Source organism: Homo sapiens, chromosome 4, assembly GCF_000001405.40.
Source record: "Homo sapiens chromosome 4, GRCh38.p14 Primary Assembly".
Taxonomy (NCBI): Eukaryota; Metazoa; Chordata; class Mammalia; order Primates; family Hominidae; genus Homo; species Homo sapiens.
Genome location: NC_000004.12, coordinates 79,894,710 through 80,159,770, shown reverse-complemented (window position 1 = coordinate 80,159,770; position 265,061 = coordinate 79,894,710). Strand labels below are relative to the sequence as shown.

Genomic DNA, 265,061 nt, shown 5'->3' with positions numbered 1-265,061 from the left:
CAAATGTCTAAAAATATGGAAGTGGATATCCTATTCTCATTGCCACTTGTGGGAAATTCAAGATATTTATGGGGTGATAAAAGATATGGGCATGGGGTGGCAGTACCACATGCAGGCTTTATCAGGACAATGCCTTGACAGATTTGTATATTAGAAGTCTCTCACTGCATGAGACTGTCCAGAGGCTATGGTGTGGGGGCCACCACTCTGAAGGGAAAGAAGACAGAGTACTTCTGTGGGAGAGGGCTTAGGAGACAGAACTTATGTGTCTACATGATGTCACTCTAAGTAGCCCACAAGAGATTCTCTAGGTGAGAGGGTTCCAGAGCATAGCAGCAGTTTGGGATCTTTACAGATTTGGAGTTTATCCTATGGCTAGCAGATGCTGTGTGCACTTCCATGAGGCATGCAAAGCAAACAGGCTCTAAACATCTAAAATATGCTTATTTGTGGAATATTTAAAACAATGAGATATACGAAAATTTGAGTTTGGCCCTATTATGCTTATAAATTAATGGGTCCTTGCCTGCTGTGAAGAAGTAAACAACCTAGGCGCCAATATTCAGAGGTCATAATTAGTGTGATTATATAACAATTGGTTAATGGGTAGAGGCTGGAGGAAATTAGGGTACATAATAAAAAACAAAACAAAACACCCTAGATTGCCTTGAAGAGACTGTGGGTAGAAATCGGAATGTTACAGGCAATTCTGTTAAGGAGTCAGGAAATGAGGAACATGTTATCGAGATTGAAAACACTTTATACATAACTGAGGAATTGTTATATAGTGGCAGAAAACTTGGCTGTATTGTCTTCTGTAGTTGAGGAGAAAACAGAGATTAGAAACAATAAAATTTGATGGGTAGCTAAAATGATTTCCAAATAAAGCATTGAAGGTGCGGCCTATTTTTTTTCCTGCTTAGTAAAAAGCAGTAGGAAAGAAATAAAGTAAGAAAGTTAAGCAAAAAGGAATTTGCACTTGATAAATCAGGAGGTTATTGGTCTATCCAGATTGTAAAGCCTGCTAAAATGAGGAAAGTCACTGTCAGGAAAGTGTGCAATGTAGAAGACGCCAAGGAAATGGTTGGATAAACTTTTATTGATGCACTTAGGTGTGTGATTAATGGATCCACTCAGCCATCTCAGTGGAAGCCAGGGATAGAGATGGGGTTATCCAGGAAAGATCTATGGAGGACTCTCTTGTCTAATGCCATAGACCCTTGTGACATACACAGGAGATCCACAAATTTATTGAGAATGTCATATCAGCAGGAACACTCCTAGCTTGGACTGAAAGGAATAGAGAAAGGACAACATGAGAGAAAGATATTGAGCTTCCAGAACTACACTGGCAGGAAACTGCAACTGCAAACATGTGCTCCCACTTAAGCAGAAGGAATAATAACTCTCTTTATTATTCCTTTAGAGGAGACCGTGCATGTGGAACAGAGGCCTGAGGAACTGCCACAATTTCAGATGGCACAGCATCAAGGCACAGAGCATTACTACGGGCCTTGAAACCTAACAAAAGCGTCCTGTTTCAAACTGAATTGGAATGGTGGCTCTTTATCTCTTCCAATTTATCCCTTTTGGAATGAGAAAGTTTATACTATCTATATTTAATGTCTGTGCCCGTCTCACCATTGTATTTTGGATTCGGATAATTTGTTTTCTTGTTTTACATGTCCACAGAAAGAGAAAAGTTTTTTTCCCAGAAGGGATCATACCTAGTGACATGGTTTGGCTTTATGTTCCCATCCAAATCTCATGTTGAATTGTGATCTTGTTGGCAGTCAGGAGTGGTGGGAGGTGATTAGATCATGGGGGTGGTTTCTAATGGTTTAGCACCATCTCCCCAGTGCTATCTTGTGATACACTTTTCATGAGATCTGGTTGTTTAAAAATGTGTAGCACTTTCCCCTCTGCTCTCTGTCGTCCTTCTGGTCTGCCATGTGAAGAAGGTGCTTGCTTCCACTTCACCCTTACACCATGATTATAAGTTACTTGAGGTATCCCCATCCATATCTCTTGTACGGTCTCTGGAACTGTGAGTCAATTAAACCTCGTTTCTTAATAAATTATCCAGTATCAGGTAGTTCTTTATAGCAGTATGAGAACAAACTAATACACTCAGAGACTAATTTGTACCTGATTTAGTTGATGAGATTGGGACTTTTGAGCTGATGATATTTAGATGGGACTTTGTACTTAGAATGGATGATGTAATGGTTGGGACTTTGGAGAATATGAGTGGTATGAGTATATTTTATATGTGTGACAGGTGTGAATTTTGGGGGGCCAGAGGGTGGACTGTAGGAGGTTGAATGATGCCACTCTCAGAAGATATGTCTATATCCTTATCCCCAGAACCTGACAATGTGATTTTATTTGGAAAAAGGGTCTTTGTTGGTGCAGTTAAGCATCTCAATATGAGATCAACCTGGATTATGTAAATGAGTTCTAAATCCAATGACATCCTTTTAAGAGAAACACAGGACAGAAACACATAGGAAGATGAGAAGATCATAAGAAGACAAAGGCAGAGATGGGAGTTATGCAGCCACAAGCCAGGAAATAACCTAGAGCCATCAGGGAAGAGGCAAGGAAGAATTTCCCCCTAAAGCCTTCAAAGAGAGTGACACCTTGATTTTGGACTTCTGGTGTCCAGAACTATGAGATAACTCATTTTGGTTGTTTTCAACCACCGTTTGTGGTAACTTGTTATGGCAGCCCTAGGAAACAAATACATATACTTTGTTACATTTTTAGATTTAGAGCTCTTTTAAGTGAGGATCACACTGGTATTATAGAAGAACCCTCATGTACATTTGGTTTCTTTGTGTACGTTTGGGAGCCTGGGATTCTTGTTGTTGAAATGATAGCGACAGAAAATACAGCCCTAAGTTTACACAGACTTCTTAATAGCCCCCATGAAGAGCAACTCTTAAGAAAGCATAAGATTCTACGTCACATTCAATTTTGGGTCTCATTGGGCAATATAGGATTCTACCGAAAAGGTATGTTGTTTTTAATCTTCCAATTTGTAGCAGGATTACTTCTACAATGGGAGGTAATTTCAGTAGGTAGTTAGGACATAAGGACAAGAAGGCAACTTTTCTGAGCTGGTTTTCTTATCTGTGAAATAGGAAAGCATTAGGATCTAACTTGCATCATTGTTTATTTTACATGAGAAAGAATGTGAACATGCTTTTTAAGCTATAAGACACCACACAAATGTACTTTAAAACTATTAATATTGCTAGATGATTTTAAGCTGAAATATTACAACATTTACACTTTATGCTAACATGTTTTCTCCCTCATTCCTATTTCATTAAATTAATTCCAACACTGAGTCATTTATCTTGACATCTCATCAGTTTCCACAATTTTGGATCACTTGGCTATTCCACACCATCATCCAAATTCAGATTAAGAAGTTTGCCTCTAGTTTTTGAGGCTATTATAACAATGTTTGGAAAATTGTGAATGAGCATTTTTTTCTGGAATTAATATATTTATCAAGTCATTCCCAGTGGGCCATCACTTACCCGTTACATATCCAGCTATCTAGCTATTTTGATAATTTTCTTATTGATAAAAGGTTGGCCATGAAATTTTTACTTGATTTGAGAAATCTAGCTATTCAATTATTATTGATTTTAATGTTATAGTTTTGCTGTGTTTAAGAACAAAAACAAAAACCCTAGGTATTAACTGAAAATCCCAGTTAATAACCTGAATAAACATTGCAAAATAATTTCTTATATTTGAATTTTTCTGTTTTAACTAGGATATTATACGTTGCTGACTATAGCCTTCATGCTAATTAACTTCAATCAAATGAAGACTCTGATTCTAGCAAGAAATGTCAGAAAGAATAAGGTAAAAATAATATGTCAGCCTTCACTCTTCATGCTGAAGCCTTTAGCTCCAAAATAATAGAATGAAAGGCTATGGAAATTCGTTCATGCAAAACAATTACTTCCCATATTTGACTCATTACCATATAGCCATGTTAACTCATGGTGGATTCATTTCCTTTATTTGCTTTCTCTGAAGGCATTTTTTTCACTTTACTGTTTACTGCTTGTCCAATATTTTGTTTTTTCTACTATTCTTTGTTCAAACTGCAAAAATCTGAAATAAAAATATAATATAGAAGTATAGGCATCAGCTAACATTTTCTATGGCATATGGTACTTCAGATGCCATATGTACCAGTGTTTAGTGATTCTGGCAAAGAGGCATAGAATGGTGAAATCCAACTGCCAGGATTGCTGAAAACAAATATGTAAATGCTCCAGGGCTTTTGTTATTCATAACATACCTCTAACACAGCACATACAATATGCTGTTCATTCTGTAACTAGTATAACTAATAAACCACATTTTTCTCTCTTATTTTTTAAGGCCTCTCCAAGTCTGTATGGTCTTCTGACTCTAACCTTCAATCTCAGTACTGAACTCTATATTTTAGGAAGCTCATATTAATGAAAGAGGCCTAGGGGAATACATTCATCCTTTTTCAAGGGCATTTATTTATTTTTCAAATTAAAATCCAAAGTCTTCTGCAGGCATCTTCTGTGAAACAAAGAAAATGCACTGGGTATGTTCTCTAGACACCAGGCAGTCACGAGGCAAAAGCAGATAACACCAGGAAAGGCAAATTTTGGCAGAAGAACAGGAGAAGTTTCTTTACTGTGAGGGTGTCCAGTGGTCTTCCCCACACTGAAGTTCCATAGGATGTAATGTAAGAGGAAGTCTATGGATATAATTACTTTTGAAAAGGTACACAATGAGAATTTTAATACTTTTAAGCTGCTACAAGCATTCAAGCCCATGTAAAAAAAATCACAATTTTGAGATAATCATTATGTAAGAAATAAAAGTCAGCCTTGTTTGTTTTGTTTTCTCTGCTAACTGCACATAGCTGATGGAAAATAACCTCCTCCTTTCTGTTTCATAGATGGGCAGTAGACACAAAGTGGAAAGAACAGCGAGAGTACTTAGAGGTCATTATGTTCCACTTGTCATCAGACAAGCCGTTTAACCTCTTTGAGCTTGTTTCCATATGTATGATGAGGATAATATCTTCCCTGGGGATATTACTGTGAGGATAATATGCTATAATCTTTGTGAAAGTGCACTTATCTAGCATTTTTATTATTAAAAAGAAAGCATCTGTAGATTTACTGGTAGTTTAGAGATCTAAGGAGGCTCGTACTACTCACCACTGTTTTTCAGTACGCACAAAAATGTAGAAAGAATATTGGAGACGGAAAATTGTGAATGTACCAACGAGATGGTCAATGATAAGAATGACTCCTTCTGGGTTTAGTTCTTTTAGGTTGAAACAAATGAAACTATATAGGTCAAAAATGATCTAATGTAAGACAAACTATTTAGTCATCCTTAGCTGTTTTGATGGATTCCCACGGTATCACATACACACATGCTCACATTTTCCTTTCAAGTTTCTGCAGTAGCTATTAACTAGAAGAGCAGTCTGATTTCCATTTCTGCTTACCAGCTTCTTCCTTTTTCATCACCCCATTATCAAATTATTTGATTATAACTCTGAAATGGTTCTTAAATGTGAACTTTTTATGCCCACTGCCAGTGCCACAGTCCAGCTATTTCTTGCTAAGATTGTTGAAATATTCTCCATCTAATATTCAACCTAATAATTCTCTGTGACAGCAACAATAGTAATTTGAAGGACTGGGAAGAGGAGTAGGAATATAGTTGGCAAGGTCAGCAAATTATTTCCAGGTTTAGTCTGAGATCCAAGATATAATTATAAACAGATGTTAAGGACAATAACAGAATGTTGGGAGGAGGAACTGAATACTTATGAAAGGGGTACTAAGAGTTGTTCTAAAGAGGAAAATAAGATCAAGAATCAGGAAACTCTAATATAAGGTGATGAGGCTGGGTGCAGTGGTTCATGCCTGTAATCCCAGCACTTTGGGAGGCCGAGGTGAGTGGATCACCTGAGGTCAGGAGTTTGAGACCAGCCTAGCCAACATGGTGAAACCCTGTCTCTACTAAAAATGCAAAAATTAGCTGGGTGTGGTGGCTCATGCCTGTAATCCCAGCTACTTGAGAGGCTTAGGCAGGAGAATCGCTTGAACCTGGGAGGTGGAGGCTGCAGTGAGCCAAGATCGCACTACTGCACTCCAGCCCGGTCAACAGAGCGAAACTCTGCCTCAGAAAAAAAAAAAGAAATATATATATCTATATATCTATATATATATACACACATACAGTAATGAAACTTGCATTAGAACAGCTATTAAAGTTGCCTGCCCTGTAGTCTCATTGTCAGTAACTGGGGTTGGGGGATAAAACCTCTTCTTACCTATAGGTGATGATTGTTTGGAGGGAGTGATTCTATGGTTTGACCTTTATATAGGAAAAGTAGATGGAGCTATGTTATAGGGGAGCTTATGAAAAAATCCCCAAATGGGGCCTGAGATCTCTGGAATGCTATCATGTAATAATAATTTCCTTCCCATAGGTACAATAAGACTGATAAATCCAACTATTTTTCTTAAACAAGGTGGCCTAAGTTTGCTGATCTCTTTTATGTAATGTTCTGTCACTTAATTGAAAAAATAAATAAATGAAATTCCTTTATAAAAGCTCCTTTTGTTTTGAAATTATATCGTATTAGTCTTTTGATACCTTTAAATCCACACATAAAATAGGAAAAAATCGTGTCTCTGAATTCTAGGCAAGACAAAAGGAAGTTACAATTGAGTTTCATCACAGGTGGAATACTTCCAAATGCTGCCTGGAAAAAATAATAAGTAATAATAAGTGAAGAATACTTTTCTCCCAGGTATAGTAGATAGGAAAAAACCTGCAGAGAATTAGCAATTACTGAGAAATCATGATGACAACTTAGGGACTATTGACAATTAAAATTTTTCATCTTCAGACAGAGAACATGGCTGGATTAGAGGGGAAAGCATTCTCAAATTCAGCAGAAACAGTAACAAATTGCTGTCCTGATTTTATTTATAAACCCATGTCGTTTTAGATTATCTGTTCTAATTGCAAAATCTTTCAGTAAGAAAAAAAAGTAATAGTTGCGAGAAAAGCTTTCAAAATAGCTTATCTCTGATCATTAGAAAGAAACAAAGTAATACAGACATACTCCAGAGAGTGGTATCATCCACCATTGATGGTAACAATTCTCAAGTGAGACTGGGTCATGATACAGCTTAAATTTTTGGTAAAGAAGACAGACTTCAAAATAGGTACAAGCTGCTCTCATGAACTAATAAATACATTTTTGAAAATTCAGAAAGAATAGAAAAAAGTGCTTCAGAATAAAGTAGGGGTCTCAAGAACAGCAGAGAACCCAAGACAGACGCAATAATCAATAGATTAATTAATCAACAAATCAATTCAGTACCCTAGAACCAGCTTCTATAGGAGGCACTGAGGATAGAATAAAAACATAACACAGATTCAACTCTCAAGAAGCTTGTAATCTAGTAGAAGAGGAAGAAAAGACCGAAATACTATGCAAGACTCATTTGAATCATGGTATGAGAAAAAGAGTGATTCGTTCTACTGGACTTGGTCAGAAGAGGCTTCACAGAGGGACACATATCTAAGCTTGATCTTGAGAGATAAATAGGAGCCTTTTGTTTTGGAGAGTAAGGGAAAACATTTCAATTAGAAGAAACAGCATTTAGCAGACTTAGAAGATCTGAAAGAGTCATGTCGGAAAGACTAGGACACAGAAAAACAGAACTTATGGAAACAGTGGGCTACAGCAAAAATGAACTTGGCCGATGAACTGAAAAAATAGAGATTTTGGAGACTGGGAAGTGCAGTATTACTAATTTAACAGCAAGAAAATTATTGTTCAATCAACAACAGGTTATCATATATTTCTAATTTCCCCCACCTCCTTATCCCTTCATCCTATTCACCTCCTGATGACCACCTCACTAAATGTTTCTGTAGCTAGTCTCCATGGCACTGTAGCACGGCTAAACCAGCTGAGGGTTTATAAGCAACTAGCACAAGTTATTGTGCATGATGACTCCAGGAGTTATACCAGGGACGTTTCTTGGATGCCCCAAAGTTGTTGGGTCACAGCCCTTACTCCAGCCTAGTTTTGCCCATGCTTGAAATGGCCAAAGGGAGTGAATTTTCTGGTGAATTCTGATGAAGAGCAAAATACAAAGAAGGGCAATGGTATCGTCGCTCATTCATATGCAAAGAGAGAAATACATTGCGTAAACATTTTGTTTATCAACTAGAATACAAAATTATTAATATTTTATTTTAAACCACATTTTCTTTTTATTGTGACTGTATCTTTTCTTGTGAATCATCTTCTGAACACACTTAGAGTTGATGATGGGAAGTAAATTTTAAATGCAAGTAAGTTCTGTGGTGAGGAGGTAGGATCTCAGCATTATTCCATCAACATGATGCATTTTCTAAGTAAATGTTTACCATTATAATGGCACATACATAAAAGCTCACGTACAAATGTTGCCAATAAGGACTTAAGAAAGCATTTCTATATATCCATTCTATAAAATAAATATAAAATATTTTATGGAATACTTATAAATACATATTTCCACAACATACTTTAGAAAAGAACCAAACCCCTTTATGACAAATCTGCCAACAGAATAAACAATCTTGACTACAATGCAAAGCTTGCCAAGTCCTGTCAGAAAGCTCTTGTGCCTCAGTGTAATTCTTGAATAGTGAAGAACCACTAAAATAACCCTTTCACTCAGACTCCTGTGATTCCCTGCAGGGAGCTTTCACTGCAGTTGTCACTGTGCAAAAGCAATCAAATTTAACATATAGATACAGGGAGAGAAGGCGTGTGAGAGCATATGTGTGTGTGCTCTCACATATGTGTGTATGTATGTATATAGAAGGACAGCTGATGTCTCTGATCTAATAAAATATATATGAATAATTGGCAAAGGGGTCTGTAGGACTTCAATGTCTTTAGTTTTTCACCCAGTGGACTTCAAATTTTATTAGAGCTAATGGAGATTTTCATTGAGTTTATGTTCATGGATTTTTAAGTCCATATACTCAGCAGGACAAAATTATCATATAGAACAGTATTTCTCAAATGGTAGGTTGTGATTGATTAGGAGGTTATAAAATCTATTTAAAAAGTTGTGATCAGCATTTTAAAGATTGAAGTAAAATAGAATAGAAAACTACAGAAAAGTAGTATAGTATATAGTAAATGTAATATTTTTGTGAAATTTTAGTGGGTATATGAATATGTGTGTTTGTAAGTGTGCATGTATATGTTTTTATTGGGCCATGGTCTCCACTTTAAAATGTGAATTGTAATAAAAAAAGTTTGAAATTCACTGACATAGAGTTTCTCTTTTAATTCTGTGTTCAGTACAGTATTTTCATCCTGGAAACAATGAACTCCCTGAAGGCAAGTATTGGATGTATTTCATCTTTATACCCTCCACAGCCCCTGAAGTGCCATGCACTTAGTGGAAGATCACTAAAGAATTATCAAACAAATGTTGAGAACTTCAGCTGGTTGTATTTAAAAGGATAATAAAGATAATAGTTTGCATTGATACAGCACTTCATACTTTTCAGAGTGCTTTCCCATCAATGATCTCATTGATAATTCAGAACTATTCTGTTGGAAGGAAGCACATGGACTGTTGCATTAATAAATTTAATTATCTCCTAAGTGTGCTTCATATTTCAGTGGTACACAATAAGACATTCTTTAAGTAGACCTTAACATTTATGTCTAGAGAGCATCCAGGTTTTATGGGACCTGAAGCTTATAGAATTTTGGAGACCTTCATTAAGAACAAACACTCAAAATTAGGAATAGAAATGTAGGCAGAATAGTAAATATTTATTTACAAGGAGAAAGTAAATTATAAAAACTAAATAAATGGAAAATCTGGCAATTATTACAAACATTATAAAATCCAGAAAAATATAAGCAATATGAGATTTAAATCAATGTCTGGCATCTCTATAATATTTTCTTCGTCCTTTTTTGTTGCACACTTTTGTTTTTCTTTTTGAGACAGAGTCTCACTCTATCACCCAGCCTGGAGTGCAGTGGCAGGATCTCGGCTCACTGCAACCTCAGCCTCCCAGGTTCAAGAGATTCTCCTGTCTCAGCCTCTGTTGCATACACTTTGATTGCCTCTCTTGTGGCAAAAAAGTTGTAGGATTGTTTTTAATAAAGAGAATAGAATATTTATTTATCATAGCTAATTGAAATTACTTTTTTATTTTCGACAGGTTAGATGCATAGAACATCATCTATGATTTCATAGTCATACTTGCTATTTGTACTACTCCTAAGATTTGTGCCCTTCAAATACATGAATTCTTATGAATTCCAATCTCTGTTTCCTCAGCTCAGCAATGCTACTGGTCTCTGGCTCTTCCTCGACTGTGGCCTGTAAACTTTCTGCAAGTTGTAAGCTAGTGCAAATGTAGGGTTCAGTTTGTTTGTTTCCCAGCTTTCAGAGATCACAGTCCTGTTTGGCCTGCTGTCTCATGTCTGAAAAGTATTTTTTTCATTTATTTCATATATTTATTCATGTTTTTCATGTTTAAAGTGGGAGGGTAAATCTGATTTGCATTATTTCATCTGGTCAACATTGGAAGTCTACAATATCATTTTTAATTTCTGCATAGTATTCCATTTTATAGATGTGCCATATTTAAACTAATGACCTATTATCAGATATTTACCGTTTTTCAATAATGAAACTTCTTTTGCATAAATATGAAAATATTATGCAGATATATTTCTATACTCTTTCAAATATTTCTTTACATAAAATTTCTGGTCTAAGAGTACATAAAAACCAAGAATTTTTTTCTGTAAATTATAAGATATTACTTACCCATCTAAAGTAAGTGCTGGGAATCCTTAGGAACTAACTAAATAACAGTCTTCTTGACTACATAATTTTTAAACAAACTGATACATAATAAAAAGAAATGCCAGCTGTAAGCCAAAATGGCAGGTTTGTTGCCTAGAGAAGGTAAGTTAGGTGGTGTGAGGGCTAAAGAAGCCTGCCAACTGAACACAGGGTAAGTAGAGTTGCCCAAGGACAGATAATCCTAGACCAGGAGAAGCTTCATCATATTTAATTACTCCTCCGGAGACAGAGTTTACGGTCTGAAACTCCCAGTAAAAGGCCACTAGCAATAGTTTCCCAGTAGGAAGGAGGAAGAAACTGAGCTGACAAAATGCTTGTTTACTTTTCCAAAATCTACCAATCGATAAGTCATTCCACTTCCTGGGACAGATGATAAAGTTGTATAAAAGATGCCAGCAGTTGTGCTAATTAAGGTCTCTCCAATATGGAAGAAAATATCAGGAAGGGATAAGAAATACTTTCCTGCTAATAACAATAGTTATTGATAACTTACTATGTACGAAGTAATACTCATAATTTCATTAAATCTTTACTTTAACTGTATGAAGTAGATACCATTATTCTTATTTTATAGAAAGGCTTAAGGTCTGTACTGAGGGAACCTAGAACTACTCTCTAAAGTTCACAGTACTTCTCAGTGTGTTTTGCACACTACTTGTATCGAAAGTACTTAGGAAACCTTTAAATTATAGTAGATAGTACCATTTCTTAAATATGTGAAAAGTATAACTTTTATAAAGTTGTCATGTAATTGAATTTAATTTCTGCTTAGAGCCACTGTTCCCAATTGATGACAGAAAAATTAATCTACCCACATTAAGTTAAACCTAGAAATTAAGGATTATTCTCAATTCAGATTCAAACTTCTACTCCACCCTTGTTTCCTGAGGTTGTACCTAAGCTCTGGAGGTTGTTTTTTTTTTCATCTTTACTTGTCAGGAATTCTACAATCACACCGAATTCTATTCTCTCTCTGTTAGGCTCCTTTTCCTTGTCAGGGCTAAGGGTAGATGGAGAATGGGCGTATCTAGCTCATCCCTGAACCTATTGTTTATGAATAATCCTTGGTTTTGTTGTTCAAAATAAACATTTTTCCTTCTTTCAAAGCTGTAGACTTTGTGGAATTTAAAGGTATATTAAAAAGTAATAATTAGGTTCTTGTTCTTTTTGTACCTCAAAGTAATGCTGCTTCTGACTGAATAGGGGAAAAACAACAAGAAAACTAAGTAATAGGGGTGAGAAATGGGGAGAGAAACCTGTTATCTCAAAATATTAGCCTCTTTTGTAAACATGCAGTAGGATATTTTAAATGAGAACCTCTGGGCATGGGGTCTGGGATAATCATTTTAGCAAATTTTTCAGTTTGGCCCTGATCTCAGAGGGACCCCAGAGGATTTTTTTTTATTTTTTTGAGACAGAGCCTCGCTCTTGTCGCCCAGGGTGGAGTGCAGTGGTGCGATTTCAGCTCACTGCAACCTCCGCCTCCTGGGTTCAAGCAATTCTCCTGCCCCAGCCTCCCAAGTAGCTGGGACTACAAGCACCCAGCACCACACCCAGCAAATTTTTGTGTTTTTAGTAGAGATGGGGTTTCACCATGTTGGCCAGGCTGGTCTCGAACTCCTGACCTCAGGTGATCTGCCCGCCTTGGCCTCCCGAAGTGCTGGGATTACAGGCTTGAGCCACCACGCCCAGCCACTCCAGAGGATTTTGAGGAGGCTGGGAATGACCTGATAGGTGTCATAATGATGTAAATACCTGGAATCTTAGATTAGAAATAAAAATATACAAATATAAAAATATTCTGATTTATCAGAATGTATGTGATAGAAAATCAAGGCACCTTCTGCAAAGTGTTTTGACTTTCTATCTTCTTTCTGTGCTTTTCGCTAGATTTCTAGCTTTTCCCCTGTATATTTAGTCTAATTTACCTTATGTTCCACTTCTCCTTCTCTTAGATGAGGGGACTGGTTTGAATGGAGTGAAAAAATTAGTAATTATTGGGTATCTATGATGTTCCTGAAACTTTATATGATCTCAGCTAATCTGTACAACATTCAATTCATTCTCATAAAGGTTAAATAAATTGCTCAAGATTGCACAGGTAGCAGATGACAGAGCAAAGATTAAAATCCAACCTATCTGATATCAAAGTCGGGCTTTAATTACTTTACTTTGCTACTTTCCTTGACAGAGGGTTTAGTGATACCCCTTGATTCCCTCATTACCAACATTTCCTCTACTTCACAGCCATATGGATGGCCTAATCCTCATTCTTCCTTTCCCCATACTAATTATCAGATTCCACCTGTAAAGGAAATTTTATGTATGGTATTGTCTTTTCTGTTTTAGATTTCTGATAACAATACCATTTTTTATATACGCTTTGTAAAGTCCTCTATAGAGTTGTGATTCAAGGCGTTGTAACACTGACATGGATTTGAAGCTCAGTCTCACAGTTGTGTGAGCAAGTTAACTTCTGAGATCCTCACATTGCTTTTTCTGGTTGCTGTATCAGGACCCATTTTGTAATATTTAATTCAATATATTTTAATGATTTCAATATACATTACTTTTTTCTCTTAAACAAATTTCTTTAGGCCTAAAGTATCTAGAGTTCCCTTTTATGTGGGATTATCTTTCTTAATAATATTTTGGTTCAGAGTGGCTGAATTGGTAAGAGAAGACATAGGATAGATACACGAGAAGTGAGTGGGAGGACAAGAGTTTCCAGAGAGAGGAAAAGGGACAGAGAAGGTTGTTATCCATTTTTGGCCTGCTTTCAGGTTTCCTGGGGTTTGGAATTCTCTAGCTCATGGCCCCACTTCTTTCCTGGTCTCAGGTCAGTGCAGCTGGCTGCATCCCAAGGACTTTTTTGTCTATGCAGCCTGCTGTGCTGATGCCCTTGCCTTTTTCTTTCTCTACATCTCTGGAAAGTCTCTGTGTACACATGCACTTCTTGGAATATTCAAGGGCTACATTTTAAAATAAATTACTTATCAAAAGCATTTTTCCCATAACAAGTGAAGAAAAGCATGGATACACTTATTTCTTTGAACACATTAAATCTGTATATAGTGGAGGTGATATTCATGTAAAAACTTCCTCTGGAGCCCCCTGTGCTGGATGGTATGGATTGTGCAGTGGCAGAATTTAAACTTCCAGTTAAAATTATCTCAGTCTTTTCTGGCTTAAAACAGTCCTATCAAATATAACTACTCAGACATCTCAAAGTACAGCTTTCTTTGAGAATTCCTTCTTCTATTCTGCTTGAAAGATAACATCTGAATTCAAGAGGGCATATAGGTCTTCTCGGTCATAGGAGGAGTAGGCTTGATCTCAAATGGGCTTTAGGTTCTCCCTGGCTTCTGGGAAATGTTCTTTGTCCCTCATAGTCAACTAGGCACCCTTCTGGAATCACCTGCTAAAGTCTGCATCTGATGAAACTTGTGGTGGGGCCTCTTGGCATGGCCAGTGAACAGGGATCCTCCACTTACAGAACTGCCTCCCCCTTAAGTCTTGGCAGCATTACCAATCCTCAGCAGTTTCAACAATGATGCCACCACATTTCTCATCCCCCTTAGCTGGCCATCTGGCTCTTAACTCATTTACTTCACATGAGAATTTCTAAATCTCTTACAAACCTCACAAGAGAAAGACTCAGCAGGTGCTATTCCTGGTCTTTTCTTTGTGCCTAATGGGCACATGACAGATTCTAATCTCCTGGACATCCTTTGTTAATGACAGGCAATGTAGGTGATGATCATGCCAGAATCCTAAATGAGAAAGGAAATAAACTTTTTATTTTCCTCTCTGCTTACTTGTATATCTTAATATGTATTCCTCCCTTGAAACAAACATTTGAGTGCAAGTAGCTTATCTGGGAGATAATCTGTGGAAACACTGGTAAGGGAGTGGGGAAGTGAGATGAGGAAGGAAAGAAAGCCAACAATGAGTGCATTACTAAATAAATTATGATGTGCTTTAATAAAGGAAGTATCCTCTTAGCCCTCCTGTGGAATATGACTGGTGGGTTCTCTTGTCATATGTAATAATATGAGATTTTGGCCCCATCATCAATACTCTACCAAGGCAATTCTAGCAATTCTACCTCATTTATTGTAGGCCATTATCATCTTCATGCTTCAAGGACTATCCCAGCAGCAAGATAAGATTGGCTCAAAGCATCTTTGCTCCCAGGGTCCTGATCATGGAAGAGTGTCTATAGATCAACACACTCTCTTAAACAGCTTTATATCTGCCCCTTGCTACTCTATGCCCACAGATTCATTTTGGTCATGATCTGAATACAAGTTTGTCAGCTTCTATGGTTTTTTTTTTTTTTTTTTTGAGACGGAGTCTCACACTGTCGCCTGGGCTGGAGTGCAATGGCACAATCTTGGCTCACTGCAACCTTCTCCTTCTGAGTTCATGCAATTCTCCTGCCTCAGCCTCCTGAGTAGCTGGGATTAGAGGTGCACACCACCACACCCAGCTAATTTTTTGTATTTTTAGTAGAGACGGGGTTTCACCATGTTGGCCAGACTAGACTTGAACTCCTGACCTCGTGATCCACCCACCTCAACCTCCCAAAGTGCTGGGATTACAGGCGTGAGCCACCACACCCGGCCTCAGCTTCCATGGTTTTGGGGGTAATCTTTTTCTTTTATACCAGATATAGTACTTCCCTAGTCAGGGTTAGGTTGAAAGTTATTTCTGATTGTTGATCTAAGGCAGTGGTTCTCAAAGCACAGTCTCTGGACCAGGAGTACTGCCTGGGAATTTGTTAGAAATGCAAATTCCAAGTCCTATCCCAAGCCTACTGAATCAGAAAATCTAGGGATGAGGACTCAGTAACCCATGATTTAACTAGCCCTCCAGGCGATACAGATCCATGTTATAGTTTGAGAAACACTTATCTAGAAGCCATGAGCAGAAATGGGAGCAGATCTTCAGAAGGTCAGATATCATCTTGTGGGGCACCTGCCTCAGATGGGGCCTTTTCATGGTCTCCAGGTAAGGAAAGGCTGTTCTCTGCCCAAGAGCCAAAAGTTGCTTCTGCTAACTAAAAAGTGTTGGGAGATTTAGTGGTGTAATATATTCATGTGTATATACTCAGATATTCTTATTTTAAATTTTAGTTTTCTATTTTTCTTATCAGGGCCAGGACTGTAACATAGGGAATCGCTAATGGATTGTACAGTTAGCCTTATTTGTAACTTTTACTTTCCCAGTAAAATCCATAGCCTAATTTTAGCAGAGTCTGTCCTCTGGCTGCTGGAGATAAGGGTCTCTTTAAGTACTGTCACACCAGACCAGTGGTTTCCACACTGTGTTCTGAGTTGATAGTTGAGTGATCTGACTTTGTGATTTACTCTTATCTTCCTTTGCCACTTTTATGGCACAAGAACACACAAACACCTCCACAGATCTTATTTTTTCCTTTACTCTCAAACCCTTGAGATGTTGCACATACCACATATCCTCTTTCACCTGTAGTTCATCCCAATTCACCATAAGTAAGGCTTTTTGTGTTGCTAGGGTACTACAAAAGCTATCACCTTTCCGTTGTTGCCTTACTTTGGTTTCCTCCAGAAAAATATTCTAAAATAAAGATTCAATTGCAAGTAGATTTAGCAACTCTTATCTCATTTTCCAGATGATGTCACATGGCCTAATTGTGCTGGTGATCATTCAAGTGAGAATTTAGTTTTCCTACCTGCTACCACGTGAAGCAGCAAGAGCAAATGAGGATAGGAGTGAATATTGGCTCAGCCAAATAACAATGTTTGCCACAGAAGGTATGCAAAAAACATTACCCAACTATACATATAAACACACACACTCACACATGCATGTCACTGCATATGTGGTTTATTCTATCTTCTGTGTATATAACAATGTTTACCCCTTAAAATGTAGAAAGAGTAGGGGGATAGTGGTTGGTAGAGGAAATGGTAGAAATTATAAAAGTAAAGATATTTGTCTGTATTTAGGAGAAGTGTTAGAGATGGTGGATGTGCTTCCCAAATACTAACAATGGTTGATGAGTTTGGAGACATTCCATACAGATTTTTCTTTCTTTACCTAAAAGCAGTTTTAAACAGGCATGAGTGAAAAGCCTTTGCACTTTATCACTGAGAAGCTGCTAAATCATAGAGAAAAAAAATCACAGGAATGCACATTTTGAGAAATGGTGAGGGTGCACACAAAGATTGCTCAATAATGTTTACTGAACTGAAATGAGTTTTACAATTCTGTTGACGTGAGTTGCTTGGACTAAATCAGGAAGTTCTTCATTTCCTCATTAGGAAACTATGAATGGTGAGCTTTACTCACCTGATTGCCTTTCATGTCCTAGAAATTGTTAGTAGTCTGCAAAAACTCATTTTTAAAAAGTAAAATAAAACAACGTAATATTAAACATATTAGATTAGGAAAATCACCTTGAAACTTGGCCTTAAAAAGGTAAACTCTTTCTGTATCTTTTTCTAAAATCTAACAATTATTAGCCCTCTCTCTTACAACAGCACAAATGTGTGTACCACTAATGCCCAGAATTTTTTTTTTTTTGATGCTGTTTTTCATTGAAGGGAATCATGACTCCTTAGAGGGTAGCTGTTTCAATGACTTGAAGCAGGAAGAAGTTAGGATTTGAAGCAATATGTCTGAAACATACAGTTTTTGCCAGAGAGAAAAGATGTTTTTACAAATGTCAGGGGGTAAAGCCTGAAAGGATAAAGGAGCTATTTAATGAAAAATCTACTGTTTATTAAAAATTGAGCATCAAATCACAATAATAATTATTAATTGACATACATTGTATGAAAGCCTATGAATTCACAATAACATATCAAAAAGAAAAAGTTGTGTGAAAATTTGAAAACAAAAAAGCAAGAGAATATAGCAGAATAGGATTATGTTTCAAAAATAATTTTAATAAGTAGAGAACAGTTTTGCTCCTTCCATTAAACGTATGAATTTTACAAATTATGGTGACGTATTTTTCTCTCTGGGTAAATATGAGTAATACAGAGAACAATGTGTGAAACAAATGGTTCCTGGAAAAATAGGAATAAACAAAAAGTACTGATCAGTACTGGTGGCTACCCATAATCAACACCACTAGTCAAATTCTCAATAACCACATAGAAAGAGAGTTTAAGTGTATATACTGAGGTAAGTGTCTTACAGAGGAACTTCATCTTCACATGATTTACCCTTTATCTCCTAGGACATGAGACTTCTTGATGACTCTACTAATTATAATGAGATATAATTGGAAATTTATCTTGGACCCAGCTTAGCTGTCCCCAGATTTCTGACCCACAGAAACTGTGAGATAATAGTTTTGTTTTAAGCCATTAAGTTTCAAGAATAATTTGTTATGCAGCAATAGTAATTAGTACACCAAGAATGATAATGTTAGGGAAATGAAGTTTAGGTGTATATTTGGCCCATATCCCAATCAGGAATCTATTGACAGATAGTGCAGAATTAGCTGCTTAGGCTAGAAATAGAACTCTTTTTCGTTTGTGTCTGTTAAGATTTGTGCTAGGAAGTTTTGTCTGCTAACCTCACTCTAACCCATAGATAAGAATAAGCACAAGCAATAGAATAAGAAGAGAGCTAATAAAGAAATAAAATGTGGATTTTAAATTCCAGAAAAAATTTGAAATGCTTTAAATTTTTTGGTTTTTGTATAAATGCAATAATAAATTCAAATTATTGTTATTTTGAGCATGTGCTTTGTCTATTAAGGAGTTTAAAGCATTATCAGGAGATTATAATATAGTAGATTTGTTTTAAATTGAATTTTACAGTAATACAAGTAAATAAGTTTGTAGTCAATGTTCAAATATTTGGATAAATGTTGATTTATTAATTATGTAAATACAGTGTAGATATTTACAGGAATGATAATTTTTAATGCTTGAAAGACTATTACATGTTCAATGTTTTAATTAGATAAGTAAATTGGACATTAAGGATACTCTTATTGATACATTAAAGCTCCCTGGACATCCCTATGTTGTAAAGACTCAATCCACTTTTAAAATGTAGATTTTATTTATTTATTTGTTTGTTTACTTTTAAAGACAAGATCTCGCTATGTTGCCCAGGCTGGAGTTCAGTAGCTATTGACAGGCACAATCATAGTGTAACATAACCTCTAACTCCTGGGCTCAAATAATCCTTCAGCCTTAGCCTTCAGAGTAGCTGGGGCCATAGGTGAATGCCACTGTGCCCGACCAAACCCACTTTAAGAAACAAATACTTTCTTTTCTGTAGAGAAACTAGAAGTAGAAAATGCTGAGAGTTGTAGGAGATTGTGGGATAATTCATCTGGTGACAGATCCATAGCAACCACTGTCCAGTCTGCTGGGGGCTGACAGCTTGCTCTTTCCCCAGGCCTGAGTCTCATTCTACATGGAGAGTACTAACTAGTATGACATTCATGGCCTCTTCCCATGGTGACATTCATGATCCTCTTCCTTACTCCTCATTACAGAAGAAAGAGTGACTTCTTTAAAAGCTGAGTTTGGAAGGAGGAACTAGGAAGGTGTATTTTAGTCCTCACATCTCTTATTTCTTTTGCGATCTAGCTGCACAGAGAAGTTTGGTTCCTCCTGGCATAAGTTTTACAGGGCAAACCTTCCACTTCGGGATGCTTACGGTAGCCAGTTTTTCTGTGACTGAATGAGTAAATATGAGAAAAGGCCCTAACCTGTGGGGCATTCAAAGTAATAAAAGGGATATTTAAATTTCTGTCTGCTTGATTCTTCTTAATTAGTCCAAAATGAGGCTATGAAAGAGGGTGCTGTTTATTACTCCCATCCCAACATTGTTGTACCTTTAAACCATAAGAACATAGCTTAAAATTTACAAGGCTTTTCTGATTTGAATGTAGTTACTCACAAATGACGACTATTGTGATGTTATGTAACTTCTCGTCATGAATATAGTTCCCCTTCCACAATTTTATATCTAGAGTTAGATTTGCATTTTTTTTTTTTACCACAACAAGCACATATTTTCACAACTTTGGCAGAACTGTGTTATACTTTCCATCATTCTATGATTTCAGCTCCTTACAATATCATTCTTAATGGGTGAACACTGTTTTTCTTTTATTTGTTAATGGCGTTCATGATACCCATGGTTATCATTGCTAAATGCTATTATGATAATTTGTCATTTTTTTCAGGTGGTAAAATGTACTGTTTAATGAGAAGTGTGTTGTTCAATCTGATATACAGATACTGTATTAATTTGGGTTTCCTTAGGCAGAATCTGAGACATAACTTTGAATTATGTCAGTTTATTTGGTAGTGGTGGGGAGGAATCATGGCTTAAAATGAGGAGAATGAGGCAAGAAATGATGGAAAGTTGGTAAGTGATGTATTATTGTGTTGGTATGTACAACTGGAGCTTGATCCTACTGGGGATCCTCTCAGGAGCCATGTAAAATGCACTCACAATTATCACTCCAAAGGACCAGGAGACTGGGAGGACAGGGGACAGGGTCCTTTTTCTATTGACTCTCCTCAATTGGTGGAGGGTTAACTTCCCCCAACTTCTGGGCTGCCTCCTGTGGCAGCATAATGAAGAAAGGTGGGGTGGCAAGAGCAGAAGTTTGAGACAGGTAAAGATGCCTGCAGCTTGCACAAGATCTGTCTTTCCACCACAGCTGCAGCTGAAACCCTCATGTGAACTGACAGGATGTGGTACAAGGCTTACAAAGCATCTGCTCCAAGTATGATTCAGAAAATATTAAAAAGAAGAAAAACATTTGCCACATTCATCCCATCAATATGTGGCTTAACTGTTGGCTTGGTATAACTAAACAATCATTTGCAATGCTTTCAAATTCCAGAACTGTCAGATATATCTGTATGTCTGTATTTTTGTTTTAATCTATATCTATTTTTAGATATCTAATTTATTTTAATCTATTTATCTATGTATCTATATATGTATGTATGTGTCTACTACCTATCCATCTCTCCACCGATCCGGTCAAAATTTTCTTTATATTGCACTGACTTTGAGGGCAGTCCCCAGGGAGGAAACTGAATGTGAAAACTTAAGTTATTTAGGGGTGGATATTAACAAGAACCTCTTTCTTGGAGGCCAGTCAGAATTTGGATGGGATGAGGAACTTAAGCTCTAGAAAAAAAAGTTGTAATTTGTAGGCCAGATTCTCTAAGTCCAGGTTTTTCTGTGCATATTTTTGTTTTGTTATCCTCTGGCATTAAATAAAATCTTGTTGAAATGTTCTAGTTTGTTCTCTATTGTGCTCATGGATATTAAGTAAAAGATTTGATATTCACAACTGGTTCTTAATTTTAAGAGACCATAGCACTTACATGATCTGTTGTGGTAGTAGTTTAAGAGTAAAGGAATCTACAAGAGGAATCTCAAATTCACTACTGTGGAGATTGTCCCTTTTTTGTCTTTTGTTGAGAAAGGTAGCAATTTTCTACAGGGTCTCAATGTGGAAAGTTAAAGGTCTCTTTAAATATTGTTTCACCTTCTACAACAGTTGATTTAGTTCATCCATTTTCTAAATCACATTAATTCAAAACTGTGTTATACACTGAAATAATACATGTAAGGTTTAATTCTTCCCCATAAATTGTTTTATTTTAGTGATCTATTGAATAATTTAGTATCAGGGATGGGTTCAGAAGCTGCTTTTATTAACATTTTCATAAACTGTGGAAAAGAAAATGTTCACATTGAAGTTCCCAAGTTTGCCAGTGACCTTAAGCTCTTCTGGTTAATGAAAATGCCAAGCTGATGGAAATAAACTGCAGAAAGACTTCACGAAGCTACGTTCATGGACGGAAAATTGATATATGAGTCACAAAAGGGACAAAGATAAAATAATGAGCCAATGCACTTAGAAAAAAAATAATCCAAACTATACCGGCAGAGTAATGGTCTTGGAGTTATCTATTACAGCACAGGGATCATTGTGAACTCTTCTATGAGGACAGGGAGGAGTTCATTAAAGGCTGATGGAATTCTGACAATCACAAGAAAGGGAAAGGAAACAAAATAGAACACAATGTCCTCTTACAGAAAATCAAAGTGCAGATGTGTCTGTTATTCACAGTTCTGATCCCTATATTCAAGAATACGATGAAAAGGAAAGCAAAAGGGGTAAGACATCTGAAACAACCAGGAAGAAGGGCCATGCTGCCACATTAAGTGTAAACTAAAAAGATTTAAACTCCAAAATGGAATGGCGAAGTTTGAGAGAAAATAAAGCCAAAATCTTCAAAATTGTTAAAAATTTTGTTTTGTATGTAAAAACCAGGTAATTATTGTAAAAGAGGTAAAAGAAAGAATAAATCAAAAGAATTTTTATTTGAAAGATTCAGCATAGAGTAGATGTATGAAACTAATTTCTTAGAGAGATAGTACCTGATAAAAGTAGAATTTCCAAAAAGAACTTAATAAACTCTTATAGTACGCATTTAAGTTGTTACTCAAGAAAAAATAATGTTTATTGGATTTATCTCTAGCTGTTTAAGCTGGATATTAATAAATTCTCATTTACTATCCTTTGGTGTTCACCAGAAACAGAGGTAAAAAGCATCTCCTCAGGGCCAATAGCTTCATGAATTGAGAAGTTAAAAATGGAGATGTATAATTATTACATGAGTTTCTGAAACATCTGTCACATCATATTGTTTAGTTATTATTGAGACAAGGCAGTGAACATCCAACAGATTTATCTCCGCAAAACACAGAAATATTTCTCAATATTTTTCTCTCTTAAGCAAATCAATTAATTCTCATCTAGGGGATATTAGCTAATATCAGAAAAATCTCTGCTTAAAACCACTTGGAAACTCAGGAATTTCTCTACGATTTGAGTTCATGTGTTTAAAATAACTGGACTACTACCTAATTGTTTCAGTACTATTGATTTTCAATACTTATTAATAGAACCTCAGGATAGAATTAGTCAACTACAGTGTGACTGGCACTTGATGTTATTCAAAAACAATCTTAAAATAGTTAACTTGGCAGCTATGTATAGACACAGTCCACTTCTAAGGAAATAATACTTTGCTGGTTACAATCTATTCTTACTCCTTTACCTGATTTTTATGAATGAACCATAGTAAAAATTTATCTAATGTGGGGAGTCAACAAATACTTTTGAAAAGGTCCAAACAATAAAAACTTTAGGCTTTTTGTACCATATGGTCTCTGTTGCAACTCTTCAATTATGCCATTATAATGTGGAAGCAGCCAGAGGCAATACATTAACAATTAGGTGTGGCTGTTTCTTCCAGTAGAACTTTATTTACAAAAGCAGGCACAGGCCAACCAATAGTAAATACATTAAATTAAAGCTTATATTTCACAGGAAACACCTTTGGCTCAACCTGTGTATACAGTAAACTTTTGCTTTTAAGACCGGTTCTCTGCTGAAGATTACATGTTTAAAAAATAATAATATTTACAGTCAGAGGGCCTGGGCTCATGACTTCTATTTGCTAACTGTATGACTTTGAGGAAGAGGTTTAACTTCTAAGTCTTGATTCTTTCATTCTAACATGATTAATTGTGAGAATTAAATAATTTTAAGGAGAAGGAATTTGTAGAAATATTCTACAAATACTAGTCACTGCTATCGCTACTCTGGGTCACTGGTTAACATGTGCCATTTTCCCCTTTGTGAACAACCCTGTAGGCTTATTAACTCCGTGTACTTCCCCTAAGTGAGAAGTAAGTCCAAGGAGGATCTGATATAATCCACTTCACTAAAAAAAAATTAAATTATCTGATAATTTTAAGATTTTATGAAATGCATGTTTATAGAGGAAAAAAATCCTAAAATATGTAAAAAGAGAAAATAGGAGTTGTAGTAGCTGACATAAAGGATAATAGGAATTTAAGAGGAAAAGGATGAGAAATTAGAGAAAATGAAAGAAGTGGAAGATGAAAGATAAGAGGGAAAACCAAAATAGAGCCAATAATGGGAGTATAGGAGAAAAATAATAAGGCACAGTTGATGAAAGTAGGTCTAGTTGAAGGTAGGTATCAGAGCCTACAGGCAATGCACTGAATAGGAAGCTTGCAGGCCTGAATGTTTCTGTTCCCATTACCAGGGTGACCATCTTATCTCCTACGTTTTCTTTAGTTGTTACACTTGAGACCTTCCCATGTGTCTCTGTATTTACTGACAGATATCCAAAGATAAGGTCCAGGGAAGCATTTCAAATAAGAGCCCTCGGGTCTATTGGCTCTGCATTTCTAATCAGAGAACACTTCCTTGACAAAAATCATGACCGTGTGCCCTGACTACAAAATGAGTAAAGATAAATGAAGATTAAATAACAGACTTGTTAATCAGGATTTGGGGTAGACTTAAATTTTCACAGTCCATTTTCTCACTCTCAGTTTCTCGCTCTCTCAAGCCTGTATTCCTGCTTATACATTCTCACAACACACATCCACTCCCACGCACGCCTGTCAAACTTTCTCTACCCAGATGGATAAAACGGACTGAAGTTGGGTGCACCAATGTGTCTTTTATAATCAGTATTCAGTGCCTCAGAGTCAGGCAAATGAGGAGAAAATAAAAAGCATACTTTAAAAGATCATAAAGAAATAAACATTCCTATTTTTCTTCCTGTTGTGACTCATGCTATCCTACCTAGGTATCACGCTCATTTTAAGTGGATATTCAGTTTCACCATCTGACAAACAGAAGGTTAAAAGTATGATTGCTCAAGGAGAAACAAACAAGAGGGTTTTATTTTCATCTCAAAAGGAGGTATTTAAAATATGTCTCCTTACCCCCAAACATAGTTATTTTCAGTCACTGAATTATATGTGGACTTGGCTATACCAGCAAAAATATAAAAACACACTTAAGAATTATATCCTTTGTTAATTTGCAATTTTAGTGGATATGGAAGTTTGGACTTACTGAGAAAGGAAGGACAATTAGATCTTGGGAAAAAGTAGATCAGGAGTGGTTTGACAAGAGAAAGGAATTGATTGCTCTGGAGGGAAACACTAAAAATTTTATGAAACACCTTCTACAGCATCCAAAGGGAGGACTTTTCAGAAAAAAATTAAAAGCAGAATATTAATATCATATATATTATTTTCTAAGTTTAAGAATGGAAGGTAATGTGTTTTGGATACTTCCTAATTATCTAGGGGAAAAATATATATTCTGGTGGTGGTACCACCTCTCTTTGCTTTATTTTCAGCAGTTCGGGTAGTATTCTATAATGAAAAGTGGAATTTATTAGACACTTCTCCCAGGACCCAAATCTCCTATCTTAATAAGATAAATTACTTTGTATTATTCTTTTACAGAACTTCTGTTTTTTGTTTCTGAATCCAAAACTCACTTAAGCACCTTCTGGTCAAAGAAAAAAGATTCCTAGAACTATGCTTTCAGTAGGTATATTTCCAAAGGACTAAAATAGTTTGTCTAATCTCCTCTATTTTTAATCCAATAGAAAGAAAAGCAAGAAAGGAGACATAAGTGTTACAGGTTTCCCCCAGAACTCTCCTCACTCCAGGTCAATTATGGCTGCTACCACCAAATAGAAGTAGATAGCACAGGTATATGCCTTGACCTTTTTATTTTATGATTACAATAGGTTCTCATCTTATCTCTACTGCCCCATGTCACTCCTAAGACAGCAGTTTCCAAACATACCAAGACCACTATTTTAACCTGAGACTAGAAGCATGGAATGACCTGAATTGGATTGAAATTGGTTTTCTCTAGATTGCTTTTTAGATAATTATAGATACCTGAATTAATCAAAAACATGCGCTTAAGCTTTGCAGAGCAGCTTGTCAAAGTCTGCCTGCTTAAGAATACCCTGTTTTTGCTCTTTTTTAAAATTCACTACAGAAGAAACATTCTTCTATGGTAACACATGATGAAAGTGACACTGATTTGGAATGTAAATATATGCAGGGTGTTTTAAACCGACAGCATTTTGTATGAAAAAAATACATTAAAAAATATATACTATCTTTGAAATGCAATTGACAGGATAAAACAATAACAATCATTCTATTCTAATTTCTAAAGTATACATTATAAGGGGATATTCACTCAAAGATATAATTTTTTACCTTGTAAGAAAAATGTCAATATTTTAGTTATGTTTTAGTACTTGACTAAGAAATGAAGCTAGTCGAAAAATTGACTTCTCTTTAAATCAAATCATACAAAATCGCTGATATTTGATTTTTTTAACCTACACAGGATAATTTCATGTAGTTCAATCTAACACATATGTCTTCTTCAAAGAGACATGAACCCCCCAAAAAGAATACTTTAAAAAAATCACAACTCTTGCCAGGTGCGGTGACTCACATCTGTAATCTCAGCATTTTGGGAGGCTGAGGCCGGCGGATGGCTTGAGGCCAGAAGTTCAAGACCAGCCGGGCCAACATGGTGGAACCCTGTCTCTATCGAAAATACAAAACTTAGTCAGGCATGGTGGCATGCGCCTGTAATCCCAGCTACTTGGGAAGCTGAGGCATGAGAATCACTTGAACCACAGGAGGTGGAGGTTACGGTGAGCAGAGATCATGCCACTGCATTCCAGCCTAAGCGACAGAACAGGCTGTCTGTTTTTTTGTTGTTGTCTCAAAAAAAAAAAAAAAAAAGAAAGCAACTCTTTTATGCTTTACATATTTTGCATAGCATAAGTTTTTAAATTCTACTACTTGTAATTTATTAGATATGTATTTGTTCAGGCAATTTCCCAGGCTACTTTGTGGAAATTGGAATGAAATATTTGGAATCCATATGGATTTAAGGCTCTAGTTTAGACTAACGTTCTCAACATTTTTAAGGTCTTGAATACAGCCATTGGTTTGTCAGGACAATTTAATGAGTTTTATTACATTTACACACCCATATATCCACCACCACAATCAAAATGTAAAATGTTTCCTTCACCCTACCTTCTGTTCCTTACAGCCAATGCCCCCATACCCAGAGGCAACCACTGATCTGATTTCTATTGCTATAGATTAATTTTGCCTTGCCTAGAACATGTAAAAGTGAGATGACACAGTACGTATGCTTTTGTTTCTGCCTTCAGCCAGCAAAATATTTTAGATTTATCCATGTTATTGTATTAGTAGTTTCTTCTTATTGCAACTCTGTAGCATTCCATTGAATGAATGCATTGTTATTTGCTTATCCATTCACCTTCAGATGGACATATAGGTTCTTACCAGTTTGGGTTTATTATGAATAAAGCTGCCATGAATAACTGTGTGTAAGACTCTGTGTCCATTTCTCTTGGGAATGTACTTAGAAGTGGAATTGCTTGGTCATAGAGTAAATGTATGTTTAACTTTATAATAAATTATCAAATTACTTTTCAAAGTAGTAATACCTTGATTTTTATTTCATAATCTCTGGATTCATTTTCTTGTTGCCATTATGACAAATTACCATAAATTTAGTGCTTTTAAACAACTGGTATTAATTATCTTACAGTCCTGAAAGTCAGAAGTACAAAATTAATCTTAGGGCTTGCTCCTTATGGAGGCTCTGAGGAGAGAATCCATTTTCTTGTCTTTTTAAGTTTCTAATGGCTACCTGCATGTCTTGGCTCACGATCACTACAGCATGTTGCTTCTGTCTTCACATTTCCTACTCTCTCTTTAATCTCCGAACTCCTTCTTTTGGGGAAGAATCCCTGTGATTACCTTAAGCCTGCCAAGATAATCCAGGACATTCCCTTATCTCAAGATCCTTAACTTAAATCACATCTACAAAGTCCCTTTTGGCACATAAGGTAATAGTCACAGGTTCTGCGGATTAGGATGTGGATATATTAGTGGGCCATTTTTCAGCCTACTACAGGCTCTAACTTTCTAATTGAATAGTTTTAATCAGAATACCCATATAGCCAAAACTCTGAGGTACATACAAAGTTTTTGGTATCACCTCCTCAGGCTTAATAGCTACTATTAATTGATGGCTACCATATGCCAAATGCTGTGCTGAGTACTTTGCACATAATCTTAACTCACACAACTATCCTGTCATATGATTTTAAATGTCCCCAGCTTAAGATGAAAAGACTGTGCAGACTTTTGTACAAGGTCACAGCATAACAGAGCTAGGATTGAAACCTGTTGCAGCTTTACATAAAGTCTATACTGTTAACTACTATGATTCATTGCATTTATCTCATTCAGTGTTTCTTATAATTTTTACTTTACTACTTAGTTTACTACTTAGCTTCATTTCATAGAGATGTTTCAACAGCATTTATTTGTAACCTTCTTAGTATGAAGCATTACAGCAGACACTGTCAGTAAAGAAAAAGGAATTGTTGCCAGCAATCCAAATTGGGAGAGTGAACAAGTATAAAAATTACAGTAATTGATATTTAGTGAAAGTACACATAAGAGATAGAAACAGAGTTATGAGACTTCAAAGTAGAGAAATCACATTTAGTTTTATATGGGGATGGTGGAGGAGGAGTATTGCGAATCTATGGGAAGGCAGAGGGTACTCATCAAGAAAGGCCTCACAGAGTACATACAATTATGAGATATTATTTTTAGATTTATTGAATCTAAATTTAGATAAATCTAAATACACTTGAAAAAGGTGTAAACTGCTATTCTTTACTGGGTCCATTTTAGCCATCATAACAACTTGTTTGTGTTCAATACAGTCTAAGTGGTTGGTACACAGTAGTTAGAAAGCTACTAGATTTAATTCTTTATAGCAGAATTATATCTTTAAATATTTCCCTATTTAGGTTGCAGACTATTGCCTTAAGATGAGAAACACAAGAGATCTCAGCAAGACCTAAGTCAAATTCTTGACTATTTCAGTTCTGAAGTAACAATAATTTTGATAATTTTAATAGTAAAAAAACTGCTTACTATATGCCACATACAGTCCTAAACACTATATATATTCCAGACACTGTACTAAGTGCTTAGCTTATTTAATCACAACAACCCTTTGAGACAGAAACTTTATTATGCTCTTTTTTCCAGACGAAGAAACTATACAGGTTGATTTATGTAACGTCAAATAGCTAGTATACATTTACACTGAGATTTGAACCTGGGCATTCTGGCCCTTGAAACCAAGTGCCTAATCATTATATATTACTGACTCTAAGAGTAGACTAAATAGACTATTACTACTCTACACCAGAAACTGTTAGCGGTCGAAAAGCCAGTGCTTTTGATTTACATGAGCCTTCTTGAGAGACAATATATTTTTCCTTAAAATTTCAAGAGGTAGATTTTGAACATCAAGAGGACACAGGATATGTAATTTATCCTGTGCATCATAGAGTTGACAAAAATGCAGGATGATATAGGATCAGGGTCTTTTTTGGTCACTTAAAGGAGATGAAAGTCTGATCAGCTGGTGGCAAAAGAAAAATCTGAGAAGGCCCTACTAGGGCTTTAATGGGTGCCAGAAAAGTTCCTGCTTACTTCCATTGTGTGTAGTGTAAACCTCATAGGGAGGACAAAAGAAAGCCTGGCTAAGTGTATGGGGATCCATAGCAGATGGAGCTTCAGAGGGTGCAGCTCCCAAACTGCAAAGTAAAAGACGTCCCAAGTCCAATATCATGCCTGAGTGACAATGGACCATTACTGAAGGAGGTGTCTGATCATAGGTCCAAAGACAACCTCTCAGAGCCCCCAGGTACTCTAGAAGCAAGGGCTAAATGTAGGCTGGTGTATGACAGGATACACTGTCCAAGCCAGGGCAAGCATCAAGGGACAGAATGGTACCCAAAGCCTGAATGAACAAAACACTCAACTTTGGCCAGTGTGGATGGAGGATGATGTCATACCTTATAGACATTCCAGTTCTGATCCTGGAGACAAAAAGTAAGACTCCTAGAATTTAGATTATCCTTAAGGGGAGGAGAAAGAGGAAAAACATGAAACAGAGTTTTAAACCAAAACAGATTCAGATATATCTGAAAGGGACTGAGCCACCTTGAATTAGCAAAGTTAACTTTTCAATTAGAACAAACTTGAGAAATAAGTAAATAATTTATAGAAAAACAATAAAAAGTGCATTTTAGAAAATCTTACTTTCGTTGCCTGAGCTTCACACTTCTTCTAGGGAGAGAAGAAAAAAAAAACGTTAACACAGTTACTAGGCTTGAAAAAGGCTATCTTGCTATAAACATTCTTTCCTCAAGATTTTAGACGTTTTGTTCATAGGTCAGGAAATTTAGCCCTAAGATATTTCAAGAGGTTAATCTTAGAGAATAAGTCTTCTCAAGATCATTGAGAAGATTATAAGAGGTTATATGTGTGAAAAGTTAGTGGAAAGTACTACGTGTAAAACACCATTGTTTTCATTTTTTAATTGGCAAAGGCATGATTAGTGGCAAAAACAGGGTCTGTAAACTGTATTTCATTTCTTTTACTATAATATCATAAACATTGTCTTCCATTTCCTCGAGACCAATTTTCCTTTTCTGCTCCAACTACTATAAAATGATAGTATCAGATAACAGTGAAAAGGAAATAACTCAGGTTCATCAGTCTTCAGTTCACACAAAACAAGGCAATATTAGGTGTCTGAGTAGTTGTTAATAGCAGCTTGACTATGTGAGTGTCACTGGGCTGTGAATATTTTCTGAAGTTCATCATGTTGGCAGTTTAATGTGAGATATTTTATAGGGGAGGGGTGGGTAGGAGAATATGCAGAAGATCTAGCTCCTATTTCCTGTTGATTGTAATCACATTTGTCACTCACCTGCTTGAACTGCTAAAACCCTTTAGGAGCCTGATTGAAGAAGCCTCCTGTTAAGTGGAAAAAAGTCTCTCCTGCTTCTTAGCAAATCACAGTAAACATGTCAACACATTATGGGATGCAGTAAACTTTTGAATATATGAACATCTGATGAGAAGATCTTTTTGATCAGAGCTTTAATGTTGGTTCAATAGGCAGGACTAGTTATCCGTTTTGTTTACTTTCAGGTATCTGAGGCAGTTATACACACATGCTGGGATTTGGGGTCAGTTCCCTGCGAAATGTATGGAAACACATTTAACACATAGACTTTTGAGTCTTCTCTCCCCGCTGACCCTAGTATTTTAAAACAGGATGTCCTGGCTCTAGGAAAGTGCCTCGATATTCTAAAATAGATACATTAAATACAGTACAAAAATGCAGTTGAATTTTTCTTCTGGATGTTTGTAGCACATTTGTGCAAATTGTAAATAATTTGTTTTGCTGAATTTTCTTTAGCACATTCTTAGTGAGATAGTAATATTTAATATCACTGACAAATATATTGGGCATCTCTAGTAAAAGTTTTTCTAATTATTTGGAAATGTAGACATTCAGAAGTTGTCATAGCTATAAATACTGATAATTTAAGAAAACAATAATTGCTCTGATGACCTTAGTTATAAGAATAAATATTCCTACTAATAATAACCACTGCTACATTTATTGAGCACTTGTTATGTTCTAGACATTGTTCACAACATTTTCCATGCATTAGCTCATTAATCACAACAACCCTGAGGTAGGTACTACTATTATTCCCATTTTAAAGATAGGAAAACTGAGGTACTGAAACGTTAACTACCTTGCTCTGGGTTACATGGCTAGTGAGTATTAAAGCTGTAATGTGAACAGTTACTCTAACTCTAAAACCAGTACTCTTAATCACCAGGCTAATTATATTCTACTTTCTTCAGTTTTTATTTTTCATTTTCTGTTTTTTTCATCAGTCTCTCCAAATTCTCTTTCTTGCTCATCCTCTCTCTTTACCTGTACTATCACCATCCCCATTCATTTTGCGGGTATCCGTTGCTGTTCATCCTCCCCTTCTCATCCTCTCTTTCTTTCTCATCACACTACCTCTTCTGTCTAGAATTTCATCTTCCAAAGTCTTCTTCATGTAAAAAATATTTCACTAAACAAATACAAGTGTTTGTACCTGAGGTTTTAATTGGAGGCTTTGAAGAAAATAACAGGTTAGAATTGAGAGATTGTAGGTTCTAACATTAAGAGAAATGAGGGAGGAGACATTTTACCAACATTTGAGTTGAAGCTTCATCCAAAGGTATTTAAGGCATTGAGTTTCAATGGATATCCAATGTTCTGGCCCCTAATGTCTTTTCTCTTCACTGTTTGATTTCTCCAGGAGAATTAGGTGGCTGGTGTGGGGTGGGGGTAGGGGCAGGTAAGGAGAAGCAAAAATAAATACATAACAAGGCAGGATACAGAGGTGATTCACTAACTGTCAGGAAGTTTAAAGTGTGAACAAGACTGCCAGTAGGAAGTGAGTCACTAACAGGCAACCCAGGGGAAATCTCCCAAGAGAGAAGAGAAAAGTTAGTTGAAAGAGAGTTGACTGTTGGGAAAGTTATTAAAGTAAGGTCTTCAGTAGACACAGTAACTTGGAGGTTTGATGTATAACAGGGAGAGGCTATCTGATCCCTGATAGCTCCCTTGTTCATGCCGGAGTTTTTTTTTTTTTTTTTTTTTTTTTTTTTTTTTTTTTTAGTATTTATTTATTTATTATTTTTAGTAATTCTTTTCCTTCTTTTAAAATAAAAATAAGCTGTAAGAAATAAAGTTAATATTTATCCAGAAGTCTTATGCACTAGGTACTTTATATAAATCATTTTATCTTAAAAATAACTCTGTGAAGCAGACACAAATATTATCTGTATTTTCCAGATAGGAAAACTGAGAAGTTAAGTATCTTGCCCAAGAATACACAGGAAAGGATGTGGCAGATACAATATTAAACAAGACATCAGGCTCCAGAGTCTACCAGACCAACCACTTTGCAATATTGCCTCTCATTATTAATAAATGACTAATTTCTTAGTGAAGGCATGAGTAGATAAGGCTCTTTTTTCTCCTCATTTATAGAAAAACTCAGAGAAAGAATGAGACAGAGCGACTAGAAAGGAGGAGGAAGGAAGGTGAGAGAGAGTGACAATTGAACAAAAGAAAAGAGTGATGACACAAAAAATAACAATAGTCAATAACATTTTTATGTGTTTCTTCTGTTTCTGTGCCAGAAACTTTGTTAGGCAACTTGTATACATTACTTTATTAATCACTCCAAGCACTTCATATGTGGATGCTTTTATTTTACCTCCTTATATTTATGAAGATGTTGGCATGGAAAGTTAAGCAAATTGCCCAACATTATGTAGCTAATATATGACAGAGCTGGGCTTTGAACCCAGGCCCGGGGATCCTTTTCCTCAACCACATTACTGAGCAGACTGAAAAGAAACTCCTAATGATGACTGGGGTGAGGCTAGTCCTCTGTAAAGTTACCAAATTGATCATTGTTGGGGTCTTCAATTTTTTGTCCCCGTTTAATAATTATAGTCTAGATGATCTGAACCCCTCCTCCCTAAATTGTTATTGAGAACCACATGGTCAAGCTTAGATTAGGAGACAGTATGGAGAGCAGCTGTTAAAATTCCAGCAGTGGGGTCTTCAATTTTGTAATATTTGATAGCCTTAATGGCTGTTCTCCCCTCCTTTCTGCCCCATGAGTGGGTAGCAGAAATTCCTGAATGAGAACTGCAAGCTAAGAGTCAGGAGGACTGCTCAGCTGGAGGGTGGGCAATAAAACCCAGTATAACACAGCATGAAAATAGTTTTTGGGGAAAAGAGATGTTGGAAATATACAAGCTTCAAAGCCTAGAGAGAAGAAAATTCAGATTTTTTGGGGGGCAGGAAACAGTAGCTGATAGTAGATGTGGTTATGATGTCACCAGGACTTCACCCAAATTAGCTCTTCATGACTTTACCTAGTGCCGCAGATGAAAGGAAATTAGATTCTCAAAGACTCAGGAGGATTAGAAGCTGAAGGCACTATTTTATTCTAAGCTGGAGATAGAAACAAGATAGGTCAGACCACAAGGGTCTGAAACCAGACTTCACAGGCTAGACTAAGGCCTGTTAGTTGAAAAAGCAATACCCCTGGCAGGGAAAAGCAGAATTTTCCGAATCTTGTAGAGGCTTGGGTCATATGCAGTGGTTTGCATCTGTTGACCACTCAGGATCCCGGTTACAAATACCTTCAAGGCAAATTATCCTCAGATGTCAGCAACATTTATTCATTTGTTCATCAAACATTCATGTTCTTGTAACGTGCCAGCCATGGTGCTAGGTGCTGGGTATATAGTAGAAAATGAAATAAATGTAACCTCTGCTCTCATGAAGTTTGCCATCTGGTGGAGAAGCCAGCAATTGAACAGATAAATACACAAAAACAAGTTTCAAGTTATAGAGAAATGAAGGAAAAGTGAAAAGTGCTTTGAGGAGAAGAAAGGCAGGGACATTGTACTGGACACAGAGATGAGCTATGCAGATCTTCCTTCAAGAAAAGACTTTCTGAGAATTTTTGCCTCTATGGTTATCAGTGACAGTGACCTGTAAGTTTCTTTTTCTGTTGAGTCATTATCTGGCTTTGTTATCAGGGTAATGCTAGCTACATAGAATGAATTTATGAAAGTATTCCCTCCTCTTTAATTTTTTTGAGAGTTTGATTCATTATTCAAATGTTTGGTAGAGTTCAGCAGTAAGCCATCAGGTCCTCAGCTTTTCTTGGATGGGAGACTTATGGCTTTTATTCTACTACTCATTGCTGGCTTGTTGAGGTTTTCTCTTGCTTCATATTTCAATCTTGGTAGGTTTTATGTGTTTAGGAATTTATCCATTTCTTCTAGGTTTTCCAATTTGTTGGCATATAGTTAGTTGCTCACACTAGTCTTGAATTATTCTTTGTATGTCTGAGGTCTCAGTTGTTATCTCTCCTTTTTTGTTTGTGTTTTTATATATTTATTTGGATCTTCTCTCTTTTTCTTTGTGTAACTAAACATTTGTTGAATTTTTAATCTTTACAAAAAAACAACATTTTGTTTTGTTGATATTCTGTATTTTTTTTGTCTCAGTTTTACTTATTTCTACTCTGGTCCTCATTATTTCTTTCTTTCTACTAATTTTGGGTTTGGTTTGTTCTTGCTTTTCTAGTTCCTTGAGATGTGTTTTTAGGTTGTTTATTTCTCCTTTTATGATATAGGTGTTTATTGCTTTAAACTTCTCTCTTAATACTGCTTTTGCTGTGCCTCATAGATTTTGATATGTTGTATTTTCATTTTCATTTGTTTCATTCTTAATTTCTTCATTGATCCATTGATCAATGCAGAGCATGTTGTTTAATTTGTACATGTTTGTGCATTTTCCAAGGTTTCTCTTGTTATTAATTTCTAGTTTTATTCTATTGTGGTAGTAAAGATGCTTGATATGATTTCTATTATTTTGAATTTGTTCAGACTTGTCTTGTGGCTTAAGATATAGTCTACTGTGAAGAATGTTCCATGCACTAGTGGAAAGAATGTATTTTTTTCAGCAGTTGAGCAAAATATTATGTAAATATCACTTGGGTCTATTAGACCTATTGTGCAGTATAGTTCCACTGGTTCTTCGTTGATTTTCTGTCTGGATGATGTTCCCATTACTGACAGTGTGGTGTAAAAGTCCCTTACTATTTTTGTATTGCATTCTATCTTTCCCTTTAGATCTTTTAATACTTGCTGTATATACCTGGGAGCTCTGGTGTTGGGTGAATATATACTTATAATTGTTATAATTTCTCTTGCTGAATTGACCCCTTTATCATTATACAGTGACTTTCTTGTCTCTTTTTACATTCTTAGATTTGTAGTCTGTTTTATCTGATATAAACATAGCTATTCTTGATCGTTTTTGGTTTTCACTTGCATGGAATATATTTTCCTACCCCCTCACTTTCAATCTATGTGCATTTTTGTAGGTAAAGTGGGTTTCTTGAAGGCAGCATATAGTTGGGTCTTGATTTTTTTATATTCAGCCAATCTATGCATTTTACATGGAGATTTCAGACCATTTACATTCTATGTTATTGTTGATGAGTAAGGACTTACTATGGCCACTTTATTGCCTATTTTCTGGTTGTTTTCAGACTTTTCAGTCTTACTATATTGCTTTGTGTTGAAGTGGTTTATCTGGTAAGATGTTTTAATTTGTTGCTTATTTTTAATGTATCTATTACAAGTTTTTGTGCTGTGGTTATCATGAGGCTTATGAAAAACATCTTAAAGATATAGCAAGTTATTTTAAAGAGATATTTTGATCACAAATAAAGTAATAGAAACAAACAAAAGCACACACACACACACACACAAATACTAGCAAACTGAATTCAACAATGTATTAAAGGCTGGGTGCTGTGGCTCACGCCTGTAATCCCAGCACTTTGGGAGTCTGCGGCAGGTGGATCACAAGGTCAGGAGATTGAGACCATCCTAGCTAACATGGTGAAACCCCATCTCTACTAAAAATACAAAAAAGTAGCCAGGCATGGTGGCAGGCGCCTGTAATCCCAGATACTCAGGAGGCTGAGGCAGGAGAATGGTGTGAACCCAGGAGGCCGAGCTTGCAGCGAGCCAAGATTGCGCCACTGCACTCCAGCCTGGGCGACAGAGCAAGACTCCATCTCAAAAAAACAAAACAAAACAATGTATTAAAAAGGTTCTTTGCCATAATCAAGTTGGATTCATTCCTGGGATGCAAGAATAGGTCAACATATGCAAATCAATAAACACGATATATCACATTAAGAGAATCAATAACAAAAGCCATACAATTATTTCAATAAATGCCAAAAAAGCATTTGATAAAATTCAACATATCTTCATGGCAAAAAACCTCATCAGAATGGGAATAAAAGGAACATACCTCAAAATAATACAGGCCATATATGACCAGCCCACAGCTAACATTGTACTAAATGGGAAAGAGTTTAAGGCTTTCTACTAAAATCTGGAACAAGCTCAGGATGCCTACTTACACCACTTTTACTCAACACAGTACTGAAAGTTCTGGCAAGAGCAGTTAGGCAAAAGAAAGAAATAAAGGGCATCCAAATTGCAAAATAGTAAGTAAAATTAGCCTTGTTTCTATAACATGATTTTATATCTGGAAAAAACTAAAGACTTTATCAAAAAACTGTCATAACTTGTTAATAAATTCAGTAGTTTCTGGGTACAAAATCAGCACACAAAAATCAATAGCATTTATATATACCAACTAAGATACTTCATATAATTTCTATTTCAATTATCTATTTCTATTTCAAAAAAATCTGAAAAATTAATCAAGAAAGCAATTCCACTTACAATAGCTACAAATAATATAACAGACATTGAACTCAATCTAACCAAAGAATTAAAAGAGCTAAACAAGGAAAGCTATAAAACACTGATGAAAGAAATTGAAGAAGACACAGAAAAATGAAAAAATGTTCCATGTGCATGGGTTGGAAGAATTAATATTGTTAAGATGGCAGGAAAACACAAAGCAATCCCTATCAAAATACCAATGACATTCTTCACAGAAATAGAAAAAAAATCCTATAATTTATTTATTGGTTTATTTGATTTCCAAATTTTAAGTACGGGGTACATGTGCAAGATGTGCAGGTTTGTTACATAGGTAAATGTGCACCTTGGTGGTTTGCCGCACAGATCATCCCATCTCCTAGGTATCAAGCCCAGCATCCATTAGCTATTCTTGATGTCCTCCTTCCTCCCACACCCCACCCTCTGACAGGCCCCAGCGTGTGTTGTTCTTCTGCATGTGTCCATGTGTTCTCATCATTCAGCTCCCACTTATAAGTGATAACGTGGTATTTGGTTTTCTGTTTCTGTGTTAGCTTGCTGAGGGTAATAGCTTCCAGCTCCATCCATGTCCCTGCAAGAACACTATCTAGTTCCTTTTAATGGCTGCATAGTATTCCATGGTATATATGTACCACATTTGCTTTATCCAGTCTATCACTGATGGGCATTCAGGTTGATTCCATGTCTTTGCTATTGTGAATAATGCTGCAAGGAACATACGTGCTCATGTATCTTTGTAACACAATGATTTATATTCCTTTAGGTATATACCCAGTAATGGGATTGCTGGGTTAAATGGTTTTTCTGCCTCTAGGTCTTTGAGGAATCACCACACTGTTTTCCACAATGGCTGAACTAATTTACATGCCCATCAACAGTGTAAAAGCATTCCTTTTTCTCCGCAACCTCACCAGTATCTGTTGTTTTTGATTTTTCAGTAATAGCCATTCTGACTGCCGTGAGATGGTATTTCACTGTGGTTTTGATTTGCATTTCTCTGATGTTTAGCTTTTAAAATATGTTTGTTGGCTGCATGTATGTCTTTGTTTGTTTGTTTGTTTGTTTTTGAGATGGAATCTCGCTCTGTTGCCCAGGCTGGAGTACAGTGGCATGATCTCGGCTCACTGCAACCTCCTTCTCCCAGGTTCAAGTGATTCTCCTGTCTCAACCTCATGAGTAGCTGGGGTTACAGGCACCTGCCACCATGCCTGGCTAATTTTGTATTTTTAGTAGAGATGGGGTTTCACCATGTTGGCCAGGCTTGTCTTGAACTCCTGACCTCAAGCGATCCACTCACCTTTTTTTTTTTTTTTTTTTTTAGACGGAGTCTTACTGTGTGACCAGGCTGGAGTGCAGTGGCACGATCTTGGCTCACTGCAACCGCAACCTCTGCCTCCTGGGTTCAAGCGCTTCTCCTGCCTCAGCCTCCCGAGTAGCAGCTGGGACTACAGGTGTGTGACACTATGCCCAGCTAGTTTTTTGTATTTTTCGTACCAATGGGGTTTCACCATATTGGCCAGGATGGTCTGGATCTCGATCTCTTGACCTCGTGATCCACCCGCCCCTTCCTCCCAAAGTGCTGGGATTACAGGTGTGAGCCACCATGCCCAGCTGATCTGCTCACCTTGACCTCCCAAAGTGCTGGGATTATAGGCATGAGCCACCACACCCGGACTTTACCCACTTTTTTATGGGGTTGTTTGTTATTTTCTTGTAAATTTGTTTAAGTTCCTTGTAGACTCTGGATATTAGTCCTTTGTCAAATGGATAAATTGCAAACATTTTCTCCCATTCTGTAGGTTGTCTTTTCACTCTGATGACATTTTCTTTTGCTGTGTGGAAGTTCTTTAGTTTATTTAGATTCCATTTGCCAATTTTTGCTTTTGTGGCAATTGCTTTTGGCATCTTTGTCATAAAATATTTACCCATGCCTATGTCCTGAATGGTATTGTGTAGATATTTTTCAAGAGATTTTATAGCTTTGGGTTTTACATTTAAGTCTTTAATCCATCTTGAGTTAATTTTTGTATATGGTGTAAGGAAGGGGTCCAGTTTCAATTTTCTGCACATGGCTAGCCACTTCTCCCAACACCATTTATTAAATAGGGAATCCTTTTCCCATTGCTTGCTTTTGTCAGGTTTGTCAAAGATAGGATGGTTGTAGTTGTGCGGTTTTATTTCTGAATTGTCTATTGTATTTCATTGGTGTATTTGTCTGTTTTTATACCAGTACCATGCTGTTTTGGTTACTATAGCCTTATAGTGTGAAGTGAGGTACTGTGATGCCTCCAGCTTTGTTCCTGTGATGCCTCCAGCTTTGTTCTTTTTACTTAGGATTATCTGACTGTATGAGCTCTTTTTGGGTTCCATATGTATTTTAAAATAGTTTCTTCTAATTCTGTGAAAAATGTCAGTGATAGTTTAATGGGAATAGCATTGAATCTATAAATTGCTTTGGGCAGTATGGTCGTTTTTATGATATTGATTCTTCCTATCCATGAGGATGAAATGTTTTTCCATTTGTTTGTGACCTCTCTGATCTCCTTGAGCAGTGGTTTGTAGTTTTCCTTGAAGAGGTCTTTCACCTCCCTTGTTAGCTGTATTCCTAGGTATTTTATTCTCTTTGTAGCAATTGTGAATGGGAGTTCATTCATGATTTGGCTCTTGGCTTGCCTGGTGTTTTTATATAGGAATGTTAGCGATTTTTGCACATTGATTTTTGTATTGTGAGACTTCGCTGAAGTTGCTTATCAGTTCAAGAAGCTTTTGGGCTGAGACAATGGGAGTTTTTTTGATATATGATCATGTCATCTGCAAACAAAGATGTTGTGCCTTCCTCTCTTCCTATTTGAATACCTTTATTTCTTTCTCTTGCCTGATCACCCTGGCCAGAACTTACAATACTATGTTGAATAAGAGTGGCAAGAGAGGGCATCTTTGTCTTGCGTCACTTTTCAAGGGGAATTCTTCCAGTTTTTGCCATTCAGTATGATATTGGCTGTGGGTTTGTAATATATGGCTCTTTTTATTTTGAGGTATGTTCCTTTAATACCTAATTTATTGAGAGTTTTTAACATGAAGGGATATTGAATTTTATCAAAGGTCTTTTCTGTGTCTAATGAGATAATCATGTAGTTTTTGTCTTTAGCTCTGTTTATGTGATGAATTACATTTATTGATTTGTGTATGGTGAACCAACCTTGCATCCCAGGGATGAAACTTACTTCATCTTGATGCATCATGTTTTTGATGTGCTGCTTGATTTGGCTTGCTAGTATTTTATTGAGGATTTTTGCATCGATGTTCATTGGGGATATTGGCCTGAAGTTTTCTTTTTTTGTTGTATTTCTGCCAGGTTTTGGTATCAGGATGATGCTGGCCTCATAGAGTGAGTTGGGGAGAAGTCCCTGCTTTTCAATGTTTTGGAATAGTTTCAGTAGAAATGGTACCAGCTTTTCTTTTTACTTCTGGTAGAATTCAGCTGTGAATCTGTCTGGTCCTGGGCTTTTTTTGTTTGGTAGGGTTTTTATTGCTATCTCAATGTCAGAGCTCATTATTGGTCTATTCAAGGAGTCAATTTCTTCTTGATTCAGTATTGGGAGGGTGTATGTGTCCAGGAATTTATCTATTTCTTTTAGATTTTCCACTTTATGTTCATAGAGTTGTTTGTAATATTCTCTGATGATCGTTTGTATTCCTGTGAGATCAGTGGTGATATTCCCCTAATCATTTCTGATTATGTTTATTTAAACATTCTCTATTTTCTTCTTTATTAGTCTAGCTAGCTGTCTATTTTATTAATGTTTTAAACAGCCTGTTCCTGGATTAGTTGGTTTTTTGAAGGTTTTTTTTCTGTCTCTATATCCCTCAGTTTAGCGCTAATCTTTGTTATTTCTTGTCTTCTGCTAGCTTTGGAATTTGTTGCTCTTGGTTCCCTAGTTCTTTTATTTATGATGTTAGGTTTTTAACTTGAGATCATTCTAGCCTTTTGATATAGGCATTTAGTACTATAAATTTTCCTCTTAACACTGCTTTAACTGCATCTCAGAGATTTTGGTACATTGTCTCTGCTCTCATTAGTTTCAAATAAATTATTGATATCTGCCTTAATTTCATTATTTACTCAAGAGTCATTCAGGAGCAGGCTGCTCAATTTCCATGTAGTTGTGTAATTTTGAGTGAATTTCTTAATATTGAGTTCTAATTTGATTGTGCTGTGGTCTAAGAGACTGTTATGATTTCAGTCCTTTTGCATTGCTGAGGAGTGTTTTACTTCCAACTATGTGATCAATTTTAGAGCAAGTGTTGTGTGGTGATAAGAAAAATGTATATTCTGTTGTTTTTGGGTGCAGAGTTCTGTAAATATCTAACAGGTCCACTTGATCCAAAGCTGAGTTCAGGTCCTGAATATCTTTGTTAATTTTCTCTGTTGATAATCTGTCTAATATTGTCAGTGGGGTGTTAAAGTCTCACACTATTATTGTGTGGGAGTCTAAGTCTCTTTGAGGGTCTCTAAGGACTTGTGTTGTGAATCTGGGTGCTTCTGTATTGGATGCATATATATTTAGGTTAGTTAGCTCTTCTTGTTGAATGGAACCCTTTACTGTTATGTAATGCCCTTCTTTGAATTTGTTTATCTTTGTTGGTCTAAAATCTCTTTTGTCAGAAACTAGGATTGCGATCCTGCTTTTTTTCTGTTTTTCATTTGCCTGGCAAATTTTCCTCCATCTCTTTATTTTGACCCTATGTGTGTTTATGCATATGAGATGGGTCTCCTGAAGACATCATATCGATGGGTCTTTGTTCTTTATTCAACTTGCCATTCTGTGTCTTTTAATTGGGTCATTTAGCCAATTTATATTTAAGGTTAGTATTGTTATGTGTGAATTTGATTCCGTCATCATGATGCTAGCTGGTTATTTTGCAGACCTATTTATGTGGTTGCTTTATAGTGTCAATGGTCTGTGTATTTCAGCATGTTTTTGTAATGGTTGTTAATGGTTTTCCCTTTCCATATTTAGTGCTTCCTTTAGGAGCTCTTGCAAGTCAGGTCTGGTGGTAACAAATTCCCTCAGTATTTGCTTGTCTGAAAAGAATCTTATTTCTCTTTCACTTGTGAAGCTTACTTTTGTTGAATATAAAATTCCGTTTTGAAAATTCTTTTCTTTAAGAATGTGAATTTTGGCCTCCAATCTCTTCTAGCTTGTAGGGTTTCTGCTGTTAATCTGATGGACTTCCCTTTGCAGGTGACATGGCCTTTCTCTCTGGCTGCCCTTAACATTGTTCCTTTCATTTTGACCTTGGAGAATCTGATGATTATGTGTCTTGGGGTTGATCTTCTCATGGATTATCTTACTGGGGTTCTCTGGATTTCCTGAATTTGAATGTTGGCCCTCTTGTTAGGTTGGAGAAGTTCTGCTGAATGATATCCTGAAGTATGTTTTCCAACTTGGTTCCATTCTCCCCATTTCTTTCAGGTACCCCAATCAGTCTTAGATTTGGTGTCTTTACATCATCCCATATTTCTCAGAAGTTTTGTTCGTTCCTTTTCATTCTCTTTCTCCTATTCTTGTCTGCCTGTCTTATTTCGGATAGATAGTCTTCAAGACCTGAAATTCTTTCTTCTGCTTGTTTTATTATGCTATTAATACCTGTGATTTTATTGTGAAGTTCTTGTAGTGTGTTTTTCAGCTCTAACAGGTTGGTTATGCTTCTCTGTAGACTGGCCATTTTGGCTGTCAGCTCCTCTATTTAGCTTTCTTGCACTGGGTTATAACATGCTTCTTTAGCTCAGTGAAGTTTGTTATTACCTGCCTTCTGAAGCCTACTTCTCTCAATTTGGTCATCTCACCCTTACCCCGGTTCTGAGCACATGCTGGAGAGGTGTTGTGGTCATTTGGAGGAAAAGGGGAACTCTGGCTTTTTGTATTCCAGCATTTTTGCATTGATTCTCTCTCATCTTTGTGGGCTTATCTACCTTTGATCTTTGAGGTTGCTGACCTTTGGATGGGGTTTTTTGTTGAGTTTTGTTGTTGTTGCTGTTTTCTGTTTGTTTGTTTTTCTTTTTATAGTCAGGCCACTCTCCCATAGGGCTGCTGTAGTTTGCTGGGGATCCGCTGTAGTCCCTAATTGCCTCAGTTTTTCCTGTACATGGAGGTATCACCAGTGAAGGCTGTGAAACAGCAAAGATGGCAGCCTGCTCCTTCCTATGAAAGCTCTGTCCCGGGGGTTACAGACCTATTTCCCGCCCCAATGCTCCTGTAGGAGGTGGCTGGAGACCTCAGTTGGGAGGTCTCATCCATTCAGGAGGAATGAGATCAGGGATTTGCTTAAAGAAGTAGTCTGGCTGCTTTTTGGTAGAGCAGCTGTGCTGTGTTGAGGATAACGTTCAGCCCTCAATTGGTTTGGGCTCTCCAGGGCCCACAGGCTGAGTGGGCTGAGAAGCCTGAACAGCCAAGTTGGTGGCCTGCCTTGCTTCTCCGGTACTCTGTCCCAGGGAGAAATTAGAGCTTTTTTGGCCCCCTAGAACACAGGCAGGGGTGGCCAGAGGCCCTGGCTGGGAAGACCCAGCTGGGAGGACCCGCCACAAGGAGTAGCGGATTATGGTCCTACTTAAAGAAGCAGTCTGACCACATCTTGACACAACAACTCTGTCATGCTGGAGAACCGCCTCTGCCTGTGTCGGCTTGGACTCTCCAATGCCTGTCGGTTGGAATGGCTGAGACATAGTCGTACAACCAACTCAGGCAGTGGCCCTTCCCCCTCTCCTGGGCACTCCATCCCTGGGAGAGATCAGAGCTCTATCTGTAATATGTGTGTGGGGGGGTGGCTGGAGGGCCTGACTGGGAGGCCCTGTCCAGTGAGGAGGAATGGATTGGGCCTGCTTTAAGACGCAGTCTGGCCAAAATCTGGCAAAGCTGCTGTGCTGCACTTTCCTCATCTGGACTATTTGGACTTTCCAAAGCCCACAGGCTGGAACAGCTGAGTTGACCAAAGAGCAAAGATGGTGCCTGCCCCTCCCCCCTGTGGCTCCATTAGGTCTCAGGCAGTCTCCACCCTGTTGCTGGTGGCTGGTTGGAATTCCAAGGCAGTGTGTCTTATCTTTTGAAGTGCTGTGGAAGTGGGGCCTGCAGAACAATGCTGCTTGGCTCCCTGGATTCTACCACCCTTCCAAGGGGTATGTGCAGAACTTCTGCCTTGCCTAAGTTGTAGACACATTTGTTGGAGATCTCATCTTGGCCCCTTAAAATCCTAAAATATATGGAACCACAAGACTGAATAGCCAAGGCAACCTTGCACAAAGAGAATTGAGCTGGAAATATGAAAATATGACACCACCTGACATCCAAATTTACTTCAAATCTGTAGTAACCAAAACAGCATGGTAATGTTATATAAACAGATACATAGACCAATAGAACATAATAGAGAAACTAGATATGAATTCATGCATTGCAGCCAACTCATTTGCAACAAAGGTGCCAAGAACATGCAATGGGTAAAGGAGAGTCATTTCAATAAATGGTGCTAGAAAAACTAGATAACTATATGCAGAGGAATGAAACTACACCCTATCTCCCTCACCACACAAAAAAGTCAAATCAAAATGGATATAAGACTTAAAGCTAAGAGCTGAAACTATGACACTGCTAGAAGAAAACATTGAGAAATCCTCTGGGACACTGGCCTAGGCAAATAACTTTTGTGAAGGACCTCAAAAGCACAAGCAACCAAAGCAAAAATAGACAAATGAGATCAAATCAGGCTAAAAAGCTTCTTCACAGCAAAAGAAACAATCAACAAAGTGGAAGGACAACCTGCTAAATGGAAGAAAACATTTGCAAACTATCCTTCTCACAAAGGATTAATACGCAGAATTTATAAGGAGTCCAAACAATTCAATAGCAAAAAAACAAATAATCCAATTAAACAAAGGGCAAAATATCTGAATGGACATTTCTCAAAAGAATACATAAAACTGGCCAACAGATATATGAAAAATTCTCAATATCACTAATCATCAGAAAAGTGCAAATCAAAGCCACGATGATATCATCTCATTAGAATTAAAATGGCTTGTATCAAAGACAGGTATTAACAGATGCTGGAGAGGATGTAGAGAAAGTTGAACCCTCATACACTGTTGGTGGGAATGTAAATTAGTACAACCACTATGGAGAACAGTGTGGTGGTTCCTCCCAAAAACTAAAAATAGAGCTACCATATGATCCTGCAATTCTACCACTTGATATATATCCAAAGGAAAGGAAATCAATATATCGAAGAGATATCTGCACTGTTATGTTTACTGCAACACTATTCACAGTAGCCCAGATATGGAATCAGCCTAAGTGCTCATTAGTGAATGAATGGATAAAGAAAATGTGGCATATATACACAATTGAATATTATTTAGCCATAAAAAAATACAATGCTATCACTTGCAGTTACATGGATAGAACTGGATGTCATTTTATTAAATGAAATAAGCCGGGCACAGAAAGACAAACATCACATGTTGTCACTTATATGTGGGAGCTAAAAAAGTGGATCTCATTAAGATAGAAAGTAGACTTGTGGTTACCAGAGGGTGGGAAGGGTAGCAGGAAGCGGGATGAAGGGAAAAGGAAAGAATATAAATGTATTCTTACATTTAAAGACTGTTTTAAGAGCACCACTGAACTGTACACTTAAAAATGGCAAATATGGTGCATTTTATATGGATGTTTTACCTCAAAAAATTTTAAAATAAAGAAATAATTTGCTGGCCAGTTGTGGTGACTCATGCCTGAAATCCCAACACTTTGGGATGCTGAGATAAGAGAATCACTTGAGGTCAGGAGTTTAAGACCAGCCTGGTCAACATAGCAAAAACCCATCTGTATTTTCTAAAAAATTATAAAATAAAAAAGAAAGAACTTCCCGCCAAGACCCAAGGCGGGTGGCTAGCTGGTAATCTTCAGCTTTTAGCTTCATAAGGATTAGCTTCTGCTTTGAAGAGGTGACTCTAGTCAGTGGCTGAAAAAGGCAGTAGTGTAAGGGATTAGCCATTGCTATCCAATGTGAGACCCTTGCAATGTACAATCTTTGCTCCAGGTCTTTTGGCTGGTCTGGCAGGGAATGTGTCTTCAGCATCATCGTCTGAAGCTCTCTCTTGCTCAGTCTTGTTTTCTCAGCTTTCCTGTTCAGGCGTTGCCCCTCAAAAACAATCCACACTCCTAATTCCATCTCAGAATCTGGTTTCCAGAGAACCCAAACCAACAGACTTCACCTAGATTTGTGGGGGAAGAGGAAATGGAAGTCAACTCTGAAGAATTGATGTTTAAGAATTAGCCAGGTTATGGGTGGGGGAAAGAACACTCCAGGAAGAATTGGATATTATGTTTAAAGACCTCAAGGAAGGAAAGAGTGGGAAGAACGCTGATATGCCTGGAGCATAAAACATGAGGGGAGAATAACCCAAGATGGCTGGGGGTGTGGGCAGGGGCCATCATGCTAAGAATCTGGATTTCATCCTAAGGGCAGTAGAAAGCCACTAAAAGCGCTTCCCTGTAGACAGGGAAGTATCATTATCAGGTTTGTGGTTTTATAATATCAGTTTAGCTGCTATGTAAAATGTGCGTTAAAGAATGCCAAGAGTGGAAAAGGAGAAACTAGATAGAAAACCATTTAATTTTCCAAGGGAGAGATAATAGTGGCTTGGACCATGATGGAGTGGCTGCGAGGATGGAGAAAAGTGAACCTATTCAATACACGCTTTGGAAATAGGCTTTTCTGAGTACTTCACCATCCTTGGACTTGTAACAGGTTATTTGTCTTCATTTTGTCTAAGTCTAAAAGACTTGGGAAGAAATTTTCCCAATGAAGTAATTCTAAAATACCTCATTTTATTTATAAATCATTAAAAAATATGATTGTCGTAGAGCTTTAAACTTTTTTTATTTTTTTTAGATTCTTTGTTTCCAGAGAATCTAACACAGCTGGCTATAGTTAGGTTTATTTATTTACTTTCATTTTAATTTTTTTTAGAGAGAGAGACTCCATCTGTGGTCCAGGCTGGAGTGTGGTGGCCCAATCATGGCTCACAGTAAGCTCAAACTTCTGGGCTCAAGGGATCCTCCCACCTCAGCCTCCTGAGAGTAGCTAGGACTACAGGCGTGCGACCACGCCTAATTTTTTTTTCTTTTTGGTAGAGATGAATTTTTGTCATGTTGCCCAGAGTGATGTCAAACTCCTGGCCTTAAGAAATATTCCAGCCTTGGCCTTCCAAAGTGCTAGGATTACAGGCATGTGAAGTTAGATTTGGTTTAAAATTTTACCCTTTTGTATTAAATTAAATTAATTAATTAATTTAAAGACTTTTTAGAGCAGTTTTAGATTCATAGCAAAATTGAAAGGAAGGTACAGAGAGTTTTCATGTATATCCTGCCTCCACACATCCATAGCCTTCCCCGCTATCAACATCCCCCACCAGAGTAGTATATTTGTTACATTTCATGAACGCACATTGGCACATCATTATTCCCTACAGTTTACATTTAGATTCATACTTGTTGTAGTAAGTTGTACGGGTTTGGACAAATGTGTAATGACATGTATCTACCGTTATAGTGTCATGCAGAATATTCTCACTGCCTTACAGGTCCTCTGTGCTCTGCCTATTCATCCTTCCTAACCCCTGGAAACCACTGATCTTTTTACTGTCTCCATAGTTTTTCCTTTCCCAAAATGTCATATAGTTGGAATCATACAGTAAGCAGACTTTTTAGATTGGCTTCTTTCACTTAGTAATATGCATTTAAGTTTCCTCCATATCTTTTCATGACTTGATAGTTCAATTCTTTTTGAGTGCTCGGTAGAATTCCATTCGCTTGGTGTACCACAATTTATTTGGCAGTTTTCCTATTGAAGGACATCTTGGTTGCTTCCAAGTTTTGACAATTATATATAAAGCTGCTGTAACCATCTCTTACAGGTTTTTGTGTAAGTATAAGTTTTCAACTGCTTTGGGAAAATACCAAGAAGTGTGATTGCTGGGTTGTATGGTAAGAGCATGTTAGTTTTGTAAGAAACTGCCTGTCTTCCACAGTGGTTACAACATTTTGCATTCCCCCCAGCAATGAAGTAGAATTCCTGTTTCTCCACATTCTTGCCAGCATTTGGTAGTGTCAGTGTTCTGGATTTTGGTCATTCTAATAGATGCATAATGGTATCTCACAGTTGTTTTTATTTGGATTTTTCTGATGAGATGATGTGGAGTGGATGTTCCTTCACATGTTTATTTGCCATCTATATGTCTTCTTTGGTGAGGTGTCTGTTCAAGCCTTTGGTTCATTCTGTAATTGAGTGATCTCTTATTGTTGATTTTTAAGAGTTCTTTATATATTTTGGATAACAGTCTTTTATCAGATTTGCCTTTCGCAAATTCCAGTTTCTGGCTTTTCTTTTTATACTCTCGACAGTGTCTTTCACAGAGCAGAAATTATTTTATTCTACTGAAGTCCAGCTTCTCAATTCTTTCTTTTACGCATTATGCCTTTGGTGTTGTATCTAAAATGTCATCACCAAACCAAAGATCATCTAGATTTTCTCCTATGTTATCTTCAATAAATTTTATAGTTTTGTGTTCTACAATTAGGTCTATAATCTATTTTGAGTGAATTTTTGTGAGGGGTATAAGATCTGTGTCGAGATTCATTTTTTTTTTTTGCATGTGAGTATTCAGTTGTTCCAGCACTTTTTGTTGAAAATATTTTATACTTATTCTCACAATTCATCTTAACATCTTTTTTTGAAACATTTGGGGAAGGATAGACAGGTAACAGATAGGAGATGGATGACTATATTTATGTGTGTGTGTGTATATATATATTATATATGTATGTATACACACACAAACACACGTAAAGAAACACATATTCTCACAGATTGTTATGTACTTATGGGGAAATAGAAGAGACTAACTGAAACCAAGACTATTCCCCCAAAACCCAAGGTGCATAGGTCCTGCAGATACATGGTCTATTAATTAGTGTGGTTCTCATCATGGCATGTCTTCACACTAGACTTGAAGTAAGTTGAGAGTAATTCCCTGTGTCCTTGTGGAGTTATAGCCTCAGAACTTAGCAGGACCACCTGGTTGCTACGTTAAAGCTTATTTAAGTGCCTTGATCAACAGTGGATGTTGGACATAAGATCACATAATGAAAGAAAAGGCTAACTTAATTTTTAAAAATAGTTCTGGCAGATGGATTATAAAGTAATGGCCTCTAATTTAAAAACATCCTACCTTTTGAAGCTTGCATGGTAGTAGTTTAAAAAATTAGTCATTCTATGAGGGATCATATAGAGGATAGTTGTCTGTCTTTTGTAAGAAGGTTTTCAATAGATGTTTCTGTTTTTTCAATTATTTGTGTTCACAACTATTAAAGTCCTAGAGATGGAGTTTTAAAATTTGAGGCTGCTCACAAATACTTGAGAAAGTCAAAGTTTAAGTAATTATAAAATGGTAGCGTATGTGTTATAGTTGACATGGGAACAAGGAGTATATGGGAACACAAAGGAAAGTGTATTTATTTAGGTGTAGGCGGGACATCAGGAAAGACCACAATGAGAATACTTAATACCTTCTTGAACGATAGCTATTAATACAAGTTGGTTAAATGAGAATATCATTTATTTCCCATTAATGTCACATGAAATTGCAAGTAGAATTAAGCATGAACGTGTTTGAGAAACTACAAGTAGTTATTTCGGAGATATGAAGTGCAGGATAGAGGGTAGTGGAAAATGATACTGGATAGATAAGGACTATACCATTAAGGGCTTCATAAACCATGCTAAGGCAGTGTGCATCACTGAGGAATTTCACATCATCCCACTGACAGTAATGAGATGGAGAGAGAGAGACTGGAGGAGCTTAGACCAGAAGCAAGAGTACCAAGTTTTAAGATTAAAAATTTAACGACAAGAATCTTTATTTTATCAGTGTTATAGGTCATTTAAAGATGAAATATTGATACTCAATTTTCTAATTTTCCTGTTAGCCAAATCTGTGACTACTGTTACTGTTTTTTCCTTTCCTCACATGCCCTTTCAATGTGCTGTGCCTTGTTTTTAAAGAATCAACTTTTGTTTTGGCTGATCCTCATTATGGTGGGTTTGTTTGCTATTTCATTAATTTTATGTTTCATTTTCTTTTTTTTCTATTTTCTTTGGGCTGGTCTTTTTCTTCTCTTGAAATGAATGCGTATCTCATTGAATTTCAACTATGGTTTTAAAAAATATTCATTTAAGATCATAAACTTAGCTTTAGCTGTATCCCACAATTTTGACAAGCAGAACTTTCACTATTATGCATTTAAAATATTTTCTAATTTCAAAATTTAATTTCTTCATTAACCGTTTGACTATTTAGAAGTTTATTTATTTTCAAACACATAAACATTTTTCCAGTAATCATTTTTAATTAATATTATAGGTTTTTAGTTTATTTTCATTGTGGCCTAAGAACATACTTTGTACACAATGTTAATTTATGTCCCAGCATATGGTCCTTTTTTGTCAGTGTTCTCTGGGCATCTGAAAAGAATATGTAGTTTGCTATTGCTGCATGCAGTATCTACTACATGACAAAATTAGATTATTTTGTCAATCATGTTGATAAATCTTTCATATCTTTACTAATGTTCTATTTGCATATTCTATTAGTTTTGGAGAGAAGTATGTTGTAATATCCCACTATGAGTGTAGATTTATTTATTTCTTATTTTAGTTCTCTCAATTTTTGCTTATCATGTTTAGAGCTATATCTTCCTGGTGAATTAAACTTTTTTTATTATTATGTTTTCTTGAGCCCTAATATTGCTTTTTGCCTTAAAACCTACTTGGTTTGATATTAATATGGGGGTATCAGCTTTCTTTTGATTAGTGTTTGCAATATATACCTCATTTTACTTTATTCTTATACATTCAATTTTTTCTGTTTTAAAATTTTAATTCAATTTAATTTTAAGTTCCGAGACACATGTGCAGGACATGCAGATTTGTTACATAGATAAACTTGTGCCATGGTGGTTTGCTACACCTATCAACCCATCACCTAGGCATTAAGCCCTGCATGCATTGGCTATTTATCCTGATGCTCTCCCTTCCCCCATTTTTATCTGTGCTTATATTTGCATTATCTATTTTCGTAGGTGGGTAGTTGAGTTTTGTTTTATAAATTCCATGCTAATAATCCTTATCTTTTAATTGGAACATAAGCTAGCCACATTTAATTCAATTTTGATATATTTTTGTTTAAATCTACCATATTGTTGTGTGTTTTCTATTCATCCCAACTGGTCTAGTTTTTCTTTTTGTCTTTCTTTTTTCTTTTCTTCTTTGGATTCATTCAGGATTTTCGAATTTTTCTATTTTTCCCGCTGCCTTATCTTAAAAGCCATGCATTGTTTTAGTATCTTTTGGTGACTACCTTGAAATTAGTGTGCATCATTAAATTATCAAATAAGTATAAATTAGTACTCTTCTTTTTCTGGATAATAGAAGGATCTTAGAACACTTTAATTCCATTTATCTCCCTCACAGTTTTTATGCTATATTGCCATCTACTTACATTCTTGGTAAATTTTAAACTTCAGAAGACATTATTATTATTGTTGTTTGAACAGTTAATATTTATTGAGAGTTACTCATATATTTGCCACTTTGTGTTATTTTTGTATTGCATTTCTGAATTTCTATCTGTGATCATATTTCCCTGGTGTAAAGAATACTCTTTAGAATTTCCTAAAATTCAATATGGGTTTGAAATGAACACATCCTCTGTTTATATATGTCTTAAAATAATTTTATTTCTCCTCAGTTTCTGGAAGATACTTTTCCTTAGTGTCAAACTCCTAGTTGGCAGTCATTTTCTTTCAGTAACTTGAAGTCATCTTATGTTCTTCTGACTTCCAACATTTCTGTTCATCTTCCTGATTATCTCTCTTCTTTCCTTCTTGGTTCTCCAATTATACATATGTTAGGTTTATTTGTTACTCTTCTATGATTTTAATATGATTTTCTTTCTTTTTTTTTTAATACTTTTGTCTCTTTATACTCTCTCTGAATCTTTTCCTCTGATCCACCTTCTAGCTCATTAGTTTTCTCTTCAACTTATATAATCTTCCGTAAACTCTACATTGAGTTCTCAATTTTGCTTATTGCATTTTTCTTTTTAAAATGTTACTTTGTTTAAAATAAATTCTAGTTCTGTCAAAATATTTTTATTCTCTTTAACTTATCAAACAGTTTTTTAAAGCTTCTGATGGCATCCCATAGCTCTCTTTTTATTTTTTCATGTGTTTTTGTTTTGTTTTGCTTTGATTAGGTTGTAGCTTCTTTTTCTCATTAATTTAAATTGCTTGTCTGTCATTGTATATGAAATGTTGTAGACATAATTTGAGCCCTGAGAAAGAGTATTTTTCTCCAGAGAGGATTTACATTTATTTTTTAAATTAAAGACATTTTGCTATGCCTTTAATTCAGTTGGAGATTTTGGGATCATTTGAACTTGGACTACAAAAGATCTTTTTCCCTTCAGCCATCACTGACACTGTTCCAATATTCTGAAAACAATGTTTTTCCTCTCACTCCACCACCTGCCCCAAATCTTCAATGACTATTGTCCAGAGTCTAAACTTTAAATTTCAGTGCTGGCATTCACAATTCTCTTAAATATGACTCCTATCTAGCTTTCCAATCTTATGTTACCTTTTTCCTCAAAATATATTTTCATTTTGTGAGAAAAATTTATCTAATGCTCCAGGGATGCACTTCTACTCATTTATTTATTTTAAACTTATTTTTTATTTTTAAGATTTTTGTTCAACAGTAATATTTAGGTTTCTCCTGCCTGAAAAGCTCTCCTCTGTCTTCCAAATCTTCATTATTTTCACTCTTCTATACCTACTCCAAATTTAATTTTGTTTATGAAGCTATGTTTTACAACCAAGTTCATAGCATTATCTGCTTCCTATGGATTATTCCCTCATCTTTTATTTAGCAAGTGTAATGCATTGACTGTACTACTAGTACAAAAGCAAGAGATTTACTTTGCAAACCAAGTTTAGGTTTCCTTATGTCAGATACTTTGACTTATTCACGTCATCATTTCTGCAGCATCCAGAAATTTTGCATATAATAGTTTTGTACATAATAGTTACCTGAACCATGTAAATCTATCCTAAGCCTTCATAGTTTTCTTAAAAGCTGGTAGGGAAATTGGTCCAGGGTACATATTACAGCCTATAAGTTTATAGTTTGAACTGATTGTCTATAAGTTTGAACTGATTTTTAGGTGCCATTCAACATTGGTGAATAGCTGAAAAGAGAAGTAACAATGCTTGAGATATTTGGTCAATTCAGTTATCAGAAGATAGTATTCTTCCTGAATTCCAAGAATTCTAGAAATTTCTTCTAGTTTCAGTAACTAGAAGAATTATACCACTAATATCTTTTGATTTTGTTTTGTGTTGTTGGAGCAGATGCCTTTGGTGCTTTGTGTCACATCCTCTCCACCAACCTTAAATTTTAGCTGCTGCTCCCATGTTTAGTTCCACGTAAGTTCAGACTCATCTTGTGTTAATAGCATCCGCTATCCTGTCTTTCTACTTTCCTTGTCAGGGCCTTCTACAAAATTTTGGAAACCTGCTTGTGCTATTGGAAGTGTAGGGATATTAACACCATGATGGTGGCCCTCCATCATTGGAGCTCACAGATGAATTATCCAACCTTTTGTTTGTCACTGGACAGTCTGGAATATGTTCTGTACATTGTTAAGATATTTTGAGGGAGTCAAGCTCCTATCACCTACAATGGCAATCTTGCTTATAAAACTCTACGTTGGGTGTTTTTTTCCTCCACACACTCCCTCATTCCTGCTTCTAGAGAACATTCTTCAGATAAACTACCTCTATCTAGGCCCATCTCAGGCTCTTTTGGTTTTTTATATACTCTCAACTCCTACATTAAGTTCTTAATTTTGTATATTGCATATTGCATTCTTTCTTCTAAGTGTATTTTGTTTAAAAATAAAAAATAAGACAGGCAGGTAGCCAGCTTTGTGAGTTTAAGGATGGACTACAAGTACATTTATTTAACAGAAATGTGCTAAGCCTACAGTATCTCCAGGTCCACATTAGAGGTTCTGTTGGAAATGTAAGATAAAAGAAAACAAAGAATTTTTTTTTCGCCTAACTTACATTTGAGTGCAAATCACAATCCAGTTCTCTAAGTTTCTCCATAATGAGGAAATCTGGATTAAGCTTATAAATAGGAAAAGTAGATGGAATTTGAGAGAAAACTGCAGAGAAATATCTAAAGCATGGGTCACTCCCTGGGGTAGAAGGACCTAAGTTGCTTCCTCATACATGGAGCAGCAGGAAGGCACTAGAGCCCTGGAAGGGAGATACATGACATTGCAGTTCATCAAAAGTTTGAAATGGGAGGATGCCAGACTTAAGCTTTGCCCCGTCACTATCTTTCATATGGATCAAGCCTAGTTAATAAATAGGTACTTAATAAATAATTGATGGTCTACTTACAGGTCAAAGCTTAAGTCCTTGTTCTACTGTTTACTTTGAACATGTAATTTAACCTCTTTGAACTCATTTCTACATCTATAAATGAAAATATCAACAATATAGAACTTATAGGATCGTTGTACAGAATAAAAAGGGATTATAAATAAAAAGCATACTTTAAATTATAAAGCAAATATGAATATTTGCAAATATGAATATTCTGGGATCAGAGCTGCAAAACAATGTATCTGTTATAGTCTTGGTTAGCAAATGTTCCTGTAACTATACACGGTTCTTATGGAAGGTTTTATGGCTCTACTAATTAATCACGTTTTGCTTTTTTCCCCTTCAGCTATCTTACTATTAAGTTCTAAGTACCTAAATTGTCAAGCTATTTGTTAATTTTGACATCTGATATGTTTCTTACCAGTTTTCTATAACTTACAATCCATGCTGAGGTTTTCTTTTTTTCTTTTTCTTTTTTTTTTTTTTAGACCGAGTTTCACTCTTGTTGCCCAGGCTGGAGTGCAATGGCACAATCTTGGCTCACCGCAACCTCCGCCTCCCAGGTTCAAGCAATTCCCCTGCCTCACCCTTCCGAGTAGCTGGGATTACAGGCATGCACCACCACGCCCGGCTAATTTTGTATTTTTAGTAGAGATGGGGTTTCTCCATGTTGAGGCTGGTCTCGAACTCCTGACCTCAGGTGATCCACCTGCCTTGGCCTCCCAAAGTGCTGGGATTACAGGCGTGAGCCACCATGCCCAGCCAATGCTGAGGTTTTCTTTTTGTCGTTGATAATGACATTGTAAATGTAAACAAGTGAAATGAGAAAACTGGCCTTTGAAGAACAACCATAAAACAGTATTCCCTTAATTTGTAGACAGTGGTGGGAAAGTCTATGCCTCACTGATTTTGAACAGCATGGCTATATCACTATGCATATTTTCTTTCTTTTTTCCACAGTGTGCTTGAGAATACAAAATTAAAAAAAAAAACAGCATCCCTGTGAATTATTGTCCTCAGAACTATTAAGCAAACAAATGAGTATTTCATAGACTTAACGTGACAATGAATTACACATCCAAAACAGGTTGTGTGTGTGGTTTAGCAAAACAAAATTAAGAGTCATTCTAGGGAAGGACATTGCCACAGCTTTGGCATAATTAGGAATCATCATAATCAAATACAGGAAATTGGCACATCTGCTTTTCAGGCTGTTGATCCAACTGTGAGGCTGCCTGTGCACACTGGCACAAGCAGTTCTAATGCAGCTCGATGTGTTCTGCAAAGCTGTCTTTGCATAAATATTTACATAATTTTCTCCAAACACCACTATAAGCAGTTGTTTTTTATCACTCTTTCTCCCTTGGGTTATTATTTCTTCCCATCCCTACTCCTGGTGAAGGAGTGATCACTTTTTTTTTTTTTTTTTTTTTTTTGAGACGGAGTCTCTCTCTGTCGCCCAGGCTGGAGTGCAGTGGCGGGATCTCGGCTCACTGCAAGCTCCGCCTCCCGGGTTCACGCCATTCTCCTGCCTCAGCCTCCCAAGTAGCTGGGACTACAGGCGCCCGCCACTACGCCCGGCTAATTTTTTGTATTTTTAGTAGAGACGGGGTTTCACCGTTTTAGCCGGGATGGTCTCGATCTCCTGACCTCGTGATCCGCCCGCCTCGGCCTCCCAAAGTGCTGGGATTACAGGCGTGAGCCACCGCGCCCGGCCTTTTAGTCACATAATAATTCTGCTAGTTTTCTTTTTATAAAGCGATCTAAAGGATCTCTCAAGTTTTGACGGTTTATTTTACCTTGCTGAAACTAAAGCATATTTTAAAGTGATACATATTTTATACTTTAAAAAATGCAATTTAAAAAATCTAGCATCTATAGCTGGGCATGGTGGCACATGCCTGTAATCTCAGCTACTCAGGAGGTTGAGCAGAGAGGATTGCTTGAGGCCAGGAGTTGGAAACCAGGTTGGACAATATAGTGAGACTCTGCCTTTTAAAAAAAATTAATCTTGTCTATTTTTCAAGCATTGTTCTGCATACAAATGCACAATTGTCCTATTTTTATTATTGTAAGTTGATTTATAACATCTAAATCAAAGCAGATAAACTATTTCATAATACTCTAAATATTTATAAGAAATCTCCAATGTGGAAGTCATATTTTTCCATCTTAATATAAACCCTTTGCCTTTGATGAAGACACTTGGTTACATTTCCTAGTGACCTTGGCACTTGTGAATTTCAGGGTAGTATGGGATACATTTTTATAACCAAATTATTGGATTGTCTACATGAGGAAAGGTATGTTTCTTCTCCTTCCAAAAGCTTTTGAAAGTTACAACTTTTCAATGATTTGCAGATAAGAAGAAAGGAAGGATTCTAAAAAGAAATAAGAAAGAAGTTTCCCTTTATGACTAAGACTCCAAAGCAAATGCAACAAAAACAAAAATTAATATACTTTAATTAATATACAAATTACTAAGTATTGGTAATTACCAGTTAGATGTTGTTAGTTATAAGTATATATGAATGCTAGATTATAAATGAGCTATCTGTGTGAGGTGCTTATTTTAAACTTTTTAGTGAGATTTACATAGTTTGATTTTAGAATATAAATCACTTCTCTTCAATGAATTCTTCTGTTATAGTAAACTATACTGAATCATAAGAATCTTTTCAAGTGATAGTCATAACCCTTTTTCCTCTTTTACTCTGCCGTGCTTAAAACATTGGCTTCTGTTCCCATAGTACTTTCTTATGGGCCCCAGGTGGCTGCTGTGGAATTGGGCTCTGTTTGAGGACCCATTTCTGCTTTCTTTTAGTTTTCTTTCTCTTGACATTAAGTTGGTGCAAAAGTAATCACGGTTTTTGCCATGGAAAGTAATGGCAAAACCCGGGATTTCTTTTGTACCAACCTAATATCTATCTTATCTTCCTTATCCTCCACTCCAGGTTTCTTCTCCCTTCAGTTTTGGAGGTGGGCTGATGATGGCTCCATATCAGTAAATGGGCACTGTCTTCTTATACTTTGTCTGTGGAGGACTCTGGGAACTTAAGTACTCAAAATGATTCAATGAGTCAGAGTCAGATTTAGGAATAAAATCATGTGTATAGTGTTTGATTCATAGTAGACCTATACTGATGACTCATCTAATCTTTTATAACTTTATAGAGTTTATCTAGGCAGAATATTTTTGTATAATGCACATGTATACCTGTGAATATTTTTTAAAGCGTTGTGTATATGTGTATATGTGGTGTGGTGTTGTGTGTGTGTGTGTGTGCTTACAAATTATTGCTTTCCATCTATTAACTAGATATTAAAAGTTTCCAACTTCCTCTTTCCTTCTAAGTCCAATAATTCTGAGTTTTTTCTCATCTTGTTGCCATGGCCTGGAGGTAAACATCTATGTTATGTTAAGCGGTTATGGTTATGACCTAATTTAAAAGCTGAGTAATTGTCACCAATTTCTTTGATTATATCTATATATCACAGCTAGCAATTCAAAAACTTTTCTGCTTGTATTTTTTTAGAGCAAGATTTTTAAACTCCACATATGTCTTATATTTGCATCTTATGATTATTATCATGCTTATTTCTACTTAAACTTACTCTGAAAATATATAATACATACTTCAAAGTTTCAGAGGCAGTGGTGTGTGTTGGAAAGAGCTCTTTACTGGGAATTTAGCATTCATGTCCCGGAGCCCCAGTTTCTCAACTGTAAAATAAGGAAATTACACTACGGAAAAGTTTAGTCAACATTTATTGAACAATTACCGTGTGCCAGGAACTGTTGTAAATGTTGGTGAGAAAAAGAGAGATTCTCAGATGGAGTTTATGATATTATTGGAAGAAGAGTCAATTCATACTACAATAAATCATTAAAAATCTGTATCAGGAAATGCACAGAGTATTAGGGTGCATAAGGGATACATTTATTTATCTTTTTCCAGAGGATGTCAGAGAAAACTTTTGGAGTAAATTATGTTCAATATGAGAATAAATAAGACAGTACTATAAAGGAGGTGGAGGGATACTTAAGATAAATGTCCCCTGATTATATAAAAATTCTATTATTGGGTCATTTCAACTGAATTTATAGGACATCAACAGTTGAGAGAGTAGAATTACTTATCTTTTAGAAATGTAGAACTTTGGACTTAATCTCTAATGATAGTCTTAATTATTTTTAATTTCCTGGTATGTTTTTCTTCTTTAAGAACTCCCTCTGTGCCTGTTAGTTCAGAAAAGGGATGTTGGTAATTTGAGCCACATAATTGAACTAATAGAATTTTCAGGCTGGAAGGAACCTGCAAACTTGTTCAGTCCAGCCCTCTTATTTTGCAGAATGTTTTTTTAGTTATGACAGATTAAGCAATGTGTCTACTAAGTTTTCATAGTCAGTTAGTGGTTGAGTTTTCACTAAATGTAGTTTCTAATTCCTGGCTTAGTGGTGGTTCAGCTACCTCAGGCTTTCTTTTCATAGCGTGAGGATAAAAAAATGCACATTGAACGGTTATTTTATTATTTTTAAAATTTAACTGACAGTAAGAACATATCCATAGTATTTTCCCCAAGTACCAAGAGAAGAAAATTATAAAAAGGAGTAAAGGTGGAAATATAATTGGAATAGGTTTTTTTTTGTTTATTTTGTTTTGTTTTTGGTTTTCTGGTTACTAGTTTCATCATTGTGGTAGTATAAATCTTTAGGATATATTTTGGTGTTATTTACAAATCTATGCTAGTATTTTAATTGAGAAATAAACATTTTTTTAAACCAGAACAACTGATACAAATCTAATTTTCTCTTTTTCATAGTACATTGATTTTGCTGGTATTATCTTTTAGGTTACAGATTATTTTACAAATTCTGTATCAATTCAGTTGGCCAATATGATGTGGTTAAGAGTTCAGGTCTGCATATACAAAATCAACTAAAGAGGCATTAAAGACTTAAATCTAAGACCTGAAACCATAAAAACTTTAGGAGAAAACCAAGGAAAATTATTTTGAACATTGGCCTAGGCAAAGAATTTATGACTAAGACCCCAAAGCAAATGCAACAAAAACAAAAATAAACAAATGAGACCTACTTAAACTAAAACGCTTCTGCACAGCAAAAGAAATAATCATTAGAGTAAACAGATAACCCACAGAATGGGAGAAAACTTTGCAAACTATGCATACAAAAGAAGACTAATATCCAGAATCTATGAGGAACTCAAGCCAATCAGGAAGAAAAAAAACAAGTAATCCCCTCAAAAAGTGGACAAATTACATGAATAGACACTTCTCAAAAGAAGACATACACAATAGTTGAACTAGTTTACAGTCCCACCAACAGTATACCTAATGTAAATGATGAGTTAATGGGTGCAGCACACAAACATGGCACATGTATACATATGGAACAAACCTGCACATTGTGCACATGTACCCTATAACTTAAAGTATAGTAAAATATATATATATATATATATATATATATATATATATATATATAAAGAAGATATACAAACGACCAACAAACGTAAAAAAAATGCTCAACATCACTAATCATCAGGTAAATGCAAATTAAAACCGCAATAAGATGCCACCTTACCCCAACCACAATGGCCTTTTTTTTTTTTTTGAGACAGGGTTCTGCTCTGTCACCCAGGCTGGAGTGCAATGGTGTGATCCTGACTCACTGCAACCTCCGCCTCCTGAGCTCAAGAGGTCCTCCCGCATCAGCCCCCCCGAGTAGCTGGGACTACAGTAGAGCTGGGGTTTCACCATGTTGCCCAGGCTGGTCTTGAACTCTTGGACTCATGCAGTCCACCCACCTCGATCTCCCAAAGTGCTGGGATTAAAGCATTGCTCCTGGCCAAGAATAGTCATTATTAAGAAGCTGAAAAAAAAAAAGATTTTGGCACAAATGTGGTGAAAAGGAAATGCTTATACACTGCTGGTGAGAATATAAATTTGTATGACCTATGTGAAAAACAGTATGGAGAGTTCTCAAAGAATTAAAAATAGATCTACCATTCCATCCAGCAATCCCACTGCTGGGTAGCTATCCAAAGGAAAAGAAGTCATTATATCAAAAAGACACCTGTACACCTTTACCTCATCTATATATGAGTTCCAGGTCTGTCATAATTCTGGACTAATTCTTGACTCAATATTTGCAGGTCATGTGACCTTAAGCAAGTGGCTAAACTATTCTCTATAATCCTCTTCCTTCCTTCCTTACTTCCTTCCTCTTTCTTTCTTTCTTTCCTTCCTTCCTTCCTTCCTTCCTTCCCTCTCTCGCTCTCTCTCTCTTTCTTTCTTTCTTTCTTTCTTCTTTTTTGAGATGGAGTTTTGCTGTTGTTGCCCAGGCTGGAGAGCAGTGGCATGATCTCCACTCACCGCAACCTCCACCTCCCAGGTTCAAGTGATTCTCCTGCCTCAGCCTCCCGAGTAGCTGGGATTACAGGCATGCGCCACCACGCCTGGCTAATTTTGTATTTTTAGTAGAGATGATGTTTCTCCATGTTGGTGAGGCTGGTCTCGAACTCCCAGCTTCAGGTGATCCACCCGCCTTGGCCTCCCGAAGTGCTGGGATTACAGGCATGAGCCACCACGCCCAGCCAAATCCTATTTCTTTATTGGTAAAATGGAGATGATATTGTAATGAGAATTTAGAGAAAGAGGGTGTGTAAAATATTTAGCCAAAGCCTAGAAAAGTGCTTACTGTATGTCAGTTGTCATTATTGTTATGATTCATAAAAAGTTAATTTCTCAGTAAAAATAATGATTGGAGGTGGTTTCCAGAAACACTGCTTGCAGGAGTACTTGTCAAAGCCAAAAAAAAAAGCAAATTTTTATATTTGTAGAATGCACCAAACCAGTTTTGATATTGATGTTATCACTGCTGTTGCTGGAAACCAGATTTAGTTCATGGGTCTTGGCTGCCAGATGAATGAACTGGAGAGCCAAATTTGTATAAGTGGGCCCCTCATGATTCCTGGGAGTGTCCGGAATGTGAGGAAGCCGCAATGTGTGTTACTGTTGCAAATCTCTCTTCCTGCCAGGAATGACATTATCCGGATAGCTTGGCCCAGCCTGGTCATCCCACCCTATTGGCAGCAGGACAACTGTGAGACAGAAACAAACAGCCTCAGCCAGCGAAATCAGACCCTGGGGAAAGTGGAAATGGGGTGCAGAGAGCTTGTGGAAAGATGAATAAAAACAAGGAAGAGGTTTGGGTAGGGATGTGATAAAATAAAAACTGGAATATGGGATTCTAATTTAAAAAGGTGAGATAATATTTTTGAGATATTAATCAAGTTTTTCTTTGCATTCCTTTTTTCCTTCCCACTATCCTTTCTCCTAAATTAATCCTCCACTCCCTCCCTTCTTTCAGAATAATGCTGGTTGGCATGTGGCCAACTGAACTGAACAGATGACACTGAAGACCAGCTTCTACTTTTTCTCCCTCCACTGGTTCCACATATCTACATACTTGGTCACTGAGGAAGCCCCTATAATTGTAGGTAAATATTAGAAAAGGGAATGGGGGAGTCACAGGATTAACTGAAATTGTTTTATTAGTCCAGGGACTTTCTGCTGCAGTAGAAATTCACTAGTTAGAACAAAATAAATAATATGAAATTCTTGAATATCTGAGTTTGAGGATAAGATTCAAATGTGAAACATTTACACATTACATATATTTTTCCTCTTGTCTTGAATTTCCAGATTCTATCTCCTATAGACTGACTGTTGTGTCCACCTAAAATTCAGTGTTGAAATCCCAACCCCCCAAGGTGATGGCATTTGAAAGGTGGGACTTTTGGGGGGGGGTGATTAGATTGGATTAGTGCCATTATAATAAAGACCCCAGAGAGCTCCCTCACTCCTCCTACTGTATGAGGACACAATGAGATGATAGCCATCTATGAACCGGGAAGTGGGCCCTCACCAGGCACTGAATCTGCTGGTGTCTTGACCTTGGCCTTCTCAGCCTTCATAATGATAAGAAACACATTTGTGTTGTTTATAAGCGACTTAGTCTATAGTATTCTGTTATGGCAGCCCAAATGGACTGAGACACCATCTAAAGTAAAAATCATGTAAAATATCTTAAGAAAGATTCATATTTTGTGATACTTGTGAACAAGGAAGTACAGGGAAGTTTCTTATGAGGTTTTCATTCCTGTTCTCTATAATTATACTGCTAACATCGATGCAACATAGCTCCATTTGAAAACAACAATGACAATAACCCCCAAATCTTTCTTGCTAAACTGAACTAAACCTCTAACTGAGGGATAGGTCTTAGCACTCATTCATTTCACAAACATTTACTGAACACCAATTACAGGTCAGGCAGCATGCCAGGTACTGGGAATATGCTGACAAGAGGAATATGCTGACAAGAAGAATATATGATTTAGGGAGAGGAATTGCTTGCAAGAAGACGAGCTAAGATTCCATGTGAAATAAGAGTGATGGGAGCATAGTTCTTACAAATGATTTTTGCATAAGGTTATTTAATTATAGACAAATGGAAATGGGATAATCTGCAATTTCCTCTCTCAACCAACATTTTCATTCCCTAAATAGCTTTGGACGGGGCAAACACACCCAGAATGCTGTGGGCAAGTGTGTTTTCATTGGTTGATCTGGCTTGCTAATTCAAAGTATACGACCTCACTTCTCAATTACTCACTTAACATTCCAGTACATTTTGGGAATAACTGATAATTTGGGAAGCTGCCAAGAAGATGGATGAATGGTAACAGACTTTTCAGATCTAAGAAAGCTGAAACACAACCTACCAATAAGCTAATTAAAATTGCTGAGCTCTGGAAATGCTCATGAATGGAAAGTACTAGGTGTTTCTGAAGGTGAGAAAGCAGGGTGTGGCTGAAAGCAGGAGGATAGGTTGACAGTGTGATAAGGAGGCATTCCAATTCCAATAATACAAATGGGGAAAATATGACAGTTTACATTCTGAAGTATGAGACCCTCAGAACCCTTTTCTGTATTTAACATCCAGAGCACTTAGGGGCAAATATATATTCCCAAGGCAGGAGATTGTAGAATTGTTCTCTGGGCAAATAAAGTCTATGAAAAAAAGACTTGCAGCTATTGTTAGTAATATAAATCTTCTGGGAAGATGGGGAGGAAAAATGTTATGAATGAGTTAAATTTCTGTCTTTCATAGCATGTAGTCTTTAGTGAAAAATCAGGAAATGTCACAGTAAACATGTTATTTGATATTACATATTATTTGAAATAAAGAGATGATAGAAGATGCTCGTAAAATACTGGAAAATAGCTTTATCCATTTTCTTCCTCTAATCAAACATTAGAGGTGGAATAGAAAAATGATAAACGTGTTACATTATAAAAATTTTACAATAAAAGAAATCAGTATAGTACCATGGAGTCAAACATATTTAGGTTCAATGTTCAGCTTCTTCACCTATGAGTTTTATAACTTTGTTCATGTTGCTTAAGTTTTCTTACCTTGGTAAATGGAAAAATAAGATCAAGCACACAGAAAGCACTAAAAAAATGATGCCTTTAGGGTTATATTAAGTGAAATAATGTATTTAAGTACTTACAGTACTAAAGTAAGTTTAATTAATACTATTATGAGAATGCTTTGTGAAAGACGGGAAGAAAAATTAACTCAGAGTAAGGGGAAGAATGAGTATTTGACTCTGAGTTCACACACACACACGTGTGCACACACACACACACTATATACATGGAAGAGGGGGGTAAGAACAGTACAGCTTCTAAGGGCAGTTACATTTGTCCTTTATATTCTCTATTTGTCTTAAACAGACTAAGAGAAGCAATGCCAATTCTAGCAAGAAAGGAGAGAGATACATTTAGGAAATAATCTTTTGTTGACTTGCCTTAACTCCTCTGTGGAACAAGGAGTCATATAAATAAATTCAAAGGATTAATTATTTACAATATTCTTGGTTAGGTACTAGTTTTAATTGTAGAATTGTATGTATTACATTTAATAAAAATACTTCACTTATATTCTTTCACTTGATTTTAATAATTGCTCTGTAGAATAGGTAAGATAACTCTTTACAGTTGCCTTTGTTAGAAGGTAAGAAATGAGGAAGACTCAGTTTTACCCTGGACTAAGTAAAAGAGAAAAAATAGAAGAAAGAAATGGAGAGGAATGGTAAAAAAGAAAGAAAACTACAGAAATTGCCTAAACATTAGCATAGCTAAGGAAGCAAGACAGAGACAATAATTTAGTTATGAGTAACTATTTTTATAACTCCATGTGAGAAATTTTTATTAATTTTCAGTGAGAAGTGTAACTGCCAAATAAACTGAAATACTGATGTCTCCTGGTTTTTACATCCTCTCCCCTGTTAAAAAAAGTTTCCAGGGAAATTAAAATTGGTCAGTAGAAATGCAATCAGAGCACAGTTATGGGATGACCTTAATGGCCAATCTCATTAAATTATGGTGCATGATGTCCCCCAGCACGCTCTGAGGCTGTATTTGCCAACCAACCAGAATACCCATGTCAGCTGGTTAAGGCACTTTTATCCCTGGGTGGTGCTGAAACTGCACTGACAGAAGTGTGCCCTTTGACTTCATGCAGACCATCTGCTGACACTTATTCTCCAGCTATATTTCAACACAGTTGGTGAGGTTAAAGCCTTCTCTTATATGTAATCACATTCCAACCATGCCTTCTTGATAAACATTACACATTTTAAATGAAATTCTAAAAACTCAATTTCTGCAAGGATTAAAAATGAGTAATGTGTCCATATGGTTTTCTAATATTTTCATAAGTACATTAAAAAACACCCAATAATTGACTAAAATGAACTTGACTTCATTTTGATAAGAATGAAGCTAAAGACGATTAATCTATTGGATTAAACAAATATGGCATTAGGAGCATAGGTGCTAGTGTCAGAATATAGAATACACAGTCTGTGACATTCTTTATGATATTGTGTGTACATTTAAGATACTATCAAACTCTTTTAATCACTACCCTTATGGTAGAATCTTTGTTTGTCTTAGCTAGTGAAATGTCACTTCAACAAAACCCAAAGAATTAAAAAAAAATTATCCACATGCTTAGAAAGCAGAAAATAGCTAAATGTGGGAAAAAAGTCATCTTTGCAAGGAAAGGTCGGCAGAAACATATGGATCCCAAGTGAAATTAAAATAAGGTTTCTGTACAGACTAGATACTGTGGCAGATAACGGTGCCACAGGCCAGACAGAAGGTTCCCAAGGCCCCAGGCTGCTTTCTTACTTCTGCTCGGCTGAAGACTTTATCCAACATTATTTTGGTGATAACACTTGTTATACATCCTCTGGATCCTCAGATGCTAAATCATCCTGTAATAGACTTCATCCAGGAAACCTAAAGGCCAACCATATTTCATCATTTTTTAAGTTTCAGTGATTATAAAACAGCCATCTGTACATGTCTGGAAGCATATTTTTATTTGGGTTATTATTTGATAATGTACAGACAATTCAGTCTTCAATCCTCCAATGTGTCTAGTAAAAAAAAGTCCACAGGAAATTTTTATGAGGTTATATTTTTAAGATTCTAATTAATGTACATATGACATCATTTATATTACACAGGAAGAGCATAATTACATAAAATGATAAATAATATGCTTATTGAAAAATATTTGACTCTATTATCTTACTGCATTTTTTAATTTAGCAAATTTCCCATGTGCTTAGATTTGGAGATCATACATAAAAATTCTGCATAGAAAGTTCTGTCCTCCTGAAGCTTTCCATCCAAAACATGCCCTTTTTATTCTTGTTTAATATTGACATATTACTTCTCAATTTGTATCTACTGGATGCTTTTATATCACCCAACAGACTCAAAGTACGGAGAGACTGAGTTAGGTGCTATAAAAGTAGCTTTGAAATTCAGCCATAGCCAACAATCCCTCACCTTAACTACAGACCTTTGAACCTACATGGCAAAAATATCTGACCCTAAGACACCTTCAACAGGTATCTGGCATTCTGCCATTAGATATCATTTGTGATGAGAGCATACATGCAGATACTGTTGGTAAGTTTAGAGATGGCATGGAAGGAAAGGTAATACCTTAAATATTTACATCATGCATATATTAGTGTGAATGTATTTTTCATCAGATTGTTTTCTTTTTATGAGCAAGAAACAAAGGAATAGGTACTTTCGTGGAAGCAGGGGAGAGAGGAGGTGAGAAGGAGCATGGTAGAAATGTGACGTAGGATTGGGAATTAGCAGAGTGTTGAATATTGTTGTTCAGGGGTGGGCTATTCCAATCATGTTCCCAGCAGGAAACAGTTGGAAAATATTCAAATTGGATAATTTAATGGAAAGGTGATCATAAAGAATGGGGTGGGAATAGGTCAGAAAGGAGTAGATCGTAGAAGCAGAGAGCTGTGTAAAGAGGGCTTCCTGATTGAAGCTGTGCCTTTGACAGTGTGATGTGACAGCCAGCCTGGGAAGATACTGTAAAGCAAGGGCCAAGGAAGACCTAAAAACAAAACAAAACAAAACAAAACAAAACAAAAACAAACAAACAAAACTACATGCAGCGTCCATCAAGAGATTTGCACTGAAATTCCTGCTTTGCAGTGTTCTAACTCTTGTACAAGTCATTTGATTCTCTGGGACTCAGTTCTCTCAGCTAGAAGATATTATACCTTTTTCAGAAAGTAATTTTGAGAATCAGATGACCTCATTTCCATAGAAGCTCCAACCACAGAGCTTCAGGTTGAGGGATGTCTAAAGAAATGTTTAATCTGAAGAGGATGCAAAGAAGTTTTTTTCTGAAGCACATCCTAAGGCTAATGCATGGGATGTGATTTTTGTTTTCATCTTTCATATTTTATTTTAGGTTCAGTGGGTACGTGTGCAGGTTTATTTCATGGGTAGATCGTATGAGGCTGGGGTTTGGTGTCCAAATGATTTGATCACCCAGGTAGTGAGCACAGTACCCAATAGGTAGTTTTTCAATCCCCACTCTCCCGCTCAAGTAGGCACCAGTGTCTATTGTTCCATGGAAGGTGATTAATCTGCATATATGTGATCACAGACAGATGTTTTAGAGATACATGTGTATAAATCTGGTGTCAAGTCAGCAAAATTAGAAAGACAGGGTGACAGAAAGGGAGAGAAAAAATACCAAAAAAAAAAAAACTCCAAAGCTTTTGCCCAAATCATTAGGATCAAGAGTATTAAATATTAAATATTAGACACAATTACAGGGTCCACCCTCCTCATAAACTGTGAATGGAATAGCTCCCAGCTTTTAGCACAGGGGTGATTGCAAATATTTTATTATATTTCTTCAGAAATTTAGTTTAGACAGTTAATTTTTTTGTCTACACTGTTGAATTTCTTACTAAGCCACAGCAAGAAGACTTAAAAACAATTTTTGCCTTGTTTCCCGATGGAACAAGCTTTCAGTTTAAATCCCAGCATAGAGTTATGTATAAAAAATGTCAATGTACTTTATGTCCTACAAGTTACTTGTGTAAAAATATTACCAGTTACAAGGGATGATACACATCTTAAGTCTGCATCAGGGAAAAGATAAATTATTTGTTTGATCTCATGAGTTTGGTATTGTGTTATGATACCATCTAACATGAATGCAGTTTAAAATTCTATGTGAAGTCCTCTGTTTTGACTGTTAATTCAGGGTGGAAAACCATTTCGATAGAAGTGTCAAGGAAATGATGAATGGTGAAAATATCAAGTTGGTTAGCTAATAGTTTTGACTGCCACATGATTCTTCTCGTACTATATCATGTATGAGCAAAAAAGGCATTAATTCAAAGATCAGAAATTCAATGAGTTTTAAACTGCTCACTTCAAGGTACATTGAATTTATCTGCAATAGACTCTACATATTGATGCTTGGGTCTACTTGGCTCCTTGAGTTTATATTTAATATTTGTACCACAAACGAGAAATCATTAATGAACACCTTTAAAATACAAATTTTCAAGGTCAGAATTTCGAAAACAACAGCTGGTTGGTTGGACCATGCATTGCATTTTATTTCTCTATATTATTTCATTAGATTATCAATCAAAAAGTTTACTATAATTTCAAAATAATTATTATAGTCATTTTCAGCCTTTTCTTAGTCTAATTGTGGTTAACATGAGAGCAAAATCTTTTGGACAGAGAGGAGATGGGAATATGATCAGCATAAGCAATACGGATATTGTACTGTATGGAACTGAGACATCCCAAAAAACTAGCTTGTAAGTAGCATTTTTGGAAAGTAAATCTTGTTCTCCCAGTCATACTCTTCATAAACCAAGGGCCCTTCTTGTGAAAGACATCTTTTGAGGAATTTTCCCAGCATATCATCTCCAGGAAATGTCCTCTCAGTGTCAGGTGTGGGGTCTTGCATTAGACTCCAGTCTCATCCACAAGTCCTTTATGACCCCCTCTGTAGTTTCCATGGGACCCTTTTAGCTTAGTAATATGTTTCCTTTAGTATTTATCTAGTTCACATTGGCATCTGTTACTAAAATCAAATTTCTTTCTTTCTTGTGGGTAAACCCTATGGATTGAATTGAAAACTTTGGTTTAGAAGTGGCAGGCTCATTATCTACTGTCATGACCTTGTGGGACACTGTTCCAACAGTGAGATTCCCCCAGGGCTCTTCTGTCTCAACCTTCCCATCCACTGTCTCATGTACAACCACCGCCCAGTCTCTGCTGCTTTTCCAGGCACAGCTGACCTTCAGACTACACACACTTCTCTGAGGCATGGAAATTCCCTTGCCTTCCCACCCTCAGTGTCATTCTTGTGATTCTGCTTTTAAATGTACAATTTTTGGATCCTTCCAGGTTTTCATATTTCACTGAGCACAAAATAAAAAGCAATACAATAATAGTAAATTTTACATGTTTAAAAAATAATTTTAAGTGCTTTCAGCTCTTCCTCATCTTTCACCTCTAATTTGTCTTGCCACAGCAACCTGATGATTCTTCTAAAAGAACAGCTCTGCTCAAACCCCTCTGCCATTTAAATTTATTACTGTATCTATTTTGTCTACACAAAAATGTTTGCACACTAAAACGTTTTTAGCTAAGGTAGACTTTGGTAAACTTTTAAAATTAAAGGCCACATAGTAAATATTTTAGGCTTGTGGGCCACATGGTCTCTGCCTCAACTATCTAGCTCTGCTACTGTAGCACAAAAGTGGTCACAGACCGTATATGAACAAATGGGCATGGCTATGTCCAATAAACATTTTTTTTTCTTTCAAAAACAGATAGCAGGCAGCATTGACCTACAGGCTCCTACAGATTGGGCCTTACCCAGGTCTGTCAGTTTTATTTTCTATTTCACCCTTCACATACTCAGGGCTCCACTGAAATTCAGGTTCTTTTTGTGTTCATTAGGTACTCTGTACATTCACTGCTCTATGCTTCTGTTCCCTGGGATGCGGCTGGGGGAGGATATAGGAAGACTGGTGTTTCTCCAAGTATAGTTTACATAAGAGGTGTCTTTACATTAACTTTAAGGTAATATGTTGTCATGCTGCTTGTTAAGTGTATGATGGCGATATACAGGAAAAAGCATAATAAAATACATGATTAAAACAATAGTAAGACTTTGATACAGGTAATACTATGAGAGAGGTGAGAAGGTAATTAAAGGGGTGCACCTTTTTAAAAAAATATGGGTGCCTTTTTCCCTATCTCAAGTAATGATGTCAGCCTTTCAACTCCCATCCTCAGCTAGAAACTGGTTATGCTTTTTCTTTCTAGGGTGTTTTCTTCCCTTCACCTGTGATAATCTTAAAAACATGACCCATCCTTCAAGATGCACATTAAATTCCCTGTCCTTCATAAACCCTTATTTCTCCAAGTGTAAGTGGTTTCTCCCTCTTCAGAATTCGTATTGCATTCCATCACATCATTTCAGTCTTTGTATTATGGTTATTTTTAAATGTAGCTTAGCTCAGTAACTAGAAGATCCAACTAGGATATCTCACTTGCTAGACTTTGCATATTCCAAAAAGCACAGATCAGTGCTTTGCAGAGAGCAGGCATTAAATGATTAATAAATTTTTAAAATTTGTAAAAATGAGTTTCTTCAAATTAAAGACACTTTTGTTTGATGAAGAAGTGTTAACTCTGTATAAAGATCAGGGTCAAAAGCAAACCCCTGATTTACTAATCTTTAAAAAATATCCTCAGGCACTTGTGGTCCAGTATTGTTGAACTTGCGTTGGTATTTTTGCCAGCCAAATTTGCTACATATGAAACCCATTGGCCATTTGGGGATTGACAACTTTCCTACTGCTCCTTGCAAAGAACTTCCCAAGAAAACTGGGATAGATAATCTATGTGCCATATGTGCTGTTAAAATAAAGTTGGATATGCACTAATCAAGTGGTTTCCATGAGAAACACAAGGCCTCCAAAATATAAAAAATCTTTTTAATTGTAGTACTTATGGTAGTCACTCCAAAGAGCAAAATTACATTTCAAACTTTTTTATCTTAAAAAAGGAGTTAAATATCTAAAGCTTAAATATCTTGGAGCAGACAAACTGTGACTGTTAAAAATGTTATATAAACAAGTTAGAAATAAGCAAAAAAAGTTTTCTCTCTTTTATGCTGCCTACAAAGTCTTTAAATTAGTGCTTAGACTAAAGGAGATTTTTTTTTTCTTTTTGAAAGTGATGAAGACATAGTTGCAGGGTGTTGCCATGGTTTGGACATGGGTTGTTTTTCCTCACCGAATCTCATGTGGAAACCTGATTTCCAGTGGTGTTGGGAGGTGGGGCTTAGTGGAAGGTGTTCGGGTCTTGCGGGTAGATTCCCTCATGAATGTCTTAGTGCTGTTCCCCAGGTACTGAGTTATTACTCTTGCAAGATGGAATTGGTTCTCAAGGGAATAGATTTGTTTCTGTAAGAGTGGGTTTTTGTAAAGCCAGGACATCTCTCGGGTTTGGATGCTCTTTGCCTGTGTTCACATCTTCTTTGACCTTCTCTTCTATGTTTTGACACAACACAAAAGCCCTCACCAGGAGCTAGGTAGATGCTGGTGCCATATTTCTTGGCCAGCCTGCATACCCATGAGCCAAATACACCTATTTTCTTTATAAATTACCCAGCCTCAGATATTCCCTTATAGTAACTTAAAATGGACTAAGATAGCCACCCTTCTCCCATGGTAGATTTCAGGCAAGGGAAAAAGGATAGCCAACCTTGAATTCCCTTAGCTGAATGCATTGGCTAAGACCATCATCATTTAGGTACCATTCCCAGGATAGCTCAGTCATTTTATTTGTTTGTGTCTTTTGAAGAAGATGATGGCTAGGAGGAATTAGGATTGAATACCGTTAATTTTTAAAATTGATATAAAATGTTTTTATATATTTATGGGGTATGGGTAATATTTTGGTTCAGCATACACCATATAATCATCAAACCAGGGTAATTAAGATATCCATCACCTCAAACATTTATCACTTCTTTTGAATACTGTAAATTTTCAATGCACTCAGCATCAAAAGATAGCGGGTTAAAAAACAAAAATGTGTTTATCAAAAAGACAATTTATATAGAAGCACCTTAAAAAACTACAAATTGTCATTTGACTTTGTTTCTATTTTTATTTTCCAAGTTTTATATGATCACAACATATAAAATAAACGTTTCTATTATAATTTAAATTCCTCTAAGTTATTCTGTATTGTAACCTATTAGCAGTAGATACAAATATGCAATTTATTTGTTTAATCTGGAGTGGGATACTGAAAGATTGCTTATATCCTTTGCAATTTTAATCATTCTTAGCTGTAACTTGTTTTGTCTCCCTTCTGAGCTGTCCCTTGCTGTCTGTAATCAATCTCATTCTTTGATTTTTTTAAATTTAAAATCCCTACTTCTGTGTTCTGTGTTTAGGTAGCTGAAAAGATTTTTACTTGTCTTGCAAAAATCTCGCAGAAGTTTATTGAATCTCTGCCTCCTCCTCCTCCTCCTTCTTTTTCCTTTTAAATCTAATTTTGCTTCCCTGCCTCCACCTCAGAGTATCCAAGTTTACCAAGGAGAGGAATAATATCAAGTGAATACCATGGATAATTAAAAAATCAGTTACTTATCTCTTCCCTTCCATTAATAACTTTTTATTGTAATTATAACTGCTAGTAAAATGACTAATTTAAAGTTCCTAGAGATTACAGAAGATTAAGACCTGTCAATGTCTTTCAAAAACAGAATCTATTCTAGCTAATTTAAATGAAAGGAATGTATTAAGAAGGATAAATAACTCAGATTCATTTGGATTGCCGAAGAAGAAGAGTGAGGACTGAATTTCAGGAACAACTCCCCAATCCACACTCCAACCCTTGGCAAGGGAGGTGCTCGCTCTGCCATGCACTGCCTCTGAAGCAGCAAAAAAGACACTCCATACCCTGCCTCTACCCTCATGTAATTGGGTTCTGATTCAAAATCTGGCATGAGTATATTTGGGTGGATTCCAAACGATGATGAAATCTACCTGTAGGGCAGTCTAGGAAACGTCCATTTTAAAGCTTTCTCTAACATGTAGAAAGTCATCCTAGAGGAGAGTTGTATCAGTATTAATGAATTCATCCACAATGACCACCGTTTAAGTCACCAGTTCTTTTCTACTTTCTTTGTTATCCATCCCACCCTCTGCTGGGGTACTGATAAGCAGCAAAATGGCTAGAATTTAAAAACTGGGTTATGAACCAAGTGGTGTCAAGATACATCAAGGACCTATGAGAAGAATAGCTACAAGATACATTGAGATATAAAGGTAAGACCAATGTGAACTGAAGCAATTAGGTAAGGTTTCATAAAGAATTTTCACCTTTCCAGAATCTTTAGACAGAATTTAAATACTCAAAAAAGTATTCCAGCCTTCTGCAGTAACACAGCTCAGCAAATGTTTAGTAAAACCTCTATCATACGTTTCTAGTAAATCACAATTCTTATCCTTAAGAAATTAGTAACAGATTGATAATAACTATCTGAAAATACTATAATGTAAATGAAACAAAAACTTTTATGGCTGAAATTGGGGGTATGGAATGGGGATAATTAACTGACTAGCAGTAATGATGAATTGAAATAGTTATATGGAGGAGAGGGTATATGAAATAAGCCTAGAGGGTGAATAGTATTTTGACTACATGAAATGGAACTTGAAGCCTGAACAGTATTAATTTTTTTAAATAAGTGTTTAATTTATGGATAATTTTAGATTTAAAACGATTGTAAATATACTAGAGAGTTCCTGTATGAGTTGTAAAAGGGTTGTAAATACACTAGAGAATTCCTTTTGGCATTAACATCTGACATAACCATAGTACCTTTGTTATAACTAAGAAATTAACACTGGTACAATGCTACTCTAATAGTATTGGCACTAGTTAATACTATTAACAAAATCACTTTATTATAATTTCACCAAACTTCCCCTAAAATAGACTTCTTTTGTTCCACAATCAAATTCAGGATACCATACTACGTTTTGTTGTCATTATTCCTTAGTCTCCTCTTCCTATATAAATTTTGAAATGATCCTAAATTTACAGAAAAATTGCAAGTAAAGTACAAAAAAAGTTTTTCCTGAACCATTTTTGAGAATGAGTTGTTGACATAATGGCCCATCATGTCCAACTACTTCAGTGTTATTTCATCAAAAAAGGAATTCTTTCATGTAACCACAATATTTTTCCAGTTGTCCCAATAAAGTCCTTTAGAGCAAAATTATCCAGTCCAAAATCACATATTACATGTAATTGCCATATCGCCTTGGTCTTCTTTAATACGAAACAGTTGTTCAGTTTTTCTTTGATACATTGAAGAATACAGGTCAGTTATTTTGTAGAATGGCTTTCAGTTTGGGTATACCTGACGCTTTTTCATCCATCTATAGCAGGAATATTACCAAAGTGATCTTGTATTCTTCTTATTACAACCAATCAAATAGAATATAACTTAGTTTTGTACCAATTTTGGTGATGTCAATTTTGATAACGTGATTAAGGTAATGTCTGAGAGGCCTATCCTATGTAAAGTTACTTTTTTTCTCTTTGCCATGCATAAGTATTTTGTGGAGATAAATTATGTAATGTTCTGTTCTATATAAAACTTTGAATTTATTCATATATTTATTTACATCTGTATGGATTCATGGTTTTCTATTTTACCCAATATATTATAATCTGTTTCTATTACCATTCATTTTTAAAAACTTTTAATCTAGAATTAATTAGAGATTCAAAGACAATTACAAAAAAAAAATACAGGAAGGCCCTGAGAATCCTTCATCCAGTTTTCCCCCGTGGTAACATCTTAGATAAATATACTGCAAAATCAAAACCAGGAAAGTGACATTACTACAATTCACAAAGCTTATTCAGATTTCACCAATTTTACATGTGTGTATAGTTATCTGCAATGTTATTATTTGTGTAACTTCATATAACCATGAAAGCAATCAAGACACAGAACTGTTCCATTAAACTGGGTTCCCTTGAATTACCCCTTTATAACCACCCCTATGTCCTCTCCTCCGAAATCCAAAACCCCTGACAACCACTAATCTAATTTCAATTTCTATAATATTATTTCAAGAACACTATATGAATGGAATAATAATGCATATAACTTTGTGAGATTAGCTTTTTATGCAGCATACTTCCCTTGAGATGGATCCCAAGTTGTTGCATGTGTCAATAATTTGTTCGTTTTCACTGTTGAGGAATAGTTTATGGCATGGATGTAGCACACTTTAATCATTTACCCACTGCTAGGGTTTGAATGCACGTGTCTCTCCAAAATTCATATGTTGGAAATTAAACTGATGGTATTAAGAGGCACGGCCTTTGGGAGGTGATTAGGTCTTGAGGGCTTTTTCCTCAGGGATGGGATCAGTTCCCTTATAAGAAGGTTTGAGGGGGCAAGTTCAGCCCTTTTTGCCCCGCTTTCTGCCATGTGAGGATGCAGCAAGAGGGGCCATCTTTGAAGCAGAGAACCCTCACCAGACTCCAAATCTGTTGGTACCTTGATCTTGGACTTCCCAGTCTTTGGAGCTGTGAGGAATATATATATTTAATCAATTATCCAGTCAGTATTTTGTTATAGTGGCACAAATTAAGACACTCACTGAAGGACATTGGGTTATTTTTGGTTTGAGCATATTATAAATAAAGCTGCTATGACCATTTATATACAGGTTTTTGTGTGAACCTAAGTTTTAATTTCTCTATAATGTCCACTAATGCAATTGCTGGGTGATATGGTGAGTCCATTTTTAGTTTTTAAAGGAATTGCCAAACTATTTTCCAGAACAACTGTACCATTTTGCATCTCCACTGGCAATGTATGAGATATTCAGTTTCTCTACATTCTCATCAGCATTTGCTGTTATCACTATTTTTTATTTTGGGTTTTAATTTGCATTTTCTTAATGGCTAACAATGTTGAATAACTTTATGTGTTTATTTGTCATCTGTATATCCTCTTTGGTGAAATATATGTTTATATCTTTTGTTCATTTTCTAATTGAACTGTTTCATTTTGGTGCAAATATTATCCTAGATTTTTCTTATTGGAGCTCTTCAATCTGACTTCTACAACTTTTGGTCATGCCCCATCATTCTTTGAATACCTCTTACTTTCTGGGACAAGATATTCTAAGTTCATAGATTCCTGACTCACTTTGAATTTAAACATATCTTTAAGAATTCCTAGTTCGCTTCAGTGGAGAGTGACATTTAAAACCAAGAAATAAGCATCATGTATGCCCATTGCTGCTGTTGTTCTCAGTCTATCTAAGTAGACAGAGCTATATATCTGCATATACATGTACACACACACACACACACACACACACACACATATATATACTGTGTATACTGTGTTTTACATATATACACATAGCAGTCTCTTTGGTTTTGCTTTTTGGGGTTTCAGTTATCCACAGTCAACTGCAGTCTGAAAATATTAAATAGAAAATTCCAGAAATAACAATTCATACATTTTAAATTGAACACTGTTTTGAGTAGCCTGATGAAGTCACACACTGCCCTGCACTATCCCTCTCAGGAGGTGACTCATCCCTTTGTGTAGCATATCCACCCGGTATATACTACCTGCCTAATGGTCACTCAGTAGCTGTCTCGATTACCAGATCAACTATCCTAGTATAGGTATCATAATGCTTGTGTTCAAGGAACCCTTGTTTTATTTTTATTACAGTAAATTGCTGTAATTATTCTATTTTATCATTAGTTGTTGTTAATCTCTTACTATGCTTGATTTACGAATTAAAGTTTATCATAGGTATGTATGTACAGGCAAAACAAGTATATACAAGGTTTGGTACTATCCATGGTTCAGACAACCACTGCAGGACTTGAAATATATTTTCTGTAGATAAGGGGGAAGGACTACTGCATCTGCACATATACTCACATCTATATCTGTAATTATATGTATGAATTCACACTAATATCTCCAATTGCAAGCTAGCACCACAGGATTTATTCTAGATTTTTCAATTTCATTATTTACAGCTTTCTTCTCTGACGGTAACTCCCATTATCTATACTAGTTTGACTTAATCCCTCACTATGGTCTGAAAGTTTATATTTCCCCCAAAATCACATGTTGAAACCTAATCCCCAATGTCATAGTATCTGGGCTGGAGCCTTTGGGAGGTCATGCAGGTGAAGCCCTCATGAATGGGATTAGTGTCCTTTTAAAAGAGGTCCTAGAGAGTTGCTTTGCCCCTTCTGCCATCTGAGGACACAGTGACAAGATGGCTGACCATGAACCAGGAAGACGATCCTCATCAGATGTCAAATCTGCTCGCATCTTGATCTTGGACTTCCCAGCTTCCAGAACTGTGAGAAATAAATTTCTGTTGTTTGCAAGCCATGTAGTTTATGGTATTTTGTTAGAGCAGCCTGAAGGAATGAAAGCATTTCCTGAGTGAACCAATTTCTCATCACCACTGTTGCCCTCTCCAACACAGATTCTCTCATTCTGCTTAAGTTCTGACATGAGCACCACCTTGCACTTTCACTCAGGATCTGGCCCCAGTCACGAGCTGCTTCTTCCTACCCTGGGTGGACATCCTCCTCATCTTGCTTGAATCTCTACCTGTGGCCTCAGGCTTCACATACCTTTTCCCTCCATGTCGAAGCCTTTCCTTCTCTCTCTCAAGCTCTGACACGCTGCACTAGGTTGCCACCTAGGCAACCCGCCTGGGCTATGACACACTATGCTGGGTGTCAGTCTGTTAGTCACTCCTTTGACAAGCTTCTCTCTTTCCTGAAGCCCCCCTTACCCTGGTTGGGTTTATATACCTCAGCTGTGCTCTCTCCCTGACCAGAATTCTTCTTCAAATGCTTGGGTTCTTGTACCCTGTGCTCTGCTGCAACAGCCCTACTCACTCTTCTCATGCTCTGGCATCCTGAGACAGCTTCTGCCTTCCAGTGTTGACTCTCTCTCTCCCTGTCCATCCTCTGACACCCTGCGTGGGGATGACCCCCTGCATGGAGGTCCATGTTTGGGCTCCAAATACTCCACAGTGAACTTTCCCCCATGCAGAAGTCCTCCTGATTTTTTTTTTTTGAAGTAAAGGGTGGACTTTATTGTTTATTTATAGGATGCTGCAAGATAAGAAATTCCACACAGAAATAAGAAACCCATTCAGAGGACAAGCTTCCTACAGTATGTACAGTTGGAACTGTTCAAGTATAGTTTCAGTGTAAAAAGTGCTACAATAACCAACCACATTTAAAAAGAGTTCTTAGTAGAGAAACAGTAAGACAAAATACCAAATATAGTACACAACAAATACATACCTCAGCTACATGATCTAAAAGTTAAACGTTCCAGGAGTCCCATTCTGAACTTGGAAGGTACAGCCTTCAGAGTTAGTTTCTGGCACAGCATTTTGATCTTCCTCTTCCTCTACCAAGAAATTCTTCTCAATTAAGCTTAACAAAGCCTTATACACAGACTCATTTTCATGGTTTTGTAGAGCCTCAATTTTGTCTAAGCCTCCACATTCTTCAATCATTATACTAAGTTTCTCAGTTTCACCTAGTTTCTCAGCAGCCTGAAAGATGTTCGAAATGGCATCCAGGATAACCAGAATAACCTTGGTATCTTTTGAAGTTAAGAGATTCATCAATGGTTTTATTAGGCCACAATGAATGAGGTATACAGCCTGTTCAACTGTTCCACCACTGGTATAGTTGGTCATGGCCCCATACAGCTTCCTTTTGTGTCTTTAAAATCTGCCTTAGAGAGAACATTGTGAGGAACGGGACTAATCCATGATTCACAACTTGCTGTATCTCATCCTGAGGGTCAGCTGTGATGTTTGACATTGTCCATGTACCTTCCTTCTGAAAGTTAGTTTTGGAGTTGATGAGCAGGTTGGGAAAGACAGCAAGAGCTCCTGCATCGATCACAACCTGAGTCTCTTCATCTGTACCAGTGACAATATTCCCTATGGGTCTTAGTGCAGGAGTCACAGTTGGCAATTCAGAAGCTCCTAGAAGCTTCACAAGTTGGGGCAAAACTCCTATTTTCAAGAACATGTCAGTTCGTTTATTTGGACCATCAGTAAGGTAGGAAATAGCCCAACAGCTATCTGCTAATACTTCTGGATCATCATGATGCAGGAGCCAAACTAAGGTAGAAAGAATTTGCTCAACAGCATCTAACTGGGGTGCAGGATTCTTGTAGCAGCAGAGGATTGAAAGTGTCCAGGTAAGATGACATAAGTAACCACATACTAAAGATGACATATCGGGAACTGCAAGAAGAGCCAAGAGTGGGTCAACTGCACCATACTTAATAACCAAGTCTCGGAAAACTAAACCATCACCTGCAATGTTTCCTAGAGCCCATACAGCTTGTTCACTGATGTGAGCATGGGGAGATGCTAACAGAGAAATGAATGCTGGGATGGCACCTCCATCTACCACAGCCTTGGTTTATTCTGATGTCCCAGAAGCAATGTTAGCGAGTGCCCAAGCAGATTCAAACTGAATGGGACTACAATCAGTTCTGCCCAAGAAGGACACAAATTTTGGAATCAAACCAGCCCAGATTATGTTGCCTATGGGGGGCTGTTTTTCTCTAGAAAGTAGTTTCATGGCAGCTTGAGTAGCTTGGAGCTGACTTTCCATATTGTTGCTATTTGTGCCTTTGACAATGTCATCAACAGACCAATTTACAGTGCCCTGGTTTTTGCGGTTTTTCTCCAGCGGAGAAGCAGCAACATCAGGAAATGAGCTTGCATTTCTCCTCTTCAGCATCTGGTCATTCCTCTTAGCTTTCCTCAGCTTCACATTGACTTCTATTCTGCGACACCTCATTTCTGTACTGTCTTTTCACTTGTTCTTGAATCTGTTAAGTCGGGCAACTGGTATATTAGCATTCTCGTTGGTAGACATGGTTGTGAGACAAAGGGAGGAAAGCTGCAAAGCAGGCCCAGGGTTCTACAGGAAGCGACGCAGGGATCGGCGGCTGTGGGGCGGCTACGCTCAAAGCGTCCACTTCGACTCAGCTCAAAGAAGTGTTGTCCTCCTGATCTTAATTAGGGTCAGAAACGTCACCTCCTTCCCACCACCAGGTAATCTGCTCACTGGCTTATTTCTCTATTCCTCATGCTGGGCCACCTTCCCACGTAGACACTTTCTTCACCCTTCTCAGTCTCCAATGCTCCATGCCAGGCTGTCCTTCCCTGCACCATGGGGACACTCTCCTCGCCCTGCTTGGCTTTCGGCACATTGCTGGGACTACTTTACTGTAGCTCTGCACCACCCTAGCACCCAGTGCTTGGCCCACCTAATGGCTTTTGACCTGAATTGTTCAGTGAGAATAGAAGGCAAGAGAAAGAGGAGATAGCATTTGACACCTAGAACACAGTATCAGGGAAATGTGAGTACAAAACGAGGTAAATCCAAAAGATATACTTGTGCATAGGAGGGGAACAGTGACTCGCAAGGTTTCTCTGGAGCATCAAGTATATGAAGGGACTAGACTTGTTGAGGTGAGGATACAAAGCTAAGTTGTAATGCTATTGTGGAGGGCCTTCCATTGTTAGGAAACCACATTCCATTGCAGTAACTAGGTAGGTGATTAATATGATTGGTTTTATGCTTCAGGGGACTAATTATATTGAAATATGGAGAAGGTATAGGAAGAATAGAATACTGTTAGAGCAATTCCTTCGAGAATTGAGAAACTGACCTGCACCAGAGCTAAGATAGAAGGCATGAGAGAAGTGATGCAGTTACATGACTTTATCATTCTAGGATGCCAATCCAAGCCTGAGCTGCTTTGTGAAGGTCTGACATTGCACATGAGATAGGACTTTCAACAAACTAGCTGCCAGGTGTCTTGGCCTTTTTTGGATATTCTAGATGCTGTGGTTGTAGGTGCTGTAGTTGCATCACCTAGATTCCTCCTTCAGGGCTGAAACACTAATTTCCCCACAGCCAGGATTTTGCTGTTGACAGCTCACAACTGAGTCCCTCCTCATAACTGCCCCAAGTCAAAAGAAGCTGCCATTGCTTAAGGTTATGCCTTTCCCCTGTAGAGTGGAAGCCCACATTTAGTGAGTGATCCATGAGGGGTAACAAACACTGGCTCCCTTGTCTCACTCAATTCAGGACAACTATGAAAGGCTATCACAGCTCCAGAGTTACCTTTGGTGGTTGCCTGAAGCCTCCTTCGGAATTCCATCATGGTTCAAGTTTCTCTCTGACAGTTCCTGCTTCCCTCATCCCTTCGTTGAGGTTTTGCTGCATGCCTCAATATATCTCCTGCATGCAAATTTCTGAATCTCAAGTCTGTTTCTGAGAAACTCAATTTGAGACACATTTGATCCCAAATGCAAATGTTAGTAATCATTCTCTAACATTAGTTAGCACCCCCTATTGTCATACATAGAGATATTAATTTAGAGGCAATTGCACCTTCCAAAGGCATTGTATTCACTCTCAGGAACTAGTTCAGACATTGACGAAATCTAGTTCTTTAATGACTATGCCTGATAAAAGTTGAAATAAGCTTTATCACTTATAGGTAGTGAAGATTTATTTTCTTCCTCTGAATCACTGTAGATATCATATAATGAATCATTTCCCATGTGACATGAATATGAATCATTTTCAGTATGGTACTCAACTTCCGGGAGAGTCACGTCTGTAGTCGTGTATGCCACAAAAGATGTCTACTTGCAAATAATATAGATTATATAATTTTTTACACATAAAGAATACTTTTATTGTCGTTGCTTATTTGCCTTTCTGTTAGTTTATTTGTTGGGGTATGGGGTGATGGAAATAAATTCACGACAGGAGATTGAAAACGCAAACTGCTTGAGAATAGAAAGTCTAACATTTGTGCTTAAAACATTACCTGATACATAGTAGGTATCAGTAAACATTCATTAAGTATAATAAAAGACCAGTAAATAAGTAATTAAATATAATTTAACGTGTAGTCCATTGGAGCTCTGCAGGTAGGAAAAAAAGGACAATGAGAGGGGGGTCTAGTGAAGACTTTAAATCATCAAGTGTCAATCTCAAGCTATTCTAACTGCATTAAAATGAATTTAACATGTTTTGGGGTTCATTAGCATTTTTATTAATAAGTTTGATTTATTTATTTATTAAGAAGTTTGATTTAATACAAAGAATAATTTTCAAAGAGTGGGGGCATTCATGGATTGTAAAGCCAAATAATTCAGTGGAAATACAAATAATTTGATAAAAGAGACTTTTTTAGATTTATTTACCTACATAATGCAGTATAGAGTCTCTTTTTCTCTCTCTCTCTTAAAAAATCTGCATTATCCCTCCCATTCTTGATGTCAGATTGAAAGTTAAGCAGGGTCCCAGCATGACTGTCATGGTACAAAAGTCAGTTTGAAACCTTACCTGGCTATTCTCCAGCTGATACAATTCCCAGAGTGCTCTCACTGATGAAGAAGGGAAAGTACTGCTGTTGCTACCACTTCTTTTTCATGGCTTGGAGAGATTTTCATGTCTGCTTTTGCTTTCATCTTCCCTCATTATTGCTTAGGAAAAGAATGACCAACAGTTTTGCTTGCCAGGAACTATCCCAGGGACTGCCCTAGTTTTAGCATGGAAAGTCCCATGTCCATGAGACTGAAGACACCCCTCAGTCTGTGACAAATTAGGACACTTGGCTGCCCCAGTAATTAATGATCTTCTGATTAATTTTTATTAAATGAAAGTGATTTGATTAGTTATTGGTCTGAGGCCATTTTTTGCTTTGCTGTAGATCTTACATGAGCAAGTCAGTGAGATGCAAAATGCTCCAGGACTGGGATGAATTCTTTACCCAAGCAAACAGATAAACAAAAAAGTGCTACTATTTTTCTGGTATGTCAATATTCTCTGCCAGCCTTGTACTCAAGAAAGAAGAACTGAGTGGGAGTACTCTCAGAAGGCCTGGAAATTTTGAGGAAGAATGAGTTTTAAATTGAGGTATTTTGCTTTAGTTTGAACCTAGGACAAGATGGATTCTTAGACCAGTTTGGGAAGTCCCAGAAGATGAGCAGGTAATTAGTCAAGACTAGGGATAAAGGAAACCAACAAATGTGAGTTTAAAATACTTCCTTAGGAGGACAGAGTACATGGTTAGTATCATGTCTCATATTTCTTTGCCTTCTGTCTCCTTCTAACATGAAACCAATTGTCACTTTTTTGGGGGGATACATTTTTTCCCCAGATTTTATTCAATAACATGCTGATGTGGCATATAATATCTTTGATTCTGTCTTAAGATTAAAGTTGAAAATGGAAACCAGTTTCAACCAGCAATGAATACAAAACCTTGAAAGATGAACAAGCTGTTGATACAAATTTCCTGAAAATGTCAGCCTGTTTCAGTTCTCTTATGGGAAGTCAGGGAGATTTATGTATTCAGGTTGGACCAAAATGTGAAATGAGAAGTGGCAACACATACCTGGAGACTGGAGGGCTGCAGAAGTAATCAGTATTTTAGAACCTCAAGAAAAGATGAAGCCAAGGAGGACAGAATTAAGGTGCTTTAAGGACTTTCTTAATTAGTCTCAGGACTAATTAAGGACTTGCTTCTAGTGCTTAATTATTTGAAAATTATGAAGGCTGTATGTTTCCTTCTTACAAAAGTAAAAGTTATCTTCCATCTAGCTAGCCCCTTGCCCCTCAGTATCTTCCTCACTCCATCAGGTAAAAAGTGGCAGATTGATGCAGTTGATAGTGGTGGAATTTCCATCCCCAAGTGACCAGTTGGCAAAGAGTGAGAAGGGATGTTAGCCACCCTCCATTCAATGTTTGACATTTGTAATGAGCATATTTTCAAAATGGAGGTCTGCCGGTATATATTGAAGTTTTCATCCATTCATAATTCTCAGGTTAGTTGCTATAGTGATGATGGTCCAAGGTACCATTTTATTTTGCCTTTGTTAAAATAGAGATGATAAGACTGACAGAATGTACTCTGTGTTCATAAGACACCAAATTATAAACAAGACCTAAGACCATGCCAGGCAAAGGTCAAGTCACACACTCCTACACTTAAAAAATAAACTATATTCTAACTGCCAAAAGGGTTTTCTTTTTCTCTAGCATCTAAACAAACACTGGCCTCCAGATAAGCAATATTGAAACAATTGCATCTTACTGACTGCAAGACACTAACTAATTAATCCTCCACCCCTACCCCTGTTCCACAAGCCATAACTACAGCTCTGACTGGACAAGAGACTGATTTTAATAACTCTCCTGATAAGAGACCACTGACCATAGACTGGTTCTGGCTGGTTTACAGAGGCTGTGGCACTGAGTGCCTTCATGTCTTCTGTTTCACCTTTTGACATATAGGGCCTAATTATAATACATTTAATTGTTAAGTCTCCACCTCAAAGTGAACATGAGACATATGCAACTTGCATGTTTGCTTACTATTCATGTTTGCTTACTAAACATGCATGTTGCATATGTCCCATGTTCACTTTGATGTGGAAACTTAACCCACCTGCTTCAGAAATATGCATAGTTCATGTACCCCTTGCTTCAGAAATATTCATAGTTCCTCCTATAACCTGTTGAATATGTATACTTGGCCAACTCATTTAGCATAAATTCCTGTTCCACCCTTTCCTCCCTCAAAGTGCCTGCTTTTTGTCTCTGCCAGAGGCTACACTTCCCAGCCTGTCAAGATGTCCAGCCTGCAGCTGTAACCCTTTATAAGAAATGAAGTTCTCCTTTCCAAATTTATGAACCTCAGGATTGTTTGTCAACATGTTGCTACTGCAATAGTCTCCTAACTGCTCTCCCTGTTGTCACTGTTGCTAACTCCAAATTCATTGTCTCATTGCAGCCAGAATGATCTTTGAAAAACACAGATCATATCAATTCATCTGCCACTCCACTCCTGGGCTTAAACCCCTCTAATAACCTCCTGTCACACTCAATATTAAATATCTGAATTCCTTATCTCAGTAAACAAAGCATCACATAATCTGGCCCTTGCCTATTTGTCTTACATCATCTTACCTGCAAAGCTCCAGCTACACAGTTTTTTTTTTTTCTTTTTTGAATATGCTAAGCTAATGTCTATGGACCTTTGCAGTAACTCCAAATGTTTCCCCTTAGAGCTCTTGGAATGACTGGGTCTTTTTTGTTAGTCACTGAGTCTGTCATTCTTTATCATCACAATATTTTAAATTTCTACAGGCCACCTTTCCAATATGGACATTTTTTTTCCTTGCTTATGTATTTATTTCTTATTGTCTGTTTTCACTCTTCAGCCAGACTGTCAGCTTCATGAAAGCAAGGGCTTGTTATCTTGTTCTGTGCACTAACCTCCACTTCTGGAACAGTGCCTAGCAAATAATAGGCACTCAATGAATCTTTGTTAAAGTAACTAATTTTTATCTTCAAAGAGCTGACATATCTGGTTGTATATCAAATATAATAAATGAAAAGTTAAATACATATGGCAACAAACAGAAGAGATGTATATGTAAGTACTACATAAAGCATTGATTTTGTTAAAAATGAAAAGGTATTTAGGTTCTAAAAGCCAGTTTTGACTAAGGGAGGGCGGAAGTCACGGAGGTGGGGGGAAGAGAGAGGAGGGAGAGCAGAACTAGTAGACAGAGGATTTGTGCACAAACTTGAGTGCTTGCACAAGTTTTGCAAAGGAGACCTAGCTTGCCCAAAGCTGAAATTCTCCAAAACTGGAGCTTGCAGGGAAATGACAGTGGGCTGAAATATTTTGAGGTACAACTTTCCACTCCCAAAGAGGCCTGCTATCCCCTCCCACTCCCCACTCCGGCCTTTCCTTGGCTTGGCTTTTTTTAAAGAAAAAAAAAAAAAAAACTAAGCAGGTTTCTTTAGAAGAAAAAGAGGAAGTTCATAAAGAGTGTTTGTGGTAGTAGGGGTGGGGTGGAGTGAGGAGTGAGGAGGCCGTCACCTCCCATGGAATCCTTAGTCTTGGGTTTGTGAACCACGCATGGGGGCTGTTTTAGCACAGCTGCTAAAATAGGCCAGGCCTGCAGGACATACGGGTATGTTTAGTTTCTAGATAACTTTTGTTTTTCTAAACTCCTTCTTCCCTTTCCCAAATCTGGCAAGCGTTAGTCATCTTCAACTCGGCAGGAACCCACAAGTGTGCATGTGTGGCTCGGAGGCTTCAGCTGGGGCCCCGCCCTCGTCCCCAGGCGCACACTGACACACGCAGCCCAGACCCGGCCCGAGCGGGCTCCTGCCCTCGGCGTGGCTTCTCTCCAGCCGGGAGTCCCAGGGCCAGCTAGCCTCCTCCCCTAAAGGGGACGGCCTGTCAGCGCAGTGCCAGAGTCCAGCACCGGGAGGAAAGTTTCGGAGTGCGGAGGGAGTTGGGGCCGCCGGAGGAGAAGAGTCTCCACTCCTAGTTTGTTCTGCCGTCGCCGCGTCCCAGGGACCCCTTGTCCCGAAGCGCACGGCAGCGGGGGGGACTTCAGCCCTCCAGGCGGGGTGGGTTCCAGGTCCGGGTCCGAGGCGGGCGCTGGAGGCTCGGCCCCAGGCCGGAGAGGAACTCCTTTCGCGAGCTGTCGCCGTGGGCCCGCATTGTCTGCAGGAACTCTCCGGAATCGGGAGGGGGAGGACTGGATCGCGCTTCCACTGGGATTCGTCAAGAGTTCCGGCGGCAGCTGCGGCGGTGGCGGAGACTCCCTTTGTCCTCTCAGGACCTCCCTCTCTCCCTCCCTGTCAGCTGGTGGGTCCCGCTGCCGCAGGCGCCGGCGTCTCAGCTGCTCGCCGCCCCCCACCCCAGAGTGCGTGCCGGGTGACTCCCGCCACCTTTGCGACCCTCCTGAGCTTAGGGGACTGCGAGCGGGAGGGAGTCTCAGGCCCCCGGCCGCAGGATGGTGGCGGAGCGGTCCCCGGCCCGCAGCCCCGGGAGCTGGCTGTTCCCCGGGCTGTGGCTGTTGGTGCTCAGCGGTCCCGGGGGGCTGCTGCGCGCCCAGGAGCAGCCCTCCTGCAGAAGAGCCTTTGATCTCTACTTCGTCCTGGACAAGTGAGTGTGCGAGGGAGGTCCAGGGTCTCCTGGTGAGGGCGGCACTGGATCAGCTGGGGCTGAGGCTGAGATGCGTGTGCGCACCCCGGGGAGTGGTGTTGGAAACCCGCGGAGGGGTGCCCTGTTGCTGTCTTCTTTCAAAGGGCAAGCGCGTTCGGATCTGTGTGGGCGGAGATCAGCCGGGTCGGGGGTAGTGATTGGAGCCCCGGGCTACTTGGCTCTTTGGGGAGTTGGGGTATTCACTGTTTGCCAGTCTTTTGGCCTCTTGGGAAATGGGAGTGTGGCCTCTTGCGGGCCACGCTCCATCGGCCACAGAGTCCTTACCCACCTCCTCGACCCTGCTCGTACGCAGGCTAAAGTTTGCCTGGTTTTATCCTAATCATAGCGCTTTCATTGGAGCCAGGAAAAGCCTAGGGTTAACATGCCCAATGTGGTTTGCATTTCCTGCGAAGAAAGGCTTTTGTGTTTACTCTGAAGAGCTGGGTTCCACTCTAAACAATTAGGCAGGTATTTACCCACCCCAGAAAACGGGCTGACTTCTTCTTCTTCTTTTTTTTTTTGACGGAGTCTTGCTCTGGGACTGACTTCTTTAACTCTGGGTACCACCAAAGTTTCAGCTACAGATACCCTTACTTAGCTTGAAAAAGAGGCCAGGTGCCCCTATGTTCGTGGCATTGAAGAAGGAACCATTTCAAAATGTTTACTTTTCAGTTCCGTGTTTTGTTTCTCTGATCAGTTCAATTTCATCTTTCAGGTCTGGGAGTGTGGCAAATAACTGGATTGAAATTTATAATTTCGTACAGCAACTTGCGGAGAGATTTGTGAGGTATCTTTCTTACTTTACTTTTCTAGGCAGTGGAGAAGTAGAGCAAAGTGTAGAATTTCCCTTTTCTGAAACCTTTTATAGGAAAAACTTTTCCTGAAATGTTACTTTTAAGTGCCTCAAGGTCGTATTGCACACATGCTGTTATTAGGACAGCCCTTCAGTCCTTGAGGGCTTATTTCATCTGGATCCCAGAAACTTGGCTCAGACTCTGGGGAAGCATCTTCAAATACTATTCCAAATGTCTTTTTCTTTCCGAATTTTCATCTGTTTTGAATTTCAGTTATGCTTTCTCATAATTTATCACATTAAAAAAATAAATTTTATGCGAATAGTATCCATAATATATTTTTCTTTCCACACATTTCTTAGCATTATAGAGGCCCTCATTAAAACAAACAAAAAGTGTTGGAAAACTTCAAATGAACATGTGTTAATAACCCGCTACCAGAAAAGGCACTTGTGTGTGTGTTTAAAGCAACGACTTGTGTTTACACAATGTGTGGGTGTGTGGTTGGTTTAAAATTTAACTGTTCTATATATGCAATAAGCATCACCAGGAAAGACTGGTTTCCTCTCCTATAAAAAGCATTACTGGTATGAAATCCAGCTTACTCTCTTATTTAGAGGTAACTAGGAATTAGTGGCATCTCCTATTTAAAAATAACCTCAGGACACTAGGCTTTTGAGGCTTTTTTTTTCCTTCTTTTTTTTTTAAAGAAAAAATGCAATGAGCAAACACAAGTTTATCAAGATAATGGAAAGGACATGAATAGGAACTGTATCATTAAATATTGCTTCTTTCAGTCTTGTTAGCCCAAATGTTTTCTGTAAAACAGGCTTGGATGATCAAAACATTTTGAAAGTCATGTTGCAAGTAACTTCAAACAATCTGTAGAGGCCTAGGCAATCCTTGCTTTCAGTTATTGGCAGCAGTAAAGTTATCCCTATAAAAATGTATGCCTGTCCATGTTCAATCATCAGTCCCTTGCTTAAGAAGCCAAGTTTAACACTCATTTCTGGACAGGGTCTGAGGTAAAACTGTCTAGGAAAGAAAAACAAACAAGATCCTATGTCCCTAAATGTCAAAGGCAGAACAGACAGTTGTTTATAAATTTTCTAATTTAATCCTTCAATGTGAAAAGGGTGTCATGTAGATTTTGATCAAAAGCAATGAATCACATCACTACAACATTTTAAAGAAGCAAGCTCTTATCTTAACTCATTGATCTGGTTTTTAAGTTGGAATTCTATAATACACAGTTGTCTGGCTCAAGCCTAGTTGCTCAATTACTAACAATACATTGTAGGAAGTGAATAAGGGGTGACTAATGAAGAGACTGACTTTTAAAATATGTATAAGCCTTTGAGAGGATTCTGATTTTCAGTTTATAGATTCTAGTTTCATATCTTCAGTTTTGAATCTTAGTAGTAGTTGCAGAGAGTGTCCGAGAAGCAAGAACCGTTCTGTGAGAGACATGCCTAAAACTTGAAAGATATAGCTGACTGGGGCACTTGTTGCCAATGGAAAATAGCATGTTTGAGACTTAGAAAATAAAAAATGCCTAAGCAGAAAGTGATTTATTGTTTCTTTCACATTTTCCATGACTCTTTAAGTAGTCTTACTTCAGGATGACTTTTTTATAGACTCATATCATAGTTATGGTCATTAAGTCAAACTGGGTACTCTCCACCCATAAGTGTTGATAACCATAATCACTTTGAAGGGCCTGGCCACCTTTAAAGGAAATGTTGTAGAAAACCAAGGGAAGAGGAATTTTCTACGAAAGAATTTTACATCAGCTTAGAATTTATCTTTCCAGTTAGTCTCTCTCTAAATGCAAGTCCTTATGGGTCATGGAGGAGTATGTGAGTGCTGGGAAGCGTTGACTAAATCCAAAATGACTTATGCAACAATGTTAAGCAGAGTTCGTCTATTTACTTAGGGAATGTCATTTAAAAGAAGCCTGGACCATTCAGTGAGACCAATTTTAAATGAACCTCCCTAACTATACATCTGTATCGTATCAATATTTCTTTTTAAAAATGTTTTAACTGCCTCTTTTCTTATTTTGCAGCCCTGAAATGAGATTATCTTTCATTGTGTTTTCTTCTCAAGCAACTATTATTTTGCCATTAACTGGAGACAGGTTAGTGCATTATCATTTCACTGCAGGCTTTTAGTAGAGATGAATTTTAAAGGCATGATTGATATTTCCAAGTGGTGATTCAGGCCTCTCAGTGGAATCAAGCAGATGCACAGACAATTCAGTTCTCTAATAGAAGGGAAAGGAGGTATGAGTAATATAAAAGAGCAGTTAATCTGAAAATCAATATCATTTATAGTGGCTGTGGAATGTGCAGTGAAATCTAGATCCCTGTCTTAGTTGTATATTCACCACTTCCTACCTTCCCCGGCCTCTCTGTTACTGTAAGTAGTTCTACATTTTTCTTGTTTAGATATAATATATTAATCAACCAGGAATTTGAAGAACATTGAGGGGGAGAAAGATATGGATCCTTTTGGATAATTTCCTAGATTCAGTAGACATCCTGGATTTCTGGTCTTTCTCTGAGGTCCATTAATGCTGAATATATTCACCTTTATAAGGGAACTTAGTATATATCAATATGTATACCAATATATCTCTATATCTATCTACCTATCTATTTAATCTCCTTAGTGTTTTTTAAAAGGTGTCTTTTTCAGACCAATGTCACAGTATTTCATATGACCATTTCTGTGTCATTCAAACAGTGTCAATGACAAGTTAGAAATAGTCATTGATATATTTTATGTTATTTTTATTTTTTGAGACAGAGTCTCTCTCTGTTGCCCAGGCTGGAGTGCAGTGGTGCTATCTTGGCTCACTGCAGCCCCCACCTCCCAGGTTCAAGCAATTCTCATGCTTCAGCCTCCCGAGTAGCTGGGATTATAGGCACATGCCACCACACCTGGCCAATTTTTGTATTTTTTTAGTAGAGACGGGGGTTTCACTGTATTGGCCAGGTTGATCTTGAACTCCTGACCTCAAGAGATCTGCCTGCCTTGACCTCCCAAAGTTCTGGGATTATAGGTGTGAGCCACCACACCCCACCTCACTGACATGTTTTAAAGAATGGGATCCATAGTGGGAGGGAGCTTTTATTCTTCATTTTTATGTCTACTTTATTTAACAGAGTATGTAAGCCAGTTTTTGGTCAATAAATTCTTGTTGAATGAATGAATGAGTGGTTTCCTGTTATTTTGAAATAAAATTTTTCTGAACTGTAGTTTCAGCAAGGGAAGCTGGTGTACTTTGTTTTGCATGATATGTGAATTTCTGAAAAGTTAACTGTAAAAACAGTTTTTTGTAAATTAAGTTTTCCCTTGAAAAGGTCAAGAAATCATAATATCTAAAGGAACTGGGGGAGAGAACTTATTTATAATTCACTTAATTGATTTAGAAAATTATCCGTATAAGATTTTAATCTTTGTGCTTTTAGTTTTCCTTTTCCTAGAGAGGAAAATCTCCCTGCAGATGCTGAGTGCAGCCTAGGATCTTGTCTTCCCATTGATACTTCTCCTTTCTTTCTTCTTTTTAAATTTAATTTAATTTTAATTTTAAGTTCTGGGATACATGTGCAGGGCATGCAGGTTTGTTACATAGGTAAACGTGTGCCGTGGTAGTTTGCTGCATCTATCAACCCATCACATGCATTAGCTATCTATCCTGATGCTCTTTCTCCCCTGCACCCCTCACAGGCCCCAGTGTGCGTTGTTCCCCTCCCTGTGTTCATGTGTTCTCATTGTTCAGCTTCCACTTACAAGAACATGCAGTGTTGGGTTTTCTGTTCCTGTGTTAGTTTGCTGAGGATAATGGCCCTCCTTACTTTCTTGTGTGGATGAGAATGAATCTCATCAGGAGCCAGAGCCATGGTAGTCCACAACCCGTGTATGGCAGCTTTCTATGCTCAGTGATTTAACAGTTCTCGCCTTTATGAAAATAAATTTTCTCCATTGCCCAGCTTAATTTCCAAAGAAACAGCCTTGTATCTAGCCAATCCAGAAAAAAAAGAACCATTTTAACATTTATGGCATTCCTATATATAGAAAAACACTTAGCATCATGCCAGGCTTGTAGAAACTCTCAGTCATTGATAGCTGCAAACATTGTGCCAGGTTCTTTGCTAGACACTTTGCATATGGTTCCTCAGCACTTTGAAGATGAAGTGTAGGTCACTGGGTGACCAGATTGGTATTGCTTAGATACGCATGGAAGGGGTTTAAATCTTTAACCCACGTTAGTGATTCTTCTTTCATCATTGGTTGAATCTAATAGGGGAGACACTGAGATAGGTTACAGAAGAGGCCTTTCTTTCTTTCTTTTTTTTTTTTGTGAGACAGAGTCTCGTTCTGTTGCCCAGGCTGGAGTGCAATGGCATGATCTTGGCTCACTGCAAGCTCCACCTCCCAGGTTCACACCATTCTCCTGCCTCAGCCTCCCGCGTAGCTGAGACTACAGGCACCCACCACCACGCCCGGCTAATTTTTTGTATTTTTTAGTAGAGACGGGGTTTCACCGTGTTAGCCGGGATGGTCTCGATCTCCTGATCTCCTGACCTCGTGATCCGTCCGCCTCGGCCTCCCAAAGTGCTAGGATTACAGGCGTGAGCCACTGCACCTCACCAGAAGAGGCCTTTCTTTAAAGAGGCAGCATAATGTTGCAGCTAAGAGTCACTAGACCAAATCTACCTGCGTGTAAATCCTGGCTTTCCAATTTACTAGCCAAATGGTCAAGGATAAGTTGCTTAACCTCTTTATGCTTCTTCTTTTTTCATCTATATAATGACGGCAATGATGATGATGATGATAGTAATACCTACCCCATAAAATTGTTACATGAATGAAAGTTGATGAATGTGAAGTATTTAGAACAGAGTCTGGTATATAAGTTTTCAAGAGATAAAGGCTTTATCACTATTATTATCATCTGGAGCTAGGCAGTATACAGTATTTTAATGATCAGAGAAGAATCATGCTTACATAAAGAAAATATTGCCCTTCTTAAAAGGATTTATAATATTCCAAAAGGAATTTTAATAACACTACTTGCAACTTGTTTTATACATAGTTGGTTCCTCTGTCTCTTCCTAAATATAAACACTTTAAGTTTTAATAAATTTCACTATTTGTGGCATTTTTAATTAGTTTGGGGTGGCAGAAAATAACACTGAGAATGCCTAGGCTAGAGTTCCAGTTTTGTCACTGACTGATTTGGAAACTTGGGGCAAATTGTATAACAGTGTATCAGTTTTATGTCCATAAGGTGCAGGACATAAAATCTTCCATATTTGAGTTTTTGTGAAGATCAAAATAAGATAATGTATATAAAGTTCCTTTGTATAGCATAGGACAACCTCCAATAAAGGACATTATTTTCTTGTTCTATATTGCTATTTTACTAATTTTATTTAATTAAATCAGTAACTTCTCAAGTTTCTGTGGTCCTCTATATTTGGATATAGGGTCACTTTTCCTCCATTACACACTTTTAAGTGTGAAGAAACAATTTGCATATTATATGCAGATCAGTAAACAAATGATTCCACAACTATTGTGAATCTTTGTTTCAAAGCCTAGAAATTGGAATTCTGCATATAAACTATTAAAATCTTGATGTTATATATTACAATCACAAATAGATCAGAGTGTGTGAGGAAAGCAAAGGTTAAGCAAAGAAAACCAAAGGTTAAGCACTGCAGGTTTCACAATTTTGTTTCTAGCACTCATAATTCTTCACAATCTTGGTAAATAAGTAGCTCTTTCATGTTTCTCAGAGTGTTGCTGAAGATTCTTAGTAGAGATGAGGCAAGATTAGAAGGTAGTAAATACTTACCGTAGGGCTGTGTCTTCTGTTATGCTTTCAGCATGGCATCCGGTACTATGTAAATGCATGAATAAAGTAATAAACATGCCAAAAAATGATGTTATGCATTTTATATACTCGTAACTTAAAAACCTTATTCTTTTAAATACTTTAATTTGAAACACTGCCTTCTTTTCTCTTGCTCTCATGATTTTTACCCTCCATATGTCTGTTAGTCCATTCCTCCACCTACCCACCCACCTACCTAAAGACTTGCTTATCTTATATTCAATGCATTGAGTACTGTGGAACCTGGGGTAACACAAAGATAAGTAATCTAGTGTGTGTGTGAGTAGAGGTATACACATGCACATAAATAGCCCAGGGATGTATTATAGGGTTAGGTAAGAGAAAAATGCCAAGTGTTGATTCAGTATGGAAATACCCAGCCTTTCAACAGTAGAGAATTTGGAATCAAGACTAATTAAAAAGTATTTTTAGTTATTATTTTGCATAATTGGGGATAGTGAATTAAGCTCAGTTCTGTTAAATATTATGCTAATACTGTAACAGAGATTTAGTTGAAAACATTTATTGAACAATTATTATGCACCAGGCAGTGTGCAAAATACTTTCCATGCATTGCTTCACTTAATCCTCATATGAACTTCCTGTAATAGATACTGTTATTACCTCGACTTTACAAATGAAGAAATCAAAACTGACAATGATAAAGCGGCTTGTCCAAGCACACACAGTTAACAAGTTGCAAGCAGTATATTGGCTACAATAATCTTTTAAAGTTAAAGCCGATATTCCACTCTCATGCTTAAAACAATTTCATCACTTAGACTGGAAAGCCAGTGTTTCCCAAAGGCCTAAACGCCCCATCCTAGTGCCCCAGCCAGTCCTCTCCTGCAACATCATGTGGCACAGTCTAGCTCAAGTGGTCTTCTTTCCATTCCCTGAACAGACTGAGCTTGTTTCCACATTAGGACCTTTGCTCTTTCTTTGCTGCAGATCTGCCCCTAGCTGGCTCGTTCTCCTCATTTAGGTTTCATCTTACATGCCACATCTTCTGAGAAGCCTTGCCTGGCCAGCAGGTCTAAAGGAACCCCACCTCTCCTCCCCAGTAATCTCTTACAATACTATATTTGGTTATCACATTTTCAAGTGGTTCTGTTGGTTAATTTATTTTTATCTTGATGACTCTAATGTAAACATGAAAGCAGGAGTCCTCATTTGTCTTGCTCCCCCATGTATCCCAACACCTAGAACAGAGCCTGATGCTCAGTAGATGCTCAATAAATATTTGTTGAATGAGTGATTGAGCTGATATGACTTCAGAACCTTAGTTATTAGCTGCCATCATAGATTGTCTTTTTTTGTGATTATACCACATAATAAATAATCTTATATTTGCTATTTTTCTTATTCCTACTCTTACAAATCAGTTATAAATATTTATGACTCCCTTTCATTACACTTGCCCCCAGCCTGAAAATGTCTTATAATTGTTTGACCTGAGCACAATAATCAATTACTTGGGGAAAAAAATCTTCCGTAGGCAAACTTGTAGGAAATTATAGAAAAGTCACTTAATTAATTTTGGACAATATACACATTTCTATTATTTGAATTTTTTTTTCTAATTTCTTAAAAGCTGAATTAAAAATTTACTTGTGGAACAATTGTTCTTTATATACAGTAAGTAACTTATTAATTGGTACATTCATTTTAGAGGAAGCTTGGTAGTATCTATAAAAGTCTAGAAGGTTCCTTTCAGTAAGTCTACTTTTTGGGACTATGTCCTACTGAAATACTAGCATTAGCATGGAAAGGTAGGTCTAAATACAAAATTGGATACTGCAACATTGTACATAATGGTGAAAAACTGTATTCAATCTAAATGCTTATCAATTGATGATACTATAATTAAATTAGAACATATACATTGGATGGAATACTATGCAGTTATTAAGAAATAGGAAAGTCTGTACATATTTACAAGAGAACATATAAGAGATATACTAAGTTTAAAAGCAAGTAGCAGACACTCTTAGTATGATTTTATTTTTATAAAATAAAAAGAAAACAAAATCCCTAACTGTTTATATGGTGAGGGGGGTGTATGTGATTGAAAATGCAAGAAAAGAAGTCTAGAGAACATACAACAAATTGTTAACAATGACACTGTCTTAGGCATGATATTGAAGGTGGAAAAAACCTTCACAATTTTAATTTATATATATATATGTGGTTTGATTTTATTTCAACAAGAATGTATTGTTTATAAAAAAAAATGCTGAAATTAATGTTACTATCTTGGAATCAAAATGGAATTCAGAGGTTGGAAACAAGAAGCATTCAGGAATAGAGCATATTCAACCATTACTATGGAGAGTCCTGAGGTTTTTTGTTAATGAAAGGACCAGAATTGGACCTTGGGTGGAATAGGCATAGGAGCTACATACTAGCTGTGTGACTTCTAACAAATTACTCACCCTCTTGCTGCCCAATTCCTGGGCCAGTTAATAAGAGTGAATTATTCCTACCATACAGCAATCTTGAGAAAAGTATAATGTGTGAGAAGGACTAACTAAGGTTCTACACATAAAGAGAACACAATGGGTATTTATAACTTTATCAATTCACTTTTATTTCTTTGCTTCTATCGCCTACCTGCAACTAACTACCTTTTAATTTTTTCTCATTTATAGTTTTTCATTTTTTTTCATTTTTCTTTTCTTGCTGTTGCTTTGATGATTGCATAGGAAGGAGGCCAAGGCTAACATGGGGTTTGGCAGTTATCAGTGGACACCATCCTTATTTTCATCATGATGTATCAGGATTCGAGCAGATGTTTAAAGAAATCAAAGGACTATGCTCAAAGTGACACAGCTAAGCAGCTAGAGCCAGGGTTCACACCCAGGCCTGATGCTGTGCATGAGCACTTCACCACCGCACTGTATTCACACTCTCTGGGTTCTCCTTCTCCAGTTTTCAATCAGTCAGAATTAGTCACAACTCAAAAACATCGTCATTCCCTAAATTTATTCTATTCTTAAAAACCAGTGAGGGGGTGAAAAGATGAGACAATAGTTGGGTTAGCTAAAAAAAATTCCATTAGGCAAGTATTTACTCCTGTTTTGAAAAGTCTGTTTTGGCCACACATTGTGCTAAACCTGAGGGGTCCAGGCAGGGCAGCAACTCAGATTTTAGTGATGGACATGTTAGCAGTCACTTTCGCTGAAGTCCCACATCTGTTTTATGAGCATGTTCTAGAAAATTAAGTACATTGTTACTCATGCCTGGGAGACAGACCTGGCACACGGAAGTGGTAAAATGCAGGGGTTGATTTTTCATGATTTAGTAAGGCAGTGAGTGGGAAAATGGAGTAAAAGTATGCAAAACGCAGCAGGCCTGAACTTCAGGTGTGAATTGAGTACCACATTTTGGTAGGTGCAGGCCAAATTGGAGAATATTTTTGACAAAATTCAGATTGTACAGGGTATTTTGTGAGCAGATATTTCTGGATCTATGACTGCTACCTTGGATTTGCTGGTCTGGACTCTGGACCACAGAAGCCTTGGCCTATGTTGGCATTAGAATGACATGTTAAATAAACAATAAGCATATTTTACATAGACTATAGTAAGATACAGCTAAAACCCATTAGTTCCCAAGATTTTAGAATGTATTAGCAATAGCAATGTGTGTCTTTAGAAAAAATCTTTCACTCATTTGAAACCTTTAAACAATTTTTAAATTGAGGAACTTGGTGAGAACAAATTACTTGTTAGAGGTTCATCCGTTAAGCAGTATGTAGGGCAGTAGTATATAGTAACACAGTTAAGTAGAGCAGGTATATATGAATGAACATATTTCTCTTCATACAGTTTTTTTCTATTTTTCTTACTCAGGTTAATTTTGTGGTTTATTAATGGAAGGAGACAATAAAAGTATCAAAGTTTACTGAGCAGTTACTATATATTACATATTTTACTAAATTCTTCATATGCAATAGCTCAGGTAAAGTACAATTCTAAGTGAATTCTAAGTGAATTATAAATCATTAGCAATTTTGTATAGTCATAAATAACATCTTGAGAACATTTTCGTTTCATATTCTACTCAATCTATTAAATTTTACCCTAAAAGAAACATTTCAGGATGCTGTGTAATTGGCTAATTATCATAAAATCCTTATGTATTGCTACATTTTGTTTTGGAATTACTGTTTATTTCAAGCAGATTAAGTCTGTGGCTAATAATCTATTGAGAGTAAAGAAAATAATTTACTTATGATATAAATACCTATAGTATTCCTGCAATTATATAAATTGGCATTTGACAACATGAGTGTGTGAGGCTTTTTGTTTTAGTGGTAGATTATTTCTTTGGTGGCTTCCAATGAAGCATAGAATACACACACACACACACACACACACAGAGGCACACACACACTTTTTACTTTTTAAAATCTGGGTCTAGGCCTACGATTTATTTACTTCAGTCAATAGAATGCAGCAGACATGAACATGAAACTGCCAGTTTGAGTTCCAGGCCTAAGATTTATTAAGGCATGGTAGTTTCCTCTATTGTTTTCTTGGAAACCATCTGTCATATGAAAACTTTGACTACTCTGAGACCACCATGCTAGGAAGAAGCCCAACCTAGCCATGTGGAGGAGAATCGAGACTCTGGTTAACAGTCTTAGCTGAACTCCTAGGCAACAGCCAGTATCAGCGCTGGCACCGACTTGCTAACCATGTGAAGGCATTCCGCTTCTAGCCATTCCAGTGGCTCAACTGGCAGCATGTGAAGCATGAGAACTGCTCATTCAATGCACAGTGCCATGAGAAACAATCAATTTTGCTGATAACCACTAATTTTGGGGTACACTAGACTCCCCTTATCTGAAGGAGATCTGTTCCAAGAACCCCAGTTGATGACTGAAACAACAGGTAGTGCCAAACCCTATATATACTATTTTTTTCTATACATACATACCTATGATAAAACTTAATTTATAATTTAGGCACAGTAAGAGATTAACAACCATAACTAATAACAAAATAGGACATTTATAATAATATACTGTAATGAATCCTTACAGTGGCCCCATGGGGGAGATATTTATATTCCTATTTTATAAATGAAGAAACAAGGTTGAGCTTGGAACTAATCTCTATTCTGTCTATAAGCTCATGCACATCTTCATCCATACCATCCCAGAAACTATTTATGGTTTAAGAGATTATCCTATTTACCCAAAACTCTCATACAGAAGCAATGACTGGCAAAATAGGTAATTCAAAACGCATTCCAATAACACAAGAAAGTTTTAAAATTAGGTTAGATCAGAGGTTCTTAATCCTGGCAGCGCATTAGAATACTCTGGGGAGTTTTCAAAGGCCAGTGATAACCCTGACCCAACACAAACATGTGAATTAGAATCTCTTCAAATAGAGTCCAGAAGAGCTTTTGAAAATCCCCTCAAATGATTCCAGTGTACAGCCAGGGTGGAGAACCACAGTGCATATATAGAGCTTTATGTGAGTGACCCCTGGACTGAGTGTGAGGAATTCTCACATCACTGTGTAGAATCACGGTGTTCACATACAACAGATGCTCAACAGATGAGTGTAGACTCATTGACTGAAATCCTGAAAGAGCTTTGAAATCTGGAAAGTTAAGACAATGTGCATTGGAAAGTTCAAGTACTGTACAGACACATCGTAGAAAGAAAAAGTAGGAGATACTGAAAATAAAATTATGCCTTCATTGTTAGTTGGTCAATTCAGGATTCCCTGCAGACTGTTTTATGACACCATGATTTCAGTCTATCTTTATTTTAGTTATAATGCCTTGCATACCTTCCACATCCAAAGTGTTTCAGAGAAAAGCTACTGATATGGCACAGTGCATGGCAGTTGTGGTGGCTATTTTCCCTTCCCTTCCTCACTCCTCTCCTCTTCTCCCCTCTCCTTCCCTTCCCTGCCCTTCTCAGCAAAGAAATTAGGGAGATACAAATAGAGCTGAAAGTGCTAATTTCATACATTAAAAAATTAGCCAAGCCTGGGCATAGTGGCTGAAGTCTGTAATTCCAGCACTTTGTAAAGTCAAGATGAGAGGCTTGCCTGAGGCCAGGAGTTCAAGACCATCCTGAGCAGTATAGTGAGACCACATCTCTATAGAAAATTTAAAAGTAGCCTGGTATAATGGTATATGCCTGTAGTCTCAGCTACTTGGGAGACTGAGGTGGGAGGGTTGCATGAGTCCAGGGGTTTGAAGTTGCAGTGAGCTATGATTGTGCCAGTGCACTCCAGCCTGGGTGACAGAGTGAAACTCTGTCTCCAATATATATGAAGCCTCTAAATGAAAGCGAGGAAAACACCATATATATATATATGGTGTTTGTGTGCCTCCTCTCTTTCTCTTTTTCCCTCCAGTTGATAATGGAATTTGGTCCCCCAATTCTCAATTAAAGAAAACCAGGGCTTTAATATAACATTTTGTTTGTTCAATTCCTGTCTCTTTCAAAAAAGTATTTGAGGCTGCATAGAAATTAATAGTGTTGCAGAAAATTAATAAAATATAAAAAGAAGAGTGCTAAAATTTTGGAAAAGGGGATGAAACACTATGATAACCACATGAACTTAACAGAATTTTGTGAATGAGTAAGAAATTTACTGTGGGCTTCCCCAGTAGTCAGGACAAGAAATAAGTTTGCATGGTTGTCAAGTGCAGAAAAGAGGAAGTACATAGCAACTACTTGGGGGTGACAAAGAAACTTCTGCTTTGAAATGTTATAGGGGACGATGCGTGTCATGACAGCAGCATCCTTGACAACTGCTTCACAACAAATACAAAGTAGTTTCAATATTGCTGTTCCCTGTAGTTGAAGACATAACTTGAAAGCCAAACTCAGTGAAGCTGATCTTCTAAGATGTTGAATTCAAGGAGTTGAACTTATCTTTATAACATAACCTTTCTTTCTTCTTGTTCTTAAAATTTTAGTCATTTTCGCTTTCATTTAGAGGCTTTTTTTTTTAACATTACAGTGGGGATGAATGATTTCTGTTTTTAACCTACCACATTATTTTGCTTTTTCACCGTTAACTGTTTACCAATTGAAAAACTTAATATTTATTTTCAGTTGCTTGGGATTCTTCAAGGGTCTGAGATCTGTCTGCCCTGTCTTGTTTTGGCCTTTGTTTCCCCTAAAGTGATACCTTGTTGATTGATAAGAGGCTGACAGACTTCAGGTAGTTACCCTGAAGGGAGTACAAGGCCAGGACTCACATGTGTTTTTCTTGGCTATGGAAAAGGAGCACTTTCCTCTTAGGATCATGCAGCTGCAAAAGTAATGATGGGATTGAGTGGAGCTTGGAATCTTATGGTGCAGGTATAGGTACAGATAGAAAAACCGCAAACTGCTGTCTCTCTTCCAGTGTAATAAGCTAGCAGATACCTGACTGTACAAAAAAAAACCTTGAATCCACGTTTGGGAAGTTCCTTTAGCTTAAAGTCTTGTGCTGGTGTTGTCTGGGACTCAGCAGCAATGGTGAGCTGATTTGAACTGAATGGAGAAGGCTGTCTTATGCAAAATCTGTTTGTGTAAACTTGCATTTCACTTGTTGGCAGCAAACACTAATGCTCAAAGACACACTGCCACTCATTTCTGAAAAGCACCAAATATTTGACTTTTATCTGCATTCAGACACAATCAGTTTCAAGTTGTTTCTGTAGCTATCAAACGTAAATATTTTAGATACAACAAGCTTATGAATTACATAACTTATGCTATCATCCTTGGAATTATAATTTTTTTATGATATATTGAAAAATTTATTGAACACTTACTTTGCAAATGACATTATAATAAGTACAGAGCAGGGGAATACAGCATAAATAAAAGACATGGTAATAGCCTAATGTAAACTTTCAGTGTAGTTGAAAAGTGAATATTTAAATTAAATTAGTTAAATTATTAGAAAGTTGAATGTTTTTAGGAGAGAACTTTTTTTTATTATGGTAAAACATGAATATGAGTATGACTAGAAAGCTTGGGGTGACTCAGAATAAGAGTGTAATGAACTTAAAGAATGGTTCAGAATAGGTAGACTTTAAACCAAATATTTAAAAAGACAATTAGCAAGAGTTAATAGAGATGAGTGAACCAGGAAAGAGAAGGATTAGGGTCATACCTTGAACATTGTCTTCTGTTACCTGGAAACTTTATGAGATGGAAAACTTGCCTGATAATATTTTTTATTGCGATATAAAAATACAATCAAGAAGTTACTTTTAAAACGTATATAAGGCTCTGGTGAATGGATTATTTATTTCAATTATTTGAAACACAATATTGCAGCATGACAAAATGTTTTGAAATTATTTTTGACATATTTTATAACCGCATGTGATATAAACGTATACACACATGTACCTATATAAATGTTGTGTATGGCCCCAGTAAGTTCCTTGATGTTAAGATGATACTTCTTACAATTAATCTCCTTCATCTATCATCCTCAGTAGGAGTGAGTACTCTTCATGTGTTATTTACAATTTTCTAATTCAGTTTATCATTTCAAGAATTTTACATTTAAAAAGGCACTTCTTATCACTTCTCAGCCTTTTGGTTAAGATCAAGTGTAGTATCCATTCTCACCAGTTTAAAAAGGCATTTTTTTTGCTTCTATTGAAAAAGTCTGAAAACAATATCTTAAGATATCTTCTTATCTTTTAAATTTATTATAAAACAAGTTTTGAATTTAATTTGGATAATTTTGCCACATTATTTTACTTATCTTTTAAGATAATTGGTTTTATTTATTTTCGAGAGGTTTCAAATCTATATTTTAAAAACTCTAAAAATTGGGACTTCCCTTAACTGATACACATAAAATAGCTCTTAATAATATTGTAGTCATACCCCATTTAGACAAATTCAGTTGGGATAGTGAATTAGTCATGATGAAAGAAATTATTCTATAGTTTTTAATTGCTTTCATTCATAGTGTCTCTTCCAAGGATTCATTACCTTCTAATTCATCCATCTATCCATACATTCATCCATCTATCTATCCATCCACCTATTTTTTCATTCATTCATGAAATATGTATTAAGTACCTACTATGTTCAAGGGAATGTGCAAGGGAATGTCTGGATGGGTGAGAAGGTGTCATAAAAGTGAATAAATCATGAGACTTACGACTCTGGGAGACAGTAAGAAAAAATGTTAATTTCTGTAAATAAGGGCTAAATAATGTGCTTTAGCAATTCGCAGATAACAAGGAAAATTTCCCACTTTTAGAGAGATGGAGTGAGTGTTTCAGAAATGCTTTGTCATTGAAGATGAGCTACTCAATTTTTGTATTTTTGTGGATAAGGGAAGGTATATTTTACTCCTTTTAGGAAAACGAGTGATTGAAGATATCTGTTCTCAGCTCAGAAGGCCTAGAATATGCAAAGATTTTTCAAGACATTGTTAGCACATCAATGTCTATTTTTGGTAGTTAAAATACAGAAGTTATTAAATACTTACTAAAATTACAAAAAGTATATGAAGTTATCTGCCTTCAAAGCCCATGTTCTTTCCTCTGCTTCCTACTGAAGAAAGCTTAGTTACAATACTGCCATGTTTTTTAAGAAGTGTTTATTGTTACCTTTGCTCTTTGCTCATTTTTTCTTTTGTTTAATATTATTTTCAGAGGCAAAATCAGTAAAGGCTTGGAGGATTTAAAACGTGTTAGTCCAGTAGGAGAGACATATATCCATGAAGGACTAAAGCTAGTAAGTTATTTTACATTTGTAAATATGGGAGAGAATGCTTTCTTATTCTGTGGTGAAATAAAACCCTCTAGCAAAGCTCAGTAACCTCATTACATATTTATCTTAAAGTTTTTAAAGTGCTTTTAGTTGTTCCAGAGTTGAGACAAGTAGAAAAAATTATTTACTATGGTGATGAGAAAAGTTAAGATGGCTTTTGCCTTTTAAGGAATTTTCCATTTCCCTTGTGGTTATATTAAGATTAAGCAGCCACAGCTAAAAATCTATATAATTTAAACCCAATAGTAACTACTCTGTAATGTGAATATATGCATATTTCAAATAAAATAGTTAACACAAATTACCCTGTTTTAAAAGCTAGCCAGTAATATTTTGATTTTGTCAGACTTACAAATTCAGCTTGATGGAACATGCTGGTTAAAAGTTAAAATTAAATTGTGAGTTGGATAATTATTCTTCATTTTCAGGCGAATGAACAAATTCAGAAAGCAGGAGGCTTGAAAACCTCCAGTATCATAATTGCTCTGACAGATGGCAAGTTGGACGGTCTGGTGCCATCATATGCAGAGAAAGAGGTGAGTATTGAACTGAGACTGTTCTCTACACCCCACTGTACATCGCTGTGTGTCTCGGAATGTATAGCTTGATATTTGAATAATTCACTTTCTCCCTCTCCCCTCTCTTTTTTTCTCTCTTTCCCTCCTCATTCTCCATAGGCAAAGATATCCAGGTCACTTGGGGCTAGTGTTTATTGTGTTGGTGTCCTTGATTTTGAACAAGCACAGGTAAGTTACAAGAGATCTGCAAACTTTAATCTGAACCACATAATTGTCTTAAGGATAGTTTAACAAATTCTTTTCACTGATGACATTGTGACACTGGTCGATTGTTAAAGATTTTTTATAGAAATGGCTGTAGGTTTTGAGTACTACCTTAATAATGTAAGAATTTTAATAGGTTTTGTTACTGAAAATGAAACTTTAAATCTCTCAATTGTTTGGTTTGGTAAACTAATATAAGGTAAACATTTGGCTTGAAATGATACACATATTTCTCTTAACTCAATTGACAAAATGTTATTATATTATATATATAATATGTAGTCATATTATTATAATGTTAGAATTTCTATTTTATTTAGAATTTGACTCTAATGAAAGTCCATCTAATGAAAGTCTGATCATTTTTCTTACAAGACCATTTTTTTCATGAGATTTGAGGGTTTATATATTTGAAAATGTTTCACTCATGAAGTTATTTTACGTTTAAATTTTTGCTTGAGCATGGCTTAGACTCCTGAGTCACGCTGTTGATAGCTGTTAGATTTCCTCTGCACTGTTTTGAAATTGCACTTGGGGCCAACTTAAAGGTACTCTGACTGATCTCAATTCATTTTGTGGTAATACATTTAGAGTAACACTAGTATCATCACCTTTAATTCCTGACCTTGAACACAGATCACGCTGGTAAATTAATCCTGTGGGGTAATTTTTCAGATGAACATAACTGAAATGTAACGAAGTTTATAAATTGTTGTATGTGTCAGCCACTCCTTAATTAAGTCTTCCTCTTCTTTCTAAAGCTTGAAAGAATTGCTGATTCCAAGGAGCAAGTTTTCCCTGTCAAAGGTGGATTTCAGGCTCTTAAAGGAATAATTAATTCTGTGAGTATTTCTCTGGGGGCAGGAAGGGCTCATAACCTTGTATATTTTTTTAATCTATAAGAAGTAATCTTAATATCCAGTGCAGGTGGTCATTATCTAGAGGAAAGAGATTAAGGAAGAGATTTGTTTGGTATTGCAAACAGTGTAATTCTAAAGATGTGAATTTTGTTTGTAACTGACATTTGGTATTAATTCTTGCATGTTGGGCTCTGTGAGACTGGGTTTGTGGTTTCAAGTTTAAGATTTTAAGTCTCAGACACTTTCACCCTTTGATTCTGGAGTTAACTGTCTTGATATCCTGAAAGTTTTATAGGTTTTATAGGAGAAATTTAAAATAAAAATTTGGATTGATGTGTGATTACTCCCTTCTCCAAATATAGTATCTGTTTTAACTATATCAGTCAGGCAACTTGAACTAGTGGCTATTTGACTACATTTGTTGTTCTTTCCATTTAAATGATTAATAGTTTCACTAGAGCACATAATATTTCTGTTTGGAATTCAGTTGTGCTGTCTCTAGTGATCATTAGAATCTAGGCTATCCTAAACAGGGTTTGGGGAAGGAGAGTGATGAAATGCAAAGCAAAACTCCTGGGCTTTCATAGCTGAGGTTTATGTTTCATTTTACTGCCTTTTGCTACAAGCACTGGGAACAGTTGCTATTAAGTATTTATGATATTTTGGTAAACACCATCCTAAAATGGAAGTGAATAATATATATTCTCTAAGCCAAAGCATTGAAAAAAAATCTTCAGGGGAAAAAATATCAGTTTCTTCTAACATTTGGTTCTGGGATTTTAAATTTCTCTTTAAAGATCATGTTGTTTAGAAACACAAAATGAGATTTATTGTATTTGTTTTTAGTAGCACGTAGGCTTTTAAAAAAATTAATGGAGCTTTTCAGAGAAAACATAATTTGGTTTCATCACTTATCAGTACATCTAGTGGACAAACCAAATGTAAGTGCAGAATGGAACAGAGATTCAATTATTTTTGTAGTTTACATATATTGTTGTGTTTAGGTTTTAGGGAATAGTTGCAGTGTAAAAATAGTAAATAATTTTATAGCTGGATTCAGGATAAATAAAACTGATACAACTGTGATTTAAGTTTTAAAATACAGGATACAGTACTGACAATGTAAAAAGGAGGATAATTTGACCCTCTAAATAAACAAATCAGTGGATTGTATTTTAAATAGAATTTTATTTTGCTCTGGGATTTGTAATGATTTTTATAATTATACTGGGAAGGAGAAAGGACCTCTCTGGGCTATTCCTTTGGATTTTTTTAATATCTAAAAGGTTTAGCTCAGAATTACCCAGATGATGGATTGTTTCCAAAACTCTATTTTTATGGGTAATAACTACAGATTTCCCCTTCAAGGAATTAGTAGCTGAGTTCCAGATGACATCGTTATCATTGTTTTATTATGTTTGTTGGATACATTTAATTTTTCTATTTTTATTAGGGAACCTCTAGAATGTAACTTCTAAGTATGGCCTTTCTTGCCTAAAGTTCTTGATGAACTTTAACTTAAGTTATGTTGAAAGATTTAGCATGAAATTAGGAAAATTTGCATTATTTTAGCCACAATTTGCCAACAAAATCTCTTGAGTGTTGTTTGGAGGGAGATCATGGGTATAGTTTTCATGTCAATACAGTTAAATTTCAGCTATGTGCTCACAAAGGGAAGAGTAAATTATTCTTAGGAAAGTCACCTTTTGGGGAAACATCGTAGTATCTGGCAGAGTTGGCAGGTGGAAAGAAGGAGCCATTACAACCAAACCTGGTTTGATTAATGGTTGAGATTTTTATCAACGTGATTGATAGTTTGAGATTTTTGCCCACTTTGTAGAAATTAAAGGCAATGTAAACTTTCATGTATTTTCAAGGGCAAAGATTGCTCCATCCCTCATAGTATACAAAACCTATAATTTTGCCTTAAATTTGAATTGGACTTTATAATTGCATAGTACCATCTGATTTTTAAAAATATCTATTAGATCTTTAAAACAAATATAGTGTTTCTGTCACATGGCTAGGAGAGATAGAAGAGACTATACTCTATTCTTTATGATTTATCAAACTAATGGGTGAAATTATACTGTGGAATGTATTTACATAAAGCTAAGCCAATAGAAGAAATAAAAAATTTTAAGTCTTTCAGATATGTGGCACTATGAAGGCAGAATATTTGCTAAATTGATAATTTTTTTTCCTGCTCATTGTTTTTTAAATAAATCTGGCCTCATTGTCAGTGCATTAATTTTTATGAAGTTAATCCTTGAAAAAAATTGACAACATGGTTTTTATTGTTTTGTTTGTTCTCTCTCCCCTCTAAAATCCAATGACCAAGATAGTCTGGTCCCCTTAATGTAAGATATCATATATTGTTAAGACATCATTTGTCTAGAATTAATTTCTTAATAGCAAAGATTAAGAAAGTTTTATTTTGGAGCCTTTCTTCATGGTAGTTAAAAAAAAGAAGAAACACTGTAGTAGTTCTGCTTTTACAACTCAAAAATCAAGGGGCTGAAAAAGGCCTTTGTTATGAACATCCTGCACGTTAAAATTTTAATGCCTTCTCTAAAATGTATTTGATCCAGAAAATCACTTAAGCATTCTATTTTAATTTTGGGGAAAATGCATTGTTTTAGTATTTTTAGATTTCTATCCAGGCAAACATGGTATGTAACAGTTTTGGGGAATATTGATGTAATTTCCAATCTTAGCTAGTTGCATATGAAGGTTTGTAATTCATTATCTCAAGTATATACTGGAAGGAAACATTTCTTCTTTTTCTCCTTTTTTTCCTCAATGAGCTCATTCTTTCATTAGTTCATTTACTGAGCCCTTACTATTCTTAAGGCATTGTGTTATGATTAGAAGAAGGATATAAACTTGAATAAGACATATTCTCTCTAAAGGGGCTTGAAATGAATGATTATTTGAGGTTTGGAGTATGGTAGTCCCCTGAAAGATTTACAAAGCATTGTGGACATTTAGAGGAGGAAAATTTCAGTGAGTCACCTTAGGGGATAAGAAATAATCTTATAACGCAATTGGTGTTAAATGCCAATATGCCTATAGTGTAAGGTGACATAAAGACAGGATGGGTTTAGTTATGCGAAGTTATGGGAGGCCTTTCATTGTGAAATTTGAACTGGACTCTGACAATTGGGATAGATTTAATGAGAAACAAAGAGCACAGAACTTCAAGAACTATCTGAGCTGACTGGCTGAGGTGTAGGCTGGAATGTGGTTTGGCTAGGATCATGGGAGGTATGGGGGATAAACATTGACGGGTAGCGTGGATTCAGATTATGGAGACTTTCACATACTTGTTTTGAGAATGCGCTCATATTTCATAAATAAGTAGGAAATTATCGAAGATTAATTTAGAGCATGGGATTTATATAATGGCCATGCAGGTTTAGGAAGAGTACTCTTATAATAATGTACAAGATGATTTGGAAGATGATGATGTGTTATAAGTATTTTGCTGTCATCCTTGTGAGACACGATGAAAGGAAGCACAGCATAGTGGAGACAAAATGCAGTTGGGAATAGGAAAACCTGGGTGTGAATTCCAACTCTGTCTTGCCAAGTGACCTGGGGTATGTCCGGCAATGTAATTTCTCTGAGTTTTAAAACCCTCAGTCAAATGGGAATAGTGATTTCCATTTTGTTGTTTTATTTTTTAAATTAAATGAGATAACAATTGAGAATGACCTAAGTTAGAAGGGCTTGGCTTTAAATCATTTGGTAGAAAGCTAGGCATGGCAGGAAACTAACCCAGGGCTAATGATGGGGCTCCTGATCCTTCTGTCGGGCAGTCCACTGAGAGAGATGACCCCCAATCTACTTAAACAAGGTCTTAGGTACAAAAGGACATGGCACTGACATGTAAGAGGATCAAATTTAGGATGTGAGTCATGACAACAAGGATTTTTAGATAGTGTAGCACACAAAGTCAAGCATTTGGATGTGCGCTGGTATTAAATCCTCAAGCCGTAAGATCAGGACCTAGCCAACAACTTGGAAACAAAATTCAGTATTCCCATGACAAAAGCTATGTAGAATTTCTGGACCGCACATTCAGAGGAGAGACACAATTCCTGTGGTGGGACTTATAGTACTAATTAGAAATTCAGAGAAGAAACTCAGTAGTTTTGGAAGAAACAGTGGATCATCATAGTTCCTTAGGGATTATTCTTGGCACTGGGATTCTGTCTTTCGCAATGGAACTAGGTCAAGGATCATGAGGGAAGCACCTAATAACCTCTTTATTCTGGCAAGCATCATGTCAGGAACAGGGTGGGGCTAAACCTCCAGGTATAAAATCTTTGACTCTTGTTGAGCTGGGCTCCGAGAGACATGGCAAATATTAGCTGTCAAATGTTAATTATTGTTAGTATTAGGATGGGCAGTGAAACTGGAAGTAAAACGTTAAATTTGGGAAGCATTAAAATATTAGTAGAATTTGAGAGCTCACTGGCTATAGGGTTCAAGAGACAGAGAGAGGAGTCAAAAGTAACTTGGGCATTCTGTCCCTGACTAAGATGAATGACTAAGAATAGAGCAAAAACTGTTTTTACAGAGGGGACAAGAGGGTTATTGTACAAAATGGAAGAAGGCATAGGGCAGAGGGGGAAGTTGATTTGAGCTTGAGAACAAAAGCCCAGTGGGGGATATCCTTTAGGGAGTTAGAGGCCAGGTGGAATGGAAAGGCTAGAAAACCCTACTGTCATTATGCTTCCTCATTTTCTTTCTCCCCTCCCATTGTCCACAGACACAAGCACATATATATATTCTCTTTTTCACTTTCCACTTCAGATTATCTTTAAATCCTTGGAATGTTAAATTATTTTTGTGTTCTTGGGAAGGTGATTGCATGACTTATATTTGAAAATGAAATTTTATTTGAACTAGTAAAGGTCAGACTGAGATGTGAGTACCCTGTGGGTTCTAGTTCAATGTTTCATAATGCAGACTATGGAAGATAACATTAAAAATAAAAGAAAACCACAGATTGGTGAATAATATGGAAAGAATAAAAATCAAAATGTTCTGTGCCCTTCCTTGTGTAAAAACAGGACCATGGGATGTTTCACTATTTGGAATTATTCCCACATTTTTTTTAAGAATACCTCAGAAAGTATTAAGCAGAAAGAAATAAATCAGTTGTGAAGCATGTTTTATAAATAACCCTTGTCCAAAAGAATTGAGAACACTACATCCTAGGTGATGGTAGTTAATGCCAGAGTTTCTAAGTTTTTAATGGGAAAGTATACAAGCATAAATAGGAAGGGAACGATCATCCATACATTTAGGACATTTAAATAAACCTGAATTAGATAGTTTCTAAAGGGAAAAGTGAAATTTCAAAAAGTACCTACATTCATAGTGCTGGAGATATAAGCTTCATTTCACTTTTGGAGTGGAATTTTTTTCTCAGCAATGTCTGTTGTTGTTTGTTCTTAGAAAAATATCTAAGAAGAAAAGTGTCTAACACTATATTTTATATTGTCTAACACTATATTTTAATGGAATGAGAAGACATTGCAAACACATTTTCTCTTAAGGCAAATCATTTTCATAGAAGAGGGAACCTAATAAACACTCTGATAATACCTTAGCTTAAGTGATTTTAGCACACTCTGCTATGAATGTTGACCACTTAGTTGTGAAAACTTCTATTTGTAAAATTACGGTTTGATGAAAAACCTGAAGCCTGAGCAACTGTAAAGATACATTCATAGGAGAAACAAAAATGGTAGGACTTACTCAAAACTGGAAACCAATTTTCAGGACTCCTGTTAAAAAGGACTGGCTATAATGTAAGAATAACTGTATATCAGATTATTCTAGGCTTCTCTTTGTCCAAGGATCATTAGCGCTGAATGTAGATGAGGTATTTCATTATAATAACTTTCACATTAATGGTATGAAGGTTGAAATTGTATTGCCCCAACTCCTGTTTTTGTTTTTTTTTTTTTTTACCTAATGCTTAATCTAGTGTTGGGTAAGTAGTCATTGCTTAATTCATATTTCTGAATTATAAGTAAATAAAATCTATGCAAGTTTTTGAAAATATTCTTATATTTTTATAATATAGTTATGGTATATTGGAGCATTAAAAATTAACCTCTGATTCCATGTGCATTAGATAAATAAATAAAATGAATAAAAATCTATGCAAGTTCTTAAAAATGTTTTTATATTTTTCTAATGTAGTTATGGTATATTTGAACATTAGATAATTAACCCCTGATTTCATATAAATTTGATTTCATCCTCATATTTATGTTTCACTGTATTAAGACTCTTTTGATTTCACATGACAAGAACTCAGTTAATAATAGTTTAAGGAAAAGAAAAATAGAATGTTACTGGCCTGTAACTAGGTGGTCCAGAGAGGGAAATTACCTCAGGTACAGCTGGATCCAAGGAATCAATCATGTTGTCAGGGTCTTCTCTCTCAGTAAGTTTTGCCTATGTTTCTATTTGCCTCATTCCTTGTTTAGATGAATGGTGGTGAACTGTAATTGCAAAAGGAGGCTTACATGGTCCTCAGCAAGTATATTGGAAAGTGAGGGGTGTTGTCTTTGCATCAGTGTATAGGGTCCCAGATAAGAACTCTAATTGATTCGGTTGAGTCATGAGCTCATTCCTGTACCAATTCTGTTGGGGGCAAGGGAGAGAGGGAGAAGAAGGCACTGTGATTCACAGCCTCACTAGGACCACATGGAGTGGAAAAGAGTTTCCCAAATAGAAAGGAGCACTATTCATAGAAGTGTAAGGGTGCAAAAGTGTCCAGGGTAGGAACAAAAAAATCAGTAGTGATGACAGCTCACTATATTCAAATACATTTAAAATATTTTGACATATATTCTAAGAAGACACCCCATTCCTCCGAAATCCCACTTGATAATAAACATAGAAAGTTTCCTTTAAATTATTCATTTTATTAACTGATCTTATTTTGGCCTCTACTGTCCAAAGCTGTATTTGTATTTGCATGAAAATATTCCCTAATAATATTATTATTTTCTTTTTTTTAAAAAAAATTTGGTTGGGATTGTAGTTTAAGAAAATTAAATCCACTTTGAATAAATAAGTACAGCTTTGTGATAGTTTGTGAGAAAACTAAACTAAACTGATGACATTTGGTTACACAGATAAAATGAAATTCCAAATTTTAATTTCTTAACATTAACCTGTTGGACTATAAAAGGTGTCCTACAGAGGCTTACCTGCTCTTAAAAGCAGATTTAATTGAGTGGAAGGAAATTGAACAGGTGCAGAAAATGGTTAATATTTGTCACCAAATGTACCATTTGGTGTACATTATGAGGAAAAATGTACAATTTCTCAATTATACTTCATTTTCTCCAAATATAATAATTCTCAGTTGATTCAGAAGCATTTGTTGGGTACTGGGCTGTGTTCAAGACACTTTGCTGTGTTTTGTATTACCAAAATGGGTATGGTCCCCAAACTCTTCAGAGCTTACAATTTTTAGGATGTGTATTTGGAAAATTAATAGAAGAATTAGTAAGATATTTTTTCTATTATTGTTGCATAGGGAAACATTTCATTTGCCATCCTGGATTTCTGAAAAATCAAATGGAATAAATATAGACTAAGACTGCTTGGCAGATATACTTCATGTCTTAGTAAAACAAGAAAGTGGGCAAATAAGGCTAATACAAAATAATGTTTGCATCAGAGTGAAAATTATACCATGAACAAGTTTCTTCAAATTCTGAAATAGTCTATTTATTATTATTTTATCTCATAAGTTCAAGGCAGTTTTTATAGGAAGCTTATTTATTTTCTAAGCTAGCATTAAATGATTATTTTGAGTTTGTGGTGACCAAAGACAACAACGACAACAGCAAAACCAAAAAGTAGTGGCAGATAAACTTGTTTCCAATCACAAACTATGCATTTTTGGAATTTTTTCTATATTGTAATGAAACAGCAAGACTGCTAATATGATTTATTTTAAATATCAGAATTGTGAGATGTGGAAGAAACTAAAGTTTTAAAAAAGATTTATTATATGAGAGTATGTTCATCAACAATGTAATCAGAACTATCCATCTGTTTTGTTTGGAGCTCAGAAGACTAAAAGACAATGAGTATGATTTACCTTCTTCCACAGTTCTCTTAGGGTAAAAGTTTGTTTAGAAATTTGTCATGTGTGCTTTTATTCCTTGCTTACTTGCAAGACAGAAGAGAATCCATATTTAGAAACTAGTCAGAGTGGTGTGTGCTGTATTGAGCAACTGATATTTTGAAGCTCTAAGCATTTTTAAGGAATGAACTCAACCAAAACATGTGATTATAAAATAGCAATTGTTCTTAGTTGAAGTATTACCCCTTAGAGAAAAATATATTTGGCTGGGGTGTTTGGAAGCCATAGAAAAAATAAAAATCACACATCTGAATATTAAAAGGTGAAAAGGAAACAAGACAAGAGGATGAGAAACACCTTTCCAGTTGTTTTTGCTGCTTATGTTATGCAGTTGGATGTCTAATTACTAAAGCTTCATTTTGTTAGACCTTTAAAACTAATACTTTTCATATATTTTCTCCTGATTTAAACTTGAAATCTTTTTGTATTGGGGATGAATCCTTTAGTGTTTAAAGCTGCTCAATGAGTCAGGAAAAAAAAAAAAAACCTTGCTTTTTTAGACTCTACTACCCTTGCCAATATTTTCTGACATGCTGTGGGTCATGGAAATTGGCAGTTTCTATCTGTTAAGGACACACCTGGAGCACTTGTAAATTATTTGTGATGATCGGTTGCCAGTGATGTTATAGATCCAAAATCAGTGTCAAAAAATTCTTGCTGAGGTGAATATTTAGAATTTTTAATAGATTTGTAAAAATTTTGGAGAACTTTAGGTAGCACATGTGAATGTATATATGAAGAAATAATCTATTTTGGGGAGGAAAAAGCCTTATTATTTAGAGTTGATCCTAAAAAATGTTATTACAGAGGAAACCATTTAATGGGAGTTAATACCCCTTTTCTCTTTTTATATATTCTACCTAAAATAAGACTTTAAAAAGAAGATAACACATAACTTAAGTTTGTTTCTCTTCATGTTGTTTTTGTTTTTGTTTAGTTTTGCATCTGGTCCAATATGCCTTATAGGTACTATTAATTACCAAAATTTGAATTTATCCAAATAATTTTTTTCACTGTGTGTAACTGAAAATATGCTTTGATTAATTCAAATAACTTCTCAGTAAGCTCTGTATCTTTTTACATGCATAACTCTTAGTGTTATATGCTCTGTTTTTTATGTTATAGTCATAATGGCCATGCTTCTTATTAAAAAGTTTTGCATTTACTTTTTAATTAAATAGAATAAACATTCATTGAGTAGCTGCTATTCATAAGATATTGCGCTATATACTTTTTATATTAGATTGAATTTTGAATATGTGGTGTTATTCATTTTAAAAGTTTTTATTTCATTCTTCTGGAATGGACTGCATTCTGTTTTCCAGATATAGTATCCTTCCTGTTGCCACTTAGAAATTAGAAAAAAAATATGGATTTTAAAATATGTCTAGGCTTATATTAATTGTAGGAGGTGTTTTTGTTTTGGTCAAGCTGGGTGGTTGATCTTCAAGTCCTAAGGTCTAGCTCATAGATGTTTCTCTCAAATTCAACATAAACTTCAAAGACAACATAGGTCCTAAATAATATTTTGATTTTATCTCCCCATCTTAATTTATTGCATGATAAATTATTATCTTGGATCGACACCAACTACAACTCTCCACAAATCCCATATTACTTTAAATACCAGAAGAAAAGGCCATAACTATATCCATTGTGTATGTTTTTCAGGACATGATATTGCTTTTATTACCTCTTATGTGTCCTACGTTTGTTATTATAGCATGTGTCTTTTATGTAAACATATTCAGGAACTTACAAGATCTCAATCAAAGTATGATTCCACATGTATCATGAAACCTCTAAGAAAGAAGAAATTAAGTCAAGGTTCTCACAAAACTCATGCCTTCTGATGATTTCTGGTTATTTTTGCTATGGATGTTTCCTTGACAATACCAGCAATTTGTCTTTACCGTCAGTTATTATTCAATAGTTGTAAAAACTTGATTGTAACCATATAGGCAAGCAAGATAGGAAACTTCTTTGTAGCCCGTTGGATTCTTGGAGTATTTGTCCCTCTGACTTAGCGTTGGTTCTCAACCTCCAGCAAACCTTGCCAATTCTGATTCTAGAGTGAATTTCTGCCTCTTGTCATGTAGAAAGGAGATTTGGCCTTTGGTGAATCCATGCAACCTGACCATATTATACTAGATATAGACTCGATGCAAATTAATTTGGGACATTCCTAGAGTGTCCAGGCTTAAACACTGTTCTGATGCTTCATTCAAGTTGGGCTTCAGAGAAGAGACAACAGTAGAATCTACTTTCATCTCCTGCCAAACATCTATAATCTCAAGGAGGCCAGCAGGCAGGGCAGTCACAGCTGACTCTTACGGCTGGATCTGGACTTGCTGCTAACTGAAAACAAACCCAGAGGGATACATAAACAGCTTTATCTTATCCTGCACTTCTCCCTTGCCAAATAGAAAAATTCCATGAAATTAGTTAGCAGTGTTCCCTGAACTATTGAGAATATTTTGCTTATCTGAACTGTATAAATAATGCATCAAAATTTTATACGATCAGTTAGAAGCAACAGAAAATGTCATTATAATTTATAAGGGGTTAATGTTATTATCCCATCAGCAGTTTTATCCCAAAAACTTAGCAAAGGGAAAAATACTTGGGTTTTGAATTTCTCATGTTAATACATGACAGACTTTTTACCACACATTTTAAAGGAGGCATTCAAGACACATCTTAAGTAGGAGAGAAGGTTTCAGTGAGAAAGGATAGTGACTGTTATTGCAGAGATCAAATATTTAAAACTAGGCATTTAATTCACTGGCACAATATGGAATGCAGCCATTTTATACCAAATATCAGAATTTAGAACTCAATATGTTTTTTAAAATTCCATATTTGTATAAATTTTTGGGGTACAAGTGTAATTTTGTTACATGAATATTTTGCTTCAGGATGAAGTCAGAGCTTTTAGTATGGAATAAGACACATTGTACCCACTAAGTAATTTTTCATCCTCCACTCCCCTCTCTCCCCCATGCTTGTGAACTCTTTTCTATTGTATATTTTTAGCAGACTATCAGCACAAGTCTTACAGATAGTATTGTGTATACCAATAGCTATTTTGCCTAGACGGATTCCTCCTGGAAGTTCATACCTTTATTTCTGCCTATTCTGTGCCCTCTGAGAACAACCATCGGTTAAAAAGGTTTTAGAGACCCTGTGATTCACAAATATAAGAGGGAAAGAAACTAAGAAAAGGAAAAACAGAGAAATTGGCCTTATAGGTAGACCTGTTTTTGCGATGTTGGGATCCCATTTTAGATTTTCCCTCATGCTGCTTGCATTTCTTGCTTTAAAATTGTTAGACTGCCTGAATTTCCATGCACAGTTATTTTTCATAGCTTAACAAACATCACTTTGAGTTTACAATATTATCAATTCACATATTCACATTCAATATAAAGTATGAATGAGTTCATGAGATAAGAATAGGTACAATAAAATGGAGTATTTTGGGAGATAAAGGAAACCTATATAGAGAGCATATTTAGAAAAGAAGTAACTGTGTGTGTCTAGCAACCTAGGTGAGACAGTGAGGGGGAGAGGACCAAAGGCTAACATTCCATATGAAAAATGTACCCAATGTCTTCTCCATGTCCAGAAAAAGTATAGAGAAAGAAAGAAAAACACCCCCAAACTTCTGCCTCACATTTCTGCTCCCAACTCAGGTAAATTCTAAAATTTTAGAACTATGAAACCTAGATGTCATTCACATAGTTAGTAAAGAAAATGTGTTCTAAGATCATATAACAAATTTAATTTTTATAAACGGAGTTTTGCAGTTTTCTAAGTGCCTGTTGTCTTCGAAAACCAGAGTTAGGGCTTGTGGTAGCTTGTTGTTCTAGTATGGCCTCTTTTGTCTTTTAGGTTCTGAATGATGCTGAGAAGTAAAAACTATGTATTTTTATCTGTGCAAAACAAATTTGAGATAGAAAGCATTAATACAGTAAGACAAGAAAGAAACATAATAATAAGAGAGAGGGCCCTAAGTATTTGGCTATCTTATAAGTTACTAATTCATAGAATGATTAAACATTTTAAATCCAAAGTCAATGGCATTAGGAATTTTAAAACAAACATACATTCTATTACAAAGATACATGCATGCGTATGTTTATTGCAGCACTATTCACAATAGCAAAGGCATGGAATCAACCCAGTTGCCCATCAATGATAGACTTGATTAACAGAATGTAGTACATATACACCATGGAATACTCTGCAGCCATAAAAAGGAATGAGATCATGTCCTTTGCAAGGACATGGATGGAGCTGGAAGCCATTATCCTCAGCGAACTAATGCAGGAACATAAAACCAAACACTGCATGTCCTCACTTACAAGCGGGAGCTGAATTGTGAGGTCACATGGACACAGGGTGGGGAACAAGACACACTGGGGCCTGTTGAGGGTGGGGTGGGGAGAGAGAGAACATTAGGAAAAATAGCTAATGTGTGCCGGGCTTAATACCTAGGTGACAGGTTGATGGGTGCAGCAAACCACCATGGCACATGTTGACGTATGTAACAAATCTGAACATCCTGCACATGTACCCCAGAACTTAAAATTAAAATTAAAAAAAAATTTTGAGAAAAAAGGAAAGAAGATCCTAACAAATAAAAGCAAAAGCTTAGTGATATACTTTCGAGGATAAGGAATAAGCCAGATTTTAGATTGTTTTTGGTAGCATTACAGGAGTCCAGACAAAACAGGCAGATACATTTCACTAGTTTGTTAAGAGTTAGATTTTGTAATGGTTAGATTATCCATCACAAACCTGGAGGGTGGTGGAAGGTGCTGGCTAGAAGAATGGGGTTTGGACTCAATAAAACCTGGGGACAACCTAGTTAAGAGCTAATTCTTCTAGGGCAGTTAAAAAAATCTTTCTAAGCCCCAGTTTCCTCATCAATAAAACATGGATAAAAATATTTGTTTATTAGACTTATGAGGATTAGCTGAAAAAAATTCATAAAAAGCACTTAGCATAGTTGCTGGAACATAAGTGCCCAATGAATGGTTAACTATTATCATGTTAGAAATTCTTTTGAATTTTGGACTACTGATACTTGTACTTAATTTAGAAAATTTGACTTTTTGTTATCTATATTAATGTTTGAGGACTTAAAACTAGGGATTAGGTAATAAGGTATATAATTTTTTTATTTGTAAATACTCCTTAATACTAATATTACTTTTTGGGTGAACAGATGCTTCGATAGTATACTTTTTCATGGTGATATCAGGTTCTTTGCCAATATGTGTGTGTGTGTGTGTGTATGTGTGTGTGTGTGTGTCTATGCATGCGTATATATCCCCCAAAATATCAAATGATGAAATTTTGCATTTAGTGTGTGCATGACTTAACATACCCTAGATTTATTAAGCACTTGATTTATCTTTAAATTTGATCTATTGGTCTATGGTGCTGTTAGCTCTCTCTAATATCAGCTAAGGCTATATTTAGTAGAAACTATTTTCTTTTACTATTGAAACATAATGATGACAGCATATATTAGAGGGAAAGTCCTTACAATTTTCTCTCTTGTACCAATGATGGAGTTGCAAAGTATTAAAGATAATTTGCCATTTATTGTGGATGGGACACCTGATCCAATGTTCAGTCAGTAATATTATTTAATTTGGCAAAAATTAACTGGAGTGTTTAGAATGTTTCTCCTCCTTGTCAGTTGTTTAGAGATGACAGTTTTAATATAATAGACTCATTTTGGTTTATTCTATTTTTTCTTTCCTTTCAATTTTTATTTTAGATTCAGGAGGTACATGTGCAGGTTGTGCAGGTTTGTCACCTAGGTGTATTGCATGATACTGAGGTTTTGGGTCCAGTTGATCCCATCACCCAGGTACTGAACATAGTACCCAATAGCTGGTTTTTCAACCCTCATCTCTCTTCCTTCCTCCCCTATCTAGTAGTCTTCAGTGTCTACTGTTCCCATCTTTACGTCCATGAGTACCCAATATTTAGCTCCCACTTATAAGTGAGAACGTGCAGTCTTTGGTTTTATTTTCTTGCATTAATTCACTTAGGATAATGGTCTCCAGCTGCGTTCATGTTGCCTCAAAGAACAATATTTCATTCATTTTTATGGCTGTGTTTTATTCCATGGTTTCTATGTGCCACATTTTCTTCATCCAGTCCACTGTTGAGGAGCACCTAGGTTGATTCCATGGCTTTGCTGTGAACAGTGCTGCGATGAACACATGATTGCTTTTTGGTGGAAGAATTTATTTTCTTTTGGATATGTATCCTGTAATGGGATTGCTGGGTCAAATAACAGTTTTAAGTTCTTTGAGAAATCTCCAAACTGCTTTCCACAGTGGCTAAACTCATATTACCACTAGCAGTGTATAAACATTCCCTTTTTTCCACAACCTCACCAGCATTTGTTGGTTTTCGACTTTTTAATAATAGCCATTCTGATTGATGTGAGATGGTATCTCATTTTGGTTTTAATTTGCATTTCTCTAGTGATTAGCAACGTTGTGCATTTTTTTGTATGTTTGTTGGCCACTTGTATGTCTTCTTTTGAGAAGTGTCTGTTCACCCATTTTGATATCTTGAACATTTCAATTTGTATAATTACTTGGTGAGAATAGACTATTAACTTGTTTTTGTAAAACTGTTCAAAAAAACTTATGGTGCAAACTATTTGCATTCAGACATCAAATTATTTTGATTTCTAGTTGTTGCTTTCTTAATATTGGAACATGGTAAACTCTAGATGGAAAAGAACAAATTTAGAACAAATTTTATTTTCTAAAAATGCATAAATTCTCTTCTTACTCTTCTCCCTCCTCTCTATTTTTCATTTGGAAATGGTTTTGGTGAAGTTTGTTTCAAATTATAGATTTCTGGATTTCCAACATTCATAATTTATGGAAGAAATAGATGCCTCATCACATAAATTAACTTTATCCTGACTCATCTGTGTCCTAATATGATTGTTGGTTTGTTAATAAGACTTTTTAATATCCTCATTAATTTATGTGTTCAATGTTTATTCCTTAAGCATTTATTGGTTGTACCGAAGGCACAAAACAATGTGTAAGGCCCTGAATGTGCTGTATAGTATAATTCAATCTCATTTCTTTCCTCAAAAAGTTTGTTTTCTAGTAGAAGAGTTGAGTTATGCACTAATAATATAATTTAAGGTCCAAACAGTTTTTTTTTATAAATAAAACAAACTTTAGAGAGGAGCATATGCCATGGAAATTCAATTAGATAACATTAGATTGTGATACCAATGTTATGACTTGTGCTCTCACTATTTGCTTTTCAATGAATGTGTTACCTGAGTCACTTTTCCATTCAATTATATTATTTTTAGAAAAACTTATTTTATTAAAATAATTATGAATATTGAATTAATGTAAATGTATTGTTATTAGCAAATGTAAGCTATACTGTTTACTGCAGGATATATCTAACATTAGCTATCCTTAATCTCTGCTTAATTTAACTTGATTTCTTTAAACTCAGACTTTAATAGAACATAAATTGTTGAATCATCCTGAACCTCTTCTTTAAAATTAAAATACCTTATAGGGGATATACAGGGCCTGGCTCCAAAGATGTAGATCACCAGCAGTCCTGGAGGGTGTTTGTTCTTCAGCCTTAAAGAGATCTCCTTAGGAGAATTGCTTATTTGATATTGCTATTGGAATTCTCATTTATTTAGAAATGTTTTGATGGATTGGATCAAATTAAAAGACCAAGTCAACATATGCACAATTATCTTAAATATTATGAAATCTGATTGACTTATGGTCAGTGCTGATAGAAGAGAGAAAACAAATATAAAGTTACAAATTCACTGAAGTCATTCCGGATGCATGTTTTTTGACATGATCTTTAGAAAATCCTTTTGTAATTTTTTGATTTACTTTATTCTGAGGAATTGCAGAGAAATGGTTTCTATTGCCAATAGATGTAATCTTTAAGTGCCTCATAATTTTCCTGAGTACTTGAAATATTTTTTCAGTAATACTGATAAAGCTGTGGCTAAATAACTAAAGAGATTATAAACTGAAAGATGCAATTAGTCTCCTTAATAAGATCTGTTTTAAGATAAATTCCTTCAGGACTGATGACAGACAAAATAGATTTGGGGGTTTTGTGTTTTCCTTTAACCTTCCATTTTGATGGTTCACTGTTGTCACTGTTATCTCAGATTGGCCAAAGCTATAGCTATAATGTCCATTTTTGTTAGTTGGAACCTTTTCAGCTTCATATTCCTTTGCAAATCTTTTCTATTCTATTTCCTTCAGAGTCTTGTTATCTGAATTATGTCCAAATTTTTAAAGATGTTAGTGATTTGAAATACTACCCTTCCAAGAGGGCACATTAACCTTTAACAAGAGTTCTTAATTCTTGAATCCATAAAAGTGAATGTTGGTTATTGTAGATAAAGTAGCAGACCAAGAGGAGGTATTTGGGTGCAGAAAGGTCTTTGAGTGCCTATGGAATCTCTTTGGTCATTTCTGGATTTAAATGGGCCTCATCTGCAGTTTCTCAGATATAAAATTTTACGAGGTTTGTTTTCTAATCACAAAATCCTCAATCACTATGTGAAAAGTTGAGTTTATTGGAAAGTTATCTTAAAAAGTACAAATTTTCCCTCTTTTCAGAGATGTATATTCAGCAACAAAGTTCCATGATTTGACACAGTTGATTTTAGGGGCTGAGAACTTATAGTTTTGCTGTTATTAAAGAAAGCACAGAAAGCATGTCTATTTCCTGCTACAGTCCTTACTTCCTATTCTAGTTATGAAAAGGAGATGCTAGAAACTGCTGTAAATAATCTGTCTTCAACTTCTGCCAAGAAAGGAATGTCAAGAAAGGAATTCTGGAGATCATCTGGAATTTGTCTGACTGATAATATAGTGCAGAGCAGTTCTAAAAATAAAGACAGGATTGTTGTCCATGAGGAGCAGCGTATTTCATCATTGTTTTTCAGTTGTAGCCTTGTCCCTTGTGTGGTGGTTTCTGTTTCTCAGAACAAGCTAAGAAGAGCAGTTCTGTTCCTGTGTTCTGGGAATGCTTGAGTATGGAGTCTGTGTTTTTAAAAAGAATATTGGCTCATATAAGGAGTCTATGTTCTGCAATTGTAATTTTTTATGCAAGTAAGAGGGACTAGCACCCACAGGAATTAAGCCTGAGAAATGGGATAGAAATGCCACTGTCCAATAAAGAGAAGTGCTTTTTAATTTTAATTTTAATTTATTTATTTGTTTGAGACGGAGGCTTGCTCTGTCGTCCAGGCTGGAGTGAAGTGGCATGACCTTGGCTCATTGCTGTGTTAAAGCGATTCTCCTGCCTCAGCCTCCCGAGTAGCTGGGATTACAGGCGCGAGCCACCATACCTGGCTCATTTTTTGTATTTTTAGTAGAGACAGGATTCACTATGTTGGCCAGGCTGGTCTTGAACTCCTGACCCCAAGTGATCCCTCTGCCTCGGCCTCCCAAACGGCTGCGATTATAGGCATGAGCCACTGTGCACAGTCAGAAGTGCTTTTTTATTGATATTATTTTGAACCACCGCACCCAGTCAGCAGTGCTTTTTTATTGATATTATATTGGTCTTCTGAACAGAAAACATAACAGCATTACTAAACAGGGGGTCTGATTTGTTATCTTGTTTTTGCTTGATTGGGAAAGTCAACATAGATTTTATGGCAGCAGGAAATTTTAGTTATCTATTCATACCCAAGGTTATCAGACTTTGAGACAATGCTCACTTTTCCTGTGCTTATCTGAATTTACTTTAATCAAATAAGGATCCTACAGTACATAATCTTAAAATATACCCTGAAATACAGTGCAGAAGTTTCCTAAGAACTTGGTAGCTGTACACGCTATAGTTAATAGATTTTCTCTGAGATCTATTGAAGTATGGAGAAGACCTCAAGGTTATTACTAATCTTATAATTTACTTCACATTGTAATTTTAGATCTATAGCTTGGTAATCTTTTTTTTTTTTCTTTTTTAGATACTAGCTCAGTCATGTACTGAAATCCTAGAATTGCAGCCCTCAAGTGTCTGTGTGGGGGGTAAGTGTTTAGAATTTAAAAATACCATGTAAGAAATTGTATTTTTTTCCTAGCTAAAATATATGATATGAAACTCATGTTGGAAAAAGAATAGCAAAATTAACTTTTTTGGCATCTTTTTTGTGTAAGAATTTTTAAATAATTCCTTGAAATATTTCTATTTTAAATTCAAATTTTTAAGATTGGAATGTTATTTTAAATAATGAGCATATTGTGTGACAGGCTTTTAGAATCTTCTGTATATTTAGTTCACGCTTGAGACCTTTCCTATGGCAAATAAAATAAAATATGAAATTGTTTCTTTTGTCTGATTATACAAACAGTCAGGTATATGTAGACTTTGAGCTCCATGCTTTGATGACCTGGACAAAGTACAGAATCTGCCAGCTCAGGGCACATAAGGAAGTGACTTATGGACGGATTGCAGGAAGGAAGCAGGTGGCTTTATCAGCTGGTGCTAAGCACATACTCAGGTTTTCACACCTCCCAGCCATCCTTGCCCAGACAGAGTGTGATTCTCTCTGGCCTATTTTGTTTCTTTTTCAAGCCTGACCTACAGTTCATTTTAACCTGACTTTACTTTAAAAAGGAAAAATATTGGGTCTGGTGGGGGAGAAAATATGTTGTGTAATGTACCATAGAGCCTCTCAGCCAGTTGTGCATGGTCTCACATTCTGCATCTTCTAGATTCCCTAATGAATGAATATGGAGATGTTTAAGGAAAGTAGTGCATCTGAACTTCCCAGGGAAGGATTATCTTCCCTAACAGTGAAGGTTAATACATTTCTAGAGATAACAAAGAAAAATAAATGGAAAAATAATATTAAAATAGTAGCTGTTGTTTATTAAACTCCAATTTTGTGCTGAGGGTATACTGGGTTGTTTGCATTTATAATTTTACCTAATCCTTATAACAACACTATTGAAAGTTTTATACATCCCTGGTTTACAGATGGGGAAGCTGAGGCAGAGACAGGTTCAGTACTTGCTACTAGTAATTACCCTGTTTGACCCTTTCCTGTCTGACTTGAATGCCCATACTCTTACCGAATCACATTTTACCTGCACTTTATTTTAACTTGCAAGTGAAATTCCTTTCATAACATAGTAAATGAAAAGTGGGTTGGCAGTAGTTTCTTGCATAGTTAATGACTATATTATACTTGTATTATGTTAGATATGAGAAGTTTTAGAGGACTGGTAATGTTAAATTAAAATAGAGAACAGGCCTGAAGAAGCCTTAAGCAGGCAAAAACACTTAGGCCTCGTAAGTAGCCTTAACCTTATTTGATTTACAAATATAATTGGAATTTAATTTGAACTATTTATTGTCAATGCCTACATTAAGAAAAATAGAATTTAAGTGCAACCAATCAAAAACAACCAACAAACTTATATAACTAGGGACTTTCCACAGGATAGACCAAACAAGGCAACTGTGTAACTATAACCCGTCAAATACTTTCTTTGGTTTACTTCCACGTTGGTTCTATAAAAGCCTCCCCCTTGTATTCCCTTGGTAAAGCTGCCAAACCTCTTCTGATTTGGATCTGTCTAATTCAAGAATCTTCTGCTCAAATAAACTATTTAAAATTTTATTTGTGCTTCAATTTACCTTTTAAATAAGCGTTAATCACTATTAAAATAGTTAGTATACTATCTTGCAGCTTAGCAGTAAACATGCATTGTCTGTCAAGATATTTGATCAGTTAACTTTCATTCCAGCCTATTCTCTCACTCTCTAACAAGTTTTAGTGCTTGCTTCTACTATAAATAATGGTACAATAAGTTAAATCAACTTTTGTGACTGGCCATCGATTATTAGTAATTCAAAATACGTGATCTTTTGATTATTTATAGGTTTGAAATAGAAAATGAATCAGGATTAGTAAGGTGAAGAAGTGGTTAAAGAAGAATTCTGTATGGAACAGGCATAGATTAAAGAAAGTACTACATACGACTTTTCGAAGAACTAAAAAACGTACATAATTAGTTTTATTTACATTCCCAAACTTTAATACCTGAGAGTAGGGAAAAACAAAGTTTTTTCCCCCTGGTATTTTCCTAAGGATAGAAGTTGAGGAGGTTTGTATAGTATCTGTCTGGGAATGACTGTTAATGCTTCTGTTCTATACCTTGGTCACTACTGGGAATCACTTTGTTTAGAAAATAAAATAATGCATCCCCATGTGGCAGTGAATGGTATCTTCACTACATTTACCTAGAGGGTCTGGGAAAGCCAGCACAGTTGGAAATATAGAGCTATGTCTTCATTGCTATTAGTTAACTGAATAGTATGAAAAAAATTATTCTTTGCACCTTAATACTTTCATTTCAGCTTGTGTTTTTTATTTTTTTGGTAAAGCAGTGATTAAATGTTTATTTTTCCTTTTACTTCTAGAGGAATTTCAGATTGTCTTAAGTGGAAGAGGATTCATGCTGGGCAGTCGGAATGGCAGTGTTCTCTGCACTTACACTGTAAATGAAACATATACAACGAGTAGGTCCCCAGTAATCTCAGTGTTGTCTTAATCTCTGCAAAGCACATCAGCATCAAATGTTTTCTTTTTTTCTCCAACGAAAACTAACTGACATATTTTTTAATCTAAGAAGAAAGAAATGAAGTCTGAATGATAATACAAATAGTAGTGATAATTATTTAATAGTTATTTAATAATGGCAACATTTGTTTATAACTTAATAAATGCTGGACCCTGTCCTAACTTCCCTCATTGAACAGATGATGGTTTGTGGCTAAAAGAATGAAATTACTTGCATGTGGTTACACAGCTAATAATGGACAGAGCTGATATTTGAACCCACTTTTCCTGACTGTACTCTGTACCTACTACATCAAACACATGATTTAATTGCTTCTTTCCTCAGGCTTCTTTCTTGTCACACCTGCCTTAAAATCTAATTATCTTCAGCTTCTCTCCTACTTGTTCCTTTTTTTCTTTCTTTTTTTTTGTCACTTGTTTTCTTTATCTAATTTCCCAATAATTTGTTAATTTATTGAAGATAGTCTTTTTTTGCCTTATAGATTTTTGCATCTCAAATTCTCACCCAGCATAGTTTTGGTTGATAATTTTCGTATTTATTGAATTGAGTTTTAATTTTCCCTACCTTTGACTTTTAAAAAAGCCAAGAGTACGTTTTTGTTTTCATTCTGAAAAAACCCTCCCTCTTAAATAGACCTTAGTTTTCTGAGCATCTTGAGTATCTATATAAATGTTTTTCCTTATTAATTATTATTTGCCCTTCAAAATTTATATTGTAAAGCAGATTTTATAACTTTGTAAACTCTGGTAGAGTTATTTTTTTAGATTCATCTGCCATTTTGCTGTTTATCTGAGTATAAACACTCCAATTAACACAGCTTTGGCCATACACACAGTACCTATTCAATATGTGTTTATTGAATTAAAATGGTAAGGATCTTAGCATGCTAAATGTCATAATTAATTCCTCTCTTTTCTATTAAGATCACAATTTTAGTAAGGCAAAAATTTACAAACTCTCTTCATAGTAGGTTCCACAATTGAGTAGGACAAGATAATTTTATTTTTATTCAGTAGTCATTTGTATCTAAGCATTAGCTTCACCTAGCTCCTTTTGATTACATATTTGAGTTCATTATAAAATAAACGTATTTCATGTTTAGCTACATAAGATTAGGTTTATTAAAGTAAATCCTCAAATAAGTGAAATTGGTATTTTCCTCTTTTAGATTCTAGAATGATCAGTTTGACTAAGTAACTTTTCTGCATATTTTAGTCTAAATCATTTTTTTCATATTTTATTAAAGTTACAAGGGCGATTTAAGTATGTGACTTCATAAAATGCATTTATTTATTGTAGACAAATGTTTTATTAAACTTGTGAAATAAGTTCATTTTCCTTTGGACATCTAACTTTCACCTTCCTTCATCTTTTCTAAAGTGTGCTTTTAAAATAATACGGAGCATTTGTTTTTAAAAATCTGAGATATTTAAAAAATTTAAGAGAAAATATATTTTATAGTATCTAGAATGGTATGTGAACTTAGTCTAAGTCAAAATAATCCTAACTTATGATTTACCAACACTATATGTCAATGGAGCATATAATCTCTTTCCATTTTTCATTCCCTTTCACTTCTCTTTCTTTAGTTTTTTTATGTTAATATATCTAGTATTCCACATTTGAACTCTGATTGAAGCATGCTGTTCATATTATTAATGAAACTGTGTGAGATGCATAAAACCCTTTACTAATTCAGTGGCATTTTATTTTCTAGGTGTAAAACCAGTAAGTGTACAGCTTAATTCTATGCTTTGTCCTGCACCTATCCTGAATAAAGCTGGAGAGTAAGTACTTAATTTAAAACAATTTTATAACATTTTTAGTAAAAAATTATTAGAAAATGGTGACATATACATTGGTCATTTTATTCTATCTTTTTTTGATATACAGAGCATTAAAAAGTAAGCCTTGGGCAAGCCACTTAACTTAGTACTAGGCAAGCAAGTTAGTACTTCAGCTATACTCTTAGTAGGTTGAAAATGCTAAAAAGTGTTTTAGCTAGTTTCTTCAATACTGATTAAAAGGCTCTATGAATATTTATCTGGATGGGTTTGAGAACTATTATTAGAATCTATAAATAATCAGAGCCATAAACATTATTTTAAACACACACACATGCACACGCACACACATGTGTGTGCATGCACACACCCAGTTCAAAAGTGAGATTTTCAATAATTACTATAGTATTTAATAAATATTGCGATTAAAGTGCCTCAAGAACATGGCTAAAAAAAGGCACACCTTGCACTAGGAAATACTTGTACATTTGTATTAACTTGTGCTTTGTGTTCCATTTCTGTTAAGGTCTATCTTTTCATCTTCTTTTGTGTGGCCAAAAAACCACGATATCTGCTAAAAAGAAAAATAAATTTAGTTTGGATGAAGGAGTCTTATTTGAATTGTTTATACACAAGTAATTCTACTGATAATTTAGTGTTCCCATTTGTGATTTTTTTCAGTTCTATGATGAAGCAAATGATTACAAATAGTTCAGATATTCTCTAGCCCAACAGTAGAGCATGTTTAAGATAGTTAATAGGATACAGTTTTCTAGGATCTCTTTATATAGATCTGATACTGAAAGCAGGGAAAAATTACATATACAAGGCCACAATCCAAAATCTGGATTAGTATTTAGAGACTGAAAATGATATTTTCCTCTATGAAACTAAGAAAATCATTCTAGCATTTTTAAGCTGACTTGAACATTTATCTTTTGTGGATACTTAAATATTCAAGATATCTATCGCACATCACTTTTGGTCATGCAAGTAAATTGGAGCAGTATCAGCTTTCTGTTTTAAATAGATTCAAAGAAGCTGCACAAGATGGCTTACAAAACTAAGAGTATTATTCGTTTTCTGTATCATGTAATAATCTATGTTATTGACAACATGCCTGTGGCTAAATTAAATTGGCATTGGAATTTGAGGCAAGTCAGTTTCTTGTGGAGCCATCTTAACCCCAAGCACACCGTAGGACTCAAGGCTTTCTGAATAATCGTGTCTGTATTAGCCATGATACATCTATTGACTTAAAGTTTAGTCTTGTTTTAGTGAATCTGTAATTCCAGGTTGGTCCTCCTGAATATTCCCCCAATCTATCTCCCAAACTGTATTTTCCATTTTAGTTATTGGCAGCTCCATCATTTTTGTTGTTCAGGTAAAAATCTTTTGAGTCATTATTGATTTCTTTCTCTCTCTTAGACCCAGTCTATCAACAAATCTTAGCTCTAATTTCAAAATTTATCCAAAATCCAATCTCTGCTTTCTACCTATACTGCTACCATTCTAGACCAAGTTACTGCCATCTCTTGCTTGGATTATTAGTCTCTCAACTGGTCTTTCTGTTTCCATCCTTCACAAGAGTGATCTTGTTAAAACAGATTATTTTATGTCATCTCTTCACTTAAGATTCTCTGTGATGAGTTCTTTACCCCACTCAGAGTAAAGTCTAATTAGTGTAATACTGTACCAGGTTCTACAGGGTCTGGCCTCTCATTCCCTCTCAGACTTCATCTTCTATTTGCTCTTTCTACTCAGTTATGGTCACACTGGCCTCTTTGCTGTTCTTGACCACACCTGCACACTCCTGCACCTGCACTTTTATACTTCTTGTTGCCTCTGCTTGGATTGCTCTTCCCCTGATGTAGAACTGTATGTGAACTTAGTCTAAGTAAAACAAAACAAATCCTAACTTACCCTATTTAATCATGCAATCTTCCTCTTTGAGTCTGTAACCTGTATACCTTTTTCATGTTTTATTTTTTCTCCAAAGCCAATTGTTTGTCTGTTATTATGTTTCTACTTCCTGCTAGGACACGTTTTGTCTTGTTTCTTGTTGTATTACTAGCACTTAACACAATGTCTGACTCATAGTAGATTTACTAAATGTTTGGTGGATAAAAGGATGAATGAATTTTTCTTAAATATTTTTGTTTACCAGTTAACATAACGATCTGAAAGAGGTCATTTGATTGGTGGGATCAGGTACTTGTACCAGGATAGAGGAAAATGGTCAGAATTTTATTTTGGGGGGCCATACTATTTAAAGCAGAAAAAAAAAATCTTGGCTTTCAAATAATAGTGACTAGTTAAAGAAAGTAATTTACTTTCTTCTCTGAAGTAGTTATAAAATGCATTATGCCTGTTTTATCCCAGGCACTGATTTTGTTTTCTCTAGAATTTGCCTTTGGGCACAGTCTTCTTTAGAAGAGAATACCATCGGGGCTAGTGATACACTTTAATTATTTGTAGATAGGTTAAATACCCAGGAGATACATTTTTTAATCACACATAGCATAATAAATATCAGACATGAGAAATCATCATTCATTTAGATTTTGACATTAATATTTCACCTACAAGCAAACTGAGAATGTTCTGGGACAGAGATGTGTCTAAAAGAATTGCTTTTGTCTTCCTTTCCTGGATCAGGTACATGATACCATTGAAGCAAAGCTTTAGATTTTATTTGTTAATGTACTGGGTATTTGGGGACATCATTATTTATTTTACTTAGTATGTTGCAAGTAATTTGGACCTTTCCTGTGCCTTGAATTTTCTTCAGACACTTTTGTAGGTGATGAGCTCTCTTATGAGATTGGATTGAAATCAACACAATTGAAACAGTTTAGCCTTGTAAGGTGACTGATGCTTAATATGTTTGCCTAATTAGCTTTTGGCTAAGGATTCAAACCCATTAAGTAGCTAGTTAGTCTATGTTTCAGATAAACACATCTGGCCCAACAATGAATGAAGGTTTTTCCTGTGTGAGGGTGACAGATGTGGTGATAGTTCCCCTCATTCTCTCACTTAAATAATTAACAACATGCTGGTGAAGTAACCCTAGACAGAGAGCCTCAAAGCCAGATGCACAGTCTCAGAGCTGCATCCATGGGCATGTGCCTCATCTCATTAGCCTGCTCTATCCGTTCTTTTCTTATCTTTATGTTATTTCATGAATTTCACTTTGTTTGAGGATTATTCTTTTAAAAACTTAAGGCCTGTGGATTTTGGTTTAAAAGAGCATGTGGGAGATGGGGGAGTAAGAATGTAGCCGAGTAGCTAGGACATAGGTCGTCATTTGGAATTTGATGTTATGGAGTAAAGGAAAGTTAAAGTTATCTGGGCAAATCCTGTCCAGGTATATCATTTTGAGCATTGTTCAGATGGGTCTTTCAATAACTTTTTTTGATAGATCTGTCTGATACAGAGATCTGTATTTATTAAATTTCTTTATTTGATATAGATTTTTAGGCTAAGATGAACAAACTCTTATTATTTAAACAGAAAGAATGGTCATAGTAGTGAGGTTGTTTTCTATTTTTTTGGATGAACACGGTTTACTTTTAAAATGGTGTATGATTAAACAAACTGTTTTACCAAGAAAAATCTGCCTATTATTTAGAAATTTATTTCTAAAAGTGGTTCCTTTGTGCCAAATTGTCTTCTTTAAGTTTGAATAGGATGCATTCTCTGATGTTCTTTGGATGTTCCCTAATCCAGGGCACTAGCCTCACAGTTTAATGTGCAAGTATTACAAGTATTTGCAACGTGGGCTTATTCTATGACCCTTGTTTTGTGAGACATCAACAATAGCACAGCTGTTCTGCAATAGTTGAGATCTCAAACCTGTAATTTGGCAAGAAGAACAGAGCAAATTGGGTAAATATACATAAACACATTGTGAAGAAAGAAAAACAGAACAGAATGAACCGGAGTCTTATCCTACAGTTTTTTTGATAGAGATGATTTAAGGAGGCATATGGTATAGTTAAATGTGCTTTCAAAAACATTGGCCAGAATCTTCTGGCAAATATGAAATAAATATCTAAATCAGATGAAACTGATAGTATTAGTTCTCTTAAAAGGCAGTGTGGGAAGACACTTGACAGAGTGTTTTGAGAAAGAAGTGGTGGGACGTCACTGTCTGTGGAAAATTTCAAGGAAAACTGAAGGATCATTGAGATGAACAGTGTGGCAGAATTGAGGTTAGAGCCTGGCTTCATAATAGAATCTTTTTATTTTCTTCAACTTTTTTTTTCAGTATTAAGCCTAATCTATTTTTCCTGGAATAAAATTGATTAATTCTATTTCTCTTTCTTGATTAGATAAATTCTGCCTTTACTACAGTTTCTGTTCTTTCCAAAAGTATACTTCTATCTGTATGTGTGTGTATGTCTATAGAATCCCTAATTCTCTTATGTTAGTAGCAGGTGATACAACCACAACATTATTCCTTTTGCTTCTTGTGAGGAATGAGATTTTATTTTTTGGAAAAATCATGGATATTAAGACATTAGTTATGTCTTTATTTGAATATGAACATTAGAATCATGATGATATGGGTTAAAGCTAAGGGCTTTCTCTGTTTCTCTACCCCACACTTCCTTGGTGGAACATTTCTCTTTTCCTTCACATGGTGCACTGTTTTCAAATTATATCTATCAATGTGATAAGTTCACCTCATCTGCATTGCCTCTTCATCCTAAGTATTATATACGGTTCTGGCAATGTCTTTTAACACATGAACACCTGGAGGGGTGGCTAATAAGATGTCACCATGTATGGGAATGTTAAATAGGATACAATTTAAAATACTGAAAAAAATACTATTCAGATGTGATGCATTAACTCTCCAAACATTGGAAGATCTGTCACATGACAGACAGATTTGAATTGTTCTTTATTGCTATAGGAGAAAAAGGGTGAAGTTAAGGGGAAGCACATTTCAGATCAATATAAGGAAATACTTTCTAAAATTTAGAATTATTTAGTAGATAATTCTACTAAATTATTTAGTAGATAATTATTTGGACAATGAAAAGTATTTAAAGATGGACACCTATATGAGGATGTAGAGAATATTCTTGAAATAGGTACTTAAATCCTCTTATATATCTGCTTCTAAATTTTATATTATCAAAGCTTTTCATTATTACTAAATGTATTAGTCCGTTCTCACACTGCTATAAAGAACTGCCGAGACTGGGTAATTTATCAAGGAAAGAAGTTTAATTGACTCACAGTTTTACATGACTGGGGAAGCCTCAGGAAACTTAGTCATGGCAGAAGGCTAAGGGGGAGCAAAGACCTTCACATGGTGGCAGGAGAGAGAAGTGCAAGCCCAGGAAAAATGGCCACTTTTAAAACCATCAGATCTCGTGAGATTCACTCACCATCATGAGAACAGGATGGGGGAAACCATCCCCATAACCCATTCACCTCTTATCAGGATCCTCCCTTTACACGGGGGGATTACAATTCAAGAATGAGATTTGGGTGGAGACACACAGCAAAACCATATCACTAAGACTCTTTAAAGTTTTGGATGAAAGGCACTCAATTTGATTGATTTAGGCACTAAATTGACTTGGTGATTGTTTTTTAAGTGTCTTTTTAGAATGTTATTAAAAAACACACAGCAAATGGAAAGTGCTTATTTTTAGTGCAATACTCAGAACAATTATAATACAGCTTTCCTGTGATGTCCAGTAAATCTCTGAATATAGCTCTTTTTCCTTCTGAAATGTAGACATCTTGCTAACTGCAATTTTTGTTTTATCTATTACACATATTGAGATATGCTAAAAATAAGTCATTTAATTCAAAAATCTTTTAGCCACTTTTAAGAAAGTATCCTTAGTCAAAACATTAATTTACATATAAACTAATTACTAGAAGTGGTACCTTTAAACTATTCATGAATATGGAATCTTATCTTCCAACTTAAAATCTTTATCATTCATAAAACTATCTTTTAAAAAGCACTGCAGAACATTAAATAGTATCACTTGATTTCAAAATATCTTAAGTCACCATAATTGTAATAACTTTTTGAGTAGCTGCCAGTTTAATTTTCAGTATGTGCAAATTGAAGGTAAATTATTTATTACTTCCAGCAAATGTCTTTCACAATTTTATTTAATTTTTTCATCCTTTTTAATGGATCATAAAATGACAATCTTTTATTGGATATATATAAAGTCAGAAGCAAATGAATACTTTGCAAATATGTTACTGTGGATTGAAATGTCAATCATAATTCATGGAGTATAACATTTCTTAGATCAGAATAGCTATGACATATGGCACTGAGCCATTCTCCTGTTTTGGAAGAGTCATGCATCTTTAGACATTAAATAGAAGTATGTGACTATTAGGACTTAGTGAGTTTTATTTACTAAATTGTGTATCATAGTACTATTTAATAATTTCTCATGTGGAATGACTTTACTATGTTTGAATTTAATTTTATTACTATTAATTGTCAGTTGACATGAAAGTACACTTCAATCAATCTTTTTGTTACATTAAGTTGTTAAGCTTTCTTCTATCCTTCTACTTTGAAAAAACATATTTTAATGATGGAGCAAAGCATGGATTAAGATATTTGTTAAGAAATATTAAACAGTGTAGAACCAATTTATAGAAAATTAAGTTGAAAGTGTTGCCATTTCCCAGCATTATCTTCCCTTACCTCCCTGTATTATCTGCACAAGGTGCCACTCTTGTCTCAGAAGGTTTTCCCTTGTCTTTTGTGACTTCATATTCTCACCCTAGCTGTTTCTCCCCTTTCTCCTCAGATATCCCTTTAGACTACTTTTGTTTTTACAGTCTCTTAACTGTCAGTTTTTTCTTTTTGAGGTGGGGTCTCACTGTCACCCAGGCTGGAGTGAAGTGGCATGATCTGACTCACTGTACTTTTGGCCTTTCTGGCTCAGGTGATCCTCCTACTTCAGCCTCCTGAGTAGCTGGGGCTACAGGCATGTACCACCACACCCTGCTAATTTTCTGTACATTTTGTATAGACAGGGTTTCACCATGTTTCCCAGGCTGGTCTCAAACTCCTGGGCTCAAGCCAACCACCCGCCTTGGCCTCCCAAAGTGTTGGGATTACAGGCATGAGCCACAGTGTCCAGTGCCCCTCAGTTTTTATCATGGTTGGAGGATACTTGACTTATAAACTCACCCTTTCTATGGCTCCCTTTTTCTTCCTGATGAGCTCCAAATTTCCTGGCAAGATCTTTTTACTAGCTTTAAGTCTGCTGTCCAAATGCCTCCTATCCAAATGTCTACAAAGTCACTTGGATTTTCTACAGGCACCTTAAACTTGGAGGTCCCAAATTAAACTCACATCCTTCTGTTCAAACTTGCTCCTTCTGTGTTCCCTATGCAAGACTGCCCACCTACTTGTGTAAGACAGAAACTTTGAGGTCATCCTTTTTTCTTCTTCCTCACCTCCTACATCCAATAAATGTCCATGTCCTTTTTATTCTAACTCCTAATATGTCTCAGTTTTTGTTTTCACACTAACCTCATTGCCACTATTTTAGTTCAATTCTACTTTGGTACTTATTTCAAGTACACTGAGACTTTCTTAACTGGTCTTTCTACTTTTGAAATTTATTCTTCAGACCCCTGCCTTACACTGTAACAAGAATGATATTTGTAAAACACATTTCTAACTATATTTCTATCAAACTTAAAACTCTTAAGACGAATTCCAGATGTCTAAAGATGGCATCCAGGGACTCAATGATCTTTTCTCTGCTCCCCTTTTCAACCTGGAGCCATTTCATTCTTACTCTCACCCTCTTTTGTTGCTGGAGTACTGAATCACTTTTACTGCCTTGACTGTTCTGTCCCTGTCCCTTTCTTGCCTTCCACCCTGTCGGAGTGCTCCATCTGCATGGACTCCTTTCTAATCTCATTTCCTAACTTCTGATCATTCTTTAAGCTTCATCCTGTAGTCGACTTCCTGCAGGAAAACTTTGCTAATGCCTCTATGCCAAGGCCAAGTCTGTTGAATCTCCCACACAGCCCTCTAGAACCCCTGTGCCTAAACCTATTTAATATCGCATTCTTTTGTAATTGTTTACGGGGCTTCCTTTTATTTACATTGTAATTTGTATTATTTGTTACTGCAGCCATTTTACCAAGTACAGCCCAATTATCATTGCTACTACAATCAATTAATAAATACTCATTTAATTAACTAGTAATAAAATAAGTGACTGATTGAGTGATTTTATTGGCAGATATTCCTAAACCAATTTGGAGTGTGATTTTAGGCCTGAGGTTTAAGCACAGAGCTCAACATAGCTATAATGTTGGATTTAATCAAGGTCATGTTTTATAACAGGAAGAATATGGCATTGAAAAAATTTTTTACATGAAACTGCCTGACATTATATAGTAGGCATTTTTTGAACAATTTAGCTTACAATATTTTTATATGGCAGTGAGCAGAATAGAAATTAATTAAATTAAACAAAAGGTATTACATAATGATTTTATTGCTTCTATATACATTTCTTCTTAGCTTGGATCTAAAAGGTTTATTAAAAAGTACCTTGATATTCTAAATAATCCATTAGACAAATATTCAGGTGTTAACGGTAATTTATGGAGTACCTGTTGTGTCCCAGGTATTGTGTTGTATATTTTATGTATATTATTTTACCAAGCTCTGTTCCTTAAAACAACTTTGAAATAGGTACAGTTATCCCCATTTTACAGATTGAGAAATGGAAGATTAAAAATGGAGTGATGAGGGTTCAAACTCAGGACTCCAGTTTCGCCCAAATGCCCTTTTTCAATATTATTAGATCCTTGGGGCAAATAAAAATGAACTGCTCTCTTGCTTCCCATATATGTTTGCAACTAAGTAAACACAATGTTGTTTTAATACATTTTTGCCCATAAGAAAGCCTCTGTTACTGAGCGTATGGCTTCCACTGTCAGAAACATACTAACTAGAAGTAGAAGTTATGTAGGAGTAGGAATAACAATCCATAGATGCTAACAGAAATGACATAAAATATGACAGAAAACACTAAATATGTATAGTTGACTCTTGAGGCAAGGAAAGCTTACCGAATTTGGTTTGCATTACAGTGGGCGGTTTTCTCAACCTATGCCAGAAAAGGAGTAGCATAGCTTTGGGCAAAGGCTCTAGCTTAATGATGGTGCCAGTACCATACCAATAATTTCAAAAATGTTTTTCTAAAGAAGCAGCAAAGTTTAAAAGCAGATGTAACTGTGTTTTTCATATTTGCAACTTTTCTGAAAAATTTTCACAGAATACATATATCTATACACACATATTCATAAATATATATATTCACAAGTAAATATATTGCTTTAGCATATAGTAAATGCCATTCTAGTTAACCATGAGAAATATGTGAATGTAGTAAAAAGCTAGAAGATTCAAATGAAACTCATACTAATGAGAGAAATTTAAATATAAGATGCTAAAATACATGTGGAGGATTAAAGTAGTATGTTGTAGAAGTGAAAGCATTTTGAGTACAGAGTCAGTGAAGTCCAATATTTGGACAAGTTACCTTTATAAGCTTGTTTCTTCATGGGCAAAATGGAGATGATGCTAGTGCTGACCTCAGTAGGTTGTTGTGAGAATTAAATGAGAAGATGAATTAATGTGTCTGGTTCTTAGTAAGAAATCAACAATTGCCTGTAATTATGAGTGGTGTTTATGGTTACATTTTGATCACGCTGCTACTACTACTCTCAAAAGGAGGAAGATATTCTTGTTTCAGTTCCATACATCATATATCATCAAGTGGATTTCTATATCTGCGGAGAATTAACTCAGTTTTTGTTTTTTTTTTACACCAGCCACATTATACTAGAATGAGATTTTCGGAGAATGCAGTTATTTTTGTCGGTTACAAGATCATATCAGCATGCATTTCTACCATAGGAAAGAGTAAACTTTGTTTTAAAATGACATCTTCTGTTCTCATTTCATTTTTTTAAGCATTAAAAGTTTGAATGTTTCCTTCATTAATTAGAGAACTTGTTCGTTTCTGGTGAATTTTAACTGTCAGATTATAAACAACTTCAGTCAATGTCTACTGATCCCTTAAAGTTGAATCAGTAAGATTACCTGCAAGAATCACATATTATTATGAATGAAAATTATCTTTCCAAAAAATAAAACCATGCCAACATGTCAGATGATTCAGGCCACATTCTTTAAAGTAGAGGAATTAAGAACTAGGGAAGACAATTTTTTATTTGATTATGCTTAGTCATTAAAAAAACAAAACAAGGCACCCATTTCTTCAGAATGAGCAATTAGGTTTAAGTTTTCTTTCTTAATACGCCACTTGGCCTTCTGTGTTGGAATAGTTCAGAAGTATAGTTAATTAGATGTAAACATCCGGAATTCTTATTCTCTTCTGGATTTAGCTAAACCATCTTTTTTTTTTTTTTTTTTTTTTTGAGATGGAGTCTCGCTCTGTCGCCCAGGCTGGGGGTGCAGTGGTGTGATCTCGGCTCACTGCAACCTCTGCCTCCCGGGTTCAAGTGATTCTCCAGCCTCAGCCTCCCAAGTAGCTGGGATTACAGGCACGTGCCACCATGCCCGGCTAATTTTTTTGTATTTTTAGTAGAGACGGGGTTTCACCGTGTTAGCCAGGATGGTCTCAATCTCCTGACCTCGTGATCTACCCAAAGTGCTGGGATTACAGGCGTGAGCCACTGCGCCCAGCCTAGCTAAACCATCTTTTTAAACAAGATGCTTTGAAGTAAATACTTTACACAGAAATATTTTAATAGAAGTATTTCTATATTTTGATTGAATTTAGCTTGAACTTTGCCAGGAATATCCTTCCCAGTAGCTTTCTTGTATGAATCCAAACCAAATAGCACATTGAGAAAAAAAACACATTAAGGACTTTGATTTCATCATTTAATCAAGCCTCTCTGATATGATGGAAAGAGTTCAAAGTTAGAATCCTAGCTGTATTACTTTGGGCAAAGTAATTAACATTTCTGGGCCTCCTGCCCCCCATCTGTAAAACTGTGAAACTACTATTTACTTCAAGGGCTATTGTGAAGGGTTGAAATAGATAATGCCCATAAAATGCCTAGGATAGCATCTGGCAATAGTAAGAACTGAATAATATTTCTTATCTCCCCTTTCTGTCAACAGCTTGAGATTGTTTCTGGGAGTTTGTTTTTTGTTTTTGTTTTTGCTTTTTTTTTTGACAGAGTCTCACTGTGTTGCTGAAGCTGGAGTGCAGTGGCTCAATCAGAGATGACTGCAGCCTCAACCTCCCAGGCTCAAGCGATCCTCCTGCCACAGCCTCCTGAATAGTTGGACCTATAGGCACATGCCACCATGCCCGGCTAATTATTTTTATTTTTACTTTTTGTAGAGATGGGCATCTCACTGTGTTGCCGGGGCTGGTCTCAAACTCCTGGGTTCATGCAGTCCTCCCACCTCAGCCTTCCAAAGGGCTGGGACTATAGGCGTGAGCCACCATGCCTACCCTGTGGATGGATGGCTTTGATTTGTTTGCAAACCAATTATATGATAATATCCTTTGTAAACTATTTTGGAAAAGAGCTCTTTCCATACAAACCCTCTTGTCATTTTTTTCCCTTTTGATATCTTGTTTTAGTTATTTTTATAATAAAAAATTACTAACTCTAGGCTAATCCCAAATAATCAATCTAAATTAATGAAATTTTAATGATTATTACTTGTTTTATAATTTGAAATCATATTTTCAAAATAAGAACTATATTTTAACTATAATATTTCTTAGCCAGGGACAAAAATTATTATCTCTTCTTTGTACCTTTGTCGGGATATTTTAATATCTTTGGACCATCTGCAACAAATACCTGCAAATAAATCTTTCTCCCTTTCTTTTCTTTGTTGCTGTCTTTCATATTCACTTTCTTTATATTTTATTTTTGACTGGTTTATTGCTTCCAGTTTTATATTCTTAGTAGTAATACCTAGAGACAGAGAAATAGGCTAAATGGGATCTAAAGCTTTTCTTTCTTTGTAGGTTTTTGTGAACCTGAAACAACCTTGGCATTTTTCTGGATTTAGAAATTTCTTAATGCCTGTATTTCTGTTACTACTTTGTAAAGAAACAATTAGTCCACTTAATAAGTTTGCCTGACTAATAAGTAAAGACTAGAACTAAGGAAGAAAAAAGCTGGCATAATTTACCAAAAGCTGTGACTCTTACTCTTTCCTTTTTTTTGAGACTGAGTCTCGCTGTTGTCGGCCCGGGCTGGAGTGCAATGGCATGATCTTGGCTCACTGCAACCTCCGCCTCCCAGGTTCCAGCAATTCTCCTGCCTCAGCCTCCTGAGTAGCTGAGATTACAGGGGCCCACCACCACACCTGGCTAATTTTTGTATTTTCACTAGAGATGGGGTTTCACTATGTTGGCCATGCTGGGCACGGTGGCTCATGCCTGTAATCCTAGGACTTTGGGAGGCCGAGGTGGGTGGATCATCTGAGGTCAGGAGTTTGAGACCCTTACTCTTTAAGTATGTTTTCTGGCTGGTTTTGAATTACATAAGGAAATAAAAATCTCCTACTCCTCTGGTTTTAAATGTATATAAAATTATTGTTTCTTTTCTTTTTCAGAACTCTTGATGTTTCAGTGAGCTTTAATGGAGGAAAATCTGTCATTTCAGGATCATTAATTGTCACAGCCACAGAATGTGTAAGTAAAAGTTTGCACAAAGATTATCTTTTAAAAGCAATTCCATCCAGAAATAATCTATGGATCTTTGGTGTTGTTGCATACTACAATAAAGGAGATGCAAACAATAACATTGGAGACCATTACAAGGAAAAATTTTGTATAGAATTCGTTTTGGGTGGCATTGCTTTTTTTTATGTTGAGCTCCCTTTTATAGGAACTTTAAGGTAGTATGCATTTGATTTTCATACTTATAGAATTTAAAAGGCATATTTGAAATCAAAATAAGGTAAGATAATAATTTACAAATGAAGCACTTTTTTTCTTAAAACATTAAATATAGAAATTATGTTTTCTGTTAGGAAGGTTAGATTACAGTATCTAAACATTTATCATGGTTTGAAATCAAATTATTGCATTTTAATGTGTGACTTTTTTATTTTGTTCATTTAAAATATTGGTGCTTTCTGAATGAGGAAGTTGACTTTGACAGCTTGATACTATCTTAATTTGTAACCACATCGAATATATATTTTGAGATTACTGATTTGCATTACCTAAATGCAGTATTTTGAAATATAAGCTCCATTCAGTAGACATTTTCTTCCTTTTATTTAATTTTGTGGATTTATAGAAAGTTTCAATATTATATTATTGCACGTGGAAACGGGCAGCACTAAACAGGACCAACCACATGGTTATTATTTCTAAATATATTTTGTAAAAAATATGTAAATCAAAGCAAAAAAAGAAAAATTCCTGCCCTCCAAAAGACCAAAATCCTAAACCTAAACATTTTCTCACATCTCACGGTTTCATTGTTTTATATTTTGATTTTGATCTACTAATTCGAGAGATACCCTTCCAACAGAAAACAAAACAAAACAATTCAATGTTATCTGTATAGAGGTAGTTGCATTTCTCATTTTAAGACAATGCTTCAGGTAAAAGGCACATCATATGGACCCTTGGGTCACTTTTTAACTCCTTGGATAAGTCTTTACCAACAGCTACTTCTATTTTGAAAATAGCTAGGTTTTTTGTTTTTGTATTTGTGCTTTTTGGGGAGGGTTTTTTTTCTCCCATTTCTAGCGCATGTTGCAATTTGTAGATTTTGTGGATGTTGCAGTTTGCTGGTTTTCTGGTCCCTCAGGATGTGGTTGAAATTACAAATATTTGTGGTTTGTAGTTTCTCAGTGTTTAGCTCACTGAAATGGCATTCCTTCCTCATCCTTCTTCCTATTCTACACCTACAAACTGTCTTTTTCTTCCTTTCTTCCATGCAAGCAGGAAAACAGGTCTTTGTTCCTATCCTATAACAATGCATGATTTTCACATGCAAGGATGCTGAGGCTAAATGACTCATGTGGGATGTATAGGTTGGTGCTTTAAGGAAGACTTTCTAGTTCTTGCTCCTGAGTGAGGGTAATATGACTCAAGATGGTTTAAGAGTGGGGAGATTTCAGAAAAATGATCATTGATGTGTCAATGATGAGGTAAGGGGAAAGGAGCAAGCTGTAACAGTCAAGAAGGGGTCAAGATGATTCTCCGTAAGAAGGAAGGCTTTGAGAAAAGACTTGAAGGTAAGGGAGTGAGGCCTGCAGACCATCTGAGGGAATAGTGCTCCACACAGAGGGAGCAGCTAGAGCAAAGCCTGAGGTGACAAGTCTCTGGCAAGTTTCAAGAAGAGCAACCAGCCAGTGTGCTGGAATGGAAGTAGTCAGGGAGAGTGGGAGCCTCTGGATAAGGAAGAGAGAGTGGCAGGAGCAGGGCAGATCCTGTAGGGTGTATAGTTATTGTCAGGACCTGAGCTTTTCTTCTGAGTGAAACAGGAAGACCTTGGAAGGTGACATGATTTGATTCACTGTTTTGAAAGGATCACTCTGGCTGCTGTATGAAAACAGACTTTGCGAGTAGCAGCAAACGTGGAAACATCAAGCCCAATTCTGTGGCTATTGCAGTAATGCAGGAATCCTTCCCCACCCAGAGGAGGGTAGCCCCACTGGGGTGATCAAATTGGAGATGGTGAGAAGGGTTGAATTAGAATATATTTTACAGGGGAAGTTTATGGGATGCCTAGACAGATTAGGTGTGGGATGTGAGATAAAGAAAGAAATTAAGAATAGCTCCAAGTGTTTTTGCCTGAGCAACTATTAGGTTGATGCAAAAGCAACTGTGGTTTTGCCAAATAGAAGGATGAATTGTCATCAGGCACAGCAGTTTCAGAGCAAAGAGAAGTTCAGTTGTGGTGAGGTTGAATGAGGGATGTCTATTGGACATCGCAGTGGAAATGTCAGGCCCCTGAATATGCAAGTCTGGAGTTCTGAGAGAGGTCTGGATTGGATGTACAAACTTTGGAGCTGTTAGTTGTTGACAAATGGATGGAATAAATTAGGCAACAAAATTTCACATAATATTTACTGGGAAATAGTGGCTTCCAGGAGCTTAGAGCAAGAAGGGAAAGAGTACCAGAAAAAGGTTTTATGCTTGTGGAGGAACTGAGACAGACAGGGCCTTGAAGGGAGACTAGGATGTCAGCAAAGAAAGGGGATGGGGAGCATATTATAGAGAAAGAGCAAACAGGGTGGGGATGTGTTGACGAAATTGAGAGGAGATGCATTTGACTGGAGTAGAAATAAGTGGAAGGAATTCTTGGAAATAGAAAATGTAGACCAGATTATCAACAACCTAAGAAACCGAATTGAATTTAGAGTTCATCCTACAGGCTGTGATTCCCAAACTCTACGGTGTTGAAATGAAAAAAGGAAAGAAAATGGATTATATTTTTCATATTATTAGATTTATTCAACTTGAAAGAATTCTTTTATTTTAAAATTGTTCTTTGTCCTATTTTAATTTTAAAATATCCTTTGATTGAGGAAATACACTTCATTTGTCAGGACCGACCTCTCCCTCCTTTCCTTTCCTTTCCTTTCCTTTCCTTTCCTTTCCTTTCCTTTCCTTTCCTTTCCTTTCCTTTCCTTTCCTTTCCTTTTTCCTTTCCTTTCCTTTCCTTTCCTTTCCTTTCCTTTCCTTTCCTTTCCTTTCCTTTCCTTTCCTTTCCTGTCCTCTCCTTCCTTCCTTCCCTCCCTCCCTCCCTCATTCCATCCTTCCTTCTTTCTTCTCTCCCACCTTCCTTCTCCCTAGTCCTTCAGTCCTTTCTTTTCCTTCCTCATATTCCTCTCCCTCCTCCTGCTTCTTCTCTTCTTTTCTCTTTTTCCTTGTATGCTGTTACTTGGCAGAATTATTAGCTGGCAAGTTTATGTGAGCAGATTTTTTTTTTCAGGTTTTATTGCCTTGAGAAATCACAAGGTCTGACTCCAATAAATAATAATATGGTTTTAAAGAGCTTTGGACACACATGTGATGGTGAAACATACTATTTTGGGAAGATTAAATTAGTAATGACATGTAAGAGAAAGGACAGGAAAAGAAAAGGCACAGAGAAAGCTTTTAGGAAACAAATGCTAGAATATAGGCATAAAACTTTAGTTTCTAAATTGACTGATGGTGGTAGAAATAGTCCTAGAAATAGCCATATAAATTGTATTAATGAAGAAATCCATATTATAAAGTGACTTACTGGTGGTTATGGGGGAATGTTTCATTCCAAAATATTGAATCTCATGGGCTGGAAGAATGATGCTGCCATTGGAAACATCCAAAGCGAGAGGTAAATCTGGAGATCAGAAGAATTTTCATTGTAGACATGTTGTGTAAGTGAGGTTGGCAATGTCAAGCAGGTACTTGTAGCTATAGCTTCACATCTCGTGAGTGATCAGGGCTGGAAGTAAAAATTTAAGTTTTGCTTTTGCTGAGGTTGTAGGAAGGGGAAGAAAAATGGGACAATTTAGAGTTAATGTCATTTTGAAGTGGGGAGGAATACATAGAGTCAAAGACAAAAATGCACTGGACAAAATTAAACAGGAAAAGAAGACCTTGTCAAGACTGTTGCAAGAGGGAAGAGTGAATTTACCTGTGATGAAACAAAAGGTTGGAGAATTTTCAAAGCTAGGGTGGTGGGAATTATAGGCCACCAGTATCTGCTAATTGACCTTACCTAAAGGAAAAGTAAACTTTCTCCTACTTTCCTAATAGGAGGTAGTGCTAAAACTTGGAGCAAGGCACCACTGATGTTAGGTTTCTCCGCTTCTACAGAGACCGTGTGATAGGGGCACTATCTCCCTTGATGATTACATCTCAAAGGAATGGCTCCCAGGGCCTTGAGAAAGACAGTCCTCCAAGGTCTGTAAAACTGCTGAGAGTTAAAGGAGATTTAAATGCTTTTCAAAAGGCGGAGAAATATTTTGTGATTACAAGTTTTTATTTATTTATTTATATATATATATTTTTTGAGACTGAGTCTTGTTCTGTTGGTAGGCTGGAGTGCAGTGACGCCAGTTTGGCTCACTGCAATCTCTGCTTCCCGGGTTCAAGCAATTCTCATGCCTCAGCTTCCCAAGTAGCTGGGATTACAGGTGTGTGCCGCCACACCCAGCTAATTTTTTATTTTTAGTAGAGACGGGGTTTCACCACGTTGGCCAGGATGGTCTCAATCTCCTGACCTTGTGATTTGGCCGCCTCAGTCTCCCAAAGTGCTGGGATTACAGGCGTGAGCCACCTCACCCGGCCACAAATTTTTAAAAGTAGATTCTTAAAGAAAAGGGAGATCCAAGACCCACAGTTAGAAGAAATCCAATTTGACTGAAGTTTAAAGTTTAATCAAGCAGAAGAAATAGGTAAGGCTGTCTTGATGAATAAAGTAAGTGAAGAAATAAGAGAAAGAACTGCTTAAGACGTGGGAAGACCAGACACCGAGTGAAGAAGACAAAGGAAGATAGAATTCCAAGGTGAAGAGAGGGCAGCAGTACATGCCTGGGAGAGGCCAAGGTGAGCCAGGGCTGAGAAAATGTCCGAGGGGTCACCGGTGATCTCCCCGTGTCTGCCAAGGCTGATGACTTGAAGCCTTCTCTTTCTTATGACTTTTATTATTCCACTAGTTATTACAGGATAATAAATACTACAATTCAATTTTTCAGGTTGACAGTAATTATAGGAAAATTATTTTTCCTCCTTAAATTTAACCATTGCCTTGTATTTAACCTCAAATTCCTGTTGCCTGTGGTAGTGATATTACCATTCCATAGATATGAAAAGTGAGACTTGCGCTGATGAGATGCACCTGCTGATTTATGTATGAAATATCTATTGAAAATAGAAGAGTATAGTGGGTAATACTATGATGAATACCTGGACCTTGGATTTAAATGATATTTAGTCTTTCAGGCATATTTGCATATGGTGAACAGGTGAAATGCAGTTAGCGATATTGCTCATTGTGAGGATAATGCTTTTTACTTGCTCAGGCATTTGAAAGCCAAACAAAGTAGAACACTATTATTGTAGTCATTGGTTAGTCCTTGTTAAAATCTCACAAATAAAGAAGCTCCTCTGTATGCTTCAGGAACATCCAGGGCTCAGTCCTATTGAGGCCTTAGGAACTGAGCTGTGAGTTCCTGTTTGCTTCTGAGCCTTTCTTACCAGCCTTGAGACATTGACGGCAGGGCTTGTGCTGTGCTTATTGCCCGTCTCTCACAACTGGTCCTTACACAGAGCAAGTGCTCCAAAATTATTTCCTAAATGAATGATTGAAAGTAACCATATATCTAGTTTAAAATGGGGAAACTAAGTTTTAGATTTAAGAGATTTAAGATTAGAGTCTGAGGAGGGTTTGTATTTAGACAATCCTTTATGTTCATCTCTCCTCAAAAGATCTTTAAAATGGATCTCTGCTTTTAAAAACATAATGGAAAGATGTCCTTTTTTTTCTCTTGGAATCACTGGTCTTCTGACTCTTTTGCAATAACAATACCAAGAACCTGTTTGCTGAGCAAGTATTAAGTGCTAGACGCTGTGTTCAGCTCTGCTGTATATGTGCTAAATCCTTTATGGCTTCATTTAGCACTCACAATCCAAGAGGAGGCTGTTCAGATTATGTTAATTTTGCAGATGAGAAAACTGAGGAACAGGAAGATACCTCCAACATTCAGTGCACTTTTATCCAAATACATTAGAAGGTACTTCTTCTTATGTGGACCCAGCCCTCAAAGAGGTGCATGGTTTGATGAGTGTAACAGCAGGTGGTTTCAGTCCTTACTGTCCCTGCAAAAGGGATACTTGAAGCCTGGAGGCTCTGAAAGGTTGTTACTTGCCCAGTTTTGCAGTCTGATAAATGCTATAATTCAGAATTGAACCCACGTCTGTCTCCCCCACCCCCTGACTGAACACTTCCACAAGTTGCCATTTTAAACCAGATTCTACATTGATTTATATAGGACAAGGGTTGGCAAATTTTTCCTGTAGAAGGCCAAATAGTAAATACATACTTAAGGCTTTGGGGGCCATATGGTCTCTGTCACAACTACTTAACTCTACCATTGTAGTGCAAAAACAGCTATAGACATTATATAAACAAATGGCTGTGTTCAGTAAAACTATGTACACTGACATTGGAATTTCTTGTAACATATTCTTCTTTTGATTTTTTCAGCTTTATGTAATACTGTAAAAAAAAAAAAGGTATTAGCTTGCTGGGGTCTTACCAAATAGATTGGCTGGATTTGACTCTTGTACCATAGTTTCCTAATTCCTGATATCAAATATTCCAAAAAGAATCCAGTAAATGAAATAATTATCTGTTTCATGACTCTGTTTTCTTTCCCTAACTCTAAATTCATGAAACAAAATTGTGGAGACCCATTTTCCCCGTTCTGTGTCTGTTTCATTCTAATGTGGCTGCTGTGAATTCACTATTTTCTAGATAGATTGCAGCAATAATAACTAATGCTCTTTTGAAACTTTCCAGTGATTCCTCTGTCCCATAGTTATGTTGCAAGGGCAGCAGTCACCCTGATTTGTTTTTATATCTCTATGATTCTCTTCACTAGAATTTTAGTTATATTTGGCAGAATAAAGTTTTTTATTCTATAACTTGCTTTTAGTGAAGAAAAGGAAATTAGATGCAGATGACACAGTCCCTGAATACACTAATCCCAGACATCAGCTCGGTTAACTGGATACAAATTCAGGCTTTCCCATTGTGTTTGTTTTGATAGCCAGAGCCACTATCAGAGCAAGAAAGATGTTAGTCATGAAAGAAAAACAGTTTCATTTTGCCCAAAACTTTATAAACATATTGGGGAAATGTGGAACACTACAGAATTCAGTCCCGTAATCAGATACCATGTTGCAAACTATGGACTTAAGAGTCAGATGAAGAAGAGTATGAAACTAGATTTGATTACATATAGATCTATATCACGAGCGAAACTAGAAGCTTCTCAGTTTTACATAGGCATGCCTCTCTTTAGAACTGAAAAAGTTCTAATAAATATTTATTACTCAAATGTCATTTTTCTTAAACAGGGTAGAAATGTTCTTGGCTTGCCAGGGTCTTACAAAATAGATTGGCTGGATTTGACCTTTGTGCCATAGTTTCCTAATTCCTGATATTGAATATTTCAAAAAGAATCCAGTAAATGAAATAGTCATCAGATAGATAGATGATAGACAGACAGATAGATAGATAGATAGATGATAGACAGATAGATAGATAGATAGATAGATAGATAGATAGATAGATAGATAGCAAGACCAGGTTGCATTTTCCCTGACGCTTTTCCCATCATGTTTGGCTTATATATATACTAGGTCTGTAGGTCTTTAGAAAGTGCATAATTTATTTTTAATTAATTTATTTAATTTATTTTTTTTGAGATGGAGTCTTTCTCTGTCGCCCAGGCTGGAGTGCGTGGCATGATCTTGGCTCACTGCAACCTCCGCCTCCCAGATTCACGCCATTCTCCTGCCTCAGCCTCCCGAGTAGCTGGGACTACAGGCGCCCACCACCATGCCTGGCTGATTTTTTGTATTTTTAGTAGAGATGGGGTTTCACCATGTTAGCCAGGATGGTCTCGATCTCCTGACCTTGTGATCCGCCCACCTCAACCTCCCAAAGTGCTGCGATTACAGGTGTGAGCCACTGTGCCCGGCCATTTTTAATTTTTTTAAGACAAATCTTTGCAATCAGTCGATATGATAATATTGTAATAATAAATTATATTTGTATCTGGAGATGCATAATATTTTGTCGATGCTACTAATGGAGGCTTTTTTTAAGGGAAAAATAAAAAATTTTGAGTATCTAGCAGGGCTAGCCCATCTACTTTGTGTTCTGTCAGTGCAATTTTCTGATTTTCCTGTTCTTGGCACATGCATAGAAGAAACAAACTAACCACTAAATTTTTAGCAGTTTCATGGCCTCTAGTTGCATGTCCTTATTTCTGAACATGGGTGTGAATTCTAAGAAAAGGGGAAACCAAATGTTCATAGAGCCCTTTTGAAAGCTGTATAGCACAGCCAAATGGTGTGCCATTTCTATGAGTGCTGTGGCTGGATCCTCATGTGGGAAAGGTCTGGTGAGAAATGTATTCCTTCTGTACATGGACAGTCACAGATAGGGGCTGTCTTACATAAGACCATATTTTTGAAGGTGAGATCAAGATTTATACATTTGACAATATTTCTCCCATAGGGTACCACAGTTTTCCATGCGTTTCTATGACATCCTTTTTCCGTTATATTCTTGTTTGCCTAGATTTTAGAGCTTAATGTGTTTGTGCCTGTGGACGGTAGCTGATTTATTCATGAATATTTAGAATTTTGTAAAGAAAGATGCACTTTGGAATGTTCTTTCTAAGAACAGGCTACTTAGGTATTTGCCTGAAAATTTCTATAAAGTATTAGTATTAATCTTCTTTCTCTTTTGCTCTTTTTCTTTTCTTCCCTGAATTTTTTCTCATAAAAAAAAAAACCACAAAACAAAACATTATTACTGAGGATCCTAGGGATTAGGCATTTGGGAGATACCCCTTGTTCCCTTGGAAACTGTTTGTACAGTAAAAGTTCAGTAAACATTCTTCTTTGTATCCATGTCTTTTGCTGTTTTTTTTCTTTAGAGTTCATTCTTTCAGTAAGTAGTTTTTTCTTTCTTTCTTTCTTTTTTTTTTTTTTGAGATGGAGTCTCACTCTGTCTCCCAGGCTGGAATGCAGTGGTGCAATCTCGGCTCATGGCAAACTCCACCTCCCGGGTTCAAGCAATTCTCCTGCCTCAGCCTCCTGAGTAGCTGGGATTACAGGTGCCCGCCACCACGCCCAGCTAATTTTTGTATTTTTAGTAGAGATGGGGTTTCACTATGTTGGCCAGGCTGGTCTCATACTCCTGACCTCGTGATCACCTGCCTCGGCCTCCCAAAGTGCTGGGATTACAGGCGTGAGCCATTGTGCCCGGCCTCAGTAAGTAGTTTTTAAATGCCAGACATGGAGTATACGGTGCTAAGTAGGCTAGATGTAACCCCTGACTTCCTAGAGCTCACAATAAATCATGGTAGAAAATATAAATTAAACAAATAATCACAAAATTCATAATTCGTTGCATCGTGATAAGTACTAAAGATTAAAGTATAGAGAAATATGAGTTGTTTAATCAAAGGGGCATTTTATAGTCAAAGGGTCCAAGGAAGACTTCCATGAAGTGACTTAATATGAGCCCTGTAAAATGAGTAGGTGGTTTTTATATGAAAGGGTTTAAGAACAGCGCCCAGAGTAGGTGCCTTAAGGCTGGAGGAGCTCAGTAGTTAGGAAGGGAAAGAACACCACTGTGGTTTTTGTGTAGGTCATATTTCAGCTTCAATGAGAGAACATCTGATTTATGAATGCATGAGATTGCATTCTTGCATTGATGTGTATATACCATTTCCCAACAAGAACCATTGTTGGTTTGTCATCTACTTGATAATTTTTTTTAATATTCATCTTATTATTTAACTACATGCAATAAATTGTGTTTCACCATCAAAAAGTCTGCAGGATTCTGCCTAAATTCTGCCTATGGGTAATTTGCTTTGAACCAAAATAATCCTTACATGAAAGATAGAGACCAGTCTAATCCTGATTAGTGATTTTTCCTAAATTCCTTTTAGATGTATTTGTAAAGAATCTGCAGCATTTTGGGAAAGTTTTTGTTTATTATTTCCTGTCACAACAATATAACATAAAACATAATATATATTAAATAGAAGATACATTTGTAGAATTTCAAGAAATTAAAATAATATAGTTAAAATCTAGTTTGACATTATACTTTCTGAATTATTTTCTGGTGTTTCCTTAAAATATATATACATTTGGAATTTGACCATAAGCTGTGCTGACTGCTTTGTTTTTGCTTTTTGCCTACTTTAGTCTAACGGGATCGCAGCCATCATTGTTATTTTGGTGTTACTGCTACTCCTGGGGATCGGTTTGATGTGGTGGTTTTGGCCCCTTTGCTGCAAAGTGGTGAGTAAGAAGGATTTACAACTCTACTTAAAAAAAATTAGAAAGATGTAAAGTAAGGTCTGAAATATGAATAAATGCCATGTTAATAACAGCAAAGTTTCAGTTTGCAAAATGAATTTTAATTGTCTTCACTACTATAATAAATTCTAGAAAACATGCAGGTCAGTAAATATTTATTTAAAAAATTCATCTAAAAAGCACTTTTAAATCAGGTTTGTGGGAAGAGGAGGAGAGAAAAATAGGGGAAGTAGTTGGGATAAAGGGTATTTTCATTCAAGTGCAAGAGAAATTCAAGTAAATTGAATGATGTTTTCTTTTGGGTTCATTGAGAGGAGTTGATAATTTGTCAGTTTTTTTAAGTGCTCATTTAATTATTCATTTCCTCTTTGAAGGGTCTACCATTTCATGACCTTCTCTGTTTGCTACTGAAAAATATTTGTTCGGAAATTAGTCATGCACAATTGTCAGCATATCTGTTAAACTGCTACTTTTGGAGTAATGACGAGGAGTTTCAGTTTGTGTCATTTTTTGTGTTTGTATAAAGCCTGTGAAAGAATATGGGTGTATATCAGTTATCTATTGCTGCTGTAACAAATTGCCACACATATGTTGACTAAAAGCAACACAAATTTATTATCTAACAGCTGTCTAATCACAGCTTTCACATGAGTCTCACTGGGTTTACGTGGACTAAAATGTGTTGGAAGGGATGTGTTTCTTTCTGAATGCTCTAAGGAAGAAGCCATTCCTTTGCCTTTTCCAGCTTCTAAAGGCTACTCAGATTCTTTGCCTCATACCCCCCTTTCTCTATCTGCAAAGCCAGATGTGTTGCATCTTTTCAACCATTTTTCTGTAGTCACATCTCCCTCTAACTCTGAACCCAGCTGGGAAAGGTCCTCCAGTTTTAAGGAACCATGGGATTAGATTGGACGCACTTAGCTAATCCAGGATCATCTCCCATCTCAAGATCCTGAACCTTAATCACTTCTGCAAAATCCCTTTTGCCATTAAGATAACATATTCACAGTACCAGGTAATTAAGTTATGGAGATGTTGGTGGGGGGTATCATTCTACACATTTCAAGCAATCCAATTTAGATTGTTCAGGTTTCATAGAAAAAAAATTATCTTAAGGAAGCCCTCTTCCAAATCATGCCTACTATTTATTTTGAGAATATTCCTTTTATTATAAGCACATTGTGTAGAACTTAATATTGTGTAGTTCATGGTAATGTTTTACATAATACTGCAAGACTGCCTTTTCCCGCCGCTCTCATGTTTGCTGACTGATTTCATCATCCTTGCAATTTCAGATGTGCTTTGTTTTAGCCCTGCGTTTATTATTAGTTGTACTTCAGTTTGCTTTCATGAGGCAACTTGACAATCCTTTATCTCAGAGCAGTTGGCCCATGGAGGAGGCATAGAATTAACTCAGATAACAGTAGAGACAAGACGCATCCTGTCTCTTTGCTGAACTAATCAGTTTCCTGCCATAGCAATTTATGCTCAGTTTCCTGTTGTAATCTTGATTATCTAGTTATGGCTATTTTAGGGTGGCTAGCATTCTTGAGTATCACATTAAAAAGCAAAAAGATGCCCTAATGTAATTTGTGCTCCTTGGTTTTTTAATTTAAACTTTGCAGTGGTGCATTTCCCCTCCTTTTTTTAAATTATCACTTTGCAATTTCATTTAGTATTGACCAGAGGGCTCAGAAGTGTCAAAGTGTATGATTTTTAAAAAGACATATGCAAAATGAAATGTGCTCAAATATGGGTTTTGACTGTCATTTTGGATATTAAGGAGAGGAGCCAATCATCAGGTGACTAGATCAGAGACTAGATACATGGTACTCTAAAGCCTTGGACTCTACAGATCTCAAATCATGGAGTTACTTTCTACGAGGCATAAAGGGAGCCCTTTAATGGTGGAGTATCAGGATGTCAGAAAGGCTTCCCGTCCTCAGAAACATCACAAATGCTTATTAATTTCCTGAACTTATTTAATAGAGGAAACTTCCTTTATTTTACCCTTAGAAATATAGATTAAAAAGCAATTAGCCCTTATAAGTTCATATAAGTATGAACTTATATTTATACCTACATATAAGTGAATGATAGCAAACGTTTTCTAAAGTAGATTTTAAAGCAGGAAGAAAGGAGAGGTGAAATTCTGAATTCAGCCCTTGGCTAATATTGATTATCTAGTAGGTGTCAGTACTGTGCTAGGAACTGGGGATACAAAAGTGCTTATAATATGATATGGAAATTCACATTTTAATATGGAAACATAGAAATGTGTGCAAATAAGTGTAAATGGAAGGTAACTGAAGTCCTAATAGCGGCGTGTGTAAAGAACAGTAGAAACATAAAGGAGGAAGGGTTTGCCAAGACTAAAGGGAGCATTTCAGAGAAACCTGACTGACCTGATGACTCCCAATTCAGTTCTGAGTCATGAATAAGATGTTGACAGTTCTTGAATGACATTTCAGATGAAGTGCATGTGGAATCATGAGTTATTCTGACATGTTTTCAGAAGTGCTAGGCTGAGACCTACTGTGCTAGGTGAATGATGGTTTGGATTTTGGCATGAACCCATAGGGGAGGACCTCCTATGTCTTGTAATAGAAAGTCTGATCTCTTCCCAGGGATGACGAGAAGCCACTGGAGAGATTCGATCAGTCTAATTACCTGAAAGAAACTTTGCTGGCTTCACAGTAGTGCTAAAGTCTAGTCCTGGCAAAAATTATTTAAGACTGTATCCAACTGAGTTCCATTAACAATGGAAATGGAAAGGCAGTGACAGATATTGCACCTTAAATATAGCCAGAACAAAGTACTTCTAACAAAGTATAGACAGCTGGAATCTCAAGCTGAAATTAAGTGAGCTAGAGAAAAATGAAGACATGATGTAAAAAGGAGGTAGTGTGACAATAACCTTGTGGAAAAGGATCTTGAGTTTTCAGAGGGTATTATAATACAATCGCAGGGTGTTTATCTTATTTTGTTTCTTTTAGGTTATATATTTGTGCAATGCTGAAATTAGGATGTGACCATTTAAATAATTCTTAGTAGCGTTAAATTATTGGAGATCAATATGACTTTGACTGTCATTCCTAGCAATGAACTTTTTAATAGAAAATGAAATTTATCTATTTATCAGCGTGGTGTTGTGCAAATTTCTTTTTGCTTGAATATGTTTTAAGAACTAGTGGCAAATATTTAAATCTAATCTTTCAACTGAAACATGACTAAAGAGCTTAAAATGTCTATTCTCAGGCACATTTATGGTGTGTCAGCTATCCACCTCCATGAGCATCGTATGCTCAGGAGCTCTTATCAATACAGAGAACATGGAAAGAAAACTCCCTGAATAGAAATCTCAATATCTGTCACATATTCTTCATTCAGTCATTTCATGTTTTATAAAATGCCAAAATATGAAATATTAAGTCATATTTTATAACATGATTGAATCACTTGTTATCCAGAGTTTAAAATCTCATAGACCTCTAATCAATGAGTCAGTGATGACAATGTTACTTATATTTTAGACAGAGATTCTCAGGTTTTTTTTTTCTTTTTTCTGCCTCAACAGCAAGTCTTTCAGAACAGTGGCTGTCAGGTTTCCAATGGTGGTAATTCTCCTGGAGAGGAAGTGGGTTTGGGTAGACTGAGGCAGCTCCAGAGGTCATGCAGTTTGAAAAAGCCTCCTTCAATAAAGTGAATAAAGATCCCTAAAGACATGCAGGTCTCAATCCCTGGAACCTTGTAATGTTACCTGATATAGCAAAAGGGACTTTACAGATGTGATTAAATTAAAAATCTTGACATTATTCAGGATGATCTAGATGGGTCATAAATGCAGTCCAAGCCTTATAAAAGGGAGACAGAGGGAGATTAGACTATAGATGGAAAGAAGGCAGTGTAACCATAGATGCAGAAATTGGAGTGATGCAGCCACAAGCCAAGGAATGCTGGCAGCCACTAGAAGCTGGAAGAGGCAAGAAACAAATCCATCCCTAGAGCCTACAGGAAGAACCAGCTTGGCCAACACCTGATTTTTAACCCTGTAAGACTCACTTCAGACTCCAGACTTCCAGAAGTATAAAAAAAAAGTTTCTGTGGTTTTAAGACACTAAGTGTATGATAATTTGTTATAGCAGCAAGAAGAAACCTATATTATCTCCTGAATTTTCTGATATTCCCCAGAGTTGGGGAATTTTTATGTTTTCAGACAAACTCATTACAAAAAAGAAAAGAAAACAAAAACCCTGAACTTTTTATTTTTTTATTTTATTTTTTTTCATAATTTTTTTATTTCAAAAATGTTATATAAATGGAATCATACAGCATGTAATATTTTGAGACTGGCTTTTTTTCATTCAGCATAATTCCCGAGATCCACCCAAGCTTCTGTGTGTAGTCGTAGTCCACTCTGTTTTTACTGCTGCATAGTAATTAATGGTGTAGATGTACCACAGTCTGTTGAATTATTCACCTGTTGAAAAACATTTAGGTTGTTTATAGGTTTTCCCTATTATGAATAAAGCTACTATGAACATTTATGTACAGGTTTTTACATAAACTTAAGTTTTCATTTTTCTAGGTAAATGCCATCTGTGACTCCTGAGTTATAAAGTAGTTGTATATCTAGTTTTATGGGAAACTGCCAAACTGTTACCCAGAGTGGTGGTACCATCTCACATGCCCACTAACAATGAATGAGTGATTCAGTTGCTCCTTCAGATTTTCAGCATTTGGTGTTTTCTCTATTTTTATTATTGCCATTCTAATAGGTATGTAATGATATCTCATCGTGGTTTTAATTTGAGTTTCTATAACAGCTAGTGAGGAACATGTTTTCGTGTGCTTATCTGCCATTATTTGCTTATATCTTTGGTGAAATGGCTCTAAATGTATTTTGTCCATTTTCTTTTTATTTTATTTTATTTTATTATTATTATACTTTAAGTTTTAGGGTACATGTGCACAATGTGCAGGTTAGTTACATATGTATACATGTGCCATGCTGGTGTGCTGCACCCATTAACTTGTCATTTAGCATTAGGTATATCTCCTAAAGCTATCCTTCCCCCCTCCCCCCACCCCACAACAGTCCCCAGAGTGTGATGTTCCCCTTCCTGTGTCCATGTGTTCTCATTGTTCAATTCCCACCTATGAGTGAGAATATGCGGTGTTTGGTTTTTTGTTCTTGCGATAGTTTACTGAGAATGCTGATTTCCAATTTCATCCATGTCCCTACAAAGGACATGAACTCATCATTTTTTATGGCTGCATAGTATTCCATGGTGTATATGTGCCACATTTTCTTAATCCAATCTATCATTCATGGACATTTGCGTTGGTTCCAAGTCTTTGCTATTGTGTGTAGTGCCGCAATAAACATACGTGTGCATATGTCTTTATAGCAGCCTGATTTATAGTCCTTTGGGTATATACCCAGTAATGGGATGGCTGGGTCAAATGGTATTTCTAGTTCTAGATCCCTGAGGAATGGCCACACTGACTTTCACAATGGTTAAACTAGTTTACAGTCCCACCAACAGTGTAAAAGTGTTCCTATTTCTCCACATCCTCTCCAGCACCTGTTGTTTCCTGACTTTTTAATGATTGCCATTCTAACTGGTGTGAGATGGTATCTCATTGTGGTTTTGATTTGCATTTCTCTGATGGCCAGTGATGGTGAGCATTTTTTCATGTGTTTTTTGGCTGCATAAATGTCTTCTTTTGAGAAGTGTCTGTTCATGTCCTTCACCCACTTTTTGATAGGGTTGTTGGTTTTTTTCTTGTAAATTTTTTTGAGTTCATTGTAGATTCTGGATATGAGCCCTTTGTCAGATGAGTAGGTTGCAAAAATTTTCTCCCATTTTGTAGGTTGCCTGTTGACTCTGATGGTAGTTTCTTTTGCTGTGCAGAAGCTCTTTAGTTTAATTAGATCCCGTTTGTCAATTTTGGCTTTTGTTGCCATTGCTTTTGGTGTTTTAGACATGAAGTCCTTGCCCATGCCTATGTCCTGAATGGTAATGCCTAGGTTTTCTTCTAGGGTTTTTATGGTTTTAGGTCTAACGTTTAAGTCTTTATTTCATCTTGAATTAATTTTTGTATAAGGTGTAAGGAAGGGATCCAGTTTCAGCTTTCTACACATGGCTAGCCAGTTTTCCCAGCACCATTTATTAAATAAGGAATCCTTTCCCCATTGCTTGTTTTTGTCAGGTTCGTCAAAGATCGGTTAGTTGTAGATATGCGGCATTATTTCTGAGGGCTCTGTTCTGTTCCGTTTATCTATACCTCTGTTTTGGTACCAGTACCATGCTGTTTTGGTTACTGTACCCTTGTAGTATAGTTTGAAGTCAGGTAGCGTGATGCCTCCAGCTTTGTTCTTTTGGCTTAGGATTGACTTGGTGATGCGGGCTCTTTTTTGGTTCCATACGAACTTTAAAGTAGTTTTTTCCAATTCTGTGAAGAAAGTCATTGGTAGCTTGATGGGGATGGCATTGAATCTATAAATTACCTTGGGCAGTATGGCCATTTTCAGGAAACCCATCTCACGTGCAGAGACACACATAGGCTCAAAATAAAAGGATGGAGGAAGATCTACCAAGCAAATGGAAAACAAAAAAAGGCAGGGGTTGCAATCCTAGTCTCTGATAAAACAGAATTTAAACCAACAAAGATCAAAAGAGACAAAGAAGGCCATTACATAACGGTAAAGGGATCAATTCAACAGGAAGAGCTAACTATCCTAAATATATATGCACCCAATACAGGAGCACCCAGATTCATAAAGCAAGTCCTGAGTGACCTACAAAGAGACTTAGACTCCCACACAATAATAATGGGAGACTTTAACACCCCACTGTCAACATTAGACAGATCAACGAGACAGAAAGTTAACAAGGATACCCAGGAATTGAACTCAGCTCTGCACCAAGCGGACCTAATAGACATCTACAGAACTCTCCACCCCAAATCAACAGAATATACATTTTTTTCAACCCTGAACTTTTTATAGGGTACAAGCAATTGCAAAATAAGAGGCAATGAAATATTCTTTAAAATATTTGCGGTGTTTGGTTTTTTGTTCTTGTGATAGTTTACTCAGAATGTGGGAATTGAACAATGAGATCACATGGACACAGGAAGGGGAATATCACACTCTGGGGACTGTTGTGGGGTGGGGGGAGGGGGGAGGGATAGCATCGGGAGATATACCTAATGCTAGATGACGAGTTAGTGGGTGCAGCGCACCAGCATGGCACATGTATACATATGTAACTAACCTGCACAATGTGCACATGTACCCTAAAACTTAAAGTATAATAAAAAAAAATTTGCAATGGTACCAAGGCTATTGAAACCAATATGCATCCTTTAAAATTAGAATAACCCCTCTGTTTTGTAACTTTGAAGTTAATATGCATAATGCTTCATATACTGAGTAGAATTTACTTACAATCTTAGAGCAACAAGGGATTTTTGGAAGAGACGGGTTTACAATTTTCAGAAGTGCCTCACGCATATATGTTATTAGAATCATTTGACAACAGAGATCCATGGACAGCTTCCTCAGGGGTGATATGATTTGCTAGAGGAGCCAGCACAGTTTCATTCATATTCAGATATTGAACTATTGAACCTCTTAAAAGCTAGAAATTGACCTTCACTCTATGGAGGAAAGCAAAGAATTTGAACATTTGACTAATTACTGTGTCTGTGAAACTATGACGTTTACCTGGTTAGCTGTACCAGTTTTATATCAGGAAAAAGAAACATGTCAAAGTCAGAAACATCCCTTCTATGATGTTTTATATTAAATTTTTAGCCAAAATTCTTATAACATTATCCTGTCAGGTGAGCAAATGTTACCCTTTTGGTGATGCTTAAGTAAAATTACAATTAGATAATGATTTATGTATTATTTGTTTAAAATCTCTCTCCCCTTATAGACTAATAATTTCATGAAGGCAGGTACTGTGTGTATTCTACCTATCATTGTAAACCAGGCATGTTGCATGGTGAATACTTATTATTGAATGCATCTTCTTCACCTATCCCAATTCTTAAAATTGAGAAAATTGATATTGCTTTACTTGGAAATCAAATTCAAAATAGAGTACCTTTTTGCTAGTTATAGTAAAAAATTCTGTCAATTATGGAGAAGTATTGTGCTTGAGGAAATTTATGATACAATCACTCTTGATATAATTTTCATTGACTTCATTTAAAATTTGTTTCTCATAATATATATACAATGGGAAATGTGGCCTTTGTAATCATTTTTAGTAGGAACTAAGATACAACTACATAAGAATTTATTAATTATAATGAAACTCTGAAGTAGAAGCAGTTCAACTTTTGTCTAGTTGCTGCTACATATACCCCACAGGGATGCCTCACCTAAGAATTGTGAATTTATGTGGAAAAAAATATATATCTTTCTTTTTTCTTCCAACTGAAATTTATCGTTTTTGTCATTGATTTTTTTACCCTGCCCACAAAAATATTAGCAGTTGTGAAAACTGTCACCAGTAGCAATCACATGTATCCCATATCATATTTATAGTTGCTCAGATTTTTTTTTGAGTCAGGTTCTCTGTCACTCAGGCTGGAGTGCAGTGACATGATCATAGTTTGCTGCAGCCTAGAACTCCTCGGCTTAAGGGATCCTCCTGCCTCAGCTTCAGCCTCCCAAGTAGTGGGGAATATAGGCATGCACCATAACTACTGACTACTATTCAGATATCTTTGAAATGTGTTTTACAGGCATTGCTACTTTAAAATTATGATAGTTTCTAAACTTATTACAAGAGCTTATTACTTAATGAGTTAATAAAGAAACATACATATTTCCATATCTCATATTTTAAAAAATAAATTTGAAAATTACATTTCAATATGATTGGGGTCCTTTAAATTCTATACATTTTAATTTAGAATAATTATTATGGGATAGATTCACCAGACTGCTAAGGAGTGGTGTAGTAGTCCATTTTTACACTCCTATGAAGAACTACCTGAAACTGGGTAATTTATAAAGAAAGGTTTAATTGACTTACAGTTCTGCATAGCTGGGGAGGCCTCAGGAAACTTACAATCATGGCAGAAGGTGAAGAGGAAGCAAAGACCTTCTTCATGAAGAAGGAAAGAGAGGCCTAGTAAGAGGAGGGGAAACTGCCTCATTAAATAATCAGATCTTGTGAGAGCTCACTATCATGAGAACAGCATGGGGAAAACCGCCTCCATGATTCAGTCACCTCTCACCCAGGTCCCTCCCTCAACACGTGGGGATTATGGGGATTACAATTCGAGATGAGATTTGGGTGGGGACAAAGAGCCAAACCATATCAAGGGGCATATAATAAAAAAGATTAAGGAAAAACTCCTGCCATAGAAGATCTGGTCAGCCAAGATGCTTTTAATAAGAGACTATTTTTAAATTTTAAATCTTTCAGTTCATACTAAAGAGTCTTTTCAAGAATGACAGAGAGATGTGATGTAATCTAAATGTTGCAGATAGTGTCCTCTGTGTGCGTGGGCTTTCCATACAAAAGTATAAATCTAAACCAATGATATTTGGAGACCTTTATCTAGCAAGCCTTATAAAAAAGGAGCCTCATGTAAATTTGAATATTTAGGCACTACCATTAGTGAATGATAGATTGTGTTGAGTTTTCAAACTGTTCCATGAAGGGAAGAGTTCTCATTTTTTGTGAGGTTATGTCTTAACATCTGTTTAAGAGTCTGTATCCTGTTCATTGAGTATCCTTCCTCATATCCATCCTCTATAACTGCCTTTCTTTAACAAAGCCGTCATCAGCATCCTGTCTTTTTCCCTAGGTTAAAAAGGCAGGAGGCATTAAAACAAAACTTATCCTGTTTTGAATTGTTAGTGACATCAGAAATTATGGATGTTTTCATCATTGTTTAGATTAGGGGATATTTTGAGTTAAGAGCAAATTTGTTTTACTAATCAGGATAGGAGAAATGACAGTCCTATAGTTGCATAGTTTGGGGTAACCAGACAGTCCAGATGAATTACAGATGAGGTGGCAAACAAAGGCTTTCTGTAGTGTTGTCAGTTAGATTGTGTTATATAGCTGCAAATAATACCTGAATATGCTGAAAATGACAAATGTTCACTTGCTTTAGTGTCCTTGGCCAATGTTCTGCAGCCTCAAGGGAAAATTGCAAATTCATTTTTCTTTAGTGCATTTAAGACGTTACATAAAGATCTCATAGATCTTAATTTAAAATACCATTTACAAATGGTCTTTTTTATGTTTTTAAAGCCCAATTTGCCTATAAGTTAGTTGATCTCACGCGATGATGATATGTCTAGCTGGAACTCTATAGAATCATTTTGTTAGCCAGCAACAGCTGTGCTGTTCTTTTCTAAATAGTAATAATGCTGTACATTGCACTTGTTTTTATTGTTGAGAAGGGCTCCTGGTACCTTTATTGAGGTACTTTGAGAGCAGCCTGATTTCTTTTTTGGAATGCACAATAAAATATAAGTAATTTAAATTTTAATATACCTTCCTTACACCATTAATTAAAATGATTTATGTTTGGTTGCCTTCTTGAAATAGAGTGTGATGTTAGGTCTTTCATGCTTTCATGGTGATGCTTTCCGACAGAGCATCTTTTACGAGACAGTATCAAACTCATCCTGGTCTCAGTTTATTTGCTTTGACAGAAGCACCTTTACTTAACTCCTGGCAGAATACACTCTCACACTGTTCTTCTTAGTTCTCATTTAGCATTCTAAATTATATTTATTGTCCAGATTTCAGGCTACTTATTTACTTGTTCAAAGTAGAATTATTTGATCATTGATGAGTTTGTCGAGGAAGAAATAAAAAGCAGAGGATGAGATAACTTGAATCATATTTTGGTCAGGATGTTGAAGGCTAGATGTTGAAGTTAGATACTTTGTGGGATTCAGAAAAGAAGGACTTCACAAGCAGTAATGTAAGAACTTTGTGTTTTTGTATGTCAAAAGAAAGGCATTTTACTTCCTCTCTGATCTTATCAAAAAGAAAAGGGAGAATGAAAGGAAGACCCCCATATATTTTAAAGAAATTCTTGTAAATACTAAGAATGTTTCTCTATTGTCTGTGGGTCCCTAGGCACCTAGATGACATTGCCGATAAATTGGGCATTTTTTTTGTCACTGGCAAAAATCAGTTCTGAAATACTACTTAGTCTACAGTCATTGTACAATATCTTTTTTTTTTAATCCAAGGCAATTCAATGTTGACAGTTCTTTTCACTCTTTTCTGAATATTGGAACATATGATTGCATCAAGCTGGCTGCAGGCTCCAGTGCTGACATTTTTTAGCGCAAAGAATGCCCATATCACTTGAACATTTGAAAAGTGTTAATGAGCAGATCAAAAGGACTGTTGCCTGAAGCAGCTAACTTTTTTTTTTTTAAAGAAATCGGCTCTCTTCCAAACTGAAATCTTCATTCTAGCAGCTAAGTAGATGAGATGTAATCCTTCCTGATGATGATAATAACAAATGAAAAAAAAATTGGAGAAGAATCAAACTCTGCATATGGTTCATAAAGTGGTGAAAGTGTTTTCCAGAATCTTCAATACAGAGCTGAAGGATGCTAAGTGGAAAAAATTCTGGCAACTAGGCAATATTATGCCTTTTAAAATCTGCAAATTCTCATAAAATATGGTGCATATGAATACATTCTTTTCTGAAATGAATGTGTATTCTTGCACTATTTGATATAAGAATGGAATTCTCATGACTGTAGTTTTTAATGTATTTTTACTAACAGTAAATCTTTCTTTTCTCTTGAACTAGTTTTACTGAAATGTAGGAATGTCAGTTGAACACAGATTTTTGCCATTTTTGGCTTTTGAGCCAAATGGCTTCAGATTATTTTCACCCTTCTTTGTTACTCATGAGGTTGTGTGGCAGAGTGGAGAGAGGGAAGATTTTGGAACATCACAAGAAAACCATTTTGTTTCTCGTCCCCAAATTTTTATGTGGGTGACATTGGGCATATTAGCTAAATGTTATATCTATATAAAATGGTGATAAACTCTATCTTACATAGTTATTAAAAGTTTTAAATATAACTATCTGTGTAATTATCTATCATCTATTTGTCAATTCATTCATTCATCCATCCATCCATCCATCCATCCATCCATCCATCCATATATCCATCCGTCCATCTACCCATCCATCCATGCAAGTAAGTAACAACTACTCAACAAATCATAGGCTTTTTCTTCTGCACCCTTTCCCTTTGCAAACTAAATCTTATTTTAAAAAGATGTCATATGGCAGAAGTTGAATTCAGAGTTGGAGATAGGTAGACTTGGTCCTCGGTTTGAATCCTAATTCTGTGTTTTCTCTTTGTATATATTTGGGCAAGTTATTGAAGTTACAGCTTTCCTCTCCTTATATTTAAAATGAGGATAAACATAGTGATTGCACAGAGTTATTATGAAAATAAAAGAGCTATAGAGACAGAGCATGTGGCATCTGGCAGCACCAATAAAGGGTGGTTCCTGTTAATAGTGTTAACAACACACAGATGAGCCTTAGCTCTGGTTCAGTTTCTGAAGGTACTATTATTTGTTGTGATGGTGGTTGTGTGCCTTAATTTACCAGATCAAAATGTGATTTAGATAGAGCTTTGAGGGCTTCGTTTTCATTATTAACAATGTAGAAAATATACTTGTCAGGACTTTAATTCATTTTAAATGTATAATAAGTCATGAATTATTCACACAAAAGAATAATGGCATGCTATTGAAAAGAACTCTAATGTTCTTTTCTGGAATAAGGTGAATATAATTGCATATAGACATATGGCCATATTTATCCATGGAAAGGCATAGAAGCAAAAACCTGGTGGAAACATTGTAATATGTATTTTTTATCATTTTATAAGAATTGACATTTTGACAAGGACCTACAGTTAATCCAATTTATTTCCCAGATGAATAAACTTAGTATACTTCTATCTCCTCTTCTACAATTGGGTTATCTGACTTTATTGGTTCAGGAAAAAATTTAGTGCTTCATTTTCTTAGGGACTAGTAATATTTTAGTTTCATGTAAATCTATCTGTGTATTATTTTTGTATATTTTTTCCTCAATATTTGACTTATACATTTGGAAATCAACTATAATTTTTTGTGAACGTTCTCAGTTCCATCAATTTCACTTTCAGTATATTTTTAGTACCTTTAGTATCTGCTGTGTGCAGAGCACTTTATTAGGCATGATGACATGTATAAATAAGGAGAAATAATTATTGCCATTAAGAAATTTGTAATTTTCAGTGATAATTTAAAAATTACAAAATCAACATATAAACCCAAATTAATGATGCATAAATGGTTCAACTGTGCAGCAACATATACTTTAAAAAGTTTTATGTCTTCTAGATGAAACAACAGGGAGTTGGTGGGCTACTCTGTGAAGGCTGGTTGGGACCTAACAGGAAAATGATCATTGTATTTGGGGGAAGCATCAGGATCATCAGGCTGGCTGGAGAGGAGGTGCATGTAGGGGGATGTTTGTAGATACATGTTAGGCCTTAACCGTGGAGGGACTGACACCATGCTGAGGCATTTTAACAATGAGAATAGAAAAACTGGCTCATGTTTATGTGCTGCAAAAGGGGCTTTGATAGTTTATCTTGCAGTTTATATTAGATAAAGGACCTCCGGTGAAGAGAAGGAATGTAAAGATGCCTCCCATGGTACTATGTGAGTTTGATAACAGTGGTCATATGGGGATTTTAAATTGAAATTCAATTTTCCCATATCACTATTAAACTAGATGCTATATGGGATAATGAATATGACATTAAAAAAAAGGAAGAGTTATGGAGAGAGATGTTGAATAATTCTCAGGAGGATGTAATTCTCAGGAGGAACAGGGTTGGGGATACTATTTATGTCCTCAGAAATTTATATAACAGTGCAAGATGTACATGTAATAAGAAGAGTAAATTTGAAGTCCTCACGATGAAGTGAAAATGAGTTCAGATGTATTATTCTCAGACTTAGTGGAATGGAAGGATGTACCTTGACCTTTTTCTAGTGAGAGAACTCCAGAGAGTACTTTATGGAAATTCACAAAACTAAGAGTGGAAGCATGATTCGTAAGGTCTTTCCAATAAAATTTAGTACTTTATTGAGTCAAATTTGAACATTGGGATTGTTTATTCATTTTTACCAGGGAAATGATCGTTTAAGCTTCTGTTAGAAGAATATTGACCTGGCTACATAGGTTAAAATGGGGAATCAATTGGAGATAGAGAAATAAGTTAGATGTCTAATTTAACAACAAGTAGAGTATTAAGTCATTGATGCAAAAAAGGCTATGGTAATTATAACTATCAATAAATTTTGTGAATGTATTATTAATTAAAATTCTTAGAATGAGGTGGTGAGAAAAGATGGAGATGCATCTCCTTTGTCTGAGCACCATTCATTTATTTATAATAGCTCAGCCATACTTAAAATGTTATCAGTTCTAGAAACCACACTGAAATATTGACCAAATCAATATGTGATTAAAAAAAAAACTGACCAAGATAACCAGATAACTCAGGACCATCTCATGAGAAATGTTTGATATATTTAGGTTCCAGATTGGTAGACTCAGTAGATATATGGCAATTATCCTAGCATTCAAAAATAGGAACTGCTCTCCTCTGAAAGAAAAAGTGCATGTGTGTGTGTGTGTGTGTGTGTGCGTGTGTGTGTGTGTGGTGTATTGCCAGACTCTAGGATCAAGACTAAAGACTGGAAACTACAGAGTGGGAAGTGCCTTGGCTTCATTTGGGGGAAAAACTTTCAAATGATGTGGGTTCCTTGCCAATGGACTGAATTGCTTTGTAAGGTAGTGGATTTCTCTTGATTGCAGTAATTCAAACATAATTAGACTACAGCTTGGTGGGAACTTTTCAGAGTATTGAAGTTTTGATTGTGTATGCGTTGGAGGAGTTGAAAAAATGTTGTACTAGGTACATTTAAGGCCCAAAGAATCTTGAGAATATGCTTTTAGGAGTGACAGGGGGAGGGAATGAAAAGAATCCCTTCTTCCTTTGTCCTTCCCTCTGCAGTCTATCTCCTTCCTTCCCTTCCTCCTTCTTTATTCTCTCAATTTGTTTCTTCCTCTCTTCTCTCCCTTTTTTCCTTCTTTTTTTCCTCCTAATTTCCCTTTCTTCCTTCTTCCCTCTCTTTCTTTATCCCTTCCTCCCTCCTTTTCTCTCCCCTTCTCACTTCTTTCCTTTTCCTCTTCCTAACTTCTCTTTTTCCTTACTTCCTTGAAAGTCTAATTTGTGCTAGACATTCTATTAAATACTAGAAAGTCAGTGAGGAGCAAAGCAGACATAACACCTGTTCTCATGAAACTTACTATTTTTTTGTAGATAAAATTAATAAACCCTTTTTTGGTAGATAAAATTATCAACTTGGATAAATTCTAGGAGAGAACAATGCATCTGTGCATATCAAGAGAATCATATGCTTTGAGAAAATGGGGAGAATTCATCAGGGAGAGAGGAAGGTGGGGGATATTTCAAAGAATGTATTGGGCATGGAAATGATTTGGTAAAGTCATTTGAAGTGAGAAAAGAGATTACAGATTATGCCAACTTTTTAGGTTGCAACTGAAAAAAGTCATTCACTTGAAAGAAACAGGGAAGATAGGAAGGAATGTTAGCTTTTAAATGAAGATGGTTAGGGTAGCTTTGATTTTGTTATAAAATGCTAACAGATTTGGTTTTCATTAATTGTTTTGGACATGCAAGTTCATAGTCATATGACATGCTTTCTTTTTTTATAGAGGAAATATACCTGCAGTTTGATGAACTTAACTTTATTTTGTTTTATTATTATTTTAAATCTTAATTCTCTACTGGCATTTATTTCTGGGCTAATTATAAAAAATCATAAAGTTTTATCTTTCATGATTACCAAAATCTACTGGAATTTTATGATTATTAAAAAAATAAAATTGAATTAAATAAAGAATTAAGTAGAAATAATGGCTTTGTAGCATTCAAAAGGAGATTCAAATTTAATTACTATTTATATCTATATTATTGTCATTATTGTCTGTGTATTTTTTCCCTGAGGTTTGGATCTAAACTAAAATTTAGATGATGAAAACATTATACACACAGAAAATTATGGGTCAGTTCTCTAAACATTATCAATGACATCAAAATATAAAAACCCTTTCACTATGGAAAATGGAAACATTTACAAAGAGAGAGACTAATATATGTACCCACAAAAATTAAAAATTAAAAAAACTAAGATAATGAACTTCCCACTGTCTTCATTACTCAGCTTCAATGATTCTCAACTTATTGTCAATTTTTTTCTTTCAATTTTTATTTTAGGTTCAGGGGTACATGTACAGGATTGTTACAGGGGTAAATTATGTGTTGCTGGTGTTTGGTGTACAAATGATTTCATCACCCAGGTAGTGAGCATAGTACCTGATGGGTAGTTTTTCAACCCTCACCTTTCTACCGGGTTCTCACTTCATGTAGGCCCTGATGTCTATTGTTCTCATCTTTCTGTCCATTTGTACTCAATGTGCAGCTTCCACTCCACTTATAAAAAAGAACCTGTAGTACTTGGTTTTCTGTTTCTGTGCTAATTCTCTGAGGATAATGGCCTCCAGCTGCATCCATGTTGCTGCCAATGACATGATTTCATTTTTTTTAAATAGCTGTTTAGTATTCACTGGTGTATCTGTATCACTTTTTTTTCTAGCCAGTCCATCATTGATGGGCATCCAGGTTGATTCCATGTCTTTGCTATTGTGAATAGTGTTGTGATGAACATACAAGTGCGTATGTCTTTGGTAGAACGATTTATATTCCTTTGGGAATATACCCAATAATGGGATTGCTGGATTAAATGTAGTTCTGCTTTAAGTTCTCTGAGAAATCTTCAAACTGCTTTCCACAATGGCTGAACTAATTTATATTCTCACTAGCAGTGTATAAACATTCTCCTTTCTCTACAGCCTTGCTAACTCCTGTTATTTATTTTTTACTTTTTAATAATAGCCATTCTGACTGGTGTGAGATGGTATCTTGTTGTGGTTTTGATTTGCATTTCTCTAATGATTAGCAATATTGAGCATTTTTTTATAAGCTTGTTGGCCTTGTATATGTCTTCTTTTGAGAAGTGCCTGTTCGTGTCCTTTGCCCATTTTTTTAAATGAGGTTGTTTGTTTTTTGCCTTTTGATTTAAGTTCCTTACAGATTCTGGATATTAGACCTTTACTGGATGCATAGGTTGCAAATATTTTCTCCCATTCTGTAGATTATCTGTTTACTCTGTTGACAGTTTCTTTCGCTGTGCAGAAGCTCTTTAGTTTAATTAGGTCCTACTTGTTTATTTTTTCTTTTGCTGCCATTGCTTTTGGAAACTTCATCATGAAATCTTTGCCAAAGCCTATGTCCAAAATGGTATTTCCCAGGTTTTCTTTTAGAGTTTTAGGTTTTATATTTAAGAATTTAATTCATTTTGAGCTGGTTTTTATATATGGTGAAAAGAAGGGGTTTAGTTTCAGTCTTCCACATATAGCTAGCCAGTTATACCAGAATCAGTTACTGAATAGGGAGTCCTTTCCCCACTGCTTGTTATTGTCAACTTTGTTGAAGATCAGATGGTCGTAGGTGTGTGGCTTTATTTCTGGGTTATCTAACCTTTTCCAGCAGTACCATGCTGCTTTGGTGTACTCTAGCCTTGTAGCATAGTTTGAAGACAGGTAGTGTGATGCCTCCTGCTTTTTTCTTTTTGCTTAGGATAGCTTTGGCTATTCAGGTTCTCTTCTGGTTCCATATGAATTTTATAATAGTTTTCTCTAATTCTATGAAAAATGATGTTGATATTTTGATAGAAATAGCATTGAATCTGTAAATTGCTTTGGGCAATATGGCTATTTTAACAATATTGATTCTTCCTATTCATGAGCATAGAATGCTTTTTCATTTGTTTTTGTTATCTCTGATTACTTTCAGCAGAGTTTGGTAATTCTCATTGCACAGAGCTTTTGCCTCCCTGGTTAGCTGTATTACAAGGTGTTTTTTTTTTTTTTTTTTTGTAACTGTTGTTATTGAATTCTTGATTTGGCTCTCAGCTTGGACATTATTGGTATACAGATATGCTACTTATTTTTGCACATTTGGTTTGTATTCTGAAAGGTTAATGAAGTTGTTTATCAGGTCCAGGAACTTTTTGAAAGAATATTTAGGGTTTTCTAAATATAGAATCTTATTATTGGTGAAGAAGGATAATTTTGACTTCTTATTTTCCTATTTGGATGCCTTTTATTTCTTTCTGTTATCTGATTTCTCTGGCTAGGACTTCCAGGACTTTACTGAATAGAAGTGGTGAGAGTGGGCATCCTTGTCTTATTCTATTTCTTAAGAGAAATGCTTCCATCTTTTGCCTGTTCAATATAATGTTGGCTGTGGGTTTATCATAGATGGTTCTTACTATTTTGAGATATTTTTTTTGATGCCTAGTTTGTTGAGAGTTTTAACATGAAGGGATGTGGAATTTTATTGAAAGTTTTTTCTGAGTCTATTGAGATGATCATGTGGTTTTTGTTTTTAGTTCTGTTCATGTAATGAATCACATTTATTGATTTACATATGTTGAGCCAACCTTGCATCCCAGGGATAAAGTCTACTGGATCATGGTGGATTAACTTTTTGATACACTGCTAGATTTGGATTGCTAGTATTTTGTTGAGGATTTTTGGGTCTATGTTCATCAGGCATATTGGCCTGAAGTTTTCTTTTTTCATTGTATCTCTGACAGCTTTTGTTATCAGAATGATGCTAGCCTTATAGAATGAGTTATGGAGGTGTCCCTTCTCCTCAACTTTTTGGAATAGTTTCAGTAGGATTGGTACCAGGTCTTCTCTATATGTCTGGTAGAATTCAGCCATGAATCTGTCTCATCTACGGCATTTTCTGGATTTTTTTTATTACTGATCAAGTTTCAGAACTTGTTATTTATCTGTTCAGGATAAATATTTCTTTGTTGGTCAATCTTCAGAAGTGTATGTTTTTAGGAATTTACCCATGTTTTTCTAGATTTTTTAGTTTGTATGCATAAAGGTATTCCTAATAGTGTTTTAGAGTTCTTGTATTTCTTTGGGATCTCTAATGTCCCCTTTGTCATTTCTGATTATGCTTATTTGGATCTTCTTTTTTTTATTTATTAATCTAGTTAGTGGTTTATCAATCTTGTTTATTTTTTGAAAGAACCAAATTTTGATTTTGCTGATCTTTTGTACAGATTTCATATCTCAGTTTCCTTCAGTTCAGCTCTGATTTTGGTTTTCTTTTCTTCTGCTAGCTTTGGGGTTGGTTTACTCATGTTTTCCTCGTTCCTCTAGGTGTGATGTTAGCTTGTTAATTTGAGATCTTCCTAACTTCTTGATGTAGGCATTTAACACTATAAACTTTTCTCTGAAAACTGCTTTAGCCGTGTCCCAGAGATTCTGTGATGTTGAATCTTTGTTTTCATTGGTTTCAAAGAATTTTTAAATTTCTGCCTTAATTTCACTCTTTGCCTGAAAGTCATTTAGGAGCAAGTTTGTTTACTTTCCATGTAATTGTATGGTTTTGAGAGCTCTTCTTGGTATTGATTTCTATTTCTATTGTACTGTGTTCTGCTAGTGTGATTGGTATGATTTTGTTGTTTTTAAGTTTGTTGAGAATTGCTTCATGGCCAAGCATGTGGTCGATCTTAGAGTATGTGCCATATGCAGATGAGAAGAATGTATATTCTGTTGTTGTTGGGTATTCTGTTGATGTCTGTTAGGTCCATTTGGTTAAGTGCTGAGGTTAGGTCTCAAATATCTTTGTTAGTTTTCTGCTTCAATGATCTGTCCAATACTGTCAGTGGAGTGTTGAAGTCTCCCATTATTATTGTGTGGTTATCTAAGCTTCTTCATAGGTCTCTAAGAACTTGTTTTATGAATCTAGGATCTCCAATTTGGGAGTGTATGTATTTAGGAGAGTTAAGTCTTCTTGTTGAATGGAAACTTTTATCATTATGCAATGCTCTTTGTCTTTTTTGATCATTGCTGATTTAAAGTCTGTATTGTCTGAAATAAGAATTGCAACCCCTCTTATTTTTTTGTTTTCTGTTTGCTTGAGTGATCGTTCTCTATTCCTTTACTTTCAGCCTACATATATATATATATATATATATATATATATATATATATATATATATATAAAATTTATGTGAGATGAATTTCTTGAATATAGTGTATAGTTGGGTTTTGCTTCTGTATCCAACTTGCCACTCTGTACCTTTTAAGTTGGACACTTAGCCCATTTATCTTCAAGGTCAATATTGATACGTGAAGATTTGATCTTGTCATGTTCTTAGCTAGTTGTTATATAGACTTGATTGTATAGTTGCTTTATAGTACCAATGTGATATGTACTTAAGTGTGTTTTTGTGGTGGCAGGTCTTACATTTCCATGTTTAGTGCTCCCTTTAGGACCTCTTGTAAACATAACTGATAGTAATGGATTCCCTTAGCATTTGCTTGTTTGAAAATGATTTTATTCCCCCTTCACTTATGAAGCTTAGTTTGGTTGGATATGAAATTCTTGGTTGAAGTTTCTTTTCTTTAAAGTTGCAGAATATAGGCCGCCAATCTCTTTTGACTTGTAAAGTTTCTGCTGAAAGTTTCACTGTTGGCCTGATGGGATTCCTTTTGTACTTAACCTGGCCCTTCTCTGTAGCTGCCTTTAACATTTCTTTCCTTTGCGTTGACTTTGGAGAATCTGATGACTAGATATCTTATCTTTTCTAGTATATTTTAAAGATTCTCTGAATTTCCTGAATGTGCATGCCTACCTGTGTAGTGAGGTTGGGGAAATTTGTGTGGACAATATCCTCAAATATGTTTTCCAAGTTGCTTGTTCTCTATCTCTTTCAGAAATGCCAGTGAGTCATAGGTTTGATCTTCTTACATAATCCCATATTTCCTGGAGGTTTGTTTTTTCATTTTTAAAAATTCTTAATTTTTTTTTGCCTGCATTGATTCAAAGGAGCAGTCTTTGAGTTTTGAGATTCTTTTCTCAGCTTCATCTATTTTGTAATTAATGCTTCCGATTGCATTATAAAAGTCTTATAGCAAATTTTTAATTTCCGGAAGTTCAATTTTTTTTTTTTTTTTCTTAAAATGGCAATGTCATTTTCCAGCTCTTCTATCGTTTTATTAGTTTCCTTGGATTGGGTTTCAACCTTCTCCTGTATCTCACTGGGCTTCTCCGCCATCCAGATTCTGATTCTGTGTCTGTCATTTCAGACATTTCATTTCTGGGGGAGTTATTGAGATAGTTTGTGGAGGTAAGAAGACACTCTGGCTTTTAGAGTTGCCAGAATTCTTGTGCTGGTTCTTTCTCATCTGTGTTCACTGATTTTCCTTTACTTTTTGACATTGCTGTCCTTTGGATGAAGCTATTTGCTTTTATATTCTTTGATGTTCTTGAGGGTTTGAAGGCAGTATAAATTGTGTTTAGTTGATTGACTTCATTTCTGGATGCTTTCAGGAGGCCAAGCCTCAGCTTAGCACTCCTGAGCTTCATGCTAATGCCTTGGGGACTGGGACTGGGCATATGGCTTTGTTCTTTGACCTCTCGAGGTCAAACACTTTCTGCACTGGAAGGACTGGGGTGTTCCCAGACTGCTGGCAAAACACTCTGATGGGGGCTGTTGACAAAAGTGCTCTGGTTGTGGGGGCAGGGTGCCACAGGAGAATGTCTTGAAGTAGGGGGCCACCAGAGAGTGCACACTAGTGGGGCGATGGTGTGAGGTGCAGACAAATGAAAACCAACAGGGCAGCGGGGAGCCACTGGTGTGTATGCAGTGGTGGAGCATTATTGTCAATCTTTCTTTATCTGTACCCATATCCAAGTCCCAACGCCCAAATTATTTTGATGAAAATATCAAAATCATATCATTTCACCTGGAAATATTTGTACATACCTTTAAAAGACAAACAGTCTTTAAATATATATCCATGATCATAGTAATATACTACACATTAAAAATAATTCTTTGATGAGGTAAAAGTGGAACCACATTTTCAAAGTTGCTATTGTTTTAAACCTTTGAAAATTTAATAGCATAGTTGACACATTTGACATTAGATGACATCAAGCTGGAACATTTTCAGTTTTCCCTCTTAGTATAGAGACTTTGATTTGTACCTGAAGTAGCTGAAGCCATTGACACTTGGTCAAAGATTTTCCATCACGATGGTGTGAATATCCAGATAGCCCAATACCAGTAAAGGTCATTTCAAATTAAGCCCCATTCTATTCACGTGAAGAATTAACTGTATTGGGGGGCCGAGGCGGGTGGATCACCCGAGATCAGGAATTTGAGACCAGCCTGGCCAATATGGTGAAACCCCGTCTTTACCAAAAATACAAAAAAATTAGCCAGGCGTGGTGGCGGGCGCCTGTAATCCCAGCTACTCCAGATGCTGAGATAGGAGAATCGCTTGAACCCGGGAGGTGGAGGTTGCAGTGAGCTGAGGTCATGCCATTGCACTCCAGCCTGGGAAACAAGAGTGAAACTCCGTCTCAAAAAAAAAAAAAAAAAAAAGAATTAACTGTGAAAGATTTCATGAGTAAGGCATCACAGGAAAGGGGTCTTGGCTAAGAAGCTGATTTGTTACAAGCAGCTTCAAGCAACAGTTTGTATCCTTACGGGCTGAGTTAGGAGACTCTCAGTTGGAGTCTCATTGTGGTTACAGTCAGGTGCCAGTTTGGCCGGAGTCATCTGGAAGCTTGGTGTGCCTGAGTGTCCAAGATGGACTTTTCTCTTATATGTCCCATATCTCCTCTCGAATGGCTGAAATAGCTGGGGATCAGCTGGTGTCTCTGTCTCACCACCCAGCCTAGGTTAGTTTGGGTTTCCTCACAGCTTGATGGTCTTGGGGTGGATTTCTGACCTGACAGCAGTGTTCCTCAACAGTGAGTGTTCCACGGATGTCAGGGAAAATTAAGTTCTTTTGACCTAGCCTGAGAAGTCACATAGTACCACTTCTACCTTTTTCTTTTTTTTCTTTCTTTTTCTTTTTCTTTTTTTTTTGAGACAGAGTCTCTCTCTGTCGCCCAGGCTGGAGTCCGGTGGCACGATCTCGGCACACTGCAAGCTCTGCCTCCCGGGTTCACGCCATTCTCCTGCCTCAGCCTCGCAAGTAGCTGGGACTACAGGCTCCCGCCACCACGCCCGGCTAATTTTTTTTGTATTTTTAGTAGAGACGGGGTTTCACCGTGTTAGCCAGGATGGTCTCGATCTGCTGACCTCGTGATCCGCCCCCCTCGGCTTCCCAAAGTGCTGGGATTACAGGCATGAGCGACCGCACCTGGCCCACTTCAACCTTTTTCTATTTGCCGAAAGCTAGTTACAGGCAATCCAAGATTCAAAGAGAGGGGCATAAATATTGGGTGGCAAGCTTCAGTGAGGGACTTCTTTGGAGCTACCACAGTATTTTATGTATCAAATTATTTTTACACATCCTTACTATCTCCTCTCTATGCCATAGAAATTTTTATATTTGATTTTTTTTGACAGGTTATTAAGGATCCTCCACCACCACCCGCCCCTGCACCAAAAGAGGTAAGTGAGTGCCTAAAAAACTGATATGGCTGTTTTTTTTTTCCAAATGCAGATACCATGCCCAAATTTAATCAATTTTGTCTGTTAGATAACTATGATACCTATGTACTGACTTTTTAATTTATACAAATCAGTGGTTATTTTTCATCCTCTTATGATTTATTTCATGTGCTAGAGGAATGGGAACTTCATACATTACTAGATATAAACTGGCCATTGGAATCAATAGTACATAAAGATTTAATATACTTTTATAGTACTATATCAACAGTTCTGATATCACTTATGTTATTGACAAAAAACATCCAAGCTGACAGTTGAAAGATCCTATTACTTTCTTCAAAATTCTTGGTGCTTTTATATGATTCTGTTAACCAGAATCATGTTAGGAACATGAAATAAGGAATGTGCTGGTGTTGTATATTTTCAAAGCTTCTCAACTGCCTATCTTTTCAGTTCAAATTTCATAGAGTCCAAACCTACACACACATTGATGCTTTAATGACTGTTAAAATGCTGTCCTAATTTAATATTTTATCTTTCTAAGTATGAAGTGATGAATAGATTTGAAATACCAAATGATTCCCATAGTTAAAGAACAACTTCTAGTTACCTAGGGATGATGTAAGAGAGATTCCTGAAATTTGAGGAGGGAAAGGAGTTCTCATATCCTGTAGAACTCCACTTGAAATTTATGCATGTAAGTGTAAATATATCCACATGTTCTATACATAGTTTTTTCCATAGTAATGACATAATTCAGAAAAATATTTAAATATGAGCCAGTTCCGACTAAACAGTATTTTAAGAAATTAATTAAAAACTATTTATAAAACATATTTCCACAGGAGGAAGAAGAACCTTTGCCTACTAAAAAGTGGCCAACTGTGGATGCTTCCTATTATGGTGGTCGAGGGGTTGGAGGAATTAAAAGAATGGAGGTTGGTATCTTAAAAAAAAATAGAAGCTGCTAATCTGGAGTATGTATTTCTAGGGCTATTAAGCCATAGAAACTACTTTTCACAATTCAATATTATAATATCATCCATTTGTGCTTAACACTGGGTCTTTTCTGGATACATTTTTTTTTCTATGGAATCATCCTAGCCGCTGCAAAACTGGCCTAGAAGAACTGGTTTCATTAGTCAAAGGATTGCATTGATAAGACCTCTGAATTCTAAGGGACAAAACAAAGCTAGGGTTTTTCTTATTTTGGAAAAAATTACCGCATAGAACGTCAACTTTGAAGAAGCCAGCCACTTCAAGTTGCAACAATGTTCTTCTTTGTAAAGATCCAATAGTTATCTACTATTTGAGAAGAAAATGTTAAAATATTCAATAGCGTGGATCTGACTTTATCACAAATATAGAGGAAGCACATTTAATACTTTATGTTAGTTGCCACTTATGAACTATTGTAATTGATATTATATATCATTTATAGAATGCATTGAACTTTCAGACTAGCCCAAAGTGTTGATTAAAATTGAACTTTAATATTATATCTTAAAAGTCAAATAAGATTTTATTATCACCATGAACTATTTTTTCAAAGTGATATATTATTTAGTAATAAGCAATTATTACCAGCACTGAGCTCTTAACAACAGTATAAACAGGCCTGCATCCCATCCCAAGGAGCAATTCAAGGGATTTTTTCATGAACACATTGACTTTATTATTAAATTCTGGCATTCCTTCCTTTTTAGTCATAATTTTCCTTCTGATTAGAATGTGTTTTATGCATTTTACCATTGTTGCACGTTTCCTATTGTCATATCTGCTTTGTGCCAGCAAAAATTGATAACCTAATGAACAACCCCACAATTATTGCAATTTTCTCCTTTTATACATTACAATAAAATTCAGATTCCCAAGGAGAGTTTCCCCTTTTCAGAATAAATTTTACTCTTCTTCAGAAAAAGCCCAGACATACTGAACATGGTTGTCATTAGCAAAGTGTTTATATAGGTCATCTGACAGTGATTCTTACTTTTCTGGACCACATTAGATCTTGAAGCAATGGACATTTTCCCTGAGAGCTTGCCCTTTATTGTTGAAATATCCTCTGAGGCAGATACCTCATTGCCAATTATCCATGATTATAAACAGTTGCTAGATGCAGTTAAGCTGTTCTTTGGAGAAGTTATTGCATGTATTTTTGTGTGCTAGAAACTGAGAATAGCAAACAATATAAGAGAGCATGGCTAGGCAAGTTCTTGTTGTTTGACACAGAAGGAAGGTTATTTTCCTTTCTTACCTTTGTTGTGTCATTCTAGACTTGGAAAGGTGGGAAGAAAGTATATAGGATGTTCCTATATGTATAAAACATACACTTCGAAATAAAAGTGTTACAATCAAATATCCAAATACGATCTGTAACAACTTATTTTTATTTGATTTCATCTCATTCCAAAATGTGTGTGTAAAAAGATCTATATAACGGGGAAAAAAGGCTTGATAGAATATACCAAAAATGTGAGTAGGTTTCTCTGGATGGACAATTTTCAATCTATGCTATATATTTCCCTATTGTTTAAATGTATTTGACAGTGAGCATGTACTACTTCATATTCAGAATAATAAACTTAATGCCATTTTGAAATTCACTCATGTAAAATATGGCATGATAATAAAGTAAGGATATTAGTATGTGAGCCTTAATTGAATAAATAATATTCTTGCTTTAAAAAACTAGGAATATGTCAGATTTTTGTTAGTTCAATATTCCAGTGTTCCAAAGATTGAGATCTCTTTTTAAAGGAAAGGAAATGTGTGAGTGAGCCCCTGAATGGGTCCTGAGTTAAAAGGAACATTATTGGTTTATATTTATGAGAGCCAAGAGCATACACACATCCCTAACTAACCTATAATTCAAGTTTCAAGAGTTTTTAACTCTCAATATGTGAAATTATGTTGCCCACACATCCTTTTCAGTTGAACAAAATTTGTGACGAAAAACCGCAGCCAACTTGTAATAAATCTGGGTCCATTTTAGTTTTGGATAATTTTGGCTACCTTGCATGGAGTATTCCATCAACAAGATGGAAATGAGAATGAGAATGAAGAAAAAAATGGAAAAGCAAGTGTGGATGTTACAAAGGGGAAACACGATACACGTTGAGTATCCCTTATCTGAAATGATTGGAACTAAAAGTGTTTTAGATTTTGGATTTTTTTCAGATTTCAGGACATTTGCACATACTTAATATGATATCTTGGGGAGGGGAGCCAAGTTTAAACATCAAATTTATTTTTGTTTGATATATACCCTATACACATAAGAGGAATATGTTTGACACACACCTTATACACACATAAGAAGAATATGTATATAAGGTGTGCGTCAAACATAAATGAATTTAAAATATACCATAAATACACAAACGTAATATACAAGCATAAATGAATTTTAAAATATACAATGTTTTAAAATAATTTTGTGCATGAAACAAAGTGTCAACTGTGACCCATCAGATGAGGTCAGGTTTGGAGTTTTCCTCTTATGCTGTTAAGTTGGCACTTCATGGGTTTCAGGTTTTAGAGCATTTTGAATTTTAGATTTTTGAACTATACTCAACCTGTATATAAAAATACACAGTAAAAATTGAACTGAGAATTAAGCATCATTAAACATTTTCAAACATTAATTTATTTAAATGTGGAGATGGAAATGTTTCATTTATCTATTTATTTTTTAAGAAATCTGGAGTGGATGATGGGGAGTTCTCATTATGTTGCCCTGGCTGGTCTTGAACCCCTGAGCTCAAGCGATTCTCTCGATTCTCTCATGTAGCTGGGGCTACAGGCAGGTGCCACTGTGCAAACAAAATTTGTTTTAAAAGCATGCTTATTCAAACCTGGAAGGTACTTCTCTTTTTTTTTTTTTTTTTTTTTAAAGCCCTTAAACTAGGAAAAGTAAAAGGAATTATAGAAATTATGAGCACATGTGAATTACAGAACACATTTTTATAGCTAAGGTTATTTTAAGCCAGCATAGGGATTTTTACCTAGAATTTTTTTCTTCCTTCTTCTTTAAATTAAATATTTAAACACTATGGTAATGGGAATTTTTAGAAAGCTGGAACGGAGATGATGTTAATAACAGCTGTTAGCACAACTGATCCACAATACCTAATGACTTCAAATGTGTGTTTCTGCCAATTCAGTGTGAAACTGTTTTTGTTTCTTTTCTCGATTCTGAAATTGCTCCTCAATGATATAACCTTCTAGTCATCCAAATATGCTCTGGAAATTATGGAATTTTATTGCTTATAATGAAAGCCAAGTGGAGTTGGAAGAATTTAGCTATCAAGCTTACACTTATTTTTTTCCATAATAAAGCCTGATATATTAATTCTGCTAAGGCTTCCTTTAGCAGTCTATTGTTGTTATTCTTTTGTCCTTTTTAACTGTCTCAATGTGGTCAAACTAAAACATTAAAATTTATGCATACATACACATACACATATATATGTATATTTAATTGTTTTTAAGAGTTTGAAAACTGTAATAATTTCTAGTTTCAGACTTTGAGTAAGTGAGAATTGTTTGTGGTGGTGTTTGTGGTGGTGATGATGTTGATGATGATTAAATAGCTCCCTCATGAACTAAAACTAATGAATTTCTTTAATGGATCTTCTTTAGATCTCAGCAACTATATTTCTCAAGTATAGTCATTTGATAGTGTAGTACCTAGAAATGCCACATTGGGTCAGAACTCTAGTTTAACTAGCTTCATATATATATTTTTTTAATCTGAGAATAGTGCCAGTGAAACTTGAAAGAAGAATATGATTATCATTACCTCTGCAATATCAACTGTGAAACATAGGCGAGAGAGCTGTCTATTCTAAAGCCTATCATTTCTGAATGGATCTAAATTGTATCTACTTCTCTTTCTACCCTGAATGACTTCTCTAAGTTAAGACATTTGTGTCTTTACTTAATTGTGTATCTTTTTTTTCCTTAAAATTGAGCCTTTACAACTGCAAGGATATGTGTCCTGATTTTAGAGTTTTTAATACAATTTAGCTATATCTAAAGATTTTATAAGTGTTAGTTTATCCAGGTGATGACACTGTGATTGGAAAGAGAAGGTCATTTCTCTGGAAAGAAAGCCAACTATCTAGCTCTAAAGGTTTAGTGGTGTTTAAAACAATTTTAACAACCTCATAAAAACATTCTAGTATCATTGATCACACTGAAAGATATAGATACATTTTAATGACTCAACAGGGCCCACTTGAAATTGAAAGCCCATTCTAAAATTGTAGTAAAAAAAGGTAAAAACATCTAAGTAAGCCTTATCAAAAAGACTGAATAGTTCTTTCCATGAATAGTAATCTTCTCTATCCCTACCCACTAATTCAGATCATTAAAATGCTTTAGGAAGTCTTAGGATTTTTTTTTTTCTTTTTAGAAATCACTTAACTCTGATGTGTCATAGTGTGCCCTCGGTAGCTCTTATTATAGGTTTTTAGAGCTTCACTCCTCTGACCTCGCCCATTTTTGGTGATGTCCTTGGTTTTTGTAGGGCTTTCCACTACTCCTGGTTGGACAAGCTCTTCTCCAGGGGCTGCATCCTATTTTTACATGCCCAGTTTGACTCAAATTTAGCTCTTAATTTCTGTCTATTGAAAAATACAACAATCATTTGCTCTTAATTTCTGTCTATTGAAAAATAAAACAATCATTTGATCTTATGGTTTTTCAATGTCAAGAATTTTCAGAGGAGGAAATTTGCTATAATTTGTGGAATTCTCTAGGGTTCCTGAACTTTTCTTTTCAAAGCAGTCTTTTCAGATTTGACCTCCTCAATGAAAAAAATCATATGCCACACAACCATACTCAGATGAGCTTGGGAACTAAAGGCTGAACACTATATTACTTAGAACTATAAAAGTAAAGAAAACTCATATATAATTATTTTACTTTCAAAAACTAAATGTTCAGATCATACTTTTTGCCTTAATCAGATGTGATGAAAAGTTTGGAAGAAGCAACTCTTTTGTATAAAATACATTTGTAAAATTCTAACCAATTGGAAACTTATTAACCCATTTCAATCCATGTTCGAATCCCTGCCCTGTCACTTACTAGCTGGCTTTGGGCATATCACTTAACCTCCCTGTGCCTCATCTGGAAAGAAGAAAATAGAGTCTCTATCTCACTGCATTTTTGTATGGATTAAATGCAGACTGACACATAGTAATCACTCAGTAAATGCTAACTATCGTCATTTTCATATATTTCTTCCAGTGTCATCACTACATATGGGTATGTGTTTAGCTAGCAGGGGAACAAACCAAATTAGAGAACAAAATTACACACTGTCATGCATTTCATATGTAAACCACAAATGGACTCTTTATTTAAAACTATGGAAAAATGGTTGCTTCAAATTTAGTTGGCTCCAGATTTTTTTACAAAGGGTTTTTTTTTTTTTTGGATCTTAATATTAAATACAGTCAGGAGTGGTGAGAAACCTATTTAGCCTCTGAAGAGGAGAAATTAGGAATTAGGATACCTGCTCATCTTCTTTTTCACTCTGAGATGTGAACTAAAGGACCATAGGCTCAATAAGAGCCTGTTCCTCTAGGACACTTTATGTCTGATAACAGTACTCTCCCTTTGTTTTACAGGTTCGTTGGGGTGATAAAGGATCTACTGAGGAAGGTGCAAGGCTAGAGAAAGCCAAAAATGCTGTGGTGAAGATTCCTGAAGAAACAGAGGAACCCATCAGGCCTAGACCACCTCGACCCAAACCCACACACCAGCCTCCTCAGACAAAATGGTACACCCCAATTAAGGTATGTGTCCAGATTTTGTGTAATTTAACTCAAAACTTCTGGAGACATTGTAACTTTTTTTGTACCACATCCCCCCAGCTACTTGAAAGAGGGTAGATGAAATTGCAGATATTCATTGTACACTCTTAACAGCTGAATACTTTCTTGGCAATAAGAACCTCTAGGTTTTTATTACTTATTAGTTTACCTTATGAAAGAAATGAGGGTAAAGAAGATTTTACTTTCTTCGTTTTATGTCTTCATTTATTCAGTACATAGAGATTGAGTACATTCTCTGGGAATTCACAAATCTCATTTTCCCTTAGGGTCGTCTTGATGCTCTCTGGGCTTTGTTGAGGCGGCAGTATGACCGGGTTTCTTTGATGCGACCTCAGGAAGGAGATGAGGTTTGTATATGGGAATGTATTGAGAAAGAGCTAACTGCTTGAGTCAGTATAATGGAGGCAGGGAAATAGTAATAAAAAATGATTTTAAAGCCCTATTGCACTTGAGGAAGGAAATACTGTCAAGTGTAGATTTCTATTACATAGAATTGTCTATAAATTACCTATTGTTAGAATGCATCTTCAAACTACATTTTTACACCATTCCCTTTTCAAGAAATTCTTTACAATTCTGGTCATTTGTACACATACTTTAATAAGCACAATCATTGCATCAGCCCTTGACTTTGAAGACAAAATGTTCCAACAGACTGGGAGTTAGTAGCTGAAGTCCTTCTCTAGCATTTAGTAGCATTTAGTAGCAATAAGGCCTAGGGCAAAGGCCTCAGAATCTGTTTTATAGATATAAATATGTTCCCTGCCTTCAACAGTTGATGTAATCGAATTTCTTGACTATTACGTAAAAGTGTCTTTAAAGTTATAAAGCATTATAAAAATCTGTGATAGTGATAAACACACACACATACACACATATGGATATGTATATATTTTTTCCCCACCAGGGAAGCCTGTCTGAGGCTATATTTTTGTTTTGGAAATATGGCTACAATTACTCTAGTTTTGTAATTTCAGTAATATAGTAGTACTATTTCCCATTGTATTGATGTAAGAAAAATTGATTAAAACCTTTTCATATGTAACAATGGATAGGTTTGGTTCAGAGACAGTACAGTTCATAATAGTAGTGATGCAGGGCAGGTGAGCCCTAAAATTGAAGGTTAGCCTGGGAGAGTTCTTAACTTCATCTAAGAAGGAATCTGATGCAGGGCAGGAAGGCTCCCAAATTGGAGCTTAGCCCAGGAAGGTTCCTGGCTTCATCCAGAAAAGAATTCAAGGGTAAGCCAGAGGTGTTAGCAACTTTTGTTGAAGCGACAGTGCATAGCAGCAGCAGAGGTACTACTCCCTGTGGAGCAGGGCTACCCTATAGGCATCGTGCTCAGAGGAGCAGCTCAGAGGCAGTTCTGTAGTCATATTGATACCCACTTTTAATTATATGAAAATTAAGGGGTGGATCATGCAGACATTTCTAGAAAAGGTGTGACAACTTCCGGGTCATCGGGTCATTGTCATGGAAAGTGGTGGTAACTTCTGGGTGTTGCCATGGCAATGGCAAACTGACATGGCACCCTGGTCAGTGTGTCTTATGGGAAAGTGTTTTTGCCCCATCCCTGTTTTAGTTAATCATCAATTAGGTCTGGTGTCCAAGCCTCACCTCCAGAATCCAGTACTGCCTCCTACCTCATTAGAATTGTTTTCACTGTGTGTCAACATGATCATTCCTCTGTTTTAACAAGGGAATAAACTTAATGAACTTCAACTTCAGGGGATTTTTTTTTTAAATGCGATTTGAGGGCCGGGCGCGGTGGCTCACGCCTGTAATCCCAGCACTTTGGGAAGCCGAGGCGGGCGGATCACGAGGTCAGGAGATCGAGACCATCCTGGCTAACATGGAGAAACCCCGTCTCTACTAAAAATAAAAAAAATTAGCAGGGCGTGGTGGCGGGCGCCTGTAGTCCCAGCTACTCGCGAGGCTGAGGCAGGAGAATGGCGTGAACCTGGGAGGCGGAGCTTGCAGTGAGCCGAGATCTTGCCACTGCACTCCAGCCTGGGCGACAGAGAGAGACTACGTCTCAAAAAAAAAAAAAAAAGTGTAATTTGAGAAAATTTATTCCTGGAATTTTCCCCAACAGATCATCATTTACTGTTTGCTAAGACCATAAGTAGAGAGAACTAGTTGGTTTATAAAGCAGTCTCTGTCATGATCCAATCACTGTGGTTCTTCATAATGACATTTGTATCTTTTTAAATTCATCTGTGATCTGGAGTTCTGTTCTGGAACAACATGTACTAACTCTTCTTCCTCTTCTACATGCTAGACTTTAACTTCATGTATTTTAAAATTGTTTTCATGCATCATCTTAGTTTTTATTCCCCAGGTTAGACACTAGTTTATTTGTTCAATAATTTTCACCTTATTAAGTGCTGGGTATTGAGCTAACATTGAATATATACTAGCCAATAAAAACAGACAGTGGTCTCAGTTCTCTTGCTAATGCTTTATATTTTCTTTTAACTGTCATGATTGTAATTTAGTTTATAGTCTTTCATTATTCCTATTAATTTTGATTCAATTCAATAATTTTTGGATTATGAATATGTAAAAGCAATGGCATCAAGTAATATCAAAGGGTAGAAACAAACAGCAGCCTCCGCCCTTAAGAAACCTGAACTTTGGGAAACAAGACATGTACAAAAATAAGATCTATTCTGGAATGTGTTCTGGGTACTCTTGAGTGCATAGGAAAGTAAAGATTAGCTCTCCCTCAGGAGAGATTAGGGAAAGCTTCTTCAAAAATATAGGTGCCCTGTCTTTGAATATAGGTAGGAGATATGTAGAATGAACATTTCCATAGATGTGGCATCATGAGCAAAGTCACTGAGGCAGTGATTCGTGGTTTGCTAGATAATCTGGGGTTCAGAAGTGAAAACCAGAAAGATTCACTGGGAATAGAAAAGAAGAAATATGTGAGTTTAGATAATTGGTATGTTTAGTTTTTAAAATGATGCATTATAATCATTCATTCAACAAATATTTACCTAGTGCCTAACATATATCAGGTAATCTGTTAGATATCAAATAAATTTAACATTCTTCTTAAATTATAATGCTATAATATTTCACATGTTGCCCCAGCAGGTTAAATTATTTATTTTTTCATGTTTGAAGAATAATGCTTCCCTTTCCATTATTTTGACCAAGATTTTCTTCCTTTTTCTTTTTTTTTTTAATCAATATGCTCACACTTTTGTCTAAGATAAGTCCAAAGCCTTTATTCTAACTCTTGAGGTCAGATTATTTCAAAATTCAGGATTTTTCTGATTTTAGGAATATGATATAATCTATTTATCAAATATTATGTAAAGCATCATCTCCTAATCATATTATTCAGACATTTTTCTATTATATATTAATATATATGAATTGTAAAACTTGTTGCTTCCAAATGAATTTTGGTGACAAATGTAGGGTAAAACTTTCAGTTTTCAAAGATTTTGAACCTCAGAGATATAGATAAAATATAATTGACTTTTATTATGTGAGGTTAACTAAAACCCCACTTTTTCCACTCTGTGCTATTTATGCCTTTTTTAAAATTTGTTTTTACTTAAGTGCGGGACTTCAGGCTTAGTAAACATCAGTTGTCGATTCAATTAATTGATTTGTTTTTTTCATCAGATACATATTATGATTCTATGTGTGCCTGATGCAGTCTGAGTTAATCTTTTATCGTCATACCTATTCTTTTTAGCTTTAGTACTTCTGATGTTTTCTTACCTGCAAATTTTTATTTCAAGCCACTGTTGAAACCTCAGTGTGGCATCCCATGAGAGCCTTTTCTCACAGATGGACACTTCACAGTTAAGTGTCATTAGTATGTTAAAGCTAGGAACCTACCCAAAAGTACAAACTCAGTTTACTACATGATTCCCAAGGATTTTTAATAAATTGTGTTAAATTCCTTGCTGAATTTAAGGTATAATGTATATCTATCTATTCACCCATCCAACCAAACCAACCACAGATTCTTCACTCAAGAAAATCAGGTAAGCTTGGCATGATTTGCCGTTTTGCCTTTATGTTTCTTGCTAGTGCTTTTTTATAATATTTATTATTTTGTTTTAGACTGAGGTTTTATGTGAAATCTGTAGTTATCAGCATATGACCTTTACCTTTTAGACAACTTGAGAAATCTTCACCCCCATCCCCCACATTTTTATTTCCCAGCTTTCCATTTTCATTGTTTCACAAAGATTATTAAGAATACCTGAATGTGGCCAGGTGTGGTGGCTCACACCTGTAATCCCAGCACTTTGGGAGGCCAAGACAGGTGGGTCACTTGAGGCCAGGAGTTGGAGACTAGCCTGGCCAACATGGTGAAACCCTGTCTCTACCAAAAAATAGAAAAATTAGCCAGGCGTGGTGGGGCACACCTGTAGTCCCAGCTACTCAGGAGGCTGAGTTGAAAGAACCACTTGAACCCAGGAGGTGAAGGTTGCAGTAGTGAGCTGAGATCGCAGTAGTGAGCTGAGATCGCACCACTGCCCTCCAGCCTGGACAACAGAGGGAAAAAAAAAAAATCCAAATTTATGTCAACTCCACATCATCAACCAGGTCTTCTTTATTTCATAAAATTAACTCCCATATAAATTCCCTATCCCACACACATATAAACCTGAACCTACATTTTTCCAGAGATTTAATCATAAAAATACACAGCAAGAATTCTTCCACTACTTTAGTGAAATAGCTTTCTGTACATTATTAGGATAATTGAAGGGCCCCAACATTTTTTATAAGTTTACAGTATGTATTAGGAAACCATACTATTTTGGTTTCACCATCTCTAGAGTGCTATCTTACTTCCCTTCCTCCCCACCTTCCTCTTTCCCTCCCTCTTTTCCTTCCTTCCTTCTTCTTTTATCTTTGTTTCTTCTTAAATGCATTTATTTCCACTATGCTTTCACTTTGTTTTGACAATTTCTTATACTAGTTTATACATTTTTATATGTTAATTTTCAGTTGGCTTCTTGTGAACAAATGAAGCCTTCGGACGCCCTATTCTTTTTTTTTTTTTTTTTTTATTATACTCTAAGTTTTAGGGTACATGTGCACATTGTGCAGGTTAGTTACATATGTATACATGTGCCATGCTGGTGCACTGCACCCACTAATGTGTCATCTAGCATTAGGTATATCTCCCAATGCTATCCCTCCCCCCTCCCCCGACCCCACCACAGTCCCCAGAGTGTGATATTCCCCTTCCTGTGTCCATGTGATCTCATTGTTCAATTCCCACCTATGAGTGAGAATATGCGGTGTTTGGTTTTTTGTTCTTGCGATAGTTTACTGAGAATGATGGTTTCCAATTTCATCCATGTCCCTACAAAGGATATGAACTCATCATTTTTTATGGCTGCATAGTATTCCATGGTGTATATGTGCCACATTTTCTTAATCCAGTCTATCATTGTTGGACATTTGGGTTGGTTCCAAGTCTTTGCTATTGTGAATAGTGCCGCAATAAACATACGTGTGCATGTGTCTTTATAGCAGCATGATTTATACTCATTTGGGTATATACCCAGTAATGGAATGGCTGGGTCAAATGGTATTTCTAGTTCTAGATCCCTGAGGAATCGCCACACTGACTTCCACAATGGTTGAACTAGTTTACAGTCCCACCAACAGTGTAAAAGTGTTCCTATTTCTCCGCATCCTCTCCAGCACCTGTTGTTTCCTGACTTTTTAATGATTGCCATTCTAACTGGTGTGAGATGATATCTCATAGTGGTTTTGATTTGCATTTCTCTGATGGCCAGTGATGATGAGCATTTCTTCATGTGTTTTTTGACTGCATAAATGTCTTCTTTTGAGAAGTGTCTGTTCATGTCCTTCGCCCACTTTTTGATGGGGTTGTTTGTTTTTTTCTTGTAAATTTGTTTGAGTTCATTGTAGATTCTGGATATTAGCCCTTTGTCAGATGAGTAGGTTGCGAAAATTTTCTCCCATGTTGTAGGTTGCCTGTTCACTCTGATGGTAGTTTCTTTTGCTGTGCAGAAGCTCTTTAGTTTAATTAGATCCCATTTGTCAATTTTGTCTTTTGTTGCCATTGCTTTTGGTGTTTTGGACATGAAGTCCTTGCCCACGCCTATGTCCTGAATGGTAATGCCTAGGTTTTCTTCTAGGGTTTTTATGGTTTTAGGTTTAACGTTTAAATCTTTAATCCATCTTGAATTAATTTTTGTATAAAGTGTAAGGAAGGGATCCAGTTTCAGCTTTCTACATATGGCTAGCCAGTTTTCCCAGCACCATTTATTAAATAGGGAATCCTTTCCCCATTGCTTGTTTTTCTCAGGTTTGTCAAAGATCAGATAGTTGTAGATATGCGGCATTATTTCTGAGGGCTCTGTTCTGTTCCATTGATCTATATCTCTGTTTTGGTACCAGTACCATGCTGTTTTGGTTACTGTAGCCTTGTAGTATAGTTTGAAGTCAGGTAGTGTGATGCCTCCAGCTTTGTTCTTTTGGCTTAGGATTGACTTGGCAATGCGGGCTCTTTTTTGGTTCCATATGAACTTTAAAGTAGTTTTTTCCAATTCTGTGAAGAAAGTCATTGGTAGCTTGATGGGGATGGCATTGAATCTGTAAATTACCTTGGGCAGTATGGCCATTTTCACGATATTGATTCTTCCTACCCATGAGCATGGAATGTTCTTCCATTTGTTTGTCTCCTCTTTTATTTCCTTGAGCAGTGGTTTGTAGTTCTCCTTGAAGAGGTCCTTCACATCCCTTGTAAGTTGGATTCCTAGGTATTTTATTCTCTTTGAAGCAATTGTGAATGGGAGTTCACCCATGATTTGGCTCTCTGTTTGTCTGTTGTTGGTGTATAAGAATGCTTGTGATTTTTGTACATTGATTTTGTATCCTGAGACTTTGCTGAAGTTGCTTATCAGCTTAAGGAGATTTTGGGCTGAGACGATGGGGTTTTCTAGATAAACAATCATGTCGTCTGCAAACAGGGACAATTTGACTTCCTCTTTTCCTAATTGAATACCCTTTATTTCCTTCTCCTGCCTGATTGCCCTGGCCAGAACTTCCAACACTATGTTGAATAGGAGCGGTGAGAGAGGGCATCCCTGTCTTGTGCCGGTTTTCAAAGGGAATGCTTCCAGTTTTTGCCCATTCAGTATGATATTGGCTGTGGGTTTGTCATAGATAGCTCTTATTATTTTGAAATACGTCCCATCAATACCTAATTTATTGAGAGTTTTTAGCATGAAGGGTTGTTGAATTTTGTCAAAGGCTTTTTCTGCATCTATTGAGATAATCATGTGGTTTTTGTCTTTGGCTCTGTTTATATGCTGGATTACATTTATTGATTTGCGTATATTGAACCAGCCTTGCATCCCAGGGATGAAGCCCACTTGATCATGGTGGATAAGCTTTTTGATGTGCTGCTGGATTCGGTTTGCCAGTATTTTATTGAGGATTTTTGCATCAATGTTCATCAAGGATATTGGTCTAAAATTCTCTTTTTTGGTTGTGTCTCTGCCCGGCTTTGGTATCAGAATGATGCTGGCCTCATAAAATGAGTTAGGGAGGATTCCCTCTTTTTCTATTGATTGGAATAGTTTCAGAAGGAATGGTACCAGTTCCTCCATGTACCTCTGGTAGAATTCGGCTGTGAATCCATCTGGTCCTGGACTCTTTTTGGTTGGTAAACTATTGATTATTGCCACAATTTCAGAGCCTGTTATTGGTCTATTCAGAGATTCAACTTCTTCCTGGTTTAGTCTTGGGAGAGTGTATGTGTCGAGGAATGTATCCATTTCTTCTAGATTTTCTAGTTTATTTGCGTAGAGGTGTTTGTAGTATTCTCTGATGGTAGTTTGTATTTCTGTGGGATCGGTGGTGATATCCCCTTTATCATTTTTTATTGTGTCTATTTGATTCTTCTCTCTTTTTTTATTAGTCTTGCTAGCGGTCTATCAATTTTGTTGATCCTTTCAAAAAACCAGCTCCTGGATTCATTGATTTTTTGAAGGGTTTTTTGTGTCTCTATTTCCTTCAGTTCTGCTCTGATTTTAGTTATTTCTTGCCTTCTGCTAGCTTTTGAATGTGTTTGCTCTTGCTTTTCTAGTTCTTTTAATTGTGATGTTAGGGTGTCAATTTTGGATCTTTCCTGCTTTCTCTTGTAGGCATTTAGTGCTATAAATTTCCCTCTACACACTGCTTTGAATGCGTCCCAGAGATTCTGGTATGTGGTGTCTTTGTTCTCGTTGGTTTCAAAGAACATCTTTATTTCTGCCTTCATTTCGTTATGTACCCAGTAGTCATTCAGGAGCAGGTTGTTCAGTTTCCATGTAGTTGAGCGGCTTTGAGTGAGATTCTTAATCCTGAGTTCTAGTTTGATTGCACTGTGGTCTGAGAGATAGTTTGTTATAATTTCTGTTCTTTTACATTTGCTGAGGAGAGCTTTACTTCCAACTATGTGGTCAATTTTGGAATAGGTGTGGTGTGGTGCTGAAAAAAATGTATATTCTGTTGATTTGGGGTGGAGAGTTCTGTAGATGTCTATTAGGTCTGCTTGGTGCAGAGCTGAGTTCAATTCCTGGGTATCCTTGTTGACTTTCTGTCTCGTTGATCTGTCTAATGTTGACAGTGGGGTGTTAAAGTCTCCCATTATTAATGTGTGGGAGTCTAAGTCTCTTTGTAGGTCACTGAGGACTTGCTTTATGAATCTGGGTGCTCCTGTATTGGGTGCATAAATATTTAGGATAGTTAGCTCCTCTTGTTGAATTGATCCCTTTACCATTATGTAATGGCCTTCTTTGTCTCTTTTGATCTTTGTTGGTTTAAAGTCTGTTTTATCAGAGACTAGGATTGCAACCCCTGCCTTTTTTTGTTTTCCATTGGCTTGGTAGATCTTCCTCCATCCTTTTATTTTGAGCCTATGTGTGTCTCTGCACGTGAGATGGGTTTCCTGAATACAGCACACTGATGGGTCTTGACTCTTTATCCAACTTGCCAGTCTGTGTCTTTTAATTGCAGAATTTAGTCCATTTATATTTAAAGTTAATATTGTTATGTGTCAATTTGATCCTGTCATTATGATGTTAGCTGGTGATTTTGCTCATTAGTTGATGCAGTTTCTTCCTAGTCTCGATGGTCTTTACATTTTGGCATGATTTTGCAGCGGCTGGTACCGGTTGTTCCTTTCCATGTTTAGCGCTTCCTTCAGGAGCTCTTTTAGGGCAGGCCTGGTGGTGACAAAATCTCTCAACATTTGCTTGTCTATAAAGTATTTTATTTCTCCTTCACTTATGAAGCTTAGTTTGGCTGGATATGAAATTCTGGGTTGAAAATTCTTTTCTTTAAGAATGTTGAATATTGGCCCCCACTCTCTTCTGGCTTGTAGGGTTTCTGCCGAGAGATCTGCTGTTAGTCTGATGGGCTTTCCTTTGAGGGTAACCCGACCTTTCTCTCTGGCTGCCCTTAACATTTTTTCCTTCATTTCAACTTTGGTGAATCTGACAATTATGTGTCTTGGAGTTGCTCTTCTCGAGGAGTATCTTTGTGGCGTTCTCTGTATTTCCTGAATCTGAACGTTGGCCTGCCTTGCTAGATTGGGGAAGTTCTCCTGGATAATATCCTGCAGAGTGTTTTCCAACTTGGTTCCATTCTCCACATCACTTTCAGGTACACCAATCAGACGTAGATTTGGTCTTTTCACATAGTCCCATATTTCTTGGAGGCTTTGCTCATTTCTTTTTATTCTTTTTTCTCTAAACTTCCCTTCTCGCTTCATTTCATTCATTTCATCTTCCATTGCTGATACCCTTTCTTCCAGTTGATCGCATCGGCTCCTGAGGCTTCTGCATTCTTCACGTAGTTCTCGAGCCTTGGTTTTCAGCTCCATCAGCTCCTTTAAGCACTTCTCTGTATTGGTTATTCTAGTTATACATTCTTCTAAATTTTTTTCAAAGTTTTCAACTTCTTTGCCTTTGGTTTGAATGTCCTCCCGTAGCTCAGAGTAATTTGATCGTCTGAAGCCTTCTTCTCTCAGCTCGTCAAAATCATTCTCCATCCAGCTTTGTTCTGTTGCTGGTGAGGAACTGCGTTCCTTTGGAGGAGGAGAGGCGCTCTGCGTTTTAGAGTTTCCAGTTTTTCTGTTCTGTTTTTTCCCCATCTTTGTGGTTTTATCTACTTTTGGTCTTTGATGATGGTGATGTACAGATGGGTTTTCGGTGTAGATGTCCTTTCTGGTTGTTAGTTTTCCTTCTAACAGACAGGACCCTCAGCTGCAGGTCTGTTGGAATACCCTGCCGTGTGAGGTGTCAGTGTGCCCCTGCTGGGGGGTGCCTCCCAGTTAGGCTGCTCGGGGGTCAGGAGTCAGGGACCCACTTGAGGAGGCAGTCTGCCCGTTCTCAGATCTCCAGCTGCGTGCTGGGAGAACCACTGCTCTCTTCAAAGCTGTCAGACAGGGACACTTAAGTCTGCAGAGGTTACTGCTGTCTTTTTGTTTGTCTGTGCCCTGCCCCCAGAGGTGGAGCCTACAGAGGCAGGCAGGCCTCCTTGAGCTGTGGTGGGCTCCACCCAGTTCGAGCTTCCTGGCTGCTTTGTTTACCTAAGCAAGCCTGGGCAATGGCGGGCGCCCCTCCCCCAGCCTCGTTGCCGCCTTGCAGTTTGATCTCAGACTGCTGTGCTAGCAATCAGCGAGATTCCGTGGGCATAGGACCCTCCGAGCCAGGTGTGGGATATAGTCTCGTGGTGCGCCGTTTCTTAAGCCGGTCTGAAAAGCGCAATATTCGGGTGGGAGTGACCCGATTTTCCAGGTGCATCCGTAACCCCTTTCTTTGACTCGGAAAGGGAACTCCCTGACCCCTTGCGCTTCCCAGGTGAGGCAATTCCTCGCCCTGCTTCGGCTCGCGCACGGTGCGCACACACACTGGCCTGCGCCCACTGTCTGGCACTCCCTAGTGAGATGAACCCGGTACCTCAGATGGAAATGCAGAAATCACCGTCTTCTGCGTCGCTCACGCTGGGAGCTGTAGACCTGAGCTGTTCCTATTCGGCCATCTTGGCTCCTCCCCGGACGCCCTATTCTTATAGTCGCCAGCACAGTAAATATCTTGATTGACAAAGGCAACTTGTGCCAAAAAGAATGTGCAGCAATCACAGGCCATTTAATCATGGTAAATATTTCAGTGATTTTTTTAAGTCTCTAAAATAATGTAAACATAAAAATAGTATTATCCAAAAAGTAATATTTCATTATTTGTTTAAATAAAATCATATTTGCATGGGGCAGTGATATAATCTGTATTGAGACTCTAATATCCTACAAATTTTATTTCTATTTTATAGAAAGAGCACATAATATTTCTTAAATTTCAGTTCTTTTTTGCTTTAGAGTATCTTTCATTTGGGGAACTTACAGTAATTTACCTATTCAGAAAATAATGACGCAGAGGCAGGAAGAGTATCAGGAATTTAGAGTATATTTGGCACAGCTAATTTGGATGCATCATATTAAAATGGGATGATCTGCTTTGGTAATGCTTTATCTATGCACGAGAAGACATCCATAGCTCACCACTACCTTCTACTTACTGTGGTTAGTTGGTAAAAAATTAAAGTTACTGAACCTTATGGTTTTTACCAATTTAGTTTATGTAGATGTGGTTTATCTCATGGAATTACATGTACTAAAGAAAATTAAAATTTAGGGGACTACGATGCCCAAGTGGTAGTATCCTCTACTTCTCTGGCTGTTCTTTAAATAACTATCTACCTACATTTATATTTGCTTCAAGAAAGGAGAAAATGAATTGTCTTTAGAGTAGTGTGTGTGTGTGTGTGTGTGTGTGTGTCTAAGTCCTAGCATAATCATTCATTGAATGAGAAAAATTAGTCCTGGAGTTCTTTTGTTAGCTTTAAATAATCACATATACCTACAATTGGGCTCTAAGCAAGGGTGAAATCCTATTGTTTGCAAATTTACATCCCTAATGTCAATCAAAATCTGATTAAATGAAAAACGTTGAACTGAGACCAATTCATGAAAGATTTTATATTTTTAAGAGATGTCCATTGCCCTTTGAAAATGTATATCACTTTTATATCAACAAATCTATGTTCTCAACAAATTATCTGATATTAGGAATATTAGGAAATTTGTAAATAGCATTGTATCAGCTTAGATTAGATACACTGATTCCCTCTAAAAGAATTGTCTATGCATAGCAAAAAGTTCACTGGAACAAATGTTATTGTCTGTTAAGGTCAATTCTTTTTAAAATAAACTTTCTTATCAACATGTAAATTGGTGAATATATCTTGCAAATAATTTTATTTTCCTGTGTGTTCTGTGCTCATAATGGTTTTTGTGTGTATATATGCATAATATTTACTTTTGATTATGGTTCTTATGAAGTATTTATACAGGTATACAAGTTCCATGTGTGTGCTTATAAAGCAATTTTTAAACTGTAGAAATCAGGAAGAGTTTAAACAATTTTTTTAGTTAGAAATGGATGGAACTTGATGTGTATTGTCAAGAAGTAAATGAGAATGCTTCCTTTTTTAAAGGAGATAATAGTGACTCTAAAAAAAGGCAAAACAAACTTCATGCCACTTGAGAGACAATAAAACACAGCTGTTTTCAGGTTGTGGCTAATGGTTCTAAATAACACGACCTCTGCCTAGTCAACAGCATGTTTTCTACCTAGGAAAACAATCTTGTCATTTATTTATAATTGTTTACTGCAGATTCTGCCGCTTGAAACTCAAGTTTAGTTGTATAAACAAATCAGCGTTCCTAGAACTCAACCCAGAGTCACGCGCATTTACTCTGTGAGTCCCGTCACGGTGAATTTCCAGCCAAATGCGCCCCTTTTATGGCTCTTATGGCTCGGAGGCCGCACCGGGCACGTTTGTGGAAGAATTCACTGCTGAATTGAAGTCCTTGATCAAGTAATTGAAGTTCAGGCAGAAAGTATCAAAGCGGGCGAGCAGTCTCCCGCTCGGGCCCTCTCTCGCGCTCTCTTCCGCGCGCCAGCTTCCGCAGAGGTGGCGGGGTCCGCGGGCCGCACGCCGGGCCCGGGCTTTGATTGCGGCGGGAAGTCCTCCGAGACATGAATGTTTCAGCGCGGCGCGCGAGGTGAGGGCCGCGCGTCCAGGTGTAAGCTAGCAGGTTGTCGCTGACATCTGTTTGCAGCGGCGGCAGCGGCCTCCCCATCCCGCAGCTAGCGGCCGGATTGTCAGCGGAGGTAGTTGAGAGCGGCAAAACCGTTTTGGTCTCACTCTCGCTGCCTGGAGGCCTGAAACACCAAAGGTAGGAGTCGGGGTGGACACAGCTGCGCTCCCAAACTTGCCTTAGGCACAAATAAGAGATCTAATGTAGTTTGACTCCGTTGCGGTGGGGAGACGAGGACAGAAAGCCACTTCAGAGACAACTTAACGCTGCAACATCTGCCGCCAAGTTTCCAGGGAGTGACAGGGGACAGCAGGTACAGATCGAAGTCTCCACATAAACAACCTCCATTAAGCCGTGGACTCTTTTGAAAGGCCTCCATCAAACATGCCGGAGTCCGCAGCAGGAGTTTGTTTGGTTTTCAAAGCAGTGTTTTGTTTTTCGCAGTAACAAGGTAATTTATAAATGATGCATTACCATGCGTTCTCCTTTTTGATTTGAAAAGAGAGAGTTAGAGAAGCAGAAAGGCAAAGAAAGAAGAAAGCGCAGCACTAGTTTTGGAGTAGTTCCACAAACCAATTAAATCTCCAAGGAGCTTCTTGGCTGTAATCGAGGTTATGTTAACCTTCAGAAGGCAGTCTCTCCTCACCAGCAAGCAGACATAAAAGTGTGTATACAGCGGTTGAAGAATCCTAGTAACACTCGTCAAGTACATCCACCATTTGTTTTTAAACTTTTAAGGTTTCTTATTACACGGAGATGAAATTAAATTAAATCTTTGCCGATGGATGTAATTTTTTACTAAAACAAAATTTACAAAATTGAATTGACTTTAACTAATTCCTATTCATAAAGACTTCATTCCTATAGTTACATATAAAAAATAAAATGTTAAGTCAGAAGTAAACAAACATTTTCTTTTTGGGCGGTTCTCCTCCTCTACTACCTACATTCAGCCAGAAACAAAAAATTCAAGAATGTGTTGACTTTTCAATGGAAATACTGCAAAAACTCCTTAATTTTGCACACGTAAATATGACATAATAGAATTGGTTACAATATTATCCTGATAAGAAAGAGCTCCTGGGAATGGTAAGATAATAAAGATTCTATAGTAACGTAAAATATTATCATTCGTAAAATTTAGGCTCCCTTTCTTGAGAAAAAGGAGAGATGCTGACTCAAAAGTATCCTTTGGAGAGGGAAGTAGCCAGGGAGCAATGGCCAAAGGGCAGATGGTAGTATGTAGCAAAGTTTTTATGTCTTGTTGAAATAAGCAACATAAATATTTTTCAGTATATTGAGAGGACTTTTGTCAGTTGTGCAGATGTAATTTCGTTTTTTTGAAATGATTGACGGCGATTGCTTTCTCAAGAATATTCAGTCTGACAGAACACTATCTCAATCCTCCAATTTTTTAAATCTACAGCAAAACCCACAAAAATATCAGAGAAGACAGGTTGCACAAGTTCATTTAAAAGGGACCCGAGAATCCTGATAACGTCAAAGGCAAAGGCTTTGGGCTCTACCTCTTGTTTACATCTCTAATTTCTAAATTTATGCTCGTGCCTTTCAGTCCTGCTTGTGAATTTTCAGGCTCACACTGGCCTTGCCCTTTTTAATGGTGGCTTCTTAAATGATTACAACCTTCTCAAGGATGGCTTTGTACTCCATTATGTTAACAAATCACCCAGTGCTTGGCACTCTTAAACCATGTCATCTTCAAATATAATAAGCATCTGGATGGTAGAGATTCTGCATCACACTGCCATTATGTTCCCATCACAGTTGCGAAGTGTAACCACTAGTGGGTCTTTCAGTGCAGATTGGAACCTTCACTCAATTGATTTGATGCTTCAAGTGTCTTCAGTACCTAGAATTATGCTGCTAATGACTGCATTCTTAAAAAAAATCATTAAAATATATGTATATTGATAGCCTGGGCTACTCAATATTATTACCCCAAAAATCATTGTTTTGAAAAAGGGCTACATTTTTAAATTTAGTTTTTAGTTTCCATCCAAATATTTTGTGCCATATAGCTGAACTTTGTAACAGATTTTAGGGGCTTTAGAAAAAATAACCCTTTATTGTAGCCTAATTGAGTCAGTCCTATCATGTATAAAATGCCCATGTATTTCTATTCATTTCCTTTTATATATTAAAGTGACAGAGTAGAAAATATAAAAATGTTTAAAAACTGTAAACCCATTGTTTACCTTTTATTTCTATAAGATCTGAAATTTGTTATAGTTTCTTTAGGGCGATTCTGATGCAACAAAGCTGGAAAAGAATACCACTAGTCTTTTCCGCTCTTTATATTATCTTTCATTATTATTATCTTTGGCCTTTACCTTTCAGGGCGTCTTTAAAATACCATCATATTCCATTTAAATTAATGGAAGTAATTAACTTCAGTTTATACATATTTGAAAGATAAATTTTTACTAGAATAATCCATCTCATGAACATGCCATTTTTACTACTATCCCACTGACTGTTTTAGGAGAGTGTGTATATATATATGAATGTGCATATAGCATGTTTATAACTATATATATGCATATATTCTTATAGGACATATTTGCTCACTGTGTATATCATGAACTGTTTCAGTGGAAAATAACAAATTCATGAAATAGAATGCTTTTTGATAACATTTCTTAGTTTCAATAAAATAATCTCTTAATTAGGTATATAAGTTGGCAAAAGTGTTGACTCAGTCTGGTTTCCTGAAGTGAAATGCAGAATATGCAAAATTTAATCATTTAAATTACCAAAAAATATATTTTTTTTCAAAGAATCTATAAACAGAACTTGGGTACTTAGTTGTCTCCCCTCCCCATATAGGCATTATTAGCTATTTAGTGGAGTCATATACATTTTCTGTATTAATTTCCAAGTTTAGATAAATATTTATCTTGAGTAAAATTTCATCAGCAACCTTTTGATAAACAAGAAACAAAAAATGATTAGTGTAAATACCTCTTCTCAATGCACTGGTTTTAGAAATGTAACTTCTTTTCATCATCATCAGTGAGCTTTGGCACTCTGAAAGAATACTTTTGGCTGAGTGTGGGGCTCACACCTGCAATCCCAACACTTTGGGAGGCAGAGATGAGAGAATCCCTTGAGTCCTGGAGTTTGAGACCAGCCTGGGCAACATAGGGAGACCCCGTCTCTACAAAAAATACAAACAAAATATTAGCCTGGTAGAGTGGAACATGCCTGTAGTACCAGCTACCCGGGAGGCTGAGGTGGGAGGATTGCTTGAGCCAGGGATGTCAAGGCTGCAGTAAGCCATGATCACACTATTGCACTCCAGCCTGGGTGACAGAGCAAGATCCCATCTTAAAAAAATAACAATAATTAAAAAAAGAATACTTTCAAAATGTCTTGGTGGTCCAGGACTAAACACATTATTTTCTGAGGCTCAACGTATGGCTGTGATGTAGAATCAATTAAATCATCCAATGGGGAGCAGAAATGTCAACACAGATACAATTTTAAGCTTTATTTTCCATTTTTTGGTTACTTTATGTATGGTTTTTATATACTTTTTATTACAGAGGCTTAAATATATATTTAAATAAATTACTATAATTTCTAATAATTTACAGAAATCTACATTATTCTACATGTGTTAAATACTCATTTTTAAATTTAGAGCTCAGAAGACCCAGTCCAAGGGGGGATACAGTGCATCTTTTTTGTAGACAGTTTGTTACTTAAATAGAATGCATTATGATGGTGCCTTTGTGTCTACCAGAACCCCATTTATAAGTTTAGTTTAAGGAAAGCTTTATAACTCAGTTAAGGAAATTGGCTTGAGTAGGAAGCTTTTATTGCCCCTTTATTCCTAAAAATGTACTTATAAATGCCTTTTCAACTTTGCTAAATATCTCTCATTTTTATTTATAAATAAAACACTAGGATTTGTATAACATAGAAGCTAATATATAGTAGTATGCAATAGTAATAATTATACTAAGTAATTTCTTTAAAAATTTTTCCATATAATTTTTATTTATATTTTCCACTAATTGTACTCTGAATCAAATTCCAACCTCTAACATTTAAGAATTTTGAAACTGATATAATTTTGAGTTATAAAATAAAAATAATTTATTTTTCAAACTTTGCAAATAACATAAAAAAAGAGAGAAGGAAACAGAAAATAAGGAGAAATGAAAGAATACCCCTGGACATTTGTTTACCATTTTATTTTTTCTGGCTTTGGGTTAACACTTTCTTAGTTTCAAATAATTACAAGTTTTTTTTCTCCTTATGCTTTTAAAAAACTTATAAAGTTGGGATAATTTCTACAAACTCATTGCCATTTCACAATAATTTTATTCTCTGATATACATCATCTCTTTCTCCTTAAAGAGCTCTTTTCACTTGGAAAATGTGGCAGAAAGATACTTTAGGTTCCCATAATGCTTCTTAGTAAGCAGGTTAGTATACTGAAAATAATACATCATATATATTAAATTTCATAATCATATCCAGTACTAAGCATACTTTTGTTTTGAATCATATTAGAGTTTTCTAATTTTTTTAAATCAAGCACTTTTGTTTTCTAGAGCCATTTCCTGACATGAATGATTTCTTAATAGTTAATTATGAATTCACTTTATTTTATTTAAATAGCTTTAAGGCGGAACCTAGTGCAGATTGGTGAGACATACACACAGACACATGCACATATGCCCATCTCAAATCTTAGTTGCCTAAAAGAGTTAGTAAGTCTGTAAAACATTTCAATAAAACGTTCAAATATCATGTTTACATACGTAGCATACAGATAAATTTCTGGAGTAAAGAGGGATTACTCTCCCATTATCTTTCTCTAATTCTTTCATTTCTCTCCCTTGTCTGACTTCCTAACATTGATTGAGGCTTCCACTGCTTTGTCCTCATTGTTAGAGACGTCGTTAGACATCATTCTTAGACAATGCGACCTTCCCTCTTGAATTCCACTTGCATGTCTCTGAGAGCTTATATGAATTTTCCGCTTTGACCCCCTGTTGTCACTACATTATCTGTGTTTAGCGGGACTTAGCCATTTTCCTCATGTATGTCTTTCAAATTGTAGTTATATAACTTTTCTCTCAGTCATTTGCTCTATCCCTCACCAGATGTATCTAAACTGAGGCCCACTAGACTTAAGCACACCATTGTGGTTCCCACAGCTCAGTGAGCAGGGTCAAGATTTTAACTTTCTAATTCTGGGTACAGTCTCCTATGCCATCAGATAACATAATTACCCTGTGATATGCATGAGATATTGATTTGAGGAACAGAATTTTGTCTATTATAGTTCCTCTTAGTTTTATTATAATTAAGAATATAAATTATAAGTTAATATGTGCATTAGATCCTAGTGATTCATAAGAGAGGTATCATTTGAATTTGTAGAATTTAAACATTTCTGTTATCTTTACTTGTTATTTTACTACTTATAAATTAAGCTACTGAGAAAAATAAGACAGAACAATTCTGAAATTTAACGTTTGAATTATTTTCTGCAAAAATGTGGCTAAGGATGATGATACAAAAAAATGTTATTTATAAGGGGCTAAAATTAGTCAGTTTGGATGATTAATTTTTAAATTATAATTAAATCTATTGAACATTTTCTGAATTATAAAAACATAACACAATCATTTTCCTTTAGGCTAAATTTTGAACAAATGAAGGCTTTTAATTTTTATTGTCTTTTTCAGAATTTTTTTTTGCTTGCAGTTGCATTTTTTTCATTTTTTAAAAACATTTGATCTTTATTTCATATTCTATTTAAGAAAAATTTTCAATGATCGGAATTCTTGTGAGATCTGTATTTGTCCTAGCCAAATCATATATTTTAATGTTAATTAATCTTTTGCATAATCATCTATGGTGCTGGCCTATATGTGGCTTATGTTAGCTCTGAGTGCCTCATTAGTCCAGTTTACAGAAACACTGGCTCTTCTCAACAAACAGTGAGAAGAGAATTTAATTCAGTTACTACTCTTCAGAAGAGGTGGGACGGTTTTAACTGTCCTCCGAATCCAGATTTATGAACTAGTCTTATGCTCTTAACTAGATTAGTTCCTTTTCCATTAACTGCTTAAAGTAGGACAGCTGTCCGAGCTGTTGGTTGTAAATTTGCCAGTGTCTACTTCCTTAATCTCAGATACAAAAAGCAGCAGATAACAGGATCAAAGTTTCAGGACCTTCGTTTTTCACAGCCTGAAATGAGCATGGAGGGGCTCATGAATGAGAGATTGAAAAGATGTGAGGAAGTGTTACATTGGAGAAAAAGGGATGACTTCTGTCATTAATCTTAATTAATTGCTAAGAGTTTTAAATCTGAGTTATTAATACTGATGTTAAGCTCTTAATACACTTTTCATGCTCTGGCATCAGATACTCTTTTATGAGATAAGAAGTTTAGGAAGGAGAGAATGTGTGTGTGTGATAAAATATTTTCATTTACATATTTCAAATATTTCCTTGGGTTAATATTCAGAACTTCACCTTTTGACAGTTACTGTAGGGCAGTTAGGAATGATAGACAAGTACCAATAAATTCAAATAAAATCCCTAGGTATAGCAACAGCAGTAAATCTGAATAATATTACTTTCATGTTTACCAGCATACAAAATACTTCACTGAAGAGGAAACATCAGATTATGAGGTGATATAGAAGGAGAGAGAATCAAGAGCTAGAAAATGAGACAGAAAAGAAAAGGAAAAAAGATGAAGAATAGGGAAGAGATATTATTTTAATTAATAATTTGCAGGCAATAGGAAAATGAAGTGTCATTTAAATAATAAACTATAAATTATGTTTTTAAGGTTGTATATTTCACTATTGCAGCCCTAATCACTTGGAAGTAAACGGATTGAAACTTGAAATGACTAAACAGTCTTTTCTTAAAATTTTGTTTTCCTTCCCTTCCTCCCTGCGTTGCTGTTCCACTAATGTTTGTCTAGTTAATACCTTTTTACCATTAAGTCTATATTATTATTCTGTGATATTTTTCAATGTGAAATTGCAACTAACCATATTGTTTATGAGAATTTTGGCCACAAAAAATGGCTTCAAGGGGAAATCTTTAAAAAACAGATAAGGCTCTAAACTTCAAAAGTATGATTTTCGGATTATATCTCATGTTCTCCATTTATTTGGACAAAATAAAAAGAAAAGCTCTGTCATGAAAATATAGAGCACACTGAATTATTTTAGTATTTACACATATATCTTACCTCTAATGACAGTGAAGTAAATTTCAGTAGTAAAGTATAATCAGTAGCTTAGATATTCTTAAGTTTTCTACAAATTTAAAATCACAAATTTGGCTTTGAGATACATTATACTTTTCTTTTTGCAGCAATGTTTTCTTCCTTTAATGATTATCTTTAAATGTAAGTAGGAAAACATACAAATGAAACAGTGTTCATTTGTTTCATTTATCAACCCATTTATTTTTGTACCTATTAATTAATTATTGAAGATGCAAAAATCTGCAGGCATTAAGGATTTAGATTTTATTTATAGTCTGTGGATAATAACAGCTTTGAATTGGACAATAACATGATGCAAAAGAAGTTAGAATTAGACTCTTGGAGGGTTCTCAAATTTGTAAAAGGAATGGAAATAATATGTGTTTTCCTGAGTAGCTTAGCCCTATCTCAATGTTTCTGCCTTTGTAGATAGTCTTTCATTATGGGCTCCAAAAGGAATCACATAAAAATTATGATATAGCAGGTCATATTATATGTGATATAACTGGTCAAATTGGTGGATTTGGTGGATTGTCAAGTGGTCAAGTGGATTCTTAGGTGAAAGAACACTTTTTTCCTAATATAAATCCACTCTGTTTTTTAGAACACAAATTTAGGTTCATTAACTGAAAAACAGGGATTATTGGCTTCAGCTATTTTTCTTGATTTGCCCGGGGTCTCCTTCCTTGCTTCTTGGGAATAAAACTTGGGTTTCCAATACTTCCAATGCTTCTATGAGTGTGTGTGTGTGCGCGCGCATGCATATACTTGTGTGCATGGTGATGTTTGTGTCTAATGGGAGGTAGCAAGGTATTGTAGTTGTTGAGGGAACTCATAATTTCAGGAGAGGGGAGTATACTTTATTTTTATAGAGAAGGGTCAGAACTCCGATTCAGCTAACAGTCACTGAGCACCTACTATGTCTTATGTATGTTTAATTATCACATTTTTGTCCTATCTGTGTTGAGTCGGTGTCATACTGTTCTCATTTAACAGATGAAGAATATGAGATCTAGAGATGATTGGTGAATTTCCCAAGGGTACATTGCCGAATGTAACAGAATCTAGATTGAGAGTCAGGTTTTAAAATCCAGTGAACGCTCGTTATTCCATGCTGTCATTTTACAGTGCAGCTCTTGATTCCTCTACCTATTCAGGCAATAACTGACTGACTTAGGGCAATTATACATGTAGGGAAGCACTTTTGAATTTCAGTTTTGAACCTGATTCTTCTGGTGCCTGGGTTATCAACTGTGTATCTGTGTTTTTACTGATACACATATATTTGACATATATTCAGAATGCATGCATATTACTCTATAATACACATACACAACATACATTTAATTATATAGGCATCTATAAATAATATTTAATATTTAGAAGTGGCAATAAATTCTACAGCAAGTTTATACAGAATAAGGAATTTTTACATCACAAGAAACCTTAGAAGTTGTGTAATTCAACCCCTTCGTATACTGCAACTTCCATCCCTACTTCAGTTCTCTCCAAGAGGGACAAGCGTGTTCAAAAGCACAAGAGGGATGAACTAGCTTATATATTCCAGGAATTGCACATTGCTTTTCAAACTGTAGCAAGAGATTGGCAGCTGAGAAGGTGAGTTATGCAAGAGATTAGGAGCTGGGAAAGTGAGTTATAGGAAGGAAGAAAAATTAGAGCTATTCCTATAGCCCTTGGTGGCATATTGGAAAGAACACTGCATTGGGAGTCAGGGGAGTTGGGATCTCGATACTGTCATTTATCAGCTTCAGTCCGGCGCAAATTTTCTAAACCTTCTGGTCTTCGGTCTTCTCATTTGTGTATAGAAAAATAAATGATCAAAAAGTTACCTTTGAATTCTAGCAGTCTTGTTTTTTTAAAAAAATCTAATTTCAACCAACCCAGCTCTATGAATATGATATTTTTCCTATGCTCATAAGGGTATTCCCAAAACCCTGCACATTGCCCTCAGAGAGGAGGCCTTAACAATATTTGAACAGAATAATTCATGCAGGTGGAAATTCTAACTTATTGTTTAGAATATGTTTAAATTAATTCATACTTTTTTTAGTATATAGACATTTCATGAGGCCAGCAATAATGAATAAATAAATATTTTACAAGTTACTATAAGACTAAAAAAATGGCATATATTCTGCATAGTATTTGAAAATATGTTCAAGGGACTATAAAAATACTATGATTCTAGATCCATAATGGATATCTTGCTACTGGTTACACTTTAAAATAATTTGAAAATAACTGCATATGAAAGAGAGTAAGGGAAATACAGATTTTAAGAGCTCTGTATATTTATTTAAATTTTATTCCAGTTTCCTCTCTATAAAATTTGTCTATTTCTCACTGATTTTCTTCTTTCAAAATAAGAAGAGATCAATGTGTGATATTAGATTATCTCCATTGTCATTTTGATATGCTGTATTTTGCTGTCTTGTGTCACAACTGTAAAATAATTTAAACACAAGCTATCATTTAATACTGTTATAAGCAAATGAGTACTAATGTGTTCTTGTCATTAAACACATATAGATACTGGAACTGTTCTCCCATTGGGTCACATTGAAATTGATTTTCCAACTTGACCTAACAATAATGGACAAATGTTAAATGAAAATCAATCACTTTTACTTAAATCAGCCTAATAGACTCATTTTATTAAGTGGTCTTTTTACCTGCAGCTAACTAGATGACAAATAACACTTGTCTAGCCTCTGACCTCTGGCCTCTGCCCTCCGGTCTGGCTTCTGAATGCGTTTAAAAAACCTCTCAGTACAGATCATGATTTTATTCTTATATGACATATTCTTTATTAATTAGATGAAAGTATATTTCAGATATTTTTTATAAATAGAACAAAATCCTGAATTAATATTATTTCAATCACAAATTCATTCTTTTTAAAATCTGGGGTCTTGCTCTCATCTGGGCTGGAGTCCAGTGGCACATTGCACAAGGCTCATTGCAGCCTTGAACTCCTGGGCTCAAGTGATCCTCCTACTTTAGCCTCCTGAGTAGCTAGAACTACAGATGCCTGTCACTGGGCCCAGTTTTTAATTACAAATTTTTAGGCCCTTAATATTTCAAATATTTCAAACATGTATCATGTTACTCTAATTATCAAAACATCTCACAGTAAAATATTTTTATTGCCATTTTAAAGATAAGGAAACTGAGACTTTAAAATGTCAAGTAAGTCTGGACATGGTGGCTCATACCTGTAATCCCAGCATTTTAGAAGGCCAAGGTGGGAGGACTACTTGAGCCCAAGAGATTGAGGCTGCAGTGACCCTGCACTTCAGCCTGGGCAACAGAGCAAGACCTTGTCTCAAAAACAAACAACAACTATATAGAGATCTCAAGTTGCCAGATTCATGCAGGTAGGTAGGTAATAAGTGGTATTAACTCTAACTTTAAATAGGTTATTGAAAAATTTAGTTCGTGTAAATTCTGCTTTATGTTTCAGAATTTATTGGTCAGTTTTCCAGAAAATTTACAGCAGTTTAGAGTTTAGTGTTTTAGTTATATTAATATGTTATAGGCCCAGGTGTTGAATTAAGAAAAATTTAACAATAAAATTGAAAAGGCCAACATATAAATGAGAAGTACTAGTGAACTATTTTTGTAACATAGGAATCACTAGTGAATATTTAAATATAATACATACAAAACATAAATATTAAGTATCTTAGTCATATTATTGTAAATATTGGCGTCAGAAAATTATTTGTGGATTGATTTTTAAGCACCTACAGATATTGTCCAGAGGCCAAAACTTAAGAATAATTATAAAGTTATATACTTTACTTAAAAAAAAGAAATATAATTAGTGGTAGAAAATAAATCAACATGTTAGTCTTAATATTAAAATATTAAAATTGATTGTCATTTCTAACCTGTAAAATCAAAGCAAAAGGAGTTCTATCTGGAGGCTAAGATTATGACACAATCCCAAATTATATATTTCAATTATCAAAGCTCTCAGATTTACTATGGAAAAGCCATCATTTTTAGTTTAGGATACTGTTGGCACAGTCATAATTTATTATTTATAATTCCCTCTTAAAATCTAGTTTTCAGAATCTTTCATCATTTTAGACTTCCGTTAAATTTACTGTGAATTTACTGTTTATTTCCCAGATCATTCTGAGAGCTTGAGCTCTTATTTTGATCTATGGAGCAACTGATTTCACTAATCAAATTTATTCTTTGATGTATCTGAAAATAGTGTGCCCAAAATCATCTTACAAAAATTCAATCCTGAAATGGTTTTTAAAGTCTTAATATCTCTTCAGGTACGTTAGTGAAAACTGAGGCAAATGGGCTGCCAGCTATTTTTTTGATGAGAAATCCTTAGTGTGTGAGTACTGGGAACTGAGGGTTGAGCATCTGGAGGTCGGCCTCCTCTTCAGTCTGCCTGCCTTCAACACTAGGTCCTGTGGTAGACACCTCAGTCCTTACATTCCCTATTTCACATGGAGGGGCCAAGGGTTCCCCATGATACAGCTGTCATAGAACTTGTTGTTTAGATGAGGCATCTTGAAAGACTTTCATGTTGTGGCATGCTAATATTATATAATATTTTGCTGAGAAAGAAAGTTTTATCAAATTATAAGAAATAGGAGGTTTCCTTTATTCCTAGGGCATCATTCTTTGTACTCTCTGTTGTATAAAATAATAATATTACTATTATTAATAATAATAAGATGGTTTTTATAACTGAAGGCATAAGAAAAATACCCATGTAAACTACATTTTAAGGCTTTTTATACTCTTTAGAGCAAACAGTTTTTCTAATCATTTATAAACATTTACTGCTTTGTTTCTGAAATCTTAGAAATAATAAACAAGTGAAATTTTGGATTAATTAATAGTATTAATGAAAATACAACATATTCTCTGTAAGATTACAGATGAATATTAAAACTTAAATTATAAGTGCTATAATTTTTCTTTTTGGCATGTTGGAGCATTTAACACATGAGCATTTAAACACATTTCTGACTTTTCTAAATTTTTGGTGAAAATATTTTCTAGTAAGATTAGACAAAGGAAAATGAGCTACAAGTTATCAACAGGTTCTCGAGAAAAAATTTTTTTCTTTAAAAAATCTAGTGAATACTAGATAATCCCTACCTGCTAGGAATTTATTACAGTCTAGATGTAGTGGGGGATAAAGAAAAGCCTCAAAAATTATAACCCAAAGCAGAGCAAGCAAAATGCAATTAACAAATAAAAACAGAAGATAAAACCAGTTGTATAGTCAAGATGGATTCTAATTAGAATCTAATCTAATTAGAATTATATATATGATATATATTTATATATAAACAGCAAATAGTTTATATATACCTATTATATATATTTGAAAACTCCACAATTATAATTCCACATCAAATAATTTTGGTGGTTTAAAAAAATTTGCTAGAATTAGGACATGATAGGCATAAAATAAAATTAGCCATTTTTTCCTGAGTACCCACTATTTTCAGGCAGTCTTTGAAACCCCAAAATATTTAATACATAGTTATCAACAAGTTTGTAATCTACTCAAAAGGGCAACAATCCACATATACAACGTAAAATAATGAAATATTTAAACATCAATTCAAGGAAGTAACAGAAGAGATTACACAAAAGTGTTGCCTAATTAATTTCTAAATGAATTGTCTGGACATTAATTGCTGTTTGAGTTATTAAGGAAGAATACTTCAGACCAAGAGGTAAGGTGAGGTTTTATAGAAGAGAGAGTTGAGTTAATCTTGAAGGATTTGTAGAGGTAGAGAAAGTAGGAACATTTACATTTGTTCTGGGACAGTGATTCAATTATTTTCTTTAGCAACTTTTGAGCTATATGTGGGGAAATAATAGAGAATAAATCTAAGTCCCGTTTGGTTGTTCTTTTTGTTGTTTTTTTTTTTTTGTTGTTGTTGTTTTTTGAGATAGAGTCTCTCTCTGTCCCCCAGGCTGGAATGCAGTGGCGCTATCTTGGCTCACTGCAACCTCCGCCTCCCAGGTTCAAGCAATTCTCCTGCCTCAGCCTCCTGAGTAGCTGGGATTACAGCTGCCACCATGCCTGGCTAATTTTTGTATTTTTAGTAGAGACAGGGTTTCACCATGTTGGCTAGGCTGGTCTCAAACTCCTGACCATGAGTAATCCCCTTCCCTCAGCCTCCCAAAGTGCTGGGATTATAGGCATGAGCCACCACGCCCAGCAGAGTCCTGTTCAGTTCTGGAGAATGTAGTATATTAGACTAGCACTTAGCTATGAATGTCCAACAAATATTTATTGCTGTTTCTCAACTTTAAAATTTTAAATAAATCTGTGTCCCATCAAACAAAAATATTTTATTGAATTTTGTTTTCTAATTTTGTACTAAGACTTCATGAAAACAAGTTGGGTTTTTTGTTTGTTTTATTTTGTTTTCCTACAAGTATTATCTTGGTGACAGGCAGTATACTCTTAGAAGGACTGAAGGTAAGAGCAGAAGGCAACTGGGCTAATGCAGGAACCACCTTGTTAGGGCCCCCATGAGACAGTAGCACTCCATCAGAATGGGACAATCTGAGTTGAAAGGGGGATGCTAGCAGGACTTGATTACTATGTGGAGCTAGGTGTGTAGCAGAGAAGAGAGGGAGAGGAGAGAGAACCTGAGGCTGGTTCCATGGAGTTCAGCTTGAAAGAAAATACTGGAAATGCTCAGTAGAAAGTTAGAAATACTGGATTTGGCAGGAACGTCAGGCTTGGACATGCACACTGAAGAGGCTTTTTTGATCATTCAAACTGTAGAGTGTTTAAGGGACTGAGGAACAGTCTGGTCTACTTTAATAATGAATATTTTCTCTCTCATGGGTCAAAAGTGGCATCTGTTTTGTTTTGTTTTTTAAAGTTTGAAATAGCACCTTGACGTCTTCTTGGCATAATGTTATTTTCCAATTCTTTGCCATTTTTGATAGCATGGAATGTACAAAAACTGAAGTATTGGAATAATCCACAATGGGAGTGGAGAGGGGAAAGAAGAAATAGTAGCTTTGGTTTGAAATGTTTTGAAGCTATTAAATTGCAGCAGCTATTTTCATAGCTTCTTTCTTTCAAGAGATACACTTTTGTAGCCACTGGAGATGTGGCCTTTTTTCTTCCTAAAATGGTGGAGGTTTTTGTAAATCGACAAGGGTAATAACTAAGAGATGAGGGTCTATGGGGTCTTAAGGGCCATTGTATCTGAAAAATGGGTGTTAAATAATGACATTTGTGAGGAATAGCACAAATAGTAACTATTAAATTCTTAAGTAGACTGCAGAAAGAATATGAATAGAGATGATATAGTAGTTTTGGGCTGTATTTCTTCAACTTTTTTAGGATTGATGATTCAGTGGTTTTAGGATGACTATTTAATTTAAAAGAAGTGAACAGATATTGAACAAAATAATAAATATTGAGTCAGAAATTTTTAGAAATTGAAGTTTTCTAATAGTTTTATAGATTTTATTATTCAAAGACAATAACGTTGATATGATAGCTGTTCTTGTCCCTTAATCATAAAATTTCAAATATAATCATCAGTTATATACTTTATTTTTAAAATATTGGATGATAATTAATAAACTATAGTATTTGTAAACTGATGTATTTGCAGCAAACATTTGCAAGAATGAAATGTATTTACTAGCAGAAAGTAATTTTAGGTAAAATTTGATCAACTTGTTCAGGGCGGAACTTGGCTTAGGAGAAAACTAAAATTTATTCCATACCTTCTACATGCCATCTATTTTGCATTCCTTTTCTTATTTAATCCTCATATGAAGTAGGCTTTCCACTATGTATGTTGGAGGTTAAAAAAGGTTAAACAGCTGGTAAGTTGTGACATTTAAACTCAGAGCTTCCTGACATCAAAGCTTCACTTACATTGGAGTTAGAAACTTAAAAAGATGATCTACCAAGAAATAAATTCTTGGGCCACTGAAGACACTGAGATTTGTTCAGTACATTTCTGTAAGCAATACTTATCATTTGTACTTTTTTAACCTGCCATATTAGCCTGTACTTTTCCAGGAAGACCATAGCGATAAGGATTATGACAGTATGGTCACCCACCTGGGACAGTGACAGCTGCTGCAGCTGAATCCAGTCCTTGTCATCATTAATGACCTGCATTTGACACTTTATCCTAGCCATCCTTGTTTAGTGTTCAATGTCTTGCATTGGAATAATTACTACCTGTCACCCTCTATTTAACAGATAACTCTTAGTCATCCCAAACATGTAAGCATCATGTCATAATGTGCCAAACCCATGTTATTTCTGTGTTCTCATCCTGTTTGTGGGTACTTGCGTCCTCTGTCTTTCCTTTTTTATAATGTTCAAATACATTTTATACCTAAATTGATGAATTTTCATTCTGCCACTCATATTAAAAGGATTTTTCTTCTTAGTTTTATAATAATAGCCAGACATTTATTAAGAGGTAATATTTTCTGAACATAAAGCATGGTCACTGGATTTAGAGTCTCTTTATCCTGTTAAAAATATTGGAGAGCTAAAGGAGAAATCAGAGAAAGGAATAATAGTGCTGACTCAAAGAAATGATGATGATGAAATTCAAAGTGTTTAAATCATGTACAGAGCATATCATAATGCCTACATTAAAGACTTTGCTTTAATTCAAAGATCTAGGTTACCTACAGAGACTTTTCTCTGTTTCTCTGTTTCTGTTTCTCCTCCTCCTCCTCCTTTCCTTCCTCCTCCCCTTCCTTCTCCTTCTTTGCATTTAGTTTGAAAGAGAGACAGGAGACAGACAGGCAGGGAATTCGCTAAGTTACTAAAGTGGAAATGGAAGAAACCTCCATCACGGTTTTAATCACGAATTTAAGTCATCATAATGGTGTATATTTATTGAATGGGTTTAGAAATTCTTTGTCTCAGAGATTGAAGGTTGAGACTTATTTTTAGATTTGTATAATCTTTGTTTTGCTTAAAACCCTATTCATAGGCATCTGTTATGGTTTATTTTACTTAGATGAGTTAATCTAAAATGTGCTTCTGAATTTCTGTGTATCTTAATTTGACACTTTAAGAAAACAAAATAAGTCATGCCTGAAATTTGGAGTAACACGTGTTGTATTTTTTATGTGACTTCAGCTTTATTTTCAAAAGTTCAGATTCAAATGTCAGCTTTTATATTTACGTGCTTATTGGTTTTGATTGAGTTATATAACCTGAGTCTCTTTTTAACAGCATTTTTCAACCAAGTCCTCTTATCTGAACCACAAAACAGAGAAGATAATTTGAGGGGGTATTTTCCCAATTCTCCTAAGGATGCCACATAACTAGCATAAGGCTTTGATGAGAAGTTAGTTTTTAATATATAACAGATGCCTTTGAGCACTCAGTCCTAATGTACTCATGGAATCCTGGTTAAGAAACGCTAATAGTTTAAAAAATAATTCCATCTTACATATTTTTTCCACTATTTCTATCATTAATTAAGAAAAAGTTTTGGTTTTGCAAGCTAGAAATGAGTACAGTCAACTAGCAATTTATTGTATTACTCGAAAAGGAGATTTCTATGAAGCTAAAATTAATTTCTCAAATACATACCTTCTGGATAAAGTATAATTTTATAACAGTAATGAAAAGGTAGGGCCAAAATCTGTTTTTACATGGGCTTATTCAAATCTATATTTGTGAAATTAAATTTATGAATACATTATGTTTGGGAAGAAGTCTTTTCCAGAGTTTTATAATATTTACTGACAAGGTACTTAAAAGTGGATACTAATTATTGTGCATGTCTATACATTTTTGCAATAAGTTGTGTTATCACTCAAAAGTGACCTTGTTAGTGAGGGGAAAGGCAAGAGAGATGTATAGTGCCTCTTGAGAGCAAGTGGAGTGATGCGTATCAGGAGAAGACACTAAAGATTTATTGTCTGTGGCAAAGGAAACACAGGTCTCTGCTTGTGCAGTAAGTGTTTTTGACATCACCCACAGTAAAGGGTGATTGGAGGCTATAGGTCAGAAAATGTTCTGCTGGGGCAAAATAAAAAACTTTTTTTTTAACACTATGAGTTTGTCTTGCTGTTTCATCTTTGTAGCACTTAAAATATGAATGATGGTCATGCCAAACCAATCCTTGTTGTGAATAGGACCTTGCTACCCAAATAATCAGATTTACCTCACTGAACTAACATGCAAGAACAGATTCAGTTATAAGAGGGGGTAGCAATACAAAGCAGAATAATTACTTTTTTCTTTCAATTTCATATTTTGCTTATGAAAACTTTATTTCCTGTTTACATGAACTAGCTTAAAAACTGATAAATGGTTCATTTAGCCTTAAATTTGAAGGAAAACTATTCTAATGGGAAGAACTGAAGAACTGCGAGTAGCTTATCTTAATGCCCTTAAAACAGCTTCGTCTGACTGAGAAGTAAGGACTTTGATTCATTTAATACAGCTGGGTTCCTATTTGCTTCTGGCCAAAAGAAGCAGGTAGCTTAAACACAGAAGAGATTCACAGCAATTTGGATTATTACCTACATGGGCATTTAAATCTTCAGTAAGAAAAGATAAAGCATGGTTTCCCTTCTGTTTTGTATGTTATCTAGAGCCTAAGGTTTTAGGATTAGTACCCTTAGCTCATAGGATATAAACTGTATGGTATATATTTTTCTATAACTTTAGGTAACAGCAACCATTCTAAACAAATAAATGTCTCCAATTAAAAACAAAAACAGGGAGAATTTGTTGGTTCATCACCTATTCGTGTTTTTCTTATAAATGTATTTTATTAAAAGTGTTTTGATTTTCTCGAATTGATACAATATAACTGTAGTGGGTACTATGATGTGCTACCAGATACCCCTGCAGGATGGAGACACTCATTCCCTCATGCCAGAAGAGTTGGCTACTGACAATTTGCAGTTGAGCCCCTCTTCAGGAAATTCCCCTCCACCCAAGATTACAGCCCCTGCCTGGGGCTGCCCATATTCAATGATTGATTGATGTGAGATTGCAATGGTTGGCCTCCTGCCCTAATTAAGAATAGCTTGAAAGGCCATTCCAGCTCCAGAGCTTACCCGGGATTGGCTGAGACCTCTGTTACCAATGTGACACAGTCCAAATTCTCCTTTTGCCAAATCCTACTGCATTTCACAGAAATGGGTTGTTTCTGAAAACTTACCTCATTAAACTTCTCACACACAAATCTTTGTCTTAGAGTTTGTTTGCAGAGGCACACGACCTAACTTAGTAACCCATGTTACTATCTTGGCATACCTAGATTCCAATTCCTGGTTGTACTTTTTACTAACCTTGTGCCTTGAAGCAAATTTTCAATCTTTCTAAACTTCCTTTTCTTCTTTTAAATATTTTAAATGGGGATCGTTATATAACAACACTTACCTCATGTGGTTGTTTGAAGATTAAATGAGATAATAAAGCATAAAGTTCAGTGACTAAAACTTGGAAGGTTTTTAATAAATATTTGTTATTATTAGTTTTACCATGCTTACAATTATAATTCAAAAATTTGTATCTCTATTTCTCTCTGTCACCTTCATCTTACATTTTACCATTTTACATCTTCTACTTTGAAAAAACTTACTTTCTCTGCTTTCAGCTTTTTTAAAAAAAAATTTAGGACCATTATTCAGTGAGCATATCTGGGGCATATATTTATTTGTAGGAACAAATATATTAAAGTAGGGCATATTGTGATGGCTAAAATACATTTGATTTAGATTCTAGTTGGTTTAATTTAGACCTTTCTGACTCTGTGGGGCTCCTTCATCCATTCTCATCATATCAGAGGTGGGATGACTAAATCTTCTAGAGAAAGATGTCAAATGAATACTATAAAAGAATTCTGAATGGCTGTGATACAAAGGTATCTAACAAAAGCTATGTATTTTGGTTTCAACTTGTATTGGAGCTCTCAAGTCAGAAAATATAAAATTTCTTTCAGCTTTATTTTATGTTATATAAACTCCCTGCTTTATTTTTTGTGAGATTTAGATACGTTAATACCTGTGAAACACTTAAAAGATTGCCTGGCATAGAGTAAATGCATAAGAACTATTTTAGCCATTGATAACAATACATAAACAATCAGTGAATTTCTTCTAATAAAATGATGTAAGATGAATGATGGTTGCAATGAAAATCTGAAAGCTGAAATTGAAATGGGAATTTTAAAGGATAAGATTATTCCAGGGTTAGGTTAGCTATTGCTAAATAACAAAACTTAGGGCATGTTCCTAAAAAAGAGATTTCCATACTAGATTTTTGTACATATTGCTTAACCTACTTAGTGTTCTTCTATTGGGCAAGAAATTGATGCATATTTGCTTTCTCACCATTGCCTTCAGTGAACAATTTTTTATATAAGAAATGTGGCAGAAAGGAAAAGGCACATCATACTCATTAGTTAAATAACTCTGGTATAGAAGAATCTATCTCCAGTAAAGCTGTTTGAAATCAACCCCAGATCATGAGTTAAATAATTCGGGTAATATTTTTAAAAACATGAATTTTTCTGCTTCAAATGCATTTATGCTTGATTTTAGAAAACTTAGAGTAGAAAATTGAAGTGTTGTTAGGCAATTACAAAACAACTCTGTAATTTTAATTAAATTTCTTTATCTTCCTGTTCGCAGGCGTCACTTTGTATGCTGAAAGCTCAAACTCTAGGGAGAAAACATTGGGGTAGAAAGGAGATTCAAAAGGGCAGAAGAGTCTGCCAGCAGTGGTGGACATGCTTAATGTATTTAAAAGATTAATGGGCTATTGAAATTAAAATTGCCAGCACAAAGCATGTTGTACCAAACTCACAAATATATGTGTACCAACCATATGGGCTACAGCTTAGACCAATGGCTTACTTTTATATTGTGACAAGCATAGTATAGGCAATTTTTTTTTATTGTGAATGCTGAAAAAAATACCTTTTATTTGTCACACAAATTAGAACTATACACAAGTATAAGAACTCATGTTCACATTTTTCCCCCAAGCAGTGCAGTACATCATGTTTTTGGTGTGGTGCCAGAATATGATATTGTAAAAATCTGAACATTTTTCTCCTACTACAGCAGTTTAAAATGGTCTTGTAATTTAATGGTTTTTAATAAGTATAACAGTAATAATTATTCCTATATATAATACAATATTTTAGTCACAATGGATAACAAAGTAGCAATACTTAATGTAATGTGTTACTTTTTCAGCATTATTTAAATTTTTCTGTAGGGGCTGAATTAGTTATAGAGAGCTTGGCATGAAAATGCAGAGGCATTTAGAGTACATTTAATAGACTTGAATTCTAGAGCTCTTGCCTCTTCTGCCTTTCTGTCACTGTTCTCTGCTTCACAAAGATATCCTCTAGAGTAAAATATTTTGTAATTTGTATGAGCAGCACTACCAATGATATTAGGCTTTGCAAAGCCTCTGGAAGGTTTTAATTAGCTTGATTCAAACTCAGGAATGAATGACACTCTGCCTTCAGACTTAGCAAGAGAACTTGCCATTTTGTTCAGTGTCCTTTCCTTTTCAACATCTTCATCTAAATGGTCAATAATTATGTTTATAATCAAACTCATGATAACTTTTGCAAAGTGTTGAAATATCCAGTTCCTAGAAATGAGGAATGGATAGGGCAGTCATTTATGATTAAAAACTAGATAAAGCAGTAACCAGACATCAAAATATTTCTTGTTTTTGCTTAAAAACAATTATTTAGTATTCTTAGGGGGTTTTATTTTTTATTTATTTTTTTTTTTATTATACTCTAAGTTTTAGGGTACATGTGCACATTGTGCAGGTTAGTTACATATGTATACATGTGCCATGCTGGTGCGCTGCACCCACTAATGTGTCATCTAGCATTAGGTATATCTCCCAATGCTATCCCTCCCCCCTCCCCCGACCCCACCACAGTCCCCAGAGTGTGATATTCCCCTTCCTGTGTCCATGTGATCTCATTGTTCAATTCCCACCTATGAGTGAGAATATGCGGTGTTTGGTTTTTTGTTCTTGCGATAGTTTACTGAGAATGATGGTTTCCAATTTCATCCATGTCCCTACAAAGGATATGAACTCATCATTTTTTATGGCTGCATAGTATTCCATGGTGTATATGTGCCACATTTTCTTAATCCAGTCTATCATTGTTGGACATTTGGGTTGGTTCCAAGTCTTTGCTATTGTGAATAGTGCCGCAATAAACATACGTGTGCATGTGTCTTTATAGCAGCATGATTTATACTCATTTGGGTATATACCCAGTAATGGGATGGCTGGGTCAAATGGTATTTCTAGTTCTAGATCCCTGAGGAATCGCCACACTGACTTCCACAATGGTTGAACTAGTTTACAGTCCCACCAACAGTGTAAAAGTGTTCCTATTTCTCCGCATCCTCTCCAGCACCTGTTGTTTCCTGACTTTTTAATGATTGCCATTCTAACTGGTGTGAGATGATATCTCATAGTGGTTTTGATTTGCATTTCTCTGATGGCCAGTGATGATGAGCATTTCTTCATGTGTTTTTTGGCTGCATAAATGTCTTCTTTTGAGAAGTGTCTGTTCATGTCCTTCGCCCACTTTTTGATGGGGTTGTTTGTTTTTTTCTTGTAAATTTGTTTGAGTTCATTGTAGATTCTGGATATTAGCCCTTTGTCAGATGAGTAGGTTGCGAAAATTTTCTCCCATGTTGTAGGTTGCCTGTTCACTCTGATGGTAGTTTCTTTTGCTGTGCAGAAGCTCTTTAGTTTAATTAGATCCCATTTGTCAATTTTGTCTTTTGTTGCCATTGCTTTTGGTGTTTTGGACATGAAGTCCTTGCCCACGCCTATGTCCTGAATGGTAATGCCTAGGTTTTCTTCTAGGGTTTTTATGGTTTTAGGTTTAACGTTTAAATCTTTAATCCATCTTGAATTGATTTTTGTATAAGGTGTAAGGAAGGGATCCAGTTTCAGCTTTCTACATATGGCTAGCCAGTTTTCCCAGCACCATTTATTAAATAGGGAATCCTTTCCCCATTGCTTGTTTTTCTCAGGTTTGTCAAAGATCAGATAGTTGTAGATATGCGGCATTATTTCTGAGGGCTCTGTTCTGTTCCATTGATCTATATCTCTGTTTTGGTACCAGTACCATGCTGTTTTGGTTACTGTAGCCTTGTAGTATAGTTTGAAGTCAGGTAGTGTGATGCCTCCAGCTTTGTTCTTTTGGCTTAGGATTGACTTGGCAATGCGGGCTCTTTTTTGGTTCCATATGAACTTTAAAGTAGTTTTTTCCAATTCTGTGAAGAAAGTCATTGGTAGCTTGATGGGGATGGCATTGAATCTGTAAATTACCTTGGGCAGTATGGCCATTTTCACGATATTGATTCTTCCTACCCATGAGCATGGAATGTTCTTCCATTTGTTTGTCTCCTCTTTTATTTCCTTGAGCAGTGGTTTGTAGTTCTCCTTGAAGAGGTCCTTCACATCCCTTGTAAGTTGGATTCCTAGGTATTTTATTCTCTTTGAAGCAATTGTGAATGGGAGTTCACCCATGATTTGGCTCTCTGTTTGTCTGTTGTTGGTGTATAAGAATGCTTGTGATTTTTGTACATTGATTTTGTATCCTGAGACTTTGCTGAAGTTGCTTATCAGCTTAAGGAGATTTTGGGCTGAGATGATGGGGTTTTCTAGATATACAATCATGTCGTCTGCAAACAGGGACAATTTGACTTCCTCTTTTCCTAATTGAATACCCTTTATTTCCTTCTCCTGCCTGATTGCCCTGGCCAGAACTTCCAACACTATGTTGAATAGGAGCGGTGAGAGAGGGCATCCCTGTCTTGTGCCGGTTTTCAAAGGGAATGCTTCCAGTTTTTGCCCATTCAGTATGATATTGGCTGTGGGTTTGTCATAGATAGCTCTTATTATTTTGAAATACGTCCCATCAATACCTAATTTATTGAGAGTTTTTAGCATGAAGGGTTGTTGAATTTTGTCAAAGGCTTTTTCTGCATCTATTGAGATAATCATGTGGTTTTTGTCTTTGTCTCTGTTTATATGCTGGATTACATTTATTGATTTGCGTATATTGAACCAGCCTTGCATCCCAGGGATGAAGCCCACTTGATCATGGTGGATAAGCTTTTTGATGTGCTGCTGGATTCGGTTTGCCAGTATTTTATTGAGGATTTTTGCATCAATGTTCATCAAGGATATTGGTCTAAAATTCTCTTTTTTGGTTGTGTCTCTGCCCGGCTTTGGTATCAGAATGATGCTGGCCTCATAAAATGAGTTAGGGAGGATTCCCTCTTTTTCTATTGATTGGAATAGTTTCAGAAGGAATGGTACCAGTTCCTCCATGTACCTCTGGTAGAATTCGGCTGTGAATCCATCTGGTCCTGGACTCTTTTTGGTTGGTAAACTATTGATTATTGCCACAATTTCAGAGCCTGTTATTGGTCTATTCAGAGATTCAACTTCTTCCTGGTTTAGTCTTGGGAGAGTGTATGTGTCGAGGAATGTATCCATTTCTTCTAGATTTTCTAGTTTATTTGCGTAGAGGTGTTTGTAGTATTCTCTGATGGTAGTTTGTATTTCTGTGGGATCGGTGGTGATATCCCCTTTATCATTTTTTATTGTGTCTATTTGATTCTTCTCTCTTTTTTTCTTTATTAGTCTTGCTAGCGGTCTATCAATTTTGTTGATCCTTTCAAAAAACCAGCTCCTGGATTCATTGATTTTTTGAAGGGTTTTTTGTGTCTCTATTTCCTTCAGTTCTGCTCTGATTTTAGTTATTTCTTGCCTTCTGCTAGCTTTTGAATGTGTTTGCTCTTGCTTTTCTAGTTCTTTTAATTGTGATGTTAGGGTGTCAATTTTGGATCTTTCCTGCTTTCTCTTGTAGGCATTTAGTGCTATAAATTTCCCTCTACACACTGCTTTGAATGCGTCCCAGAGATTCTGGTATGTGGTGTCTTTGTTCTCGTTGGTTTCAAAGAACATCTTTATTTCTGCCTTCATTTCGTTATGTACCCAGTAGTCATTCAGGAGCAGGTTGTTCAGTTTCCATGTAGTTGAGCGGCTTTGAGTGAGATTCTTAATCCTGAGTTCTAGTTTGATTGCACTGTGGTCTGAGAGATAGTTTGTTATAATTTCTGTTCTTTTACATTTGCTGAGGAGAGCTTTACTTCCAACTATGTGGTCAATTTTGGAATAGGTGTGGTGTGGTGCTGAAAAAAATGTATATTCTGTTGATTTGGGGTGGAGAGTTCTGTAGATGTCTATTAGGTCTGCTTGGTGCAGAGCTGAGTTCAATTCCTGGGTATCCTTGTTGACTTTCTGTCTCGTTGATCTGTCTAATGTTGACAGTGGGGTGTTAAAGTCTCCCATTATTAATGTGTGGGAGTCTAAGTCTCTTTGTAGGTCACTCAGGACTTGCTTTATGAATCTGGGTGCTCCTGTATTGGGTGCATAAATATTTAGGATAGTTAGCTCCTCTTGTTGAATTGATCCCTTTACCATTATGTAATGGCCTTCTTTGTCTCTTTTGATCTTTGTTGGTTTAAAGTCTGTTTTATCAGAGACTAGGATTGCAACCCCTGCCTTTTTTTGTTTTCCATTGGCTTGGTAGATCTTCCTCCATCCTTTTATTTTGAGCCTATGTGTGTCTCTGCACGTGAGATGGGTTTCCTGAATACAGCACACTGATGGGTCTTGACTCTTTATCCAACTTGCCAGTCTGTGTCTTTTAATTGCAGAATTTAGTCCATTTATATTTAAAGTTAATATTGTTATGTGTGAATTTGATCCTGTCATTATGATGTTAGCTGGTGATTTTGCTCATTAGTTGATGCAGTTTCTTCCTAGTCTCGATGGTCTTTACATTTTGGCATGATTTTGCAGCGGCTGGTACCGGTTGTTCCTTTCCATGTTTAGTGCTTCCTTCAGGAGCTCTTTTAGGGCAGGCCTGGTGGTGACAAAATCTCTCAACATTTGCTTGTCTATAAAGTATTTTATTTCTCCTTCACTTATGAAGCTTAGTTTGGCTGGATATGAAATTCTGGGTTGAAAATTCTTTTCTTTAAGAATGTTGTATATTGGCCCCCACTCTCTTCTGGCTTGTAGGGTTTCTGCCAAGAGATCCGCTGTTAGTCTGATGGGCTTTCCTTTGAGGGTAACCCGACCTTTCTCTCTGGCTGCCCTTAACATTTTTTCCTTCATTTCAACTTTGGTGAATCTGACAATTATGTGTCTTGGAGTTGCTCTTCTCGAGGAGTATCTTTGTGGCGTTCTCTGTATTTCCTGAATCTGAACGTTGGCCTGCCTTGCTAGATTGGGGAAGTTCTCCTGGATAATATCCTGCAGAGTGTTTTCCAACTTGGTTCCATTCTCCACATCACTTTCAGGTACACCAATCAGACGTAGATTTGGTCTTTTCACATAGTCCCATATTTCTTGGAGGCTTTGCTCATTTCTTTTTATTCTTTTTTCTCTAAACTTCCCTTCTCGCTTCATTTCATTCATTTCATCTTCCATCGCTGATACCCTTTCTTCCAGTTGATCGCATCGGCTCCTGAGGCTTCTGCATTCTTCACGTAGTTCTCGAGCCTTGGTTTTCAGCTCCATCAGCTCCTTTAAGCACTTCTCTGTATTGGTTATTCTAGTTATACATTCTTCTAAATTTTTTTCAAAGTTTTCAACTTCTTTGCCTTTGGTTTGAATGTCCTCCCGTAGCTCAGAGTAATTTGATCGTCTGAAGCCTTCTTCTCTCAGCTCGTCAAAATCATTCTCCATCCAGCTTTGTTCTGTTGCTGGTGAGGAACTGCGTTCCTTTGGAGGAGGAGAGGCGCTCTGCGTTTTAGAGTTTCCAGTTTTTCTGTTCTGTTTTTTCCCCATCTTTGTGGTTTTATCTACTTTTGGTCTTTGATGATGGTGATGTACAGATGGGTTTTCGGTGTAGATGTCCTTTCTGGTTGTTAGTTTTCCTTCTAACAGACAGGACCCTCAGCTGCAGGTCTGTTGGAATACCCTGCCGTGTGAGGTGTCAGTGTGCCCCTGCTGGGGGGTGCCTCCCAGTTAGGCTGCTCGGGGGTCAGGAGTCAGGGACCCACTTGAGGAGGCAGTCTGTCTGCCCGTTCTCAGATCTCCAGCTGCGTGCTGGGAGAACCACTGCTCTCTTCAAAGCTGTCAGACAGGGACACTTAAGTCTGCAGAGGTTACTGCTGTCTTTTTGTTTGTCTGTGCCCTGCCCCCAGAGGTGGAGCCTACAGAGGCAGGCAGGCCTCCTTGAGCTGTGGTGGGCTCCACCCAGTTCGAGCTTCCCGGCTGCTTTGTTTACCTAAGCAAGCCTGGGCAATGGCGGGCGCCCCTCCCCCAGCCTCGTTGCCGCCTTGCAGTTTGATCTCAGACTGCTGTGCTAGCAATCAGCGAGATTCCGTGGGCGTAGGACCCTCCGAGCCAGGTGTGGGATATAGTCTCGTGGTGCGCCGTTTCTTAAGCCGGTCTGAAAAGCGCAATATTCGGGTGGGAGTGACCCGATTTTCCAGGTGCGACCGTCACCCCTTTCTTTGACTCGGAAAGGGAACTCCCTGACCCCTTGCGCTTCCCAGGTGAGGCAATGCCTCGCCCTGCTTCGGCTCGTGCACGGTGCGCACACACACTGGCCTGCGCCCACTGTCTGGCACTCCCTAGTGAGATGAACCCGGTACCTCAGATGGAAATGCAGAAATCACCGTCTTCTGCGTCGCTCACGCTGGGAGCTGTAGACCGGAGCTGTTCCTATTCGGCCATCTTGGCTCCTCTCTTAGGGGGTTTTAAAAACACTATCACAGTGCTGGGTACATAATTGATGCTCAATATATACATAAGCATTCAAGTTGTTACCTTGTTAGTGACACATAACATTTTATGATTTATTTATTTCTAGTTTAGATAACGGAACAAATCTGTTTGAGTATGGTACTATATACCCTGATAGACAGTACCTCTCTCAGGGTAGATACAAATTGCAAATTAGAGTTGGGAAAAAGTGGCCCAAGCAAGTGGCACAAAAAGTCACTTGCAGATAAAAAGCTTTCTGTGAGTATGTTACAGTGAAACTTTCAATGAAGATATGTCCAAATGCAGTTAATCAGAAACCAGCCAAACTAGCCTAAACATTTATGGATATTACAAACATTCTTCCAAAAATTTTTTTTCTTCTGCTCAATTTTGTGCTGTTTTAAATGATTATATGTAATTAATTTTCAAGGAACTTAGTTGAGCCAAATGTGAATCTTTTGAGGTTTTCCTATTGCTAGCAATTGCTTCATTAAGAATATGAAATAGGCACCTGGTTTTTTTAATGCTACTGTTGAGAATACAGTGAATGAGTCCTATTTATAACTGAATTAAAAGCTTAATTAAGTTTATGAGTGTTTTAAAACTGTATAAAGTTAATGCTAATGTATTTATTAAAAGTAAAAATTATTAATACATTTTTCTTCTTTGCAACAAAGATTAAAATGAAAAATGCTTTAAAATGATTGAATGAATACATAATCAATTATCCATTGCTTGCTGACTTTCTGCCTAGCATTATACAAGTGATAGAAAAAAATAGAAAATATAAGTGTAGTTTTTACCATTGGTTAGTACAGTGGTAGAGTGTAGTACCTTTAGTGTGGTACTACTAGTGTAGTACCATTGTACTAGGTGGGAATGATTATAAGCACAAAAAAGGTGATTATAACCCATAGTGCAATTAATAATCAGAACTTAAAGTGAATTAGTTTAAATATTGTGCAGTAATTTTTAAATTAATTGTTTTCTAATTATTTCATGTGTTAGTCTTTTCTTCTTCCCTTTTACGTTTAATAAAGGATTTTTTTTATTTCTTTTGCATTATTTCCCAGTCCCTGAGACCAACTTGAATACTGTTGAAATATTTCACTAATTTCTCCCATCAGGAATTATACCTAAGCTTTTATGAGGACATAAATTACCTTGAAAGAAAAGGAAACTTTTGGAGAATTAGAAAAATGTGAGAATGTTTTGATTGTTCATTTAGGTTTTGGTTGTGAGATGAAGGAGAAAACTTGCATAGGAAGTACCTAAGCAGAGTTCTAATGCAGTGCAACCAGTTTTAGTGCTAGGTTGTGAAGGAGAATAGTAATGGTTTTGAAAGAGAGTAGCTAAGCTCTGATGACAGGAGGTCTGAAAATAAGACAGTTAAATAGCATTTTGTCATTTAAAAATTTATCTGAATAGAGATCAATTAAATATTCTGCAAATAAGAATGCAACTAATTATATCATTTGTAGTACTTGTGTAATAGTGATTAAAACATCTGAACCCTTTTAAAAAGTGGTATTGTACTGATAGTAAAAATAATGTGTAGTAACTCTCTGCATTGAGAACTATGAATAATATCTCAAAATTAGAATATATGACTCCTGGCTAGAGGTTGTACACTTGCTAAATCCTAATTAATTCCATTTTTTTACAACTTTGGAATGGAATCATAGTTTAAGGTGCTCTTTTGTTGGAACAGGCATTTATTGTTTCAGAAGAGAGATTCCACTGGGAGCGGAGTCATTTCCTTAGAGTACATTAGCCTAAGTGTCACTCTTTAACAAAGCTATGCAACAGCTGGACCACAATAGAAATTTACTATATTTTATTGCAATGAATGTGAAATATCAGTGTTCCTTCCAAACACAAGTAGCCAACAACGTACACACAAATGGGCAGAGCTAACCATTGCTAATTCATCTTAGATTTCCAAGTCCTTTGATTCAAGTATAAAAGTGTTTTAAAATTTCTTCACATTGCAATAGCTGTATCCAAAATAAATAAGACTTTCTTCTCACTATCCCACATGCCTTAGCCAGGCAATTATATTAATAAATGTCAGTGTACTATCTTGCACTTTGCTTCTTCTTCTTAATGTTTTGACTCAGGCTTCACCCTAGTTAAAGCTCCTTCTGGCATTTTCTCCAGTTTTATGGCTCCCTTTTTTTTTTCCAGTTCAGCTGGCCTTTGAGCTCCTCTTTTGATGTTCAGTATGTTTCTCTAGACAGTCTGGCCCCAACTCTTTGTCACTAATTTATTTTCGTATTGTGATCCATGATATACCCCCACAGGCTTTAAATAATTTCAAGAATGCTGTTTATAGTTGAGCAAATTATAACCTGCATAAAGGTGGAAAATGAGGGAGTAATGGAGAGGGTGGGGGTGGGGGGACTGCTGAAATCCAGCCTGGAGGAAAGGGTGCTTTTTCTAATTGGTCAATGGTAGTGCTTTAAAAAAAAAAAGTTGGGGGGCGATGACATGTAATTTTTAAACTCTCCACCTTTGTAGAGGTCATATACTTTAATTTTAAGGGCGTGTTACAAACCTATCAAATTTCTTAGCAAAGGCCAGCATTATTCAGTTGTTTTTTTTTTTTATACTTTAAGTTTTAGGGTACATGGGCACAACGTGCAGGTTAGTTACATATGTATACATGTGCCATGTTGGTGTGCTGCACCCATCAACTTGTCATTTAACATTAGGTATATCTCCTAATGCTATCCCTCCCAGTTTTCTTAACAGAAGGCCCAAAGTCAGTTCCTGAAAGCAGACAAGGTCTCTTTCCAATGACTAGTGTGTATCCTTCATGAAAGAACTGCTGAGTAGACAGTTTTTTTTTTTTTTTTGAAACTTGACTACTTGGAGGAGTTTTTTGTCCTAACATCTATTTTAAAGTTTTATTTAAAACAAGTCTATGTATTAAACTATTTTCCAGTTCAGATCTCTTAGACAGAAATAGTAGCAATGCATGGCGTTTCCTTAGTGTTTATCATATATCAGGCATTAAGCTTCATGCACATTCACATAATTCTCCTGGTAACCCTCTGGTAAGCTGCTATTACTTTCCATATTTTATAAATGATGAAAATAAGGTGAAAGAGTCAAAAGAGTCTTAAATGATAGGTTTGGTGTTTTTTTTTTTTTGTTGTTGTTGTTGTTTTAGACAGGGTCTTGCTCAGTCACCCAGGCTGGAGTATAGTGGCATGATCTTGGCTCATTGCAACCTCTGCCTCCCAGGTTCAAACGATTCCCATGCCTCAGCCTCCCAAGTAGCTGGGATTACAGTCATATCCAACCATGCCCGGCTAATTTTTGTATTTTTAGTACTCAGGGTTTTGCCATGTTGGCCAGGCTGGTCTTGAACTCCTGGCCTCAAGTGATTTGCCCACATTGCCCCCACAAAGTGCTGGGATTATATAGGCATAAGCCACTGCACACGGCCAGATTTGGTTTTAAAAGACAACCTACATTCTTGACAATTCCTGTCATCCTATTCAAAAGCATTGATGGTCATTTACTGATACTCTTGTCACAGAAACTCTATTTTATTGCTTTTTATATACACATTTTTATATGCTACAGCTTGTATGTGAGAAGAAAACTCAGAATTATGAATGGTTATTCATAGTTTCTAACAATAGAAACAATTGGCCAGGCGCGATGGCTCATGCCTGCAATCCCAGCACTTTGGGAGGCCGAGGCGGGCGGATCACGAGGTCAGGAGATCGAGACCATCTTCCCTAACACGGCGAAACCCCATCTCTACTAAAAATACAAAAACAAAATTAGCCGGGCGTGGTGTTGGGCGCCTGTAGTCCCAGCTATTCCGAAGGCTGAGGCGGGAGAATGGCGTGAACCCAGGAGGCGGAGCTTGCAGTGAGCCGAGATCGTGCCACTGCACCCCAGCCTGGGTGACAGAGTGAGACTCTGTCTCAAAAAAAAAAAAAAAAACAAACACACCAGGGCCTGTTGTGGGGTGGGGGGAGGGTGGAGGGATAGCATTAGGAGATATACCTAATGTTAAATGAAGAGTTAATGGGTGCAGCACACCAACATGGCACATGTATACATATGTAACAAACCTGCACGTTGTGCACATGTACCCTGAAACTTAAAGTATAATTTAAAAAATAATAAAATAAAACAAAACAAAACAAAAACCAAACCAATATCTTTCTTCCAACAATATGATTCAGTGGTGAGATTACAGTGGATAAAAGGTAACTTCAGATTTTTTCTGTGGAATGAGATGGGGTAAAGCATACAAATAACTAAGGTGGTATTGTTTTCTTTTTAAAATACAAAACAAATACCTATATATTAAAGACAAATTGCAAAAGTTTCTGAAGGACAGAGAAGAAATAATTGGCACCTGATCTTTTTTGTGAACCTGTTTTTTGAACAGAACCTGTTTTCTAAAACTTAGTTGAATCCATACAATATAAATACTGATTTCTATCCTACTTTTAAATTATGCCATTATTGGTTTTTATATTATGTAGTTTTCATGATAGCAGTCACCTGGCATCTTACCAAGCAGATTTACTATAGTCCACTTAACAGTCCTCTGTGTTAGGATATTCAATAGTTTTTCACCGTGGGAAGGCACCATTATAACTAATGCAGCAAGGATTACTTTTATTTTAAGTGGGGGTATTGTTAAGGAGAAAATAAATAGGCTTATGATGGAGAATTTGGAAGGAATATCTTTTTCCAAGAAAAATGTATCACTCCTTTATGCCACTAAGGAGTGATGAGCCACTTAAATAATTATGCAAGGGAATCCTTTCTGCAATGTAGTTGCTACCCTCCTGCTGCAATGCCTCCTTCACTAATCTAGTTCTCTGTAGACTGAATCACATGCTAATTTTTTTTTTTTTTTTTTTTTTTTTTTGAGATGGAGTTTTGCTCTTGTTGCCCAGGCTGGAATGCAATGGCATGATCTCAGTTCACTGCAACCTCTACTTCCCAGGTTCAAGCGATTCTCCTGCCTCAGCCTTCCGAGTAGCTGGGGTTACAGGCGCCCGCCATCATGCCCATCTAATTTTTGTATTTTTAGTAGAGACGGGGTTTCACCATGTTGACGAGGCTGGTCTGGAACTCCTGACCTCAGGCAATCCACCCGCCTCGCCTCCCAAAGTGCTGAGATTACAGGCATGAGCCACCACTCCTGGCCATCACATGCTAAATTTTTAACTCTTTTCTTGCTGCCACTCTTCAAGAAACAAACTTTACCATGGGATAGATACAGGCAAGATTATGAACCAAAATTAATGTTATTAATATTTTGCTTGTATTTAAAATTTAACAAAACATGCATGCTTAAGGCCTTGGTTCGTGGTGGGCATTCCAATTAGAGTATGGTAATATGACTTGGTCAAAAAAAAAAGAAAGAAAATATAATCTTCAGGATAACATATCAACAGTATACAATAAATTCAAATGTATATTAGTGTTATTTAACATGTAAGCATATATTATGTATGAGTGCCTTTATTCATCCGTTTATTTTCTTTAATATTCATTTAATTGACAATGTATTACCAGGCACTGTGAGAGATCAGTGAACAAGATATATCAAGTCTCTCTTTTTGTCGGGTTTACCTCTAGCTCAAGAGGCAGATAAAAAAAATCAGAATACCTATGAAATTTGAAATAATTTGAAGAGTGATATGAATGAGAATATCTGTAGGCGGCATATTTTGGTACATTAATGGGCAAATAATGATATCAGGTAGCAAGGGCTATAGAGAAAAAAATAAGGAAATAAAGAATGGTTGGGCAGAGTCAGTAGCTATTCAGATATACATGAATACTTGAGTGTGTTCTGACAGTTGCACAAATTAAATTATCCACATTTAGTATTATTTCTAAGGATATATCATTTATTTGAATACCATCTAAATTAATGCATTTGTGGCAAATAAATTAAATATGCTCATTTGCTTGAGAATTTCTATTGTTGATCTGGGAACAGACAGTGAGCTCTCACAGTTGCAGCTTTAACCTTGCCAATCACAGACTTCCTGTAAGTGCACTGCGTTATCTGGAACCTTTTCGGGGTTGGCGCTGGCATTCTTTTACTAGATTACATTTATGCATTAGTGCCATCTGTGCCTGCTGCACCTTCTGTGAGTTAGCCCTGGCCAAATGACTGGCATTTATCTGGAAGTTGGAGTGGGGGTGGGGTGTTTGGGGAGAAAGAGAGAGAGAGAGAGAGAGAGAGAGAGAGAGAGAAGAAGCGAGGAAATCCTAGAACATTTTACTCACTGTTGGCACAAGTGGAATTTAGGAAAGAAGACACATTGGTAAGCACAAAATATTTGCAGCTGGTGTCCCTGACTTAAACCCTTATAAAGCTAACTCTATTCATTTGCTCTCTCTTGAAAAATAAAATATAATACCTATTTATTTTTAGGCAATGATATGCAAAAGAAGCTAAAACCAAACATTTAAATAAGGAAGTACAACAAAGCACATTTGCAAGATTTTCAAGTTTGGCAAAATTATGTACACAATTTGAATATGTGTGCACTTATATGACAAATATACATAATGTGAGGTTTGGTTTAGTTGATTAGATTTGGTAGACCACTCGAATTGGACTTTGTATTGATAAATGGGCTGAAATGTAGATTTACTAATATTACAATTCTATTTAGGAAAATTATGGCTATATTCAACATATAATCAGGATACTAAATTATTCTGTAGAATCTTTCTGGGATTATATTATTTTAAATTGTATTGCAAAATAGATCAACAACTCTCATATCTATAATACACTTTAGAGCTGTAAGCGGAAATAAATAGATAAATAATTCTCCAATCAGTAAAAATAGATGTTGAAAAGTTTCAGCTCGTTTACACTATATCTATTTTTATCTTATACCTACTTTTAGTATGCTTGATTATCTGGTTTCCATACTGCTTCCAAATTAGAAACAGTGAAATAGAATTGGGGCAGAGGGGCTGCTAAAGATGGGTACTACACGTTAGTGGGAGGTAATAGTTGCAAGGAAAAGAAGGAGAGAATGAGAGGACAGACACATGACTCAGACAAGCACTGCAGTATGGGGCCATTCAGTGCAAGAAGAAACAGCTTCTTATTCCCCAGTATGCCCTGACAGCACTGATGGACCACATCCTGATAATCAACGTTCATAATTATAAAACTTTATCTTCAGCATGAAAGCATGTGCAGACAACACATTTTAGGAAGATGGAAATGTGAATATGTTCTTGAAAAGAATTCCATCCAAAATGAAAAATATATACTTTTAGAACTTAATGTAGTTAATCCACAGCTTTCCTTGAGTACTAGCTTGTGTTGTACTGTAGGTTTTAGGGATCAGAGTTCACTTTCTACGGTCTAAAATAGGTAAGGCCTCTCTTATATAAGTTCTCCTAATATATCTTATATTCATCTTCATAATACATTTCAGATTTAAATTGTAATGTATTTAATTTCTGTAATAAAGGTAGGCTTTTTTCTGTTTTCATTTGATAATATTTTATTATCTCTAATATAGTTTTAAAAGAACTATACAAGTATCCAAGACATAGAAATTCATTAGTGCTATAGTGATTATGATTATGGGTGTTGGAGGTTGATTCTTCTGTGTGCAAATCTTGGTCCTGCCACTTACTTGCTAGGAAGATTTGAGTAAATGACTTGCCCACTCTGAGCATCAGTTTCCTCATCTATAAATTCAGTATAATAGTACTTGTCACAGGACCGTTGTAATGATTAAATGGTTCCAGAGCTTATAAAGCATTTAGAGAAGCACTTGGGGTATAAAAAGAACTACATTGTATGATGGTTAGTCATTTTTATTATTGCTCTTGTTGTCGGAAAACTATTATATACATGTGGAACTTAGAAGGTTATAGTTCAAATTATACTTTAAAAGATGTTTGTAACTGGTTTCCCTGCTTTACTTTTTTTTGTATATTTGCATATATATCAGTTTGGAAAGGTCTTCAGAATCACAACAGTATTGTTCTGTTAGCTGTAGGGGAAAAGATGCCATAACGTAAAATGCCTGGGGGCCTATCTCAGCTGAGAATCTTGTCCTTGCATCAACATTAAGAACAGCTAGCCACAACTTTATTCTTTCTCCTCTTTCACTGACAACACTCAGAATATTTACTTTTGTTGTTGTTGTTGTTGTTGATACTGAGTCTCGCTCTGTTGCCCAGCCTGGAGTGCAGTGGCGCAATTTTGGCTCACTGCAACTTCCACCTCCCAGGTTCAAGCAATTCTCTGCCTCAGCCTCCAGAGTAGCTGGGATTACAGGCATCTGCCACCACGCCCGGCTAATTTTTATATTTTTAGTAGAGATGGGGTTTTGCCATCTTGGCCAGGCTGGTCTTGAACTCCTGACCTAGTGATTCACCCGCCTTGTCCTCCCAAAGTGCTGGGATTACAGGGGTGAGCCACTGCGCCTGCCCTCCCAACACGCCTTTTTAAAATTTATTTTTATTTTTTTATATTTTATGGCCAAGTCTGTGAGCCCAGTAGTGGTCATCTATTTCCACCAGAAATTGTAGGCAATAGACAGGGAGACCCGTATTATGGCCAACTTAAACGACTGAGAGAAGAGGGCTGGTGAGAAAACAGCAATTCTTTTGCCCCGCACTCTAAATTATTAGGATAATTGTACCCTGAAATACTTCTTCTCCAATTATTACATAGAGCTAAGATTTTGTTGGACTCTGTTAACCATTCTCTTGGGATTAGGATAATGATGTTTCTAAAATATAATTTTGAGTTACACTTGAGTTTTGAAATGTCAGGTATTTTCTTGGCTTTATGCCTTGCAAATATATGTATATATAAAGCACTAATTTCTTTGTACATGCCCTAATTGGTTTTGTTAGATTAAAATGAATTGACCACATGATAATTATAATAACTATATTTATAGATAACCATGCATTAGTAATTTATAAAAAAGATTGTCATAACTTTTAAAAGAATTTAGTAAATGTTTTTTTATTCAAACACAAATCTTTCATACTATTCTTATTACTGGCATATAGATTTTTTAAAATTTGTATATATCTGGAATGTACCTTATTACTCCATTTTATGAATTATGATAATTTTTCAGTTGATTTTTAAAATGCTATAAATAATGACAATATTTTTACTATGGTAAAACATGTATAACATAAGACTTACGATTTGAATAATTTTTAAATATACGATTCAGTAGCATTAAATATATTCACATTGCTGTGCATCTGTCACCACTATCCAACTCTCTTTTTCATTATCCCAGACTGAAACTCCCTACCCATTAAACAATAATTCCCAATTCTGTCCTTCCCCTAATTCCCAGTAACCACTATTTTATTCTGTCTCTATGAATTTGAATGTTTTAGGCAACACATATAAGTGGGATCATACAATATTTGTCCTTTTGTGTCTGGCTTATTTCACCTGCCATAGTGCCTTATGGTTCATTCATGTTGTAACATGTATCTAAATTTCGTTTCTTTTTCAGACTGAATAATACTTCATTGTATGTATATGACACATTTTATCTATTAGTCCATGGAGAGACACTTGAATTGTTTCTACTTTTTGGCAGTTATGAGTAATGCTTCTATGAATATGGGTGTACAAATATCTGTTTGAGTCCCTGCTTTCAGCTCTTTTAGGTGTATACACAGAAGTGGGATTACTGGATCATGTAGTAATTCTATGTTTAATTTTTTGAGGAACTACCATTCTGTGTTCCACAATGGCTACACCATTTTACATTTCCACCAGCAATGCATGAGGATTTCAGTCTTTCCACACTCCTGCCAACACTTGTTATTTTCTTTATTTTTTTCTTGTTCTTTTGAATAGTAGCCATCCTAATAGGTGCGAAGTATGATAATGGCAGTTCTTTTCAGCTTCTACTTTTTTGTATCTGTAAACAGGTCATATGCATTTTTAAAATTGTATTTTATTGCATATATTTAAGGTATACAACATAATGTTTTAATATACACATACAGACAGTCCTTCTTATCTGTGGGTTCCACATTCTCAGATTCAATCAACCAAATAATACTATAACGATAAAAATAATACAAATTTCTAAAATATAGTATAAAGTATTTGCATAGCATTTACATTGTATTAGACACTATAAGTGATCTAGAGATTATTTAAAGTATACAGGAATATGTAGGTAGGTTATATGCAAATTTTATATCAGGGACTTGAGCATCTGCAGATTTTGATATCTGCCAGGTGGGTCTTGGAACCAATCCCTTGTGGATACTGGGGAACAACTGTACATAATGAAATGATTAATACAGCAAAACAGATCAACATATCCATCACCTTCCATAGTTACTGTGCACAGGTGAGTGCGTGTGTGTGTGTGTGTGGTAAGAGCTCCTAAAATCTACTCTCTTTGCTAATTTCCAATATATGATACAGTATTTTTGTAACTCTTTTTTGTTGTTTAGATTTTGCATTTAAGTGAAATAAATAGTACAGTACTTTTTCTATGTCTGTTTTTGTTCGCTTGCCACAGTGTCCTTTAGATTCATCTGTTGTCGTAAATGCCAGTACCTCCTTTTTTTTAAGGCTGAATAATATTCATATATATATATATATACACACACACACGCACATATATATACACACATATATACACATATGTATATATGCACACGTGTATATATACACATATATGCACACGTATATATACACATATATGCACACGTATATATACACATATATGCACATGTGTATATATACACATATATGCACACATGTGTATATACACACATATATATACACACATATATATGCCACAATTTCTTTATCCATTTATCTGCTGATGGATACTTACATTGTTTCCATATCTTGGCTACTGTGAATAAGGCTGTAATCAACATGAAAATGCAGATACCTGTGCAGTTACTATACATTCCCAGCTCAGGCATTTTTGCTTGGCATAGGAATACAAAGAGAAAAGACTTAGATAATAAGTTAGAGTAACTTCACAGCAGATTTCCTATGTAAGAAATGTAGTTGGACTTCTTAGTTTATTTAAAAATACCTACAGATGTGATATGTTCAACTGTTTCCATATTTGATGAAATATGTATTTTTAATAATCGTTACTTTAATATGCAAGTCTTTACAAATCTTTTTACATTTTCATGTTTCTTTCTAAGCTTAAAATCAGATTTCTTTATTTGCTTTGATATGGCAATCATCTTCCTCCTCATCCCACCCATGTAAGCTAACACAACCTGCTAGATGGAAACTTTGATCTGTAGTTTGTGAAATGGTAGGATTAGAGCTAGAGCCTTCTGACATCAACATAGGCACATTCCTATCTCATCAATAACATGGTATAACAAACTTTTTTATAGAAATGGTTGGGATTGCTATGTTTTGGTAAATTGAATATCATGGTTAACTAAATTCCTTCAGAAACATACACAAGAACATGTGAACCAAATATAGGGTGTTAATTCTTAAAGATATTGGATACATATTCTTATTTAAAAGTATTTATTGATTTATTGAACATAAACTAATCAATTAATTCAGCAGAAACTTAATTATCTAGAAAGTTTGCCATAGCCATTATTTTGAATATCAATTTTGATGTACAATCATTCCAAGGTAAAGCACATACAACATTGAAGTCATTGTTTAAGGATACACTCATTGATGGTAGATATTTTCTGAGTCCACTTTGTTAGGTATAGTTCGTCTTTTTCTCATAAATGTGAAAAGCAACCAAAGAAAAATGCTTTAAAAATTCTTCATGTCTGAAGAACAGCTGAATGACATTAATATTTTCTTTGTCAGACTTCAGTTGCTTAAAACTTAACTTGTTCATAGACACCACCTCTGTGATAATGCAATTAAGCAGATAGATGAACATTGTTACACTGATAGTACTCAGTGGTTACTGCTAATTAATTTATTCACTGGCTGATTTGTAAAGGTGTTATTTTTAATGTCACTCAATAAGATGTGACCCTAGTCATACAAAGAGAATGACTCTCTTGATATAATCTTTTAAAAACTGGAAATAAATTTTGCAGAACCTGAACAATGTCAAATCAACTGTGGAAAATGTAGGTCCTGAAAATTAGTATTATTATAGCAAAGAGATTATGTTTTTGTTAATTTTGAGTCTCAATAACCTTCCCGATTGAAGGTTACTATAAAGTAATACATTTACATGGTGTTAGCATTTTAACCAATATTTGTGCCTGGAATTCAAATTTGCTTTTTCTTATTTCCGTATGCTCTGTTTTAAACATATGTTAAATTGGATATTTAAAAATAGAAGTGCCCAAGAAACCTGCATAAATTTTTTTTTATTATCTAAGGCTTTAATGCCATCATCATTAAAAAAAAAAAAAGGAAAGAGTGACTATAATTTAAGTCTGTAAAACGACTTTTAATAGCACCAAATAGAATGAACAGCTGGCTTGCTTTTTGCAAGGTGCATTGATGTTGTCAGAAGAAACTAAATAAAAATGCTGATACAGTTGTCCAGGTTTGGGTTTTGCCAGCACAAGAATATTTTATTCATTCAGCCTTCTCTAAGTTCAAAAGATTGGTGTTGACTTTGATGAAAAGATACAATGATACATATTTAGAATGACCGATCTTTCACATTTAAATCTTAAAAATGTGCTGCTGCAGCTGGATTTTTCTCAGGGATGCCATTCAAACAAAATGTTACATTGTCATCTCATATAGCTTTTCTATCTGTAATGATAGGATGTTAGGTGAGAGTATGACAGTTCAGCACAATTTTTATTATGGCATTGTACTGATACATGAACACTAGGACCTTTTTTGTTTGTTTCAGTCAACAAAGATGTATTTTCAAGTGAAAATATTTTGAAATAGAATTTTAGTTGTTTCACTTAAAAACTATAGCAGAGATTAAATTTAAAGGAAGTAAGCTTTGTGAACACTAGATTTTTTGTAGTTGCAGTTTTCTGTACTTTCATGTTCCTAATGCTAAAAAATCTCTGTGTTCTAGTCCTGCCATGGAGTTACTAATTTTTATAATAATCTCTTGCCAAAAGAAGAACAACTCTGATAATGCATTAGAGATTAAGAACTTTTTCATTAACTTTAAAAGTGCTATAGTAATTGAAATTGGTTTATCCAGTTATGTTTCATTTCTATTTATTTATTTATTTTAGACACAGGGTTTTGCTCTATCACCCAGGCTGTAGTGCAGTGGTGTGATCATAGCTCACTGCAGCCTCAAACTTCTGGTTTCAAGCAGTCCTCCTGCCTAGGCCTCCCAAAGTTCTGGAATTACAGGCTTGAGTCACTTTGCACCTGGCCTTTTTCGTTATTTTAAAGAATGTTTTTAACCTTTTAAAATTTCCAAATCTTTACTTGTTGATGAAGTACCCAGTATTTAAACCTTTACACTTGTCAGCAAATGCTATCAATTTTGAGAGCATTTTAAAAATATGTATTTGGGCATGGACATAAAGATAGAAATAATAGACACTGAGGACTCCAAAAGAAGAGAGGGAGAGAGGAGGGAAAATGTTGGAAAAACTACCTGTTGGCTACTATGTTCACTATTTGGTGATGGGTTCACTGGAAGCCCAAACCCCAGCATTATGCAATACACCCATATAACGAACCTGCACATGTACTCCCCAAATCTACAATTAAAACAATATATGTGTGTGTTTTTGGAAATCTTCATGAATTGTGCTTTATTTTCTTTTCCAAATTTAATAATGTTAATAATTCATAAATACAGAAGGATTCCTCCCTGATGCATAACTTGGTGTCTGGAGTTGTATCAACACACATAGAGACAGCGCATGTGCTCTGCCACTTGTGTGAAGAAAAACCATGCTTCTTCTACAAATATTTATTTATTTGACAGGGAATAACAGAGGCATAAAGGAAAATAAATACCTATGAAGTCAGTTAACTGTGCACTGATTTAAACACTTTCACTACTTCATTATATGTGTACATGTGTTAATGACCACTTTTGCTTGTCAAATTGTGTGTTGTATTTCGATCTAAGGCTCACAATGGCCTTAGAATACATATTTCATCCCCATCTTTTCTGTCTCTTGGTAGCTTCAGCATGAAGCAGACCCCACTTCCTACCATCTGCTTTCTCCTTGGAACTGACACCAAGGTCAGCTCCTCTCCGATGCCTACTTGTTTCCTGGTTTAGAACACTTGCATCCTGTAGTTCAGCCACTTCCCTATTAATTGATGGGCCACACATACAGGAAGCAGAACATCTAGGCCTACTTGAATATTCATGTGACTAAATAAGCCAGGAAGACTTTTGCCTGTGGAATGTTTACCACTATTGTTTCCTTACAAGTCAGTTAGCAAAAACTGAAATATCATTTTATAGTTTTGTGTTTGTATTTTTAGACAAGTCGACCATTGTATTTTGTTTTATGGCTTGCTAGTCATTGTGTTATTGCACTGAAACTTTCAATATTCATACAGATGCAATATCAATTATATGCTTTAGATAGCTATTGACTACCTAAATCAAATTTAATATTTCAAGCCCAGTAGTGATCATTCATTCAGCTAATATTTTTAAGCACTCATCCTATAGGATGAGCACTGTTTTAAGCACTTGTTAAATGATAGTGAAAAAGAAACATGGAGCTTACAGTCTAGGAAAGAAGATGGATGTTAAACAAATTAGATTTGTTTGCTAAAAAATATTAGAAGTGTAAACACTGAATCAACTTTGCTGTTATCCAAAGTCTAATTATATTATTTGATTTATCTAAGATAATACATTAATTATATTCTTTTTGTTTTAGAAAGCCATTTTGGCTTAGAATATAATTTTTTGCAGCTAACCTTGTATTTGTATCTCTGTCTCTATATATCTGTGTTATCTATGTATCTACACGAGCTCTGGACCCAATATTTGACTTGTAGGTAGACCTAAATTTCAGTTTCATGTTCTTGGATTTATGTTGAGTTATTACATGTATGTCTTCAGCATTCTTTAGTTCTCTGGATCAAGAAGCAAACTGTTCTTTTTACATAAAGCTAACTTAATACATATTAGTTTTTAGTCAATTAGTATTTTGAAACACTATCATAATTATGTCTCTACTTATTTGAATGTATCTATATGCTTGTATGTGTTAAATGTTTAACCTTTGAAAGGTTACATTTTTCATTTTAGGGATTAATTATATCTCTAGAGATGGTTTAATATTTCCATAACTTTTTTAAAGACTTACTCATGTTAGTTAACATAAGTTGTTTAGACTAGGAGTGCCTGCATTCATTAAGGACAAAATTGATGTGTGTTTAGTTTCTTTACAAACTGTGAGCAAGGAATCACCATTAAATGCCATTGTATATTCATTGATCAGTGAAATCACATCTGGGTCACAGTGGCATCTATGTTTACAGTATAAATCCCTGTGGCTATGAATGAAAGGCTTGTTTAGACTTGCATCTGCACATAGAAGTAGGGATTTCATGCTGTTATCAGCCTAATTTTAGCCTATAGAATTTCAAGTTTGCTAGAGGTTTTGCTCTCCATGGTATAAGTTTAGCAAGAAAAGTCATTTGTCTGCTGCTCTAGCAGTTTAGAATGTGGAAGTATAGTGTGCAGAGTTTTAATCCGTATATGTTATTAAAACATATACATCATTTTATATCATACATCTGTAATAAATATTCAAAATTAAATAGTGATTTGGGATTTATTACATCTTATTACTAGATGTAATAAATGACCTCAGTGATTGTTTAAAATTGTTTTTCTCAAATATAATAAAAATACCTAAGGCATAAATCGATTGTCCAAAAATTGAATATATATACACACCTCTTCCATTAGAACTAAATATGTGCAATGTGTTCACTAAACACTTGCTGTGGTGAAAAACAAACCAACCAACCAACCAACAAACAAACAAAAACACAACATCACAGTAACTAAGTTTCCAGTTAAAGATTTAGGCATATTTTTCATAAAAAATTTTTATTCGTAAGCTTTCAGAAAGTAATCCATAATTGCCCTTCAAAATAAAGCTTCAAAAACTATACATTTCTACAAAGTCTTATCCATAAAACATCAATTCAGAAACTTAAAGTGAAGTTTTATAATATTTGTGCTAAATCAGTTAGTCTCAAATTGTATAGGAATTTAGCTGTTTGGCAAAATGACCCAAAGAGCTATGGACATTTTTAAGTAGAGACAGCTAATGAAAATCTATATGAATCCAGTGGAGGCTTTTAGTTATTAATTTTTTGACTAGGACAGTATACATTGCTTTAGAGTCCTAAAAGTGAGGATTTAATTCTTAGAAACCTAACTTAACTAGGAATAAATCAATGTATCACTAGAGCCATATACATTAGGAAAATCTCAATAAATGTTTTTCAATGTTGATATATAAACATTCAGAATTTCTCTTTAAATGTGCCAAAAGCAACTTGATAAGGCAAATGAATTTTCTTAATGCCTAATTTTCTAAGAAGAAATACATGAATTGCATGTAAACTTTTTGCTATGTGGTGTTAACAAGTGAGGTTAAAAAATTTTAAGTCTAGAAATACTGTAGCAAAAAATTACTATTTTCATGCTAGCATTCTTCCACTCTAAGCAAACTAATTTATACTGTTTCCCACCTGATAGTGATGTAATATGCCTTTCATTTGGATTTTTTTCTAAATGCATGATTCAAATATAGATTTTGTTTGCAATTAGCCATTATTTGACATGAAGATTGTAGTTTGGATTCTTTAGTCTGATATTGTCTGATGGGTATTTTTTGCTTGTTTTGTGTTGTACATGTGAATCTTAAGAATTTGAAATATAAGTCACTTATCTTAACTCCATCTGCAGTAAAAGAGATGAGAATGGATCCAGATGTTAATTTTGTATAATTAGTAATGTGCTTTAGAAAAAGATTTATAGGTGACTGCTACCAGGCTTTGTATAGTAAGATCTCTGCCTTCTGTTTGACCACATCTTCTACTTTCTGCATTGCTCACTGTGTTCCTGCCACATTATCTGTCTGCCTTTTCCACAGATATGACAAAGATGTTTTCCCCACAGCCTTTGCCCTTGCTGGTTTCTCTACTACCTATATACTTTTTATAAAATTGCAACTTCTCCAGCACTCATCCCCAACACACGTATATACTGATATTCTGTGCCCTCTTACTCTGATTCAGATTTGCCTTTTAATTTTGGCATAGATTATTCATAGGTGGTGCTATGTACTTTACATTGCATCACATAAGATGTTACATGTTTAATGATACCAAGATTGATCAGAGGAGGCAGGTAGTAAAAGCCTGATCCATCATATTGATTGCTGTATATTTTTGACAAGAAGCCATTCGTCTTTGATTAATTTCTTTCATTTTGGCATAATATGTCCCAGACACATCGTTTGCATTTTCTGTTCCAAAACTGGAATCAATGATTCAACTCTAAGGAGTCCTAGATTTGTTTTTAGTAGATAATGGTATTTAGAGAAAACATTTTGAGTACTAGGGGTGCTAATTTTTACTGTCATTGCTTTTAGGCCTTTCCAGCAGGCAGAGCTAGGAAATTCAGTAGTTTTGGGAAAAAAATGGTGAGTTAATAGTATATTTATAATTCCCACTTAGCATTAAAGGATTTTACTGAATATTTTTGAATTTATATTTACATCTGTTTTCTCCAACATGAAAAATCTTAGTCTTAACAATATTAATGTAATTACTTGTCTGCCCTATCATTTTTTATATATATATATATATATATATATATATATATATATATATATATATATATATATAAAATATGTATTAGGATTCTCTAGAGGGACAGAACTAATAGGATAGATGTATATATAAAAGGGAGTTTATTAAGGAGTATTGACTCACACGATCACAAGGTGAGGTCCCACAATAGGCCATCTGCAAACTGAGGAGCGAAGAAGCCAGCCCAAGTCCCAAAACCTCAAAAGTGGGGAAGCTGACAGTGCAGCCTTAGTCTGTGGTCAAAGGTCCAAGAGTCCAAAAGCTGAAGAACTCAGAGTCTGATGTTCGAGGGCAGGAAGTATCCAGCATGGGAGAAAGATATAGGCCAGAAGACTAAGCCAGACTAGTCTTTCCATGTCCTTCTACCTCTGACCATGCTGGTAGCTGATTAGATGGTGACAACCCAGATTGAGAGTAGGTCTGTCTTTCCAAGTCCACTGACTCAAATGTTAATCTCCTTTGGCAACACCTTTGAAGACACACCCTGGAACAATACTTTGCATCCTTCAATCCAATCAAGTTGACATTCAGTATTAACCATCACATTATATAACTATGAATTAATAACAAATAGTAAAATTAAGACTGGTGAATTAAGTGAAACATTTCTTTGCTTCTCCATTTATCCTTCGTTCATATTCTAATGTTGCTATACAGGCAAAATACTGCGTTAAGTCACTTGAAATATTTATTTTCTGTATGTGGTCTTGTGTCCAGTTTATTTGTTCCAGTTCTTAAGTTTACTGTATTTGATTTCTATTTGCCATATCCATTCTTTTTTCTTCTGTTCCTTTCTTCCTCTTTTAGATTAACAATTTTTTTCTTCTATGTTCTATCTCCTCTGTTATCTTTTTAGCCATTTCTCTATCTTGTTTTTCATTGCTTGCTCAGGAAATAACAATATACTTTAACTTTCAGTATAACATCAAATAATATTAAAGTAGTTCAAGAACAATATGCGAACATTGCAGTGGTATAATTTCCATTTTTTTCTTTCTGTTCCTTATGCTCTTGTCATGTATTCTACTACTACATATGTTATGAATTCAATATGTTATTATTTATTCCTTTAAGTAATAGTGTCATAAAAATTTATTTTCTTTATTTATATTACTTGTGTATTTAGTCACATATTTACTATTCTGTTTCTCTATTTCTTCCTGCAAACCTGAGCTTCCATCCCCAGTGTCTTTTTTCTTCTGTCTCAAGAACTTTTCGCACTTGTTAAAAGCTATTGTGGATAAATGATCTCATATTTTGTTTGTCTGAGAATGTCTTTAGTTTTAAAGGGTATTTTCTCTGAATGGAGACATCTTAATTGATATTTTTCCCCATTTACTATTTTAGAGTGTTCCATAGCCTCGTGTCCTTCATTGTTTTTTAATAAAAAGTCAACTGTCGTGCTTATCACCATTCCCTCTTTATATCTCATTGTGGGGCAGGGTAAGGGGAAAGAGTTATGCTTTCATGACATTCTTGGTTTTCAGAAGTTTAACTCTATATTCCCTGGGTTTCTATGTATTTATCCTTCTCATGGTTAACTGAGTTTCTTTGATCTGTAAGTTTGTGTCTTCTATCAATTCTAGGAAGTTCTGAGCATTTATTTTTCAAGTAGTTTTTTAGCCCCATTTTTTGTCCTCTCCTTATGGGACACTTATTACTTATATGACAAACCATTGGATATTGTCTCATAGGGCTCAGATTCTCCTTAGTTATTTTCTTCTTTATTTTTTAATTTGAACAATATCTATTCTCCTACCTTCAAATTCAGTGAGTGTTTCTTCTGCTGTGTCCGTTCTACTTTAACACCAATCAAATACATTTTTTATTTCGGATATTGTATATTTTCTCTTTAGTTTTGGTATCCTATTATTACAGTTTCTTATTTATAGTTTCCATCTCTTCTGATGTTCCCAGTATCTTTATGCATGTTACCTGCCTTTTTTGCCAGATCTTTTATTATTTTTATCATAGCTATTTGAAGTCCATGTCTATTAACTGCAACATCTAAACCACCTGTAGATTTGCCTATATTATCTGTGTTTTCATTGATTATGAGTCATACTTTTATGCTTCTTTGTGTGTACCATAATTTGTAATTTTATACTAGATATTGGGAATTAAAAAAGAGACTCGTCTGGTAACGTTTACCCTTAGAAAAGCACATACCACTTCCTTTGTCCTGTTGCTAATCTGTAGTTAAGTTTTACTCTTACTTATTTTTAGTTCACTAGTAGCTTTCATGAATTTGAGGATAGGATTAAGGATTTGCCTTCAGTAGAGAGTTATCTCTATCTCTCTTGCTTTTTCCATTACAGTTCATCAGCAAGCTTGTAAAGTTGCAGCGGAGGTCTCTTTTGTCTCTAACTGCCACAGTCCCCTTAACTGGCCAAACTTTCTGTACCTTGGGAGACCCACTTTCAAACTGATTTTCTGCCTGCAGACTTGGACTGGCCAATGACTTGCAATCTGAGAGGGCCCCATGAGTTTTGGTGGGATACTTCTCAGTTCTGCTTCCAGGTTTCAGCAGGCTGCCACCTTGTGGTTGGGGAAGGCTCTGGGTCCCTCAGGGCTATTTTTTTTTCTTTCCTCTTGCCATGTCCCAAACCTTCAGTGGGCTGCTTCTATTCCCTTTGAGAAGGCTCCATGTGCCTTTGGAGGAGGAAATATTTCTCTACCCTCTTGCCTTTCTCCCAGCCTTCAGTTGACTACTTCTTGGCTCTCAAAGAAAGCCTCAGATACTGTGGTAGGACCTCTCCACACCAGCTTTCCTGCCATGTTCTATGCTTTTGGCAGGCCTCCGCCTTGCACTTAGTGAAGTTTATTTTAATTTGTTGGGATTTCTTTTTATTGTGTAACTGTTTTTCAAAAGTCAAACATTTACATGTTTGTATTTAATAGCATATAACAAGATATATTGAAATTTATCTCATTTACATTCTTATTCAGTCTACTCTGTACCTCTCACCTGTTGCTAACCAATTTTATTTTCAAACGAATTATTTTTTTCTTTCCCTTTAAAAATTAAGCATATGTTAATGCCAGTGTATCTTTCTTTTTTGTAATATAAAAGATGCTATAGTGTGTATACTATATGCTCCTTCATTTTAACCCCCTTCATAAATCCTGTTCATCACTCCACAATGGTGTATAGAAATTTTCCTCATTCTTTCTAACAGATGTATATTATTTATAGCATTCCATTTTCTATCTGTATCTTAATTTATTCGACTTTTCTCTTCCTGGTGGACATTTGGATCATTTTCAATTTCTTGTTAACACCAGTAATGCTACAATATTCATAAATTGCTTTCTGTTTTTTTATTGCTTTAAGGTCATATTATGAGAAATTTTTTTACTATTGATTTAAGATCTATGAAATGATCTGTATTCTAATTGAGATTAGAAAGCAGAAAACAATTTCTACATTATCTACTATGTGCCTCACAAAATAAATGTTAAGCAACTAAAAAGGTATATAGAATTCTGTCCTGATTATATCTATATCTATTTATTAATACCTTTGGGGCATCTACCTCCCATTTTGACTTATTAGGAAGCACAAAAGAAGGTATTTCCAACAAAGATTTTTATAGATATCTATATCTACATCTAGATATGTATCTTACTTGGAATTAATAATTTAGAAGCATCTATTTCATCTTATGAGGTGTGGTTTAGGTGTACCATTAACTGCCAACTGTATGCCTGAATTTCAACAAATATTTAAAAATGGGTATTTGCAAAATAAATATTAACCATATGTATAGAGTCACTGAAATTTTGCAGGTGCCATGACAGATTAAAGATACTGAATAAAAAACATTTAAAGGTAAATTTTTCAGCCAAACTCAGAACTTCTCTTCATGACATCTACTGAATATCCATATGGTGCGTGGTCTCTACTGTAAAATTGGACATTTATAGGTTGAGCTTCCATTAGAAAAGAGTATGTGGAATTTATATTTCAGCTCAAAATTTTGCAGTTTTATTTAGAGCAAAAGATAGCACAGATTCTTTATGTATATATATATATATAGAGAGAGAGAGAGAGAGAGAGAGAGAGAGAGAGGGAGAGAGACAGAGACAGAGACAGAGACAGAGAGAGAAAGATGTGATACTACATGCCTTTTCTTCAGTTCTGTATCTCCATTTGCTACAGAAAATCTCTACTCAAAATGGCTATTGTGTTCTCAAGTCTCTCCTTATATCAGTGATTTCCTGGACCTCTTGATTTGTCTCTGTGTCTATGCGTGTGGATGCTTTGTATACAATTTTAAATTTGAAACACTCTTTACTGTCGTACACAACATGAAGGTTTAGTAACCTTTTTTTAGAAGTGATTTATAAATAAATCAGCTAACTGTGTTTGAAAAGTCTAAACTAAAGTGCAGTTGTTTGCTTCAGCTTGTCAATGGATATTTATGAGGTGAGCATAATACTATAACAGTTATAGCAGTGAAATACATCCTGTGCAGATAGCTAGTAAAGGAGCTCACAAGCGTTAATGCCAGTGGAATTTTAATGCTCAAGAGATGGGAGACATGACACTTGCTCTGGTTAATGCTGCTATTACCGGCCATGGTGAAAATGAGACAGTGAAGTCAGTTTTAAATATTGCAGTGGAGTTGGGGTCTCTATACCTAGGCAACAGCAAATATGTCAGTTCCTACTGTTGTCATATTTTCACCTCTTGGTTTATTTAACTGCAGAGTAGTAATGTAATATCAGACATTTTTCTTCAGGGCATCTCCATTCCCTTCTTACTTATTATGAGGCTCATGAGAAGGTTTTGCTAGCAACAATTTCTGGGAAAATGTCAATAAGCTTCCCACTCTAAGATATACTAATCATTGCCTGAAAATTATTTGAGTGAAGTTAAAGATTCCGATTGTGAGTTTAGCCTTTATTATGACCAGACTTTTGTTTCTGTCATATCCTTGGTACATTCTGTATCTTCTTATACAGAAGAAAAGTGTGTAATAGAATAAAGTTTCCACACAGAGCTGTGCTCTTTGTGATGAATTGAAACTGTTAATACATTCCAATTTGTAAAGAATTATATTGTGCTTACTTTTGCCTAGCAGGCAAAGAAAATGAAGTTTTCAGTCTTCAGACAGATTTGTTATCATAGAAGAACTTTGGGATTATGTGAAGAATAGTATGGTTTCACCATGCTTGCATGTATAAACTTCAAGTTCATATTAATTTTTCAACTTAGTTCAGGTTAAGTTCAAATTAATGATAATTTGACATCATGAGGTATCTACAGAGTACCTCATTAAGCCCTAAGAGAATAAGAAAAAGCAACACAGAAAGCATATGGTCTTTTTGCATAAGGTACAGGTTTAGGCAATTCTTTATTGGAGGATTGTAGAGGTTAAGAGGGGTTCAGATATTCTCCGTGACTGAGAAAGTTAAGAATCAAGAAAGAAACCTTTATTAGTTTACATTTGCTTATACCTAGTCTACTTCTAAAGAAGTATTGAGAAAAAAAATAGTCAAACCTCAGAAGAACAAAAATTGGGAAATAATAATAAGCCGAAGTCAAGATATGGTTATAACAGAAAATGTACACTGAGGCTAGCAATTGCTTTTAGGACATCTTATAAATCTGAGCTTCCTAAAAGCCAAGACATAAAGAGAAAGACGTTAAGTTGTATAGTTGCCATTATATAATAAAAGGGAAACATGAGCTTACCAGTATTGACAAACTTTTTCCTAGCTCTGAACACCAAGGAGAATTGGTCCCTTAATATCAGTATCCTTAATAGCAATTTTCCAAAATGATAATTCTCCTCATATGACCAAAATTCACAGGGCTCTTCATATAACCAAAAAAAAAGAGAGAATGCTATATTGTTTATGTAGATCGACGAGAAGATCTAAAGAAAAGAAATCAAGTCTATATATACAGATAGTTTACTAGTGATCTGACTTGACACAGGCATGAAAATATCTGGACTATTAGTTATCAAACTACATTTTTAGCACAGACAAAATCTTATACTGAATTGCAATTTTAAAAGATAGATAAGAGTGGAGCATTAGGTTTGAGAGGCCTGCAGTTGTGCCTGCTTGTTCCCTTCTCATGCACTACCCCAGCCACAGTGACCTCTGAGTCACCTTGCAGAAAAGCCACAGGACTTCGTGGTTTACACTATGAAAAAACCATTGACCTAGAGAAATAAATGGCTAGCATTCCACTTAGAGTCAACTGGGAGTAGTTTTGCAAACTGATAGGGAGAGAAAGGATTCTAACATTATTACAGGTAAATACCTGAGGTATAAATATTCTATATTGTTAATTGCATAGAGAAATTATATGCCCTAGATATTGGGTATGTGGTTAAAAGTTTGATGTGGTATGAAAATTAAAGAGCCTCTCTTATATTTATTTCAATGTAATGAACTCCAGCATGCACAGGACATGAGGTAGGTTGTACATGTGTGCTGACATGCACTTATAGACATACACACAAACACATTTTTAACAATTAGATAGCCAGTTGTGACCTTGCCAAATGCTTTAACAGGCATTTTATTGAAACTTTTATAATTTTGTATGATAAGAAGAAAATGCTGATGGTGGATTATAAAATTTATTAATAAATTTTCTACCATATAAATGTGCTCTTGAGTCAAACTGCATTACAGTGGGTACACCAAGATAGTAATTGTAAAATACAGCCCAAAGATGAGTAAAAGAGTTAACTTATGGGCACATTCAGTGCTGAAAAGCTTTGGCATAGCTGGAAGTTGGTGGTGATTCCAGAAAGTGAGTAGTTAGTAAGTTCTTGGGCTGACTTTTAAAAACATAAATATAGATGTTTAAAAATGATTGCATGTTTGCTGAATGAATTCACTCTTTGAAAACTAATGTTACCTTTTAAGATAGCAAATATTTGAATATGCAGAAAAGGTAAAACATAGAATGCGAGAAGTCATGTGCTATCCCATTACCTGCAGCATGCTGGTATATTGTCTATTAAAGTCTTTGCATAATTACAATCATATCATATTTTTAGTTACCATTTTTTTCATCTTTAGAAAGTTTCCTTATTTTAATGGCTGTAGAATAGAGTAAAATAGATGAATCTGAATTTATTCAACTAGTCTCTGATTGTTGCACAGAAATAAATACAAATTGAGTATATTTTTGACTACTATAAAAATCCTATAGTAAATATTTGAAATCTCAGTCTAGCTATTTTATTAGGTTAGATTCCTAAAGTGAAATTACTGAGTCAAAGAATGTAAGTTTTTAAAGACCATTTTTTATATACTTTGCTTACCATATAGTTTTTGACAATTTTAACTTCCACTAGCAATGCACAAGAGTTCTTTTCTTGCCACAGAAATTCACTAACTATGTAATGTTTTCAATATAAGTTTGCATAAAACAGTATTCTTTAGAAGGGAGGCAGTTTTATTTCTTTAAAGTCATAATTTCTATTAGGCAAATAAAATGTTTCCATAAAAAGATCATAATTTAATGATTGAATTATTAATATTTACATGCACTTCTTATATGCTATACAAATTTTAAGTTGGTAAACATACTCAGAGTAATCTTATTTAGATTAATTTGCCTAATTCTTTAATATATGGAGAAAGGTCAGCTACAACATAACTGATATCTGAATAATTATAATTTCTAAATTAATGTACTTTAAATGTATTTCGCTATAGCATAAAGTCAGTGATAAAATTATCTTTATTCTGCCGAACCTTAATTTTTATAAATATTTAATAAATTCTACTTCTAAATTTTTATGTCATGCAAAATTAATAAATTTAACAATGATTTTATTGAATCCAAAGAGTATTATATTCCCAAACCAAAATAAGGTAATATATTTATAGTTCATTTTGAACTAATGCAGACACTAATTTAATTCAATTTTATATTAACTAAATGTTGTTATTGTTAAAGTTTATGATTCAATGATTTATAAGGCATGATATCAAATTCAAGTTGGTTGTATTGATTGCCTAATTGAGTAAGTAGTGTGGGTGCTACCTAAAGCATTACAACAACAGTATATTTAGATTTTACTCATGATTTACATGCATGATTAGGGCATGATTTTAAATCAAAAAAGTTATTTAGAAAGAATATTTAATTAAATTTTCAGAAAATAAAGAAAATATTTTCTTCATAATAATAACATATATTACATGTTATATTATTCTCTAAACACTTATGCCACCTGAGTTCCAGTTTATCGAATTACTTTGTGAAATACAGGCATAATATTATACATTCATTCATTTTAACTCTTGCTCATGGAAATCTTATGTTCCTCTATTTTGGCATATTAAAATGTTAGAATGGTTTATTTTAGAAGCTATGTAATCCTGTCACCTGATACTAGTATTAGCCTCTATATAGAGAATAAAATATTAAAATTATAATAAATATAGGTCTATATGTATTCTTCTATATATTTAGGTTACATTTAATAGTTTCTTATTAAACCATTTAGTTAACTTTTGTTATTTTTAGCACTCGTATTATTTGTTATAAAAGTGAAATAGTCTCAGAAAAAGAAACATTATTAACTAATAATACTTTCCATTCTGTACAGTTCTTTGATGAGTTGTATGTTCAAGCTATTTTATATTGCTTTGCTTGCTACCTTGATAACATACCTTTATTGTGTAGGCACTATAAGCATGAGGATATGACAGACTTGTAAGCCTTGTCATATTCCATTTCCTGCAAATAAAAATTGCTCTGCAGTGTTCTGGCATTGACTTCTTGCTGTAATATAAATGGCAGCCCAAACATCCATGACCTTAAACATAATTAGCGTTATCACTAATGTGTGTTTTGTAAGCTAGTATTAGGTATAGTTGAAGGACGATGCTATCTGATCATGGTCACTTACAACCGGGATGCATTGCCTTGTTTTTAGAATTTTCTGGTAAGCGGATGGCAGCAGCCAATGTGAAGTAGTTGCCTGGAAGTAAGACTCCTAATGGAATACTGAATAAAATATTTCCCTTTAGCCAAAAGTTTCCATTTTTCTTGATTCTTCTTTCTTACCTTTTCCTCTTCTGTGCTACTCTCATCTATTTTCTCCGTATTTTCTTCTCTCCTTTCCACTGTTTTTCTCCTTGGTAATCCTCTTTCTCTCCCTCAGATTCATACTTATTCTGTCTTCTCATTTTTGACATCTGGCTCCACCACCAGTGGAGGTCTGTGTGATTGTGTACTCATTCATTCTTCATCCATCCATTCACTTGTTCCTAAGTAAGAAATTATTGAGTCTGCTCTATGTTAGACTTATGCAATGACATTATAGAGGGAATATGGATAACAACAATATCTGTTTTTTTTGTTTTTGTTTTCTTTTTTTTTTTCTTTTTTTTCTTTTTTTTTTTTTTTGAGACGGAGTCTCGCTCTGTCACTAGGCTGGAGTGCAGTGGTGCGATCTTGGTTCACTGCAACCTCCGCCTCCCGGGTTCAAGCGATTCTCCTGCCTCAGCCTCTGGAGTAGCTGGGACTACAGGCATGCGCTACCACGCCCAGCTAATTTTTATATTTTCAGTAGAGATGGAGTTTCACCATGTTGGCCAGGATGGTCTTGATCTCTTGACCTCATGATCTGCCTGCCTCAGCCTCCCAAAGTGCTGGGATTACAGGCGTGAGCCACCACACCCGGCCAACAATATGTGTTTTTATTGAGAGTTTGCTATATGTCAGGCACTATTTTCAGTGCTTTATATATCTTAACAAATTTAGTCTTTACAACAGCCTTAAGAATAGGCCCATTTTTTAGTCTTCATTTTACTGATAAAAGAACTGAGGTACACAGTAGTTAAGTAAGTCGCCCATGGTCACACAGTTAAGAAGTGGCAGAGGCTAGAAGACATACTCCATCTTTAGAGTGCTCAGATTTAACCACTGTTATCTTTCCTTTTAGATATTTGAGCATGCTATTATGGCACGATGTAGTGTGGCTATAGTGGAGATGCAGTGGGATCTTTGGGAGAAGGAGCCCCACAACTGGGAAAACTGGGAAATGCTTAACAGTGACTCTTGAACAGATTTCCCGAAGTCACCTCCTTTTAAATTTTTGAAAAATAAAATTACACCCAGACATTATCAGCTGTTGATAAAAGTAAAAAGCACTGAGTCCATGATTAGAAGGGGAGAAGAGCATTTGCTTGTTTTTGTTAACGGGTGTGTGTTAAAACATATAGGTGTATATTGCATTTAATAGGTTTTTCTTTATTTTTTTTTTTTTGGTGCTTATATCTAGAGACATTTGGCAGCTGATAATTGATACTTAATACCAAGCTTTGGAAGAGTTGTAATAAGGACCTCAGAGTCAAAATCAGCAGAGTTTTCTTCCTTCAAGTTTCCATATCTTTAATTAAACCACATCAAATGAAATAAATAATTTAGGTCTGGAATAATTTAGGTATTGAAGTGAATTTGAGAATTTGAGTAGATTGTGAATCTCACTTGTTAAACTATCCAGTTGCTTAAAGTTAACACTCTACTAACCATTACTAGTCATCACACACTAAAGTTAATATGGTATATAGAACGGAAGTGGTCACAGAAGAATCATTATATCTATATCCATTTAATAAGTGATAAAACACAAGTGAAAATAGAGGTTCATAATTATTTTCAAACTTGTACAGAAAAGAGAAAACTATTACTTTTTGGTCTACAAATACACAAGAAAAAGATGTCATTAATTTATATCTTTGCTGTCATAATATCATTCCTCATATATTTGTTCAATTCTGGAAAATTGCCAGAAGATAATATTTTAAATGTTGATCACTGTTGAATTTGCATAGTTCAAATCTATTTCTCATTGAATATATATACTACTGTGTTTTAGAAGCACTACTTTTTTTGCCTCAATTATTTATGTATGATGTCATTTTCCTACCTGTCCCTCTTGAAAAAGTATTTCTAACCATGGAACATAACGTGTTGTGAAAAATAACACTTTTATTGTTTTATTGTGTTTTGGCAACACACATAGCTCCCTTAGCTAATCTAGAGAAGAGCACCTCTTCACTTAATATGCACTCTGAAAATCTTGTTTGAAAGTTCTAGGTAACACAAAAATACAGTCTGGAGTACATGACCTATGACCTGTATCAGTAAGGAATTTTGACCTCATTTTAATCTGATCTTCTATCTGCTTTTTTCCTACTTCCTTTTGCACTGATATGATTTGTAGACATTAACACAAAGTAAGTAATAAAAATTGGCAATTGTAGTAATAATGTTGCTTCCAAAAGTATTTAAAAGACAGATAATTTGATGAATGTTTGCCTTTTAGCAAAAACTAATGGAAACTCCTAGCTCTGTTTTGTTTTTATGCTTTTCTGTTTCTTCACTAATTTCTGAAATTTTCAAATTTATTGAGCAGTCATTTTTGGAAAAAATGGAAAAAAATTCTGCTTTTATATTCCAACCATTCTTCTTCAACAATGTTTTGTTGCTTTTGAATTTTATCATGCTTTGGATATTAAAAACAAACTTACATTTAGAGGGAAATAAAGAGACACTCTAAAATCTAAAACACTTTGAGAGCAGCTATTGTAAGAAATACAGAAATGTCAATAGGGTGATAATCCTGACCCTAACTTAGAAAGCACTATGCTAGCTTTTGGCTGGTTGAGGAATCTGGGAATGATTTAGGTGGTACAGTGGATCAGTAGTATCATACCAAAGAGAGAAAAGGAAAGTATCTTTTATCACTAATTGGAAACTTTGTTTTCAAATATTTCTTGGATTATTTACAATACACATGGAACAGTGTGTCCACACAACCTTCACAGAAGTGTTAAGAAATTAGAATGGCAAATCCTCTTTAGAAATGTGTAAGTGCAGATAGTCACCATTTGAAATGAACACATCATGGTGGTGTGCAGTGGTGAGAAATGGTCAGTAACAATGGACATGATTTTGCAAAAATCCTTCATAAAAGGGAATTACAAAGAGATGACAATACCTTTTTTGGGATTCCTCATCCTCAGTCTCTTACTGCTTACTAAATGTGATCCTCATGTATGCATTTTAGGAGCATCAGCTTGCATAAGAAAATATTTTCATTTTAATTCATTACATAAAGAAGTATATTGGGTTGTGGCTTTGATATTTTTATGGCCGTGATAGTAATGCTGTATTTTAGATAATAGTAACATTCTATTTCCATAATTGTTTTTCCATATTAATTATACCATACCATCTCATAGGTGAACTTACTGTGGAAAAGATCTGAATGAACCATCATGCTTTAACCCAAGAAAAAAAAATTATGACTTCATGTCTCAAGTTAACATGGTACTTTCCTTGGGTAATCATTTATTATCATGGTAGGAAAACTAGATGTTCTCATGCTTTTTTAAATAATGGCTTCAATATTTCAATATGGATTTATTTCTTTCTTCAGGGCCGGTGCATAAACTTCTCCCGAGTTCCATCTCAGTAAAAGGGAAGCAGGAAGACCAAGAAGGTACGAAGATGGCACATTTTCACATAGCTGATTTTCAACCAAATGAAAAAAATCAAGTGCATTTCAGAAGCTTTTGGAAGAGCAGCTTAATTCCTCTCAGTCGGGAAATGTTTTCTCTGCCTTCTGCTTTGCTTGCACCAAACATTTCTAAACACTTGTTCTGCCATCTACATGGGAGGTGATGAAACTCAGTGGTAACTCATGATTTATGACATTGAAAATAAAGAGGAACATTGACCTGCAGACTATGGTTTGTACAAGAAAGTTTGTTTGAATGTGTAGAAGAGGAAAAAGCAACAACAGCAACAACACGAAGATGATACCAAAACAAGGACCACAAAACAACTAGCCATGATGGGAGACAGGAGTTTTTTACATGGAAACATGGCACTTGTGTTTTTATGTGGCAAGATCTTTATCCATAGGCAGAGTATGAAATTTCCCACCAGGCTAAGCAAATAAAGAAGTCCATTGCCTTATAGCTATGTCAGATCACAGAATCCTTCCAAGTGCTCTATCACAGTGTGCCTTATGGGAAGTTTCTGACTGGAAAATCTTGTCATTCTAACACTGAAAAGTGCACACGCATGACAAAATGTAGACAAGATGCCTCAAGGTATTGGTAGCAAGCAAGATTTTGCCCTTTAGTTTTCGAAGACACCTTTCTTTCATTATGCACTCGGGACAAGAAAATTAATAGAGCGTTATTCCACAGAAGGCCTCTAGCCAGAGATCTTGAGTGTAGTGCAAGGGACTCATTTTTTGCGAACTTGTCCCTGTGACTAGTAGATTCCCCCTTTTCCTGTGTTTAGGATTTAGTAGTGCATAAAGCATTAATATCCATAAACATACCTAGAAGTTTGTTTTGCTTTTAATTTAAAGGAAGCAGTAACCACAAAGCTTCCGCTCAGGGTTTTTTCTTTCTTCAAGTCTCCAAGGGCTCTTCAGCGTCACAAGCCAGCAACTCTCTTTGCATTAAAATTTCAAAGTTTAATTAATATAATTAAAAGCAACAGCAAGCAGCAGCCTGTGAAGATTTTGCTCATCTTTTTTATGCCTTTTGACATTGAATGACCTATTACTGTATGCGCATTACTTGGATTTTGAGGGGCACTCTACCTTGGTTATGATTCAGTAGAGGAAAAAGACCACCTTTCTTCAATTTACAAATTAAATCTTCTGGAGGGTCGCTATCACAAAACATTGACGATGTATGTATTATAATTTTTTAGAAAAACCACCATCGTGTCACGTCGACGATGCCAAATTATGTTAGCGTGAGCAGAAACACCGTGGGGGAGGAAGGCAGCAGCTGAAGAAAAAAGCTCAAATGATCTAGTCACTTTCGATACTGTACTTCAGATGCGAAATGGATATTCGAGTGGAAACCTGACAAAGTGCGCCTGCTTTGATGTGAACTGGTATAGACAATGACCAGTGGCTGGGTCAGTGGGATGTCTCTCTGTGAGCACAAAGGCTTATCAAATGACACTAAAAATAAGTTCAACAACCATCACATTGGAAGGGAGAAGGCGAACATTTCATGTTTGGCGGGCATGTGAGTGCACAAGATGGAAAGAGCGATTGGAGCATCCTGGTATAATTACCCCCATTGTGCTCTTAATGGAAATTTCAAAGGACGGGAGTATTCTGTTGGTTGGTGTCCAGGTTTGTGGCACTGTTCCAAGAGGCCTTACACACACACACAAATATATAATTTTCTATACATATATATCCTCTAGCTTGAAACTTTTGCTCAAGTTTATTTATGTCACTGGCTGGCTGGATCCAAAGTCATGTGTCCACACATTCATAAATAAAAATTTTACCTATGCCTGTGCTACCATTTCTTTAAGCCCACATAAAGCTAATGCCTTCTTGGGTTGAATATGCAGTTGTTATGCTTAGTTTCAGGGATGGAATTCTATTCAGTTCCAAAATGTCCCTCATGTTCACAGATGATACTATTGGCAGTAGCTGCATATGCAAGTGTAACTTGGAAGCCTGATATAGTATACCCAACCCTTTCTGCAATGAGTTATTGTATCCCTTTGTTCTGCATTTGCATCTGGAACAAGACCTAATGTGGCTTCCTTAAATGGGCACTTCATTTCTGATGAGTGCACACCAATTATTGCTATTTTAATATCATTGAGAATACTACAGAAGCTAAGGCTATGTTTCTTTGGTAACTACTTCAAATTTCTCTAGAATTATGTAGCATACTTACATTTTGCTGCATGAACAATGAAAATTAACCTCTGCCTTTAAATGGAAAAATAACTTTCTGTAGATTGTTATACAGCTACTATGAAGAGCTCTTAATGAAGAGGAAGTGGCAGTGGTCTATATGTAGACTGAAAAAATATCATTAATAAAGTTCAAAGACTGATGGAATTTCATTGCCCTTAAAGATATGAACCAGATCTGTTTTATGCTTTTCTCCAATTATACTAACTAGCAGTTGAAAAGAATTTGTTTTGAAGAGTGTTATTTTCTTACCAAAAGACCAGATCAAAAATCCCTATACTTTTCCACCAAAAAAAGATTAAAATGAAGCCATTTCTATAAATTTAATGGCACTTTATATTTTATATAGAGAAATAGCTTCTGTTTGATTTTCTGGACACCATGTCAGTCAAGATCTACTTTCTGTGTAAAAATGAATAAGTCTTGCACATAATCCATTCGTGTTGCATAAGGTTGCAAAAACAATTAAGTGGGAAATGACTCCTAACTTATGTGTCTACTCTGCCTAGAAAGAAAGTTTTGAAGGCATCTATATATATTTCATAACAATGTCTGTTCTTTATGGATTTGATCCATAAATATTTATCTATCTGAAAACTTTGATACTTGGAATGTTTTCCTTAGAGCATTTGGTGCTCCAAGAAAAAACATTTGGTGCTAAGAGTTGCAGCACTGATGCCTTTCCCTAAGTTAATTCTATTTTAAAAATTTATATTTCCTTCCCAATGAGATGCAGAGTAAAATTTGAGACCCTCCATTGACTAGGGAGCAGCATCTGTCATCTATGGTTAATTACTATTTTGACAAAAATATAGAAGGTTTAAACCCCCATGTATTTCAGATTGTTAGAGAAAGAAGTAGTTTGCTTATATTTCCCTTGAACTTTATTCTAACCATTTAAATAATAAATTATTCAATATTTGTTATAATAAATCCTTACTAGATACAAGATTTGGGTGTTTCTGTGAAGTTAACTTTATTATCTAAATATCACTAACCATTGTTTACTGCTCAGAGGCAGATACATTTGTTTAGTTTAAAGTTGAAACAAATTCTATATTGTGGATAATTAGGTGTTTAAAACATTTTGATAGACCAGCTTATATATGTTATTTTTGAAATTTAAGAAGGCAGAATGTAATTAGGTCACATTTACAAGTAGAAGGAATTATAACTTCCTACTCCATGCATATATTGTATATTGGTTAGCTTTTACTAGCATTTTCTAGCATCACATTACTTTAGAAAGTTTTTGAGAGTTTCATTACTACTGGAAAAGTTTGGTGGGTATATGTACACAGGAAAGAAATATATGCATCATTTCAATATGAAAGGAAATACATAATCTAGAAACATAGAATAACTCTTGGTACATCTGTTACATAGTTAAGGAAAGAAACAGGCAGGTGAGGCTGGAGAATGTTGTCTATTTGTAGGAAATAAAGTCAGTGCAGACGCATATTCTAGTTTAGAGTTAGATTAATATTGTGCTTAGTGAATTTCTATGACATATTTCTGAGAACACTTTAATATATTTCCACACCTACTGGAATCTAATTCAGTCGATCGGATAAAAGAAAGACTTTTTTGTTGTTGTTTTTGAAAATCCATAATGTAGCAGGTTCTGCGCTGGTTTTTTAATGTATTTTATTTTTGTGCTCTCCTGCCAAAAGAAAAGGCTGATAAGTAAGTACACAGTACAACATGTAAATTTGTATAAAAATATGCTTGTTTAGATTGCTCTACAATAACTATATTAAGGTAAATTGTGTGTGTGTGTGTGAGAGAGAGAGAGAGAGAGAGAAACAGAGGGAGAATTGACTCAATGTGTTTTCTATGAAGAGTCTTAGCTTAGGAATCAGGTAACAGAGAGGTCCTAGACCATAGACCCAGCCATCAACTAGCTTGCTGATGTTGAACAGATCAACTCTCAACCATAGACTGAAGATGGAATGAAGATATCAAAAGTTCCTTTTAGCACTGACTAGATTTTTTTTCTTTTTTTTGAAACAGAGTCTCACTCTGTCACCCAGGCTGGAGTTCAATGGCATGGTCTGGGCTGACTGTAACCTCCTCTTCCTGGGTTCAAGTGATTCTCATCCCTCAGCCTCCTGAGTAGCTGGGATTACAGGCACATAACACCACACCCAGCTAACTCTTGTATTTTTGTAGAAATGGGGTTTCGCTATGTTGCTCAGACTGGTCTCAAACACCTGGCCTCAAGTGATCCTCCTGCCTCAGTCTCCCAAATGCTGTGATTACAGGCACAAGCTACTGCACCAGGCCTCTGACTACATTTCTATTAATATGGTTAGGTTGGAGGTTTTAGTATTTTTGTATCTCATATTTGTATCAATATGACTGGCTTCTTTGTCTGTAGTGTGTGGTAATATTAGTTCTGTAAACTGTCAGTTGCAAAAAAAAAAAATACCTTGAACTATAGTATATGTTGATAATTAGCCATAATAATTTCTTAGTTAATTTCTTATAATTAAATTTGTCAAAGAGGAAACTTACAGTTTATATCTGATGAAATCTCTAAAAAGATGGGTAAAACATTGGGAAATGTATGCATGTACTTCACTCTGGTTTCATAGGGTTAGCAAGTGTCTTAAAAACATATATAAAGAAGCACAGAGATTGTTAGGAGATATTTATGCTCCCAGTTTTAATAATTGGGATACTTTGTATACCACAGAAAGAAAAATTACTAAACTCCTCTTTTTTTAGTCAAAATTGGAAAAAAAGTCTTAATTGACAGTTACTATGCCTGTGCTACCCATAGCAAGTATTCAGTGGAAAATACTTTACTAAGTAAGTAATTTGAACACAGCTTAAAATCCATAGTATGTTACAATTGCTAGCCTTTCACAAAGTTTGCATTGTCTTAATGTAGAAGGATACTGTGATCTAAGAATTCACAATTTTAAAAAGTGGAACCTAAATAGGGTTTCCTAATTGCCATGAAGTTATTTGTATCTTAGATGAATTATATTTACAACATTGTAAATGTCAGTGGGTGATCCAAAATAAATTGTTAAAGTTATTAAAATGTACATTTAAGTAGGTTTCAGTTTGACTAGAAATAATTGGCAAGAAGGCAAGAACTAGTCTTCTAGAGCAGGGATCCCATCCCCCAGGTCATGGACTGGTACTGGTCCATGGCCTGTTAGAAACCAGGCCACACAGCAGGAGATGAGTGGAAAGCAAGTGAAACTTCATGGGTATTTACAGCAATTCCCCGTCGCTCGCATTACCACCTGAGCTGTGTCTCCTGTGAGATCAGCAGCAGCATTAGATTCTCAAGGAGCACAAACCCTTTTGGAACTGTGTGTGAGGGATCTAAGTTGCGCATTTCTTATGAGAATCTAATACCTGATGATCTGTTGTTGTCTCCCACCACCCCCAGATGGGACCATCTAGTTGCAGGAAAACAAGCTCAGGCTCCCACTGATTCTACATTATAGTGAGTTGTGTAATTATTTCATTATATATAACAATGTAATAATAATAGAAATAAAGTACATAATAAATGTAATCCACTTGAATTATCCTGAAACCATCCCCACCCCCCACCCCCCGGTCTGTGGAAAAATTGGCTTCCACGAAACTGGTCCGTGGTGCCAAAAATATTGGGTATGGTTGTTCTAGGGTGTAGACTATGAAAAAGATATGCATTGTCTCCATGAACTAAAAGGCAAGGTGATTTTAAACAATTTAGATGCCAAACAAAGAAACCAAAAGCTTCCAAAGTAATAAATGATAGAGAAAGGAAATTGTTACATCATGTGCCAAATTAGAAGCAAATCTAAACTTCTTATCATGTACTCCACCATCTGATTTGTATAAGTAATTGGGGAAAGAAAAACTCACAATATAAAACAAGATTGACTAGTTCTAGCAGATGACACCTGTAAATAGAATTTTTACTAGTTGAAATTCTGATGTGAAATGAAGCCATTATTATTATCACAATAAAGTGTTCTTTTTAGTTCTTTTTTTAATATCCTCTAGTTCTGAAAGTCTCTGTTAATTAAACAGCAATGACAGACCTGCATCTTCTGTAAATACTTTGTTTGTGTGAGGCTGTCACATGGAAAGAAAGATTATATTTTAAACAATATGTTCAAGTGTAAAAAATCTTCAACAAATTCTTAATGTTTTACAAAATGGGGAAAAATTTTAGTAGTTTTAACATCTTGGAATTCTTCATAATAAGCTAGGTGTCTCAGAAAGCTTGAAAGGATTTTAAATAATTATTTTAAAGGATATCAAAGACTAAATTGTGACCTGGAATATTCAGTGTACTTTTTCTCATTTTTAGAGGTAGTGATATGATTACAATAACACAATACTAAAAAAAGAGAAGAAAATTACAATGACATTATTGGTAGCTCAGCATCTCTGTATTACTGTCAACACTCAAAAAGCTCTGAGGTGGTGAATTTATACAGTTAAATCAATGATTTTTAAAATTCTAACTCAAAATGATAGAGAAAAGCCAATCTATAATTTATTTTAAAACTATAACATTTATTGAGCTGGCAGAGTAAAAATATCATACTCCTCAAATTATTCCTTTAAAATCATTAATAAAACAGAAGGTATCACTTTGCCTTAAAAATATTTTCCTTAATTTCAAAAATCAGTCTGATAAATCTCAACCCAGGGTCATTACTGCATATGTTTATCATTTCTAACTTTTCAAGAACACTTTGAACATCAATTAACTCGAGAAGAGAGGGCTTGTATTAGTTTCCTCTTGCTGCTGTAACAAATTACCACAGTTGCTTAACACAACACAAATGTATTCTCTTACAGTTCTGGAGATCAGAAGTCCCAAATCTATTTCAATTAGGTAAAGTTAAGGTTTCAAGAGGACTAGCTCTTTCTAGAGGCTCAGAGAGAAGAACTTATTTCTTTGCCTGAAGTAGCTTCTAGCGGCTGCCAGTATTCCTTAGCCTGTGGCCCCTTCCTTCATCCTCAAAGCCTAGCACTCCAAGCTCTGCTTCAGTCATTGCATCCCCTGTTGTGACTGCTCTGCTGCCTCCCTCTTATAAGGACCACTCTGACCACATTGAACCCACTTAGATTATCCTAGATAATCTTTCTGCGTCAAAACCCTTAACATAATCATGCCTGCGGAGTCCTTTTTGCCGTAGAAGGTAACAATCACAGGTTCTGGGGATTAGGATGTGGACATCTTGAGGGTCCATTGTTCAGCCCACAACAAAGCTTATAATCATTTTCATTTCATTGAATATTTGCTTGTATCTGACACCATAAGAAGATATACAAGATGAATTCTGCTTTCTACTTTAGAACCTTACCTGCCCAAATTTCTTGTTACACTGTTTTTTTGTTTTGTTTTGTTTTGTTTTTGTAACTCCATTTGTCCCCTTTCTACTGCTTTATATTTTACTTGAGATTTTTCTCAGAAAAGGAAAAATGCCAGGGAATAAAGTTTTTTCGCCAGATGAAAAACTTCGTCCAAAACTGAGAAACACATGTCAGGTTATTGTTGCCTCTGGAGCATTTACTTGGCCTATCTGCACATGCCCGGAAGTTAAACCTAGAGTCAGTGCCTATAATATTTTCTTCTGTCATACTGAAAATCCACTTAGAAGGTATTGAAACATCACCAGCGACAAAGAACAAAAATAAGTTGACATTCTAATGTTAACATCAGTAATAGACATATGAATCTTAGAAAGCTTTCCCCACCTGCTAATTGTTTTTTCTAGAATAAAAAAAAAAAAAGGAGAGTGATTTTAAAGTCGATAAAACTAGGCCGAGTGTGGTGCCTCATGCCTGTAATCCCAGCACTTTGGGATGCTAAAGCTGGTGGATTGCCTGAGGTCAGGAGTTCGAGACCAGCCTGCCCAACATGGTGAAACCCCATCTCTACTAAAAATACAAAAATTACCCAGGCGTGGTGGTGGGCACCTGTAATTCCAGCTATTCGGGAGACTGAGGCAGGAGAATTGCTTGAACCCAGGAGGTGGAGGTTGCAGTGAGCCGAGATAGTGCCACTGCACTCCAGCCTGGGTGAGAGAGCGAGACCCTGTTTCACAAAACAAAAATAAAAATAAATAAATGCAATAGAACTAACACCCATTTTAAATATTTTTCAAGTAGTAATCTCAAAGAAGACATCAATAAAATTGAGAAACTTTAAAATGAAAGAAGTAAAAGGGATCAGATTCTCCCGGTAGATTTTCCCTAAAACATAACATTATGTGCCATGCACCTTGAGTTCTCAGAAAGAAATTATTGTATACACGCAATAGGAATAGTTTCCACATCTCTCATATTTTTGTACTTTATATAGCTACACATGCACACACAGACACTCCTTTCTAAGTACTGTTACATTTGAAAATGCTATGAATGACCTACAATATGAACTTTCATGCACTTTGTGATCCTAAGCCTATCCCTGATTATTCATGTGAAGTAATTTGACATCTCTAAATAGTGAGTTCCTAACATGTTTAGAGGAAATCAGGCAAATCACTTGATAACATTAATAACATATTATTTTACAATTTTCCAAAGTATTTTTATATATTTTTTGTTGTTTTTATTTAATAAATATATACCAGATGCACATGACATATACAGTGCTAATTTGGCCAAAATCTAGGCAAATTTTATGATAAATTGCATTATAAGGGTATGGGTGAAGGGTGGAAGGACCTTCTCTTGAAACTCAGTAAAAAAGTCTTATAGCATGAATCCTGAGTGGCCCATTTAAAGATAAACCCTGATCACATAAAATGAGATTTAATGCTAAATGAGGCCTGTTTTATACAGGTGCCCCTAGATAAACTGTGCGGCTGAGAGTATCTCATTTTGCTGCCACACAATTTTCAGTGTACATTAACAGCCTTCCCGTGAAATCAAAATGCTTTTAAATCATTCTATTTGTTGCAAAACATTACTTTGGCCTATGTACAGAGAAGTTTAGCCACATAAAAATTTAATATCCCCTAAGGGTAAACAAAACAAAACAAAATACCATAAAAATGATGAGGTTAAGAAGGTTTACATGATTCCTAGCAAAAAGCAGGGGTTCCTAGGAAATTATTTTCAGGGCTAGCTGAAGGACCTTTTGATAGCGATCATTGCTTTATCACAATTGCAGAAGCAGTTAATGTTGGACAAGAAAGGAAAGAAAACCCAAGACAGTGAAAGGATAATTAAGAGTCTTAGTTTTAATTTCCAAGGATTATATGGTGACGTGATTATTTCACAATGGAAAACTGAACAGATAGATTTATATTTTGCTGTTTTACCTTGTGATAATAAGCTATCCCAGGTATTTATTCTATTTTAACAGCAACATGTGCTCCTCATTTTACCAACTGATCCACACAAAGCAGGTAAAGAAAAATGTTGCTTTGGATGAAACCAGGCACTTCAACTTTACAGCCCTCCACAGCTCTCTACTTTTCTGATAGCCCCTGGAGAATGGCATGAATGACGTCTCTGGGGTGGAGTCCTGGATGTTAGCTGTGCTTAATAGCCAGAAGTGAAAAACCCTTCCAATTAAGCAAAAGATGATAGGTCAGGGAGTCTGGTTTTATTGGCGATAGAAAGGAGCCAAAAACTGACCAAGAAGGTCAGCCATCATGCAGCAATTATACCAGGGATGAAGACCAACAGTAAGAACAAAGCAGAGAGAAAGGAAACTGCCTTGAATTTGAGCATTTATCAGCTTAATTAATGAATATTGGCAGATGCCTGTCTTGTGCCCGTCTCTGCAGTAGACAATGGGATACTGCAGCAAGAAAGATAACTATTCTCAGCAATCTTGTCTGCAAGTGAAGACAGACACTGATAAGATGCAAGTGTCATGAGATCTGTAAAGGGGAAATTTAGAAGTGCGATGAGAACATGTAATGGGAAGGGGCTAGCCTAGCTGGAGTCATTAGAGAAGGCAGTGAAATGTTTGCTGAAACTGGGAAAATGAGTACATGTTTCCCTCCTTCCTCCCTCCCTCCCTCCCTCCCCCTTCCTTCCTTCCTTCCTTCCTTCCTTCCTTCCTTCCTTCCTTCCTTCCTTCCTTCCTTTTCCTTCCTTTCCTACTTACTTAGCAACACACCTGGCAAAATGTCTGGCAAATAATAGGCTCTTAATAAATGTATTGATGAGCTGGAAAATTATTATTCAGACTTCTAGTTTCTGCAAGAGAAAGAAGTCCCATTCTTACTAGGTCCTGCCTCTTACAATGAAAAAACCCTGGACAACAACAAAAAAAGAGTCCCAACAACAACAACAACAACAAAAAAGAGTCCCAACAACAACAAAAAAAGAGTCTCTGAAATGTGTCAAGACTGCTTAAGGTCCTCAGACTTGAGGAACAATACGAAGGCGAATCCTGGGTTTCTTTATTGTTCCACATATTTCAGACAGGATACTGCAGAGACCTCCAACAAGGAATGTCAGCAGGCACAGACACTAGTACCTCCCTTGAGACAGAACCTATATTGATGGGTACAGAGCACAAGTAGGCGTATCTTGTCACCTAGCGTACACCTTGAAACATGAATTAAACAACAGAGATTGGCAGAGTGGATTAAAAAAAGATTCCCTAACAATATGCTATCCACAAGAAACTCACTACAAATATAATAACATAGATTTCAAATAAAAGATGAAAAAAGATATACTATGCGCATATAAATTTTTAAAAAAGCAAGAGTGACTATACTAATAATCAGATAAAGTCATCTTCAGGACAAAGAATATTACTAGAGACAAAAAGAGATATTATATAATGATAAAAGAGTCAGTCTTCCAAAAAGACATAATATCCTTAACATACACATGCCAAAAACAAAAAAAAAGAGGAGAGCCTCAAAATACATGAAGCAAAAATTGACAGAGCTGATAGAGGAGAAATAAATAAATCAACAGTTATAGCTAAACACTCAAATACACAAATCCCACCAATTGATAGAACTACTAGATAGAAAAGTCATAAGAATATAGAATTGAACAACGTAACCAATCAACAGTATTTAATTGACATATATATATAGCACCAACTACCAAATAGCAACAGAATATACATTTTTTTCACATGCCCATGGAACATTCATTGAAACAGATCATTTTCTAAGAGGCTGCATTATCCCACATATTTTGATATGCAGGGAGGGAAATATGTAGCACTAAATGCTTACATTAGATAAAAGGAATAGTCTCAAGTCAATAAATTCTTGCCTCTGGAAACTCGGAGAAAAAGGGTAAAATAAACTAAAAACAAGTAGAAGAGAGAAAACAGTAAAAATAATAACAGAAATCAATGGAATTGAAAACAGAAACACAATAGACAAAAATCAATGAAGCAAAGAGCTGGTTCTTCAAAAGAATCAACAAAATTGATAAACCTCTGGCAAGACTGACAAAGATTTTTTAAAAAGACAATAATCATCAATGTTGGAAACAAGATAGATAATGTCACTGGAGATTCTTCAGCCGTTGAAAGGATAATCAGAGAACATAATGAACGGCTTTCCTTAGAAATTTCTTAATGACAAGCAATGGACCAATTCTTCAAAAACCAGAAACTAACAAAACTCAACTAAGATGAAACAATCTGGATAATCAATAACCATTAAAGAAATTGAATTTTAATTACCCCAAGCCCCAAAATCCAGTTCTACACCATTTCACTGGTGAATTCTCTCAAACATTTAATAAGGAATTAACACCAATTTTCACAATCTATTCCTTGGAAAAATAAAGGAAGTACTTTCCAACTCATTTTATGAGGCTACAGAACCAGACCAAAAATGTATTTAAAAAAACACACAAAAGTAAACTATACCATTATCTCTCATAAACTTAGGTAATAAATTGTCAACAAAATAATACATGTTGAACCCAGCAATGTATAAAAATAACTGTATACCATACAAAGTAGTAGTAGTTTCAGATGTGCAAGGGCCGATCAACTTTAAAAAATCTATGTAATCTATGATATCAACGGACTAAAGAAGAAAAACTATATGCTCATGTCAGTTGATGCAAATAAAGCATTTAGCCAAATCCAATATTTATTACTGATGAAAACTCTCAGCAAATTAGGAACAAAGGGTAACTTCTGAACTTCACAAAAGAGAATCACAAAAAATCTATATCTAATATCATACTTAATGGTGAAAGACTGAATGTCTACTTAAAATCAGAGACAAGATAAAGATGTCTACTCTCAGCCATTCTTATTATTCAGCATAGTCTCAGCAAGAAAAAGAAACAAAAGACATACACATTGGGAAGGCAGAAATAAAACTGTCCATACTTACAGAAGACACAATTGTCAATGTAGAAAATCTTAAAGAATCTACAAAAATACTCCTAAAGCTGATAAGTAAATTCACAGGGTAAGTAGTTTCACAGACTACAAGATGATTATACAAAAATCAATTGCATTT

The 265,061-nt window shown here is 35.9% G+C and overlaps 1 protein-coding gene, 1 long non-coding RNA gene and 2 pseudogenes across 5 annotated transcripts, besides 11 other annotated features; 3 read left to right on the top strand and 1 right to left on the bottom strand.

Moving 5' to 3' along the window:
- Positions 16,052-16,472: a transcriptional cis regulatory region, noted in NCBI's record as "candidate enhancer chr4.2004 targeted for multiplex CRISPR interference". NCBI's record gives its function as "positively regulates ANTXR2 gene expression with high confidence in K562 cells {active_cell/tissue: K562}" and the evidence as "EXISTENCE:mutant phenotype evidence [ECO:0000015][PMID:30612741]".
- Positions 32,169-32,306: a transcriptional cis regulatory region, noted in NCBI's record as "candidate enhancer chr4.2002 targeted for multiplex CRISPR interference". NCBI's record gives its function as "positively regulates ANTXR2 gene expression with high confidence in K562 cells {active_cell/tissue: K562}" and the evidence as "EXISTENCE:mutant phenotype evidence [ECO:0000015][PMID:30612741]".
- Positions 61,810-62,397, top strand: LOC124900724 (uncharacterized). Its single transcript, XR_007058160.1, has 2 exons — positions 61,810-62,034; positions 62,142-62,397. It is a non-coding gene; the product is annotated as an uncharacterized LOC124900724 (long non-coding RNA).
- Positions 77,322-78,521: an enhancer, noted in NCBI's record as "MED14-independent group 3 enhancer chr4:81002404-81003603 (GRCh37/hg19 assembly coordinates)". NCBI's record gives its function as "activates an origin of replication core promoter dependent on BRD2, BRD4, P300/CBP and CDK7 cofactors, and independent of MED14, by STARR-seq in HCT116 cells {active_cell/tissue: HCT116}" and the evidence as "EXISTENCE:reporter gene assay evidence [ECO:0000049][PMID:35650434]".
- KPNA2P1 (karyopherin subunit alpha 2 pseudogene 1) lies at positions 78,401-80,360 on the bottom strand (annotated as a pseudogene).
- Positions 82,223-83,422: an enhancer, noted in NCBI's record as "CDK7 strongly-dependent group 2 enhancer chr4:80997503-80998702 (GRCh37/hg19 assembly coordinates)". NCBI's record gives its function as "activates an origin of replication core promoter dependent on BRD2, BRD4, P300/CBP, MED14 and CDK7 cofactors, with strong dependence on CDK7, by STARR-seq in HCT116 cells {active_cell/tissue: HCT116}" and the evidence as "EXISTENCE:reporter gene assay evidence [ECO:0000049][PMID:35650434]".
- Positions 86,193-86,472: an enhancer, noted in NCBI's record as "active region_21653". NCBI's record gives its function as "activates an Ori minimal core promoter by ATAC-STARR-seq in GM12878 lymphoblastoid cells {active_cell/tissue: GM12878}" and the evidence as "EXISTENCE:reporter gene assay evidence [ECO:0000049][PMID:35858748]".
- On the top strand, positions 86,299-258,625 carry ANTXR2 (ANTXR cell adhesion molecule 2). 4 transcript variants are annotated; one of them, NM_001286780.2, is made up of 17 exons: positions 86,299-86,376; positions 88,117-88,188; positions 90,264-90,335; positions 103,758-103,839; positions 104,304-104,411; positions 104,553-104,621; positions 105,419-105,499; positions 123,739-123,799; positions 126,201-126,299; positions 128,079-128,148; positions 140,795-140,873; positions 151,155-151,250; positions 174,908-174,952; positions 175,801-175,893; positions 181,597-181,764; positions 182,070-182,150; positions 252,304-258,625. In NM_001286780.2, exons 3-17 carry the CDS (start codon positions 90,271-90,273, stop codon positions 252,340-252,342), a joined length of 1,236 nt encoding a protein of 411 aa, NP_001273709.1. In that variant the 5' UTR covers positions 86,299-86,376; positions 88,117-88,188; positions 90,264-90,270; the 3' UTR covers positions 252,343-258,625. The 4 variants fall into 4 exon arrangements, with proteins under 4 accessions (NP_001273709.1, NP_001273710.1, NP_477520.2 ...); NM_001286781.2 differs by lacking the exon at positions 86,299-86,376 and adding an exon at positions 86,542-87,062; NM_058172.6 differs by lacking the exon at positions 86,299-86,376 and adding an exon at positions 86,542-87,362.
- Positions 86,803-86,912: an enhancer, noted in NCBI's record as "active region_21652". NCBI's record gives its function as "activates an Ori minimal core promoter by ATAC-STARR-seq in GM12878 lymphoblastoid cells {active_cell/tissue: GM12878}" and the evidence as "EXISTENCE:reporter gene assay evidence [ECO:0000049][PMID:35858748]".
- Positions 87,093-87,252: a silencer, noted in NCBI's record as "silent region_15516". NCBI's record gives its function as "represses an Ori minimal core promoter by ATAC-STARR-seq in GM12878 lymphoblastoid cells {active_cell/tissue: GM12878}" and the evidence as "EXISTENCE:reporter gene assay evidence [ECO:0000049][PMID:35858748]".
- On the top strand, positions 102,666-102,782 carry LOC124900918 (uncharacterized; annotated as a pseudogene).
- Positions 195,110-195,671: an enhancer, noted in NCBI's record as "NANOG hESC enhancer chr4:80885254-80885815 (GRCh37/hg19 assembly coordinates)". NCBI's record gives its function as "activates a minimal SCP1, AML or CMV promoter by ChIP-STARR-seq in primed H9 embryonic stem cells {active_cell/tissue: H9 hESC(primed)}" and the evidence as "EXISTENCE:reporter gene assay evidence [ECO:0000049][PMID:30033119]".
- Positions 199,950-200,150: a silencer, noted in NCBI's record as "peak5064 fragment used in MPRA reporter construct". NCBI's record gives its function as "represses an SCP1 promoter by STARR-seq MPRAs in K562 erythroleukemia cells {active_cell/tissue: K562}" and the evidence as "EXISTENCE:reporter gene assay evidence [ECO:0000049][PMID:32103011]".
- Positions 221,167-221,774: an enhancer, noted in NCBI's record as "OCT4-H3K27ac-H3K4me1 hESC enhancer chr4:80859151-80859758 (GRCh37/hg19 assembly coordinates)". NCBI's record gives its function as "activates a minimal SCP1, AML or CMV promoter by ChIP-STARR-seq in naive H9 embryonic stem cells {active_cell/tissue: H9 hESC(naive)}" and the evidence as "EXISTENCE:reporter gene assay evidence [ECO:0000049][PMID:30033119]".
- Positions 260,890-261,090: a silencer, noted in NCBI's record as "peak5063 fragment used in MPRA reporter construct". NCBI's record gives its function as "represses an SCP1 promoter by STARR-seq MPRAs in K562 erythroleukemia cells {active_cell/tissue: K562}" and the evidence as "EXISTENCE:reporter gene assay evidence [ECO:0000049][PMID:32103011]".

Excerpts from the sequence above, each read along its gene's own strand:
- ANTXR2 (NM_001145794.2), top strand. The coding sequence starts at position 87,211 with ATGGTGGCGGAGCGGTCCCCGGCCCGCAGCCCCGGGAGCTGGCTGTTC. Across the intron at positions 87,363-88,116 it reads CTCTACTTCGTCCTGGACAA|GTCTGGGAGTGTGGCAAATA; the intron begins GTGAGTGTGCGA and ends TTCATCTTTCAG. Across the intron at positions 88,189-90,263 it reads CTTGCGGAGAGATTTGTGAG|CCCTGAAATGAGATTATCTT; the intron begins GTATCTTTCTTA and ends CTTATTTTGCAG.